At 39.0% G+C, this 268,052-nt stretch overlaps 74 protein-coding genes across 74 annotated transcripts; 38 read left to right on the top strand and 36 right to left on the bottom strand.

The window, feature by feature from the left end:
• Positions 1–24,815: 24,815 nt before the first annotated feature.
• Positions 24,816–25,449, bottom strand: GCK72_003190 (uncharacterized protein; the record flags this gene model as incomplete). Its single annotated transcript, XM_003090155.2, has 3 exons — positions 24,816–24,987; positions 25,033–25,348; positions 25,404–25,449. The coding sequence occupies 3 exons, from the start codon at positions 25,447–25,449 to the stop codon at positions 24,816–24,818; spliced, it is 534 nt and encodes a 177-aa protein (XP_003090203.2).
• A 334-nt stretch (positions 25,450–25,783) lies between these two features.
• On the top strand, positions 25,784–26,149 carry GCK72_003189 (uncharacterized protein; the record flags this gene model as incomplete). The annotated part of the gene is made up of 1 exon (XM_053723871.1): positions 25,784–26,149. One exon carries the CDS (start codon positions 25,784–25,786, stop codon positions 26,147–26,149), a length of 366 nt encoding a protein of 121 aa, XP_053592516.1.
• A 1,487-nt stretch (positions 26,150–27,636) lies between these two features.
• GCK72_003188 (uncharacterized protein) lies at positions 27,637–27,947 on the bottom strand (the record flags this gene model as incomplete). Its single annotated transcript, XM_053723870.1, has 2 exons — positions 27,637–27,820; positions 27,889–27,947. 2 exons carry the CDS (start codon positions 27,945–27,947, stop codon positions 27,637–27,639), a joined length of 243 nt encoding a protein of 80 aa, XP_053592515.1.
• Positions 27,948–33,694: 5,747 nt separating this feature from the next.
• GCK72_003187 (uncharacterized protein) lies at positions 33,695–34,162 on the top strand (the record flags this gene model as incomplete). Its single annotated transcript, XM_053723869.1, has 1 exon — positions 33,695–34,162. One exon carries the CDS (start codon positions 33,695–33,697, stop codon positions 34,160–34,162), a length of 468 nt encoding a protein of 155 aa, XP_053592514.1.
• A 965-nt stretch (positions 34,163–35,127) lies between these two features.
• GCK72_003186 (uncharacterized protein) lies at positions 35,128–35,937 on the top strand (the record flags this gene model as incomplete). Its single annotated transcript, XM_053723868.1, has 1 exon — positions 35,128–35,937. The coding sequence occupies one exon, from the start codon at positions 35,128–35,130 to the stop codon at positions 35,935–35,937; it is 810 nt and encodes a 269-aa protein (XP_053592513.1).
• An 8,028-nt stretch (positions 35,938–43,965) lies between these two features.
• On the top strand, positions 43,966–44,291 carry GCK72_003185 (uncharacterized protein; the record flags this gene model as incomplete). The annotated part of the gene is made up of 2 exons (XM_053723867.1): positions 43,966–44,044; positions 44,095–44,291. 2 exons carry the CDS (start codon positions 43,966–43,968, stop codon positions 44,289–44,291), a joined length of 276 nt encoding a protein of 91 aa, XP_053592512.1.
• Positions 44,292–46,407: 2,116 nt separating this feature from the next.
• GCK72_003184 (uncharacterized protein) lies at positions 46,408–48,631 on the top strand (the record flags this gene model as incomplete). Its single annotated transcript, XM_053723866.1, has 2 exons — positions 46,408–46,556; positions 47,743–48,631. 2 exons carry the CDS (start codon positions 46,408–46,410, stop codon positions 48,629–48,631), a joined length of 1,038 nt encoding a protein of 345 aa, XP_053592511.1.
• A 959-nt stretch (positions 48,632–49,590) lies between these two features.
• Positions 49,591–55,120, bottom strand: GCK72_003183 (uncharacterized protein; the record flags this gene model as incomplete). The annotated part of the gene is made up of 5 exons (XM_053723865.1): positions 49,591–49,942; positions 51,788–51,942; positions 52,577–52,699; positions 53,993–54,178; positions 55,001–55,120. 5 exons carry the CDS (start codon positions 55,118–55,120, stop codon positions 49,591–49,593), a joined length of 936 nt encoding a protein of 311 aa, XP_053592510.1.
• A 1,145-nt stretch (positions 55,121–56,265) lies between these two features.
• Positions 56,266–57,775, bottom strand: GCK72_003182 (uncharacterized protein; the record flags this gene model as incomplete). Its single annotated transcript, XM_053723864.1, has 2 exons — positions 56,266–56,532; positions 57,611–57,775. 2 exons carry the CDS (start codon positions 57,773–57,775, stop codon positions 56,266–56,268), a joined length of 432 nt encoding a protein of 143 aa, XP_053592509.1.
• Positions 57,776–60,107: 2,332 nt separating this feature from the next.
• Positions 60,108–65,197, bottom strand: GCK72_003180 (uncharacterized protein; the record flags this gene model as incomplete). Its single annotated transcript, XM_053723862.1, has 4 exons — positions 60,108–60,331; positions 61,048–61,153; positions 61,623–61,698; positions 65,043–65,197. 4 exons carry the CDS (start codon positions 65,195–65,197, stop codon positions 60,108–60,110), a joined length of 561 nt encoding a protein of 186 aa, XP_053592507.1.
• Positions 62,345–62,876, top strand: GCK72_003181 (uncharacterized protein; the record flags this gene model as incomplete). Its single annotated transcript, XM_053723863.1, has 4 exons — positions 62,345–62,451; positions 62,499–62,607; positions 62,652–62,760; positions 62,809–62,876. The coding sequence occupies 4 exons, from the start codon at positions 62,345–62,347 to the stop codon at positions 62,874–62,876; spliced, it is 393 nt and encodes a 130-aa protein (XP_053592508.1).
• A 2,084-nt stretch (positions 65,198–67,281) lies between the features above and the next one.
• On the top strand, positions 67,282–67,723 carry GCK72_003179 (uncharacterized protein; the record flags this gene model as incomplete). The annotated part of the gene is made up of 3 exons (XM_053723861.1): positions 67,282–67,355; positions 67,407–67,494; positions 67,541–67,723. The coding sequence occupies 3 exons, from the start codon at positions 67,282–67,284 to the stop codon at positions 67,721–67,723; spliced, it is 345 nt and encodes a 114-aa protein (XP_053592506.1).
• An 844-nt stretch (positions 67,724–68,567) lies between these two features.
• GCK72_003178 (uncharacterized protein) lies at positions 68,568–84,702 on the bottom strand (the record flags this gene model as incomplete). Its single annotated transcript, XM_053723860.1, has 13 exons — positions 68,568–68,895; positions 70,008–70,140; positions 70,976–71,126; positions 71,892–72,650; positions 74,735–74,808; positions 74,861–75,122; positions 77,619–77,763; positions 78,159–78,274; positions 78,897–79,072; positions 80,322–80,460; positions 81,441–81,734; positions 84,348–84,441; positions 84,518–84,702. 13 exons carry the CDS (start codon positions 84,700–84,702, stop codon positions 68,568–68,570), a joined length of 2,856 nt encoding a protein of 951 aa, XP_053592505.1.
• Positions 84,703–89,226: 4,524 nt separating this feature from the next.
• Positions 89,227–91,358, top strand: GCK72_003177 (uncharacterized protein; the record flags this gene model as incomplete). The annotated part of the gene is made up of 2 exons (XM_003090388.2): positions 89,227–89,304; positions 91,167–91,358. 2 exons carry the CDS (start codon positions 89,227–89,229, stop codon positions 91,356–91,358), a joined length of 270 nt encoding a protein of 89 aa, XP_003090436.2.
• Positions 91,359–91,981: 623 nt separating this feature from the next.
• Positions 91,982–93,869, top strand: GCK72_003176 (uncharacterized protein; the record flags this gene model as incomplete). Its single annotated transcript, XM_053723859.1, has 4 exons — positions 91,982–92,059; positions 92,106–92,148; positions 92,719–93,260; positions 93,786–93,869. The coding sequence occupies 4 exons, from the start codon at positions 91,982–91,984 to the stop codon at positions 93,867–93,869; spliced, it is 747 nt and encodes a 248-aa protein (XP_053592504.1).
• A 2,502-nt stretch (positions 93,870–96,371) lies between these two features.
• Positions 96,372–97,681, bottom strand: GCK72_003175 (uncharacterized protein; the record flags this gene model as incomplete). The annotated part of the gene is made up of 4 exons (XM_053723858.1): positions 96,372–96,463; positions 96,719–97,032; positions 97,267–97,551; positions 97,602–97,681. 4 exons carry the CDS (start codon positions 97,679–97,681, stop codon positions 96,372–96,374), a joined length of 771 nt encoding a protein of 256 aa, XP_053592503.1.
• A 1,928-nt stretch (positions 97,682–99,609) lies between these two features.
• On the bottom strand, positions 99,610–100,651 carry GCK72_003174 (uncharacterized protein; the record flags this gene model as incomplete). The annotated part of the gene is made up of 2 exons (XM_053723857.1): positions 99,610–100,525; positions 100,575–100,651. 2 exons carry the CDS (start codon positions 100,649–100,651, stop codon positions 99,610–99,612), a joined length of 993 nt encoding a protein of 330 aa, XP_053592502.1.
• Positions 100,652–101,036: 385 nt separating this feature from the next.
• GCK72_003172 (uncharacterized protein) lies at positions 101,037–106,590 on the bottom strand (the record flags this gene model as incomplete). Its single annotated transcript, XM_053723856.1, has 4 exons — positions 101,037–101,904; positions 101,955–102,241; positions 105,968–106,227; positions 106,338–106,590. The coding sequence occupies 4 exons, from the start codon at positions 106,588–106,590 to the stop codon at positions 101,037–101,039; spliced, it is 1,668 nt and encodes a 555-aa protein (XP_053592501.1).
• Positions 102,468–103,406, top strand: GCK72_003173 (uncharacterized protein; the record flags this gene model as incomplete). Its single annotated transcript, XM_003091135.2, has 2 exons — positions 102,468–102,547; positions 102,599–103,406. The coding sequence occupies 2 exons, from the start codon at positions 102,468–102,470 to the stop codon at positions 103,404–103,406; spliced, it is 888 nt and encodes a 295-aa protein (XP_003091183.2).
• Positions 105,864–106,843, top strand: GCK72_003171 (uncharacterized protein; the record flags this gene model as incomplete). Its single annotated transcript, XM_003090266.2, has 2 exons — positions 105,864–105,943; positions 105,994–106,843. 2 exons carry the CDS (start codon positions 105,864–105,866, stop codon positions 106,841–106,843), a joined length of 930 nt encoding a protein of 309 aa, XP_003090314.2.
• Positions 106,844–107,625: 782 nt separating this feature from the next.
• On the bottom strand, positions 107,626–109,100 carry GCK72_003170 (uncharacterized protein; the record flags this gene model as incomplete). The annotated part of the gene is made up of 3 exons (XM_053723855.1): positions 107,626–108,496; positions 108,547–108,690; positions 109,036–109,100. 3 exons carry the CDS (start codon positions 109,098–109,100, stop codon positions 107,626–107,628), a joined length of 1,080 nt encoding a protein of 359 aa, XP_053592500.1.
• A 273-nt stretch (positions 109,101–109,373) lies between these two features.
• Positions 109,374–109,865, top strand: GCK72_003169 (uncharacterized protein; the record flags this gene model as incomplete). The annotated part of the gene is made up of 1 exon (XM_053723854.1): positions 109,374–109,865. One exon carries the CDS (start codon positions 109,374–109,376, stop codon positions 109,863–109,865), a length of 492 nt encoding a protein of 163 aa, XP_053592499.1.
• Positions 109,866–114,898: 5,033 nt separating this feature from the next.
• GCK72_003168 (uncharacterized protein) lies at positions 114,899–115,390 on the top strand (the record flags this gene model as incomplete). The annotated part of the gene is made up of 1 exon (XM_053723853.1): positions 114,899–115,390. The coding sequence occupies one exon, from the start codon at positions 114,899–114,901 to the stop codon at positions 115,388–115,390; it is 492 nt and encodes a 163-aa protein (XP_053592498.1).
• Positions 115,391–119,182: 3,792 nt separating this feature from the next.
• GCK72_003167 (uncharacterized protein) lies at positions 119,183–120,118 on the top strand (the record flags this gene model as incomplete). Its single annotated transcript, XM_053723852.1, has 2 exons — positions 119,183–119,262; positions 119,314–120,118. The coding sequence occupies 2 exons, from the start codon at positions 119,183–119,185 to the stop codon at positions 120,116–120,118; spliced, it is 885 nt and encodes a 294-aa protein (XP_053592497.1).
• Positions 120,119–122,001: 1,883 nt separating this feature from the next.
• On the top strand, positions 122,002–122,493 carry GCK72_003166 (uncharacterized protein; the record flags this gene model as incomplete). Its single annotated transcript, XM_053723851.1, has 1 exon — positions 122,002–122,493. The coding sequence occupies one exon, from the start codon at positions 122,002–122,004 to the stop codon at positions 122,491–122,493; it is 492 nt and encodes a 163-aa protein (XP_053592496.1).
• A 1,639-nt stretch (positions 122,494–124,132) lies between these two features.
• GCK72_003165 (uncharacterized protein) lies at positions 124,133–124,588 on the top strand (the record flags this gene model as incomplete). The annotated part of the gene is made up of 1 exon (XM_053723850.1): positions 124,133–124,588. The coding sequence occupies one exon, from the start codon at positions 124,133–124,135 to the stop codon at positions 124,586–124,588; it is 456 nt and encodes a 151-aa protein (XP_053592495.1).
• A 3,425-nt stretch (positions 124,589–128,013) lies between these two features.
• Positions 128,014–128,508, top strand: GCK72_003164 (uncharacterized protein; the record flags this gene model as incomplete). The annotated part of the gene is made up of 1 exon (XM_053723849.1): positions 128,014–128,508. One exon carries the CDS (start codon positions 128,014–128,016, stop codon positions 128,506–128,508), a length of 495 nt encoding a protein of 164 aa, XP_053592494.1.
• A 4,820-nt stretch (positions 128,509–133,328) lies between these two features.
• GCK72_003163 (uncharacterized protein) lies at positions 133,329–135,135 on the bottom strand (the record flags this gene model as incomplete). The annotated part of the gene is made up of 3 exons (XM_053723848.1): positions 133,329–133,581; positions 134,159–135,004; positions 135,056–135,135. The coding sequence occupies 3 exons, from the start codon at positions 135,133–135,135 to the stop codon at positions 133,329–133,331; spliced, it is 1,179 nt and encodes a 392-aa protein (XP_053592493.1).
• Positions 135,136–136,116: 981 nt separating this feature from the next.
• On the top strand, positions 136,117–137,052 carry GCK72_003162 (uncharacterized protein; the record flags this gene model as incomplete). The annotated part of the gene is made up of 2 exons (XM_053723847.1): positions 136,117–136,196; positions 136,248–137,052. The coding sequence occupies 2 exons, from the start codon at positions 136,117–136,119 to the stop codon at positions 137,050–137,052; spliced, it is 885 nt and encodes a 294-aa protein (XP_053592492.1).
• A 3,874-nt stretch (positions 137,053–140,926) lies between these two features.
• On the top strand, positions 140,927–141,697 carry GCK72_003161 (uncharacterized protein; the record flags this gene model as incomplete). Its single annotated transcript, XM_053723846.1, has 1 exon — positions 140,927–141,697. The coding sequence occupies one exon, from the start codon at positions 140,927–140,929 to the stop codon at positions 141,695–141,697; it is 771 nt and encodes a 256-aa protein (XP_053592491.1).
• Positions 141,698–151,300: 9,603 nt separating this feature from the next.
• On the top strand, positions 151,301–152,730 carry GCK72_003160 (uncharacterized protein; the record flags this gene model as incomplete). The annotated part of the gene is made up of 2 exons (XM_053723845.1): positions 151,301–151,878; positions 152,400–152,730. 2 exons carry the CDS (start codon positions 151,301–151,303, stop codon positions 152,728–152,730), a joined length of 909 nt encoding a protein of 302 aa, XP_053592490.1.
• A 1,845-nt stretch (positions 152,731–154,575) lies between these two features.
• Positions 154,576–155,076, top strand: GCK72_003159 (uncharacterized protein; the record flags this gene model as incomplete). The annotated part of the gene is made up of 1 exon (XM_003091131.2): positions 154,576–155,076. One exon carries the CDS (start codon positions 154,576–154,578, stop codon positions 155,074–155,076), a length of 501 nt encoding a protein of 166 aa, XP_003091179.2.
• Positions 155,077–156,974: 1,898 nt separating this feature from the next.
• On the bottom strand, positions 156,975–157,798 carry GCK72_003158 (uncharacterized protein; the record flags this gene model as incomplete). The annotated part of the gene is made up of 2 exons (XM_003090746.2): positions 156,975–157,116; positions 157,326–157,798. 2 exons carry the CDS (start codon positions 157,796–157,798, stop codon positions 156,975–156,977), a joined length of 615 nt encoding a protein of 204 aa, XP_003090794.2.
• Positions 157,799–159,266: 1,468 nt separating this feature from the next.
• Positions 159,267–160,684, bottom strand: GCK72_003157 (uncharacterized protein; the record flags this gene model as incomplete). Its single annotated transcript, XM_053723844.1, has 3 exons — positions 159,267–159,393; positions 160,022–160,365; positions 160,562–160,684. 3 exons carry the CDS (start codon positions 160,682–160,684, stop codon positions 159,267–159,269), a joined length of 594 nt encoding a protein of 197 aa, XP_053592489.1.
• Positions 160,685–162,542: 1,858 nt separating this feature from the next.
• Positions 162,543–163,536, bottom strand: GCK72_003156 (uncharacterized protein; the record flags this gene model as incomplete). The annotated part of the gene is made up of 2 exons (XM_003097027.2): positions 162,543–163,410; positions 163,460–163,536. 2 exons carry the CDS (start codon positions 163,534–163,536, stop codon positions 162,543–162,545), a joined length of 945 nt encoding a protein of 314 aa, XP_003097075.2.
• Positions 163,537–163,835: 299 nt separating this feature from the next.
• GCK72_003155 (uncharacterized protein) lies at positions 163,836–165,222 on the top strand (the record flags this gene model as incomplete). Its single annotated transcript, XM_053723843.1, has 3 exons — positions 163,836–163,948; positions 163,994–164,824; positions 165,075–165,222. 3 exons carry the CDS (start codon positions 163,836–163,838, stop codon positions 165,220–165,222), a joined length of 1,092 nt encoding a protein of 363 aa, XP_053592488.1.
• A 2,541-nt stretch (positions 165,223–167,763) lies between these two features.
• Positions 167,764–168,745, bottom strand: GCK72_003154 (uncharacterized protein; the record flags this gene model as incomplete). The annotated part of the gene is made up of 2 exons (XM_003096983.2): positions 167,764–168,616; positions 168,666–168,745. 2 exons carry the CDS (start codon positions 168,743–168,745, stop codon positions 167,764–167,766), a joined length of 933 nt encoding a protein of 310 aa, XP_003097031.2.
• Positions 168,746–171,032: 2,287 nt separating this feature from the next.
• GCK72_003153 (uncharacterized protein) lies at positions 171,033–172,045 on the top strand (the record flags this gene model as incomplete). The annotated part of the gene is made up of 2 exons (XM_053723842.1): positions 171,033–171,109; positions 171,160–172,045. 2 exons carry the CDS (start codon positions 171,033–171,035, stop codon positions 172,043–172,045), a joined length of 963 nt encoding a protein of 320 aa, XP_053592487.1.
• A 925-nt stretch (positions 172,046–172,970) lies between these two features.
• GCK72_003152 (uncharacterized protein) lies at positions 172,971–173,865 on the bottom strand (the record flags this gene model as incomplete). The annotated part of the gene is made up of 2 exons (XM_003097012.2): positions 172,971–173,736; positions 173,786–173,865. 2 exons carry the CDS (start codon positions 173,863–173,865, stop codon positions 172,971–172,973), a joined length of 846 nt encoding a protein of 281 aa, XP_003097060.2.
• Positions 173,866–174,194: 329 nt separating this feature from the next.
• GCK72_003151 (uncharacterized protein) lies at positions 174,195–175,185 on the top strand (the record flags this gene model as incomplete). Its single annotated transcript, XM_003096976.2, has 2 exons — positions 174,195–174,271; positions 174,321–175,185. 2 exons carry the CDS (start codon positions 174,195–174,197, stop codon positions 175,183–175,185), a joined length of 942 nt encoding a protein of 313 aa, XP_003097024.2.
• A 1,881-nt stretch (positions 175,186–177,066) lies between these two features.
• Positions 177,067–177,753, top strand: GCK72_003150 (uncharacterized protein; the record flags this gene model as incomplete). Its single annotated transcript, XM_003096996.2, has 1 exon — positions 177,067–177,753. The coding sequence occupies one exon, from the start codon at positions 177,067–177,069 to the stop codon at positions 177,751–177,753; it is 687 nt and encodes a 228-aa protein (XP_003097044.2).
• Positions 177,754–178,748: 995 nt separating this feature from the next.
• GCK72_003149 (uncharacterized protein) lies at positions 178,749–180,246 on the top strand (the record flags this gene model as incomplete). Its single annotated transcript, XM_003097009.2, has 3 exons — positions 178,749–178,825; positions 178,876–179,656; positions 180,160–180,246. The coding sequence occupies 3 exons, from the start codon at positions 178,749–178,751 to the stop codon at positions 180,244–180,246; spliced, it is 945 nt and encodes a 314-aa protein (XP_003097057.2).
• Positions 180,247–180,510: 264 nt separating this feature from the next.
• Positions 180,511–181,512, bottom strand: GCK72_003148 (uncharacterized protein; the record flags this gene model as incomplete). Its single annotated transcript, XM_003097037.2, has 2 exons — positions 180,511–181,381; positions 181,433–181,512. 2 exons carry the CDS (start codon positions 181,510–181,512, stop codon positions 180,511–180,513), a joined length of 951 nt encoding a protein of 316 aa, XP_003097085.2.
• A 283-nt stretch (positions 181,513–181,795) lies between these two features.
• Positions 181,796–182,924, top strand: GCK72_003147 (uncharacterized protein; the record flags this gene model as incomplete). Its single annotated transcript, XM_003097005.2, has 2 exons — positions 181,796–181,998; positions 182,048–182,924. 2 exons carry the CDS (start codon positions 181,796–181,798, stop codon positions 182,922–182,924), a joined length of 1,080 nt encoding a protein of 359 aa, XP_003097053.2.
• Positions 182,925–191,024: 8,100 nt separating this feature from the next.
• GCK72_003146 (uncharacterized protein) lies at positions 191,025–192,006 on the bottom strand (the record flags this gene model as incomplete). Its single annotated transcript, XM_003097052.2, has 2 exons — positions 191,025–191,877; positions 191,927–192,006. The coding sequence occupies 2 exons, from the start codon at positions 192,004–192,006 to the stop codon at positions 191,025–191,027; spliced, it is 933 nt and encodes a 310-aa protein (XP_003097100.2).
• Positions 192,007–193,534: 1,528 nt separating this feature from the next.
• GCK72_003145 (uncharacterized protein) lies at positions 193,535–194,053 on the top strand (the record flags this gene model as incomplete). Its single annotated transcript, XM_053723841.1, has 1 exon — positions 193,535–194,053. One exon carries the CDS (start codon positions 193,535–193,537, stop codon positions 194,051–194,053), a length of 519 nt encoding a protein of 172 aa, XP_053592486.1.
• A 753-nt stretch (positions 194,054–194,806) lies between these two features.
• GCK72_003144 (uncharacterized protein) lies at positions 194,807–195,818 on the bottom strand (the record flags this gene model as incomplete). Its single annotated transcript, XM_003096999.2, has 2 exons — positions 194,807–195,689; positions 195,742–195,818. 2 exons carry the CDS (start codon positions 195,816–195,818, stop codon positions 194,807–194,809), a joined length of 960 nt encoding a protein of 319 aa, XP_003097047.2.
• Positions 195,819–196,660: 842 nt separating this feature from the next.
• GCK72_003143 (uncharacterized protein) lies at positions 196,661–197,651 on the bottom strand (the record flags this gene model as incomplete). The annotated part of the gene is made up of 2 exons (XM_003090750.2): positions 196,661–197,525; positions 197,575–197,651. The coding sequence occupies 2 exons, from the start codon at positions 197,649–197,651 to the stop codon at positions 196,661–196,663; spliced, it is 942 nt and encodes a 313-aa protein (XP_003090798.2).
• Positions 197,652–197,971: 320 nt separating this feature from the next.
• Positions 197,972–198,970, top strand: GCK72_003142 (uncharacterized protein; the record flags this gene model as incomplete). Its single annotated transcript, XM_003096997.2, has 2 exons — positions 197,972–198,048; positions 198,100–198,970. The coding sequence occupies 2 exons, from the start codon at positions 197,972–197,974 to the stop codon at positions 198,968–198,970; spliced, it is 948 nt and encodes a 315-aa protein (XP_003097045.2).
• A 5,822-nt stretch (positions 198,971–204,792) lies between these two features.
• On the bottom strand, positions 204,793–205,774 carry GCK72_003141 (uncharacterized protein; the record flags this gene model as incomplete). The annotated part of the gene is made up of 2 exons (XM_003097016.2): positions 204,793–205,645; positions 205,695–205,774. 2 exons carry the CDS (start codon positions 205,772–205,774, stop codon positions 204,793–204,795), a joined length of 933 nt encoding a protein of 310 aa, XP_003097064.2.
• Positions 205,775–208,687: 2,913 nt separating this feature from the next.
• GCK72_003140 (uncharacterized protein) lies at positions 208,688–209,661 on the bottom strand (the record flags this gene model as incomplete). The annotated part of the gene is made up of 2 exons (XM_003097004.2): positions 208,688–209,531; positions 209,582–209,661. The coding sequence occupies 2 exons, from the start codon at positions 209,659–209,661 to the stop codon at positions 208,688–208,690; spliced, it is 924 nt and encodes a 307-aa protein (XP_003097052.2).
• Positions 209,662–213,913: 4,252 nt separating this feature from the next.
• On the bottom strand, positions 213,914–215,028 carry GCK72_003139 (uncharacterized protein; the record flags this gene model as incomplete). The annotated part of the gene is made up of 3 exons (XM_053723840.1): positions 213,914–213,977; positions 214,053–214,898; positions 214,949–215,028. 3 exons carry the CDS (start codon positions 215,026–215,028, stop codon positions 213,914–213,916), a joined length of 990 nt encoding a protein of 329 aa, XP_053592485.1.
• A 3,402-nt stretch (positions 215,029–218,430) lies between these two features.
• On the top strand, positions 218,431–220,353 carry GCK72_003138 (uncharacterized protein; the record flags this gene model as incomplete). Its single annotated transcript, XM_053723839.1, has 2 exons — positions 218,431–218,600; positions 220,104–220,353. The coding sequence occupies 2 exons, from the start codon at positions 218,431–218,433 to the stop codon at positions 220,351–220,353; spliced, it is 420 nt and encodes a 139-aa protein (XP_053592484.1).
• On the bottom strand, positions 219,937–220,910 carry GCK72_003137 (uncharacterized protein; the record flags this gene model as incomplete). The annotated part of the gene is made up of 2 exons (XM_003097022.2): positions 219,937–220,777; positions 220,831–220,910. 2 exons carry the CDS (start codon positions 220,908–220,910, stop codon positions 219,937–219,939), a joined length of 921 nt encoding a protein of 306 aa, XP_003097070.2.
• Positions 220,911–221,586: 676 nt separating this feature from the next.
• GCK72_003136 (uncharacterized protein) lies at positions 221,587–222,572 on the bottom strand (the record flags this gene model as incomplete). The annotated part of the gene is made up of 2 exons (XM_053723838.1): positions 221,587–222,442; positions 222,493–222,572. 2 exons carry the CDS (start codon positions 222,570–222,572, stop codon positions 221,587–221,589), a joined length of 936 nt encoding a protein of 311 aa, XP_053592483.1.
• A 1,327-nt stretch (positions 222,573–223,899) lies between these two features.
• Positions 223,900–224,283, top strand: GCK72_003135 (uncharacterized protein; the record flags this gene model as incomplete). The annotated part of the gene is made up of 1 exon (XM_053723837.1): positions 223,900–224,283. One exon carries the CDS (start codon positions 223,900–223,902, stop codon positions 224,281–224,283), a length of 384 nt encoding a protein of 127 aa, XP_053592482.1.
• A 1,198-nt stretch (positions 224,284–225,481) lies between these two features.
• Positions 225,482–226,989, bottom strand: GCK72_003134 (uncharacterized protein; the record flags this gene model as incomplete). The annotated part of the gene is made up of 2 exons (XM_053723836.1): positions 225,482–226,352; positions 226,937–226,989. 2 exons carry the CDS (start codon positions 226,987–226,989, stop codon positions 225,482–225,484), a joined length of 924 nt encoding a protein of 307 aa, XP_053592481.1.
• Positions 226,990–227,532: 543 nt separating this feature from the next.
• GCK72_003133 (uncharacterized protein) lies at positions 227,533–228,523 on the bottom strand (the record flags this gene model as incomplete). Its single annotated transcript, XM_053723835.1, has 2 exons — positions 227,533–228,394; positions 228,444–228,523. 2 exons carry the CDS (start codon positions 228,521–228,523, stop codon positions 227,533–227,535), a joined length of 942 nt encoding a protein of 313 aa, XP_053592480.1.
• Positions 228,524–230,992: 2,469 nt separating this feature from the next.
• GCK72_003132 (uncharacterized protein) lies at positions 230,993–231,990 on the bottom strand (the record flags this gene model as incomplete). Its single annotated transcript, XM_003097008.2, has 2 exons — positions 230,993–231,860; positions 231,911–231,990. 2 exons carry the CDS (start codon positions 231,988–231,990, stop codon positions 230,993–230,995), a joined length of 948 nt encoding a protein of 315 aa, XP_003097056.2.
• A 777-nt stretch (positions 231,991–232,767) lies between these two features.
• GCK72_003131 (uncharacterized protein) lies at positions 232,768–233,355 on the top strand (the record flags this gene model as incomplete). Its single annotated transcript, XM_053723834.1, has 1 exon — positions 232,768–233,355. The coding sequence occupies one exon, from the start codon at positions 232,768–232,770 to the stop codon at positions 233,353–233,355; it is 588 nt and encodes a 195-aa protein (XP_053592479.1).
• Positions 233,356–234,024: 669 nt separating this feature from the next.
• GCK72_003130 (uncharacterized protein) lies at positions 234,025–235,373 on the bottom strand (the record flags this gene model as incomplete). The annotated part of the gene is made up of 3 exons (XM_053723833.1): positions 234,025–234,191; positions 234,417–235,246; positions 235,297–235,373. 3 exons carry the CDS (start codon positions 235,371–235,373, stop codon positions 234,025–234,027), a joined length of 1,074 nt encoding a protein of 357 aa, XP_053592478.1.
• A 3,593-nt stretch (positions 235,374–238,966) lies between these two features.
• On the bottom strand, positions 238,967–239,461 carry GCK72_003129 (uncharacterized protein; the record flags this gene model as incomplete). Its single annotated transcript, XM_053723832.1, has 1 exon — positions 238,967–239,461. One exon carries the CDS (start codon positions 239,459–239,461, stop codon positions 238,967–238,969), a length of 495 nt encoding a protein of 164 aa, XP_053592477.1.
• A 1,976-nt stretch (positions 239,462–241,437) lies between these two features.
• GCK72_003128 (uncharacterized protein) lies at positions 241,438–242,546 on the bottom strand (the record flags this gene model as incomplete). The annotated part of the gene is made up of 3 exons (XM_053723831.1): positions 241,438–241,845; positions 242,018–242,417; positions 242,467–242,546. The coding sequence occupies 3 exons, from the start codon at positions 242,544–242,546 to the stop codon at positions 241,438–241,440; spliced, it is 888 nt and encodes a 295-aa protein (XP_053592476.1).
• A 310-nt stretch (positions 242,547–242,856) lies between these two features.
• On the top strand, positions 242,857–243,770 carry GCK72_003127 (uncharacterized protein; the record flags this gene model as incomplete). The annotated part of the gene is made up of 2 exons (XM_003096977.2): positions 242,857–242,933; positions 242,984–243,770. The coding sequence occupies 2 exons, from the start codon at positions 242,857–242,859 to the stop codon at positions 243,768–243,770; spliced, it is 864 nt and encodes a 287-aa protein (XP_003097025.2).
• Positions 243,771–245,168: 1,398 nt separating this feature from the next.
• On the bottom strand, positions 245,169–246,130 carry GCK72_003126 (uncharacterized protein; the record flags this gene model as incomplete). The annotated part of the gene is made up of 2 exons (XM_003097049.2): positions 245,169–246,000; positions 246,051–246,130. The coding sequence occupies 2 exons, from the start codon at positions 246,128–246,130 to the stop codon at positions 245,169–245,171; spliced, it is 912 nt and encodes a 303-aa protein (XP_003097097.2).
• Positions 246,131–247,073: 943 nt separating this feature from the next.
• Positions 247,074–248,183, top strand: GCK72_003125 (uncharacterized protein; the record flags this gene model as incomplete). The annotated part of the gene is made up of 2 exons (XM_053723830.1): positions 247,074–247,177; positions 247,295–248,183. 2 exons carry the CDS (start codon positions 247,074–247,076, stop codon positions 248,181–248,183), a joined length of 993 nt encoding a protein of 330 aa, XP_053592475.1.
• A 1,846-nt stretch (positions 248,184–250,029) lies between these two features.
• Positions 250,030–250,994, bottom strand: GCK72_003124 (uncharacterized protein; the record flags this gene model as incomplete). The annotated part of the gene is made up of 2 exons (XM_053723829.1): positions 250,030–250,864; positions 250,915–250,994. The coding sequence occupies 2 exons, from the start codon at positions 250,992–250,994 to the stop codon at positions 250,030–250,032; spliced, it is 915 nt and encodes a 304-aa protein (XP_053592474.1).
• A 438-nt stretch (positions 250,995–251,432) lies between these two features.
• On the top strand, positions 251,433–252,346 carry GCK72_003123 (uncharacterized protein; the record flags this gene model as incomplete). The annotated part of the gene is made up of 2 exons (XM_053723828.1): positions 251,433–251,509; positions 251,560–252,346. The coding sequence occupies 2 exons, from the start codon at positions 251,433–251,435 to the stop codon at positions 252,344–252,346; spliced, it is 864 nt and encodes a 287-aa protein (XP_053592473.1).
• A 1,175-nt stretch (positions 252,347–253,521) lies between these two features.
• On the top strand, positions 253,522–254,683 carry GCK72_003122 (uncharacterized protein; the record flags this gene model as incomplete). The annotated part of the gene is made up of 3 exons (XM_053723827.1): positions 253,522–253,907; positions 254,254–254,352; positions 254,428–254,683. 3 exons carry the CDS (start codon positions 253,522–253,524, stop codon positions 254,681–254,683), a joined length of 741 nt encoding a protein of 246 aa, XP_053592472.1.
• Positions 254,684–256,167: 1,484 nt separating this feature from the next.
• On the bottom strand, positions 256,168–257,175 carry GCK72_003121 (uncharacterized protein; the record flags this gene model as incomplete). The annotated part of the gene is made up of 2 exons (XM_003097007.2): positions 256,168–257,044; positions 257,096–257,175. 2 exons carry the CDS (start codon positions 257,173–257,175, stop codon positions 256,168–256,170), a joined length of 957 nt encoding a protein of 318 aa, XP_003097055.2.
• Positions 257,176–258,320: 1,145 nt separating this feature from the next.
• Positions 258,321–258,593, top strand: GCK72_003120 (uncharacterized protein; the record flags this gene model as incomplete). Its single annotated transcript, XM_053723826.1, has 1 exon — positions 258,321–258,593. The coding sequence occupies one exon, from the start codon at positions 258,321–258,323 to the stop codon at positions 258,591–258,593; it is 273 nt and encodes a 90-aa protein (XP_053592471.1).
• A 4,598-nt stretch (positions 258,594–263,191) lies between these two features.
• On the bottom strand, positions 263,192–263,879 carry GCK72_003119 (uncharacterized protein; the record flags this gene model as incomplete). Its single annotated transcript, XM_053723825.1, has 2 exons — positions 263,192–263,368; positions 263,805–263,879. The coding sequence occupies 2 exons, from the start codon at positions 263,877–263,879 to the stop codon at positions 263,192–263,194; spliced, it is 252 nt and encodes an 83-aa protein (XP_053592470.1).
• GCK72_003118 (uncharacterized protein) lies at positions 263,668–264,070 on the top strand (the record flags this gene model as incomplete). The annotated part of the gene is made up of 2 exons (XM_003095072.2): positions 263,668–263,848; positions 263,895–264,070. 2 exons carry the CDS (start codon positions 263,668–263,670, stop codon positions 264,068–264,070), a joined length of 357 nt encoding a protein of 118 aa, XP_003095120.2.
• A 540-nt stretch (positions 264,071–264,610) lies between these two features.
• Positions 264,611–265,396, bottom strand: GCK72_003117 (uncharacterized protein; the record flags this gene model as incomplete). Its single annotated transcript, XM_003095076.2, has 1 exon — positions 264,611–265,396. One exon carries the CDS (start codon positions 265,394–265,396, stop codon positions 264,611–264,613), a length of 786 nt encoding a protein of 261 aa, XP_003095124.2.
• Between the last annotated feature and the right edge of the window lie 2,656 nt (positions 265,397–268,052).

Raw genomic sequence — 268,052 nt, 5'->3', positions numbered from 1 at the left:
AAATCCGACACAGAACAATTAAAGTTCGCAACATTTTATGACTATGAAAATTCCATTCACGGAATATGCCTGCGGCGCTAGAATTCATGATCTGGCGCGCCTACGGCGCAGACATGTCTGCGACGCTAGAATGATTATCTAAAACTATCTGGGGCACCTTCGGCGCTAGAATCGTTGTTTAGAATCGGCTGGGGCGCCTTCGGCGCAAATAAAAATAGAGTGTCAAAGGAATTGTTAATCATTAATGGCGCTTGATTTGCAATTTCTTTGACACTGTATTTTTATTTGCGCCGGCCAAATCTAAATAACGATTCTAGCGCCGCAGGCACCCCAGACAGTTGTAGATAATCATTCTAGCGTCGCAGACATGTCACAACACTTTTGCGCCGCTGGATCTTTAAAGACGCTTACCTCAAAAGTGGGCGGAGCAAACAAAAAACAATTTATTACAAAATTGTAGAAGAAAACCAGGGCTATTTTTTGTAATTGACAACTTTTTGATAGCTCCGCCCACTTCTGAGATAAGCGCCTTTGAAGTTGAAAAATCCAGTTTTATCGGTGAAGCGTGATTTTTACATCAAAATGACCGTAAAAATGTGATTTTTGACTTCAAAATCACCTCAAAACAATCTTTTCCATGTCAGAAAAACGGTTTGGGCAGAATCTGAGACCGGAAGCGAGGGAGCGTGCGAAAGGAGGAGAGCGTCTCGTTTCTCTGCGTCTCTCTCCCCTCTCGCCGCTTCCAAATCGTTATCTTTGAAGATGCGTATCCCAAAGGGAAAGAGAGATAGAAAAAAGTTGTCAACTGCAAAATTGTAGCCCTAGATTTGATCTACAATTTGCATATGATTTTGTGTCAGTCACACAAAAAATAATAAAGTTATAAAGCAACGAAGTTGAGCAATTTTCTTAAGTTTAGAACACGACTTACCTTATTGCAGACCATTGTCGAATAAAAAAAAAATTCAATAAAAATGGAGAAGAGGGGGGACCACTAAACGAAGTAGTCGAAAAGTTGGAAGACTGACGGGTGTCGTCTCATTTATCGGCACTTTCCCAGTCGGAAGAGAGAGAGAGAGCGAGAGACGCAGACAGGCGGAGATGTTATTTGAATAGTTCTACATAGGGTCCAAATAGAGGGTCCATTAGTCATTGTTTGTCCATTCCTGCGTGGAGAGAGAGAGAGACGCAGATACACAATGACAATGCGCCAAATGCGCGCCACAGGCATCTTTAAAGGCGCATATCTCAAAAGTGGGCGGAGCTATCAAAAAGTTGTCAACTGCAAAAATGTAGCCCTATTTATTTTCTATCAGCACATATAATTTTCTACTCAATAATTCTGCTTTATCTACTAGAAAAGTGGCTCCAAAAAAGATACACAATCTGAATTGTTCTACGAGCGGAGGAGGTCTAATGACTGGTTTGCCCTTGACCCACGATGTCTGTACGGGGGTATAATTAAAAATATGGTTATCCATTTGCACGGTCCCCATCCTTTTAACACCCCCCTTCCATAAATAAAATGAATTACAGTACTGGCCATAAAGAATGCGACACCTGCAGTTTTTAGTTCAAAATGGTCAATTTTGACAGTGTTTATATATTTATTGGGACGAAAGGAAAAACATATAGATACAAAAGACTAGAAACGGTCCCTCACGAGACAGTTTCGAGTTAAGAAAAAGATGGGGGCATGAAATAAAGAATCGAGGGAGTAAGGAAAAGCGGAAGGTAGATAATACATATATTTCGGTGTCTTCTGATTGTCCGATAAACTCAAGTTTATATGGGTTAGACATAGCAAAAACAGTACATCATTTTTGTAGTTGACCATTTTTTTGTAGGGACACTACCATGGAAGTTATAGGTTGTCAAAGTTCAAAATTTCGCTAATTTGCATTGAAATTAGTCGATTTCAGGGAGTGATGGGTTTCTTTACCTATAACTCTCGTGGTAGTGTTCGTACAAAAAAATGATCAACTACAAAAATGATGTACTATTTTTGCTCTGTCTAACCAATATAAACTTGAGTTTATCGGAACATCAAGAGACACTGAAATACACTCTCAAAGTTGGTCATTTTTCACTTCACTGAAAACAGCAAAATTGATACCTTTCTGTCCGGTACTGTACTTCAGGGTTTAGCATATGCCTTCCAGTCTTTTGTTTTCTGCGGCCTAGACCTTTGGTTGGGTCTATACCTACAGTCTTTTCATGAACATATCATAACAGAACACATTTTACACTAAAAATACATTTATTACATATAAATAATAGTGAATTCCTCGTACTTTCCGTTTTTGTTCCCGAAATGAGCCATCAACCTGAAATTGAACATTTAGAATGGATTTGAGGGTTTTAAGCTGAAATTTTAGAATTTTCGAGTAAAAATCGGTCATTTTCAGCTGAAACGTCGACATTTTAACCTATATTTTTAATTTTGGATCAATTTCTCAATTTTTGAGACTAGACCCAAGTAGAAATAGAGATTTTTCGTATAAAACGATATCTGACCAAAAAAAATTTAAAAGGAACACAGAATTTTCGATGCAGAGAATCAAAAATGTCATTTTCAGCATATTTATAACAAGATTTATTATAATTTTGACTTAAAATCATCCTGAAAAGCATTAATTAGTGGAAATTTCGGCTCTATTCCAATTTAAATGTCCTTTAAAAACTCGAACGTCCCAAAAAACATACCAAGCGTCCCTTAAAACACTTAGACGTACCTTAGAATTCCAGTGTTGGTAGTATTCAAATTGTTTCCTTGAGGCGAATTCATAGATGCTAAAACGACACGTTGATTTGCATTGACTGGCGGTGAGTTCGGATTCCGTTTAGAAGATTTCTTCACATATCCAACACTTTGATTGAAAGTAAGTGGCCCGCGTCCCTTAAAACACTTAGACGTTCCTTAGAATTCCAAAATATAGTTGTAAATATTTAGACGTCCCAAAAAACGTTTTGACGTCCCAAAAAAACTATGTACATAGACGTCCCTTGTACACTAAAAGTCATTGAAAGTGTTGGAAGGACATTTGAATGTTTTTTGGGACGTCTAACCATTTTATGGGACGTTTAAACGTTTTTTGGGACATCTAAATTGGAAAGAGCCAAATTTTCTGAAATTTTGGACCCAGAAAAGGATCAATTAGTGGAAATCTCTTACTTCTCAAAATATCCAGACCAATTAGCCGACGCCTGCTCTCCAACTTCGTCGCAGATTTTTGACATTTCATTCAGATTCGTCTCTCCGTAAATCTAGAAATATAAGTTGAAGTTTTTGTCCTCAGTAAATGAAGGAAAATTCTCATTTTTATGAGGAAAATCTGGTTGGCGAGCGAATATTGGAAGGAAAAACGCTAAAAATCCCGATGTTTTCTAAATATCATACTTGCAAACCGGGCCGGCCCGTAACTCGCTTCAAAATCAATATTATGGGCTGAAAAATATACCAAAATGTAGATATCGACGAGTTCTATCTCCGTGGCCGACTACGGGCCGGATCGCAATGCGTTATTGTGCCGCGGTAAGGGAAAAAGTGCCAAAAAACGCAAAAATGGCCAAAAAAGCCATTCTAGCCCGGCCCGCGGCACATCAACAAATAGCCATCCGGCCCGTAGTAAGCCACGGATATAGAACTCGTCGATATCTACATTTTGGTATATTTTTCAGCTCATAATATTGAATTTGAATCGAGTTACGGGCCGTCCCGTGTCGGCCCATTTCGGCCCGGTTTGCAAGTATGCTATTAGCGGAGCAATTTCGTTACAACTGCGCCCCGCCGCAAACGAGAGAGTATCGGCGAGAGACGCAGAGTTTTTTTCTGGCGCGAAACAGATTTTCACCATTTTTGATCTACTTTCACAAGTTTTAATTGAGAATTTGCCAATTTCCGAGAGAAATTTATGCACAAATAGAATAGATCAAAAATGGTGAAAATCCGTTTCGCGCCAGAAAAAAACTCTGCGTCTCTCGCAGATACTCTCTCGTTTGCGGCGGAGCGCAGTTGTAAGAAGGCGTGGGCCGCTAATAAAAATCATCTGAAAATCGATTGCATCATACCCTACCTCATGATTATTGAAATCGATTTGCCGGTTGATCATTCCACACCACCACTTGACGATGTCTTGAGCCACGTCGTTTTTACAAAGGGCATAACCCCAGTCTCCCAGATTTTCCGTGTTGTAGCATCCGCTCCACTAAAAATAAGAGGATGGGGAGGATTTTATAGATTTTAAGAGTTTTGGGCATAGTTGTTAAGGCCCAGGCCGCGCCGGGCCGGGCCGGTAGAAAATTTTCAAGGCTCGGTCCGACCCGAAAGCCCGGCTTCAAAAAATGACCTTTTTTTCCAATTTTTTTTCGAAATTTTTTCATTTTTTCATCGAAAATGTGACCATTATTGACTATTTTTCAGAATTTCTTCTAATTCTGAATGATAGTCGAAAATTTGACTTTTTCGCGAAAAAATTCAAAAAATTTAAAAAATTTGAAAATATTTTACTTTCGCGCCAATTTGCCCAGGTCTTGACTATGGTTTTGGGTGGATTTTAAGAAAATAGACAGAAATCAGTCTGAAAAGCTGAAACATGGATTCTAAAACATTTCCAATACAATTCCTGCAAAGTTTTGACAAAATCGGCACAAAATCTCAAAAAACTGTTCCGTGCTGTGGAAAATCAAGCTATATTACTCTACTTCTTCCTCCATTTGAACGCCATCTTCTTCTTCTGGATCCATTTGGATTATTACTTCTCTTTCTGGGTCTCTTTTGATCATCTCGTCAGAGAGGGCTGGGGGGCCCTACGACGAGCACGGCTTGGTCTTGTTGGTTGGACATCTCTCTTGCCATGAACGCCACGTTATGATCTGTGGATTTGAGATATGCTTCCATTACATCCAGCCGTTCATTCAATTTTTTGAATTCCTCGCCAATTTTTCTCTCCAAGGACATCATTGTGTTGTCCGTATGGATGATCATGTTCTGGATGTGGGAGACCATTGTTTGGACTTGCTTGAGCGTTTCTTCCATTTCTGTTGGAAAAACTGAGTCTCATATTGTTTTTTTGCGAAAAACGGAAAAAATTCAGTCAAGACTGCGTAAATCGGTAAAACGCAAGCAAGCCGATCTGTCAGCCCAATTTCTGCTGAGATTTGCTGGAATCAAACTATGAAACTAGGTTATATCGATAGAGAAAAATGCGAGCTTTCTAATGGTATAAAAATCTCGGAAATCCATTCAAAACTGATCGAGTTATGATTCAAACCGTTTTGGTCCAAACTCCACTTGGATCAACTTTCAATATTGTCTCAAACGGGCAGCAAAACTTTATTTTCGAACGGAATTTTCTGAAACTAAGCCATATCGAGAGAGAAAAACGCGAGCTTTCTACCGGTATAAAAATCTCAAAGATCCGTCCAAAATTGAGGAAGTTATGATCTATAATAAACCGTTTTGGTCCAAACTCCCTTTGGACCAACTTTGTCTCAAATGGTCATTTATTTTTGACTGGAATTTTTTTGAAACTAAATCATATCGATAGAGAAAACTGCGAGCTTTCTAATGGTATACAAATCTGGGAAATCCGGTCAAAACTGACCAAGTTATGATCCAAACCGATTTGACAAAATACTCCCTTTGGACTAACTTTCAAAAATGTCTCAAACTGAAAACATTGAAACTTACAGTAAGGGCATACGGCTTTGCCACCATAAACTCCTTGCTTTTCGAAGAACTCTCGCTGGGAAGTTCTGGAACAAATGACCAATCATCGATTGCATCCTGAAATTTGGGATCATTTTTATTTTATCTTGTTCTTAAAATTCAAATTTCTCACTTGCGCAATATGATTTGATGATATCTGGGGGTGCCATCCGGGAAGGACCATCTTCAGCCATTATGAGACGATGGTTGTGCTGAAATTGATGATTTTGGAATGAAAACTGGGATTTTTTGCGAAAATTTAGCGAAAATATCGTTACTCATTTTTTGGAGTCACTTTTCTGGTAGGTAAAACATAATTGTGGAGAAGAAATTTATATGGGGTGATAGAGAATGAAAATAGCTATATTTTTGTAGTTGACAACTTTTTTATAGCTCCGCCCACTTTCGAGATACGCGCCTTTAAATTTGGAAAGCATAGCGGCGGGCGAGAGAGCGTGCAAAAAGAGGAGGGCGCCTCGCTTCTCTGCGTCTCTCCCCAATTTCCCTCTCGCCTTTTCCAAAGGGCTATTTTTGAAGACGCGTATCTCAAAGGGGAAGAGAGATAGAAAAAAGTTGTCAACTGCAAAAATGTAGCCCTATATTTGATCTACAATGTGGTTGTAATTTTTTGCCGGTTGCATCAAAAATAAGAAAGTTATAAGGCTACGAAGTTGAGTAACTTTTCTTATTATTTTTCTGCCGAATACCCAGATTTTGAGCGGGATTTTGTGACTCACCTTTTTTCAGACCCGTAGAGCAACAAAATATAAAAAAAACATTCTAGAATTTAATGAAAATAGGGGAAAAGGGGAGACCGCAACACAAGCGATCGAAAAGGGGGAAGACTGACGGGTCGTCTCAGTAATCGACGACTCATTGAGAGAGAGTGAGAGACGCAGACAGATGGAGAAGAGATTTGAATTCTGTCTATCGCTTCCAAGGGCTTGTGAGGAGAGAGAGGGACGGAGAGACGCAGAGAAGGTGTACCTATGTAAATGCGCTTTGTTGAGATTATATGTATTGTGGCTTAGACCTCTGGTGGGGGGTCTATGGCTAAAGTCTTTTTTATATAATTAGCATAGAACACAGTATTTACTAAAAAAAACATTTATTACATATAAATTTAAACGGATTTTTCAACTTGTAGGACTTCTTTCATTCCGTCTCCTTTGCTGATGTGTCCAAGTGATCCTCTACCATCATCACTATCAATCCTGGTATGCATACACACTGACTGATTGGATAGAGAGAATCGAGCAGTCAAGGCTTTCGTTAATTCCGGATTTGGAAGTCTTCCATGAGCCGTGAGCCTTGGATCGATAGCAGTTCTGTTGCACGTAGTTCTAGCGTGGATGTTGTGGTACACCTGGATACGAGTTGAGTTCCCCTAAGTCTCGATGGCGTGGATGGTGATATACTTTGGTCTCTCGCCAATCACATTAGCCAACTTTTGAATAGATTCTCAAGGCATTGTCATCGTGATCCGAATTAGATGATTGATTCCATTTGGTTCCATTTGTGACTTCCACTTCAAAGGACACTTTCTGGAAGTCAGTGCGGAAAAGCCTTTGAAAATGAACTTGAAAGTTCCAGTGCTCATCGGAATTCTATAAAAATCTCGCAGGGTGTTCTTTGATCAGCCAGAATTCCTTGGCCTCGTCGAGTTTCTTCTCGAGTTTCTACTTCCATTCTTGTTCCGAGAAGCTCGTCTTCTTCATGTTCCTTTCTCGTCCGTAGACATCTTTGATCTTCCTTCTGAAAATAATAGTAAAATCTTTTTCGATTACATTTTTCCCTAATTTTCATATGATTGTTACAAACTTGTGTTATTCTTGTAGATCAAAACCAGGGCTACATTTTTGTAGTTGACAACTTTTTGATAGCTCCGCCCACTTTTGAGATATACGCCTTTAAAGATGCCTACGGCGCTAGAATCCATGATCTGGTGCGCCTTTGGCGCAGACATGTCTGCGACGCTAGAATGATTATCTACAACTGTGTGGGGTGCCTGCGGCGCTAGAATCGTTATTTAAAATCGACTGGGGCGCCTTCGGCGCAAACAAAAATATAGTGACTAAGAAATTGCTATTCTTTAAAGGGGCTTGATTAGAAATTTCTTTGACACTGTACTTTTATTCGCGCCGAAGGCGCCCCAGTCAATTCTAAATAAGCATCATTGCGTCGCAGACATGTCTGCGCCAAAAGCGCGCCGCAGGCATCTTTAAAGGCGCTTATCTCAAAAGTGAGTGGAGCCATCAAAAAATTGTCAATTTCAAAACTGTAGCCCTGGTTTTTTTCTGCAAAAATATAATAAATTTGTAACAATCACACATAAACTAGCGAAATTACAAAGATTTGAAAAAAAAAATCAACGTTTTCTGAAAATTTTTGTAAATTTAGAGTAAAAGTGCTTAAATTATCATACGTATTCACCTTTATTGAATTTTGAAAAAACATCGGTTGGGGTGCCTGCGGCGCTAAAATCGACTGCGGTTCCTGTTAAAAGCGCATATCTCAAAAGTGGGCGGAGCCAGGGGAGCACTGTCATGCTCATATTTTTATTGAGTTTTATATGTTTTAGTCGAAAACTTTGCTTTTTTCAAAAACCTCCAAAAAAAAATTCAAAAATTCAAAATTGAATCAAAAAATGTTTCAAAACGGGATGAGCGTGATTTTTTGATTTTCCTGAAAATAGTTTTCCAATTTCGTACTCAAGACTTTTCCGGAGAAAACTATTTAAAGAAAACACTTGTTTTTCCTTCTAATCCGGTTCTACATCTCCGTCTGACCCATTTTCCTTCTATTATCTTTTTTCTATTCTAAACACAAAACAGTGGAGGAGGCGAATAAAGATTGCAATCTACATTGAATGCGTCGAGAAAAAAAATATTTTTTTTACAAATCTTAGTTTAACGTTGGTCTAATGGCATTTTCCCCCTTTTTTCCCATTGCTTGACATGATTATGTAAAAAATGGGTAAATGACTGTCAAAAAATGATGAAGAAATGTAGAAAAATGGGGGAAGATTTGTTAAAAAAATAAATTTTTCGCTGTTCGTGAATAAATAAATATGTATTAAAAACACTTTCACATGTCAAAAATAACCCCGATAAAGAAAATTCTCAATATAATAGGAGTTCTTCAAAATAGTCGAAATTTGCAGCACTGTAACTTTTTCAATTTTTGCATTCCTTCCAAAAAAATAAACTTTTCTGATAAATTGAAACCAGGGCTACCTTTTTGTAGTTGACAACTTTTTGATAGCTCCGCCCACTTTTTAGATACATGTGGTCAAAGAAGCCTGCGGCGCTAGAATCCATGATCTGGCGCGCCTTAGGCGCTGACATGTCTGCGACGCTAGAATGAGTATCTACAACTGGCTGGGGTGCCTGCGGCCCTAGAATCGTTATTTAAAATCGACTGGGGCGCCTTCAGCGCAAACAAAAATATTGTGACTAAGAAATTGCTATTCTTTAAGGGCACTTGATTAGAAATATCTTTGACACTGTATTTTTATTTGCGCCGAAGGCGCCCCAGTCAATTCTAAATAATCATTATAGCATCGCAGACATGTCACGACACTTTTGCGCCGAAGGCGCGCCAGATCGTGGATTCTAGCGCCACAGGCAACTTTAAAGGTGCATATCTCAAAAGTGGGCGGAGCTATCAAAAAGTTGTCAACAACAAAAATGGAGCGCTGGTGTTGATCTACCAGAAAAATATAATTTTGTAACAATCACACATAAATAAAAAAAGTTACAAAAAGTTGAATAAAAATAAATAGTTTTCACTGTTTTTCACTCATTTTTCTATTTTTCCCAGCGATTTCTGCGACTTACCAACAAAAAAATATGAAAGAAAATTCTAGAATTCAATAAAAATAGGGGTACATTGGGGTCACCATTCCGGTAGGTCACCTGAGGAGAAAACTGACGGGTCGTCTTTTGGAGATCAGAAGGGAATAAAGAGAAGAGAGACGCAGAGATTCAATTTTTCGGCGTCTCTCTTTCTCTCTCACTTCCTGTCGATCAGTGGCCATAGATACTTTGATTTGACACCTAATATACCACTATTGTTTATTTAAATGTGACCGTCATGTGTCTGCGTCTCTCATCTTCTATCTCTTTTTCTCATTAAATCGACGATAAAAATGAGACTACCAAAAGTAATTGGGAGGATTTGTGCAGAAATTGGAAAAAAAAACACATCAAAAACTATTCGGAGCCAAAAATACCCCAGAAATCGCTGTCAAAAATAAAGATTTCTGTGGAAAAGTAAAAAAGAAATACAAATAGTAAGAAAAAGCAATGAAACATTTTGAATGATTTTTATTCAACTCTTTGTAACTTTGCTAATTTTTGCGTGATTATTACAAAATTATATTATTCTTGTAGATCAAAACAAGGGCTACATTTTTGTAGTTGACAACTTTTTTATAGCTCCGCCCACTTTTGAGATATGCGCCTTTAAAGATGGCTGCGGCGCGAGAATCCATGATCTGGCGCGCCTTCGGCGCAAAATTGTCGTGGCATGTCTGCGACGCTAGAATGATTATTTGCAACTGTCTGGGGTGCCTAGTATTGTTATTCAAAGTTGGCTGGGGCGCCTTCGGCGCAGAAATGTATGCATTGATAGAGGAAGGAGAGGATCTTGTTGAAGCAGCTATCTTCTGAGGCGCATCCCTGAAAAGTGGGCGGAGCAAACAAAAAACAAACAATTACAAAATTGTAGATAACATTGAGGGCTACATTTTTGTAGTTGGCAGTGCTCCCCTGGCTCCGCCCACTTTTGAGATATGCGCTTTTAACAGGCACCCAGACGATTTTAGCGCCGCTGATAGAAGAAGATGGGGTGTGACGAGAAGGTAGGAACGGCCGGGTAAAGTCCGGTTACCTTATTCTCTCCCTTAGAGTTGTCACAGAAGAGAGCAGAGAGGCTGGTATGTTTTGCGTGTGAGAGTACAAAGAGTTTGGGTGCAAATCAACTTTATTGTGCTGGTAAGGACTCTTTCGAGTTGCTGGTACAATAGAAAGTACGAGTGGGAGCTCTGAAGAGAGCGAGCACTCTCGATGGCTACAAAAAAGGAGAAGTGACAATGTTTTGATGAGAGAGTCTACTCAAAAGAAACATAGAGAAAGAGAACGGTCAGAGAAAGGAAATAGCGTTGGTTAGAGAAACGAGAATTAGCGCGCCCGCTAAAATTATTATGACGTGGCACGAAGTGTTCGCTGGCGCGTCGTTGCATTGTCGTTGGCGGTAATTTGAATTGTAGTTTCTCCTTGTCGCTGGTAATTCCTTCCCTCTCGATCGTTCCTCTTCGTTCTTTCCGTCGATTGTGAGTCCTTTTCCAGCTGGTATTGTGAATGTTAGTTGATTTAGCTTGCATTGACTTTGGGGTTGATTGCACGTTGTTATTTGGTGAGATCTGTACCGACTTAAGCGGCCGGATACATTCTTAGGTTGTGGCCTTCCGTAGGAAGGTCGCGACACTCCGGGGGCGGAGGAACCGAACATTTTCACTTTAGGGGAAATGGATTGGTTGTCTCCTATAGGCTGCGTGTCCTGGGTCTCATTGTTGGAGGTACAGATCTTCGCTTTCCTTGGTAGATGTGATCTTGATCTATCCTCCCTTCCTTGAAGTTGAGGTGCCGCTGGTAGCTTTTCTGCGTGCTTCTTGTTGCCTTTCTTTGGGCTTGTAGGTTGTTCGTGGGTTTTTGTCTTCTGTCCGTTGTCGATTAACTTTTCGATGACTTTGGTCCACGACTTTTTGACTTGAAGCGGCTGGTAGCTGGTCCCTGATTGTCGCTGGTGGTGGATGTGTTGCCTTGATTGGTAGAATCCTTCGGCTTGTTCTTAGATCCTGGCGGACTGCCTCTTTTCCTCAGCAGCGTGTCGGGAGTCTTCGTTGGCAGGATTGTTGAAGTAGACTCAGATTCTATTTGTGGTGGTACGGACTTGCTTTTTCCCTCTTCGTTTAGATCTTCTGCTGGTAGTCCCCAGTTTCCGAGTGGTATGCGTTGATTTACCGACTTCTCGAGTTCCTGGGTTCTGCGTCTGACCATAACCGATTGTGGTTGTCCGTCGATTGATCTTTTAATGCTGGTGATGACTCCTTGTGGCCATTTATGACGTTGAATAATGGTCTGGGTGTCAATCAGCACTACGTGTCCCGTTCTTGACGTTGTGAACGATGAAGTTGTCGCTTTTCCTTGAAGACGGTCATTGATTCCTGCTGGTACTTCTCTGCGATGTTGTTGCTTGAAGCACCTGATTATTGTTGAATCCGTGTGCCTCTTCTTGGAAAAGTGTGTCAATATTGATGTTTTCCGATTGACGGCGAATGGAGTTAGACGAAGGTGATGCTTGACATTCAATCCTTCGTTGGTTTCAGCTGGCGAAGTTCTCGCTAGGGCTGCACAACCTCTCGGAGGTTGGAGCTCCCATGCGGAGAATTCCGCAGCTGGATGTGTTGTTTTTTGCAGCATTGTCCTTCCTAGAATCGATTGATCCTTTTTGAGACCAGTTGCTGCGACTGTTGGTGAGCGCAATGAGCTTGTGGATGGGATCTTGGCTCCTGATGTCGTGCTCGGTGTAGCTGACGTCCTTTAAGTCGAGCTGGAAACTACTGTTCCTGGCTTCCTTGCTAGAAGAGTTTTTGGAAGCTGGTAGTCATGAAAATGTGTGACATGAAAGAAGACTAGAGAAGAGTTGACTTTTGTCAGAGCTTTTCAGATCTTTCGCCTACTGGCTCAGACCTGAACCTAACTGAAGCTTTTTCGCTTACAGTCTGGACATGAGACTCTAAGTAAATGGGCGGCTAGCTGATAGAATTGCTAGAATGAGTTTGCACCAACTACTCAAAATCCGTATCTCTTTTGGCCCGAAACTGACTGGCAGCTGGGCTTTCGCCTCTTTTCGGTAGCTCTGAATCTTTTATACCTTTCAATATCTTAAAATCTCAAAATTTAAACACTAAGTAATCAATTATTAACTTTGCTGTTGTTGATGATGACTTGAGTCCCAAATTCCTTGACTTCTTGAAGTGTTGAGCTGGTATAGCTTCTTCTTGTCGTTGAGTGACTTCTCGTAGTCGTTGCCTGACTTCTTGTGTAGTTGTCTGACTTGTGGCGACTTCTTACTCCCGGCTTGACTTCCTTTGATGTCAACTGCCTCATGTCCTAAGCAGTGTGACTTCTAAAGACTTGATTCTCTCGGCTTGACTTCCTTGGTGTCCAACTGCCTCTTGTCCTCAGCAGGTTGAGTGACTTCTTGATCTTCGGCTCGATCTCTCCTTTCAGTTTCTTTTTCTTTCTTCTTCTCGTGTGGAGTTGATTGATTCCTGGTAGAATTGCAAAGAAGGAAAAGTAGAACTTCTGCTGGTAGAGGGCGATATTGGGCCAGGACGATGGATTCTGTCCTTGTGTAGAGATCTTCTGAAGACATCGGATTTTCTTTGACGACATCCGAACTTCTTGCGGAGTTGTGTCGAATCTTCATTGACTTGAATCTTCATCGATCCAGAAGACGTGGAGTGTCTTCTTGGTGGCATCTCGTTGACCTTCTTCATCAGCTGGTGGAGTGTTGGCGACTTGAAGAATTTCTGTATTGTCCTCCATTTATCCTGCTGGTAAGATGTCTGGCTTGTGACTCCTGAATGTTCGTCTTGAAGAACCAAAACTGATTTGAAGCAATTCTTCTGTCGTCATGACGCATCCATTCTCCGGGCAGCTTGTCCACTTCTTGTCCATCTTCCTCCGATTCGTGGCATTGATGTTGCATGTGCACCCGCTCGATCGATTGAAGATTGAGTTCATCAAACTTCCTCTTCTTGCTCGAGCTGGTATCGGTAGAATATTGGACTTCTGGGTTGTAGACTTCGTCTTGACGCTTCTCCAAGAGGTGCTGGTAGACCACGTGAGTTGTCTTTTTTTTTTGACGTAACGGCCATTGAAGACGAATCAGTTTGGTCTTTTTCGGTGGAGACGACGTTGAACATCTTCTTGAAGAAGTTTGCAGGGATTTTGACGACTTCTGCCGCCGATTCTTCTTGTATTTGTGTTTGGTAACAAGAACGATGTCTTCAGCTGGTAGAAGCATCTCCCGTCTGCTCTCCGAAGTTTATGACGGTTGCAGATGACGTTGTTGAGGCGAAATCTTGAAACGTTACAGTGGATGGTAGACTATGGTCTTTCCGCTGTGACTTCAACATTTTGTTGTGCGATGTCTTCTGCAGCTGGTCGGTTGTTGTTCTTACGTCCTTTAAACTTCTGAGCTTAGAGATGACATCTTCCTGTCCTGTTTTGAAGACGTTGGTCTTGATGCCACTCGTTTCCGGTTGTTGCTGCTTTCTGAAGCACGAAGTTGTCCCTCTTGACTTCTGGAGTTGTTGAGCGAACGACTTCTTTGCTGTCTTCTGGTGTAGTTGTCAGCTGATAATTAATCATCCGTTATTGACTTGACTGAAGAATCCTGGTGTCGACTTTTTAATGACTTGGTAACAGATTTCTTCGTATCAATATTGCTGGTGTTCAGGTCATCTAGAGCAAAACTACAAACAATCGTTGGTCTCTTTTCGGAGAGATTTCGCAGATTGTGGGCATTCGCCAGTAGCTGAGCTGGAATCGACTGCTTGGCTTGAATTCTGACGATTAACGGCGTGGCGCTGTCTTCGGGTTGAATTCCTGTTGTTGCAGCAATCGATTTGTTGGCGTCTACTGGATACAATGTCCCCATTGATTGTGAAGACGTCTGAGCAGCAGCTGGTAGTTCCGAGTGACGAAAGGATGTTATTGTTGTTGTCGATAACTTCTTTTCTTTCTTCTGCTCCATTGCTCCGATGTGTTTGTCCCTCCGATAACTTCTTTTATCGTATTTGAAGCATCTTCGAGCACAAACGTGTGAGCTGGTAGTAGAACGTTGCGAAATTATCGATCGATCCGTCGATTGGAGGCGCCGATGATCTTTTCTGCTTGTCCCATTTTGTTTTGAGCAGTTTTGCTGATTGCATTTGCTCAGGAGGTCGGTTGTGTCGATTGTCGCTGACATTGAAGTCGCTGGTTGACCGAAGACTCGTTGATTGTCTTCTTGGTCCTCCAAACCGATTTTCCGTCCACAATCTTGCTCCAATTTCAATAGAATTCGTTCTATTGCTTCTTTTTCAGCTTTTCGTCGATGATTGAAGTTCTCGCCGACGATTGCTGGTATTGTAGTATTGTTGCCGAAGCAATTAGGTGGTGTAGGCGTCTTGAAGTGTCCAATGGATGTCCTTGAGCTGGTAATCGGACGGTTTCCATCTTTACCCTTCTTCGATTTTGGAAATTGTGCTTTTCCTTGGTGTTTTGCACCGGTTGCTGAAGCGGATCTTGTTCCAGATGATCGGGCATGTGATCCAATCGCGATTCTATGCGAAGTCGTTCAAGGGCCTCGTTTGCTTGGTCTTCTGGAGCGAAGCTTCCAACAACCATTACACTCGCCGTGACCGGTCTGTGTTGCGTCGTCCTTACGGGGGATTTCGCTGATTCTGAGTATCTGCTGGTCGACGAACTGGTATACTGGCTGCTTGGCTTGAACTGAGACGATGAATTGATAGCAGTTGTTGATGTTCTAACTGGAGGTTTCAGCCCCCTTTTCACGAAATAACTGCATCGCAAGTGTGTCATCATCGTAGAGATCGTATTTCAGCAAGAAGTTGTTGACGTCTTGAGCATCCACTTTGTTGCAATGTCCCGAGAAGTGCCTGTAGTTGCAGTGAGCACATCGGAATCTTGACTTGCTTTGCCTGAAGTTATGTTCCTTGCTCAGGCAGTTTTCGCACAGCTTCTTCTTGATGACAGCTTCTATCTTCTTTTCTGCTCGCATCGTGCATTGACATGCGTCATGATAAGAAGAATCGCAGTAGACACAAGGAGTTTTCCTGCTTGGTGGCTTGAAGATGTCGCAAGATCTTCTTTCCTCAGTCGACCGGCTGTATTCATCGTTGAAAACGTTGTTCGAGCCATGCTGGTATCTCCGATGTTCTTGATTCCAGAATCTTGATTCTTCTTCGATCCGTGGCTGGACGGGTGTATTCTTGGCAAGTCTCTTGTTCAATCGATCAGTGTTCTTCTTGTCGGCAACCATTTCGTAGGCAACGTTACTCAATGCTTCGAAGTCTGTCACACCTCGCATGAGTTTCCTATTGACCTTTGATCTTATTGCTTCCGGAAGCCTGTCCACGAAGCAACTGAGGAAGTATGGATCGTTGATGTTGATTCCGAGTACTCGCAAACGATGAGTGATGTTGCAGTAGGTGTTGAGGTCGCGTTCCATCACATCGTTGTCAACGTCACTGATGACCATGTCTTTGATGCGATCAATGAGCAAACTTTGCTGGATCTTGCTGGTATTGAACTGACGATCCAAGTTATGTCGAAGAGTTTTGTATTCTTCTTCAGACATCTCGGCAGGACGCATCGTGTCGAAGACATCTCCTTCCAGAAGCCGAAGTAGAATACTTTGCTTTATTATTGGTGAGAAGTTGTTGTTCTCGTGAACCAAGAAATCGAAGCTGCTGATGAACAGTGGATAATCGCACGTTTCTCCGTTGAATGGCCTGATAACTTGCAACACTGCTAATAATTCGTTGGCCGAGAATTCCATTGTGTTTGGCTGGTAGTTCTCGGGGTTTTTGGAACGAAAAGAAGATCGGCAGTAGTTTGCTGGTGCTCCGGCCTCGTGAAGGTGTTGCACTTTTTCCGCCTGGTTTGTCATGCTAAAATCTGTGCAGCTTTCGTTTCCAGAGGCGACACGGGCATGGGAACTAGGCGCAACAAGATTCTTTGCATGTACAATGGATAGATTTCCATCTCTTGGACCAACTGATCGTCCTTGGTTGTTGTAGACGTCGGCTGGTATTGCAGTTGTTGCTGCTGGTGCAGCTGTTGTTGACGAAGTTCCACCATTGTCCACCGGAGCTGGTAGACTTGTAGAGTTGTCTTCGTCGAGTTGTTGAATCTTTCCGATAAGGGATAGTATGGAGTCCCTTATTTCCTCGAATCGATTCGTCTCCATAAGATGCTGCTCCATCTCTTTCTCATATGCATAGAGGATTTCGTCGGAGTAGGAGAGGTGCTGGTGCTCGCGGAGTCTTTGTTTGGCTGCTTCCTTTCCTTCAACGATAGCCTTCAGCGAATCAATCAGCTTTTGCTTCCCGATCTTGAGCAATTCCTTCTCATTGTCGTTAGCATCTGGCTGGTATAGATTCTCGACATCGATGAAGGTTTGTCTCGCCTCTTTGCACCGCTGTGTGACCTCAGCCTTGATTCCTTCGAGATGCTCGTCCTCCATGAAGATTGTTGATCGCCGAGAGTGTATTCTCTGAATTGTCACCAAGTCTGAAAATTTAAATATTAAAAGGCTTTTGAGATGAGGAGTTAAGCTCCCCATCTCGATGACAATGGCAATTTTACGAGAAATTACTAGAGAAGTGTGAGAGTAGCAAAGGAGAAAGAAACGACTTAGTTATTTTATAACCTCCCCAATAGTCGCCAGAGGGAGGGTGGGTGCTGGTAGTTATCCAACAAGTGTTGTGTCCGTTTATTAGTCCGGACAGGAAGACTTAGAGTGTGTGTCTGTTTCAGTGTAGTGTGTGTGCTTTGAAATGAGCTTCAATCTAAACCAGTGATTTCACTGTGAAATTTCAGCTTGATTTCTTTTGTTTTGTTATGCTGTCTGTTGTATTTTGTGGGATTGTATTGTATTGTCTGTATTTGTCTGTAAATTTTGAAAACAATTGAGCTTCAATCTAAAACAGTGATGCGACTGTGAGATTTTTGCTGAGGTTTTGTGGAGCCTAGCCAAGAAAGTTGGGAGGCTGGTAGTTGATGGCGGATGCCATGGGTTGTTCGGAAGTTCATAGAAGAAGTCCGAAAGGGTTCCGAGAATTCTGACTGTACATATCAGACTCGATCAGGAAGAGTGAAGTGACTCTTGTCGGTCCATCACGTCATCAAGCATCTTCCGAAGAAGCTACTCGATGATCTCGGCGCTGAAAAGTGTTTGGAAGCGGGTAACCTGAAAGAAGGATGAGAGAGTGCTTTGAGGCTGATGTCGGCCATTGCCGAGGCACACAAAGACTTATCTCCGAGTCACCCTGATTAGCCTAACTTCCCTCACCGACAGACACACCGTCAGCAAAGGTTTTGCTAGTTTTTGTACTGCTACTAGCTGCAGTATACCCTGATGTTAGAGTGTGAAGGTTAGCTAGACCAACCTTTGACTAGAAAAGGAGTATACTAAAGTTTTTTGGATACTCAATGTCCCTGAGTCACGTCATCCACCTTCAGCGTGTCAGGCCGTCGGCGAAATCAATAACCCAAGTAATCGAGAAAGTAAACTAAACTAATAGTTAATGGGGACTAGCGACATGTTTAACTAGAAGTTGGGCATGTAAACTTACCCAAAAGACTAGAAGATATTCCTAAACTAGGTGTGCACCTTTACCGATAGTTTGCTGGTACTTCACTCGTACTGGTTGCAAAACATAAGCGCACGACACTAGTCCTTCATAACAACGAAATTTAAGAAATCTTTAGTAAATGAGTGACCAATGCGTGTGCTATATGACGTTACAACATGCAAACTAAACAGAAAAGATACGAAAGAGACCGTGAGCTAAGGGAAGGCAGAATAAGAAAGTAAAGGGAGAGGGAATTGATGTTGACGCATGCTTGTGTGGGGTTCAGTGGTATTTTTAAGCAAATTTGTCTAATCTCAACCCAATATTTTCCTAAACTGCTGCCCGTCTCGACGGTAGACGACTAGCACTTACTAGTTTGGCTAGTAACTGTCTTGTGAGAGTACATTATAGCAAAAAGATAGAATATAAAAGCGAGAATTACACTTAATTCTCAATGCACCTCACAACGCGCCGAAACGAAAGAAACAGCGCACTCTCTCTGTGTTACCCGATATAGACGGGTTCGTATGACCTGAGGACTCACTTGCCCTCAATCCGGTCGATGTACCATGTGACGAGAAGGTAGGAACGGCCGGGTAAAGTCCGGTTACCTTATTCTCTCCCTTAGAGTTGTCACAGAAGAGAGCAGAGAGGCTGGTATGTTTTGCGTGTGAGAGTACAAAGAGTTTGGGTGCAAATCAACTTTATTGTGCTGGTAAGGACTCTTTCGAGTTGCTGGTACAATAGAAAGTACGAGTGGGAGCTCTGAAGAGAGCGAGCACTCTCGATGGCTACAAAAAAGGAGAAGTGACAATGTTTTGATGAGAGAGTCTACTCAAAAGAAACATAGAGAAAGAGAACGGTCAGAGAAAGGAAATAGCGTTGGTTAGAGAAACGAGAATTAGCGCGCCCGCTAAAATTATTATGACGTGGCACGAAGTGTTCGCTGGCGCGTCGTTGCATTGTCGTTGGCGGTAATTTGAATTGTAGTTTCTCCTTGTCGCTGGTAATTCCTTCCCTCTCGATCGTTCCTCTTCGTTCTTTCCGTCGATTGTGAGTCCTTTTCCAGCTGGTATTGTGAATGTTAGTTGATTTAGCTTGCATTGACTTTGGGGTTGATTGCACGTTGTTATTTGGTGAGATCTGTACCGACTTAAGCGGCCGGATACATTCTTAGGTTGTGGCCTTCCGTAGGAAGGTCGCGACATGGGGCGTCTTCAAAACAAATAAAAATACAGTGACAAAGAAATTGCCTGTCTTTAAAGGCGCTTGATTAGCAATTTCTTTGTCACTGTATTTTTATATGCGCCGAAGGCGCCCATGACGATTCTAGCGCCGCAGGTCCCCAGAAAATTGTAAATAATCATTCTAGCGTCGCAGACATGTCTACGCCTAAGGCGCGCCAGAGCATGGGTTCTAGCGCCGCAGGCATCTTTAACAGCGCATATCTCAAAAGTGGGCGGAGCTATCAAAAAGTTGTGAACTACAAAAATGTAGCCCGATTTTTGAACTATCAGAAAATATGATATGGTTAAGAATACCCAAAAAGTAAAAAAGCTACAGGGCTCTAAAGTTCAACTATTATGAAGGATTCAGGAAATGGGTGGAACTTGTTTTTATGAGTTTAAAGTGAACTTTCTCACCTTCCATCCGGTATTCTGTGACAGGTGCACATGTGACAGGAGTATCTGTCACTGGGGATTCTGTAGTGACTTTCGAAATTGATACTTCTTCTGGAGGGATCACACATGTTTCAACTAGAGAAATTGTGAGGAGAGTGAGAAGAATTAGTCGTGCATTTGATATAAGATGTAAAGAAGATGTATGAGAAGACAAAATGATATCGCGGATGGAAAAAATTGAGAGTGATATAGACGGGGAAAAGACGGATAGGAAAAACCGGTTAAGACGGGAAAGGAGAATCAAAACGGGTACAACAAGACCGATTCGACATTTCTGTCTGTCTGTTTATCGGTTAACCTATCAAGCTACATTTTTGTAGTTTAAAACTTTTTGATAGCTCCGCCCAGTTTTTACGGTACCTTGCGAATACTACTTGTCGATTTGGAATTCCACGTTAAAAAGTTCGATCTTATGAAAGTTTGGGAGTTCATAACTCGGCTCTCATTGACATTTAGCAGGTTTTGACTGCAGAGCTGGACTCCTTGTGGTCGAAAATACCTATAACCAAGTTTATAGGTCGTTTAAAAGTGACGTGCCCAAAGACTTTCCATGTAATAGAAAATAATATTAAAATTTGCGAGAATCAGTGAAAAATTAGTTTTTGGCTGAAGAAAAGCCTCTTTTCTGACCTTTTAGATCATTTTTCCATTTCTAAAAATCAGTAGAGAAGTCATCACATTCAAAGATTTATTGTCTTTCAGTATCAAAATTCGAAATAAAAATTGATCTCTTTTTACAGAGAACACATGTTAATATCTCCTCTTTGATATTTTTGATGTGGACTTCACGTCGGTACTCTTCCTTGTCTGATGGATTGATATTCTGACTGTCGAAGCACGAGGCACAGTAGCAGGATGATTTGCTCTTGTAGTACTCGTGACTCTCGCGGATGCGACACTCTCCAGAGATATTGCCACAAGGCAAATTTGACACGGCCTGGAAATTGATGTAAATCATGTAACGTGGTTTTATATCGTAACACTTTTAGCATTAAACGTTTTGTTATTTTTAAACTTTTATACTAAACCGAACGGTTTTTTTCAAAACAAAACCGAAGAAAATCGATTCTTCTCCGATTGTTGATCGATTTCCTACCGATTTTAGTTTTTGAGAAATCGGTTAAAATTCTTCGGAGAGAGAAACGCTTTTTATCGGTTAAAAAAATGGGTTTTTCATCGGTTTTACCGTCGGTGGAACACCCTGTTTATAACCATACTTGCAAACCGGGCCGAAACGGGCCGGCGTGTAACTCGCTTAAAACTGAATATTATGAGCTGAAAAATATACCAAAATGTAGATCTCGGCTAGTTCTATCTCCGTGACCCTTGGCAATTGGTGAATGGCTGGGCTAGAATGGCTTTTTTGGTCACTTTTGCGATTTTTGGCACTTTTTCCCGGCCCGCGGCACATAAACAAATAGCCATCCGGCCCGTAGTGGGTCACGGACAGTCATTCAGAATTAGAAGAAATTCTGAAAAATAGTCAATAATGGTCACATTTTCGATGAAAAAATGAAAAAATTTCGAAAAAAAATTGGAAAAAAGGTCATTTTTTGAAGCCGGGCTTTCGGGTCGGACCGAGCCTTGAAAATTTTCTACCGGCCCGGCCCGGCGCGGCCTGGGCCTTAACAACTATGCCCAAAACTCTTAAAATGTATAAAATCCTCCCCATCCTCTTATTTTCAGTGGAGCGGATGCTACAATACGGAGAATCTGGGAGACTGGGGTTATGCCCTTTGTAAAAACGACGTGGCTCAAGACATCGTCAAGTGGTGGTGTGGAATGATCAACCGGCAAATCGATTTCAATAATCATGAGGTAGGGTATGATGCAATCGATTTTCAGATGATTTTTATTAGCGGCCCACGCCTTCTTACAACTGCGCCCCACTGCAAACGAGAGAGTATCTGCGAGAGACGCAGAGTTTTTTCTGGCGCGAAACGGATTTTCACCATTTTTGATCTATTCTATTTCTGCATAAATTTCTCTCGGAAATTGGCAAATTTTCAATTAAAACTTGTGAAAATAGATCAAAAATGGTGAAAATCTGTTTCGCGCCAGAAAAAAACTCTGCGTCTCTCGCCGATACTCTCTCGTTTGCGGCCGGGCGCAGTTGTAACGAAATTGCTCCGCTAATAGCATACTTGCAAACCGGGCCGAAATGGGCCGACACGGGCCGGCCCGTAACTCGCTTCAAACGCAATCTTATGAGCTGAAAAATATACCAAAATGTAGATCTTGACGAGTTCTATATCCGTGGCTTACTACGGGCCGGATGGCTATTTGTTAATGTTCCGCAGGCCGGGCTAGAATGGCTTTTTTGATCATTTTCGCGTTTTTTGGCACTTTTTCCCGGCCCGCGGCACATAAACAAATAGCCATCCGGCCCGTAGTTGGTCAAGGACATAGAACTCGTCGAGATCTACATTTTGGTATATTTTTCACATCATAATATTGAGTTTCGACCCCTGGTTTCCAAGTATGGTTATAACCTTAAAGGAGGACTGAAGTAATATTTTTTCAAATTTCAGATTCCAAAAAACTTCAGAAAATTCTGAGCAACTTTCATCATTGGAGCACATGCTAAAAATCGCTCTAAACGCCCTAAATTCACGTTTTCCCGGCTCAAAAGGAGCCTAGGTGGAAGAGTTTTCCCACGCGAATTTCTTCCGCCGTGTAGTCCTCTCGGACAATATTAATTTTTATTTCTCGATTTTTCGTTTTTTTTTGTTTTTTTTTTCAAAGGCCGACCGGGCCGGGGCTGGTAATAATTCTCAAATCGGCCCGGCCCATTGCAAGCCTGGATTGCCCTTAAGTTTCAAATATCTCGAAATACTTATTTTTTGCTACTTGATAAATTTTCTTACACTCACACTTTCGTCTCCGGCCTGCACCACGCGTCTTGGACGACCGCGACCACGTTTGGCTGGCGGTGGTGGTGGCATATCATCATTCACGCTGTCGGCTGGGGGAGTGTGGCGGCTCTGAAACAAAAATTAATATTTTATTTGCGTATTGCGTTCATAGCAAATCCCTTTCTAAAGGTTAGGAGCTACTGAAACCGTTAACCACGTTTTCTTGTGAAAACATTCTGGACCTATGGTGGGATGATAAAATCCTGCTTCAGAAGTATTTTTTCAACTTACAAATTAATGGCCCGGCCCGGCAAGGCCTGAAGGCCCGGCTTCAAAAAAGGTACCTATTTTTTTTACCAAAATTTTGAATTTCCTTGAAATTTTAAAAATTTCAATTGTTCGATGCATTACTAGCTTTTGATTGAATTCTGAAGTAAAGTCAGAAATTCGACATTTTTGGGAAAAAATCAAAAAATTCAAATTTTTGTTCAAAATTTCAGTTCAAATGTTTTTCAGCCGGCCGTTTTTTACAGCGATCTCTGTGACTTACCTTTCAGATATTTGAACACCGAGAAAAAAATACAATAGAAAATTCAAGGATTCAATAAAAATATGAAGACATGGTTCGATCGTTATGCCAGTAAACGACCTGAGGGGAAGACTGACGGCTATTCGGAAGAATTGTGTTCTGGTGATCAGGGGGCGGAGAGTAAAGAGACCCAGACAATGGCCATTAGCACCTACTTGTCTCTCCGTCTCTTGATTCCAAGTGATATCTCAATTCTTGTCGTTTTCAAAGGTCAAACGACAGTGACAGACACTGAGATAACACTGAGAGAGAGAGTGTGTCTGCGTCTCTCTTCTCTCTATGTGTCCATCTGGCATAAATGTCCGATGAAGGTGACTATGGCCTTTGATTGATTACTGTGTCGCGCAACAGGTACGCCAGATGTCTACACAATGTGTCTGTCCCATCTGGTCATAAAGCAGCATGCGCAATCTGGGTGTCCGGATGTCCAACCTTCCGCACAGCTCTGACGAATTCAAAAACGAAATCACGTTAAAGACGCGCCAGCTGACCACGGAAACATGGACATACGGACACACAGACGGATTCTCTGGTGCGCCTGCTGCTTTATGACCAGATGAACAGACACAACCGATAGACATCTGGCGTACCTTAAGCGCGACTTTTTAAAAGCTCAGTTGCATGCGGGCTCAGGGTGCAGAAGGGTTGATCTACATATCAGAAACATATAATTTCGTGAAAGGCACCCAAAAAATAAAAAAGTTACAGTGCTTCAAAGTTCAACTATTTTAAAGAATTCCTATTATTAAGAAATTTCAAGAAATGCTTTCTCTTCTCCACGTGCCACAGACATGCTTTAGAGAAAATGGAATCCGTGAAGAAGGAGAACGAGAAATGGCGCTGAAAGCACTTTGGAAGTAGTGATTATTCCAAATCAAGGACCATACTTGCGAACCGGGCCGACACGGGCCGACACGGACCGACACGGGCCGGCGCGTAACTCGCTTAAAACTCAATATTATGAGCTGAAAAATATACCAAAATGTAGATCTCGACGAGTTCTATCTCCGTGACCTACTACGGGCCGGATGGCTATTCGTTAATGTGCCGCGGGCCCGGCTAGAAAGGCTTTTTTGGCCATTTTTGTGATTTTTGACTTTTTCCCGGCCCGCGGCACCTTAAGGAATAGCCATCCGGCCCGTAGTAGGTCACGGAGATAGAACTCGTCGAGATCTACATATTGGTATATTTTTCAGCTCATAATATTTTTTGAAGCGAGTTACGCGGCGGCCCGGTTTGCAAGTATGTCAAGGACGCCTCGGAGCACCCCACCGCCCTCTACGGTAGGAATACATACGAGTCTACAAGTGTCGGAATCTTTATGCCTATGGATTTTCATATGTATTCATACGTCGGCTACGTGACATAATAACTGGCGAAAAAGTAGAAAAAAACAACTTTCAACAAATAAACCCTTTATTCAATTCAAAATCTATGCCATGATAAAACCAAGAGCAAGAGACAAGACAGCCATTGGCATAGTTGCAGAGGAAGCAGCTCCTTCTTCATCCTTCGATCCTTTCGACTCCACAACTTGGTCTTCCTATTGCTTCTCGACTGGAGCCTTTTCTGATTGCTTCTCGACTGGAACTTTCTCCATAGCAGCACCAGCACCACTACCACCGCCCATACACAATCCACTGAGTCCATTTCCACCAGTACATCCAGTGCCAGGGGATCCATACTTGATATCCGACTCTTTAGCTCGGGAGTTTCTGAAAATGTATGTGGTGCACAGTTGACTGCTTCAAAAAACTCACTTGGGTCCCATGATACACATGATCGGTTCGTCATCGCACTTTGTCGCTTCGCATGCAAACTTGGTTTGGAGCGGATGGAGCGGTGGCGATTTGCGATCCCCCTTCCCTAACTCGAAGAATCCGAAAACTACATAGTCGGAGCCGGGAGACGCCAACTCGTCGCAAGTCATATGTTCAAGTTTACTCCCCAGAGTGGCGTCCCAAGTCACCTCATGCATGTTCGCTATTTGATCTCGTTTCGCCAATTCAAGTCTCTTCCTGTTGAGATTGAGAACTTTTTCTCGGTTTTCTAACTCATCGCCAAAGACGGATTGTGCTGAAAACTTCAATCATTTTATCAGTTTACAGCTTTTCGGCAGTTAGCGACTTACCAGAAGCCAAGAGAAAAAGCAGTGCGATTCCGATTGAAGTGTTCATCGACTTCTTCTTTGACTGAGTGAATGATATTCAAACTGACTTCTCTTCTCGAATTCTTCCTCTTATATACGCAAAATTTTGAGATCTTATCAGGCTTATCAGATTGAACTTTCTCGGAAAAAAGGTGGTTTGAGATCTTATCAGGCGTTTTCCACTCAAACGAAATTCTACGTGAGTCCAATTTTTTTACATCCTCGTTTTTTCCCTGAAAGTTCAATCTGATAAGGCTGATAAGATCTTGAAATGTTTCGTATGTAAGAGATGAAATTTGAGAAGAGAAGTCAGTTTGGAATTCCAATCACTCAATTGAAGAAGAAGTCGAACAAACCAATCGATGTACTTTTCGCTCGGAATTGCACTCCTTCTCCTCGCGCTCTCTGGTGTTAAAAACAACTTACATGAGCTGGATAAACGCAAGGTCGTCAACATGCTCAACAAGGCCAGACTTGAATTCGCAAAAAAAGAACAAATAGCAAACATGCATGAGGTGACATGGGACCATTCTCTGGAGAGTAAAATCAAAAAGATGTCTTGCGACGAGTTGGAGTCTCCCGGTCCCGACTATGTTGTCATGCCCTTTATTCAAATTCCGACAGAGGGAGATTTCATGAAAGCGCCATCGTTCCATCCGCTCCAAACTAAGGTTGCATGCCGGATTTCATTCATGGATCCCCTGGAAGTGTATCGGTGGTACTGGTAGTAGTGGTGATGTGGAAAAGGTCCCTGCCGAGAAGCAATCAGAAAAGGAGTCAGGAGACAGAGTCAAAAGGTTCGAAGAATAGCGAAGAAGCTGTTTCATCTGCAAAATGGCCCTCTTGTCTCTTGCTCTCGGTTTTATCATGGCATAGATTTAGAACTGAATAAATGGTTTTTGTGTTGAAAGTTTTGTTCTTTCTACTTTTTCGCCAGTTATTATGTCACGTAGCCGACAGTATTGGGCAATAAAAAAGTTGAAAATGGTCAACTTTGTGACTGTGACACGGCTTCCCTGATAGTCTCACGATATTGATTGTTTATGGACTATACAGATCACAAATACTTCATTTTTGTAGTTGACCACTTTTTTGTACGGGCACAGATTTGCTGGTGCACCTTCTGCTTTATGATCAGAGGGGAGTCTGGCGTGCCTTAGACGTGCGACATTTAGAAGCGAATGGAGTAGTGGCGTGCGGGAAGGGTTCTGTCAAAAAACAGTATTGTAAAAATATATTTTATTTACACAAAAATACGAAATAAATAATATTTATTTAAAATAATTTTGATTTTTTTCTCGAGTTGAATTCCGACGGTCGTTGCAGCGTCTTAAATTGAGATTGATTTTAAATTATTCATAATTATTTAATTACCTAGTTTCACTTTTTCAGCTTTATTGAGTTTGTGTCTTCATAACTCTCATACACCAACCAATTGCATTCTAAATCAATCTCCAACCGACACCAAGCTGCTCCAGTTCTGAAATCGTATTGAATCTCCACATTCTGGTTTGCGGAAGGGGTTTTCTGACTGAAATTATATACATTAGACAAAAAACTGCAAAAATATATCTATTTCTGACTCAGATCACACACTTTTTGAGATTATCGAAAAAAATCGCAAAAATTTGAAGAATTGTAACATTTCAACTTTTTGGGCATTTATTGCCAAATTATATTTTTTGGTATTTCAAAACCAGCGCTACATTTTTGTAGTTGACTATTTTTTGATAGCTCCGCCCACTTTCGAGATATGCGCCTTTAAAGATGGCCACCACGAGGCGGGGGGTGCAGAGAAGCTCTCTTATTTTTAAAGGCGCATATCACAAAAGTAGGCGGAGCTATCAAAAAGTTGTTAACTAATAAATTGTGGGAAACTTTAACTAGATCATTTTTGTAGTTGACAATTTTTTGATAGCTCCGCCCACTTTCGAGATAAGCTTCTTTAAAGATTAATTTCTTAATCAATGTATTCTTATTCGCGCCGAAGGCGGCCCAGCCGATTCTAAATAACGATTTTAGCGCCGCAGGCACTCCAGACAGTTGTAGATAATCATTCTCGCGTCGCAGACATGTCCCGACACTTTTGCGCCGAAGGCGCGCCAGATCAAGGAATGATAGCGCTGCCGGCATTTTTAAAGGCGCATATCTCGAAATTTTGAGCCAGTCACTTACTTCTCCAACATTGCGAATTCACCGTTATCAAATCGGAATACTACAAAATACTCCTCAAGAACCAGGCATACAATGCCAATGGCTGTGCGAATGATGTCGGTGAGAGCTGAGGTTGATTAGGAGGAGTGTGTTTCGGAATCAAGTTCAAATCATAACGGTTTCTGGACGAGGGTCTAGACAGGGAGCTGTCTGGAGTAGTCTCGCCTCGAGATTGACTTGATGCTCTGAACAGTTTACAATTTAGTTTTTCTAAAGAATTTTTTTTTAATTTTTAAAAGTACAAAAATCTTACCGAGAACCTCTTCTCGAGTTCGGCGCGTCACTGCCACCATCGCTGTCTTTTGACTCCATATTAGGGAACTGAAAATTTTTGGAATGAGTTGTTTTTGAATTAATTCTGAAAATTACTTTTTCATTCCTTTTCATTGTTATCCGACAAATCAAAATTTTCAGCAAACTTGGACTGAAATTATTAGTAAACTTGACCTATTGTTCATTTTTTTTCTCAATTTAAACTCCTTTAAAAATTAGCAATTTTTTGTCATCATATTTTTATTTGCGCCGAAGGCGCCCCAGTCGATTTCTAAAGCGCCGCAGGCACCCCCTGATTATTTCCGTAATTTCAACAAGAAACAACTTATTTGCCTAATTTCTTTTTCAGCTCTCGCAGCTCCTTGTTGGCTTTGATAAGCTCCTTCATGAGCGCCTCATTTTCCAATTTTATTTTGTTGTTCTCCTCAAAATACTCATCCGTCAATTGCCAAGCTCTTTGACGGTGAGCCGCTATCACGTTCCACTGGTGTTTGTAGTGGGGTTTTCTCCTTCTTGAGACGGGAAATCTGAAAAAAAACTAGATATACACCTTTAAATATACCCGCCGGGCCGGCTCGTCAAATGACAAGTATAATTATCTACAACTGTCTGGGTTGCCTGCGGCGCTAGTATCGTCATTTAGAATAGTCTGGTGCGCCTTCAGCGCAAATAAAAATACAGTGTTAAAGAAATTGCTAATCAAGCGTCTTTAAAAATTTGCGATTTCTTTGTCATTGTATTCTTACATGCGCCGAAGGCGCCCCAGACGATTTTAGCCCCGCAGGCACGCCATCCGATTTTAGCGCCGCAAGCACCCCAACCGATATTAGCGCCGCAGACACCCCAGCCGATTTTAGCGCCGCAGGCACCCCAGCCGATTTTAGCGCCGCAGACACCCCAGCCGATTTTAGCGCCGCAGACACCCCAGCCGATTTTAGCGCCGCAGGCACCCCAACCGATATTAGCGCCGCAAGCACCCCAACCGATATTAGCGCCGCAAGCACCCCAGCCGATATTAGCGCCGCAGACACCCCAGCCGATTTTAGCGCCGCAGGCACCCCAGCCGATTTTAGCGCCGCAGACACCCCAGCCGATTTTAGCGCCGCAGGCACCCCAACCGATATTAGCGCCGCAAGCACCCCAACCGATATTAGCGCCGCAAGCACCCCAGCCGATATTAGCGCCGCAGGCACCCCAACCGATATTAGCGCCGCAGGCACCCCAGCCGATTTTAGCGCCGCAGACACCCCAGCCGATTTTAGCGCCGCAGACACCCCAGCCGATTTTAGCGCCGCAGACACCCCAGCCGATTTTAGCGCCGCAGGCACCCCAACCGATATTAGCGCCGCAAGCACCCCAACCGATATTAGCGCCGCAGACACCCCAGCCGATTTTAGCGCCGCAGGCACCCCAGCCGATTTTAGCGCCGCAGACACCCCAGCCGATTTTAGCGCCGCAGACACCCCAGCCGATTTTAGCGCCGCAGGCACCCCAACCGATATTAGCGCCGCAAGCACCCCAACCGATATTAGCGCCGCAAGCACCCCAGCCGATATTAGCGCCGCAGACACCCCAACCGATATTAGCGCCGCAAGCACCCCAACCGATATTAGCGCCGCAGACACCCCAGCCGATTTTAGCGCCGCAAGCACCCCAGCCGATATTAGCGCCGCAGACACCCCAGCCGATTTTAGCGCCGCAGGCACCCCAGCCGATTTTAGCGCCGCAGACACCCCAGCCGATTTTAGCGCCGCAGACACCCCAGCCGATTTTAGCGCCGCCGGCGGAGCTATCAAAAGGTTGTGAACTACAAAAATGTAGCCCTGGTTTTTTTCTGTAAGAATATTATAAGTTTGTAAAAATCATACAAAAATTTGAAAAGTTACAAAGATTTGAAGAAAAATCAATAATTTTTCATGGTTTTTTCACTATATTTGCCAAAAATCTCCAATGCTTACTTCATCTCACATTGCCTTCAAAAATAAAAATAAATAAATAAATAGTTTCAAGGATTCATAAAAAATAGGGAAAAGGGGGACCTCTAAACGAAGTGGTCGACAAAAAATAGTAATACTGGCTCTTCGTGTCCCTCATGGGCGCCATCTGCCGGAGAGAGAGTGAAGAGACGCAGAGTCAGTCTCTTCATTCAATAAGCTATCTCATTTTTTATCTGTTTCAAAGGCAGTGAAACATGAGATAGCACTGGGGGAGAGAGTGTCTGCGTCTCTCTTCTCTCTTTCCGTTTTGCATAATAAAACATCCGGGCGGTTCAAGACGTTTTTTTATTGGAAATGTGGAATAGAATATGAGTATCATCGATATGAGAGGAGAAAGAGAGTCCGGATAGTATTTATACGGGCATCGAAGAATGTTGGCAGCCGGTCCGGAAAGCGCAAGTGAAGCGGTCCTGAAGATATAAATAGCATGACATAAAATTTAAAGCATTGCAACTTTTTGAATTTTTTCGCATTTTTCACCAAATTTAATTTTTCTAATACATCAAAACCAGGACTACATTTTTCCAATTGACAACTTTTTGATAGCTCCGCCCACTTTTGAGATACGCACCTTTAAAGATGGCATTCAAGAAGCGGCGAGAAGGAGAGGAGCAGAGAGCCTCTAAAGGTGCTTATCTTAAAAGTGGGCGGAGCTATCAAAAAGTTGTCAACTACAAAAATGTAGGAAAATTCAATGAGATCATTTTTGTTGTTGACAAGTTTTTGATTGCTCCACCTATTTTCGAGATATGCGCCTTTAAAGATGGTCAACATGAGGTTGGAGGACCCCGTCCAAAGAGCAGAAGGTCCATGAAAATTATCCGTTGTTTTGTTTTTAGACCGATTCTTGGCGATTTTTCAGTGAAAACGTGTAAAATAGTTAAACAGTATCATTCCAGTTGTAAAAATCCACGTTTTGACCAATTCATGCCTTTCATTATTCAAATCGCCTATCTCGGTTGCAATCGAAAAAATTTGAAGGCGTTTTGCAATTCGTTGGAGCTAAAGAATGTGTTTGGAGTCATGTGTCTCATCAAAACAAGTCGAACCGATGGAACCAGTGGCGGTTGCTTATATTACCAATTAACCAATTTGTTGTTGCTTCATAACTCTCGAGATTGTGTATTTTTCCCATAATTATTTAAAAATGAATCCATAAACTTGAGTGTTTTCATCAAAATTGTAGTTACCCGCTTATAAAAGGGGTGTTGAGTTTCATATATAGAAAATTGAGAGAATTGTATAATAAAATAGATTCATTGTAACGGAATCAAGAATAAACACAATTAGTAGAACACAGGATAATAAGTTAACGGCAAAAATACAGCACAAAAGATCTTGAGAAGATAAGTGAATTTCAGAATGTTAGAGATTTCAGATATGTGGATGATTTCTTCATTGAGCGACCAAAATTTGTGGAACTCCCATTTTTCCAGAAAATACTGAACGTTTGACTGGTGGAAGATTGGAAAACTGGCGTTCAGTTTCCAACCTTGATCGTCTTTGCGAGAAGTCCATCGGGAATCTTTTTCCACTCGTGGAATCTCCCCGCCTTGAGTTTTGGCGAGAAATTGGGCGTGTGATTCCTCTGGTTTCTTTCCAGTACGGTGGAACTCAAATGATGCCTCACGTGGCGCATTTTTCGACGAGCGTCAGAAGATCATTTTTGAAGCCGATCATTGCTTCTATGTCCGTTCTGACCGCGTTGGCCATATTGACCTTCTATTCGAGCTCGTCTGACTCTTGGTTGAGCTCCTCAGCGCGACTGACCGTCAAGTTTTCGATCTTCTTTATCTTAGACGTGTCCGAATGGACACTGTATTTTTGATGCGCCATTTTTTCTTCTTCTTTTGCGGATTCCAAATCTTTGTAAAACTTTCTTTCCTTCAATTGAGCGATGAGCTGATCCATCTCCTCCTGTGTTGAATCTCCCCAGTGATTGGAGATTATGAATTTGGGTGATGATTGTGGTTGTGTCCTCAACTTTGGGTACCTCAAATTTGGGTAATTAAACCTTTATCTAATAAAATTAATAAGATAATAATTAATCCTAAAAGTGGGCGGAGCTATAAAAAGTTGTCAACTACAAAAAAAGCCCTGGTTTCGTTCTATAATTTTGATGTTGACAATTTTTTGTTAGCTCCGCCCACTCTTGAGTTATGCGCCTAGAAAGATGCGTGCGGAGCTATAATCCATGATCTGGCGCGCCTTCGTCGCTAACGCGTCCTGGCAAGCCCGCGGCGCTAGAATCGGTATCTATAACAGTTTTGAATGCCTGCGGCGCTAGAATCGTTATTCAAAATCGTCTGGGGCGCCTTCGGCGCAAATAGAAATACAACATCAAAGAAATTGGTAATCAAGCACCTTTAAAGATTAGCAATTTCTTTGTCACTGTGTTATTTTAAGGGCCGAAGGCGCCCCAGCCAATTCTAAATACCGATTCTAGCTCCGCAGGCCCCCCAGACAGTTTTAGATAATCATTCTAGCGTCGCAGACATGTCAAGACACTTTCGCGCCAAAGGCGCGCCAGTTCATGGATTCTAGCGCCGCAGGCAACTTCAAAAGTGCATATCTCAAAAGTGGGCGGAGCTATCAAGAAATTGTCAACTACAAAACTGTAGCCCTAGTTTTGTTCTACAAAAATATTATAAGTTTGTCAAAATCGCACAAAAATTAGCAAAGTTACAAAGAGTTGAATAATTTCTATTAGTTTCCACAAAAATCCTTTCATTTCTTTATTTTTTACAGCGACTTACCTTTTCAGATATTTAGACTCATATAAAAATAAAATAGAACATTCTAGAATTTAATAAAAATAGGGGAAAATAGTGGGTCACTATTCCGGTAAGCGACCGAGAGGGAAAATGTCTTTTTTTTTACATTTTACAATAAGAGAGAGAGAGACAGAGACAGAGAGAGAGAGAGAGAAAGAAAAAAAGTTGTGTAATACCGTCATTTGACCTTTGAAGACGGCGCCCGAAACGAGATATCACTGGAAATCAAGAGACGGAGGAATTCTACGCGTGTCTGCGTCTCTTCACTCTCTGATCTCCAGAAGCCGATGATTCAGAATTGATATCGTCAGTTTTCCCTTCAGGTCGCTTACTGGTATAGTGACCATGCCTTCCTATTTTTATTAAATCCTTGAATCTTATATTATATTATTTTTGGACAATGTGAGATAAGGTAACCTAACCAATCATTTTCTAAACAAAAATATAGTTTTTGGTCAAAAAATTGTAAAAAACTATGAAAACTACGATATGTTTTGACTCGAAGGCACTATTTTCTATGGAAAATCGATTTTACTTGTAATTTTACCAAATTTTGCGTAGCTATTATGCAATAATATCCACCTTGTAGATTTGAATCTGGATTACATTTTTGTAGTTGACAATTTTTTGTTAGCTCCTCCCACTTTTGAGATATGAGCCTTTAAAGATAGGCTTCTGGAGAAACGGTAGAGAAGAGGTGGAGAGAGACGCAGAGAAGCAATCTTTAAAGGCGCATATCTCAAAAGTGGGCGGAGCTAACAAAAAATTGTCGACTACAAAAATGTAGCCCTGGCTTTGAATTAGCAGAAAATTATAATTTGGTAACAAATGCGTAAAAAGTGAAAAAGTTTCATTGTTTCAAATTTTAGCGATTTTCGAAAAACCAAGAAAATATGTGTGTCTGAGCCAGAAATAGTTTTTTTTGTAGTATTTTCATTCGAAATATGTATATTATTTTTAGTCAGCTCTCGTCGACCACCGGAAATCAAGAAAAATGAGAATTTTGCAGATACTCATGGTCAACTACCCGAGAACTCCTCCACCGCCACAGGTACGCTGGGCACCAATGGTTCAAATAGCGGCCACCGTCAGCCTGTGTCCTGGCGATCCACGCGTGCGTGTGGTGTTGGACCACACGCTTTTCGAGAGGGAGTCGTACGGTATCGCCCCTCTACAGACGTTCGAGATGATTGATTATCGTCTCGTTCCCTGCCGATCCCGCGCGCCCACCTTCGCACGCCCAAGCAACACCAGAGTGCAACCCGAGACCTTCACAGGCACCACGCAAACATGGGTCCGAAGACGCTCCACCGAGCATCACGGTCTGAGATGCTGCTGCGATGCAATGTACACCCACGCCGATCGCCGCCACGACTACAAAGGGATGTGCACCGCCTGGGCGGTCGGTCAAATGATCGCAGAGAAGATTTGGGCTGGAGACGATATCGAGGGAATGAAGTTCCCCAAAGCTTTGTTCAATTAAGAAAACCCAGAATTCAGCGTGCGAGAACATAGTTCTCGTAGGCTGATAGCCCTGCGGCCTTTCTCTTCCCCCTCAGCCCACCATCTTTTCTCCCGCCTCTTCTCCAACGTTTCCGTCTCTTTCTTCTTCGTTTTTTTTTGAGAACCTTCAAAGTCTCCAGGAAACCAGCTGACGAGGACACAGTTCCTTGTCGTCTAGTTACCACCATTTTCTCTACTCTGCAGTCATTCTTACAACCCTTTCCTCCCACTCAAATTCTCAACTCTCAACCCGGCAACTATCTTAAGATTCTCTTTACCTTTTCCGCCGTCCGCATACTCGTTCCGTGCAACCCTCGCAAATCGTTTCCACAGGTTAACGAAAAAAAAATTTTTTCAGAATCCACCCATGGTACACGAGCCACGCCAAACCACACCGCCACCCAATCGGAGGCTCTGGGCCCCCATCGTCGAGATCTGGGTAACGGTATACAGCCAAATTTAATTTCTTTGTCTTTGTATTTTTCCATGCGCCAAAGGCGCACCAGACGATTTTAGCCCCACAGGCACCCCAGACAGTTGTAAATAATCGTTCTAGCGTCGCAGACATGTCCAGACAGTTTTGCAATGGGAGAAGAGGAAGGCATTTGCTCATTTGCGCCGAAGGCGCCCCTGACGGTTTGGTTCTAAATAACGATTCTAGCGCCGCAGGCACCTCAGACAGTAGTAAATAACCATTCTCGCGCCGCAGACATGTCACGACACTTTTGCGCCCAAGGCGCACCAGATCATGGATTTTAGCGCCCCAGGCATATTTAAAGGCGCTTATCTCAAAAATGGGCGGAGCAAACACAAAACAAACAATTACAGAATTGTAGAACAAAACCAGGGCTCCATTTTTGTAGTTGATAACTTTTTGATTGCTCATCCCATTTTTGAGATATGCGCCTTTAAATTGGCGAAAGTCCATTCTTTGTCAAAAACACAATGTTTGATCTGATTACGCGTGCCTTTTTTTTCAGATTGTCCAAGATTAAACTGGATTACAAAGATCGCAAGGATCGCAATGGAGACCGAGACCTCAAGGATCGCAAACATACGCTCCAAAGCAGTGTGAGCAAGGCTCCAAAACGACGAGCACCCTCGTTGGAGCTCGAGACAATGGAGAGCAAACGCCACCAGAAAGTTCGCAGAATCAACAGGATCGCCGAAGACAAGCCGAACCTGAAATGCTCTTTCTGCGACGGAGACCACTTCAGCAACCAGTGCCCAAAGCCATCCTACAACCGAGGATCGCAAAGCGATTGTCAAAAAGGATCGCTTATGCGAGAAGTTTTTTTATACAGCCAGATTGCGGAATATCCGTCGAGGCGGCAGTCAACCAAATCACCTTTCGGGCCAGTACTGCAACTCGCCGATCGCGTTCGTTTCTACCACATCCTCGACAACCAACTATGGTCAGTGCTCGAAAACCCATTCGGTTACATATTCATATTCCTCATGTGCATCCACGCCACGTGCTGTGTCCCAGTAAAAATGGCAGATGTGTTCAAACTCGGATGCCGAATCTTGACAGCAATAAATAAAAAAACCTTTAATTATATTCACACTCTTTATTCTCATAAATACTTTATTCCAGTGAAAATAGTAGAGTTAGAGGAAAAGAGTTTGCAAAAAAAGAAAGAATTTTTAGACTCCTGCGCTAGAATGCTTATCTATAACAGTTTTGTGTGCCTGCGGCGCCTTCCCAGACATGTCTCTTTTGCGCCCAAGGCGTGCCATATCATGGATTCTTAAGGTGCATTTCTCACAATTGGGTGGAGCTTTCTGCAAACTGTCAACTACAAAATTGAAGAACAAAAACTAGAGCTACATTTTTGTAGTTGACAACTTTTTGATAGCTCCGCCCACTTTTGAGATATGCGCCTTTAAAGACTAAATCTATTGTTTGATGTAATTCCTTACTATCAGATTGTTCAAATCCCAAGATGGCCCTATTGATCTTTGTATGTTGTAGGTGCTAATAGACACTATCTCAATCTACTCTGTAACATTCAAGTCAAATCTTGATAAATATCTCATCGTTATAATTATCACATGACCTTCTTTTATTCATCTATTCTTGTATTGTGGCAGTCACAATCTATCCTTTAATCAACTGAGCTAAACTAATTAATAAAAACACATCAGGTGCTAATGGACACTGACTCCGCCCTCCGATCTCTAGAAGACAATTCTTCCGAATACCCGTCAGTCTTGCCCCCAGGTCACTTACCAGTATAGTGACCATGTCTTCTTATTTTTATTGAATTCCAAAATTATCTATTATATTTTTAATCGTGTCAGAAAATCTGAAAGGTAAGCGGCAGAAATCGCAAGGGGAAAAACAATGAAAAATATTGTTTTTTATTCAAATTTTTGTAACTTTTTTAATTTGTGGGTGATCGTTACAAACTTATAATTTTCTTATAGAAAAAAACCGGGGCTATATTTTTGTAGTTGACAACTTTTTGATAGCTCCGCCGGCGGCGCTAAAATCGGCTGGGGTGTCTGCGGCGCTAATATCGGTTGGGGTGCTTGCGGCGCTAAAACCGGATGGCGTGCCTGCGGGGCTAAAATCGTCTGGGGCGCCTTCGGCGCATGTAAAAATACAATGACAAAGAAATTGCAAATTTTTAAAGACGCTTGATTAGCAATTTCGTTACCACTGTATTTTCATTTGCGCCAAAGGCGCCCCAGTCGATTTTAAATAACGATTCTAGCGTCGCAGGCACCCCAGACAGTTGTAGATAATTATACTTGTCATTTGACGAGCCGGCCCGGCGGGTATATTTAAAGGTGTATATCTAGTTTTTTTTCAGATTTCCCGTCTCAAGAAGGAGAAAAACCCACTACAAACACCAGTGGAACGTGGTAGCGGCTCACCGTCAAAGAGCTTGACAATTGACGGATGAGTATTTTGAGGAGAACAACAAAATAAAATTGGAAAACGAGGCGCTCATGGAGGAGCTTATCAAAGCCAACAAGGAGGTGCGAGAGCTGAAAAAGAAATTATCCAAATAATTTTATTGTTAAAATTTAAAATTTTTTAAATAATTATTAGTACAAAAATGTTTTTTGATCAGAAATAAAATTTAAAATTCAATAATAGTTTTTTCCCTTGTGTACAGTATTCCTCCGCGTCTCTCTCCTCCCCTCCTTCTCGTTGCTAGGTTGCCATCATCTTCAAGGCGCATATCTCAAAAGTGGGAGGAGCTATCAAAAAATTGTCAACTACAAAAATGTCGTCCATGTTTTGATCTACATTTTTGTAGTTGACAACTTTTTGTTAGCTCCGCCCATTTTTGAGATATGCGTCTTTAAAGATACCCATCTTTAAACCTATCTTTAAACCTATCTTTAAACCTATCTTTAAAGCCGCATACCTCAAAAGTGGGCGGAGCTACAGAAAAAGTGTCAACTACAAAAATGTAGCCTTTTTCTTGATTCATAAGATAAAATAATTCAAAACCAAAAAAACCAAACATTTCATGAAATTTGACGTGAGAACACTGGCACCTATTCTCACAGGTCTCTCAGGGGGCCCCTCTTCTTTTCAGCAAAGTTTGGTTTTTGGTACGAAAAATTGGGTTTTAAATGGGTTTTAATGTCAAAAATTACAATTTTTAATATATTGTTGTAAAAATCTTCTTTTTTTTTCCGAAGGAAATGGCATTTTTGGCGATTTTTCAACTTCAAAACCTGCTGAACACAATTTTCTCCAAAATTTTGGTTTTTGGCACAAAAAATGAGTTTCCCGAGGTTTTTAACGCCAGAAACGGAATTTTTAGACTATTTTGCTCTGAAAACCACATTTTGGCGTTAAAAATGACAGTTTTCCTCAATTTTTGCGATTTTTTCACTTCAAAACCGCATATCTCAAAAGTGGGAGGAGCTATCAAAAAATTGTCAACTACAAAAATGTCGTCCATTTTTTGATCTACATTTTTGTAGTTGACAACTTTTTGTTGGCTCCGCCCATTTTTGAGATATGCGTATTTGCACACCCCCTCGGCCATCCCGCCAGACGAAAATGGGGCTTTCTGTGTTAAATCAGAGCCAAACTTTGAGAGCTCATAACTTGGCTGAAAGTGTCGGGCGGATTTCAAAAATCTCAGGAACGCATTTTCAGACACCATTCTTAGCTTATCCTGAAAGTTTCGGCCAAAAACGCATTTGCAAGGTCTTGGGGTTCCCATTTCCATCTTTCTACATTTCCCTCCCCACCATCATTGCAATCATTTTTGCGCCAAAGGCGCCCCAGACGATTTTAGCGCCGCAGGCATCCAACACTGTTTTAGATAAGCGTTCTAGCGCCGCAGGCATTCCAGGACACTTTTGCGCCGGAGGCGCGCCAGATCAGGCATTCTAGCGCCGCAAGCATATTTAAAGGCGCATAAAGACGATGACTACCCACGAACCCAATTCTCCGCAAAAACGCAGCAGGGAACATCCCAGCACCGTTCCCAGGGCCCAAGATCGACTAGTCTGCGTTTTATATCTCCTCAGTGATGATTGAGTGGGTCATTAAGAGTCATTATTACTAAGCCTCTTCATCTAGTCTTGTATTGTGTCAGTTGTGACACAATCTGCTCTTCAAATAACTAACCCAAAAAAATAAGACATTAGACACTAGGTGCTAATGGACACTGTCTGCATCACTCCTCCCAGTGGCACTTGGAATCGACAGACAATGGTCACTACATCTCGTAGATCAATGTCATCTCTTTGTGTGTCTCCATTGCGATCTCAGTGCTATCTCATCAATCACTGTCATTTGACCTTTGAAAACAACAGAAATGAGATATCACTTGGAATGGAGAGACGGAGAGACAAAGAGGTGCTAATGGACACAAGCTCCGCCCCTTGGTCTCTAGGAGACAATTCTTCGGAATACCCGTCAGTCTTCTCCTCAGGTCGTTTACTGGCATAACGATCGAACCATGTACTCCTATTTTTACTGAATTCTTGAATATCCTATTTTATTGATTTGATTAATCGGAAAATCTAAAAGGTAAGCCTCAGAAATCGCTAGGGAAAGAACAATGAACAATGTGTATTTCTATTCAAATCTTTGTAACTTTGCTAATGTTTAAGTGACTATTATGAAATTATATTTTTCTGGTAGATTAAAACTAGGGCTACATTTTTGTAGTTGACAACTTTTTGATTGCTCCGCCCACTTTTGAGATATGTACCTTCAAAGATTGTAAGGCGAGACAAAAGTAGGTGAAGAGACGCAAGTAGTATGGAGTGAGGATCATCGGGGAGGGGGAGTCCCCCAACAGCTGTACCCCCTTTCCGCATTGTGCAAAAAACCGGGGACCCTCCTCTTTTACCACACTCTCTCGCCCACATTTAGCGCAAAAAACCGGACCACCCTTCTCCTCTCCCCTCTGGACAAAAACCTATGCGAGAAAAACCGGGGTGTTTCCCAGAAAAAGAAGACTTTTTGCGCCTCAGTCAAAAATGTCTTCTTTTTGTGGAAAAAATTCTATTTTCACATTTCCCGCCAAATTTCTTTTTTCAAATTTCCCACCAAAATTCTATTTTCAAATTTCTTTTTTCAAATTTCCTTTTCAAATTTCCTTTACACCTGAAAGAAACATTTTCGGGTTACTGTAGTTCGTAAACTGTGCAGTGTGCATTTGCGCGTCAAATGAAATGCATCGAAAAACAGTTTCGTCATCAAATCATTCTCTTCTCAAGACACACACACCCCCCCCCCCCCATTTTCTCAGACTACACTAAATCGGACACACACCCGTCAGGTGGCGGCGGAGGGGCAATAATGATATACGAGTCTTTCTTACGGTCAACTCCTTCATGATATACGAGTCTTTCTTCACCCTCGCAAGAAACCTTTGTTTCAAACTTTCTTCATTTTCACAAAATATCGCTTCCTTCAAAATTCCTTCGTATTTCTTCCTTTTTCTTCAATGATTTGCTAATTCTATATCTTTTCAGAACTTATTGAAGTGAACAAATCATCAGAATCTCCTACCAAGCGTCAATCCTCTCTTCCAATTCAATCAGCAACGGAAAGTGAGTTTTTTATTTCAAAAAAATCCCTGTTTCAAACTTTCTTGTATTCATTTTTCTACATTGAATCCTATATTTTTTCTTGTTTTTTCTTAAATGATTTGCTAATTCTATGCCTTTTCAGAACATCTTCTCTCAATTCTGCATGCTCACGTGTTCGTCCACCACTTCTACGCACTCAAAAACTTGCAACTTTCCTTCAAAAAAATCTTACTTTTCTACCAAAAAATCTTACTTTTTTTACCAAAAAAAACTACCAGTTTCCTTCAAAAAAATCCACAGTCTCCATTACTTTGAATTAACAAAAAAATTTCGATAGGCAAAGATGGAACGTTCAACTGGATTCGAGGTCAACGGAACTTTGAAGAAGAAGCTAAATAATGATAAGCCTATATCATCTGACACAGTAATAGACCTACTGTTACTTTGGGGGTTATGGCTACCAAATTTATGAATTATTAAGAGCCCAGAATGCGAGGTTGATTCGCTTCAACCCGAGATTTCTTAGAACAACAGTGTTTAATGCGGTTGTGCACCAAAATCCCCAAGCTTATAGGGACTTGGCGAACTCAGGTATTACTAGACGCATTCGGTACCCTGAGTTTGAGAACAATCATATAGACCGCGTCATGGAGGAAAGGTTTGATGAGAGAATAAGAATTATCCATCTAACCGGTGGAAGACATTCCCCATGGCCGGTCTATATGGATACGGAAGGCTCTTATAAGAAGGGCCGGAATGGTACCAATAGTGAGTTGTTTCTTTAAAGATTCGTTAATTCTAGCATTTTTTCAGATCTTACCGACTCCCCACCCAACATCTGAGGTTCCCGTCTCTGCTTCCGTCTGCAATCTCAACTATCTCTCTCTTTCCATACACTACTTTTCCTTGATTCACACTACTCTTCTTTTTGTTTTTGGTACCCATCCTATCTCTCATCCACTACTCTCTCAACTTTTTTCTTCTTTTTATTTTTTTAAATACAATAAAAATTAACCAGTTATGAAACTCTTCTGTTTTGTTTTTTTTCAGACACTTTTTCAGCTATTTTTCAGGTAAAAATCTTTATTTTTTCTACTTTTCGGGGAAAATTCGCATTTTCAAATTGGAAATCACACAAATTTTTTTGATTATCTTCAGATTTTCGTATAAGAATATTTTCAAAAGAAAGAAAACTTTTTTACGAGTTTGTAAAAAGTTTTATTTTTCTTGAAAATGTGACTTGGAAGAGAAAAAAAACTAGTTCGGCCATCTCGTGAAATAGTTCGGCCACCGGCTACTTGCTCTCTTTTGGGGGCTCTTCGGTATAGACGCAGAGAAAGGTTAGAGAAAAGCGATGGTGGGGACGAGAGACGCAGAGTCTTACTGTAATTCAAGAAATTTCGTGTGTCCGATTTTTTTTTGGGGGGAGACCCCCTCCCACGTGTGTCCTTTTTTTTTTACATTCAGAACGAAAAATTCTCGTTTCATGTGTGGCTGCTTGATTGGTCCCCGTGAGAAGATGCCAACAGCAGCTGACATAAAAGAGACCGTTCTGAGTCAACACGCAGAAAACGACGTCAATGAGAGTTACGTCCAAGCGGAGGCTCTGATAAATTAATTATTTTCGAAACATGTTAAAAAATTATGAATTTATTTCAATTGTTCAATAAAATGCGTAAATGATGAGTAATGAAATTGAGTACAGTATTCCAGATGGTTGTGTCCGAATCTCTTTATCACGCCTCTTCCGTTCACTACGTTCAACTTTTTTTGCGCCGAAGTCGCACCAGCCACATGTCGGTGTGTCCCCATGTCAACCGCTGTAATCGGCTACCGTATTCCCTCACCACGACATTGATTCTAGCGCCACAAGCATATTTAAAGGCGCATATCTGAAAAGTGGGCGGAGCTATCAAAAAGTTGTCAACTACAATATTAATGTACTAGAAATTCTACACATTTTTGTAGTTGACAACTTTTTGATAGCTCCGCCCACTTTTGAGATATGCGCTTTTAAAGAGAGCGCATAGAAACAAGACATCGCGTATTCCTGGCACCTTAAAGGGGCATATCTCAAAAGTGGGCGGAGCTATCAAAAAGTTGTCAACTACAAAAATGTAGCCTTGGATTTAATCTACAAGAATAGTATAAGTTTGTAGCAATGACACAAAAATTAGCAAAGTTACAAAGAGTTGAATAAAAATCAAAATTTTCTGAAATTTTTTCGAAAATTTAGAGTAAAAGTGCTTAAATTATCATACATACTCACATTTTAATTGAGTTTAATGTTTTCTGTGGATAACCGGACCTTTTTATAAAAAAATTTCAAAAAAAAAATTGCTCAAACCTCTTTTCAGAAGCATTTGACGTCAAAATTACTCCAAAAATGGTATACTGGCGCGCCTTGTACGCGCTTTTTAGACCATCGGGGCTCCAAGGCTCTAAACTGCATAGGAACCTGTCTAGAATCCCTACAATCTATGTTTCCACATGGAAATGAGATCCTTGATCCTCTGGCGCACCTTTGACGCTTTCCACAAATTTCAAAACGTCCGAAAATGACCGAAAATTGTGATTGAGACGGGCTGGCGCGCCATCGACGCTTTTTTCAGTTCACGAAAAATGATGAAATTCCGAAGAATTTGACAGTCTGGGGTACTTTCGACCCGTTTTACCACATTCAAAAGTCCAAAAATGCTCAAAAACTGTATCGGTGACATGCTGGCGTGCCATGGACGCTTTCTGATTGGAAAAATGTCAAAAAATATTTTATAATTCAAACCATCAAATTCAAATTCTCCCCCCTCCCCTTTTTCTATGCATCATCTTTTGTCCCCCTCTATTTGTTAACCTTTTCTTGGGTTGCCCTTTTATTATTTTCTGTTGTAATAGTAATATCAAAGGCCGTATGAAAAAGGTCAAAAAAGTGTTTTCTCTCTCTCTCTTTTTGGAAAATGAGACAAATAGCCATTCGTCCCTTTTGGTCGCTTTCCAGTATAGTGACCCCCTTCTTTTCTTCTATTTTTACTGAATTCTAGAATCTTCTATTGTATTTTTTATTGGATAAGCAGTAAGCTGAAAATCTGAAAGGTAAGTCGCTGTCAAAAATTTAAAAAAGTAAGAATTTTAGTCGAAACTAAGTGAAATTATTCAAATCTTTGTAACTTTTCTAATTCTTGTGTGATTTTTACACACTTTTGTTATTCGTGTAGATGAAAAGCAGGGCTTCATTTTTCTAGTTGACAATTTTTTGATGACTCCACCCACTTTTAAGATATGCTCCTTTAAAGATGGCTGCCGCGCTAGGATCCCTGATCTCGCGCGCTTTAGGCGCAAATGTCTGCGACACTAGAATGATTATCTAAAACTGTCTTGGGTGCCTGCACCGCTAGAATCGTCTGGGGCTCCTTCGACGCAAATAAAAATACAGTGTCATAAAAATAGGTAATCTTTAAAGACGGCTGATTAGCAGAAACAACTTTTATTTGCGCCGGAAGCGCTCCAGCCGATTTTAAATGACGATTCTAGCGCCGCAGGCACCCCAGACAGTTGTAAATAATCATTCTAGCGTCGCAGACATGTCACGACACTTTTGCGCCAAAGGCGCGCCAGATCATGGATTCTTGCACCGCAGGCATTTTTAGAGGCCCATATCTCAAAAATGGGCGAAGCTATTAAAAAAGCAATTGTCTTCGGTACCGGTAGAGCGTGGTTGTAGAAGCGTGTCGTGCAAATATGATATTAAAAATGAATTTTCAGCAGATGGACGCCCGTCCGCGGTGCAACGTCTGCCACGAACCGTTCCACGCCTCTCCACCAACAAGCAGGGCGCGGATTTTTGGTGAGTTTCAAAATTTTGAAAAATGAAATTCTTATTTTATAGACTTTCAGCATGTGGCCACTCGACCTGCAGCGGATGCATCGATCAAATGAGAAATCTGAGAAACTTGGAATCGGAGCGACTCCTCGGAGGGGATCCCACAATCAACCGACATATGCTCAAATGTCCGCAATGTCGTAAGGAAACTCCGATGTTTCTTCCGAAGGCTGAAAAAATGTTAAGAAACTTTGCCGTCGAGCAGCAATAAGTTCCTATAAACTCCCGTTTTTCATGTCTGCCCCCTTCCATCCCCCTCTCCATAATCTTCGTCTTCCCGTATCGTTCACAAATTCTTGTATCCGTCCTGGAAAAAATTTAAATTTCTTGTTAAATGTTTATTTTATTTTATTTTATTTTTTCTTAAATTTTTGTATCCAGTTAAAATAAAACAGTTACTCCAGAAGAAGAGTAGTTTAAAAAAAGAAAATCTCCGTAAATCGACATAACGTCTCTCTCTTCATTGAGTTTAGGCCAGAGGAGCGCGTTTGCATTGCGGTCGTACCGACCACTAGGCCACTAGGCCATTAGGCCAGGGAAGATTTGAATCAGAGAACACAACACACAAAATGGGAATCCGACAATCAACCGACATATAATCAAATGTCCACAATGTCGTGATGAAACTCCGATGTTTCTTCCAAAAGTGGAAAAGATGCTCAGAAATTTTGCTGTCGAGCAATAAGTTCCTATAATATTTCATTCATTTTAGAATAATTTATTTCGAATGTTTCATATTGTGAATTATCATAAACTGGTTGTATAATATAAAAACAGCAAAAAGAGTATACGGTTTGAAACCAATTGGGTCTCGACATTTTTCAAAGCAGAAAGCGTCCAAGGCACGCCAGCATGTCTCCGATACAGTTGAATGTGGTAAAACGGGTCGAAAGTACCCCAGACTGTCAAATTTCTCGGAACTTCATCATTTTTCGTGAACTGAAAAAGCGTCGATGGCGCGCCAGGGGATTCTTGGGCGTTTTGAAACTCCTGGAATGCGTCAAAGGAGCGCCAGAGTATCAAGGATTTCATTTTCACGTGGACAGATAGATCGTAGGGATTTTAGACACGTTCCTATGAAGTTTAGAGCCTTAGAGCCCCGGTGGTCTAAAAAGCGCGTCCAAAGCGCGCCAGTCCACCATTTTTGGAGTAATTTTGACGTCTGAAGCTTTTGAAAAAAGATTTGAGCCTAAGCCTTCCGCCTAGATGATATCAGCTTGAAAAATATAGTCGCCTACTCGAATTCGCTGATATTTTTTGAGGTTTTTTGCAGCAAAGCTATCAGTTTTTACCGAAAAAAAACAAAATATAACACAAATTTGACCATTTTAGGGGTTTTTTAAAACAAAATAAGGCCAGAATCGTCAATGTGCCTGCGGCGCTAAAATCGACTGGGTGCCTGTTAAAAGCGCATATCTCAAAAGTGGGCGGAGCCAGGAGAGCACTGTCAACTACAAAAGTGTAGCCCTAAATGTTATCAACAATTTTGTAATTATCGGTTTTTTGTTTGCTCCGCCCACTTTTCAGATATGCGCCTTTGAAGCTAGCTGCTTCAACAAGATCCTCTCCTTCCTCAATCAATGCATCCATTTTTGCGCCGAAGGCGCCCCAGCCTCTTCTAAGTAACGATTCTAGCGCCGCAGGCACCCAAAACTGTTATAGATAACCATTCTAGCGCCGCAGGCATACCAGGACACTTTTGCGCCGAAGGCGCCCCAGCCTATTCTATTTAACGATTCTAGCGTCGCAGACATGTCACGGCACCCTAAGTACACCACTACATTGGTGTACACATTCCCAGAAACCCAATTCTCAATAGAGCGACATTTCTGAGTCCGCAAAAACGCAGCGGTGAACATTAGACAGTGTACGCGCAGACCTCCTATTAGGTAGTCATCATCTACTGCTTCATTCAGTCTTCTTCCTTTCTCCTTCATCTCCCTTCCCCTTCCCTTCCCCCTTCCTCAATGTGTACCTTCAAGTGCGGCACATAGAAAGGGGCGTGTCGGGATCCTCCCACTTTTGCAATGTGCCGCATGGAATTCCCTTTTGTCGCCATTTTCTTTTCGCCAGACCTTATTAGGAGACTTCCATGCCTCAAGCGTTTTGTTCAGATGCCTGAGGGGGCGGAGCCTAGTTCTATCGTTTTTTTGCATTTAAGCTCCGCCTCCTTCCCAAAGTGGATTTCTTTGATTTCTCCAACTGATCGTCCTCAGGCTTCTACTCCTATCTTGCAGAAAGCGGCTTGTGCTGTTATGGAGGCGGAGCCTACATTAATGTATATCTTGTTTTCCAGAAACTTCTTCGTCTTCTTCTAACCACTAACTATGGGAAAATCCAGCAGAAAAAACAAGAACAAGGTCGCCCCGGTAGACTCAACGGATGCGGATGTGAAGGCGTTCAATTACGCGGAAGACCCAGAAAAGATGGCTCACAATGAGCTTGTGGACAATATGGAGAAACTTGATAGCAATAGGTAAGAGTGGCACATTTTTCCACGATTTTCATTAAAAACGCGTCAAAGGCACGTCAGACTCTCTAAGTTCCACTTGTAAGCTGTTGCAAGAGGACTTAGGCAATTTCTTGCATTTCAAACGCGCCTAAGACGCCCCAGCCTTTCCAGATTTAGCCTTTTAGCCCAAGAGGTGTTGCAAACGCGCTCTACCTCAATTTCTGTCATTTCCTCACAAATTTAAAGTTCAAACGAGCCGAAAACGCCCCAGCCTTTCTAGACCCGCAAATCGCATTTTTCGCCACTTTTAGCACAAAAAATCGTCCAAAAATCCAATTTTTGCATTTCAAACGCACCAAAGATACCCCAGCCTTTCGAGATTCAGCCCGAAGGCTGTCGCAATCGCGATCTACCACTATTTCAATCAATTTCGCGTATTTTTTGCGTCAAAGACACCCCATTCTGGCCATTTTTACGCAATTTTCCCCGTTTTTAATAATTTTTTTGGGCGCCACCGACACGCCAGCCAATCGGCTACTAACTCCTCTTCGATTTCCTCGTTGACCATCTCCTAGTTCAAACGCGCCAAACTTACCCCAGCCTTTAGAACTCCACCCATCAATAGATGCTAGTGAGCTCTACCGCTATTCCAAACAATCTCTACCGACTCTTTGATTTTAATGCTGAAAAAGTGGCCTAGAATCCGTCAACTCGGCCATCACACTGACTAACCGATTACAATGATAAACTACACTGACCATCTTACACTGACCAAATTACTACAGTAACCGATATTCTTGAAATTGGGTATTAAAAGGAAAGTCGTGGCATAGGATCCGTCAACTCGGTCATCGTGATGTACCACAAAAGTGGCATCATTCGACACAGCTGAAACAAGTGCTACCGTAATATTTTGGTCAGTGAAAGAAGATGACCGAGTTGACAGATCCTAGGACAGGACCAATTTGTATATACACGGATTGTTATAATATGGTTTCGAAACCAAGACGACGCATTTTCTGCTCGATTTCATGTGAATCGGGATAAATGCCATTATATTTGAAATGTCATGGTTTCTATTAACTCAGCACAGTTCTTACAACTCCACCGAAATTGTATCAATTTCGTTCGCTATTTTTTTCGGTTTTGGTAGAGCGAGGTTGTGAGACGTGTGTCGTGATAATAAACGAGGTAATTTTGCCATTTCCAGCTCCAAAGACCGAACCGACGCTCTCATCACCATCAACTCCTTGTTGAGATCCAAACCAACATTCACCTTCGTCTGCAGATACCACGACGTGATGAGTGCAGTCTTGACACTCAAAAACAAGCCGGACCCTGAGGCGGAGCAACTCGTGACACTCATGTGTCTATTCACTCTCCACGGCGGGAAACTCATCACCGACTTGATATTCGAGCCAATGTCCCAAATGCGATCGATTCTGCAGGATGAGTCGAGAAGTGTGGCTCTTCGGATGGCATGTGCCAACACTTTGGCTATTATTACTTCCATATGCTGTGAGGACGGATTTGCCAACGGGATGGCGTGCAAGTCTGTTTGGTCTTCGAAAACTGAGGGAGATGGAAAACTCATCGCCACCGCCCTAACCTCTTGGTGCTTTATCATCCTCGCTGACGCTGAGACTATCGAGGAGGCGGAGTCAAGCCAACCGAAAATAGTCACTCTCCTATCACATAAGGATCTGGAGGTCCGCCTAGCAGCGGCGCGAACACTGGCATACCTCCAGGAGTGCATGCACGAAGCACAAGAAGATTTCGTCGGTTTTCCGAATGAAGATCATGTCTTGAATGTTCTGAGAGAAATGATGAAAAACGAGAAGAGGACGAGTAAGAAGGACAGAAAAGAGCAGAGGAAGGGAGTCCGTGATGTGTTGGAGTACCTTGAGACGAAGGAAGACGTCGCCGTGGAATATGTGGAGAATCATGGAAAGGAGACACTTCATTTGAACTCATTCCGCATGAAAATGGCATATGGTTTATGTTGTGATGTGTTGAAGGGGGGAGTTCAAGTGCATCTCAAGAGTAATCCAGTATTAAGGAATTTGTTTGGCTGGGACCCAACGCCATTGGGCGCATAGACCTTGTTTGTTTTATATTGTTTTTTTTTCATTCTTGCATTGCAAAAATGGTTTTTTTTCTCTAAATATGTCTCAAATCTTATTTTGTATCTACTATCATTTATACTTCATCTGAATAAAAATTTGATGATCTCAATTCTGTTTCCACTTCTTTTTGATAATACAGAAAACTCAAGTTTTCAAAACTTTGATCATATTGTTCTTGTCCACGAGGACTACACGACGGACTTTCAGAAATTTCTTTCAAAACCACCATTTTCTGCTGGAAAAAGACGTTTTTTTGCGAAAAACGAGCAAAAATTCGAAAAAACTTTCAAAAATCACGTTTTTTCTCTCTTGTCCACGAGGAGTACACGGCCGATTTTTCGAAAATTGTCCGAATTTGCTCAAAATCGCTCGTTTTTTCTCCGGTTTTTCGCTATATATCAATTTGACAGCTTTATTTATGCAAAATCTATCTAAAAACCTTATAATCACCACAAAAGACCGCCCTTCTTGACTCCATTAATTTTGATGATAGTCTTCTTGTCCACGAGGACTACACGACGGACTTTCAGAAATTTCTTTCAAAACCACAATTTTCGGCTAGAAAAAGACGTTATTTGCGAAAAACGAGTGAAAATTCAAAGAAAAATTTCAACACGACTTTTCCCCTCTTGTCCACGAGGACTACACGGCTGATTTTTGAAAATTCTCCCATTTCGTTCAAAAATCGTAATTTTTCTTCAGTTTTTCCTCGGAAATACTATTTTATCAGTGTTTCAGGCGGTTTTCAGGTGTATTTTCAGGCTAAAACAAAACTTTCCCTCTTGTCCACGAGGAGTACACGGCTGAATTTTCAAAAATTGTCCAATTTTGCTCAAAATTGCTTGTTTTTTTCTCCAATTTTTCGCTATATATCAATTTAACAACTTTATTAATGCAAAATCTATCTAATAACCATGAAAAAGTGGTTATTTTCACCACAAAAGACCGCCCTTCTTGACTCCATTAATTTTGACGATAGCCTTCGGATCGATTCTCGTGAACAACTCGAGTCCGGCGCTTCGTTCGACGGCGTCCAACGGCACGTGAAATTTCGAAATCTCTACAGTATCCTCGATTACGGTATTCGGAAGAATATACGATTCCAATTCGTATTTTCCAGGCGAGACCTCGAATAGGGCGACTTTGAAGAAATGCGTTGGGACGGCGACGTTATTCTCTCCGATTACTTGATATTTCACGTATTTTTTCCCGTTTTCTTCGAGTTTCGGTAGGTAGAGGGGACCGGTGATGATATGTGTGTTGAGCATCTTTTTCGCCACTCTTCTGCAAAAAAAATTTGAAAAAATTTGGCGTTTTTGAGGTAGAAATCGAAAAAAAATCTCATAATTTCGAGTTTTTAGCACATTTTCCTATCGAAAAACACAAAAATTTAGTGTTTTTTGGAGTAAAAATTGAAAAATAATGAGATTTAGACCACTTTTGAGCATTTTTTGACGGAAAATTCGTGTTTTTAGACATTTTTTCTGTGGCCGAACTTTCCGCGGCCTAGAAATCCAAAGTTCGGCCACCAAGGTTTCGAGTGATTTTCACCATTTTTAGCACATTTTCCTATCGAAAAAACACCAAAATTCATTGTTTTTTGATCGAAAATGTCAATTTTCTGACTTAAAACACGTTTTTGCGTCAAAAATTGCGATTTTAGGCCGGAAAATGCAATAAACTATTGTTAAAATGACGATTTTCAGCCATTTTTCGACTTGAAGGCTCCGCCTTCTCTAAAATTAGAAGTGGCCGAACTTCTGAGGCCTAGGAATCCAAAGTTCGGCCACCAAGGTGTTTTTGAGCGATTTTACAGAATTTTGTTGGAATTTTTTATCAAAAAAAAGATTTTTAGTACTAATTCAAGTTTCCTTACCAATTTTCACTCAAAAATGAAAATTCGACCACATTTGAGCATTTTCCGGCTGAAAATTCGAGTTATTTGAACTTTTTTTCAGGTTTTTTTGAGAATTTCATAGTTTTTTATCGAAAATTCCAACAAAAATCTGTAAAAATCGCTCAAAAACCCCTTGGTGGCCGAACTTTTTCAGTTTTTGGATTTCTAGGCCGCGGAAAGTTCGACCACTGGAAAATATGTCCAAAAACGGGAATTTTTAGTCCAAAAATACTTAAAACCATACTTGTCACGGGCCGGGCCGGGCCGAAATCAGGAAAAATCTCGGCCCGGCCCGGCCCGTTTTGAAACATTTTTTCAAAACATTTTGTGTTTTTGAACTTTTTTTGGAAATTTTTTGAAATTATTTGAAAAAGTATAGTTTCCGAATAAACATTTAAAATTGAATCAAAATGTGAATATGTAATGATAATTTTAGCATTTTTACTGTTTTTTTTTCGAAAAATTTCAAAAAAAATTGGTAAAAATGGGTACCCATTTTTGAATCCGGGCCAAGAGAAATTTCGGCCCGGCCCGATTTTTGACAAGTATGCTTAAAAGTGGTCGAAATTTTCAAAAAACAGAGATTTTTTTCAATTTTTATTCAAAAAATCGGGTAATTTTTGATGTTTTTTGATTGGAAAATCTCATTTTTAGCCAAAAAATAGCATTTTTGGCCTTGAAATCGCTATTGTCGACACAAAAACCTGATTTTAGGCTTAAAATTGACATTTTTAGTCAAAAAAACACTGAATTTTGGTGTTTTTCGATAGGAAAATGTGCTAAAAATGGTGAAATTCACTCGAAACTCCTTGGTGGCCGAACTTTGGATTTCTAGGCCGCGGAAAGTTCGGCCACTGGAAATGTCAAAAAATGTCAAAAAAAACGCGAATTTTCAGTCTAAAAACTCTTAAAAGTGGCCGAAACTTCATTTTTTAAGTATCAGAGTCTGAAGTTTTTCAAAAATAGAATTTTTCAATTTTTCCTCCAAACACGCGTAATTTTTGTGTTTTTTTATTGGAAAAAACCCATTTTTAGAGCATTTTTTGAGCCTAAAACCACAATTTTCGTCACAAAAACCTGGTTTTAAGCTTAAATTTGACATTTTTGGATGAAAAACACTGAACTTTGGTGTTTTTCGATTGGAAAATGTGCTAAAAACTCGATTTTGAGAATTTTTCCATTTTTACTCCAAAAAACGCCGAATTTTTTTCATTTTTTCCCCGATTTCTTACCTGCAATGCATTTCCAAATCGTTCCACTTATCCCTATTGAATCCCCGTCCGACTTGTGGACTCATATTACTCAAAAAGAACGTTTGATCTACAGCCAATTGACTTTTCCGGTGATTTCCAGCGGCGGCGAGGTGGCCACGATCGAATCCGCTGGCCTCAAAAATATTGAGTTAAAATTTGGAGATTTAGGGTCAAATTAGGGAATTTCGGGCAAAAACTAAAGAATTTAGGGTTAAATTTTGGGCATTTTGAGTTAAAATTTAGGATTTTTGGGTCCAAATTAGAGAATTTTGAGTAAAAATTAGGGAAATTTCAGTTAAAATTAGAGAAATTTTAGTCAAAATTAGGAAATTTAGAGTCAAAATTAGATAATTTTGAGTTAAAATTAGAGAATTTGCGTCAAAATATCGGAATGTGGGTCAAAATTTAGGTAATTTGGGTCGAAATTAGAGAATTTCGGATCAAAATTTTAGATTTTTCAGTCAAAATTTGGAAATTTTGGATCAAATTTGGGGAAATTTGGGTCAAAATTAGAGAATTTTGCCACGCAACTTAGTGCCGGTCCCGATTAAAAGCGCACATCGTTGTTTGAGTGGTAGTGATGGGTCTTGACACGAAAATCCGAGAAAACTACAGTATCTTGAAGTTTCAAAAACTTCAACCTACAGTAACTTCAACAGATTTTCGTGTCGAGACCCTCTCAACTCAAACAACAACTCTATGCGCCTTTAAAAGGGACCGGCGGTTTTTGATCTACACGAAGGGGCGAGAATGTTTTGATCTACACACTCTGTAATCCGTATTCTGGGATAAGAACTTCTGAGGAAAGGTGACGTCGGGCTTGAATTCACACAACTTCCGATCGACGCCTTCTGCGTGTTTCAGACGTTCCGGTGTCAAATGTTCGCAGACCTGAAAGGATTACTGTAGTGATGATGAAAGTGCGCTCTATTGAGAATTTGACGTTTTTTGGCTAAAAATGGGGATAAAAAGAAGGTTTTCAGTAGGATTTTGAAATTTTGTCACAATGAAAGTGCGCTCTATTGAGAATTTGATGTTTATGAGATTTTGACACAATGAAAGTGCGCTCTATTGAGAATTTGATGTTTTTGGCTGAAAATGAAGGTATAAAGGGGTTTTTGGGTGGTATTTTCGTAGTTTTTGGGCCGAAAACTACGTAAATAATGATTTTGAGATTTTGACACAATGAAAGTGCGCTCTATTGATAATTTGACGTTTTTGAGATTTTGACAAAATGAAAGTGCGCTCTAATGAGAATTTAGTGTTTTTGGCTGAAAATGAGGATAGAATGAGGGTTTAAAGTAGAATTTTCGCTAAATCCAGTAGTTTTTGAGATTTTGACACAATGAAAGTGCGCTCTATTGATAATTTGATGTTTTTGGCTGAAAATGGGGATAAAAAGAGGGTTTTCAGTAAGATTTTGAGATTTTGACACAAAGGAAGTGCGCTCTAATGAGAATTTGATGTTTCTGAAATTTTGACACAATGAAAGCGCGCTCTATTGAGAATTTAGCGATTTTTGGCTGAAAATGAAGGTAAAAAGGGGTTTTGGGTGGTATTTTCGAAGACTTTCAGATTTTGACACAATGAAAGTGCGCTCTATTGATAATTTGATGTTTTTTGCCTGAAAATGAGCGTAGAAAAAGGATTTTTGGTGGATTTTCCAAAGCTTTTGAGATTTCGATACAATGTAAGCGCGCTCTAATGATAAATTGATGTTTTCGGGATTTTAACACAATGAAAGTGCGCTCTATTGATAATTTGGCAATTTTTGGCTGAAAATGAGGATAGAATGAGGGTTTTAAAGTAGAATTTTCGCTAAATCCAGTAGTTTTTGAGATTTTGACACAATGAAAGTGCGCTCTATTGATAATTTGATGTTTTTGGCTGAAAATTCGTCAAAAACCCGTTTATCCACTCGAAACCGTTCCCAATAAGCAGTTTTCGTCTTGTAATCCTACTGTAGTGATGACGAAAGTGCGCTCTAATGAGAATTTGATTTTTCAGGCGAAAATGGAGGTAAAAAGGGGTTTTCAGTAGGATTTTCGTAGTTTTTGGGTCGAAAACTACGTGAATAAGGATTTTGAGATATTGACACATTGTAAGCGCGCTCTGTTCAGGATTTAGCGTTTTTTTTTGCCTGAAAATTCGTCAAAAACCCGTTTTTTCCACTCAAAACCGTACCCAATGAGCAGTTTTCGTCTTATAATCGTAAGAAAGCACGAAATCCTCATAAGTGCGAACATTTGTGAATCCTGGATAACCGTGTTTCATAATTTCCGCCGAACGAGACGGTCCCAGAGCGTCGGCATTCAATTCGGATGGTTTGATGGTGGCGCCGGTGGTTGTTACTGGGAGAATTGGTTGGTTCTGAATAAAATTGGAATTTTAGTGGAAAAATTTGGGTTTTTGATGGGAAAATCAAGATTTTGAAAGGGAAATTAGGTTTTTTGACTGAAAAAATTGAGTTTTCAGTCAGAATTTTGATTTTTTCCGCTTTATGATCAATTTTATGTTAAAATAGCTCCAGAAATAGGAGAAATTCGATTTTTCGTAAATCGAATGCATTTTCCCACATTTTCTTGTAAAAATAGATCAAAAAAGTAGTTTTTACGACGTTTTTGTCTAGAAAATCACAAAAAATCGGTCTAAAAACGGCAAAAACTAGAATTTTCAGAATTCTTTGTTTGTCAAAAAAAGTTTACTAAAAAACTCAACTTTTAGCCATTTTTGAAGGAATTTTTATGATTTTTCGCCAAAAATCCATATTTTCTTCTAAAAAGCGTGCAAAATCGCTGGAAAAATGAGAAAAATCACAAAACTTGGCATTTTTTGAAATGATTACTCCTTTTTTATCAGCATTTTCGTTATTTTTCATTATTTTTCACCCGAAAATCCCATTTTTTGAATAAAAAACTTCAAAAATCGCTTCAAAAATAACAAAAAATCGTAATCGTGGCGAGACCCAACGATGTTTTTAAGGGTACGCGCCTTTAATGTCGATTTACGGGGGGATTACTGTAATTAATTCAGATTTCGAAATGTTGATTTTTGACAATTTTTGGTGATTTTTTCGCAATTTTCTGGTGAAAAACACCTTTTTTCTCAAAAAAATTGTCGAAAAACTGCTAAAAACCAAGTTTTTCACTGCTTTTTCCCAAATTTTCGCTAATTTCTCGATTTTTCCCTTACCATCGGCACATTAGTGTCCATTTTTCCATTACGGAACAACGAGACATCGTCATTCGAATATTTTCCAGCCAAGAAGGCGATTCCGGCAATCGCCACTGTTCCAGTCACCTTACCGAGCATCGCTAGACGTCTGAAATTGTCAAAAATCGAAAAAATCTGAAAATTTCAGTTAAAAAAGGTATAAAATTGGTCGAAAACCTCCATAAAAATCAATAAAAACCCCAGAAAATAGCGAAAAATCAATATTTACATTTATTTTTTCACAAATTGACAAGAAAAAGCAGAGATAAATGAGAAAAATCGGGAGAGATGAGAGCAAGTGCGCTCTAATGACAATCGGTGATAATCAGAGCCGTGTAGTCCTCGTGGACAAGTGGTTTGGTGTTTTCGAGAGGTTTTTGTGATGAATTTCAGCAGGAATTTTCGATTTTTTTAACGGTTTTTGGTCAAAAATATGAGAAATTTTCGGATTTTCTGACATTTTTTCTATAAATTTTGCGATTTTAAGTGGGTTTTTTGGTCGAACTATGTCAAAAAACTCGATTTTTGACACTGAAATAACGAAAAACGTGAAAAAATCGTGAATTTTCCAGTTTTTACGATAAAACTTACGGAACTAGACCCATTTTTTGTCATTTTCATTGATTTTGGGAAGAATAGCGAAAAATGGGTCTAGTTCCGTAATTTTTATAGTAAAAACTGGAAAATTTGTGGATTTTTGCAAGTTTTTCGTTATTTCAGTGTCAAAAATCGAGTTTTTTGACAATATTTGACTAAAAACTCACTTAAAATGTCGAAAAATCTGATTTCCACCATTTTTTACCAGAAAACATTCAAAAAATCGAGAATTTCTCATGTTTCTTATCAAAAAACCATGAAAAATCCGTCAAAATCCCAAAAAATGATCAAAAACCCGAAAAACTCCAAATTGTCCACGAGGAGTACACGACTAAGCCTAGAAAACGCGCTCTATCGAACTTGCAACAGAATTTTCGAATTTTTGGGTAAAAATCACTGAAAATCATTGAAAAAAGAGCGCGTTTGAGTTATGGGGGCACCCGAAACTAAATTTTTCAAAAATTTCGAAAAAAAAAATTGAATTTTTTGGAAAAAATGACAAAAAATCGAAAATTTTCAAAATAAAAATTGAATTTTTTCGAAAATTCTATGAGAAAAATACATCGTACGGCTGAAAAACGGGAAAAAAATAACAAAAAATCGAAAATTTTCCAAAAAAATTTCAGAATTTTTTTTTGTCTGAAATTCTAGATATACATAGATCCATCATAAGGCTTAATATAGCCGACAGCAATCAATACGACGTCGACAATCGTCCAGACACCGAGACCTCCGAAACTGAACAATTTCCCGATGGCCGATTTCCAGAGTCCCAAATAGAAACGGTCAGCACCGAAACCGCCGAGAACGACGGAGAGAATCATTGTCTTTGTCCAACTGTAACCGGATGACCAGTTACATGGAATACGTTTGTAGAATTGCCTCTGTCCCATACACACGACTGATGGGTGCGCCTGGAAACGGGAAAATATAGAATTGGCGGAGAAAATTGGGAGGAAAAAATAGTTTTTCAGTGCGAAATCTAGTCTTAAAATGCGAAAATGTGCAGAAAATCTGGAAAAATGAAGAAATTTGGGCTGAAAATGTCTGAAAATCGCATAAAAAGAGCAATTTTTGCACTAAAATGTCCAAAAAATGAAAATTTGGGCAAAGCTTCCGCCTATATTGTATATATACCGGAAAGACTGAATCTCAACGGGAAGGGGTGCCGGTTTATTAGGAGAATCCTCAGAGACCTCCTAATAAAACGGCACCGCCCGTTGGAATCCAGTTTTTGCGGTATATATAAGGTACTTTTGATTGAAATTCCTGATTTTTGAAAATTAAAACGCGTCTAAGGCGCGCCAACTCTATCCACAACTTGTTATATCTCAACGTGGTAAAGTAGACTCCGCCCACAAGCCTAAAACCGTCACAAATGAAAAATTTGAAAAGTCTGGCGAAAACTTTATTTTTGTCGCAGTAAATGCCATTTTTTATCAGTTTTTTAAAATATCTTGAAAATCAACTGAAAATTCGATTTTCGAGGGGGTCCTATCATTATTGGACGGCTGAAAAAATGACTTTTTGGTGGTACGCTTCTAAGAAAAGTGGTAGAATCATGAAAATATGGCCCCTGGGGTTTCTTTGTACCCTGAATCGAATGGTCGTCACAGATTTTTTGTATCTGTGCTGGTTCTGTCTGGAACCCCAAAATCTAGGGGGGTCCTATCATTATTTATTGGACGCACTGTATATACCATGAAAACTTGTATTATAACGGCACATACATGTCATTATAATACAGTTTTGGCGGTATACATATATATATATATATATATATATATATAAAATTCGGCGATTCAGAAGTTAGGGGGTGGAGCTTAGTAGTGAAAGTGGGATTTTCTGATTTATTGGTGGTTTTAGGATTGAAAAGTGGATTTTTTCCGGTTTTTTCGACTTCAAAATGCGTTTTTGCACTAAAAAAACGCATTTCCGACGAGTTTTTTTTTCAAAAAACTGTTTCCCTCCCCCGAAACCAGCCTGCCGTACCGAGCACTTTGTCAAAAGTAGTTTCGTACTGCTCGTTGAGCAATTAGTCGACGGTTCACAATCGTAATCCGTCTCTTTCAATTGCCAACAGAATCGACAAATCGCTTCGACATTATTCCGACTAATTGGGTTTGGACACCCTTTCCGAGTGGTACAATTAGTCATTACAGTATCCCCAAGACGACAATCCGATGGAAATTTGCAAGTGAGACCTGCATTGCCCTCGCAAGACGAAGATTTCGACTCTTTTCTGGAAAAAATGTGATTTTTGAGAGGAAAATTGACAAAATTATGGTTTTTTGACTAAAATTGTGATTTTTACGCTGAAAACTGACTGACAATTCGTCATTAAAGCATAAATTTGCTTGAAAATAGCTTAAAATAGATGAAAAATCGGGATTGTGGCAGTTTCTGGGGGCAAAAACCTCAAAATTCACAATTTTGCTGAACAGAAATGCCAAAAATCGGATTTTTAGAAGAGGAAACGGCTGAAAAAGCAGAAAATTCTGACTATGACAGAAATTTTCGGCATTTTTCGAAAAATTATTCCTTTTTTGACGGAATTTTCATTATTTTTCAACCGAAAATCCCATTCTTTGAATAAAAAACTCCGAAAATCGCAAAACATTGTAATCGTGGCAAGACCCGTTGAAATTTTTAAGGGTATGCGCCTTTAATGTCGATTTACGGGGGGATTACTGTAATTAATTTTTATTTTGAAATGTTGGTTTTTGACTATTTTAGGTTGATTTTTGCAGGTTTTTGGGGATTTTTAGATGAAAATCACTACTTTTCGCAAGAAAATCGAACAATTTCAGCGAAAAACTATCGAAAAACTGCTAAAATCCTAAAAAAATCGGTCTAAAACTCGAAAATCCTTATTTAGACCCGTTTTTCACCGATTTTTCTCAAATTTTCGTTTTCTGGATCGAAAAACACAATTTTTCACCTATTTTCAGCTCGAAAACCCTAATTTCCCCCTAAAAAACACACTTTAATCCCCCCGATCCACTACTCGTCCCAATCGCCGGGGTGAAGACGAGAAGCACCGGTAGTATGCTCCATACCGCACGCATCCGACTGAAATTACAAATTTTTGACTGAAAAATTACAAATTTTTAAGGTTAAAAAGGGAAAAATAGCAAGAAAATGGCAAAAAACCATTAAAAATCACAAAAATCGATAAAAATCAATGAAAATGAATAAAAATCGTCAATTTTAATTGTAAATACTAAAAATAAGTGAAAATAGGGGAAGATCACAAGAAAAGTCGAGATCAATTTTAAAAATTGGTCAAAAAATGCAATCGCGCTCCACCGAAATTTTGCGATTTTTCGCTAGATTTCGATAGAGCGCGTTTGCAATCGCAATGAAATGAATAAAAATGAAAAAATCAATAAAAATTAGTATTTCGAGTGCACAATGAACGGTATCATTCGGAGCCATTTCCCATCTGTTCTCCGCATCGCTGAAACTCCTTCACAATCACAATTGTCGTGTCGAAATGAGTACTCGTGGCAGGGGGTGGAGCTTATCGGTGGTTCTCTGAAAAAAAAGTTTTTGAAAAATGAAAATTTGGGCATAGCTTCCGCCTATATTGAATATATACCGTGAAAACTTGTATTATAACGGCATTATATGTCATTATAATGCAGTTTTGGCGGTATATATTGAAAAAAAACTGAAATTTTGGGGAAAATCAGTGGAAAAATAGATTTTTTGAGTGAAAATCGACCCAAAATCGGTAAAATTGCTCTCAATCCACATGCAAATACGCTCCACCGAATTTTTATCAGTACTTTTTCAGAAAATAGAAAATTTGGACATAGAAGCAGAAAATAGTAATTTTTCGGAGTTGGACAGTTTTTGAGCTAAAATAATCATTTTAAGTCGATTTTAAGCCTAAAATAGCTCTAGTATAGCTGAAAATTGACGAAAAATGAGATTGTGGCAGTTTCTGGGTACAAATACATCATTTTCCACCAAATTTCAGCACAAAAACCTTTGAAAACCGCATTTTTTTGATAACTTCGGAGCAGAAAATAGTCAGAAATTGTTGAAAAACTGATTTTCTGAAAAAGCAAACGCGCTCTACCGCAATTTTCGTCATGTTCTCACAATTTTAGAGTTTAAACGCGCCAAAGTCACCCCAGCCTTTCTAAACTCCGCCCATCAAACAATTCAGCGATTTTCATGCTGAAAAATTGTAAAAATCTGATTTTTCAGTCATTTTTCAGTCAAAATTCAGCGGAAAGCTTCAAAAATCTCATTTTTCACCACTTTTAGCACAAAAAATCGTCCAAAAACTTTATTTTTGCATTTCAAACGCGCCAAAGACACCCCAGCCTTTCCAGATTCAGCCCGAAGGCTGTTGCAAACGCGCTCCACCGCTATTTCAACCAATTTCGCGTATTTTTCGGCCATTTTAACGCAATTTTCCTCCGTTTTTAATCATTTTTTCGTCTAAAAACGCGCCACACCGACACGCCAGCCTATACTAACTCCTCCTCGATTTCCTCGTTGACCATCTCCTCGGTTCCCTTGACGAAACGAATAATCGATGATTCTTATTCGACATTTTCTTATCGAACGGATCTTTTGCACCGTGCATAAATAGATCTCTATTGATTCGTCGTCTCTCGTTATCATTCAATTCTGCACACGTATCACCACAACTTGATCGAGTCGAGTTCTCGCCTTCGCAGATGTATATCGGAACGCCTGGAATATAGGGGAAAAACGGGTTAAAAAGCGAAAAAATGGACCAAAAATAGGGATTTTGAGCGGTTTTCTGAGTCGAAAATAAATTTTTTGACTGAAAAATTGCCAAAAAACTTGAAAAAAGTGTAAAAATTCTAGATTTTTGTTGATTTTCATCGTCAAATCCACATTTTTCCCACGGAAAACCATATCAGAATTTGAAACTGCGGAAAAATCGGAGTCTGAAATCGATTTTTCGCAGAAAAAAATGTGGTTTTGAAGATGAAAATTACTGAAAATCTAGAATTTTCACACTTTTCTCACGATTTTCGGCCACTTTTCACTCAAAAAATCGAATTTTGAGACGAAAAACTGCTCAAAATCCATATTTTAGTCGATAAAACTGGCTTAAAACTGATATTTTCCATGAAAATCGAAAAAATGGGCTAAAATATGGATTTTGAGCGGTTTTTTCGTGTCGAAAATCAATTTTTGACTGAAAAAAGAGCAAAAAACGGGAAAAAGTGTAAAAATTCCAGAAAATAGCCAAATGTTTTCGATTTTTTTTGTGAAAATATTAGTTTTTAAGCCAATTTTTAGCCTAAAAAATCATTTTCTGACACAAAAATGACCGAAAATCGTGAGAATTCCGGATTTTCGGCCATTTTTCAGTCAAAAAATCGATTTTCACCACGAAAAACCGCTCAAAATCTATATTTTAGATGATCGACACTCACGATATGAATACGAAGACCTCACAGGACACGTTCCCACAAAAATCGCCACTTCCGAGACGGCGTTTCGGTGATGCGAACGAAAAATCTCACGGAATTCTTTTCGGATCTGAAAAAAGGGCGATTTTTAGAGTTTTTCAGCTAAAAATTGGTGAAAAATGAGGTTTTTCGAGTCAGAAACTGTGAAAATTCAAAATTTTCGTTAATTTCCAGCTGTTTTAAAGCAAATTTAGGTTCAAAATAGGCTTAATATGATTTTTTTCAGCATAAAATCGCTTCAAAAACTTTTCAGCGTCTTTGCGGTAGAGCGCGTTTGCAACACCTCTCGTGGTAAATCTGGAAAGCCTGGGGCGTCTTTGGCGCGTTTCAATTGCAAAAATCACTGAAGATTGAGAGTCTGGCGTGCCTTTGACGCGTTTTGTAATTTTTGAAAATTTGTGATTTTTTACGGTTTTTGGCATAAAAAATGATGAAAAACGTGATTTTGAGGTATTTTGATAGAAAAATATTCGAAAAATGTGATTTTTCAGCGGAAACTTTATCAATAGAGCGCATTTCCATATTTCTACGCAACGAACCCTATAAAACGAGGATAATGTCTTCGATATCTCATTTTCTTCGTTCGGAATGATTGGAGTGGCGGTGAATCCGTGTCTGAAATGAAAATTTTCAAGTTTTCAGCTGAAAAATCGATAATTTTGAGCGGAAATTAGGATTTTCACTTGAAAATTGTCGGAATTCCACATTTTTATTAAAATTTTGCAATTTTGGGTTGAAAAAATCGCTTTTTTTTGCTCTAAAATTGGGATTTTTAGCAAAAAATAGATTTTTTCAACATGAAAAAGCGAAAAATTTCGTTTTTTTTGGCTTTAAACTTGCAATTTATTACTAAAATTTCGTTTTTTGAAGTGACAATCGCGATTTTTACTGAAAAATACTTAAATTTCTGTAAATTAACGATTTTTTAACGTTTATTTGATGATTTTCGGGGGTATTTGAGTTTAGAACTGGGAAGAATAGAACTGCGACAAAGTAAAACTGTGAAAATATAGAACAGGAAAAAATAGAACTGAACAAAATGGAACTACGAAAAAATGGAACTGCTACAAAACAGAACTCGACAAAATAGAACTGAACGCAATGGAACTGCTACAAAATAGAACTGTTACAAAATAGAACTCTAGTTCGAATGGAGCGCGTTTGCATTTTTTTCAAAAATTCAATTTATTTTTTTGCATTAATTCAATTTTTTATTTTCTAAACAATTTTTTCACGCTATTTATGAATTTTCAGATTAAAAATGCCGAAAAATCGAAAAAGAAATGGGGAGTTAGTGGACGGCTGGTTTATGAGAAAGAAAAAGAATATTCCCTCGTTGAATGAGTCGATATTCTATTGTATCGAAAGGTATTACTGAAAACTGTGTTTTTTTCTTTTCACATATTCTATTGCAGAAGCACGAAATATCAGTGTCCTGCCGCTTACGGAGTTTCTAACACTACGAGGGCGGTTCGCTTAATTCGGCCGCATATTAACCATGAAAAGGATAAATTGGCGAACAATGTGAGTTAAACAAGCAAAAACTCTAAATTGTGGGATAATTTCAGGTAAATCTGGGTCGTCAGCATTTAAAAGAAAATGCAAATTCTGGAACTGTTCGCGAAGTCATTGATGATATGAGATTTACATTTGGAACCGATACTTCTATGATGATGGGTAATTTTTGAAAATACAACTTTTTGGTAGTTTAATGTACTTTTACAGGCGATTATAACGCCAAAAGACGACTTGTTCATTATGAGAAATCACAATCGAATTCCGAGAAAAATTGATCGATAGTGGTGGAAAAATTAAAGGACAATTCGCAGAAACTATGAGAAAAACTCGATTTTTGCTATTCGACGAAGAAGTCAATGGAAAACGAATGATTGCATTTGCATCGGATGAGGGATTGGAGATTTTATCAAATGGAAATGTGTGTTTTGTTGATGGAACTTTTGATTCTGCTCCAAAATCCTTCACCCAGTTGTTCAGTATTCATTGTTACGTAAGTTCATCGGTGAATTTAATGAAAATTTAATTTCAGTCTGTTTTAGATATCAGAGGATGTCGTTCGCCCCGTGTTTTTTTGTCTTCTTCCAGACAAAACGCTGACGACGTACACCTCAATGCTGACACTATTAAAAAATCGTCCTGAATTGACAAATTGGGCTCCCGCAATGATTATTTGCGACTTCGAGACTGCTATTCATTCTGCATTCAAGGACAAATTTCCAAATGTTGTGATTTCTGGATGTTTGTTCCATTTGGTTCAAAGTTGGCGGAGACAGGCCGAGAAATTGAATGTTTATAATTCGTTCGTTGGTGAGTTTGGTCCTTATATATCTCCTTTTGACATTTTCTCGATTCAGACGGAGAATTTGAAGAATTCTGGCAGCTTCTGAAGACTTTGCCTTTTCTCGACGAGTTTGACATCCCCGATTATTTCGATGCGATCTTAGAACATTGTGTTCCTTTAGTGATTTCTCCAGATATGAAGAGTAAGCTTTTTCCCGAAGTTCATTATTATAGAATTATCCTTCAGATTATATCAACTATCTGGTCAAGAACTATGTTGGAGATGCCGCCCCACCGCGATTCCAACCCCGTTTATGGTCGTGCGCTGTTCGAACGGCAAGTAATATCCATCGAACCACTAACACCGTCGAAACGTGGCACCGGCTCCTCCAATCTGTTGCAACTATGCACAATGGTTTTTCGTCTATCAAATTGTCGGATTTGCTGGTGAAACTTCAAAAGGAAGAGCGACATACGTATTTGGATTATAATGAACTGAAAGTGAATCCAAACTTTTTGGTTCGTCTTCTGATTTAGAATAAATTAAAGTGATAGTTTTCATTTCAGGTGAACAAAGCTCGAAAAACGTCTAATGTCATGAAGGACAAAAAACTGAAAAATGTCATTGAGAACATTCCAGTTATCCCAAGAGCGCCACTATCCGGAATTGCATATTTGAAGGCTATTTTCTACGCAAAAAAAACATAAATTTTATCGATTTGATTATAATTCTTCTGTTATTTCCAATTATTACATGATAATTATGTTGTTTTCGTTTTGTTCAATTTTTTCTGTTTTCGTTTCATTTTTCTGTTCATTCACCGGTTAAAATTGGTTTCTGATCTCAATTATGATTTTTTTCTTGTTTTTTTGTTGACTTTTCTCAAATAAATTCTTTTTTTTTCATCGAATAATTGTTCAAATTGAAAAAAAAAGTCGTTCTGATTCTTCTAAAAAGAAAAAATGCAAACGCGCTCCATTCGAACTAGAGTTCTATTTTGTAACAGTTCTATTTTGTAGCAGTTCCATTGCGTTCAGTTCTATTTTGTCGAGTTCTGTTTTGTTGCGGTTCTAACTTTCACTGTTCCACTTTGTAGCAGTTTTATTTTTGTCAGTTCTATATTTTCACAGTTTTATTTTGTCGCAGTTCTATTCTTCCGAGTTCTAAACTCAAATACCCCCTGATTTTCACGAAAAACGAGTTGAAAATCACGATTTTTCGTGAAAAAACAGTTTAAAAAAGTTTTTTTTCGGATTTATTGAATTTTAACGAAAATATCGGAATATTTTCGATTTTTCATAAATTTGAATGCATTTTCATCGACTTTTCAGCAAAATTCTACTTTAAAAATTTTTTTTTCACATTTTTAGACCATTTTTTCAATTTTCACCGAAAAATATGATTTTTCACTCATTTTTTCGCATTTCCTCTCGTTTATTCTTTGTTTTCACCAAAAAACTCACAAAACTAGCGTTTTCAATGGATTTTTATCGATTTTCTAGCAAAAATTCTGATTCAAATTTTATTTTTAATATTTTTAGACCAATTTTTTCAATTTTCAACGAAAAATATGATTTTTTCACTCATTTTTTTCGCATTTTCTCCCGTTTTTCCTCCCGTTTTTTCTCCATTTTTCACCTTTTTTCACTCGAAAACTCACGAAAACATGATATTCTGCATGAAAAGATCGACAAACTGCAGTGACGAGTGTATGCATACGGCTCTTTTCAGCATGACCGGGAAATTTTCGACGGAATTCTCCGATTTCACATTTTCCCGTGTCGATAGTTTCAGCACTTCCGATATTATACTCATTTTTTGGCTGAAAATTGTGAAAAATTGCGGAAAATTCAGAAAAAAAAACTCGAGAAAATCGAATTTAAATCGACAAAAAGCGCCATTTTTCGACGCGCGACTCGGGTTTGGGTTTCTCTTCCACGGCCCCCAGCCACAAGCTCCAAATTCTCTTCCATCCGAAATTTTGAGTTTTGAGCAGTTTTAAAGTAGAATTTGATCGTTTTCTGTGATAAAAAATATAATTTAACATTTAAAAATGGAATTTATGATGTATTCTTTAAAAAATACTAAAAATTGGATTTAGAGGTCATAAAATACAGAATTGAGAAAAAATACACGTCAATATTTGGGTTTCTCTTCCACGGCCGGCTGCCACTAGTGGAAATTTCTCTTCCATATTAGAAACAGTTTTTTTAAAATTATTTTTAGCTGAAATTATCAATTTTCCATAAGAAAAACATTCTAAATACTTTTTAAAATGTTTTTTTCTTTTATTTTCGTTGACGAAAGCGTTAAAAATCAAGTTTTTCAGTGAAAATCAGTCAAAAACCCCATTAAAAATTCACCTGGCCTAAGTTTCTCCTCTTCCACGGCCATCTTTTCACTCCGCCCTTTCAAATCGATGATTGGCCAGCTCCGCCGTTTGCAATTTTCAGCGCCGCGCAGTTTTTTCCATACTTCTCAGCGTTTCGGTTTAACGGAACGGCAACGGAAGAGAAGGTTTAACGAAACAGCAACGAAACGGTTACGAAACAAAAACTGAAAATCGGTTTAACGAAACGAAAACGGAAGAAAATCTCAACGAAACGGCAACGTAACCACAACAAAACCACAACGAATCGGAAATCAATCGATATATCGGCATAGCCCTAAACTTACTAGGGAATGTTGTGAGTGGGGTATGGAGTTATGGCAAGTGACTTATATCATTGGAAAGCTGAGAACACGTTGTTTATTTATCTGTTTTCCATTTTTGCTGAGGACCCTCATAGTTCGAGAAATTTAGGTCTGAAATTTTGAGGATATTTTCCCCGTGAACTCGCGGTCACAGTTGATTTTTGGAGATTTTCGGCAGATTCAGTTCACGTGAAGTTTCAAAATATAATAAAAGTGAAAACCTTAAAAAATCAGCGGTCGAATGGTTCAGTGGTAGAGCTCGGGAATAGTAATCGGAGGGTCTGGGGCTCGATATCCTCTACTCGAATTATTTTTTTTTTTGTAAAGCTCATAACTGGCTCCAAGAGCAATGTGGGTCACTTTTCCATGTTTTCGGGGTTCTCTGATCTTTAGAGCATCTGGTTCAGGCCTTTTTCAAAAAATTTTTTTTTGAATTTTTCAAGACTTTATATGATCATGTATAGGCAAAAATTTTTAGAATTTTTTTCTGGTTAAAAATGTGAAAGTTGCCTATGTGAGGCTGTTGTTGTGTGTGAAAAAGTGACCCACATTGCTCTTGGAGCCAGTTATGAGCTTTACAAAAAATAAAAAAAATAATTCGAGTAGAGGATATCGAGCCCCAGACCCTCATTACTATTCCCGAGCTCTACCACAGAGCCATTCGACCGCTGATTTTTTAAGGTTTTCACTTTTATTATATTTTGAAACTTCACGTGAACTGAATCTGCCGAAAATCTCCAAAAATCAACTGTGACCGCGAGTTCACGGGGAAAATATCCTCAAAATTTCAGACCTAAATTTCTCGAACTGGGAGGGTCCTCAGCAAAAACGGAAAACAGATAAATAAACAACGTGTTCTCAGCTTTCCAATGATATAGGTCACTTGCCATAACTCCATACCCCACTCACAACATTCCCTAGTTAGCGCGAATGTCAAAACGAAGCTCTGTTGAAATATTATTTTTTAGTAATGTTTTTCCAGTTTTTAAAAAAAATAAAATTTTCCGTAGTTTTCAGCGAGAAAAATTAATGCTGCGAACAAAATTAGTTTAACTTTTTCAGGTAGCCGTGCACTAATGGAACAAAATCGCAGAAAACTGTTGTCACAACCTTTTCTGTCAGCAACCAAATGAAAAAGGTGACGACGTCGAATATCGAGTATTTAATTAATATCCTTTTCAGGCTAGTCGCTGCTCTCAGTCAGGATGGAAGATCAGAGGATAATTTTCAGACCCTTCTTTCCGACGTCACCAGGTTCGCTGGAATTGTTTTCGACAAGGTACAGAGAGCACTGTATGCATACTTAAAAATTTGTGTAATTGGTTTTCAGTATCGAGTCACGCCGCTTCGACATTTTCACACTCAACATTCAGCAATTGGTTAATGAGGAAGTCTACGAGAAGAAAGAAAACGAAAATGTAATTTCAATGTTTCAACATTTCTTAGAAAATCATTCGGTTTTAGGTCACACACATGTCGAACAACATGGAAAAGCTGCGCAATTCTGAAAATCCACAGCTCGTCGAAAACCAATTTGTTCAAGAGGAGGAAGTCTTCGATGAGATTCATCTCGCTACGTGGACATCTTCCGGCATTCATTTAGAAAACGAGAATGATTTCGGTTGTTCATTTTTTGTTTCTCAATAAATTATATTCTTATCAAAATTGTTCTTTAATATTGCATACAGTTATTTATATGGAAAGAAGGAGGGGGGCTACCAGCGCAGCAATCAGCGTAAAACGCGCAACCGCGCTCTGCCGCACGCTCCCCGGGGAAACGGCAACGAAACCCCGACGAACTAATCACGAATTCCTGTGGGGAATCCGTTTCGTTGCGGTTTCGTTGCCGTTCCGTTAAACCGAAACGCTGAGTTTTTTCGTTCAATAGAGCGCGTTTGCATCATTCCAATTTTTTCGAATAAAATATTTATTTTAATGCAATTTCAGTGATTTTTCGAGTTTTGAGGGGAATTTTTTGGGGAAAATATGCAAAAATACGGAAAAAAATGGCGAGAATCATTAGAAAAGTGATAAAAAGTACATAAATTTTGTAAAATTTCACAAGAAATTGGTAAAAATCGGCAGGAAAAATAAATAAATTATGAATTTGGGCTTTTGGTACTTTTGTGTTGAATTTTCAGTGGAAGATATAGAAAAATGGTAAAAATCGAGGGAAAATTGGAATTTTTGAGGAAAATATGGGAAAAAGGCAGGAATTATTAGCAAAATGGCGAAAAGTACATAAATTATGTAATTTCACAAGAAAATGGTAGAAATCAGGGGGAAAATCAAAAATAAACAATTTTAATGCAATTTCAGTGGTTTTCAGTGAAATTTTATGGGAAAAATATGGAAAAATGGTTAAAAATACATAAATTTCACAAGAAAATTGTAAAAAATTATGGAATCGGAGCTGCCGAGCGGTTTTCAGCGGTTTCAAGTGGAATTTTATGGAAAAAAATAAGGAAAAATGGGAAAAAATGTGAAAAAATTATGGAATCGGAGCTGGCGGGTCCTGACCGTTGCTCACATTGCACTTTCTTTTCAATTCTCTCGCTTCAAAGTCCATTTGTGCTCGAATTCGAGCTTCCTCTTGTCTTTGCTCGGCTCGATCTCTTCTTCGTTGAACGAAATCCGGTTTTCGACTATTCTCAATGAATTCTTGACACCATTCAATCATTCGAGGGTCATTCGAATTGTCGATAAACGGTTGAAAGTTTTGTCCAAAGTTATTTTTCACTTCTCGAGTCACCAAACCGGGCGCCGGGATACCACACACCAAATTCGGGTGGAATCGTTGCTCTTTGTACTGGATTATTCTGGAAAATTTGCATTTTTTTAATGGTTACTGTATCTGGAAGAAGAGGAGTACTGTAATTGGATCCAGGATCTCAGATTTTGGGGTTACTGTAACTGAATCCATGATCCTGAATACAAGGGTTACTGTAGCAGAATCCAAGATCCACGATCCGGGTTACTGTATCTGGATCCAGGATCATAAATCTCGGAGAAACTGATCATGGGTTACTGTAGCAGATCCTATAAACGGATCCAGGACCCGGTTACTGTAATTGGATCCAGGATCTCAGATTTCGGGGTTACTGTAATTGGATCCAGGATCTAGGATCTCGACGTTACTGTAATCAGATCCTAGACTGATCCTGGATTACCGTATGATTCTGGATCTAAGTGGATGAAAATGAATAATTTTTGTGTGTTTTCAGACAAAAAATCCAAAAAATGCGAATTTCCAAGCATTTTTCGTTAAAAAACATCAAAAATCGGCTGTCTGGCGCGCCTGAGACGCTTTTCCAATTGAAAATTGTTAAAAGTTACCAAAAATCGGCTAAAAACGATGAAAATTCCTATTTGGCTGGTGCGCCTGAGACGCGTTTTCAAGTCTTTCTGTTAGAAAAGTGCTAGGAGTGAAAATCGACGAAAATCAATAATTTTTGTGTGTTTTCAGACAAAAATTGTCACAAAATGGAGATTTTTGGGTGGAAGACGCGTCAGAGGTGCGCCAGACAAGGGGCAATTTTCAGAAAAATGCGATGTTTTCAGTTTTTTGCTTTTTTTTCGTTCGAAAATTTTTTTAATGCGATTTCCGATCCAAAAAAGCGTCACAGGCACGCCAGTCAGACTTCAACGCGTCCCAGACGCGCCAGAAAATTAAAATGTTGGCAATTTTTAGCCAATTTTCAACAATTTTCAGTCGGAAAAGCGTCTCAGGCGCCCCAGAAAAGCCGATTTTTGGCAATTTAAACCATTTTCAATCAAAAACGACTCAAAAATCCACATTTTTTCGGTTTTTTTTTCCATCGTTGCTTCAAAAAATGACCTTTTTTTCAATTTTTCATCGAAAATGTGAACACTTTTGACTATTTTTCAGAATTTCTTCTTGCCAACTATGGTTTTTTCAAACAAAACTTACTCGAAGAATTTGCGAATCTCTGGTTTATGACTACTATGGAGCATATATCCGTTTCCAATGAAAATGAAATGACGTTTGGCTCGAGTGACGACGACATTCAGACGGCGGACTTCAGCGATGAAACCGATTGTGGCTGAAAATAGCAGATGTTTACTGTCGAAAAAATAAAGTTTCGACAAGGATTTTCAAAAAATAATTTCGCGCGCTGAAACACGCAAGCGCATAAAGTTCAGGGCGGAGCTTAAACTGCAAGCTTAATTAAGCGGCGCGGTTCTAATTCCAGTTGTTTTTTAAACAATTTAAGAACCGCGCCGCTTGCAGTTTAAGCTCCGCCCACAACGTTATGCGCTTGCGCGTTACAGCCCGCGAAATTATTTTTTCAAATCTTTGTCGAAACTTTATTTTTTCGACAGTAGTGATGTTTTTAATGGTTTTCAGTAGGAATTTCCCTTATAAATAGCGTTAATTCACTGAAATTTGTCAATTCGAGAAAATTTGAGACCTGATTACAGTAGTCTGGGGACAATACTATGAAAATACTCACAAAACCAAAAAAAAAATGTCCAAAAAACGCGAATTTTCAGTTCAAAAATGCTCAAAAGTGGTCGAAATTTCTTTTTTTCGAGCGAAAACTCCATCAAAAATCTGTAAAAATCGCTCAAAAATACGAATTTTCAACCCGAAAAATGCTATATTAAGTGGTCAGTACCGCCTGGTGGCCGAACATTTTTACTCTTTGAGAAGTGGAAGAACTTTCCGTGGCCTAGAAACCCAAATAGTAAAAAGTTCGGCCATCAGAGTGTACTCACCACTTTTCAGCATTTCCGGAATGAAAATTTGCGTTTTTTTTAAACATTTTTGATGAGAAAAATGTGATTTTTGATAGTTTTTCTTAGTTTAAATTGCTTTCAGATGCAATTTTTATCGATTTTCACTGAAATTTTCAATAGTTTCCAACAAAAACTCACTCTTCGGATTGCTTCTCACCATCGAGAATATGACACAATCGTATTCTTGTCCCTGAACACTATCGATCGTTCCGATTGTCGTCAAATTCGACGGATCGAACGCCTCATTTTTGGCGACGAATTCATTCATCTTAGCAGTCAACACGTCGATCTGAAATTGGAAGATTTAGAGCTTATAAAATGGGAAAAAACGGGCTGAAATTCGAGTTTTTCAATTGAAAATTGACTGAAAATCGCTGAAAAATGCAAAAAATTCAGACATTTTGACGGATTTTTTGGAAAAATGATTGAAAATCGCTCAATTTTCTTAAAATTAAAGTGTGGGCGGAGCTAAATTGAGATCCAGATGAAGTTTTCTAGCTGAAAAGGGGGCGGAGCCTCCGACCACGCCCCTTTTCTTTGAAATCCGTTTTAGACAGGCTCCGCCCCATTCTTTGAAAATTATTTCCAGATAAAAATGGGCGGAGCCAACGGTTCTCGAAGAAAATAGGCTCCGCCCCCATTTCAAAAAGCGAAAGATGGGCGGAGCCTAGGCTAAGCTCCGCCCATTTTAATCCATCGAAAAATCTTCTAAGCTCCGCCCACTTTTTGTCCAATTTTAACTCTCAAAACTCGAAAATCGACTGAAAATGGGCGGAGCCTAATCTAAACCACGCCCCTTTTCAGAAAATGCGACAAGGCTCCGCCCCTTTTTGGGGGCGGAGTTTAAGTAGGCTCCACCTCTTTTTTTTTTTTTTTGGCTTTCTGGTCATTTTTATCCAATTTTGAGGGCTCAAGCTCCGCCCATTTTCAATAAATGTTTTCCAAAATAAGCCCCGCCCCTTTTTGAATTCCCGCTTTTTGGGGACGGATTTTAAGTAAAACTCCGTCCATTTTGATGCTCAAAATTCGTCCAAAATAAGCCCCGCTCACTAACCTGTCCCTTATACGGCGTGATAATGGCGATATTCTGTGGTGGGATGGACATGGAGAGAAGCCGTTCGTAGTGTTTCATGACAAGCTCCGCCTCCCCATGATTGCAATACGTGTTATTCGGTTCCGTCGTCGTGTTCGATACCACTGATCTCTCGTAGTATCGGATACGTGTGGTAGGGTCCGTCTCGAGACACGTATCAATGAAAACCAACGGATTGAACAGTTTCGAGTACGTTTTGGATGGTTTCGGGTCGAGGGATGTGTGCAATGTATTGTTCATATCGGTACAATTCGTGAGTTTACAATCGTAGAAACATCCATTCGACCAATCGGTGATATCCCGATGAGAGCGATATTGCTCTTCGAGCATAATCCAACTGTATTGATCTTTCTTCTCGATGATTCTCTCCATTACCGAACGCTCTAATTGACGAGCTTTCGCTTCTTCAGTCTTGACAAGTGCCGGCAATTGTTTCGGATCACCGGCCATCACGATTCGTTTCATTTGGTTGACCGCCGGCCACGTGGCTGTCTCCATGACTTGGGCGGCCTCGTCGATGACACACACTTCCGGATTGAAATGATTACTTCGCAGAATTTGTAATGTGAATGTCGATTCCATTGTGGCGAACACGATACGCAGATTTTGCATTATCAAGTCGAGTGTCTGTTGTCTGAGATCTTTGGTGAGTCCGTTTCTCTTCTCGTCAAGCATCTCTTGATCCATTTCTCCGTTTTTGAACATTTCACGCCATTGACGCTGAAAATTGTTGATAAAAAGGGGGGGGCGTAGTGTGACAGGGCAAAATACGTTCCTGTCATTCTTTTATTATTCTGTTATTCCTGCCAGCGCGCAGAATGATTTATCTCCAATGACCCCTCTTGTTTACACTTTCCACTATCTTTCCGTACGAACGGCCTTTTTCCTCACTTTATGCATACGCATCGGTCGGAGTAGGTTGCCTCTTGGCACCTCTCTTATACCGACTATTTATACTATTTAATAAATATGTTGCAACATATCGAAGTGTTAGAAGAAACACACCAAGACTAAAAGACAAGACAGGCGAGTCTTGATCCTTTTATATGGAGGTTCCTAAGAGTAGGATTTCAACTGATTCGCCTATAATCAGTAGTTATCCGTGAACTCTCGGTCAAGGATTCATATTCCTCGGTGCTCCCGAGTATTACCGCTACACCTGGGTACCGAACCGTCTATTTATTCCCTTCTGTTTTGCCGTTCTACTATTCCTATTTCTATTATTTGTAAGCCGATTTTCCGGAAGCTGATCTCCAATGCGGATGCTGTGATATCAACCGTCGGATGCTGACTTCTCAACTGGCAATCATAAGTTATGTTCTCATTAACAATTATCGAAAAGCTTGACCCACTGAGTAGTAGGCGTTACCCTAAAGAAATTATTCTAGTGTATTGTTAAGGCATCTCTACACCTAGGTAATTATCGAGTAGGATTAGTTTTGAGACCAATGGATTTTGAGTTGGGACCTCCGTCCATTGTTAAGTTATGAATTGTATGGTAATCTTTTGAGAGTTACATTCCTAGTTTGATTTTCACTATTTTGTATTGTCGAGTTTCATTTGATTTTATTGTATCTCAGATTCTTAGTGTTTTGTCGTTGTCACTAATCGAGTTAGAGTATCAGTTATTGAGAGTGACTTTTTCCGACGTATTAGTTTATAAGTTTAGTGATAGAATATTAGTACATTGTGTTTATTCTTTTGGATGTTAAGGTTTTTCGTGTAACTATTTCTAACTAGATTTTTCATATCATTCCATGGGATATGAGACTTCAGGGACGAAGTAGCTATTCGAAAAGGAGGGAGAACCCGCAAAGCTTTGTTTTGTTATTGTTCTATTGTTATACTTTTTGGGGGGAAATGGTTCTAATTCGAATTCAAAATTCCATCAATCATTTTTGTGGTTCGAGGACGAACCATCTTTTCCTAAGAAGCGGGGATGTGACAGGGCAAAATACGTTCCTGTCATTCTTTTATTATTCTGTTATTCCTGCCAGCGCGCAGAATGATTTATCTCCAATGACCCCTCTTGTTTACACTTTCCACTATCTTTCCGTACGAACGGCCTTTTTCCTCACTTTATGCATACGCATCGGTCGGAGTAGGTTGCCTCTTGGCACCTCTCTTATACCGACTATTTATACTATTTAATAAATATGTTGCAACATATCGAAGTGTTAGAAGAAACACACCAAGACTAAAAGACAAGACAGGCGAGTCTTGATCCTTTTATAGTAGTCTATTTTATTTTTAAAAATTTATAAATTATGACTTTCAGAATAGACCACGCCCTTTGACGAATAAAAATGATGAAATAAAGGGGCGGGGCTTGAAAGGGGGTGTGGCCTATTTTCAGTTTGTGAGTTTCAGAATAGACCACGCCCCTTTACGGTTAAAAATGTTGATATAAGGGGGCGGGGCTTAAAAGGGGGCGTGGTCTATTTAGGACACGCCCCCTAAAATTCTAAAATATGAAATAAACCACGCCCTCTTCATATGGAAATTTCTGCAAAAACTGAAAATTGTTGAAATAATTGGGGGCGGGGCTTAAAAGGGGGCGTGGCTTATTTTCAGCTTCAAATCATGGTTTCAAAACTAATTTTCAGCGTTTTTAAGAAGGCGTGGCCTATTTAGGACACGCCCCCAATAATTATTTTAAAAATTGAAATAGGCGACGCCCTCTTCATCGGAAGTTACTGCGAAAACTGAAAATTGTTGAAATAAAAGGGGGCGTGGCCTATTTTTCATAAACTAAAAATAGGCCACGCCCCCTAATTAAGGTATCCAATTAAGAATTAACTCACAATCGTCTTAATTGCTGCATCAGCAGCATCACTGGTGTTGAGAATCTCTTTGAATAGAGAAACGTCCATTAGTGCTGAAAATTTTCAGACTTTTTTTGTTGAAAAAATTAAGCCACGCCCCCTTACCATGCGGATGCAACTTCATACATCTCTGCTTAACCATTTTCAACGTCATCGTCTTCAGATTCTTCAACGCCTCCTTCGTCGGCGTCAAGACGACCGCCTGTTTTCCGTCTTTCAATAATTTAAAGAGAAAAATCGATAAGACATGCGATTTGCCGGTTCCCGGTGGTCCTTGAATACAAACGAGAAGACGATTCGGATTCAGTGCCATTCGAATGGCGGCGAATTGCTTTTCGTTGAGATCCCCACGGGGTGTGCCGTCGTCCTGCAAAAAATGAGTTTTTGAGCTAAAATTGAAAATTTGGGCATAGCTTCCGCCTTTATTGAATATATACCGCAAAAACTTGTATTATAACGGCACATACATGCCATTATAATACAGTTTTGGCGGTATATATAAATAAAAATGTGAAAATTTGGACTAAACCGGTGGAAAAATGGGTTTTTTTGGGTGAAAATTGGGGCCCAAAATCGATAAAATCGCTCTGAATCCAGATGCAAATACGCTCCACCGAATCTTTATCAATAGAGCGCAATTTTTCAGAAACCGGTTTTTATTGAAAATTTGGGGAAAAATGAGGGTAAAATGGCCTATTTGAGTGAAAATTGACCAAAAATGCCATTTTTAATACAGTAGCGAGCATAAGTGAGTATACCTCCATACTTTCATATGTATCTCAGCTGAAACAAGTCCGTTTCGCATAAACTTTTTTTTCAAAGATAGCTGAAGTATTCAGTAAAATTGACATAAGTTTTTTGTTTGAAGTTATCAGCTGATTTTCAAGATTATCAATTTTTCCTGATCTTGATTTCAAAATCCGAAAAAAAACTTTTTATTTTTGAACTGGATCCTATGATTTTTTGAGTTGAAAATGTTGAATAACGTTCATAAAAACAAAATATAATGTTAGAATGCTTCTGTGCTTCTTGATCATCGTGCTACAGCTCCAGAAGTCCAAAGTGGTATGCTCGGCTAAATTGTCATAACTCATCAAAAAATGGTTCAAATTGGTTGACAATTGCGGGAAAAGATGCGTATAAAGTTTATCAACAATCTTATATTTAAAAATAATAATTTTGAGAAATTTTTTTTTCGAATTTTCTTCACTCGAAAAGTTTTGGTTTCCACTTTTGCCCAATTTTTCATGTTTTTTGATTATGAAACAGCTGTAATTAAATTAATGAAAATCTAAGTTTGATGTTTTATGTAAAATTCAACTCAAATTGCAAATTGTTACTGTTTTATAATAAAAAATCATGAAAAATTGGGCAAAAGTTGGAAACCAAAACTTTTCGAGTGAAGAAAATTGGAAAAAAAAAATTTCTCAAAATTATTATTTTTAAGTATAAGATTGTTGATAAACTTTATACGCATCTTTTCCCGCAATTTTTAACCAATTTGAACCATTTTTTGATGAGTTATGACGATTTAGCCAAGCATACCACTTTGGACTTCTGGAGCTGTAGCACGGCAATTGAAAAACACAGAAGCATTCTAAAATTATATTTTGTTTTTATGAACGTTACTCAACATTTTCAACTCAAAAAATCATAAGATCCAGTTCAAAAATAAAAAGTTTTTTTTCGGATTTTGAAATCAAGATCAGGAAAAATCGATAATCTTAAAAATCAGCTGATAACTTCAAACAAAAAACTTATGTCAATTTTACTGGATACTTCAGCTATCTTTAAAAAAAAAGTTTATGCGAAACGGACTTGTTTCAGCTGAGATACATATGAAAGTATGGAGGTATACTCACTTATGCTCGCTACTGTAGTTTTTTGATTTGAAAAAGTTTCGGAAATCCCAATTTTCAACTTAGTTTCTCATTAGAGCGCACTTACGGAGATTTAGACCGTTTTTATTGAAAATTTGGGCATAGCTTCCGCCTCTATTCAATATATACTGCGAAAACTTGTATTATAACGGCACATACATGCCGTTATAATACAGTTTTGGCGGTATATATATAAATCGAAATGTCGAAATTTAAGAAAAATGGGGTTTTAGGTCGAAAATTGGCCCAAAATCGGCAAAATCTCTCTCAATCCAGATAAACTCTCAATTCTTATTGAAAATGTTGCAAATGCGCTCCACCGAAACTTTATCAATAGAGCGCACTTTCTCAGAAACCGGTTTTTATTGAAAATTTGGTGGAAAACCATAGAAAATGGTTTTTTTCGGGTGAAAATTGGGGCGGAGCTTAGCTGAGATTTTCTGATTTTTTGGGGATTTTTGGGCTGAAAATGTCTGAAAATCGCATAAATAGAGCATTTTTTGCACTAAAATGTCTGAAAAATGAGAATTTGGGCATAGCTTCCGCCTATATTGTATATATACCGGAAATACTGAATCTCAACGGGAAGGGTGCCGGTTTATTAGGAGAATCCTCAGAGACCTCCTAATAAAACGGCACCGCCCGTTGGAATCCAGTTTTTGCGGTATATATAAGGTACTTTTGACTAAAATTCCTGATTTTAGAAAATCAAAACGCGTCGAAGGCACGCCAGCCACTCTAATCTCCATTTGTAATCTGTTGGAAAGGCGCTAAAGACGCCCCAGCCTTTCCAGATTCAGCCCGAGACCTGTTGCAAACGCGCTCTACCGCAATCTTCATCATGATCTCATAATTGTACAGTTCAAACGCGCCAAAGTTACCCCAGCCTTTCTAAACTCCGCCAATCAATGAATCCAAGCCTATTTTCTAGTGGATTTTCAGCGATTTTCAGTCAAAATTTGTGCATTTTTTCGTATTTTTACCTTAAAATCCGTGTCCGCTTTCAGTTTGAAATCCTCCGGATCCGTCGAATGATGTGATTCAATCACTGTCTGAATCTCCAAACCTTTCGGTTTCTGTTCTTCTACCGTATACCGATAGATTTCATTTTGGCGGTGCTTTTTGTTGCTGAAAATATGATTTTTTTTTTAACAAAATGAAGTTTAGGCTCCGCCTCCAAAACTCAGTTTCTTGGGGGCGGGGCTTTGAGTCGAAGCAATTGAATATTCAAAGCTGTGGGCGGAGCCTAACTAAGACTCCGCCCATTTTTTTCGTATTTTGGCTAAAACTCCGCCCATTTTCACCCGATTTTTTTCGTTTTTTTCACCAAAAAGTGGGCGGAGCCTAACTAAAATTCCGCCCATTTTTCGCCGTTTTTTTTAAAATCTAAAAGTGGGCGGAGCCTAGCTAAAACTCCGTCCATTTTTTTTTCGTATTTTGGATGAAACTCCGCCCATTTTTCGCTGTTTTTTCGCATTTTTTCTCACAAAAAGTGGGCGGAGTCTATTAAAAATAAAACTTACATCCAGAATGAGTAATTGTTGAGGGTTGGGCTTGATTCGAAACGAAAGACGTCGCCTATTTTGAAAATCGTCTCGAATTGATGACGGCATTCGCGTTTCAGTCCAATGATGCATTGCTGAAAATGAGTAAAATTAGAAAAGGGGGCGGAGCTTAGAAAGTGGGCGTGGTCTAGGGCTGAAAATTCGATTTTTGGGGGGTTTTGAACGGATTTTCAGCGCAAAAATGCACTTTCTGGGGGTTTTTGAGCCAAAAATCCGAAATTTCACCTAAATAACCCAATTTTTTGTACAAAAAACATTATTTTTCACTCAAAAATACCATATTCGGCTCAAAAAACCCAATTTTCAGCGCAAAAATGTGATTTTTTGGGGAATTTTTGAGTCCAAAATACCCGATTTTCAACTGAAAAACCAAAATTTCACCTCAAAAAACCCAATTTTTCCCTCAAAAATGCCACTTTTTTGCAGGTTTTGGACAGAAAAAATCAATTTTCAGCTCAAAAATACGATTTTTAGAAGGATTTCTTGTCTGAAAATGCAACTTTCGGAGGTTTTTAAGCCAAATTTCAGCTCAAAAATCCCATTTTCGAAGTAATTTTAGCTCAAAAATCCCAATTTTCCGCTCAAAAATCCCATTTTTGAGGTAATTTTGGCTCAAAAATCCCAATTTTCCTCCCAAAAATCCCATTTTTAAGGTAATTTTAGCCAAAAATCCAAATTTTTCGCCTCAAAACTCACATCATCAACATTTTCTTTCGCTTTTTGTGGTCTTCCCGTAGGTCTCTTCTTTTTCGTCGTATCCTCTTTGATTCTGGGGAAAAGTGATCCGTATTGTGGTGCTCCTCGTTTCTCATCGTCATCATCCACCCAGTATCCACCCATTTCCTTCTGTTTTATCATTGCAATCGGAGCCGCTGCAAAATTTAATTTAATTGAATTAGGAGAGATAAGACAAAGTGGGCGGAGTTCCTAATCTAGAGGCTCCGCCCACTTTTTATTGAAAATTTGGGCATAGCTTCCGCCTATATTGAATATATACCGTGAAAACTTGTATTATAACGGCACATACATGCCCTTATAATACAGTTTTGGCGGTATATATAAATGAAAATGAAAATTTAAGAAAAATCGGTGGAAAAATGGGTTTTTAGGGTGAAAATTGACCCTAAATCGGTAAAATCGCTCTGAATTCTTGATGAAAATGTAGCAAATACGCTCCACCGAATCTTTATCAATAGAGCGCACTTTCTCAGAAACCGGTTTTTATGGAAAAGTTGGGGAAAAACCCATAGAAAATGGTTTTTTTTCGGGTGAAAATCGACCAAAAATTAGTAAAATCGCAAATACGCCCCACCGAATCTTTATCAATAGAGCGCACTTTGAGAATTCAGTTCTGGCGGTATATATATAGAAATGTTGAGATTTGGAAGCTTTTTTGGGGGTTGTAGGGTTGAAAAAATGATTTTTTGAGGTTTTTCAACTTCAAAATGCGTTTTTTATTTTAAAATTCAGGAAACTGGTCGATTTCAGCTCGAAAATTGATGAAAAATCTATTAAATTCTGTTCTTAACGAGGAAATATGCCATTTTTGGTGAAAATCGATGGATGAGCACAAAATTTATAGAGGAGAAAGAGAGAAACTCTAAGCTCCGCCCACTTTCAGACATTCGGTCGGCGATAAGACTCCGCCCCCTTCGTACCTTTGGCGATTACAAAATCGCAAATTTAAAGTGGGCGGAGCCTAATCGACCAAATGGAAATGGGCGTGTCCTAATTGCTAGAACCCGCCCACTTTTTGAAGAATATGGTCAAAAAATGGGCGGAGCTTGCGATTCATCTTTTAAATATTCCTAAATTTGCTGAAAAATTGAACAAAAAAGGCCACGCCCATTCCGAATATTTGAAATTTTCGAAGATCACACTGAACCAATCATTGCTCTGTACAGACAACATTTAAAAAATGTTTAGAGTGGGCGGAGTCTCCAGATTAGGCTCCGCCCACTTTTCTGAAGGTTTTGAGCGGATTTTCAGCTTTAAAAAAGTGTTTTTTGGGTATTTTTGAGCCAAGAAATCCGATTTTCCGTACAAAAAACATCATTTTTGACAGGTTTTGGCGCCATTTTTTAAGTAGACTCCGCCCACTTTCCAGATAACAACACTTACTCTCTTTTCGTTTCAAGAATAACGGAAGTTTCGATTTGTCGATCAATTCCATAACTGGGCGGAGTCCTGACGTCACTTCTTTATCGTTGTATCCTTTCAGAACCAACATTCCAATGGACTGCCAGATGGCGGTTTCTGTCTGAAAATTACAGATTGAGAATTCCAGAAAATCGGGAATTTTCGGGGTAAAAATCTAGTCTGAAATTGTGAAAATTGCATTTTTGGCCTAAAAACTGTCTGAAAGTGCGCTCTATTGAGAAAATAAGCTGAAAATTGGGATTTTCGACACTTTTCTGACCGAAAAACTATTAAAAATGGCATTTTCTCCAGAAATTTTCAAATTTTTCAGTTTTCGGCGGGATGAAACGCAAGTGCGGCAGGGTTTTAAGAATTGTGGGCGGAGCTTAAACTAAAAAACATTGAATTACAAGATAAATTTGTAATTTAATCGATTAAACCACAAATTTATTGTAAAATTCAATGTTTCTCAGTTTAAGCTCCGCCCTCAATTCTTAAAACCCTGCCGCACTTGCGTTTCATCCCGCCGAAAACTGAAAAATTTGAAATTTCTCGCGGAAAATGCCGTTTTTAATAGTTTTTCGAGTCTCGAAAATCTTAATTTTCAGCTTATTTTCTCATTTGAGCGCACTTTCAGACCGTTTTTCAAGTCTGAAAAATGAAAATTTGGCCATAGCTTCCGCCTATATTGAATATATACCGTGAAAACTTGTATTATAACGGCATACATGTCATTATAATACAGTTTTGGCGGTATATATAGAAATGTGGAGATTCTGAAGCTAGGGGGCGGAGCTTAGTAGGATTTTCTGATTATTTAGTGTTGAAAAGTGGATTTTTGAGGTTTTTCAACTTCAAAATCCGTTTTTTACTGTAAAAACCAGAAAAATTGTTTAATTTATGCTCGAAAATTCATGAAAAATCGACTAAAATCTGTTCTTAACAAGGAAAACTCCTTTTTTGAATAAAATCGACGGATTTTCTGATTTTTGGGGGTTTTAGGGTTGAAAAGTGGATTTTTAAGGGTTTTTCAACTTCAAAATGCGTTTTTTTGCAATGAAAATTCCCCATTTTCAGCATTTTCAGCGCATTTTCACTCACTTCTCTATTCTGAACTTGCTCAATGGCAATCACTTCATGAATATTATTCAAAAACTCTTCAGTTTTATCGTTTCCCAATCCATTTTTCGCATTTTCATCCATTTTTTGACCTCCCAGAATTTCCAGATCAAACGAATCGTCTCTATCATGCAAAACGACGCGGAAAGTGATGAAAACGTACGATCCGACGGACATTACCGACGTCGTGTCGATCATTTCACCGAAATCCGGATGGATGAAATTTCCAGACGCGGGGAGATTGGCGGCGCCGACGTGGAGCTCTTTGATCGTGTGCTGGAATAGAGAAAATTGGGAAAATTTGGGGAAAATCGATGGAAAAAATAGAGTTTTTTCGTAAAAAAAATTGAAAATTTGGGCATAGCTTCCGCCTATATTGTATATATACCGTGAAAACCTGTATTATAAGGGCACATATATGCCCTTATAATATAGTTTTGGCGGTATTTATAGAAATATGAAAAATTCAGAAGCTAGGGGGCGGAGCCTAGTGGGATTTTCTGATTTTTTGGGGGGTTTTAGGGTTGAAAATTGGATTTTTTCAGGTTTTTCAACTTCAAAAAACTTTTTTTTATGGTAAAAACCAGAAAAATGGTATTGTTTGTGCCGGGAATAGTTAAACTAGTTTCCAGGGGCGAGGCATCGTTGCGAACTGTAATTTTCAAGACTTTTCAGAAATTTTAGGGTTAAAACGGGAAAAAATTGACTGAAAACGAGGAAATGTGCCATTTTTGGCGAAACTTTACCGTTTTTTGAAGGCGAAATCCTGATCAGTTCGATTTTTTCAAAGAATCTAATAAAAACAGAAAATTTTCGCATTGAAACGTCTGAAAAATGAAAACTTGGGCATAGCTTCCGCCTATATTGTATATATACCGGAAAGACTGAATCTCAACGGGAAGGGTGCCGGTTTATTAGGAGAATCCTCAGAGACCTCCTAATAAAACGGCACCGCCCGTTGGAATCCAGTTTTTGCGGTATAACGACACATACATGCCATTATATTATAATACAGTTTTGCATACTTGTCAAAAATCGGGCCGAAATTTCTCTCGGCCCGGCCCGGCCCGGTCGGCCCGGATTCAAAAATGGGTACCCATTTTTACCAATTTTTTTTTGAAATTTTTCGAAAAAAAACAGTAAAAATGCTTAAATTATCATTACATATTCACATTTTGATTCAATTTTAAATGTTTACTCGAAAACTATACTTTTTTCAAAAAATTTCCAAAAAAAATTCAAAAACTCAAAATGTTTTGAAAAAATGTTTCAAAACGGGCCGAGCGGGCCGGGCCGGGCCACGGGCCGGGCCGGGCCGAGATTTTTCCTGATTTCGGCCCGGCCCGGCCCGGCCCGTGACAAGTATGCAGTTTTGGCGGTATATTTATATATATATAAACCAGCTTGTCTGCCCGCCTTCGGCGGTTCATCCAGCTGGTCCCTCCTCATTTACGTGGCCACCCCTTTTCAAAAGTGCACGCATGGCCGACTGGTCTAAAGCGGCTGTCGCTGACAAAAGCACGCCAGTTCGGTTTTGCCCGCTGTTCAGTTTCTCTCCTCTTTCCAAAACCGTTGCGGACAGCGCCTCAGACAAACAGACAACGGCCAAGTGTCTTTTATATATAAGAATGATAACGAAATGTGAAAATTCAAGAAAATCGGCGGAAAAATGGGTTTTTAGGGTGAAAATTGACCCTAAATCGGTAAAATCGCTCTGAATTCTTATTGAAAATGTAGCAACTACGCTCCACCAAAACTTTATCAATAGAGCGCACTTTCTCAGAAACCGGTTTTTATGGAAAATTTGGGGGAAATGAGGGTAAAATGGCTTTTTTGAGTGAAAATCGACCAAAAATCTCATTTTAAATGTTTCGATCAAAAAAGTTTCGAAAATCCCGATTTTCAGCTTAGTTTCTCATTAGAGCGCACTTACGGAGACTTAGACAGTTTTTATTAAAAACCAGCCTGGCTGCTGCGCAAAGAACGCAAGTTCGATTTTGGGCCCGGGCGCCTTTCTTTCTCATTTCTCAAAAATTTGCGGACATTGGGACAGATGGACAGACTCCCCATGCGTTTTATATATAAGAATGATTTGGGCATAGCTTCCGCCTATATTGAATATATACCGTGAAAACTTGTATTATAACAGCACATACATTCCATTATAATACAGTTTTGGCGGTATATATAGAAATAAGCGAAATTCAGAAGTTAGGGGGCGGAGCTTAGTTGTAAAGCTGAATTTTCTGATTTTTTGGGGTTTTAGAGTCGAAAAGCGGATTTTTTGAGGTTTTTCAACTTCAAAATGCGTTTTTTATTGTAAAAACCAGAAAACTGGTTATTTTCTGCTCGAAAATTGATAAAAAATCGACTAAAATCCGTTCTTAACAAGAAAAAACGCCATTTTTAGTGAAAATCGAGGGATTTTCTCGATTTTTTTCCCTATTTAATTTAATAGCAATTTCCGGGTAAAATTCCTCGATTTTCTCCTGTTTTTTGCTTGAAAATCAAGTTTTTCCGCTGTTTTCAACGGTTTTTTTGACAGTTTTCAAGTCAAGATGTCGATTTACGGGCGTAAATCGCCCCCCGATGAGTCATTCGAGCCATTTGAAGCTTAAAACTTCAAAAAACGATATTTTGACGTTTTCTGAGTGAAATTTATCGATTTTTCAGTTTTTAAGATGGAAATCGAGCCAAAAACACTCCAAAATGTAGATTTACGGGAGGGGATTGCTCTCAAACCTCCAAAAATACCAAAAAACCACGATTTTTAACATTTCCGGATTGAAAATTATCGATTTTCACACGATTTTTTGTTCGAAAATCGATTTTTATTTTATTTTTTACGTTTTTAAGCCGATTTTCACTGCAAATCGACCAAATACTCACCACAGCCTCATCAGTGATACTTTTATCGTGATGATACATTTGGATATTCGGTTTTATCAATTTAACCAACGATTTCGGTGCGAGACGATCGGTTCTGTAAGAAAAATTGAGAAAAATCAATATTTTCAGCAAAAAATTATAATTTTTTCGCTGAAAAATCAAAAACTTACAGTTGTTTGAAGTGAATCATCTCTCCATATGCGAATTTGCACTCGTCAGCCGTTTCCAGGTCCAAAACCCGTCGAAAATCGCTTCCCACTTCAAAACAGGCGACTTTTATCAAGTTATTCCCATTTGGTTTGTCAGGAAGAAGCCCGAGGAAGAAACCCGAGTAAAAACCGGGGTCCGAGTCCATTTTATCACTGAAATAATGGAATTTTTGGAAAAATTATCAATTTTTTGATATATTTCGCGAAAAAATTGAGGGAAAATGATAGATTTTGATGGATTTGATGACGAATGCGAATAAAAATAAATAAATAATGCATATCGTAAAAACGAAAAAACTCTTCCACTGCAAGAAAACTGCCATCGCACGGAAAAATGGGCGGAGCTAGCGAATCAGCGACGAGATTTTGCAAGTCCGCACACTTTTGAGGGGTGGAGGCCGTGGACGAGAAACACAAAGGAATACGGCGGGAAATAATTACTTTCGAATTGTTATTTCGTGGAAAAAGGAAGAAAATTTATGAAAAATCGATTAAAATAGTGATTTTTGGGTGTTTTTCATGATAAAATGCAGAAAAATCGCGATTTTTCACAAAAAATGGAGGTTTACCTTGGAAAATTGCGCGAATTTTATTTAAAAAACTCATTTTTCTCAATTTTTCGCTCAAAAAACCAAAAAATCTTCACTGTTTTTAGCTTAAAATTTCAGTTTTACCTGTAAAAACTCAATCGGAAACGTAAAAATCAACGAAAATCGATAAAAACCTATTTTTTAGCGAAAATATCAAAAAATCGAACGAAAATCGCAATTTCTCACCAAAAATGACCGAAAAAGTGACATAAAATGTGGGAAATTAAGTTTTTCGTTCGATTTTTTTGCGATTTTTTCGTTTTCAATGAAGATTTTATAAGGAAAAACTGAGATTTTAAGCTAAAAATTGTGAATTTCTATGGAAAATTGGAAAAAGCGGCAGATTTTTTGGGTTTTGAGCGAAAAAAATTGTGAAAAATTGGTTTTTTTTAAAATAAAATTCGCTCATCGAGTTCTCAGTTATTACTGCAATTTTCATCGAGAAGACTCCATTGTTCAGTGAAAAATCTCGATTTTTCGTCTTTTTTTCAAGAAAAACTTGAAAAAATCACTTTTTCTTGAGTTTTCAGGAAAATTCTATCTAGAAACTTTGAAAATTTTTTTGTTTTTACCGGAAAAAACCGAGCTTTCAAGCTAAAAACAGTAAATTTAGACGAAAAAATTGGAAAAAGCAACAGATTATTGGTTTTTTGAGCGAAAAATTTGGGAAACAAAGATTTTTTCGTGGTGAAAAATTGACAATCCACAGGGTCTCGGGATGAGTAATAAAAATAAACGCGCTCCGCTGAAATCAGCTAAAGTTTTAGCGCAAAATTCAAAATAAATTTAAATTTTTGTTTTGAAAAACTGGCCAAAAATGCGGGAAAACTGACAGAAATCTGCTCAAAAAGTGGTCGATTAAGCTGCGTATCAAAACGTAATGCTTAACGTCAAATTGAAAAAAAATTAAAATTTGAATTTGCCGCCAATGTCTAGTGGAGCGCATACGATTTCACTACTCATCCCGAGACCCTGTGACAATCATGTGCGTTTTGGAAATTTTTTGGGGAGCGAAAAGAAATGTGAAACAAAGCATACTTGCAAACCGGGCCGACGCGTAACTCGCGTCAAAATGAATATTATGAGCTGAAAAATATACCAAAATGTAGATCTCGACGAGTTCTATGCCCGTGACCTACTACGGGCCGGATGGCTATTCGTTAATGTGCCGCGGGCAGGGAAAAAGGGTCAAAAATCGCGAAATTGGCCAAAACAGCCATTCTAGCCCGGCCCGCGGCACATTAACGAATAGCAATCCGGCCCGTAGTAGGTCACGGACATATAACTCGTCGAGATCTACATTTTGGTATATTTTTCAGCTCATAATATTGAGTTTGACGGGAGTTACGCGGCGGCCCGCTTTGCAAGTATGAAACAAAGGGTGTTGCGAGGACAAGGGCAGCAGAAAGAGGGGGGACCGAGTGTAATAACAACATTAGTCATGAGAGTATACTCATAGGGCGACGAGTGTCGATCGGTACCCCTTCCACCTCCATATATTATCTGAGCCGCCCATCTTCCTGGCTAAAAGGTCTTGGTGGGATTAAGATTAGAGCTTGTGTGGATTTACGGGAAGATGGGCGGCTCAAATAATTTATGGAGGTGACCAGAGGTGGCGGAGGGCAAATGAGATATGTGGGAATTAGCATATGACGAAGGATCTATTGAGAGAACAATAGAGCGCTGGCAATGAGGGGTAATCAGGGTAATTGGGATAATTAGGGTGATTGCTGAAGATAATTTTAGATAAATTGAGATAAAAATCTGATTCTATGTGGAAAAGTGAAAATTAGTCTCGCCACGAAAAAGAAGAACAAACTTTTTTTTTTGAAAAAATATCAGAAAAATCCATTTTTCGTGCTGAAATAGCGATTTTTCTAATATGGTTGTGTAGATCAAAACCCGCTCTACATTTTTGTAGTTCATCACTTTTTGTTAGCTCCGCCCACTTTTGAGATATCCGCCTTTAAAGATGTCTGCGGCACTGGAAATCCATGATCTGGCGCGCCTTTGGCGCAGACATGTCTGCGACGCTAGAATGTCTATTTACAACCGTCTGGGGTGCCTGTGGCGCTAGAATCGTTATTTAGAATCGGCTGGGGCGCCTTTGGCGCAAATAAAAATACAGTGTGAATAAAATTGCTAATTTCTAAATGTACTTTTCATTTGCGCCAAAGGCGCCCCAGCCGATTCTAAATAACTACCAGGCACCCCAGACATCTTTAAAGACCCGTATCTCAAAAGTGGGCGGAGCTATCAAAAAGTTGTCAACTACAAAAATGAAGGTCTAGGTTTGATCTACATTTTTATAGTTGACAACTTTTTGATAACTCCGCCCACTTTTGAGATATAACTCTTGAAAGTTTTGATTGACGCCTCAAACTTGGGTATTATGGTAATTTGGGTAACACTATTAACAAGAGGAAAAAAAAACATTTGACAATATCAAAATGAGGGAAAATGGTTTAAAAAAAAGGTAAAAAAGAAAAATGACGGACACGAATGCTTCAAGTGAAACAATGTCGGGGGACAGATAGGGAAAGAGGCTCTATCTGTATGGCGCTGGGGTCAAAACAGTCACATACAGAATGTGTGAAGTGAGAGAGCATAGACAGGAGACGCAGAGTCTGTCGTTGACAGAAGCTGCGTGTCCGTGTCCCGTGTTATATTTGTATAACATGGGACAAGAACACCACAGATGTCTTCATCTCTAGAGAGCGTATGGAGGTTGGCGCGCCTTCGGCGCTGGAATGCATTAATAGAACAGGCTGGCGCGCCTTCGACGCGAATAAATGTGTTAAAAAGTAAGCAGGTATGCCTGCGGCGCTAGAACGCTTATAGTCTGGCGCGCCTTCGGCGCCCAGAGAACGTTTAGTCATCAAGAAGATACTCAGGATGGCGTACCTCCGGCGCACTTCGCTATTCATTCTTTAAAGGCGCATATCTCAAAAGTGGGCGGAGCCATCAAAAAGTTGTCAACTACAAAAATGTAGCCCTGGTTTTGATCTACAAGACCAAATAGATCAAAACTGAAAATAATAATAAAATTTCTCAAAAATTAACCCCAAGCGGGATCGAACCCTGGTACCTATTCTCGGCCAATCTCAGATTTTGACCAAAACATAGGTTTTCTGACATGAAAAATACAGTTTTGAGGGAATTTTTATGTCAAAAATCGCATATTTACGGTCATTTTGATGTAAAAATCACTTTTCAGCGATAAAAATGGTTTTTTTCAACTTTAAAGCCGCATATCTCAAAAGTGGGCGGAGCTTCTGAAAAACCGTCAACTACAAAAATGTAGCCCGGGTTTTGATCTACATTAATAAATAGTAATCAAAATCATTGGCCAAATTCTGAATCCGGAAAAGCTTTTCAAAATTTCGAAAAATAAAAGTAAATTTATTTCAAAAATTGAAAAACAAAGAAGTTTTTTTGTATTTTTTTTACTCAAAAACAAGTAACAAGAGGTTTCACAACATGTTTAAAGTTTCATTTTTTTTATAATTTTGTTGTTAGAACGAGAAAGTCTGGCGCGCCTCTGACGCGTCTTTCTATTCACAACTCTTGCCCTCCCCTGTCGCTGCTAGGACGCTATGTTTAAAGACGCATATCTCAAAAGTGGGCGGAGCTATCAAAAAGTTGTCAACTACAAAAATGTAGTTCTAGATTTGATCTTTGTTTTTGTTGTTGACAATTTCCTCGTAGCTCCGCCCACTTTTGAGATATTTCCATAGAAAGTAGGTATTAATCATGGAGATTGCTTTTTTCTCCGTTTAATGTCCAAAAAAAGTGTGTTCTGACCGCCCCGAAAGGGGGGTCGGAACACATTTAAATCCCTATTTTCTAGAGTAGTCGTCTCCCCGATGGCTTCTTTTTATGCCTTTCCTCATTAGTCTATTTCCATCCCCCTCTCGAAACGACTTCAATCTCCCCCCACTATTCCCAACTTTTCTCCAAGACTCCGCCCCCTTTTTCTCATTTCTTTCCGGTTGCCACGGGCGACACAAACATCTGCCCTCTCTCTTCGTTACCCCCCTTCCCGTTTTACTCACTTTTCCCGCCATTTTCCCGCCAAAAATGTCTCAACTTTCCCTAATTTTGCTGTTGGCGACTATGGGCGCATGCGCCCATAGTGCAGTGGTCATTGCTCGGGAGGTAAGTGTCAAAAAATGCGTCAGAAGTGCGCCAGACGACATTTTCCAATAGGAAATTGAGATAAAAGGTACCTGGCACGGCGCCAAGTCGTTTTTCCACTTGGTATTTTGATTTACATTTTTAAAAGTTTGTGATCTACAAGGTACTTTTGGAGGCCTATGTGGGGACTCAGGATATTTTTTGGATTGGTTGTGTAGATCAAAACCCGGACTACATTTTGATAGTTGATCATTTTTGTTAGCTCCGCCTACTTTTGAGATATGCGCCTTCAAAAATTGGATCTAGCTTGAAAAATATGAAAAAAATTGGTTGACTTTGAAGCATTGTAACTATGCCATTTTTTGTAAAAAGTTTTTTATTTTAAGTTTTTCTTGTAGATCAAAATTAGCTCTACATTTTTGTAGTTGACAATTTTTTGATAGCTCCGCCCACTTTTGAGATATGCGCGCTCAAAGATAGGTACCTAGGCGAGCGAAAGTCAGAAGAGAGGGAGAGACGCACTCCTCTTTTCGCACGCTCTCTCGCCCTCCAAATCTTTAAAGGCGCATATCTCAAAAGTGGGCGGAGCTATCAAAACACTTTCAACTACAAAAATGAAGCCCTGGTTTTGATCTACACAATCATTATAAGATTTTGCGAATTCAAGTAAAAATGAAAAGTTTACAATGTTTCTAATTTACACTATTTTTCAATCAAGTGGGTTTTTATCATTTTTTCTCAAGTTTTTTCATAAAATTGCAAAAATTTAGTGCTATCTTACCGTGGTCTGTCTAATTATTGCTTATTTTGATCTACAACTCGCCAACCGATAACTAGACCGCAATACCCACTAAAAATAGCGTTTTTTGTTGATTTCGCAATCAATTTTTTTTGACATTTTTAATCAAAATTTTTTAGTCTCTTTCAAAGTCGTTAAAAACGAAAATTTATAATCAAGCAGTGTGTCTATCCAGGTGGAAAAGTAAAGGAAAACAACATTTTCAGATTAGAAAAAGGCAAAAATTGTGACGAAGATTAGTTTCTTTTGGGGGAGTAGAGCGCATTGTATAGTTTGATCTACCGACGAACATTTTCTTCTAGATCAAAAGCGCTCTAGTTAGCGGTGGGCAGGTGGTAATTCAAAACAAACAATGAGGACGAAAAAAATCTTAAAAAATTCATTATTCTGAAGCCAAAAAATAGTTTTCTCTGTTGAAAAATAGACTAACTTTGAAACTCTACAACTGTTTTTCTAATTGTGTCACATTTTTGAATTTGTGTGAATCTTGTAGATCAAAGCCAGAACTACATTTTTGCAATTGACCACTTTTTGATAGCTCCGCCCACTTTTGAGATATGCGCCTTTGAAGATAGCGACCTAGGAGGGCGTCTCGTTTCTCTGCGTCTCTTCACTCGCTCGCCGCTGAGTGTCGCTTTGGTTGTGCCATCTTTAAAGGCGCATATCTCGAAAGTGGGAGGAGCTAGAGAAAAATTCTCAACTACAAAAATGTAGCTCTGGATTTAGTCTACAAAATAAATATAAATTCAAATAGTTTGGCTGAAAAAGAATGTCGTTACGGGATGTCAAAAAATAGCAATTTTCACTAAAATTTCAAAAAAAAAAAGTGAATTTTAAAGGTGCATATCTCAAAAGTGGGCGGAGTTATCAAAAAGTTGTTAACTACACAAACAAAGATCACAATCTCCTCTACATTTTTGCAATTAACAATTTTTTAGTAGCGCCGCCCACTTTTGAGATATGCGCCGTCTCTCTGCGTCTCTCTCTTAATATTTTGTGCGCCGAAGGCGCGCCAGACTATAAGAATTCTAGCGCCGCAGGCACCCCAGACGCATGACGGGATCTTAAATTTTTGCTATTACAGTACACCCCGGAGCCAGCCGCCCGTACGACACGCCCATTTCCAAAGATGAGCGATACGGAGGAGGATAGCACGAAGATGCAAGTGGTCGTCGTGCTGCTCGTCGCGTTCTGTGTCAGTCTCGCGATTACTGTAATCATTCGCTTCTTGCGAAAGTATTCGGAACGTCAACGACTCTATTCGAGCTTCAACTAATTCTCTGATTCTCTCTCAAACACACACACACTCTTTATCTCTCTTTTATACACATTTGAGGACTAATTATGTATCAGCAATAAAGAATTGGACATGATCGGCTTTATTGATTGTGTAGATCAAAACCAGAGCTACATTTTTGTAGTTGACAACTTTTCGATAGCCCCGCCCACTTTTGAGATATGCGCCTTTAAAGATAAGAAGGTGAGAGAGCGTGCAAAAAGAGGAGGGCGTCTCGTTTCTCTGCGTCTCTCCCTCCAGATGCTTCCAACCTACCATCTTTATATGCGCATATTTCAAGAGTGGGCGGAGCTATCAAAAAGTTGTCAACTACAAAAATGTAGTCCTGGTTTTGATCTACAAGAAAAGTTTAAATTTGAAAGATTTGGGTAAAATCAAAGAAATTTAGAAGTTGTCAAAAAATCTCGAAATTTATTTTCATTTCCCCTTGACACGCCCCGCGTCCCCCCTGTGACCTTCCCTCATTTTTTCAACTAATTAAATCGTCCCGCCCATCTTTTCCAATTATTCCCAAAATCAATCGATAATCGAGAAACCGCTTCAAGAGACACGTGGGTGAACGAAAAGTCGAAAGTCGATAAAAATTTGAAAATCGAAGAAAAATGTCGATGGAAATCGTTCTCATCGTTATGGAACTTATGATTCTTCCGGCGATGGCCGTCGCGTTTTGTGGCGGGAAAGTGAGTATTTTGAAATTATTCAAAAAAAAGAAATAGAAAATTCCAGAAAAAGAAGAAGAACCAGGCGACGATGAGTGTTCAGCAGCCTCGTGAGTTTTCTGAAAACTAATTCTTTTAAAAATTGGCTATGATATTCCTAATCAGCTCGTCGAGAGCTTTTAGAAAAGTATAATCATGACCATATTCGGTGTCAGTTGGGTCCCACCACGATAATACGGTATGCGCTATTAAACGGGCTACTGTAGTTTCGTGGCGGGACCCAATTCGCTCCAAATACGGTCATGATTATACTTTTCTAAAAGCTCTTGACGAGCTGAATCCGATAATTGGCTTTTCAGTTCCCGCAAGATTGATTTGACTGAGGAAAAACAAAAAATAAGAAAAATTTTGAAAAATTTTCAGTTTTGATTTGAGACAATTGTAATATTGGTGTTCAGCTTGTCGAGACCTTTTAGAAAAGTATAATCATGACCCCATTCGGTGTCAGTTGGGTCCCGCCACGAAAACTACAGTATCCCCGTTTAAAGGCGCATACCGTAATTTCGTGCCGGGACCCAACTTTTACCAAATATAGGCATAATTATACTTTTCTGAAAGCTCGGGACGAGCTGATTTCAAAAATCATAACCATTTTTCATGAAAATTTCAATTTTTTGCAGCCGTGAAACCGGTGACCTCCCAATTCTCACCGATTGTGGCTGACACTCCGGTGGGTCCTCCGAAAGCTCCAGATGCGGAGAAAAAAGAAGAAAACGTGGTGGAGAAGAAGAAGGAAGAAGAGGTGAAAAAGGAGGAGGCGGAGCCCAAAAAATCCGAGAAAAAATCCGAGAAAAAGTCGGAAAAGAAGACGGAGGAAAAGGCGAAATCGGAGAAGAAATCAGAAGAGAAGAAATCCGACAAAAAATCCGAAGAGAAGAAGAAATCAGAAAAGAAATCCGAAGAGAAGGACGAGAAGAAGGGGGAGGAGCCAAAGAAATCGGAGAAAAAATCGGAGAAAAAATCGAAAAAATCGGATAAAGATGAGAAAAAAGATGAAAAGAAAGAGGAAAAGAAAGAGGAAAAGAAAGAGGAAAAGAAAGAAGAAGACGTGAAAAAAGTGGAAGAGGTCAAAAAAGAGACATCCAAAAAGGAGGGATCGAAAAAGGATCAGAAACGAGATGCGCTCGTTGAAAACCCCATTATTACGGAGGTCTCGGATAGGGTAGGTCTTGATTTTTGTGTTCTCTGTGTAGATCAAAACCTGGGCTACATTTTTGTAGTTGACAACTTTTCAGATAGCTCCGCCCACTTTTGAGATATACACCTTTAAAGATGGGAAAAGACCTCAAAAAAATTGCTAGACTTTGAAGCATTGTAACTTTTTTATTTTTTATCCAAATTTTACAATTTATGTTTTTCTTGTAGATCAAAACCAGGGCTACATTTTTGTAGTTGACGGTTTTTCTCTAGCTCCGCCCACTTTTGAGATACGCGTCTTTAAAGATGGTAGCAATACGGCGCGAGAGGGTAAGAGACGCAGAGAAACGAGACGCCCTCCTCGTTTCGCACACTCTCTCGCCCGCAATTTTTAAAGGTGCATAGCTCAAAAGTGGGCGGAGCTATCAAAAAGCTGTCAACTAAAAAAATATGTAAAATGTCTTGAAGATCATTTTTGTAGTGGACAACTTTTTGTTAGCTCCACCCATTTTTGAGATATGCGTCTTTAAACTTTCATGTATTTTTTCAGGATGACAAAAAGGATAAGACGGATAAGAAGGAGGAAAAGAAAGAGGAAAAGAAAGAGGAAAAGAAGGATGAAGAGAAAAAGTGATTATTATGAACAACTATTTGTGTATTTTTACTTGGAATAAAAGATATATCATTGGAGTTTTTTTTTTTCATTTTTCAGCAAACGCGCTCTACTGCAGTAAAAAAATTTTGAGAACTCGGCACGGTTTATTCTCATGTTGCAGTAATATTGAATTCGCGTTTTTCTTGTATATCAAATATAGTACTACATTTTGGTAGTTGACAACTTTTTGATAGCTCCACCCACTTTTGAGATATGCGCCTTTAAAGATTGGAGGGCGTCTCGCTTCTCTGCGTCTCTCCCCTCTTCTCCCACTTGCCGCCACCAGGTTGCCATCTTTAAACGCGCATATCTCAAAAGTGGACGGAGCTATCAAAAAGTTGTCAACTACAAAAATGTAGAGCTAGTTTTGATCTACACAACACATGTACATTTGGGTATGGGGAACAGTGGGGAGTGCATGACGGAGTCCTAAATTCAGCCAATGTTTAGCTATAAACCGGATCAAGGCCATTTATTCAAGTCAAACGGCAATTTTCACAACAACAAAAAATTGAATAGTTTTATAATTTATTCACGTGCAGCTCTGACTCCGGACGGTGAAGGTGATCTTTGAGCAGACGAGGAGTTTGGTGGTCTGGAGACTTCTTGTGGTCTTCGAGAACTCTCCTGTTTGGCCAACTGGACGGAGCTACCGGAAAATTGTTAATTGCAAAAATATAGATGAGATTGAGATTTATTTTTTGTAATTGACATCTTCTTCATAGCTTCGCCCACTTTTGAGATATGGGTCTTTGAAATACTAATTTGTGTAAAAAAGTGCTATTCCCTTTTATCAGAATCAGGGGAAATCCGAATATTGGTCTAGAGGGAATACTGATCATCCTAACCGAGACGGGTGTATATATACCCTACAAAAGGGGGCGGAGTCAGGAGAGGCGGGCGGGCGTGTCTCTAAAGGCGAGCGGGCGGCCTAATCCTTTTTGGAAAGAAAACATTTTTTTGTCCCGCGTCCTTGATGTATTTTGGGAACAAGAGAGACATATTTCAAATATCCATGACAGAAGAGATTTGAACAACGGGTTGTGTATCAGAGATGTTGGGAAGTGAAAATTTTCTTATCCGGAAGTCGGAAGTCGGAAGTTGGAAGTGATTTTTCTTATCAGGAAGTCGGGAGTCGGAAGTCGGAAGTAAAATTTCTTATCCGGAAGTCGGAAGTCGGAAGTCGGAAGTAAAAAGAACACCCGGAAGTCGGAAGTCGGAATTAGATTTTTTCGCAAATATTCAACAACTCCAAGAGAAAAAGTTCATAAAATTCGCGAAAATCAGTGGAAAATTAGTTTTTGGCTGAAGAAAAGCCTATTTTCTGTCCTTTTAGACCATTTTTCCACGTATTTCTGCGAAATTTACTTTTCGGAAATTTCACCGTTATGTAATGACAGAAGTCGGAAGTAAAATTCCTTATCCGGAAGTCGGAAGTCGGAAGTGAAATTTCTTATCCGGAAGTCGGAAGTCGGAAGTTGGAAGTGGAAAAAAAAACCGGAAGTCGGAAGTCGGAAGTCGGAAGTCGGAATTCCCAACAACACTGTTGTGTATCTCTCTTGAAACGCAATATTATGAGTTGAAAAATATACGAAAATGTAGATCTCAGCGAGTTCTATGTCTGTGACCGAAGGCGGGAGGTGGAATAAAATGTCATAGAAGTAAAAAAAAAGTTAAATAAATGAAATGTATCATTTGTTACCACATGACTAGAAAGGAGAATCATCTCTAATACTGGCCAGCCTCTAGCTATGGAAGAATTCCGAGTCGAGATCGAGACCTATGTGGTTAGAAAGGAAATCGGCTGGGATTACCAAAACTAGTTTCAAATTTGATTACATATATGGTACTAGTGGACATGAAAAAGATACACTTCCAAACTCAGCTGCTTTTTGAAGTTCACTGGTACCGCTGCCGCCGCCACTAGCGACCTACAAACTTGGTCATAGGTATTTTCCACCACGCAGATTCCATTTCTGCAGTCAAACCTTGCGAAATGTCTCTGTGAGCCGAGTTATGAGCTCTCAATCTTTTCTTTTGGATATAATATTCTCATGTTTGCAACTTACGAGCTCAGGAAAACCACTGGGGAACACAAATGGAACCGCGCGGTAGCGTATGTGTATACGGGCAATTTTTTAATCTGGGGCGTTCTGCAAAACAAGGTCAACGCTAAACCCCACTCAAGTATCGAGGCTCTGAAGAAGACCCTGGTCAAGGAATGGTACGCTGTGTCGTCAGAATACCTGCGTGCAACCATCGACGCCTACCCCAGACGTCTTCGTGCAGTCATCAAAAAGAGAGGAGGTCGGATGGAACAAGTTTAGCTGATAATTGTTGTTATGATCATGAATAAACTTTTTGTTGATTCCCATGGTTTTCTGACTTTTACATTTTAGATATAGCACTTATAGCTTGTGCGGGTAATTCTGCGCCACCCAGTAGGTCTCATCGGATTACCTCGCTGATGGTTCCTGGGTTTCATTGTGGTCCTGATGGCCCATCTGGCCCTGATGAGCAATCGAAGTAGAAGGCGAATGGAGCCTCTTGGGAAGCATCAACTCCGGCTTGTCCTGGATTCCATCGTGTCCTGAGGGTCCTGGTTGTCCGGAAGCTCCAACGCCGCTAAGGAACTGATTTCCCTTTTCTAATTACCGTCAGGTTTACTCTGTCGGAAATAACTTCACTTCCGCACAGACTCTGCTCGCAATGTTTACTGATTTCCAAAAAGAGATAGCGAAATTGAATAAAAAGTTTATTATAGAATTATTATTTCAATATGTAATATAATGTTCATTAAAATGGAGTCAAAGACATTTCAATTCTACCGTAACCAGTTTTAATAGTTGCCTTCTTTGATCCATCATTAGTTTGGATAACCAATCTGTCCAACTCTCTCAATTTCATTCCCAAAATCGTCGTTCCATTATTTGTAATATTTCGACCATGGATCTTCATGAACTCTAGATTTGGGAACCCTCCAGTTTGCCACTTCCAAAGTGTCTCATCCAAATCGTGGTTTTCCAGGAGAGACCCCCCGAGTGTAATTCTAGTGCAAGTAGTGCACGTCAAGAGATATTTTAGAGTGAACCAAGCGGAACTCATGATATAAATTTTCTGTGGCCATGAAGTGAACACAGGTCTGAAACCAGAATTAAAACTAGATGAGATTCTAAGATCCTCAACCAGTCCAAAATTTCTGGATATCTGATTCCACAACAAGTTCTCATCCTTTGATCCATTAAGGCAAATAGTGAGCATCTTGAATTCCACTTGTAGGTCAAATAACTCAGAAATAGTTTTTGTTTTTTCATATGAATCATACTTATAGTTTTCACTAATTGAAAACTTGCATTGAAATATCTTCGATAGATACCGTAATACAGATAGAAATCCTTTTTGATGATTCTTCCAGAATGCATTGATTGCTTTGTTGTAGAAGATCACAGACACAGCACGCCCTTCAATTTTTATACTGTTGGGTTTGTTGCATATTTCATAGTTCCAACAATTGAAGATTTCAAAGGTATCATTTTTGTTTTCAGATAAGACTTTGATTATTTGATGAAACATGTCCAGATCGACTGTAACTTTTTGAGAGTACAAACGAGCATTATTGATTTGAATCGAGATTTTCTTGGAGCAGAAAGAGAGCTTGATTCTAAAAATAGAAAAATAATTAGTTAGGTTAGGAAAATAAAGTTAACTCACTTCTCTCCGATATTCAATGATTTGAATACCTCACACAGAACCAATCGAGGAAGACGGAGAAGGGGGAATGGGGAAGACATTGAGATGGGTGATGAGATGAGAAGAAACGACAGGGAGAAATGAGACTGAGACTGAGGAGTAGAGCTGTATAAAGAGAATCTGGGGTTGTGAAGAGGGCCTGCGTTTTGTGGCGAGACCATACCATCTGTTGTTCTTGATGGTCTATGGGAAAAATGACGGAGCGACTGTGTGCGCAACGGCGGTACCAGCATCGATCGATCCGTTATTCTTCCCATAGGCTAGTTGTGGTCTCGCCACGAAAGGCAGGCACTCTTCCAACCCCAGATTCTCTTTACACACGCCTACTCCTCATTGTAGTTATACCTGTACTATCGATCCCCCAGACTTTCCAACGGTCCTCAGCGTAGCGTTTTTCGACTGTAATTTGTTTTAGATGCCATATTAAACGGAGCGATTGTGGATACGTGACATGAGGTCGGAGAAGAGAGAGAGAGAAAGCCTTAGTGGGACGGTTGAGAGAGTGTTTCAGATTATGAGACTATCGTGGGTGGACTACAGGAGGCGATGATCATTTCAAAGGGCATCTTAAGAAAGAATTCTGATACTTTTTTTCGCTGAACAACCGGAGGACATGACGTTGGTGGATACAAATCCGGCTACATTAAATCGTCAAGTTATATCCGTGAAGATTATGTATCTGGTGGATGTGGTGCAGGAGCCAACACAATCAAAACCAAGGACAAAAAGTTGAAATTCTTTATTAAGGCACGTCCCTTGAAAAAGTTAACAAATAAAATCTAAAATCAGAACATGTACTGTCGAAAAAATAAAGTTTCGACAAGGATTTTCAAAAAAAAATTCGCGCGCTGAAACACGCAAGCGCATAAAGTTCTGGGCGGAGCTTAAACTGCAAGCTTAAATAAGCGGCGCGGTTATAATTCCAGTTGTTTTTTCCAAATTAAGAACCGCGCCACTTGCAGTTTAAGCTCCGCCCAGAACTTTATGCGCTTGCGCGTTTCAGCGCGCGAATTTTTTTTTGAAAATCCTTGTCGAAACTTTATTTTTTCGACAGTACACGCGAAGAGAGTGTTTAGATGTGAATTCTCTGTCTTGGAAAACAATATTGGAATGAAATGTTGTGAATATAAAGAAATTGTTTTTATCATACTCACGAACTAGGCTAAGTAGACTTATGAGTAAAGGAGAGTGAGAGAGAGAGAGAGACCGGCGCGAAGAGAATTAGAGACGAAAGGAAAAAGGAGGACAGGGAGAGAGAATACCACGATGACATAGTCGACGAGTGGAACGAGGAAATACGAAGTAGAAGAAGGAGATAAGATACAATCACGACGGAGACATGAATAGACCGAGAGCCGAAGGTGAATTAGGTCTAAAGAATAGAAGAGAGGAATTGTAGAGTAGATAGAGGAATCTGTAAAGGAAAAGGAAGAAAAACAGAAAATAGGGTGAGCTAAAGATTTATTAAGTTACGAACTTGTCAACTAGTTCGTTTATTGGTGAAAGGAGATGAACATAAGTGGGTTTTAGGGCTAAAGGGAGGTTGCCACTTTCTTCGTGGTCTTTGTGACGTTTACGGGGGAAGAGAGAAGTTAAATACACATTAAAAGGAGTACAAGAATCAAGGACAGAAAATATATATAAAAGGGTGTAAGAAAATCGATGGAAAAAGGTCGAACAGTCGCTTCATCTCCCAACTCCCCAGATTCGAAACTGCCACCATCCCATGACGAGAGTGAAGAGACGCCAGAGAAACGACCAGCAGAGCGCAAATGCAACATCACCGTGACGGCGGAAGCCGGGGGAGGCGATTCCACGGGGAACGGACGACGCGGAATCTGAAAGAGGAAATTAGAACGATAGAGACTTTGCACTTTTATTGATTTAGATATATTACTGTATTTGAGTGATATTATATTAGATTCCGACTTGTGGAATTCTAAGATTTCACAACATAAAAGTAGTTCTTCTAGTAAATTCTAATTGTAAAATAGATACCTCGCAGTGTATGCCTCGGATTACCAAATGAAATCACAGACATTTCAATACTACCGTAATCAGTGATGATAATTGCCTTCTTTGATCCATCATCAGTTTGGATACCCGACCCGTTTAATTCTTCCAAATTCATTCCCAAAATCTTCGTTCTATTATTCGTAATACTTTCACCATGGATCTTCAGATATTCTAGATTCGGAAATCCTCCGACCTTCCAATTTCTAAGAATCACATCCAAATCCTTGTTTCCTAAACGAGACTCCTCGAGTGTAATTGTAGTGCAAGTGCACGCCAAAAGAGATTCCAGAGTGAACCAATAGGAATCCATGATATAAATTTTTTGTGGCCATGAAGTGAAAACTGGTTTGAAACCAGCGTTAACAGTAGTTGAGATATTTAGATCCTCCACCAATTCCAAATTACTGGATATCTGGTTCCACAACAATTCTCGATTTTCTAATCTATGCAGCATGATAGTGAGCGTCTTAAATTCCTGTTGTAGATCAAACAACATTGCAATTGTTGGTTGATATAAATCACTATTATATAAACCAATATCAGTTGAAATCTTGCAATGAAACATCTTCAATAGATGTTGAATAGCAGATAGATATCCTTCTCGATAATTCTTCCAGAATGTTTTGATTCTTGTTGGAATAGAAACAACTTTTACAGTACAACATGCGATTGAAAATTGTTGATCATTTGAATTGTGACTTCTCCATGAGTCTGAATAAATGGAGATTTCAAATGAATCTTTCTTATTTTCAGAGTGAACACTGATTTTGTAGTTTATGCAGTCCAGATCGACTATAACTTTTTGAGAATACAAACGAGCATTATTGATTTGAGTGGAGAGTTTCTTCGAGCAGATGGAGAGCTTGATTCTGGAAATAGAAATTGAATAGTCATGTTTGGTTAGATAAGTATACTCACTTCTCACCGATATTCAATGATTTGAATACATCGAACAAGACCAATCGAGGAAGGCGAAGGAGGGGAAAGGCAGGCATCGGCAGAGACGGATGGAGAAATGGAGTAATGAGATGAGACTGAGGAGTGGGCGTGTGTAAATAGAATCTAGTATTGGAGGAGTGCCTGCGTTTCGTGGCGAGACCATACCATCTGTCGTACTGTGATGGTCTATGGGAATGATCGACTGTGTGCGCAATGGTAGTACAACTCCAGAAAGACGGAGGAGAGAAAATGGGGAAGACATTGGGCTACACTGCATCTTCTGACAGCTATGTGTCCGAAAGCTCAATTTAACTGCTTCATTGTCTTCCGTTTTTCATCCTGTTTATTATAGTCTCTGAACCATCTTAACACCGCCAAAAAGATCTGACAAAATTGAATAAAAATGTTTATTATAGAATTATCATTTCAATAATGTAAAGTTTATTCAGATGCAGTTATAGAAATTTTAATGCGGTGGAAGTTCATGAAGGAGCCAATTGTAATAGTTGCATTCCTTGATCCATCATCAGTTTGGATAACCATTCCTTCTAAGTCCCTGAAATTCAATCCCAAAATCTTCGTTCCATTATTTGTAATAAATCGACGACATATTTTCAAACATTTTAGATTCGGAAATCCTCCAGCCTTCCAATTCTTGAGTATCTCATCCAAATCCTTGTTTTCCAAATGTGAATTCAAGAGTGAAATTCTAGTGCAAGTGCACACCAAAAGAGATTCCAAAGCGAACCAATAGGAATTACTGATATCAATGTTTTGTGGCCATGAAGTGAAAACTGGTCTGGAAACAGGATCAACAATATATGAGATATTAAGATCCTCAACCAATCCAAATTTACTGAAAATCTTGTTCCATAACAAATTTTGATTTTTTGATCCATTAGGGCGAATAGTAAGCGTCTTGAATTCCAGTTGTAGTTCAAACAGTTCAAAAGTTATTGGTTGATATAAATCACTGATATCAGTTGAAATCTTGCATTGAAATATCTTCAAGAGATACCGAACAACAGATAGAAATCCTTCTTGATGATTCTTCCAAAATATTTGGATGCTATTGAAGCAGAAGATCACAGGTACAGTACGCCCTTCAATTCGATACGGTTGCCAATCCGGAGCGATGTTTGTTCCGGTGTCGGAGCTATTGAAGATATAAAATCTTTCTTTGCTATTTTCAGAGTAAACTCTGATATTGTGGTATAAGCAGTCCAGATCAACTATTACTTTTTGAGAGTACAAACGAGCATTATTGATTTGAGTGGAGATTTTCTTGGAGCAGATGGAGAGCTTGATTCTGAAAATACGGGAATAATTAGTCAGGTTAGTTTGATAATGTTAACTCACTTCTCTCCTATACTCAATGATTTGAATACTTCGAACAGTACCAATCGGGGAAGACGAAGGAGGGGAGGGGAGGCATCGACAGAGACGGGTGGGGATGAAATGAGGAAAAACGATAGGGAGTAATGAGATGTGTAAATAGAATCTGCGGTTGAAGGAGTGCCTGCGTTTCGTGGCGAGACCACAAGGAAAACAACGGAGCGACTGTGTGCGCAATGGAGACTAGGGTCGATCAATCCGTTATTCTTCCCATAGACTAGCTGTGGTCTCGCCACGAAACACAGGCACTCCTTCAACCGCAGATTCTATTTACCAGTCTCATCTCATTGGAAAATAAGTGACTGGCTCAGTTGCACCCGCACTATCGATCCCCCTGACTTTCCGACGGACCTCAGCGTGGCGGTTGCGGAGCGGTCAAGATTTACAACCTCACCAAATCAAAGGACGCTCTCGCATCAAAGTTTCTCAGTCATTTCTCCCTATTTCTTATCCCATATCGTCTTCTATCTCTGCCCAATGTCCTCCCCATTTCCCCTCCTCCGTCTTCCTCGATTGGTCTTGTGCGAGGTATTCAAATCGTTGAGTATTGGAGAGAAGTGAGTTAACCCGATTAGCCTAACCTGACTAATATCCTTTCGTTTTTCCAGAATGAAGCTCTCCTTTTGCTCCAAGAAAATCTCGATTCAAATCTATAATGCTCGATTGTACTCTCAAAAAGTTATAGTCGATCTGGACTGGCCAGGCCACAAAATCGAAGTTTACTCCGAAAATTACAGAGATTTATTTGAAATCTCCATTTATCATGATTTCTGGAAACGTCACAATTTGAATACTCAACAATATTCTATCGTAGGTTGTGCATTTCTATCCGCTATTGAACATCTATTGAAGATGTTTCAATGCAAATTTTCAACTCATATTAGACTCAATAACAGTGATTTATATCGACCAGCAATTTCAATGTTGTTTGATCGACAAGTGGAATTCAAGAGGATCTCTATTCGCCATAATGGATCAGAGAACGAAAACTTGTTGTTTAACCAGATGTCCAGTAATTTTCGACTGGTTGAGTATGTTAGCATCTATTCTGTTTATGATCATAGCTTTAGACTAGTTTTCACTTCATGGCCACAGAATATTACTATCTGGAGTTCCGATTGGTTCACTCTGGAATATCTTTTGGCGTGCACTTGCAGTAGAATTACACTTTGGAATTCTCTACTGGGAAACAAGGATACGGATGTGATACTCAAGAATTGGAAGGCTGGAGGGTTTTCGAATCTAGAATATCTGTGCATCGAAAGTCAAAATATTACAAATAATGGAGAACTGATTTTGGGAATGAATTTGAGGGAATTAGACGGAAAGGTTATCCAAACTGATGATGGATTAAAGAAGGCAACTATCAAAACTTATGCTGATAGTATTGAAATGTTTGTGACTCCCTCTGAATAAACAAAACCTAATGTCCTTTCTTCTCATTATTTCCGAAAATCATCTTTGTCATCGAATCTTTATTTATTATGTCTCTTCCCCCTGCATTTCCCATTCCTGCTCCGTCCCTCCAAATATAGATCGGGAGCACCTTCTAATGTCTTTATGATATTTCACACCTTTTGTGACTTTTGTTCATTATCTTTATTCAATGAAAACGTCCAATTGTTCCCAACAGAGTTGCGCGGAATTCCGACTTCCGACTTCCGTCTTCCGACTTCCGACTTCCGGGCTGTTTTTCATTTCCGACTTCCGACTTCCGACTTCCGTTTTAAAAATTGTACTTCCGACTTCCGACTTCCGACTTCCGTTTTCAAAATTTACCTTCCGACTTCCGACTTCCGACTTCCGTTTTCGGATGTTTACTTCCGACTTCCGTCATTCCATAATTGTGGTATTTCGGAAAAGTACATCTCGCAGAAATAGAAAGAAAAATGGTCTAAAAAGACAGAAAATGAGCTTTTCTTCAGCCAAAAACTAATTTTTCACTGATTTTCGCGAATTTTATGAACTTTTTCTAGGAGTTTTTGAATCTTTGCGAAAAAATCTACTTCCGACTTCCGGGCGTTATTTCACTTCCGACTTCCGGCTTCCGACTTCCGTTTTCAAAATTTTGCTTCCGACTTCCGACTTCCGACTTCCGGATTAGAAATTTTACTTCCGACTACCGACTTCCGGCTTCCGTTTTAGAAAAAATCACTTCCGCGCAACTCTGGTTCCCAAGTTTGAGATTCTTTTTCCACTCACACCAACACATCATCATCATCATCAATTTTAAGGAAATCAGTCACTGTGAGAGTTCTCCATAAGAACGTCGAAAATCGGTTTCACCAAGGTAGAATCGAACCACCGACTATAGATTAAGCTTCGGCAGCACTATCACTGTGCTACTGACGTACTCCTTATGGAGAATAGCAGTCGTCTGGCATCAGTGACGATAGTCCAGGACGGTGCTCAGTTGGTTACATTGTTACAATCCGGGGGGCCATATTGATGAATTCAATTTAAAGGTGTGGATTCTTAGTTTAGTGATTTGTAGTTTCGATATTATGGAAACTGGAGTTCTATTCCTTGGGTTGGCCATGAAGATTTTGTTTTCGCACAAAAGGTTGTGAGCAAGAGATTGTCAAGTAATGAGATGTGTGAATAGAATCTGGGAATGAAGGAGTGACTGCGTTTCGTGGCGAGACCTCAGATGTCTGTGGGAAGAGTAACAAATCGATCTACCCTAGTACTACCATTGCGCACACAGTCGATCATTCCCATAGACCATCACAGTACGACAGATGGTGTGGTCTCGCCACGAAACGCAGGCACTCCTCCGACCCCAGATTCTATTCTCAAGGAATTTTAGGCGAGGGTTTGGCGCCTTGCCGGCGTTTTGCCACTATTTTCGGCGAATTGCCCTCACTTTGGGCAGGTTGCCTACTGGGCAAGGGTTGGGCAAGAGTTGGGCGCGAGTGTGGTGGAAGAAGTGGGAGTGTGCGTGAGGATGGAGTAGGGCAAGTTGCCCATTTGTAGGGCAATTCGCCCACTTTATAAACATGCGCTCTATTGCACTCTGAAAATCATCAGATTTGCTGCCACGTTATTTCTTATTTTTCTACTTTATTCGTTTTAAATGCACTATTCTATCAAGTGCATTCTTTAAACTACTGGAAAAGATGCCATCCGAGAGTAAAAGAGATATTCGTAAGTAAAAAAACTGATTAATCCAGAATAAAATAATTTGGGACTTCAGAACACTTGTTCGATGGAAATGAACTATTCTCTATTCGGAGCTTCTAACGGCAGCTACTGATTCGACTGTCGGAACTTCGACTTTCTGATGCTAGCCAGTGCGGATTCGACTCATTCAAGTAAGTTATCTTATAGTGGACACGACAGCTCATGATTCGACTTTTCCTTCGCTAAACCGTCTCATAATACTAGTGTTACGATGAAAAGCAAAATCTCTTCGAAGAAGGAGCACTGCTGCTACCAACGAATTCTACTATTATAAATATAATTTCAGGTCTCTCGCCGAAGACTTCTCGTTTATATGAAACGTCGAAACACACTACTGCCCGCCGTTCTCTCCCCTTCTCCGATAGAATTTGTTCCCGTCTAACCCTTTCTTTGCTCACCAACTCTTCTCACATACATAGTTTTACATTTGATTTTGTATTTTTGAACGAATAAATAAATGCTGATTAAATCCATAAATTTTCTTCTGTTTTTTGAATAGATTGCGGTGAGGGGAGCAAGCGAAGCGCACGCTAGAAACAACATAAAATGGGCGATTTGCCCTCGATTTGGGCGGCCTTGCCGCCATCGTGGCGGCAAGCCTGCCCTTTACACATCTCATTACTCCTTTTCTTCTCATACTCATCTCACCTCCTATCCCCACAGTCGTTTCTCCCTATTTCTTATCCCCCAATGTCTTCTCCATTTCCCCTCCTTCGTCTTCCTCGATTAGTTATGTTCGAGGTATTCAAATCATTGAGTATCGGCGAGAAGTGAGTTGATCTTATTAACCTAACCTGACTAATTCTTCCCGTAATTCCAGAATCCAGCTCTCCCTCTGCTCGAAGAAAACCTTGGCTCGATTCAATAATGCTCGTTTGTACTCTCAAAAAGTTCATGTGCATCTGGACATGACGATCGAAAGAATCCAAGTGTACCCTGAGGATTTCAAAGATTGGTTCCAAATTGGTATTCATATCGATAGAAAGATTGACAATCCAACAATCCAGCTTTTTGGACGGCGTATTGTACCAATGTACAAAACCATAAAGACGTACTGGAAGAACCTTGGGGAAGGGTTTTTATGTGTCACAAGACATCTTTTGAAGATGTTTCACTGCGAGATATCAACCGGAAAGGAATGCTGGCGGAATGATTTTTTCCAACCGGTAATTTCTGAGTTGTTCGAGCAACAAGTGAAATTCAAGACGCTCACTATTCGCCTTAATGGATCAACGGATGAACACTTGTTCTGGAACCAGATATCCAATAAATTTGGATTGGTCAAGGATCTTAGCATCTCATCCGTTGCTAATCTTGGTTTCAGCCCAGTTTTCACTTCATGGCCACAAGCAATTACTATCATGAATTCCGATTGGTTCACTCTGGAAACTCTATTGACCTGTCCATGCTCTTTCATTAACCTCGAGAATTCAACTCTGGAGAACAAGGATTTAAATGAGATACTTAGGAAGTGGATGAGTGGAGGATTCCCAAATCTAAAACGTCTGATGATTAGTGGCCTGTTGATCACGGAGGATGAAGAAGATATTTTGGGAATAGATTTTGTGGAATTAGACGGAACGGTTATCCGAACTGATGATGGATCAAAGAAGGCAACATTCAAAACTGACCACCAAAGTATTGAAATGTCTGTGTCTCCATTTGAATAAACATTACATTACATATTTTTAATGATAATTCTATAATGAACATTTGAATTCAATTTGTTGGATTTCTTTTAAAACCAGTTGCAAAAACTGCGAGGTGTCTTTTTTAGAACTCATTCACTGACTAGAAAAACTACTTTATTGCAATCTTCACCCAAGAAACTTTCTAGTACGTAATCTTGATATAAAAATTAGAGTATTATTCCTTCATCAGACCATATTGTACAACCGTATACAGCTTCCTCATTGTGTTATCGGTGCACTCGAATTTTGTCATAAACCTTATAACAGTCATCAGGTATCAAGTGACGACAGTCAGTTATCGGCTTCTGGACGTCCTTCCACCTCCTCTAGCACCTCCAGCGGCATATCTTCCACTTTAGAACACAACACCTCAGATGTTTGACCAAAATTGTTGCTCCATTACTCGAGATTATCTGGATATTAGTCTCCAGACGTTTTAGATTCGGTAACTCTCCAGCGAGAGATCCAAATCTTGGTTAGCAATATCAGATGGAGATCATGGAGAGATCAAGGCAGTGTCCAGAGTGAGCAAGGTGGAGTTGGTGTGATTGGAAGAGGAACTTCAAACTTACATCTTTTATTAAATGAAGATAAATAATGCAAGGAAAAAAAGTGTGAAAAATGAAAAAGACATTAGAAAAGGGACATTTAAAAAAATTTTAATGGGTGGGGTAGAACAAGAAAGTGAAAAGCTGGGGATGAGACATAATGAATATAACAAACAATCGTTTGAAAAAGTGAGAACGTACATTAAGTTTTGTTTATATAATTGGAGTTACAGACATTTCAATGCATTGGGCGTAAGTTATGATAGTTGCCTTCTTTGATCCGTCATCAGTTTCAATAACCATTCCGTTTAATTCCCTGAAAGTAGTTCCCAGAATATGTCCTCCGTCATCCGTGATCATCAGGTAATCGAGCCGCAGACATTTTAGATTCGGTAAACCTCCAGCCTTCCAATTTTTGAGAATCACATCCAAGTCCTTGTTTTTCATATGAGATCTCCTGTGTGTAATTGCAGTGCAAGTACACGCTAGAAGAGATTCAAGAGTGAACACAACGGAATCCATGATACTAATCTTTTGTGGCCATGAAGCGAAAACTGGTGTAAAATACCGGAAAAGATTAAGATCGGATAAGATTACAAGATCCTCGACCAGTTCCAGTTTTTTAGATATCTGGTTCCACAATAAGATCCGATCTTCTGATCCATTAAGATCAATAATGATCGTCTTAAATTCCATTCGTAGATCAAACAACATTGCAATTGTTGGTTGATATAAATCACTATTACAGTAACTAATAGTAGTTGAAAATTTGCATTGAAACATCTTAAGTAGATGTCGAATGACAGATAAAAATGCTTCTCGATGATTCTTCCCGAGTGTGATTCCTTTTGGTATCGAAATAACTCTTACACTACAACATGCAATAGAAAATTGATGAGTATTTGAATTCTGACTTTTACAGGAATCTGAATAATTGGAGATTTCGAATGTATCTCTGTTATTTTCAGAGTGAACTCTGATTTTGTGGCTTAAGCAGCTCAGATCGACTATAACATTTTGAGAGTACAAACGACAATTATTGATTTGAGTGGAGATTTTCTTGGAGTAGATGGAGAGTTGGATTCTGGAAATAGAAATGGAACTAGTTAGGTTAGGTTAGATAGATACACTCACTTTTCTCCGATATTCAATGATCTGAATACATCGCACAGGACCAATCCAGGAAGACGGAGGAGGGGAAATGGGGAAGACATTGGGGCAGCGAAGAGAGAGAAATGAAGAGAAGCGAAAGGGAGTAATGAGATGTGTAAATACAATCTGGGATTGGAGGAGTGCCTGCGTTTCGTGGCGAGACCACACAGTCTGTCGTTCAGCCTTGGTCTATGGGAACGACCGACTGTGTGCGCAACGGTAGTACTGTGGTCGTTCGATCCCTTATTCTTCCCAGAGGCTTGTTATGGTCTCGCCACGAAACGCAGGCACTCCCCCAACCTCAGATTCTATTCATACATCTCATTTCCCCCTGTCGTTTCTCCTCATTTCATCCCCATCGATCTGCGATGTCTTCTTCCTTCCCCTCCTCCGTCTTCCCCGATTGGTTTTGTGCGAAGTATTCAAATCGTTGAATATCGAAGAAAAGTGAGTTAATCTTATTAACCTAACCTAACAAGTTCTTCCCTCTTTCCAGAATCAAGCTCTCCCTCTGCTCGAAGAAAATCTCCACTCATACCTATAATGCTCGTTTGTACTCTCAAAAAGTTACAGTCGATCTGGACATGTTGTATCAAGAAATCAGAGTTTGCTCCGAAAATTACAGAGATTCATTTAAAATCTCCATTTATCATGATTTCTGGAAACGTCGCAATTCAAATACTCAACAATTTTCTATTGCATGTTGTGCATTTCTTTCCGCTATTGAACATCTATTGAAGATGTTTTATTGCAAGATTTCAATTACTATTGATCACCATAATAATGATTTATATCAACCAATAATTTTAATGTTGTTTGATCTGCAAGTGGAATTCAAGACGATCATTATTGATCTTAATGGATCAGAAGATCGAATCTTGCTGTGGAACCAGATATCTAATAAACTTGAACTGGTCGAGGATCTTGTAGTATTTTTCGGTATGAATCAGCTAACACCAGTTTTCGCTTCATGGCCACAGAATATCAATATTATGAGTTCCGCTTGGTTCACTCTGGAATATGTTTTGGCGTGCACTTGTACTAGAATTACACTCTACTGGTCTCATTTGGGTAACAAAGATTTGGAAGTGATACTCAAGAATTTGAAGACTGGAGGATTTCGGAATCTGGAGCGTCTGAAGATCCATGGTCGAAATATTACAAATATTGGAGCGACAATTTTGGGAATGATTTTGAGCGAATTAGACGGAATGGTCTTCCAAACTGATGATGGATTGAAGAAAGCAACTATTACAACTTCCTTCCAAAATATTGAAATGTCTGTAACTCGATTTGAATAAAGAAACGTTGATGTACTTTTTCTCCTCTTTTTTAAAAATCAACTTTATCATCGAATCTATATTAATTATGTCTCTTCCCCCTGCATTTCCCATTCTTGCTCCGTCCCTCCTTATATAAAAGAGAGGACGGGAGCGCCTTTTCATTTTTCTTCCCATTTCTAACGTCTTCATGATTTTTCACACTTTCCTGCTATTTTTATTATTTATTTTGATTTAATAAAAAGTGTAATTGATCCCAAGTTAGATGTTCTTCCACTCACACCAACACATCAACATTAGAGAACTCAGTCACGGATACACCTTGCAATTGCTTCAATGAGAAAAAAGAAAGTATTTATATTTGTATCACTAGAGAATGATCTAGACACTCGAAAGCTGAGAAAACGCTGATTTGAAATATATATTCAGTTTTTGCTCTTGATGCCTGATATTCGAGAAAAATGAGGTCAAAGTTTGGACCCTCTGACATGACTTGTCGAAGGGTCCAAACTTTGACCTCGTTTTTTCTCGAATACCAGACCTCGAGGGCCAAAACTGAATATATATTTGGAATTAGCGTTTTCTCAGTTTAAATGGTATAAATCACGTCCCATAATTCCACGGGCACCCGGTGACCTTTCCTAGTAAGTTAGAGGTGCCTGGCGGCGTCTCCTAAGGATGACATTTTAAATAGCACTGAAAACAAAGAGACGCTAAGAAAAATTGTTTTGCTCCTCTGTTCGATAATGTCATCGTTAAGGCGCACTTATCGGGGGCTACCTCTTGGAACGGTATATCATTTGAAAACTAAAAAATTATGGGAATTCGTAACGTGTTTCTCAAAATTTACTTGAAACCAGAACTGATCAAGTTACATGACTTTTAGCACTCCATTTGTTGGTTTTTATCGTTAACGGTTTTCGCATTATTTTTGGTTTTAAATCTAGACCAGTCTAGATTTGTTAAATTTGTTTCTTTGTGAATTTCAGACATGGCATCAACAACTCAGTGGTAAGCTGATAAATTCAATCAATCTCCCAGAACGATTCGAGCAATCTTAGCCAGGTTCCGAGATAAAGTAAGCATCACTCATCATACATTGACAATACTTTTTAGTCTGGGTCGATTGGTTCAGCTGAAATCGTGTGCTGGTATTAAAAGAAAGCTAACAACACTTTTTTATAGAATTGAGATCTGTGAGATGAGGTGAAACGACAGGGAGTAATGAGATGTGTGAATAGAATCTGGGAATGGAAGAGTGCCTGCCTTTCGTGACGAGACCACACACTCTGTCGTTCAGCCTTGGTCTATGGGAACGATCGACTGTGTGCGGAACGGTAGTACTAGGGTCGATCGATCTGCTATTTTTCCCATACGACTTTTTGTGGTCTCGCCACGAAACGCAGGCACTCCTCCAATCCCAGATTCTATTCACACATCTCATTAGTCCCTGTCGTTTCTCCTCATTTCATCCCCATCGCTCTCTACGATGTCTTCTTCGTTTCCCCTCCTCCGTCTTCCCCAATTGGTCCTGTGCGATATATTCAAGTCATTGAGTATTGAAGAAAAGTGAGTTAATCTTATTTATCTAACCTGACTAACCAGTCGGTTGACGCAGCCTACGGCTGCTCAACCTCCTTTCCTACATCACCCTGCTCAGATTTATAGCGCCTGCGGCGCTTTTTAAATGATTTTTTTAAAAAACTCTTTTTTCCTCCTAAAAAGGCGAGTTGTCTTTTAAATATTAGTTTTTCAGTTTTGATTGATGGCGGCAGTGCCGCCTCCTTTCTCTGAGTATTGAAAACTATGACAATGCTTTAACAAACCCTCATCCTAAAACTTATTATGCTTTTGAAGGTAACCAATCTACGACAAAGTTCCTAACTCACAAATCACCATCACTCCTTGAGTAGTGTTTTTTCATTCATTATACTCTTAATAAGCTTCTGGTTGTAATAGCGCCTACGGCGTTTCTTTAGTGGCGTGGCGGAGACATCCGAGGTATCAGAATTAATTGTACAAAATGAAGGGAATGACTTTTTTGGCTTGGGACTGAAAAACCTTGAACATGTTTTTACTGAAGAATTTTTTACTAGGAATTTGAGGACTTTCCTAGTAACATCTTATAAAGATGCACTGAGAGTATTTTTTCCAGCTTTTGACTGATCGGCGGCGATGCCGCCTCCCTTCTCCATGAAGCTCTTTTCAGATATACAGTGCCTGCGGCGCTTCTCATATGGTTCAGAGTATGGAGGTCTCAGAATTATTCCCTACTTCTGGATCGTATAACAGTCCTTCACTAATTGGTTGTTTTGGTTAGCTAGGCAGTCCGTTCTGATAGAGAACAATCAAAAAACCTCTGCTTTTCGGAAAAGATTTCGACAAATGTTCTCATTGACTTTTTGAGAACTCTCTTTTTTGCTCTCCTCAAAAGAAGAGTGATCTTTTTAATTTTTAACATTTTACTATCGGCGGCGATGCCGCCTCCCTCCTCTAATTATAGCGGAATAAAACTATAAGGCTTAACAAACTCATTGGGTCGCTGAAAACGTCATTGATCAGGCGCGATCTAATGCCAACCCCAAACCTTATGCTACGTAACAGAGAAAAAAGGGGTTCCCGGTCCCTTTCTTTTTTACTTCTACACTGTATGATAATTTTCTTCTCTTTTAGATATTTTTTGTTATCTCTGAGCAGTCCGTTCCGTAACATAATCCCTACTTTTCTAATAGGAACTCACAAATCTTCTCAGTGATTTTTATCCTAAATTGAGCGGAACTATTTTAAAAGACTCTTTCAGAAAGAACAGAAATTTGATAACTTTGCTTTTTTCTTTTTCGAACGGAAAGGGATAATTGAAATATCCATTTTAATTTTTGACTGGTCGGTGGCGATGCCGCCTCCTTCCTCTAAATATGGCACACTAAGATCATTTAAAAAAAAGAGCAAGTTCGAAACTATCGGGGTGCAAATTTATAGAGAATTCTCACGGCACACGGAAAGTCAATTCCCTTATTTGAAATTCAGATTTCCTATTCTCTTCTTCAAAAAATGCACTAACAGTATTTTTTGAGTTTTTGTTATGAAGCTGCGGACAAAAGTCTTATTGTAAACTGCCATCAGCTTCTGACACGGTTTTTGTGGGATTCTAATTTTTGAACACCGGCAAAGATGGATCCTTTCATCTACGAAATCTCGACTGTAACAACGTTATTTACAACTTTCATATACTGGCTGTCTATGTTCTTATCAAAGCAAAAAACCAAAAAACTTTTCCGACATGGCGGGAACGAACTCATCACCCCATGCGTATGAGTCATCTGCGTACACAGGTAGTTGGCCAGCGACGAAATACGGACCATATACGCGTCCGCGCCGGACTCAAAAAGAAGTAGCTAAGGACGATATGTGTGCGTCATATACGGTCCGTTTCAAGTCCGCGCGCCGAAAAAGTTGCTCCTCTCCCTCCCACCGCCAGCCCCTTCCCTACTTTGTTCCCCGGTTCAGATCGTCATTTAACAAGGAAGATTAGTGATAAAATTACTATTTTATTTAAAGAAAGTTAAAAAGGAACATTAGTAATAATGAAAATAAGAAGAAAACATAGCAAATTAGAAATAGAAATCACAAGTTTGTCGGGCGGTCTTGTCCTTGAAATCCATCGAAATCCAATTGTCGTAGAAGCAATTTTCAGTCGTTTATTTCCGTGTTTCCTCTGTATTTCTGAAAAAAAAATCCATTAATTGCGGAATACAAAATAATTATTCAGTTAACTTACTTTCGAAAATGGATTCCTCCTCCGGACAAATACAGATGTCGTGCTTGATAAGGAGTTCCGGCCAATTTTATCCAAGTTTCTCACTGAAAAATTTATTTTGAATAGAGAATGTTGAATACTATCACAAACCTTTGAGGAAATCGATGAATTGATTCCATTTCGGCTATCGCCGCTTCTTCTCTTTTTGGGATCATCGGACTGTCTGAAAACATACTAATTTTTCGATCATTCACAGTTAAATGCGAGAATTTTTCACGAAAAAAATTAATTTAAAGAAATTTCAATATAAAAAACATAAAGAAAGGCGAAACTTTCGAAAAATAGGGAAAGAAACGTAAAAGCTCCGTAAATGATTACAAAAATAATCATTATCCGAGAGGAGTCCGAGAGCTTCGGAAGAGCTGCTGCAAGCGGCCGCCGCGGCCAGTCCATACGGACTATTTCGCCAATCCATATACGGTCCGCGCTGAGTCCGCGCGCGGACGCCCGCCGCCCACTTCCTCCTCTTTTCCCGAAGTCCACACTGCGTCCATATAGAGTCCGCAGCGGGCCATAATTCCGCCGCGGACTCTATACGGACGGAAAATGGGACTGAATCCGCATGCGGACCACACGCCAACTACCTGTGTAGACCGCTACATCAAATACGCGCGGCCGGAGCGCTCTCGAGAATGCAGTCAAGAAACACCGAGTCAGTAGTTTTGAGCTTTCTACCACCCTGTCGGGACACACCTTTTCTCAACACAATTCAGCACTAAAAACGTCACCGTCTCCAGAAGACGTCAAATTTGATATTTTTGAAAAAAGAAAAGTTCGGGCATCAACTAAGTCAAATTTCCAATCTATCTATCCAGGTCTCATAAAAATCGGCCCACTACGGAGGGAGTTATGGCTGCCAACAAATAAATACACAGACGGAATCTGTTGAATATTATTAGTAAAGATTTCCTTCCGTATTTCCAGATTCAAGCTCTCGCTCTGCTCTAAGAAAGTCTCTATTCAAATCAATATAGCTCGTTTGTACTCTCAAAAAGTTATAGTCGATCCGGACTGGTCAGGTCACAAAATCAGAGTTTGCTCCGAAAATTATTTAGATTCTTTTAAAATTTCCATTTATCCTGATTTCTGGAAACGTCACAATTCAAATACTCAACAATTTTCTATCGTAGATTGTGCATTTCTATCCGCTATTGAACATCTATTGAAGATGTTTCAATGCAAATTTTCAACTACTATTAGTTACTTTCATAGTGATTTATATCGACCAACAATTTCAATGTTGTTTGATCTGCAAGTGAAATTCAAGAGGATCTCTATTAAACTTGATGGATCAGAAGATCGAGTCTTATTGTGGAACCAGATATCTAAAAAACTGGAACTGGTCGAGGATCTTGTAATCTTTTCCGGTATGAATCAGCTCACACCAGTTTTCGCTTCATGGCCACAGAATATTACTATCACGAATTCCGCTTGGATCACTCTGGAACATCTTTTGGCGTGCACTTGTACTAGAATTACACTCAGCTCGACTCATTTGGAAAACAAGGATTTGGATATAATACTAAAGAATTGGAAAACTGGAGGATTTCCGAATTTAAATTATCTGAAGATTCATAGTCATAGAATTACAAATATTGGAGCGACAATTTTGGGAATGAGTTGGAGCGAATTAGAAGGGAAGGTTATCCAAACTGATGATGGATTAAAGAAGGCAACTATTAGAATTGAAAACCAATGGTTTGAAATGTCTGTGACTCGATTTGAATAAACAAACCTTGATGTACTTTTTTCTCATCCTTTCTGAAAATCAACTCATATCTATATTTATTATGCCGGGAGCGCTCAACTTCAGTTCAACTTCATGTATAGGGATACGTGAGATTTTTCAACTGTAGAGTTGATTAATTGTTCTGAGCAAAAGGTATACTGACATTTAAGCGTAATATAGTTTTTGAAACATTGTGATTGCCGTCTAGCTAAAAAAAAAGGAAAATTCACTGAAAAACGCGGAAGTTATTTTTAACGAATTGACGTACCCCTATACATGAAGTCGGACTTAAAAACTGAAAAAATGAAAATAAGTCTCTGGAATGAAAGGTGAGCCATATATTTGAATACGTATATTTACCTTATTTGTCACTGGCACTCGGATAGACATAGTCTCCCAAATACCTTTTTTCGAAAATGACCACTTTCTGATTTCATGAGAAGTGCAAAATTTCACATTTTGATTTGTAGTAATCTGGGAGTCACAGCTGGAAACATGAGTCTGTTACCTTTTATGAAGCCTTGGTCTATATCTTGCGATTACACTTTAGTTTGAAAAGATTGCTCTTGAATTGACCGAGTTACAATGTCTCGAAGTGGTTCCACTCGAAAAATTCGAAAAAAACGAATTATGTCTGTCATTCTCTGAAAACTTAAAAGGGGCACGTAATATTTTTATTTTGTTCTAGTTGGGGTAAGGGCTATCATTTCCCAAAATATCTAAGACAACCCAGCGTTTCACCTTGGGTCATTCCCATGTTAGACTTTTCCAGTCTCATTTGAAAAACAAGGATTTGGATGAGATACTCAAAAATTGGAAGGCTGGAGGGTTCTCAAATCTAGAATATCTGTACATCGAAAGTCAAAATAATGGAGAACTGATTTTGGGAATGAATTGGAGGGAGTTAGCCGGGAAGGTTATCCAAACTGATGATGGATTAAAGAAGGCAACTATTACAACTTCCTTCCGAAGTATTGAAATGTCTGTGACTCGAATTGTACTCAGAACATCTGAGTACCTTCCTCCTCTAATCGTTTACGTCATTCAGTGGGAGAAAGAGAGACGGTCCCAATACATAAGGAACCCTCTCTCCCCCTCTCTCTGAATGACCTTTGTCTCATGACTCTCAAAGAGTCCGCACTATTTCCCCCCCAACACCTTCCAATGTTGAAGAAGAGAGAACTCTCTTAGCTCCTGGCTAACACTCTCTCTTCTTCTGTCTTTCTCTCCCCCTCTCAATCTATCATGAGACAGTCTGGCCACGCCCCTTGGGGGCGAGTGCGAGATTGTTTCATTCTTTCCTACCATTCTCCACCAGAAGCTGGTATCAAAAGCTTCTCCCCTTTTTTCTCCCCTTTTCTCCCCTTTTCCCCTTTTTTTCCTCACCTTCCAATCTCTAGGAAACTTCATCAAGAAGTTTCCTCTCCATACCTCCAAATTGGTAAGCTTCCCAAGAAGCTTACATCTCAATTGTTCAACCTTTGTTTATTTTAACTTAGATCTCTTTATTGTTATAATAAACGGTTTAATTACCCAAGTTTGAGGTATCGAGTCATATTCGGTTTCACTACAAAGCGTCCCTCCAGTTAGTGCGAGCCAGAACCCCCCCTTCGTCACACGAATTGAATAAACAAACTATGATGTACTTTTTTCTCATCCTTTCTAAAAATCAACTTTATCATCGAATCTATTTTTATTATGTCTCTTCCCCCTGCATTTCCCACTATTGCTCCGTCCCTCCTAATATAAAAGAGAGGACGGGAGCGCCTTTTCATTTTTCTTCCCATTTCTAACGTCTTGATGATTTTTCACACCTTCCTGCTATTTTTATTATTTGTTTTAATTTAATTAAAGGTCTAATTAATTCCAAGTTAGATGTTCTTCTTCCACTCACACCAACTCATCAACATCAGGGAACTCAGTCACGGATACACCTTGCAATTGCTTCAATTAGAAAAAAGAAAGTTTTAATATTTATATCACTAGAAAATGATCTAGACACCTAACTAGGGCCTCCAGGTGACCGTGGAGTTACGGGACGTGACCTATATCATTGGAAAGCTGAGAAAACGCTGATTCCAAATATATATTTAGTTTTTGCCCTCGAGGCCTGGTATTCGAGAAAAACGAGGTCGAAGTTTGGATCCTCTGACATGACTTGTCGAAGGGTCCAAACAGGGAGAGTTACCTGACGGCGTCTCCCAAGGATGACATCTTAAATAGCACTGAAAACAAAGAGACGCAGAGAAAAATGGTTTCGCCCCGTCTGTTCGCTAATGTTATCCATACTTCCAAACTGGGCCAAAACGGGCCGGCGCGTAACTCGCTTTAAACTCAATATTATGAGCTGAAAAAAATTCCAAAATGTAGATCTCGGAGAGTTCTATCTGTGTTACCCACTACGGGCCGGATGGATATTCATTAATGTGCCGCGGGCCGGGAAAAAGAGCCAAAAAACGCGAAAATGGCCAAAAAAGCCTTTTTAGCCCGGCCCACAGCACATTAACAAATTGCCATCCGGCCCGTAGTAGGTCACGGAGATAGAGCTCGTCGAGATCTACATTTTGGTATATTTTTCAGCTCATAATATTGAGTTTTTAGCGAGTTACGCGCCGGCCCGTGTCGGCCCGTGTCGGCCCGTTTCGGTCCGGTTTGCAAGTATGTCTTAAATAGCACTGAAAACATAGAGACGCAGAGAAAAATTGTTTCGCCCCCTCTGTTCGATAATGTCATCGTTAGGGCGCACTTATCGGGGGCTACCTCTTGGAACGGTATATCATTTGAAAACTAAAAAATTATGTAAATTCGTAACGTGTTTCTCAATATTTACTTGAAACCTGAACTGATCAAGTTACATGACTTTTAGTCCTCAATTTCGGTGGTTTTTATCGTTATAATTTCACGCGAATGCCCTAAATTTCATTTTAGTGCTGATTACACTGCACATTTTGGAAAAAAAGGCGTATAACTCCGCCTATTTATGTATTAACCAGAGTTTGAATACGCATTCGTATTCTCCACATCCATCATATCAATATCCTAGCTCCTTCTACAAATTTTCAGCAAAATGTTGTTGCTCCACATTTAAAACTTTTAAAATTTTTGCCAGTGTCAATGGTTTTTGCATTATTTTTGGTTTTTCTAAAATTTGTTTCTTTTGTGATTTTCAGACATGGCATCAACAACTCAGTGGTTAGCTGATCAATTCAATCAATCTTCCGGAACGATTCGAGAAATCTTAGCAAGGTTCCGAGATAAAGTAAGCATCACACATAATAAATTGACAATACTTTTTAGTCTGGGTCGATTGGTCCAGCTGAAATCGTGTGCTGATATTAATAGAAATCTAACAACACTTTTTTATAGAGTTCACATTTCAATATGTAATGTTTATTAAAATAGAGTAACAGACATTTCAATTCTATCGTAACGAATGTTATAATAGTAGCCTTTAGTGATCCATCATCAGTTCTGATAACCTTCCCGGCTAATTCCCTCCAGTTCATTCCCAAAATATGTTCTCGACAGGGAGTAATGAGATGTGTAAATAGAACCTGGGATTGGAGAAGTGCCTGCCTTTCGTGACGAGACCACGTAGTCTGTCGTTCAGCCTTGGTCTATGGGAACGACTGTGTGCGCAACGGTAGTACTAGGGCCGATCGATCTGTTATTTTCCCATACGATTTTTTGTGGTCTCGCCACGAAACGCAGGCACTCCTCCGACACCAGATTATATTCACACATCTCATTACTCCCTGTCGTTTCTCCTCATTTCATCCCCATCGATCTGCGATGTCTTCTTCGTTTCCCCTCCTCCGTCTTCCCCAATTGGTCCTGTGCGATATATTCAAGTCATTGAGTATTGAAGAAAAGTGAGTTAATCTTATTTATCTAACCTGACTAATTTCCTTCCCTATTTCCAGATTCAAGCTCTCGCTCTGCTCCAGGAAAATCTCTATTCAAATCAATAATGCTCGTTTGTACTCTCAAAAAGTTATAGTCGATCCGGACTGGTCAGGTCACAAAATCAGAGTTTGCTCCGAAAATTATAGAGATTTATTTAAAATCTCCATTTATCCCGATTTCTGGAAAAGTCATAATTCAAATACTCAACAATTTTCCATCGCATGTTGTGCATTTCTCTCCGCTATTGAACATCTATTGAAGATGTTTTATTGCAAGATTTCAATTACTATTGATCACCATAATAGTGATTTATATCGACCAACATTTTCAAGGTTGTTTGATCTGCAAGTGAAATTCAAGAGGATCTCTATTGAACTTGATGGATCAGAAGATCGAGTCTTATTGTGGAACCAGATATCTAAAAAACTGGAACTGGTCGAGGATCTTGTAATCTTTTCCGGTATGAATCAGCTCACACCAGTTTTCGCTTCATGGCCACAGAATATTGATATCAGGAATTCCGCTTGGATCACTCTGGAAACTCTTTTGGCGTGCACTTGTACTAGAATTACACTCAGCTGGACTCATTTGGAAAACAAGGATTTGGATATAATACTCAAGAATTGGAAAACTGGAGGATTTCCGAATTTAAATTATCTGAAGATTCATAGTCATAGAATTACAAATATTGGAGCGACAATTTTGGGAATGAGTTTGAACGAATTAGAAGGGAAGGTTATCCAAACTGATGATGGATCAAAGAAAGCAACTTTAAGAATTGGAAACCAATGGTTTGAAATGTCTGTGACTCGATTTGAATAAAAAAACGTTGATGTACTTTTTCTCATCCTTTCTAAAAATCAACTCAAATCTATATTTATTATGTCTGGAGCGCCTTTTCATTTTTCTTCCCATTTCTAATGTCTTCATGATTTTTCACACTTTCCTGCTATTTTTATTATTTATTTTAATTTAATAAAAGGTCTAATTAATTCCAAGTTAGATGTTCTTCTCCCACTCACACCAACACATCAACATCAGGGAACTCAGTCACGGATAGACCTTGCAATTGCTTCAATGAGAAAAAAAGAAAGTTTTTATATTTATATCACTAGAGAATGATCTAGACGTCTAAGTTAGAGTTACCAGACGACGTCTCCCACGGATGACATTTTAAATAGCACTGAAAACAAAGAGACGCAGAGAAAAATAGTTTCGTCCCGTCTGTTATCGTTAGGGCGCACTTGTGGGGGGTTACCTCTTGGAACGGTGTATCATTTGAAAACTAAAAAATTATGGGAATTCGTAACGTTTTTCTTAAAATTTACTTGAAACCAGAACTGATCAAGTTATATGACTTTTAGCACTCAATTTTGGTGGTTTTTATCGTTATAATTTCACGCGAATGCCCTAAATTTCATTTTAGTGCTGATTACACTGCACATTTTGGAAAAAAAGGCGTATAACTCCGCCTATTTATGTATTAACCAGAGTTTGAATACGCATTCGTATTCTCCACATCCATCATATCAATATCCTAGCTCCTTCTACAAATTTTCAGCAAAATGTTGTTGCTCCACATTTAAAACTTTTAAAATTTTTGCCAGTGTCAATGGTTTTTGCATTATTTTTGGTTTTTCTAAAATTTGTTTCTTTTGTGATTTTCAGACATGGCATCAACAACTCAGTGGTTAGCTGATCAATTCAATCAATCTTCCGGAACGATTCGAGAAATCTTAGCAAGGTTACGAGATAAAGTAAGCATCACACATAATAAATTGACAATACTTTTTAGTCTGGGTCGATTGGTACAGCTGAAATCGTGTGCTGATATTAATAGAAATCTAACAACACTTTTTTATAGAGTTCACATGTCAATATGTAATGTTTATTAAAATAGAGTAACAGACATTTCAATTCTATCGTAACGAATGTTGATAGTAGCCTTTAGTGATCCATCATCAGTTCTGATAACCTTCCCAACTAATTCCCACCAATTCATTCCCAAAATATGTTCTTCGTCATCCATGATCATCAGTTTAATTATCGTCAGATGACCACACAGTCTGTCGTTCAGCCTTGGTCTATGGGAACGATCGACTGTGTGCGCAACGGTAGTACTAGGGTCGATCGATCTGCTATTTTTCCCATACGACTTTTTGTGGTCTCGCCACGAAACGCAGGCACTCCTCCAATCCCACATTCTATTCACACATCTCATTACTCCCTGTCGTTTCTCCTCATTTCATCCCGATTGCTCTGCGATGTCTTCTTCGTTTCCCCTCCTCCGTCTTCCCCAATTGGTCCTGTGCGATATATTCAAGTCATTGAGTATTGAAGAAAAGTGAGTTAATCTTATTTATCTAACCTGACTAATTTCCTTCCGTATTTCCAGATTCAAAATCTCCCTCTGCTCCAAGAAAATCTCCACTCAAATCAATAATGCTCGTTTATACTCTCAAAAAGTTATAGTCGATCTGGACTGGTCAGGCCATAAAATCAAAGTTTGCTCCGAAAATTACAGAGATTCATTTAAAATCTCCATTTATCATTTCTGGAAACGTCACAATTCAAATACTCAACAATTTTCTATTGCATGTTGTGCATTTCTCTCCGCTATTGAACATCTATTGAAGATGTTTCAATGCAAATTTTCAACTACTATTAGTTACTTTCATAGTGATTTATATCGACCAACAATTGCAATGTTGTTTGATCTGCAAGTGAAATTCAAGAAGCTCACTATTGAACTTGATGGATCAGAAGATCGAGTCTTATTGTGGAACCAGATATCTAAAAAACTGGAACTGGTCGAGGATCTTGTAATCTTTTCCGGTATGAATCAGCTCACACCAGTTTTCGCTTCATGGCCACAGAATATTAATATCACGAATTCCGCTTGGTTCACTCTGGAACATCTTTTAGCGTGCACTTGTACTAGAATTACACTCAGCTGGACTCATTTGGAAAACAAGGATTTGGAAGTGATACTTAGAAAATGGAAGGCTGGAGGGTTCTCGAATCTAGAATATCTGTACATCGGAAGGCAAAATATTACAAATAATGGAGAACTGATTTTGGGAATGAATTGGAGGGAATTCGACGGAATGGTCTTCCAAACTGATGATGGATCAAAGAAGGCAACTATTAACACTCTTTTCAGTAGTATTGAAATGTCTGTGACTCGATTTGAATAAACAAACTATGATGTACTTTTTTCTCATCCTTTCTAAAAATCAACTTTATCATCGAATCTATATTTATTATGTCTCTTCCCTCTGCATTTCCCATTCTTGCTCCGTCCCTCCTTATATAAAAGAGAGGACGGGAGCGCCTTTTCATTTTTCTTTCCATTTCTAATGTCTTTATGATTTTTCACACTTTCCTGCTATTTTTATAATTTATTTTAATTTAATAAAAGATCTAATTAATCCCAAGTTTGAGGAATCATCAGGGAACTCTGTCACGGATAGACTTTGCGATTGCTTCAATTAGAAAAAAGAAAGTATTTACATTTATATCACTAGAGAATGATCTAGACACCTAAGTTAGAGTTACCAGACGACGTCTCCCAAGGATGACATCTTAAATAGCGCTTAAAATAAAGAAACGCAGAGAAAAATTGTTTCGCCCCGTCTGTTCGCCAATGTTATCCATACTTGTCAACCGGGCCGAAACGGGCCGGCGCGTAACTCGCTTCAAACTGAGTTTTATGAGCTGAAAAATATAGCAAAATGTGGATCTCGGAGAGTTATATCTCTGTGACCCACTACGGGCCGGATGGCTATTCGTTAATGTGGCGCCGGCCCTGAAAAGTGCCAAAAAACGCAAAAATGGCCAAAAAAGCCTTTCTAGCCCGGCCCGCGGCATAATAACGAATAGCCATCCGACGCCCGTAGTGGGTCACGGAGCTAGAGCTCGTCGAGATCTACGCATTTGTATTCTCCACATCCACCATTTAAATATCCTAGCTCCTTCTACAAATTTTCTGAAAAAAATTGCTAATCCACATTTAAAATTATTAAAATTTTGGTTTTTCTTTCAATGGTTTTTGCATTATTTTTGGTTTTTCTTAAATCTAGACCAGTGATTTTCAGACATGGCATCAACAACTCAGTGGTGAGCTGATAAATTCAATCAATCTCCCAGAACGATTCGAGCAATCTTAGCAAGGTTCAGAGATGGTCGATCGATCTGTTATTTTTCCCACAGACCATCCCAAACCGACAGATGGTGTGGTCTCGCCACGAAACGCAGGCCCTCCTCCATTCCCAGATTCTATTCACACATCTCATTACTCCCTGTCGATTCTCCTCATTTCATCCCCATCGCTCTGCGATGTCATCTTCCCTTCCCCATCGCTCTGCGATGTCATCTTCCCTTCCCCTCCGTCTTCCCCAATTGATCCTGTGCGAGATATTCAAGTCATTGAGTATTGAAGAAAAGTGAGTTAATCTTATTTATCTAACTTGACTAATTCCCTCCCGTATTTCCAGATTCAAGCTCTCGCTTTGCTCCAAAAAAATCTACACTCAAATCAATATAGCTCGTTTGTACTCTCAAAAAGTTATAGTCGATCTGGACTGGTCAGGCCATAAAATCAAAGTTTGCTCCGAAAATTACAGAGATTCATTTAAAATCTCCATTTATCATTTCTGGAAACGTCACAATTCAAATACTCAACAATTTTCTATTGCATGTTGTGCATTTCTCTCCGCTATTGAACATCTATTGAAGATGTTTTATTGCAAGATTTCAATTACTATTGATCACCATAATAGTGATTTATATCAACCAATAATTTCAAAGTTGTTTGATCTGCAAGTGGAGTTCAAGATGCTCGTTATTGTACTTGATGGATCAGAAGATCGAATCGTGTTATGGAATCAGATATCTAGAAAACTTGAACTGATCGAGGATCTTGTAATCTTTTCCGGTAGAAATCGTTTCACACCAGTTTTCGCTTCATGGCCACAGAATATTAATATCTTTAGTTCCGTTGTGTTCACTCTTGAATCTCTTTTCGAGTGCAATTGCACTAGAATTACACTCAAATGGTCTCATTTGGAAAACAAGGATCTGGAAGTGATACTCAATAATTGGAAGACTGGAAAGTTACCGAATTTAACATTTCTGCGCGTTGATAGCGAGATAATCACAGATAATGGAGCGACAATTTTGGGAATGAATTTGAGCGAATTAGATGGAATGGTTATCCAAACTGATGACGGATCAAAGAAGGCAACTATTAACACTGGTCATCAAATGTTTTTTGAAATGTCGATATATTAACGTTAATAAATATCATTGAACATTAATTTTATAACAAATAGCCATCCGGCCCGTAGTGTGCCACAGAGATAGAACTTGTCGTGATCTACATTTTGGTATATTTTTGAGCTCATAACATTGCGTTTGAAGCGATTCGATCCGTGTCAGCCCGTTCCGGCCCGGTATGCAAGTATGCTTTCTTCCCACCTTTGTTATACTACATTTATCCCTTCAATAAACTAAAATCACTGAACCATGGACCGAACCGATACAACGGAGACTCTATAAAATCTAAGATATTGGTGCATCGACCGAATCAAGCAATTGAAGGATTTATCCAGGTACGTCCCATTCCACTCACTAGGGAAGGCCCTCGAGTCAGTGTGGAGTTATGGGTCGTGACCTATATCATTGGAAAGCTGAAAAACGCTGATTCCAAATATCGTTTTTCTCGAAATACCAGACCTCGAGGGCAAAAACTGAATATATATTTGGAATCAGCGTTTTCTCAGCTTTCCAATGATATAGGTCACGACCTATAACTCCACACTGACTCGAGGGCCTTCCCTAGTCAGTGGAATATACCGGTCCTTGATAACAGCCAGCTATAATAGCTTAAGTCATGTAAGGATATATCGGCACTCCTCACTCCTCTTCGGCGATGCTTGAACCAGTGAGCTGAATACGATATCGGCAGTTGTTGTGGAAAAGAATTCTGCTGCTCTTGCCGAGTCGGAGCGGCTCCACCCTCAGGACCGCCAGGAGCTGATGGAAGCCCAAGAACTGATGAAGCTGTTGGAAACCCAAGAAAAGCCTGCTTCGATTTCCTACCTTGACCAGCTGAACCAATAGGAAACGCTGGACCACCCCTTGTATTGAAGGTATAACTACTCTTGAAGTATAAAAATTCCAGATCTGGTACTAGTGGACATGAAAAAGAAGCTCTGCTCGCAGTGTTCGCTACTGATTCTCAAAAAAAGTTATTTAACAAAATTGAATAAAAATGTTTATTACAGAATTCTTGATTCAATAATGTAACGTTTTGCCGTAACAACCGGGTGCTACCGCTGCCGCCGCCTTTGTCCTGACAAGGGAAGTCTTTGGAGGCGCCACTTTCAAATGACCTATAAACTTGGTCATAGGTATTTTCGACCACGCAGAGTCCATTTCTGCAGTCAAAATCTGCTAAGTATCTCTGTGAGCCGAGTTATGAGCTCTCAAACTTTTCATATGGATAAGTTATTGTGATTTTTGCAACTTACACGCTCAGGAAAACCACTGGGGGAACACAAATGGAACCGCGCGGTAGCGTATGTGTATACGGGCAATTTGGAATTCCATGAGAACAGGATAAACCATATGAAAAGTTTGAGAGCTCATAACTCGGCTCATAGAACAATATAGCAGGTATTGACAGCAGAAATGGACTTCCCGTAGTCAAAAATACCACCTATAACCAAGTTAATAGGCAGTTTGAAAGTGGCGCCTCCAAAGCCATCCCTTGTGAAATAAAGAAACGCATGATGACGACACTTGTCCTTGTATAAAGTTCGCCCATCAAGCAGATCTACCGTAACAAAGGAATTAGAAGTTGTATAAAGAAGAATACTTGATAAGCCATTAATTGTGTCTACCTCTTTAAAGAGATCTGGCAAAATTGATTTAAAATGTTTATTATAGAATTATCATTTCAATATGTAAAGTTCATTCAAATGGAGTCACAGACATTTCAATACGATGGGAGTTTAAGAAGGAGCCAATTATAATAGTTGATTTCTTTGATCCGTCATCAGTTTGGATAACCATTCCGTCTAACTCCCTCAAATTAAATCCCAAAATCATCGTTCCATTATTTGTAATACTTGCACCATGGATCTTCAAACATTTTAGATTTGGGAATCCTCCAGCCTTCCAATTCTTGAATATCTCGTCCAAATCCTTGTTTCCCAAATGAGACTTTTCGAGTGAAATTTTAGTGCAAGTGCACTCCAAAAGATATTCCAGAGTGAACCAATATGAATTACTGATATCAATCTTTTATGGCCACGAAGTGAAAACTGGTCTAAAATCAGGATCAAAAATATATAAGATATTAAAATCCTCAACCAATTCCAATTTACTGAATATCTGATTCCACAACAAAATTTGATTTTTTGATCCATTAGGGCAAATACTAAGCGTCTTGAATTTCAGTTGTAGATCAAACAGTTCAAAAATTATTGGTTGAAATAAACCAGTAATTTTAGTTGAAATCTTGCATTGAAACATTTTCAATAGATGTTGAGTTACAGATAGAAATCCTTCTCCATTATTCTTCCAAAATATTTGGATGCTATTCAAGAAGAAGATCACAGGTACAGTACGCCCTTCAATTTGATACTGTTGCCAATCCGGAGCGATGTTTGTTCCGGTGTCGGAGAAATTGAAGATTTGAAGTCTTTCTTTGCTATTTTCAGAGTGAACTTCAATTTTTCGACTTAAGATGTCCAGATCGACAATAACTTTTTGAGAGTACAAACGAGCAATATTGATTTGAGTAGAGATTTTCTTGGAGCAGAAGGAGAGCTTGATTCTGGAAATACGGGAAGAATCAGTCAGGTTAGGTTGATAAGGTTAACTCACTTCTCACCGATACTCAACGATTTGAATACCTCCCACAGGACCAATCCAGGAAGACGGAGGAGGGGAAAGGGGAGCATTGGCAGAGACAGGTGGGGATGAAATGAGGAGAAACGATAGGGAGTAATGAGATGTGTAAATAGGGGATCTGAGATAGGAGGAGTGCCTGCGTTTCGTGGCGAGACCACAACTAGCATATGGGAAGAATAACGGAGCGACTGAATGCGCAATGGTAGCACTAGGGTCGATCGATCCGTTATTCTTCCCATAGACTAGTTGTGGTCTCGCCACGAAACGCAGGGACTCCTCCAACCGCAGATTCTATTTACACACTCCTCAGTCTCCCCCGTCAATTCTCCTCATTTCATTCCCATCGTTCTGCGATGTCTTCTCCATTTCCCCTCCTCCGTCTTCCCCGATTGGTCCTGTGCGAGGTATTCAAGTCATTGAGTATCGGCGAGAAGTAAGTTAACATTGTTAACCAAACCTGACTAATTTCCTCTCGTCTTTCCAGAATCAAGCTTTCCCTCTGCTCGAAGAAAATCTCTACTCAAATCAATATGGCTCGTTTGTACTCTCAAAAAGTTATAGTCGATCTGGACTGCTTATGCCACAATATCAGAGTTTGCTCCGAAAATTACAGAGATTCATTTGAAATCCCCATTTATCCTAATTTCTGGAAACGTCACAATTCAAATACTCAACAATTTTCTATCGCATGTTGTGCATTTCTATCTGCTATTGAACATCTATTGAAGATGTTTTATTGCAAGATTTCAACTGTTATTAGACTCTTTAATAGTGATTTAGATCGACCAACAATTTCAATGTTGTTTGATCTGCAAGTGGAGTTCAAGATGCTCGCTATTCGCCATAATGGATCGGAGGACGAAAACTTGTTGTTTAACGAAATGTCCAGTAATTTCGGACTGATTGAGTATCTTAGCATCTCTAATGTTTATGATCATAGCTTTAGACTAGTTTTCACTTCATGGCCACAAGAAATTACGATCATGCGTTCCGCTTGGTTCACTCTGAAATATGTTTTGGCGTGCACTTGTACTAGAATTACACTCAAAGGGTCTCGTTTGGGAAACAAGGATTTGGATGAAGTCCTTAGAAAATGGAAGGCTGGAGGATTTGGGAACATGGAGCGTCTGAAGATCTATAGTAAAAATATTAAAAATAATAGGACGAAGATTTTGGGAATGAGTTTGAGCGAATTAGAAGGGAAGGTTATCCAATCTGAGAATGGATTAAAGAAGGCAACTATTACAACTAACGTCAGAAGTATTGAAATGTCTGTGACTCCCTTTGAATGAACAAAACTTAATGTACTTTCTTCTCAATATTTTCGAAAATCATTTTTATCATCGAATCTATATTCATTATGTCTCTTCCCTCTGCATTTCCCATTCTTGCCCCGTCCCTCCTTATATAAAAGAGAGGACGGGAGCGCCTTTTCATTTTTCTTCCCATTTCTAACGTCTTTATGATTTTTCACACCTTCCTGCTTCTTATTATTTATCTTCATTTAATAAAAAGCCTAATTGATCCCAAGTTTGAGGTTCTTCTTCCACTCACACCAACACATCGACACCAGGAAACTCAGACACTAGAGAATGATCTAGACACCTAAGTTAGAGTTACCAAACGACGTCTCCCAAGGATGACACCTTAAATAGCGCTCAAAACAAAGAGACGCAGAGAAAAATGGTTTCGCCCCGTTTGTTCGTTAATGTTATCGTTAGGGCGCACTTGTGGGGGGGGGCTACCTCTTGGAACGGTATATCATTTGAAAGCTAAAAAATTATGGGAATTCGTAACATGTTTCTTAAATTTACTTGAAACCAGAACTGATCAATTTACATGACTTTTAGCACTCAATTTGTTGGTTTTCATCGTTATAATTTCACGTGAATGCCCTAAATTTCATTTTAGTGCTAATTACACTGCACATTTTGGAAAAAAGGCGTATAACTCTGCCTATTTATGTATTAACCAGAGTTTGAATACGTATTCGTATTCTCCACATTCATCATATCTGTTTAAATATCCTAGCTCCTTTTACAAAATTTCTGCTTATTCTGGGTCGATTGGTCCAGCATGAGAAGAATAACGGATCGATAGACCGCAGTACTACCATCGCGCTCACGGTCCCTCCGTTATTTTCCCATAGACAATCATCACTGAACGATTACTGGGATCGATCGATCCGTTATTTCTCCCATAGACATCTCTGACAGATGGTATGGTCTCGTCACGAAACGCAGACACTCCTCCATTCCCAGATTCTATTTACACATCTCTTTACTTCCTGTCGTTTCTCTTCATTCCTCCCCACCAGTCTCTGCCAATGCCTCCCCTTCCCCTCCTCCGTCTTCCACAAGTGGTTCTGTGCGAAGTATTCAAATCATTGAGTATCGGAGAAAAGTGAGTTAATATTATTAACCTAACCTAACTAGTTCTTCTCTCTTTCCAGATTCAAGCTCTCGCTCTGCTCTATTGAAGTTTCAATGCAAATTTTCAACTCATATTACACTCTATAATAGTGATTTATATCGACTAGCAATTTCAATGTTGTTTGATCGACAAGTGGAATTCAGGAGGCTCTCTATTCGCCATAATGGATCAAAGGACGAAAACTTGATGTTTAACCAAATATCCAGTAATTTTGGACTGGTTGAGTATGTTAGCATCTATTCTGTTTATGATCATAGCTTTAGACCAGTTTTCACTTCATGGCCACAGAATATTACTATCTGGAGTTCCGATTGGTTCACTCTGGAATATCTTTTGGGAAACAAGGATACGGATGAGATACTCAAGAATGCTGGAGGGTTTTCGAATCTAGAATATCTGTACGTCGAAAGTCAAAATATTAAAAATAATGAAGAACTGATTTTGGGAATGAATTTGAGGGAATTAGACGGAAAGGTTATCAATACTGATGATGGATCAAAGAAGGCAACTATCAAAACTTATTCTGAAAGTATTGAAATGTCTGTGACTCATTTTCAATAAACAAAACTTAATGTAATTTCTTCTCGTTATTTCCGAAAATCAACTTTGTCATCGAATCTTTATTTATTATGTCTCTTCCCCCTGTTTTCCCATTCCTGTTCCGTCCCTCCTAATATAAAAGATAGACCGGGAGCACCTTCTAATGTCTTTATGATTTTCACACCTTTTGTTACGTTTGTTATTTATCTTTATTCAATAAAACGTGAAATTGTTCCCTAGTTTGAGATTCTTCTTCCATTAACACCAACACGTCATCATCAACATCAATATTAGGGAAATCTGTCACTATGAGAGTTCTTTAAAAGAAAGTCAAAAATCGGTTACACCCATACTTGTCAACCGGGCCGGCTCATAAAAAAAGTGCCAAAAAACGCGAAAATGGCCAAAAAAGCCATTCTAGCCCGGCCCGCGACACATTAACGAATATCCATCCGGCCCGTAGTAGGTCATGGACATAGAACTCGTCGAGATCTAGATTTTGGTATATTTTTCAGCTCTTAATATTCATTTTGACGCGAGTTACGAGCCGGCCCGGTTGACAAGTATGGTTACACCAAGGTAGAATCGAACCACCGACTATAGATTAAGCTTCGGCAGCACTATCACTGTGCTACTGACGTACTCCTTATGGAGAATAGCAGTCGGCTGGCATCAGTGACGATAGTCCAGGACGATGCTCAGTGGTTACATTGTTGGAATCCGGGGAGCCGTATTGATGAATTCAATTTAAAGGTGTGGATTCTTAGTTTAGTGATTTCTAGTTTCGATATTATGGAAAATGGAGTTCTATTCCTTGGGTTGGCCATAAAGATTTTGTTTTCGCACGAAAGGTTGTGAGCAAGAAATTGTCAAGTAATGAGATGTGTAAATAGAATCTGGGAATGGAGGAGAGACTGCGTTTCGTGGCGAGACCTTTGGTGTCTATGGGAAAAGTAACACATCGATCGACCCTAGTACCACCATTGCGCACACAGTCGATCATTCCCATAGACCATCACAGGACGACAGATGGTGTGGTCTCGCCACGAAACGCAGACACTCCTCCAATCCCAGAGTCTATTGACACATCTCATTCTCCCTGTCGATTCTCCTCATTTCATCCCCATCGTTCTGCAATGTCTTCTCCATTTCCCCTCCTTCGTCTTCCTCGATTAGTTCTTTTCAATGTATTCAAATCATTGAGTATTGGCGAGAAGTGAGTTAACCTTATCAATCTAACCTGACTAATTCTTTCCGTATTTCCAGAATCCAGCTCTCCCTCTGCTCCAAGAAAACCTCGGCTCAATTCAATAATGCTCGTTTGTACTCTCAAAAAGTCCATGTGCATCTGGACATGACGATCGAAAGAATCCAAGTGTACCCTGAGGATTTCAAAGATTGGTTCCAAATTGGTATTCATATCGATAGAGAGATCGACAATCCAACAATCCAGTTTTTTGGACGGCGTCTTGTACCAATGTACAAAACCATAAAGACGTACTGGAAGAGTCATTTGGAAGGGTTTTTATGTGTCACAAGACATCTTCTGAAGATGTTTCACTGCGAGATATCAACCGGAAAGGATTGCTGGCGGAATGATTTTTTCAAACCGATAATTTCTGAGTTGTTCGAGCTACAAGTGAAATTCAAGAGGCTCACTATTCGCCTTAATGGATCAACGGATGAACACTTGTTCTGGAACCAAATATCCAATAAATTTGGATTGGTCAAGGATCTTAGCATCTCATCCGTTGCTAATCTTGGTTTCAGCCCTGTTATCACTTCATGGCCACAGAGTATTTATATAATGAGTTCCGATTGGTTTACTCTGGAAACTCTATTGACCTGTCCATGTTCTTTCATCAACCTCGAGAATTCAACTCTAAAGCACATGGATTTAAATGAGATACTTAGGAAGTGGATGAGTGGAGGATTTTCAAATCTAGACCTTTTGAAGATCCATACTCTGAGGGTCAGAGATTATAGAGATATCTTGGGAATGGATTGGATTGAATTAAACGGAACGGTTATTCAAACTGATGATGGATCAAAGAAGGCAACTTTCAAAACTGACCACCAAAGTATTGAAATGTCTATGTCTCCATTTGAATAAATATTACATATTGTAATGATAATTCTATAATAAAAATTTGAATTCAATTTGTTGGATTTCTTTTAAAACCAGTTGCAAAAACTGCGAGTTGTCTTTTTTAGAACCCATTCACTGACTAGAAAAACTACTTTATTGCAATCTTCACCCAAGAAACTTTCTAATTTCGTAATCTTGATATAGAAATTAGAGTATTAATCCTTCATCAGACCATATTGTACAACCGTCTACAGCTTTCTTATTGTGCTATCGGTGCACTCGAATTTTGTCATAAACCTTATAGTAGTCCTCAGGCATCAGTGACGACAACCAGGGGGAAGGCACTCAGTTAGTTACAAGGGATCAGATAACTAATGGTTATGCCCCGCTTTTTTCTCTCTATCATCAGTCTCATCTCCTTCAACTTCAAGCGATTCACACCCAATCTGAAGATACTCCGGATTCTGAAGTTCTACAGCCATCCATTCCTCCAGAATCTCTTCCAAATCCGTCTTTTCCAAGTGAGACTTCTCGAGCTCAATTCTGGATGAAGTGGAGGTAAGAAGGGTGAGTCAGGAGGAGTCTCGATTATACAAACTGTCTTTGGCCACGTGGAGAAGATTGGAGTGCGAATGAAGGTGAAGACTAAACTGTGAGGTGCTCAACAAGTTTTGAGAATTAAAAATACCAACATTTTACTTATCTGGTACCTGTGGACGTGGGTCAAATTCAGCTGTTTTTTTCAGCATAAAACTGAATACAAAGTTAATTAGTTGTATTAAAAGTATAACTACCCTTCGAACCTAATAAATCCCAACATCTACTTATCTGACACCAGAGAACCTGAAAAAGCAGCTGAATTTGACACAATAAAGTCGGAAGTGTTATTATTACAGCCAGTTTCATACTGTCGAAACACGTTTCACTTCCGTCTGTACTACCGCACAGACTTCGACAAGAAGATATCTATTCACTGACCAGAAGATTCGTAATCTCCACGGCTATTGCTATCTAATGATATAGGTCACATCGGATACCTTTATATTAGGTCTAGATCATTGCTCCTTGTTGTCCTGGAACCTCGTTAACGGGGTCGGGGTTTCCATCGGCTTCTAGTCGTCCTCCGTTTCCAGTTGGTGGGATGTTTCCTGAGTCTCCTTGGCCTTCTTGTGATTCTGGTGGGCAATCGAAGCAAAAGTCAGGGACGGATGGAGCCCCTTGGGAACCATAAGCACCGACTCCGCAAGAGCAGCAGGATCCTCCAGTTCCACCTCCTCTAGCACCTCCAGCGGCATATCTTCCACTTTAGAACGCAACACCTCAGATGTTTGACCAAAATTGTTGCTCCATTACTCGAGATTATCTGGATATTAGTCTCCAGACGTTTTAGATTTGGTAACTCTCCAGCGCTCCATCAGAGATCCAAATCTTGGTTAACAATATCAGATGGAGATCATGGAGAGATCAAGGCAGTGTTCAGAGTGAGTAAGCAGGAGTACGTAGTGATGTGATTTTTCTGTCTTGTTGGTATGAGTGGAAGAAGAACTTCAAACATACATCTTTTATTAAATGAAGATGAATAAAGAAAGGAACAAAAGGTGCGAAAAATGAAAAAGACATTAGAAATGGGAAGAAAGATGATAAGGCGCAAGCGCATAAAGTTGTGGGCGGAGCTTAAACTGCAAGCTCTTAATTTGGAAAAAACAACTGGAATTAGAACCGCGCCGCTTATTTAAGCTTGCAGTTTAAGCTCCGCCCACAATTTTATGCGCTTGCGTGTTTCAGCACGCGAATTTTTTTTTTGAAAATCGTTGTCGAAACTTTATTTTTTCGACAGTAATGAATAATGAAGTTTTGTTTATGTAATTGGAGTTACAGACATTTCAATATTGCGGAAGTTAGTTTTGATAGTTGCCTTCTTTGATCCGTCATCAGTTTGGATAACCATTCCATTTAATTCCCTAAAAGTCGTTCCCAAAATATGTCCTCCGTCATCCGTGATCATCAGGCTATCGAGCCGCAGACATTTTAGATTCGGTAACCCTCCAGCCTTCCAATTTTTGAGAATCACATCCAAATCCTTGTTTCCCATATGAGATCTCCTGTGGGTAATTGTAGTGCAAGTGCACGCTAAAAGAGATTCAAGACTGAACCAAGCGGAACTTTCAATACTAATCTTCTGTGGCCATGAAGCAAAAACTGGTGGGAAACCAGGATCAAGACCGGATAAAATTACAAGATCCTCGACCAGTTTAAGTTTATGAGATATCTGATTCCACAATAAGATTCGATCTTCTGATCCTTTAAGTTCAAAAATGATCGTCTTAAATTCCATTCGTAGATCAAACAACATTGCTATTGTTGGTTGATATAAATCACTATTATAGTAACTAATATTGATTGAAATCTTGCATTGAAACACCTTCAATAGAAGCTGAATAACAGACAAAAATCCTTCTCGATGATTCTTCCAGAATGTTGTGATTCCTTTTGGTATCGGAATAACTTTTACACTACAACATGCAATAGAAAATTGTTGAGTATTTGAATTGTGACTTTTCCAGGAATCTGAATAAATGGAGATCTCAAATGCATCTCTGTTATTTTCAGAGAAAACTCTGATTTTATGGCTTAAGCAGGCCAGATCGACTATAACTTTTTGAGAGTACAACCGACAGTTATTGATTTGAATGGAGATTTTCTTGGAGCAGATGGAGAGTTTGAATCTGGAAATACGGGAGGAAATTAGTCAAGTTATGTTGATAAGATTAACTCACTTCTCACCGATACTCAATGATCTGAATACATCGCACAAGACCACTCCAGGAAGACGGAGGAGGGGGAATGGGGAAGACATTGGGGCAGAGATAGAAGGCGATGGAATGAGTAAGAGAAGAAAGGGAGTAATGAGATGTATAAATAGAATGTGGGAATGGAGGAGTGCCTGCGTTTCGTGGCGAGACCACAATAAGCCTATGGGAAAAATGACGGATCGATCGACACTGGTACCATCGTTGCGCACACATTCGATCTGCTATTTTCCCATAGATCTCAGGTCTCGTCACGAAACACTTTCTGAATGTTCTTCCAGATTATTGGTACAGTACACCCTTCAATTCGAGACTCTCGACGGACTACTGCTATTTGAGAGTAAAACTGAGCATTGTTGAGTAGAAATGTTGTGTATGACCACCGATCATTGCTGGGCCGGAGTGTAGAGTGAGAAAGTCGGAGTAGAAAACCTTGTTAATTCATTCATTCACAGTGAGATGGTTAAACAAGAAGACAGAGAGTTGAACCACACATTTCATAAGATCTGGATTTTCATAAAAGGTACTCAGGAGCAATAAGATGGCAAAAACTCGGGAGATGATCATGTAAGAATTATGTAAAGTCGATTGCAATAAGAATCGAGCACTTTTTGGAGCAGAAGGCAAGCAGGATTCTGAAATGGAAACTCACTTTTCACCGGGTTTTAGTGATGAGAATACTTTGAACAGTACCACTCTAGGTAGGCGGAGGAGAGGGAATGGAGACATCGTTAAGAAGATATTCAAGGGGATCGGGGGAAGGATGGCGATGACTGAGACTGAGGAGTAGAAATGAGTGAATAGAATCTGGGATTGCCTTTCGTGGCGAGATCACAACAAGCCTATGGGAAAACAACGAATCGACTGTGTGCGCAACGGTAGTACTAGGGTCGATCGATCTGTTATTTTTCCCATACGATTTTTTGTGGTCTTGCCACGAAACGCAGGCACTCCTCCATTCCCAGATTCTATTTACACATCTCATTACTCCCTGTCGTTTCTCCTCATTTCATCCATATCGCTCTGCAATGTCTTCTTCCTTTCCTCTCCTCCGTCTTCCCCGATTGGTCCTGTGCGAGATATTCAAATCGTTGAATATCGAAGAAAAGTGAGTTAATCTTATTAACCAAACCTGACTATTTTCCTCCCGTATTTCCAGAATCAAACTCTCCTTCTGCTCCAGGAAAATCTCTACTCAAATCTATAATGCTCGTTTGTACTCTCAAAAAGTTATAGTCGATCTGAACATGGTATACCAAGGAATCAAAGTTTGCTCCGAAAATTACAGAGATTCAATTAAAATCTCCACTTATCCTGATTTCTGGAAACGTCACAATTCAAATACTGAACAATTTTCTATCGAATGTCGTGGATTTTTATCCGCTATTGAACATCTATTGAAGATATTTCAATGCAAATTTTCAACTACTATTTGTCACTGTGATAGTGATTTATATCAACCAACAATTTCAATGTTGTTTGATCTGCAAGTGGAATTCAAGAAGCTCATTATTGAACTTAACGGATCAAAAAATCAAATCTTATTGTGGAATCAGATATCTAAAAAATTTGAACTGATCGAGGATGTTGTAATCTTTTCCGCTATGAATCAGTTCACTCCTGTTTTCGCTTCATGGCCACAGAATATTGGTATCACGAATTCCGCTTGGTTCACTCTGGAATATTTTTTGGCGTGCACTAGCACTAGAATTATACTCGACGGGTCTCATTTGGGTAACGAAGATTTGGATATAATACTCAAGAATTGGAAAACTGGAGGATTTCGGAATTTAAATTATCTGAGGATTCATAGTCAAAGAATTACAAATATTGGAGCGATAATTTTGGGAATGAGTTTGAGCGAATTAGAAGGGAAGGTTATCCAAACTGATGATGGATTAAAGAAGGCAACTATTACAACTTCCTTCCAAAGTATTGAAATGTCTGTGACTCGATTTGAATAAACAAATCTTGATGTACTTCTTTATCATCCTTTCTAAAAATCAACTTTATCATCGAATCTATATTTATTATGACTCTTCCCCTTGCATTTCCTATTCTTGCTCCGTCCCTCTCAATATAAAAGAGAGGACGGGAGCGCCTTTTCATTTTTCTTCCCATTTCTAATGTCTTCATGATTTTTCACATCTTTTTTTTAAACGTTTATTATTCATCTTTATTTAATAAAAGGTCTAATTGATCCTAAGTTTGAGGTTCTTCTTCCACTCACACCAACACATCAACATCAGGGAACTCAGCCACGGATAGACTTGCAATTGCTTCAATTAGAAAAAATAAAGTTTTTATATTTATATCACTAGAGAATGGTCGAGACACCTAAGTTAGAGTTACCTGACGACGTCTCCCAAGGATGACATCTTAAATCATACTTGCAAACCGGGCCGGCGCGTAACTCGTTTCAAACTCAATATTATGAGCTGAAAAATATACAAAAATGTAGATCTCGACGAGTTCTATGTCACTGATATAATACGGGCCGGATGGCTATTCGTTAATGTGGCGCGGGCCCTGAAAAAGTGCCGAAAAACGCGAAAATGGCCAAAAAAGCCATTCTAGCCCGTGTCGACCCGTTTCGGCCCGGTTTGCAAGTATGTCTTAAATAGCACTGAAAACAAAGAGACGCAGAGAAAAATTGTTTTGCCCCGTCTGTTCGTCAATGTTATCGTTAGGGCGCACTTGTGGGGGGGGGGGGGGGGGGGGCTACCTCATGGAACGGTGTATCATTTGAAAGCTAAAAAATTATGGGATTCGTAACGTTTTTCTCAAAATTTACTTGAAACCAGAACTGATCAAGTTACATGACTTTTAGTACTCAATTTCGGTGGTTTTTATCGTTATAATTTCACGTGAATGCCCTAAATTTCATTTTATTGCTGATTACTTATTCTGCACATTTTGGAAAAAATAGGCGTATAACTCCGCCTATTTATGTATTAACCAGAGTTTGAATACGTATTCGTATTCTCCACATCCATCATATCAGTATCCCAGCTCCTTCTACAAATTTTCAGCGAAAATTGTTACCCCACATTTAAATTTTTAAATTTTTGCCAGTTTCAACGGTTTTTGAATTATTTTTGCTTTTTCTTAAATCTAGACCAGTGATTTTCAGACATGGCATCAATTCAATCAATCTCCCAGAACGAGCAATCTTAGCAAGGTTCCGAGATAAAGTAAGCATCACTCATCATACATTGACAATTCTTCTTATTCTGGGTCGATTGGTCCAGCTGAAATCGTGTGTTGATATTAAAAGAAATCTAACAACACCTTTTTTATAGAGTTCACATTTCAATATGTAATGTTTATTAAAATGGAGTAACAGACATTTCAATTCTATCGTTATCAGCGTTAATAGTAGCCTTTAGTGATCCATCATCAGTTCTGATAACCTTCCCGGCTAATTCCCTCAAATTCATTCCCAAAATATGTTCTTCATCATCCATGATCATCAGGCTTGGTCGGAGTCGGAGAATCGGAGACCACACAGTCTGTCTTTCAGCCTTGGTCTATGGGAACGAATCGACTGTGTGCGCAACGGTAGTACTAGGGTCGATCGATCTGTTATTTTTCCCATACGATTTTTTGTGGTCTCGCCACGAAACGCAGGCACTCCTCTAATCCCAGATTCTATTCATACATCTCATTTCTCCCTGTCGTTTATCCTCATTTTATCCCCATCGCTCTGCGATGTCTTCTTTCTTTCCTCTCCTCCGTCTTCCCCGATTGGTCCTGTGCGAGATATTCAAGTCATTGAATATCGAAGAAAAGTAAGTTAATCTTATTAACCAAACCTGACTAATTCTTTTCGTATTTCCAGAGTTAAACTCTCCATCTGCTTCAAGAAAATCTCGATTCAAATCAATAATGCTCGTTTGTACTCTCAAAAAGTTATAGTCGATCTGCACTGGTTAAGCCACAAAATCAGAGTTTGCTCCGAAGATTACAGCGATTCATTTATAATCTCCATTTATTCTGATTCCTGGAAACGTCACAATTCAAATACTCAACAATTTTCTATCGTTGGTTGTACATTTCTATCCGCTATTGAATATCTACTGAAGATGTTTTATTGCAAGATTTCAACTGCTATTGAGCACCATAATAGTGATTTATATGAACCAACGATTTCACTGTTGTTTGATCTGCAAGTGGAATTCAAGATGCTCTCTATTGAACTTAATGGATCAGAAGATCGAATCTTATTGTGGAATCAGATATCTAAAAAACTTGAACTGATCGAGGATCTTATAATCTTTTCCGGTAGGAATCGTTTCACACCAGTTTTCGCTTCATGGCCACAGAATATTGCTATCTTTAGTTCCGTTGTGTTCACTCTGGAATCTCTTTTGGAGTGCAATTGCACTAGAATTATACTCAAATGGTCTCATTTGGGAAACAAAGATTTGGAAGTGATACTCAAGAATTGGAAGACTGGAAAGTTACCAAATTTAACATTTCTGCGGGTCGATAGAGAGATCACAGATAATGGAGCGACAATTTTGGGAATGAGTTTGAGCGAATTAGACGGAACGGACATCCAAACTGATGACGGATCAAAGAATGCAACTATTAACACTGGTCATCGAATGTTTTTTGAAATGTCGATATATTAACGTTAATAAATATCATTGAACATTAATTTTATAATAAATAGCCATCTAGCCCGTAGTAGGTCACGTACATAGAGCTCATCGAGATCTACATTTTGGTATATTTTTGAGCTCATAACATTGCGTTTGAAGCGAGTCGATCCGTGTCAGCCCGTTCCGGCCTTTGCAAGTATGCTTTTTTCCCACCTTTGTTATATTACATGTATTCCTTCAATAAACTAAAATCACTGAACCATGGACCGAACCGATACAACGGAGACTCTATAAAATCTCACTAGTCAGATGCCCGACATTGGTGCATCGACCGAATTGAGCAATTGAAAGATTTATCCAGGTACGTCCCATTCCACTCAGTGGAATATAGTGGTCCTTGATAACAGCTAGCTATAATAGCTTAAGTCACGTACGGATCTCGGCATCCCCTCACTCCTCTTCGGCGGTGCTTAAACCAGTGAGCTGGATACGATATCGGCAGTTGTTGTGGAAAAGAATTCTGCTGCTCTTGCCGAGTCGGAGCCGCTCCACCCCCAGTACCACCAGGAGCTGATGGAAGCCCAAGAACTGATAAAGCTGTTGGAAATCCAGGAAAAGCCGAAGCTGATGCTTCCAAAAAGGCTCCCGCTGGCTTCTGCTTCGATTTCCTACCAGGACCAGCTGGACCAACAGAAAACGCTAGACCACCCCTTGTATTGAAGGTATAACTACTCTTCGAGTATGAATATTCCTGTTCTGGTACTATTGGACATGAAAAAGAAGCTGTTCGCTACTGATTCTCAAAGAAAGTTAACATAATTGAATAAAAATGTTTATTACAGAATTCTTGATTCAATAATGTAAAGTTTTGTTTATTGAAATGAAGTAACAGACATTTCAATACTTCCAGTGTCAATTCTAATAGTTGCGTTTCTTGATTCATCATCAGCTTGGAAAACCTTCCCGTCTAACTCCCACAAATGCATTCCCAAAATCGTCGCTCCAAAGTTTTTAATATTTTGACTAATGATGTTCAGACGCTTGAGATTTGGGAATCCTCCAGCTTTCCACTTCAGACCCCCGTTGCCTCCCTAGCGAACGGCCGCAACCTATCCCCCTCCCTACTATCGATTTTTATATTCTCTATTCTTTTTTCTGTGAATTACTACTACTACTACTATTTATTCCTTACTATCAAATATATCATTTCTACTTATAATATCCTATTCGAATGATGCCTGCCGTTAAACGTGCTCACACGGAACCTGACCTTGTGGAATTCGGTGAGTACGTCCCGTTCCAGAAATACGCCGAACTCTATCAGTATGTGGCACGTCTCTCTAAACTTGTGAACGAGCTTCGCGTCGGAATTATCGAATCGGATCCCAAGAAACTCAGGGAAACTATTGCTGACACTTGTGAATGCATTCCGGATCTGCCCCCTATGGAAGAACCTATGATTATTGATGACGTTTTCCCGAATGCCACGAATACTTCATCTAAGCCTCTTTCCTATGCTTCCGTCGCCGGGAAACCACCGGTTGACCCTTATGAAATTGCCAAAGCGGCTTCTATCCTACTCGATAAATCTTCTCGTGTCGTGGTGGAGAAAATGCTTGATAACAAAGATGATCCTGCCCAAGAGAAATCGGACCTCCTCTTTTTCACTGAATTTGCCAAAGCTAACAATCTTCCTCAACCTTCTGAAGCCCACCGTCATCCTTCCAAATCTAACTACCGGCCACTTAAGCTTCAGTTCGCATCTCGTACCGACCGTGACAAATTCTTGCATGGATACTATAAACGACGACTCTCTGACGATTCGCTCTCTAAACTTCCTATTATCCCACGAGCTCGACGTGATCTTACGAAAATCGAATTGGAGAAACTATACGAATCTAGGAAATTTGTCTATGAGGAGAACAAGAAAGCTGGAGTTTCTAAATATATTATGTACGATATTGGATACAAAATCAACGCTAAGCCCCAACCTTTTTCCTAATTTCCAGTAATCCTTCTCCTTCCTCCTCCCATCATTCTTCATCCTCTCCACCTTCCTCAATTTACTATCCATCTTCTTCTTCTTCCTTGTTTTCCCTTAACTTTCTCCTCTCCAATATCCGTGGCTGTGCCACATTGTCCAAAATCTCTCTCCTAACCCAATTCCTAACTTCTTCTGACCACTCTATAATAGCCCTCACTGAAACTTTCCTTGACGATACTATACCCTCCTCTCTTTTCTCTTCACCCGACGTATCTATCATTCGCCTCGACCGTAACCCCCTAATTCATCCTAAACGTCGCGGTGGTGGTGTCGCCATTCTCTTCAAATCCTCTTCTCTTGTGGTTTCCCAATTAGACATTAACTTCGACTGCCACTATCCCTCCCATCTTTGTGAAATTCTAGCATGCTCTATCTCCGCCTCATCCTCCTCTACCCAAAATTTTTCCCCTATCACCCTTTTTTTAGTTTATCGTCCTCCGGACACTTCCATTCTCCAAACCGACTCCCTTATATCCCATCTAGATTCTTACCTCCCCTCTAATTCTTGCCTCCTTCTTGGGGATTTCAACCTCCCGTCCATCCCCTGGCACACCCCCCCTCTCCCATCTACACAAATTCTCTAGTTTCATTACTTCCAAAAATTTTATCCAAAATGTTGCTTTCCCCACCCGCATTACTGATTCTTCTTCCAACATTCTCGATCTTTTCATATCCTCTCACGATCTCCCGATTCATAGCTTATCTTGCCATCCCCCTCTTCTCAATTCCGATCACATCTGTGTGAATGCTATTGTTAATCCTCCTTCCATACTCTCCGCAACCTCCTCTCCCACAACTTTCCCCCGTCTCAATTATAGACTTTGTAACCTCAAATCACTAAACTCTGATATAGCTTCTACTAACTGGGATAATATTCTCAGTTATTGCCCCACCACTTCTGCCAAATATGATAAGTTTATTGATGTTGTCTCCATCCTTGTCTCTATTCACACCCCCAAGTTTTTCATCCGTCGCCCTAAACCACCCCACAATCTTATCCGTCAGCTTAGGCGTGCCCGTCTTCACCTCACCAGACTTATCAATCGTCCCAATTCTTCCCCCTATCTCACCCAACACTATCGTGATCGGGTTCACAATTTATCCAAGTCTTTTACCAAAACCTCCTCCAAACTGGAACGCGCCATCCTCTCCACTCCCCACTCCAAATCCGCTCGCGCTCTTATTTCCAAACGTATCAAGTCTTCCTCACCCATCCCCACTCTTCTTGTCAATGGCTCCTCACTCACTACAGACCCTTCTAAAGCTTCTGCTTTCTCGGCCGAATTTAGTAAAAATTTCAACCTCTCCCCATCTTCCTCACCTCCTATTTTTGCACCTCATTCTCACTCAAATTCTGAGCCTTCCCCGACTGAATTGTTCTCTCCCTGGGCTATTGAACTTGCACTTTCTAAACTTCCCCCTCGTTGTGGTTTCTCCCCCCATCTCATCAATTACTTCATTATTAAATACTGTGCCACATCTCTTGCCCTCCCCCTCTCTATTATTTATACTAGTTCTTTTGAATCCTCTCAAGTCCCTAATGCTTGGAAACACGCCACTGTCATTCCTATCTTTAAAAAAGGTATCTCCTCCAACCCCAGTAACTATCGCCCCGTATCCCTCACCGATCCTTTCGCCCGTATTTTCGAGCGTATTATCTGTAGATATCTTGTTGTCTCCTTTAGCCACAAATTCAACCCCTATCAATTTGGTTTCCTTCCCCGTCGTTCTTGTACGTCTTCTCTAATTTACTCTATATCGGCCTACAAATCCATCCTCAAATCTCACAAAACCCTTGATATTATATTGTTCGACTTCCAGAAAGCCTTTGATAAGGTTGATCACCAACTTCTTATTGCCAAACTCCACTCTTTTGGTGTCCCCTCCCTTATTATTAACTGGTTTGCTGATTTCCTGAGTAACCGTTCCTATTCTGTCATGGTAAACGGTCATATTGACCCCTCTATTTCCCTCATCCCTTCCGGTGTTCCACAAGGCACATGCAGTGGTCCCCTCCTGTTTCTCATATTTATCAATGACCTCCTCTCCTCTTTCCCTCCCGACCTCCATTTCTGTGCCTTTGCTGATGATGTCAAAATATTCTCCCACAGCCCCTCTCTCCTCCAATCTGGCATTGATACTTTAGTTTCTTGGGCTAACACAAACCTTCTTCCTCTAGCCCCTTCCAAAACCACTTTGCTCCGCCTTGGTTCTCATAACATGTCCCATTCTTATCACATTGACTCCTTCTCCATTCCCGACTCTCCCGTTGTTAGAGATCTCGGTCTCCTCACCGACCCTAAACTCAAGTTCCGCGCCCACATCACCCGCACTGTCAATCTCTCTCTCCTCAGGTGTAACCAACTATTTAAGTCCTTTAAATCACTCTCTCCCAATTTCTACATTTCTTTGTTTAAAACATATGTCCTCCCTCTCCTGGAGTACTGTTGCACAGTATATTCCCCTCCTGCATCCAGCCTCCTTTCTCACTCTCTTGAAAAACCCCTCCGTCTCTACTCTCGTAAAGTCTTACAACGTTGTAACATCTCCTTTTCCTCATACCCCCACCGTCTCGAAATTCTTAACCTTGTCTCCCTTAGGCACCACCGACTTAAATCCCAACTTCTCCTCCTTTATAACTTCATTAGTGGTGCCACATATTTCCCCCACCTCAATTATCATGTTAAAATCTCCCAATCCCCTCGTCGTCCCATGACGTTAATTTGCTGCCATCCTTCTATCCCCGATTTTTTTGCTTCCACCATTCCAATTTGGAATGCGATTACTACTAATGTCCCCCAATTCCTCCCTCCATCTAAATTCGAAACCCTCCTTAACTCCGCTATTACTCGTTTTTAGTATTTCAATTAATTGCCTGTTTTCCCCCGGTTTTCTTCTCTTAACTTGCTAACTTCATTAATTTTCTCCCGGTTATTTTACCCCTTATTCCAATTCTCTCACATTTTCCTTCATATGTTACTAGTCCATCTCGTGAGGGATGTATCTAGTCTCCCCCTTTCTTAATGTTTTTTTTTCTCTGTTATTCTATTTGTCAATAAATATATATATATAAGTGTCTCATCCAAATCCTTGTTATCCAAATGTGACCAGTCGAATGTAATTCCACGATGCGACTCCCAACAATTCTTCCCTACTCGTCCCCTCGGTTTTTCTCAAAGGGGGACATCGGTATTCCAAAAATTGAGATTTTTAGATACGGATCGACTCGGAATTTTCTAGAAAAGAAAAAAGTCTCTTAGAGCCAGGTCCGAAAATTAGTCTAAAACGAGTTATGAGGTTACAAAGTGACAAAAAAGTACCTCTCGCCGTGCACGTGAAAAAACGTTGAAATATAAAGCAAATTTTGACGGCGGGGTGTCATTCTTTAACACGTTGAAACCTCACAACTCGTTTTAGACTAATTTTCGGACCTGGCTCTAAGAGACTTTTCTCTTTTCTACAAAATTCTGAGTAGATTCATATCAAACAATCTCGGCTTTTCGGAATACCGGTGTCCCCCTTTAATAAGTATCGTTCTAAAAGGTAGCCAACAAATGCGCCCTAACGATAGCATCAAGACGAAAAATAGCATTGAAAAATGAGAGACGCCGACGACGAGCGAAGCATTTGTTCTGCGTCTCTTTGTTTTCAGTGCTATTCTAACTATTTTAATTTCATCCTTGTGGCACACTTTTCGAATAATTCCGTCACAAAATTATGCATTCGAAAAATTGATGATAGAGTATGTTGAATTGAAAATAATTTCAGCGTATTCAATGAACGAAGAAAGTCAAGATGCTATTTATTCCATAATGTGGAGATCATTTGGAACGTGACATTGCAACGCGTGGACCGTCTGGGAGATGATCATGGTGCCATGGTAATCGAGGTGATTCTCTCTCTCTCTCACTTTCTTTGTAACTTACCTACAAAAAGTTAAGGACCCATTCCTCATCTTCCAGACGATGTTGATTTCCTGAAGGCGGATTTACCTGTGAGTTTATTCAAATAGTTGTCATAGCATCTCATCAAAGTTTTTAGGGTGGACAGGAACTATTCGCCTTGGATCAAAATGGATACCTGATCCTGCCAGTCAGTTTTACTCGTATTGTTAAATGGAAAGGCTTAGAGTCGGTGCGCTTTCCTTTCAAATTAACTTCTCCTTCAATAAGAACGAAGGTTCGGCCTACATGGGGTCAGCTATAGAAAAGGGGCGGAGCCTATTCCGTCTTCCGATAGAAAATTGAAAAGTTCAACTCAAAAATGTGAATATTTTTGATGACATTCATTCTGGTCAAAAATGTGTCTTTTTCGCGGAGAAATTCGAAAATTGTCAAATATTTTGAATTTTGGCCCCAATTACTCGGTCCTTCATCCAATTTTTCTCATTTTCAGCCGAATGAAAACGACGTGGAAATTGGAGATCTGGGAAGGTGGTGATGAGGAATAGGAACTGAAGTTGGGAGAGATTCCAGATGAAGTCGAAGAACACGGAGACAACGCGAAAATCTTCAAAACGATGCTTCAGATGAACAATGACAGAAAAATCGATACAATAAATAATTTTTGAAAATATCTGTTTTTCTTTTCAATTTTCAGAAAATTTTTTCAGGATCACACTGTTTGTCAAATCCAATGTGTTAAGCACATCTGCACAGGTTCTCAACTACTTTGCACTTTTGAAAAAAAATGCATTTTTTCAAATGGTTTTTTTTTGAAAAATTCAATAAAAATTAAAAAATTTTATAGATTTCTACACCATTTTTCACCAGTATTCCAGTGAAAATAAGCGTTTCTGACTTTTTTGCAATAAAAAACTCAATAATTAAGTTTGCTCGTCAATTCAAATGCATTGTACGCAACTCGCACAACTTCTCAACTACAGTACCCCGAAATTCATTTTTTTTTCTTTTCAAAACTGAATTTTTGCTTTATTTTACATTAAATTTGAGATTTTTTCAGTGAAAATTAGAGTTTAAAAATACAAATATTCATTCCACATAAAATTCGTATGAGAAACTTTTTTTTAGTTTAAAATTTAATTTTTTAAATTTGAAAAAAAAATATTATAAAATTATTTATGAAAAAAATATTTATTGTATATTTTAATAAATATTCAACCTTTTTCACCAAAAAATCATCAATTTCCACCAAAAAACTGCTAAAAAATTATAATCGTGTCGAGACCCATTTTAAAAATTTCGGTATGCACCTTTAAATCATACTGTACCCCTCCACGTCACCGCACTTATTTTTACCGCCCATGACGTGTTTCGTCGTGTTTTTGGCCATTTTTGGTCATTTTTTTTGCTTAAAACTCAATTTTTTATAAATTTCATCAAATTCTGCGTCATTTCTTCCCAAAATTTCATGAATTCCGCGGAATTTTCGATTTTTTCGAGTGAGTTGAAAATTTTCCGATTTTTCGACAAAATCTCAATTTTTCTCACAATTTTCTAATTTTTTTAGTCTTGCATAGTTTCTATATAAATAAAACAATCTGTATTGACCAAAGAATCGAACTTTTAGCGGAAAATTTTTTTTCGCCATTTTTTTTTGAAATTCAGTTTTTAGCTCATTTTTTTTTGCAGAAATACTATAATTTTTAGTTTTTTTATAGGTTCTGGCGGTTTTCCCGATGTAAAACTCACATTTCAGGCCGAAAATCTGTTTTCATCAATTATTGAGCGATTTTTCGGCTAAATCGTTATTTTTCCTCGTTTTTTGGATAATTTTTTGATTTTCAGCGTTTGGACAACGTAAACCTTCTAGTTCTATTAGTTTTTTTATTGTGTAGGAAACTTTTTCTGAATAAATGACACTTTGGCGTCAAAAATTGGTTTTTTGCTGAAAAATCAGTTTTTTTTTACTTCGAACTCGTTTTTTAGTCATTTTCCTACCTCAAAACTTAATTTTTGCAGATTCAGTAGCATTCACGGTCGTCATGATTCAGAATTATGCAATTTAAGCGATTTTTCCAAAAAATTTCGGCATTTTTCTATTTTTTCGTGAGAAACTGCATTTTTTCGCGTTTCGCCTTATTTTTTTCTGATTTTTCAGTCGTTTAGCCACTTAACGCACAGTTTCAGCTTGGTAAACCCAATATTTCTGATTTTTTGGTTATTGGATGTCATTTGCTCCGTTTTTCTTATTATTTTCCGTGTTTTCAGCCCAAAAACTGGGTTTTTTTGGCTTCCGACATCAGTTTTCGAATATCAGTGACGTTTCAGCTGAAATTTACCTGTTTTGACCAAAATTGGAATTTTAGCAGGAAAATCAGATTTTCTCTTTCAAATTTCGATTTTTGGCTGTTTTTTCTAGATTTTCCGTCCAATATATCTATTTTTTGCAGCTTCATGCAGTTTTTCTGGCATTTCTTCGAGAAAAATGCTTATTTTCACTCTAAAAATCAGTTTTTACCAGTTAATCGTCGAGTTTTTAGTGTAAAAACTACAATTTATAGCTGAAAATTGCGATTTTTGCATTTTTCAGCTATTTTTCATCCGTTTTGCAATTCGTTCGACCGTTTCGAATGATTTATCTCAGATTTCCAGCAATAAAGACATATTCTATCGATTTCGGCTCAAAAATTGACATTTTTCACCGATTCATCTTGTTTTCTTCCAAAAAATATAGAAAAATTGATTTTCAGGACATTTTCAGGTTTCACTAGCTGAATTTTGGTATTTTCCAAGCATTTCACCTTCAAATCGTCATTTTTCCTCGTTTTCTCTTTAATAATTTGTATATTTTCAGCTCAAATATCAAGTTTTTGGCGTTTCAGCTGAAATTTACCTGTTCACGGACTCTACAGCGAGCCATCTCGATTCAAAAGAAAAAGCGGGAAAACGCCTGTTTTCAGCGGAGCGCGTTTGCGTTTTCAGCATTTTTCAGCCGCTATTTTTAATTTTCTCATCGTTTTATTATAAATTCACAACACTGCGCCGCATGGCTTTAAAGGCGCATCCCATTTATTAGAAATTTCGCGGAATGGTCTCGTAGTTGAAAAAGATCAAATACCCTATTTTCGAGCTTTGCAGGTCTAAAAATAAATGCAAATAATGTTTTTCGCTTCGAGACCATTTTGAACAAATTAGAGGCGCCAAAAGCCATGCGGCGCAGTGTCGTGAATTTATAATAACAATGAATTATGTATTTTAATGGAACTTTTTTCACTTTTTATGATAAATTAATGATTTTATAGAACAACTATCTCTATTTTTCTTCTTTCCACTATGAATTTAAGAAAATTCGTGGACATACGGACCAGAAAATTAAAATTTTACAGAAAAAAATGCGTTTCACTGGAACAGCGAGAAATGGCGACCATTGCGATGTGTAAAGAGACATTAAAAGGTAAGAAATAATAACAAACAAACGATTTTTCGCTAAATTAACTGTTTTTTTCATTTTTATTTTGTGAAAAATTCATTTTTCTAGATAACTCCGCATTCTTCTGCACTACTCGAACTTGCCAATGACACCAGATGAACAAATTTTGATGGACTTCATATTTTTTCCGACAGGTCCATTTTTCCTTTATGTGTCTTTCCGTTTATTCAAAAGTCGTAGTTGAGGATGAACATTTTCCAGGAACAATTCGCTCACCGGAACAAGGCAGAAAGGATCACTTCTCCCGTGAACCAACATCTCTCGGCGCTCCGACATCTACATTTCTTTCTTTTTTCCCCATTTTTCATAATAAAATTGATACTTCTTCATTTTTTTTTACAATTTGCGAGAAAATGTACATTTGGATAACACCAACTTCGTCATCGAGCACAACACTGCGAAATTAAACAAATTTTGCAAGCGAATATCACTTTTCGCTCTATAAATGAACGACTTAAGTCGCGACTTGCGTCTTTTCATTCCAAATCATATCGAAAATCACATTATTTTTTCGATTTTCAATTCGAAACGTTTTTCTTATGATTATACTGCTAAAATTATGACTGAAATTTTTCTTTCCCATCGCTAAACGGTATTTTAATAGTAAAAAATCTTGGTCTGGAAAATAATTAAATTTGAATTTTAGTGCTTCGCGCCAAAAAAGCCGCTGTGCCGCTGAGCGCGATTGCGTCGCCGTTTTTTCGAGATGGCTCGCTGTAGAGTCCGTGCCTGTTTTAACGACAAAATTGGTTTTTAGCTGAAAAATCAGATTTTCCCTTTCATATTTCGATTTTTGGTTGTTTTTTTCTGGATTTTACGTCCAATATATCTATTTTTGCAGTTTTAGGCTGTCTTCTGGCATTTCTTCCAAAAATTGCTCATTTTCAGTCTGAAAATCAGTTTTTATCAGTTAATCGTCGAGTTTTTAGCGTAGAAACCACAATTTACACCGGAAAAATGCGATTTTCGCAGTTTTCAGCTATTTTTCATCCGTTTGGCAATTCGTTTGACCGTTTCGAATGATTTTTCTCAGATTTCCAACAATAAAAACTTCTTTTGTCGATTTCGGCTCAAAAATTGACATTTTTCACCGATTCATCTTGTTTTCTTCCAAACGAATATAGAAAAATTGATTTTCAGCACATTTTCAGGTTTCACTAGCGAAATTTGGGAATTTTTCGATCATTTTTTCACTGAATCGTCATTTTGCCCATTTTATCATATAATTACTATAATTTTTTGCCGATTTTCAGCATTAAATCTTGATTTAGAGCTAATTTTTTTGGTTTTGTCTGTAATTTTCCGATTTTTTGGTAATTTTCTCACGTTTTGTTTGATTTTCAGCACATTTTCAGGTTTCACTAGCAAAATTTTGGAATTTTTCGATCATTTTTTCACTGAATCGTCATTTTGCCCCTTTTCTCATGGAATTTCTATAATTTTTGCCGATTTTCAACATTAAATCTAGTTTAGAGTCCGAATTTCCAATATTTTGGTGATTTTCCTGTAATTCCGATGCTCTTTGAGCTGTTGTCGTCATTTTTCATAGTTTTCCATGCTATTTGGGTTGATTTTCAGAGTTTTGTAAAGAGTTTCCATCAGAAAAAGTCATTTCTGGGCTGAAAACTCACTTTCCAGCTAAAATAACGCATTCCGCTAATTATTTGTTCGAATTTATCGTAAATTCTCGCTTTTTTCCTGCCTGAGTCATACCGGCTCGGGGAAACGAACAGTTCCCCGAGTCGCCGTAATTTCAGCTCGGGGAATATTTACTACGCCTCCGCCCGCTCCACCAATCAACACCCGATAAAAGGTAGGATATTGATGAAGACGTTGATATAATTTCTCATTGAAATGCGATGAAACGAAGAAAATTGCATCAAAATACTTTTTTTCTCACAAAATTTAAGTTTTCCGCAAGTAATCTGAAAAATCACATTTTAAGCTGAAAAATTACGCTGTTTCCGTTCGAAAACTCAATTTTCAAGCTGAAAAATCACATCGTCAGCCTTTCTAGCCAAAATCCACCTTTTCCTCTCAAAAAATCGATTTTGCTGTCAAAAATCCATATTTTTCTGACTAAAATCCCATTTTCTCAAAGAAAAAACTCATTTTTCCCTAAAAATTTCAATTTTCCAGATCTCGCGTGCCTCAATCCAACGCAAAGCCATGAAACAACTACTCCGCAATCAATTCCTCCAAGATCATCCGAAGAAACCAAAGTCCCGCCCACTTCCTCCGAATCCGAAACCTTCAACGTCATCTGAATCTCACGACACCCTAGAATTATCTGAATCAATGGACGATGCTCAAGAATCCTCCTCATCTCAAGATTTCCTGGATGGAATTCTGTCAGAAATGCAAAAAACCGATAAAAATCAGGATGGAATCAAGGGAAAACCAGAGGATTCCACTTATCAATACGCAATTTTTCGTATCGGAGACGCCCGAGTTCTCGTTCGATCGAATTCTCCATACAGTATGCTTGAAGTGGGAGAAAAGAAGCACTCATTCCTAGAGAATCTCAAAAAAGTGACATTTAAGCCGAGAATTGAGTACCTTCCAAACGGTGGAGCAATGGAATTAGGAGCAGAGAAATGGATATGGAATTTTACGAAAGCGGTGTTCAAAATGAGTGAATCTCATTTATTATATCGATCAAGCTATAAAATAGATCATGTTTTGCAAATTGATGGAATTTCGATGAGAATCGATAAACAGGAACCACCACCGGATGCTTTGGGAATGTAAGGAGTGGAAAAGAGACTGAAAATAGCTAAAAAATTGGTCGGAATTGGCGGAAATCGGTCCAGATCGCTCAAAATCACATGGAATTGTCTAAAAATGATGAAAATATCGAAATTTGGAAGAAAATGAGCCAAATTTGGCTGAAATCGGCTGAAAAATCACTGGTTGGAGCCAGTGTGAGGCTCCCGGGACGATTCGGGAACTTCCCGAAACTTTACCGGGAAATTTTCGGTAAAAATTTCCCGGGAAATTTCCCGAAACAGCATTTCCCGGGAAATGTTTCCCGGGAGACTCACACTGCTTGTGACCTTGTGAGCCACTTCATATGTTCTCATGTGTATTGCTAGCTGTTTTTCTTCTAGACAAAGAAAGAATTTTGAAATAGGCACCTCGAAGCGCTTGCTACTGATTTTCAAAGAGAAATAACAAAAATAACTCCAAAGTCAGTCCTGACCGTTCCCTAGTCAGATGCCCGACATTGGTGCATCGACCGAATCGAGCAATTGAAGGATTTATCCAGGTACGTCCCATTCCACTCAGTGGGAATATACCCGTTCTTGATAACAGCTAGCTATAATAGCTTAAGTCACGTACTGATATCGGCACCCCTCGCTCCTTTTCGGCGGTGCTTAAACCAGAGAGCTGGATACGATATCGGCGGTTGTTGTGGAAAAGAATTCTGCTGCTCTTGCCGAGTCGGAGCGGCTCCACCCTCAGGACCGCCAGGAGCTGATGGAAGCCCAAGAACTGATGAAGCTGTTGGAAATCCAGGAAAAGCCTGCTTCGATTTCCTACCAGGACTAACTAGACCAACAGAAAACGCTGGACCATCCCTTGTATGGAAAATATAATTACTCTTCGAGAATATTAATTCCTGTTCTGGTACTATTGGACATGAAAAAGAAGCTGTTCGCTATTGATTCTCAAAGAAAGTTAACAAAATTGAATAAAAATGTTTATTACAGAATTCTTGATTCAATATTGTAAAGTTTTGTTTAATGAAATGAAGTAACAGACATTTCAATACTTCCAGTGTCAATTCTAATAGTTCCGTTTTTTGATCCATCATCAGTTTGGATAACCATCCCGGCTAACTCCCACAAATGCATTTCCAAAATCGTCGTTCCAATAATTTTAATACCTTGACCATCGATCTTCAGATGCTCGACATTTGGGAATCCTCCAGCTTTCCACTTCCTAAGAATCTCATCCAAATCCTTGTTATCCAAATGTAACCAGTCGAGTGTAATTCTAGTGCAAGTGCACGCCAATAGAGATTGAAACCAATAAAAACTTGTAACACTAATCTTCTCTGGCCAATAAGTGACAACTGGTCTGACATGAGGATTTTCAACGGATATGATTCTAAGTTCCTCAACCAGTCTCAAGTTACTAGCTATTTTATTCCATAACAAGTTTCGTTGTTCTGAACCATCAAGGGAAATAGTGATTTTCTTGAATTCCAGTTGTAAATGAAACAACTCAGAAATTACTGGTTGATATATATCACTATTATGGTGATCAATAGTTGTTGAAATCTTGCAATAAAATATCTTCAATAAGTACTGAATAACAGATAGAAATCCTTCCGGATAATTCTTCCAGAATATCTTGATTCCTGTTGGGATAGTAATAACTGGTGCACTACAACCCGCGATAGGATATTGATGAGTATTTGAATTGTGACTATTCCAGGAACCTGGATAAGTGTAGATTTCAAATGAATCTTTGTTATTTTCAGAGTGAACTCTGATATTTTGGTTTAGGATGTCCAGATCGACAATCACCTTTTGAGAATAGAATTGAGCATTATTGATTTGAGTGGAGAGTTTCTTGGAGCAGAAGGATAGCTTGATTCTGGAAATATAGGATACCTAGTCTGGGTAAGTTGATAAGGTTAACTCACTTCTCACCGATATTAAACGATTTGAACACCTCACGTAAAATCAATTGAGGAAGACGGAGGAGGGGGAGGGGAGGCATCGGGAGAGACTGGTGGGGATGAAATGAGAAGAATCGAGATGTGTAAATATAATCTGAGGATGGAGGAGTGCCTGCGTTCGTGGCGAGACCACAACAAGCCTATGGGAAAATAACAGAGCGATTGTGTGCGCAATGGTGGTACAAGGGTCGATCGATCCGTTATTCTTCCCAAAGACATCTCTGACAGATGGTGAGGTCTCGCCATGAAACGCAGGCACTCCTACAACCTCAGATCCCCTATTTACACATCATCCCCACCAGCCTCTGCCAATGCCTCCCCTTCCCCTCCTCCGTCTTCCTCAATTGATTCTACGTGAGGTGTTCAAATCGTTGAGTATCGTAGAGAAGTAAGTTAACATATATATATAATCTAACCTGACTAATTTCTCCCGTATTTCCAGAATCAAGCTCTCCCTCTGCTCCAAAAAAACGTCTCAGATCAATATTTCTCGTTCGCACTCTCAAAAAGTTATACTTGTTCTGGACATCTTAAAGCAAAATATCAGAGTTCTCTCTGAAAATAACAAAGATATATTTGAAATCTTCACTTATCCAGATTCCGGGATAGGTCAAAATTCAAATATCTCAAGAGGAGTCCAAATATTCTCGAAGAACCATAAAGAAGGATTTCTATTACTCGAAATGTATTGAAGATGTTCCAATGCAAAGTCACAACCAATGTTAGTTGCCATAATTGTGATTTATATCAACCAATGGTTTCAATCTTGTTGGATCCGCATGTGGAATTCAAAAAGCTCACTATTTCCCTTAAAAGATCTGAAGATGAGCTCTTGTTCAACCAAATATCCAATAAATTTGAACTGGTTGAGGATCTTGAACTCTCATCTATTCTTAAGCCTGATTTCATTCCAGTTTTCACTTCATGGCCACAGAAAATTGGTATCATAAATTCCGCTTGGTTTACACTGGAACATTTTTTGGCGTGCACTTGCACTACTATTACACTCGGAAAATCTCATTTGGGAAACAAGGATTTGGATGTGGTACTTCGAAAGTGGAAGGCTGGAGGGTTCCCGAATCTAGAATATCTGCTGGTCGATAGGGACTACATTTCAAATAATAAAACGACGATTTGGAGATTAAATCAATTGGAATTGGGGGGAAGTGTTATCCGAACTAATGATGGAACAAAGAAGGCAACTATTAACACTGGTAACGGTAGAATTGAAGTCTACGTAACTCCAGTTGAATAATCACAACTTAATGTACTCTCTCCCCTTCTCCGAAAAACAACTTCGTCATTTATATCAGAAGATTCAAATCGAACCGGATCTATATTAGTATTCATTACCTCTATTCCCCCTGCTTTTCACATTCCTGCTCCGCTCCTCTCAATATAAAAGATGGGACGGTAGCACCTCATCTTTTTTTCTTGTTTCTAATGTCTTTATGATGTTTCACACATTTTGTTACTTTTATTATTCATCTGTATTCAATAAAAAGTCTAATTGTTCCCAAGTTTGATGTTCTTCTTCCTCTACTCACACCAATACATCGACACCAGGAAATGTCGCCAAGTCCTAGCGTGATCAGAGCCAATAATAGAGGGTCGCCAAGTATTTCCCCATTTGATTTTCTCTTAGAATGTCACTCATTTAAATGTGAGCGACTTTATATGGTATGATGTGTATTCCGAGCTGTTTTCTTCTAGCCAGTGAATAAATAGCAAAACAGATACCTCACAGTGTTTGCTACTGATTTTCAAAGAGAACTAACAAGATTGAATGAGAGTCTTTATTATAGCATTTGGCTCTATTACAGTTTAGATGTCCTATGAAAACTTGAACGTCCCAAAAAACACTTAGACGTCCTTTGAAACATTTAAACGTCTTTTCGGATCCCAAATATGTTTAAAAATGTTTAATCGTCCCAAAAAACATTTAGGTGTCCCAAAAAACGTTTAGACGTCCCATTAAATATTGAGACGTCCCTTGAAGTCCGAAAATTTGGTTTTAAATACTTAGACGTCCCAAAAAACATTTAAACGTCCCAAAAAATGTTTAGACGTCCCTTCAACACTAAAAGCCACTGAAAGTGTTCAAGGGACGTCTAAATATTTTTTGGGACGTTTAAATGTTTTTTGGGACGTTTAAATCTTCAGAACTATATTTTGGGATTACAAGGGACGTCTAAACATTTTATGGGACGTTTAAACGTTTTTTGGGAAGTCTAAACTTTTGAAAGGACGTTTTAAAAAATTAGAGTTTCAAAGGACGTTTAAGTGTTTCAAGGGACGTCTAAATGTTTTAAGGGACGTTTAAGTGTTTTAAGGGACGTTTGAGTTTTTAAAGGACATCTAAACTGGAATAGAGCCTAGAATTCTCACTCCAATCTGTAAAGGTTATTGAAATGGAATTACAGACATTTCAGTAATACCAAAATGATTGCTAATACTTGGTTTCTTCGATCCATCATCAGTTTGAATTTCCTTTCCGTCTAACTCTCTCAAATTCATTCCCAAAATCAGTTCTCCACTATTTGTAATACTTTGGCTTTCGATGTACAGATATTCTAGATTCTGAAATCCTCCAGCCTTCCACTTTTTGAGTATCCCGTCCAAATCCTTGTTTTCCAAATGAGACCCTTTGAGTGTAATAGCAGTGCAAGTGCAAAAAAAAAAGATATTCCAGAGTGAACAAAGCGGAACTCTTGATAGTAATATTCTGCGGCCATGAATTGAAAACTGGCTCTGATCACGCAAAATTGGGCCGATACTTGACGACATTTGCCGAGTGAGTTTTCTAATTCGATGTGTTGGTGTGAGTGGAAGAAGAACATCAAACTTGGGAACAATTAGACGTTTTATTGAATAAAGAAAATTAATAAAAATAAAGAAAGATGTGAAAACAGGTTTATAAGATTAACTCACTTTTCTCCGATATCCAATGATTTGAATACCTTGAGCTGAACCAATTGAGGAAGACTGAGGAGAGAAAATGGGGAAGACATCGAGACAGAGATAGAACGACGATGAAATAAGTATGAGAAGAAGGAAGTAATGAGATGAGACAACAGTGTAAATAGAATCTGTGGTCTGTGTTTCACGATAATCCGTCAACACTTGAGCTTTGTCCAGCGAAGCGCAGTTGCATTATCGCTTCCAATCGCGAGTAATCGGTTGGAGGAGAATTTTGATTAAGAATCTCTTGATTTGAGGTTTCTTAAAAGCAGGCGGATCTGACCAGTGAAGTTTGAAACTGTTCACCGAGAACACGTGCTTGCTCTCATCTGTCCTAGAAAAATCATAAAGAAATTAGAAATGGAAAAAAAATATCATAAGACGCTCATGTTCTATCTTTTGAATGAAAGGGGCGGAGCAGGAATGTGGAAAGTGAGAGAAGAGACATAAGGAATAATAATATAGAATTCTGAAAATATAAATGAGTTTTAAAAAAAGGGAGAAAGTACATTAAGTTTTGTTTGTTCAAAGAGAGTAACAGACATTTCAATACTTCCGGTGTCAAGTCTAATAGTTCCGTTCTTTGATCCATCATCAGTTTGGATAACAGTTCTGGCTAATTCCATCAAATTCATTCCCAAAATCAGTTCTCCATTATTTGTAATATTTTGACTTTCGACGTACAGATATTCTAGATTCGAAAACCCTCCAGCCTTCCAATTCTTGAGTATCTCATCCGTATCCTTGTTTCCCAGAAGAGAATTCCAAAGTGTAATTCTACTGCAAGTGCACGCCAAAAGATATTCCAGAGTGAACCAAGCGGAACTCAAGATAGTAATATTCTGTGGCCATGAAGTGAAAACTAGTCTAAAGCTATGATCATAAACAGAATAGATTCTAAGATCCTCGACCAGTCCAAGATTACTGGATATTTGGTTAAACAACAACTTTTCGTCCTCTGATCCATTATGGCGAATAGAGATCCTCTCAAATTCCACCTGTCGATCTAACAACATTGGAATTGCTGGTTGATATAAATCACTATTATAGTGTCTAATAGTAGTTGAAAATTTGCATTGAAACATCTTCAATAGATTTTCAATAGTGGATAGAAATGCACAACATGCGATAGAACATTGTTGAGTATTTGAATTGTGACTTTTCCAGAAATCAGGATAAATGGAGATTTAAAAAAAATCTACGTAATTCCCGGAGTAAACTTCGATTCCTTGGTTTAATATGTCTAGATCGACTATAACTTTTTGAGAGTACAAACGAGCATTATTGATTTGAATAGAAATTTTCTTGGAGCAGAAGGAGAGCTTGATTCTGAAAATACGGAAGGAATTAGTCAGATAGGTTAATAGGGTTAACCAACTTTTCTCCGATACTCAATGATTTGAATACCTCGCACAGGACCAATCGGGGAAGACGGAGGAGGGGGAATGGGGAAGACATTGGGGCACAGATAGAAGACGACGAAATGAGTATGAGGTGAAGGGGAGTAATGAGATGTACAAATTGAATGTGGTTGGAGGAGTGCCTGCGTTTCGTGGCGAGACCACACCATCTGTCGTTTTGTGCCGGTCTATGGTTATGATTGGCTGTGTGCGCAACGGTAGTACTAGGGTCGATCGATCCGTTATTTTCCCATAGGTCTCGCCTCTTATAACTCATCCAGTCGAATATAACGGAGTCACTGTGTGCGCAATCGTAGTACTGGGGGTCTGTCGACCCGCCATTCTTCCCATAGACCATCACAGAACGACAGATGGCGTGGTCTCGCCGCGAAACGCAGACACTCCTCCAACCTCAGATTCTATTTACACATTCCTCAGTCTTATCTCATTACTCCCCTCTCCTCATTCTCCTTCTCATTTCATCGTCTTCTATCTCTGCCCCAATGCCTTCCCCCTTTCAACTCCTCCGTCTTCCTCGTTTGGTCCTTTTCGAAGTATTCAAATCATTGAGTATCGGAGAAAAGTAAGTATATCTAACTAACCTAATCTGACTAATTTCCTCTCGTCTTTCCAGAATCAAGCTTTCCCTCTGCTCCAAGAAAACCGTCACTCAAATCAATATTGCTCATTTATACTCTCAAAAAGTTATGATCGATCTGGACTTCTTAAGCCACAAAATCAGCATTCACTCTAAACATAGCAAAGAAAGATTTCATATCTTCAATAGCTCCGACACTGGAACAAAAATCCATCGGAATATTCAACAATATCAAATTGGAGGGCGTACTGTACCTGTGGTCTTCTGTTTCAAAAGTATCCAAATTTTCTGGAATAATCATCAAAAAGGGTTTCTATCTGTTACTCAACATTTATTGAAGATATTTCGATGCAAGATTTCGATTAGTATTGGTTACTATGATAATGATTCATTGCAACCAATAACTTCTGAGTTGCTCAATCTACAAGTGGAATTAAAGAATTTGACTTTTTACCTTAATGAATCACAGGATCAAACCTTGTGGAATCAGATATCCAGTAATTTTGGATTGGTTGAGGATCTTAGAATCGTATCAGATAATAATCCTGGTTTCACACCAGTTTTCACTTCATGGCCACAGAAGATTAGCATCTTTACTTCCGCTTGGTTCACTCTGGAATATCTTTTGGCGTGCACTTCCACTAGAATTACACTCGGCTGCTCTCATTTGGGAAACAAGGATTTGGAGGAGACACTCAAAAAATGGAAAACTGGAGGATTTCCGAATCTAGAATATCTATGCGTCTATAGTCAAGGTATCACAAATAATGGAACAACTATTATGGGAATGAATCCATCGGAATTGCATGGAAAGGATGTCCAAGCTGATGATGGATCAAAAAAGACAACTTTTGACATTGATTACGGTAGACTTGAAATGTTTGTAACTCCAGTTGCATAATCACAATTTAATGTACTCTCTCCCCTTCTCCGAATATCAACTTCGTCATTTATATTAGAAAAATCGAATCAAACCGGATCTATATTAGTATTCATTACGGCTATTCCCCTTGTTTTTCACATTCATGCTCCGCTCCTCTCGATATAAAAAATCGGACGGCAGAACCTATCTTCTTTTTCTCATTTCTAATGTTTTTATGATTTTTCACACCTTTTCTTACTTTTGTTATTTATCTGTATTCAATAAAAAGTCTAACTGTTTCCAAGTGTGAGGTTTTTTTTTAATTCTTAGCTGCTTTATCTTTGAGTAATGTTATGCTTATTAAAACAAAATCACAGACATTTCAATACTTCGGACGTTAGTTTTGATAGTTGCATTCTTTGATCCGTCATCAGTTTGGATAACCATTACGTTTAATTCCATCCAATCCATTTCCAAAATAGTCGTTCCATTATTTGTAATATTTCGACCATGGATCTTCAGACGCTCTAGATTCGGAAATCCTCCAGTCTTCCATTTTCTAAGTATCTTATCCACATCCTTGTTTTTCAGGCGAGAATCCTCGAGTGTAATTGTAGCGCAAGCGCATATGATTGTAAGATCCTCGACCAGTTCAAGTTTATTGGATATCTGGTTCCACAACAAGATTCGATCTTCTGATCCAACAAGTTCAATAGTGATTGTCTTAAATTCCATTCGTAGATCAAACAACTTTGAAATTGTTGGTTGAAATAAATTACTATAGCAACAATTAATATTAGTGGAAATCTTGCATTGAAACATCTTCAATAGATGTTGAATAACAGTTAGATATCCCTCTCGATAATTTTCCCAGAATGTTTTGATGCCTTTGTTGTAGGAGATCACAGGTACAGTATACCTTTTGATTCGATACTGTTGCAAATCCGGGTGGTTGCTTGTTCCGCTGAGTTCCTGCGTTTTGTGGCGAGACCTTAGATGTATATGGGAAGAATAACGGATCGATAGACCCCAGTACTACCATTGCGCAAGCAGTCGATCGTTCCCATAGACCAAGGCTGAATGACAGACTGTGTGGTCTCGCCACGAAACGCACGCACTCCTCCTTTCCCAGATTCTATTTATACATCTCACTATTCCCTTTCGTTGACTGCTTCAGCTACAAAATCAGAGTTTACTCTGAAAATACCAGAGATATATTCGAAATCTCCATTTATTCAGATTCCTGGAAAAGTCACAATTCAAATACTCATCAATTTTCTATTGCATGTTGTAGTGTAAGAGTTATTTCGATACCAAAAGGAATTACAACACTATGGAAGAATAATCGAGAAGGATTTCTATCTGTTATTCAACATCTACTGAAGATGTTTAAATGCAAACTTTCAACTAATATTAGTTGCTATAATAGTGATTTATATCAACCAACAATTGCAATGTTGTTTGATCTACGAATGGAATTTAAGACGGTCATTATTGAACTTAATGGATCAGAAGATCGGATCTTGTTGTGGAACCAGATATCTAATAAACTCTTTTAGCGTGCACTTGCACTACAATTACACACAGAAAGTCTCATATGAAAAACAAGGATTTGGATGTGATACTCAAAAATTGGAAGGCGGGAGGGTTATCGAATCTAAACTGTATGCGGCTCGATAGCCTGATGATCACGGATAACGGAGGACATATTTTGGGAACGACTTTCAGGGAATTAAACGGAATGGTCATCCAAACTGATGATGGATCAAAGAAGGCATTTATCAAAACTTATGCTGAAACTTACGCCCAAAGCATTGAAATGTTTGTAATTCCATTTGAATAAACATAACATATTGATATAAGAATTCTATAATAAACATATTCATTCAATTTGTTAGCTCTCCTTTAAAATCAGAAGCAAACACTGTGAGGTATCTATTTCGGGATCCATTCCCTGACTAGAAGAACTAATTTTATTCCCACCGATACAGAAAATTCACATCAAGTCAAACGAGACAAGCAAGGACATCTTCTGAAAAGAATTACCGAGCACTCAATGTGGTGGTATTGTTTGCGATACCGGTGTTTGTGATATCGATGCACCATGTTCCGACGCTAAGGTGGAACCGGGTCAGGTTTAGTACGTTGTTGGACCTCTCCCTTGTTGTTATTCTCGTATTAAACCTGACGCGGTTCCACCTTACCACTAGCGTCGGAACACTCAAGCTCAATTAATTTCTTCAGTAACAGCCAATATGGTTTTTGTACAGAAAGGATGACCCAACCACTCGAATCACTGAACTTTTGCACTTCTAGAACTTTAGAACTAAAAAATCAGACGTGAACAAAAAATAGTCGATTACATTGTCTCGAATTCGGTCAAGTTTTTTGGGTTTTTCTGTTTCGCGTTCACTGGCTTCCAGAGCTTAAGTTGGTATTACTATTGCATATCAAAATATAGGAAATTCTTTTCTATATGCGAAAGGTCACTTCTTTTAAATAGATAAAAGTTCAATTATCCAAGTCTGGGGTCACCCAGCTAGAGCATTCACCCTCCTTTTCAACCAACGATTTCTCGTATCAAAAACTTCCGGTCAAGTTGATACGTTTTCCGGGAAGGTGGAGTGTTTCAAACGTTTGCCCGGTAGAGTTTTCACGCATAGGAGACCGTGTTATACCCAATAATCTTTTCCATGGCCTTATTATGATCTCCTACTTCTCCTTTGTGACCTTGTGGGCCACTTCATATGCTCTCATGTGTATTGCTAGCTGTTTTTCTTCTAGACAAAGAGAGAATTTTAAAATAGGCACCTCGCAGCGCTTGCTACTGATTTTCGAAAAGAGATGACAAAATTGAATAAAAATGTTTATTATCGAATTCTCATTTCAATATGTAATGTTCATTCTAGTGGAGTCACAGACATTTCAAGACATTGGTCTCTGATTCTGATAAATGCCTTCTTTGATCCATCCTCAGTTTCGATATCCTTCTTGTATAATTCTTCTGAATTCATTCCTAAAATCGTCGTTCCAGTACTTGTAATATTTCGACTATGGATCTTCAGACGCTCTAGATTCGGAAACCCTCCGGCCTTCCAAATCTTGAGTATCTCTTCCAAATCCTTGTTTTCCAGAGAAGAATCCTCAAGTGTAATTGTAGTGCACGTGCACGCCAAAAGATATTCCACAGTGAACCAAGCGGAATTCCCAATAAAAATATTCTGTGGCCATGAAGTGAACACTGGCCTGAAACCGGGATCAGGAACAGATGAGATGCAAAGACTCTCAACCAATTCCAAGTTACTGGATATCTGATACCAGAACAAGTTTTGATCTCTTGATCCATTAAGGTGAATAGTGAGCTTCTTGAATTCCAATTGTAGATCACACGAATTTGAGATTGTTTCTTGAAATAAATCACTTTCATTACAACTGCTCTTAGTTGAAATCTTGCATTGAAACATCTTTGATAGATGCCGAATCATGGATGGAAATCCTTCTTGATGATTTTTCCAAAATGTTGAGATTCCTGTGGGGATGAAAATTGTTCTTACAGTACAACATTCGACAAAGAACTGTCGAGTAATTAAATTGCGCCTTATCATGGAATCAGGACAAATGTAGATTTCAAATGAATCTCTGTTATTTTCAGTGTGAACTCTGATTCCTTGGTATAACATGTCCAGATCGACTATAACCTTTTGAGAGTAGAATTGAGCGTTATTGATTTGAGTGGAGATTCTCTTGGAGCAAAGGGAGAGCAAGATTCTGGAAATAGATAATAATTAGTCAGGTTAGGTTCATAGGGTTAACTCACTTCTCTCTGATACTCAATGATTTGAATACATCGAACAGAACCACTCCAGGAAGGCGGAGGAGGGGAAAGGGAGGCATCGGCAAAGACGGGTGGGAATGAAATGAGGAGATACGACAGAGAGTAATGAGATGTGTAAATAGAATCTGGGAAAAGAGGAGTGTCTGCGTTTCGTGGCGAGACCACAATAACCCTATGGGAATAATGACACAGCGATTGTGTGCGTAATGGTGGTACTGGGGTCGATCGATTCGTCATTTTTCCCAAAGACCATCACAGTACGACAGATGGTGTGGTCTCGCCACGAAACGCAGGTCCTCCATTCACAGATTCTATTCACACACTCCTCAGTCTCGGTCTCATTATTCCTTTTCTCTTCATGCTCATTTCGTCGTCTTCTATCTCTGCCTCAATGACTTCTCCCTTTCCCCTCCTCCGTCTTCCCGGAGTGGTCCTGTGTGAGATATTCAAATCATTGAATATCGGAGAAAAGTGAGTTAACATTATTAATCAAACAATACTATTCTCTTTTTCCAGAATCCAACTCTCCCTCTGCTCCAAGAAAGTCTCTATTCAAATCAATAATGCTCGTATGTACTCTCAAAAAGTTATAGTCAATCTGGACTGCTCATGCCACGAAATCAAAGTTTACTCTGAAAACTACAAAGATTCATTTGAAATCTTCGCTCATTTCAACTACGGAATATGCGATCCGAACAGTATCAAAGTTGAAGGGCGTACTGTGTCTGTGATCTCCGTCCACCATGGAATCAAAACATTCTGGAGGAATCATCAAGAAGGATTTATATCTGTTATTCGACATCTCTTGAAGATATTTCGATGCAAATTTTCAATTAATAATAACTATTGTAATGATTCATATGAAAAAACAATTTCTGAGTTGTTTGATCTGCAAGAGGAATTCAAGACGCTCACTATTAACTTTGAAAGAGCAGAAGATCAACACTTCTGGAACCAAATATCCAATAAACTTGGAATGGTCGAGAATCTAATCATCTCGTCTACTTTTGATTCTGATATCATACCAGCTTTCACTTCATGGCCTCAGAAGATTACTATCATGAATTCCAATTGGGTCACTCTACAAACTCTGTTGTCCTGTCCATGTTCTTCCATTAATATACAGAAGTCTCGCCTGGAAAACAAGGATTTGGACGAGATACTCAAGAATTGGAAGAGTGGAGGGTTTCCAAATCTAGAGCGTCTAGAGATCCAGAGTCGAAATATTACAAGTTTTTTAGCGACGATTTTGGGAATGAATTTGGAGGACTTACATGGGAAGGTTATCCAGACTGATGATGGATCAAAGAAGGCAATTATCAGAAGTAGGGGCCAATGTATTGTAATGTCTGTCACATTGAACTGAGAATTCTATAATAAACATTTTTATTCAAATCCGTTAACTTTCTTTCAAAATCAGTAGCAAACACTGCGAGCAGAGCAGTTCGGAAGTACAGACGGAAGTGAAATTATTTTCGAGAGTATGGAACTTAACAACAAAATAAGGCCAAAATCGTCTTCTAAAAATGACTGTTATTCCACCATTTCAAAAACCGCATTCCGCTCAATTCTGCTCCACATTATAGAATATTTTCAGAAAAGATCGACAGGAGTATATCCTAGCGATAGTCCTCGAGGTGACAGCTGTGTGGGAATGTCAAAGTGTGGCATTGGTCCGACCACAAGTTGTTCAAACTAGGATTCTTCGAGAAATTTCTGGCACCACCTTTGAAGTTGAAGCATGAAGCTTCAGGACGGCCGATACCCAACATGACTGACGCGGAAAAGTTGGAACATACTGACGACATTTTTGCAAAAGACGGTGTTCGGATTGATGCGGCCAATGTTGTGAACAGTACCAACCTAGACGGAGGAGAGAAAATGGAAATATCGTTAGGAAGATATTTATGGGGATCGGGAGAGGGACGACGGAGGAATAATTGAAACTGAGGAGTAGGAATGTGTAAATAGAATCTGGGGCCGGAGGAGTGCCTTAGGCATTCTCGCTTGTAGATCAAAGAGGTCAGAAATCGTTAGTTGTAATGAAACACAATCATAACAACTAACGACACAAGTTGAAATATTGCATTGAAATATCTTCAATAGATGCAAGCCTATGCTAAAAATGATGAAGCGACAATGTGCGCAATGGTGTACTAGGGTCGATCGATCCGTTATTCTTCCCATAGACCATCACAGAACGACAGATGGTGTGGTCTCGCCACGAAACGCAGGCACTCCTCCAACCTCAGATTCTGTTCGCACACATCTATTAGTCAGTCTCCTTACTCTCTGTCGTTTCTCCTCATCCCTCCCCACCCGTCTCTCCCCGATGCCTCCCCTTCCCCTCCTCCGTCTTCCTCAATTGGTTCTTTGGGAGATATTCAAATCGTTGAGTATCGGAGAGAAGTAAGTTAACCCGATTAACCTAACATCCGTAGTTTTTCATCTATTTTCAGAATCAAACTCTCCCTCTGCTCCAAGAAAATCTCCACTCAAATCAACAATGCCCAGTTCTACTCTCAAAAAGTTATAGTCGATCTGGACATAATGAACCAAAATATTATAGTTCAATCTGAGAATGACGAAGACATATTTGAAATCTTCACTTACCCTGTATCCCGGATTAGTCCAATTTCAAATAATCAACAATGCTCTATCGCGTGTTGTACCTCTATCTCTAGAAGAATACAAATAATCTGGAAGAATCACCAAGAAAGGTTTATATTATATTTCTTACTCGAAATCTACTAAAGATGTTTCAATGCAAAGTAACAACCAATTTTAGTTGGTATAATAGTGATGTATATCAACCAACAATTTCAATGTTGTTTGACCTACAACTGGAATTCAAAAAGCTCACTATTTCCCTTAATAGTAAAAGTGATAAGTTCTTGTTTAACCAGATATCCAATAAATTTGGACTGGTTGAGGACCTTAGAATCTCACCTAGTCGGCATCCTGGTTTCAGCCCAGTTTTCACTTCATGGCCACAAAAGATTACTATCATGAATTCCGCTTGGTTTACTCTGGAATCTCTGTTGGCGTGCCCTTGCACTACTATTACACTCGGCTGCTCTCCTTTGGGAGACAAGGATGTTGATGAGATACTTCAAAAGTGGAAGGCTGGAGGATTCCCGTATCTAGAATATCTGTTCGTCGAGGGTGAAAGTATAAGCAATAGATGGAATAGATGGATGGTTATCCAAACTGATGACGTATCGAAGAAAGCAACTATTCACACTGATTACAAGAGAATTGAAATTTCTGTGACACCATTTGATTAAACAAAACTTAATGTACTTAATCCCCCTTTCCAAAACATCAACTTTGCCATCTACATCAAAATAATTAAATCGAACTGAATCTATATTAATACTTATTATGTCTCTTCCTCTGCTTTCCAAATTCCTGCTTGCTCCGCCCTCTCATTAAAAAATAGGACGAGAACACCTTATCATCTGTCTTCCCATTTCTAATGTCTTAATGATTTTCCCCATCGTTTCTAACTTTTATTATTTATCTTTGTTTAATAAAAATCTGTTTAAGAGTCTTACTAAACTCACTGGTTTTCGCTTGAATCCTTGAAGACTTGTTGTCCTTAATTTTGATTGTTGCTGACTTCTCCACTACTTCCACCGGTTGCATAATATTTACGGGTATAACTAGATGATTTGATAAAGCCGAAGCGGTATCCATCAGCGTCTTGTCCGCTGTATTCGATTAAGGCGTTGTTCATAGAAAAAGGTCCACAGAATACTTTTGGGATCACCGCCTTCCGGAGCTCACATACAATGGCCTCATAATCTGAAACACTCCATCGGCCATCTCGCCTAACACCAACTCATCAGGCTCCGCCCCCGCACATTCGAAGGCTTCTTCTTTTTTTCCGAACTCAGGTCATGTATCTCTACTCACTATTAACTGGTATCATGAATTTGTGTTCTGTTCCAGAGCCGGTATACCTAGTACCCTTCGAGCATAAAAAATACCTTATCTGGTACCTGTGGTCCTGTTATAGTCGCAACTTCCGACTTCAGTGAGTCAAATCCAGCTGCTTTTTCAGGTGTCCACTAGTACCAGATAAGGGATTTTTATGCTCGGAAGGTAGTTATACCTAATTAACTTATCGGCGTCAGTTTCATACTGTCGAAACATATTTCATTTCTGCCTTAACTTTCACACAGACTCTTCTCGAAGTGCTGGCTGATTTTCAAAAACAGATAACAATATTGAACAAAAGTTTTATTATAGAATTATCATATCAATATATAATGTAATAATTATTAATGTGGGGTCACCGACATTTCAATACTCCGAGTGCCAAGTTTAATAGTTGCCTTCTTCGATCCATCATCAGTTTGGATAACCTTTCCGGATAATTCCCTTGAATTCATTCCCAAAATTGTAGTTCCATTATTTTTAATACTTTGACTCTCGACATACAGATATTCTAGATTTGGGAATCCTCCAGTCTTCCACTTTCGAAGTATCACATCCAAATCCTTGTTTTCCAATTGTGACCAGCCAAGTGTAATTATAGAAGAAGTGCACGCTAAAAGATAATTCAGAGGGAACCAAGCGGAACTGGAGATATTAATTTCATGTGGCCATGAATTGAAAACTTGTATGAATTGAGGATTAGCAACGGATACGATTCTAAGATCCTCAAACAGTCCAAATTTGTTAGATATCTGGTTAAGCAGCAAGGTTTGATGTTGCGATCCATTAAGTAGGATACTGAGCGTCTTGAATTTTGCTTGTAGATCAAACAACTTTGAAATTGTTGATGGATATAAATCAAAGTTATTGTAACTAATATCAGCTGAAATTGTACAATGAAACATCTTCAATAGATGTTGAGTAACAGTTAGAAATCCTTCTTGATGGTTCTTCCAGTACGTGTTTATGTTTTTGGACGTTGGTACAGTATACCGTCCAATTGAAAATGACTGGATTCTTGGATTGTTGATTTTTCTATTAAAATCAATAGCAATCTGGAACAAATCTCTCGAATCCTCAGAGAAAATATCGATTCTTTGGTTGCTCATGTCGAGACACATTTGAACTTTTTGAGAGTAAAACTGGGCAATATTAATTTGAATAGACACTTTCTTGGAGCAGAAGGAGAGCATGATTCTGAAAATAGAGAATGAATTGTCAGGTTTGATTCAATAGGTATACTCACTTCTCACCAATACTCAATGATTTGAATACTTCACACAGAACCAATTGAGGAAGACGGAGGAGGGGAAATGGGGAAGACATTGGGTCAGAGATCGAAGACGATGGAATGAGTATGAGGATAGAGGGAATAATGAGATGAGACTGGGCAGTAGGAGTGTCTAAATAGAATCCTTGGAATGGAGGACTGCCTGCGTTTCGTGGCGAGACCACACCATCTGTCGTTCTGAGATGGTCTATGGGAAAACAAAGGATCGACTAGTAGTATTGGGGCCGATCGACCTGTTATTTTTCCCATACGACTTTTTGTGGTCTCGCCACGAAACGCAGACACTCCTCCATTCTCAGATTCTATTTACACATCTCATTAGTCCCTGGCCGTTTCTCCTCATTTCATCGTCTTTTATCTCTACCCCAATGTCATCCTCATTTCCCCTCCTCCGTCTTCCTGGTGTGGTTCTGTCCGATATATTCAAATCATTGGATATCGAAGCAAAGTGAGTTAATCTTATTAACCTAACCTAACTAATTCCCTCCCGTTTTTCCAGATTCAAGCTCTCCCTCTGTTCCAAGAAAATGTCAAAAATGCTCGTTTGTACTCTCAAAAAGTTGTAGTCGGTCTGGACATGTTATACCAAAATATCGAAGTGTCCTCTGAAAACAACAAAGATACATTTTGCATCTTCAATTTTTACGAATGCGGAGCAAGAAACAATCCGGATATCCACCAGTATAGAATTGAAGAGCGTACTGTACCTGTGTTCTCCTCCGGGATAGGAATCACATTATTCTGGAAGAATCTTCGGGAAGGATTTCTGTCTGTTATACGGTATCTCTTAAAGATATTTCAATGCAAGTTTTCAATTAATAATATCTATAATAGTTATTCATTTGAAAACACTATTTCCGAGTTGCTTGATCTACAACTGGAATTCAAGAAGCTCATTATTTTTTTTAAATCTAATAAAGAATAAACATTTGTTGTGGAACCAGATATCCAATAAACTTGGACTGGTTGAGGATCTTGAAATCTTATCCGGTCCTGATCCTGGTTTCAGACCAGTTTTCACTTCATGGCCACAGAAAATTATTATCAGGAGTTCCTATTGGTTCACTCTGGAATCTCTCTTGACTTGCACGTGCACTACAATTTCACTCGGCGGGTCTCTCCTGGAAAACAAGGATTTGGATGAAACACTTAGAAAGTGGAAGACTGGAGGGTTCCCGAATCTAAATTGTCTCAAAATCTATAGTCAAAGTATTGAAATTACTGGAACAACAATTTTGGGAATGCATCTATTGGAATTAGACGGAATGGCTATCCAAACTGATGACGGATCAAAGAAAGCAACGATTAACACTGATCACGGTAAAATTGAAATGTCTGTGACTCCAGTTTAATAAATATTACATATTGATATGATAATTCTATAATAAACATTTTTATTCAATTTTGTTAGCTTTCTTTGAAAATCAGTAAACTTTGCAGAGTCTGTGCGAAAGTTAAACAGAAGTGAAGTTATTTCCGACAGAATGAATTGAAGGTAAAACTACCCCTCGAGCATGAAAAATCCCTTATCTGGTAGTAGTAGACATGAATAAGCAGCTGAATTTGACACACTGAAGTCGGAAGTGGAGACTGGTACGAGATAAGTAAACAGTGGGGAATTTTTTGAGCTCAAAATTAGAAGCTTGTGGAGTATCTCGCTATTCAATCTTTGGTCTCCATTCGCTCTCCAATCTTCTCCACGCGGCTCAAGACAATTATTAATCAAGACTTCTTCTGGGAGACTCTGAACATCCTCAAACACTGCGAGCAGAGCAATGCGGAATTCAGCCAACCTCTGCTCCAAATATGCAAGATGCGGTATTCTTAACAAATCAGCGTCGCTCCAAAAGGGATTAGGTCTTCGTTTATCGTTTTATCTTTTCCGCCGCCCGCTCGCATTTTGAGACCCGACACCCGCCTCTCTACCTGTCCTTCTGACTCCTTTACCCCCGTCGACGCACTGCAACCGCTGAAGACCGTGGGGAAGTCTGTGGGATCGATAGTACTGGTACAACTAACACAGTCACTTATTTCTATCGAGATTAGACTGAGGAGTAGATGAGTGTAAATAGAATCTGGTGTTGGAGGAGTGCCTACATTTCGTGGCGAGACCACACCATCTGTCGTTCTATGATGATGGTCTTTGGGAAAATAACGGATTGGCTGTGTGCGCAATGGTAGTACTAGGGTCGATAGATTTTTCCCATAGGCTAGTTGTGGTCTCGCCACGAAACGCAGGCACTCCTCCAATCTCAGATTCTATTTACACATCTCATTAGTCTCTGTCGATTTTTCATTTCATCCCCACCAGTCTCTGCCCCGATGCCTCCCTTCCCCCTCCTCCGTCTTCCTGGAGTGGTCCTGTGCGAGGTATTCAAATCGTTGAGTATTGGAGAGAAGTGAGTTAACCATATCAACCTAACCTGACTAATTCTTCCCGCATTTCCAGAATCAAACTATCCTTCTGCTCCAAGAAAACCTCGGCTCAAATCAATAGTGCTCGCTTGTACTCTCAAAAAGTTATAGTCGTTTTGGGCATGACTGGGAAAGTAATCAGAGTTTACTCCGAGAACGAAACAGTAGGTTTCTACATTGCGATATGTACCGAAAAGATTGACGATTCAAATATCCACCACGCCCAAATCGAAGGGTGTACTGTACCAGTGACCACCACTGATAGTGAGCCTATAAAAATCAATACATTCTGGAAGGACCTTAAAGAAGGCTTCTTGTCTATCACACGACATCTTCTGAAGATATTCCACTGCAAGATATCAACAGAAAGGGATAGTTGGAGACACGAATTGTTTCAACCGATACTTACTGAATTATTCAATCAACAACAGGTATTCGAGACGATTAGTATTGGTCTGCATGAATCGGTCGATCATAATTGGTTGAACCGGATCTTCACCTACTCGGAATTGGTTGAAGGACTAGAAATTCCATATCTTCACTCCCTCCCTCTCTCCTCTTTCATTCCAACCTTCCCTCCATGGCCAAGACAGAGAATTACCATCAAGCCAAACTTCTCGTGGCTCACTCTGGACACTCTCTTTACTTGCACATGTTCTGATATTTATATTGCACGTACTAATCTGGAAAACAAGGATTTGGATGAGATTCTCACACATTGGAAGGCCGGAGGGTTACCGAATCTAGAATATCTCACAATCGGTAGTACCAAAATTAAATCCGATGGAGATCCTATTCTGGGAATAATTCCGAGTGAATGGGAAGACGAAACCACGATTCAAACCGATGATGGATTGAAGACTGCCGACGTTCAACTTTGGCAAAACTATCTCGAAATGCAGACACTACCGCAACCTTAACTTGTTCATTTTATAATGTTTTGCTGTTTTCTAACTATAAATAATTTTGTTAGCGTTTTTTGCTCGGAAGAATGCATTTCACATTGACCCATCAGGATACGGTAACTAGACAATCACGAAGCGTTACAAGACATTGTACGCACTAAAAATTCGTCACTCTGGTAATGATGAACTCTCGACAAGAAATACAGACACAGACACGTCTCTTTGTGGGATCTACAGAATGCTGTGGAATCAATCGGGTCAATTTGGGTCGACATGGTAGTTCTACCGTACTACGACCGCCAAGCTACAGTAGCCCTCAAGAAAAAAAATGGTTTGAGAACTGAAACTAGATTTTTGAAATCCGCTTACTTCCATTTAAAAAATATTCCGCATAGAATAGACGTGAAACATTTTTTGATATCGTCGGATTCAGAAAAAATAGGGGATTCCAAACGTGTCGTCCATTTCCGGATTAATTACAATCTACTTTGACACCTAGAAGGGTGGTGATGAGAAGGAAGTTTAGTCGCCGCGACGTGAAATGAGGCCGAAGATAGAGAGAGAGAAAAAAGCCTTGGTGGTTGGCATGCCGGTATTAATATAAAATATTAATATACGCTGAATATCAAGAATGGCTCCCCGGATTCCAATAATGTAACCAACTGAGCGCCGCTATTGTCACTGATGCCGGACGATTGCTCTACTCTAAAAGTTTCATGTAATGCAAAGTCGAATTTCGAGTATACCGGTATCCCAAAGGTAGTGTAGCGGAAGCCTTTAGACAGTGGTTAAAATCCTTTCTGGTGTCACCGATTTTTGACAGTCTCTTGCTTACATCCTTTCGTGCGAAAAGAACATCTTTATGGCCTACCCAATGAATAAAGCTAACAAAATTGAACAAAAACATTTATTATTGAATTATCATTTCACCATTTAATGTTTATTTGATAGGAGTCACACGCATTTCAATTTTACCGTAACCAATTCTAATAGTTGCCTTCTTTGTTCTATCATCAGATTGGATAACCTTCCCGTTTAATTCCCTGAAGTTCATATCCAAAATTGTCGCTCCATTATCTGCGAGCTCGCTATCGACGCGCAGAAATGTTAAATTCGGTAACTTTCCAGTCTTCCAATTATTGAGTATCACTTCCAAATCTTTGTTTCCCAAATGAGACCAGTAGAGTGTAATTCTAGTGCAATTGCATTCCAAAAGAGATTCAAGAGTGAACACAACGAAACTAAAGATATTAATATTCTGTGGCCATGAAGCGAAAACTGGTGTGAAACGATTCCTACCGGAAAAGATTACAAGATCCTCGACCAGTTCAAGTTTTTTAGATATCTGATTCCACAACAAGATTCGATCTTTTGATCCATTAAGTACAATAGAGAGCATCTTGAATTCCACTTGCAGATCAAACAACATTGAAATTGTTGGTTGATATAAATCACTATTATGGTGATCAATAGTAATTGAAATCTTGCATTGAAACATCTTCAATAAATGTTCAATAGCGGATAGAAAATTGTGACGTTTCCAGAAATCATGATAAATGGAGATAATGAATGAATCTCTGTAATTTTTGGAGGAAACTCTGATATTGTGACCTGACCAGTCCAGATCGACTATAACTTTTTGAGAGTACAAACGAGCTATATTGATTTGAATAGAGATTTTCTTGGAGCAGAGGGAGAGCTTGAATCTGGAAAGAGGGAAGAACTAGTTAGGTTAGGCTAATAAGATTAACTCACTTTTCTTCGACACTCAATGACTTGAATATCTCGCACAGGACCACTCCAGGAAGACGGAGGAGGGGGAGTGGGGAAGACATCGCAGAGCGATGGGGAAGAAATGAGAAGAATCGACAGGGAGTAATAAGATGTGTAAATAGAATCTGGGATTGGAGAAATGCCTGCGTTTCGTGGCGAGACCACACCATCTGTCGGTTTGGGATGGTCTATGGGAAGAATAACGGATCGATCGACCCTAGTACAACACACAATTTCTTCGTTATTTTTCCCGTAGGCTGGTTGTGGTCTCGCCACGAAAGCGGGCACTTCTCCAATCCCAGATTCTATTTACACATCTCATTACTCCTCAATTTTATTCCGTTACACTTCTCTCTTCTCATTCTCATTTCATCGTCTTCCATCTCTACCGATGCCTCCCCTTCCCCTCCTCCGTCTTCCTGGAGTGGTTCTGAGTGAGGTATTTAAATCATTGAGTATTGGAGAAAAGTGAGTTGATCTTATTAACCTAACCAAACTAGTTTTTCTCGTATTCCAGAATCAAGCTCTCCCTCTGCTCCAAGAAAATCTCTTCTCAAATCAATAATGCTCGTTTGTACTCTCAAAAAGTTATAGTCAATCTGAGCACGTTATACCATAATATTGAAGTTTACACTGAAAATAAGAAGGATACATTTGACATCTTCAATTGTTCCGACAGCGGAACAATCAACAATCCGTATATCCAACTGCATAGAATCGAAGGGCGGGCTGTACCAGTGATCTCCATCGGCGAAGCAATCACAACATTCTGGAAGGATTGTCGAGAAGGATATCTATCTGTTATTCGGTACCTCTTAAAGATATTTCAATGCAAGATTGCAATCAGTAATAACTGTAACAGTGATTTATATCAGCCAACTGTTTCTGAGTTGTTTGATCTGCAAGTAGCATTCAAGAAGCTCACTATTCACTTTAAAGGATCAAATGATGAAAACTTGTTTTGGAAACATATATTCAATAAACTTGGACAAGTCGAGGATCTTACAATCTTATGCACTTGTGATCCTGATTTCAGACCAGTTTTCACTTCATGGCCACAGAATATAGATGTATTGAGTTCCGCTTGGTTTACACTAGAAAATCTTTTGGAGTGCCCATGCACTACAATTACACTTTGGAATTCTACTCTGGGAAACAAGGATTTGGATATGATACTCAATAATTGGAAAACTGGAGGATTTCCGAATTTAAAGTACCTGAAGATCCATAGTTGGGAAATTAGATGTAATGAAGCGACGATTTTGGATATGAAATTCAGGGAATTAGACGGAATGGTTATCCAAACTGATGATGGATCAAAAAAGGCGACTTTTAAGCTTGGCTACCAGCGTATTGAAATGTCTGTAACTTTACTTCAATAAACATTACATATTGATATGATAATTCTATAATAAACATTTTTATTCAACTTGTTAACTCTCTCTGAAAATTCAGTAGTAAACACTGCGAGGTATCTATTTTAGAATTGATTCACAGACTCTGTTATCGCGACAATATCCTATCAATATCCAATGGTCCTAGTGCACGGATAAGGGCAACGACAAAACAATACACAGAGATGTCATTGCCAATTTATTCAAGGGGTTACTACAACAGAAGGAGGCAAAGGCTTGGACGGGCTAATGGAGCAAAATGTTTAGGAGTAAAACTTTATGCCCTTGTGTGTTGCAAGGAAAACCTTCTAATAGAGATTTTGTTTCGAGTGTCACTGGGACATCCGTGGTTGACTCAACGTCGCCGTTAATTCTGATAACCTTTCTTGAAAATCAGCAAACACTGCGAGCAGAGTTTATGCGGAAAAAAACGAAAGTTAGACGCTGGCCTTGCTTCAGCCGGGAAGTCGGAAGTCAGAAATACTTTTTTCGCTCATTTTGGATATTTCGTGAAAAAGGATCTAAAATTCGCAAAAATGTAGAAAATTAATGACGTACTAAGGGAGAGCTTAGCTCTTTTGGACAATTTTTTCATAATATGTCTGTGAGTTGTGCTAATCCAAAATTCCTCAGCTTCAAAATGACGGAATCCGAAAATAAATGTCCATTTCCGGAAGTCGGAAGTCAGAATTCCCAACAATGCTGCTGCTTATATAAAATTGCAAGAAATGGACAATCCGAGTGGCTAGTTAGTTGAAAACCACAAAAGATAAAACCGCCGAAGACCAGACCAAGAGACCTAGTACCTGATTAGTTGTGGATCAGAGCTGAGCTGTGTTGAAGTAAAGACGGAAGTGAAATCTACATGGACATGAGTTCTGATTTCTGGGAAGAAAGTTTCGTAGATATTTTCACTTGATATCAAAAATATTAAATATCAATATAATATCAAGAATGACCCCCGGATTCCAACAATGTATCCAACTGAGCGCCGTCCAAGGTTCATGTAATAGATTCAAATTTCGAGTGAACCGGTAGCACAATTGTAGTGTAGCGGAGAGTTAATCTGGAGAACGATGGTTCGATTTGTCTTCCTTACAACACTTTCGTTTGGTGAGGTTGTAAAACTTGGACGCGCCGCAACGGCTACGCTGAGAGCCGTAGAAAATCTGGGTGATCGATAGTGCGGGACAACTGACCTAGTCACTTATTTTCCAATTAAATAAAACTGAGGAGTGTGTAAATAGAATGTGGGATTGGAGGAGTGCCTGCGTTTCGTTGCGAGACCACACCAAGTCTATGGGAAGAATAACGGATCGATCGACCCTAGTACTCCATTGCGCACACAGTCGATCCCTCATTTTTCCCATACGCTTGTTGTGGTCTCGACACAAACGCAGACACTCTCCCAACCTCAGATTCTATTTACACGCATCTAATCCTCAGTCTCATCTCATTACTCCCTGCCGTGTCTCCTCATCCCTCCCCACCAGTTTCTGCCAATGCCTCCCCTTCCCCTCCTCCGTCTTCCTCAACTGGTTCTGTGCGAAGTATTGAAATTGTTGAGTATCGGAGAGAAGTAAGTTTATCTTATTCATCTAACCTGACTAATTATTTTCTATTTCCAGAATCAAACTCTCCCTCTGCTCCAAGAAAATCTCCATTCAAATCAATAATGCTCAATTCTATTCTCAAAAAGTTATAGTGGATCTGGACATCTTAAACCGAAAAATCTGAGTTCTCTCTGAAAATTACAAAGATAGATTAGAACTTTTCACTTATCCAATTTCAAGGATTAGTCAAAATTTAGATGCTCAACAATTTTATATCGCGGGTTGTAATGTACCAGTGATCTTCTCTCGTATTAGAATGACAACATTCTGGAAGAATCGTCAAGAAGGATTTCTATCTGTTATTCGACATCTCTTGAAGATATTTCGATGCAAATTTTTAATTGATAATGACTATAATAGTGATTCATATTCATGTTTTAAAACTATTTCTGATTTGTTGAATCTACAAGTGGAATTCAAGACGCTCACTATTTACCTTAAAGGATCACAGGATGAACACTTGTGGTGGAACCAGATATCCAATAAACTCGGACTGGTCGAGGATCTTTCAATCTTATCCGTCGCTGATCCTGAGATATCCAATACATTTGGACTGGTTGAGGACCTTGGAATCTTAACTAGTGATCTTGGTTTCAACCCAGATTTCACTTCATGGCCACAGGAGTTAATTTATATCCCGAGTTCCGCTTGGTTCACTCTGGAACATTTTTTGGCGTGCACTTCCACTAGAATTATACTTTTCCAGTCTCATTTGGAAAACATGGATTTGGATGCGATACTCAAGACGTGGAAGGCTGGAAAGTTACCAAATCTAAACTCTCTTTGGCTTGATAGCCTGGGGATAACAGATACTGGAGCGACAATTTTGGGAATGAATCTATTGGAATTAAACGGGACGGTTATCCAAACAGATGATGGATCAAAGAAGGCAATAATTAACTCTGGTATCAGAATTGTAATGCATGTGACTCCATCTGAATAAACATAACATATTGAAATGAGAATTTTATAATAAACATTTTTATTCATTTTGTTAACTCTCTTTGAAGATCTGTAACAAACACTGCGAGGTATTTATCTTAGAATTGACTTGAAGAACTACTTTCATTCCCATCTTTCCTTCAGAGAATTAAGATTTCATTAGGAAAAAAAAAATTAAATTTTCAATGAAAGCCAATGTGGTTTTCATCCAGGGAGGTCTATCCCTAAACTTTTGCACTGCTAGAATAGACAAGGGCAAACAAGTATTCTCAATGAAAAGTTTCACTGGTCAAATCCGCCTACTTCTAAGATATAAGTATCGCGCATGGAAGAGCCCCTTCACTTACCTTCAAGTGCTTTCTTGCCTTACTTGTCTTTGAAGACACATAATTCCAACTAGAAAATGTGTCAGAAAGTTTCTAAGTGCAAAAATAATGCTTTAATTTTGATCAACTGAGAATACACATGTACGAACCATTCTTTCCAGAAATCTGATTCCCTGTCAGACCGTCCAAATAGACGTTCTACGACTCTGAATTGTAGCATACCCAATATTCATTTCCACGGCCAGTGTTTTCCATGGAATATCTAGTGATCAGCCTGGCTGCCCCTGCCGTTGGTTCATCCGGCTGGACACTCCTGATTTACGTTCACCTTCTGACAAACGTGTTCACCTGGCCGAGTATTCCAAGTGCCAGTTCGATTTTAGGCCCGGCCGCCTTTCTTTTTTAGACGCAGCCGCCTTTCTGCCTGCGTTTCGTCGCGAGACCACTACAAACCTATGGGAACGGGGGACTGTGTCCGCAATGGAATACTGGAGTCGATCGATCTTTCATTTTTCCCATAGACCATCAAGAACGACAGATGGTGTGGTCTCGCTACGAAACGCAGGCACTCCTATAATACCAGTTTTTATTGACGCACGCCTACTCCTCAGTCTCCTGTCATTACTCCCTTTCTCCTCTTATTCATTTTTCGTCTTCTATCTCTGTCCCCATGCCTCCCCTTCCCCTCTTCCGTCTTCCTGGACTGGTCCTGTTCGAGGTATTCAAATCATTGAGCATCGGAGAAAAGTGAGTTTATCTTATTAACCTAACCAAACTAGTTTTTCCCGCATTTCCAGAATCAATCTCTCCCTCTGCTCCAAGAAGATCTCCACTCAAATCAACAATGCTCGTTTGTGCTCTCAAAAAGTTATAGTCAATCTGGACATGTTAGACCACGGAATGAGAGTTCGCACTGAAAATAACAGAGATACATTTGACATTTTTATTTCTTTATACAGCAGAAGAAGAAACGATCCGGATATGCAACAGTGTCAAATCGATGGGCATACTGTACCTTTGTTTTCCTTCACCAGAGAAATCGATACATTCTGGAAAAACTATCAAGAAGGATTTCTATCTATTATTCGACATCTATCAAAGATGTTTCAATGCAAGATTTTAATTAGTGGTAGTTGTCATTGTAGTGACATATTTCAACCAATAATTTCTGAACTGTTCAATCTACAACTGGAATTCGAGACGCTTATTATTCGCCCTAATGGATCAAAAGATGAGAACTTGTTGTGGAACCAGATATCCAATAAATTCGGATTGGTTGAGGATCTTAACATCTTGTCTATTGTTGATCCTGGTTTCAAACCAGTTTTCTCTTCTTGGCCGCAAAAGATTAGTATCACGAGTTCCGCTTGGTTCACTCTGGAATCTCTATTGGTCTGCCCATGTTCGTTCATTAATCTCGAGGATTCTCACCTGAAAACCAATGATTTGGATGTGATTCTTAAAAAGTGGAAGGCTGGAGGATTTCCGAATCTCGAGCGTCGAGCGATCAATGGTCAAGATATTACAAATAATGAAACGACGATTTTGGGAATGAGTCTATGGGAATTATCCGGGATGGTAATTCAAACTGATGATGGAGCAAAGAAGGCAACTATTAACACTGATTACGGTAGAATTAAAATGTCTGTGACTCCCTTTGAATGAACATTACAAATTGAAATGACAATTCTTCAATAAACATTTTTATTCAATTTTGTGAAATTTCTTTGAAAATCAGCAAACACTGCGAGCAGTGCTGTTCGGAAGTAAGATAGAAGTGAAACTGGTTCCGACAGTATAAAACTGACGATTAAGTTATTTACTTGTAGTGAAGGGATAACTAACCTTCGAGCGTAATTAATCCCTCATCTGTTACTAGTGAACTTAAAAAAGCAGCAGAATTTGACCCACTGACGGAAGTGAAGACTTTCTCATGTTCACTGGTACGAGATAACTAATGTTGGAAATTTTAATGCTCAAAACTTCCAGCCAGCTCGTGGAGCATCTCTGTGGTCTAAGAGTAAAATTGGAGACTCCTCCTGATTTCCTCTGAACACCCTCCTTAACTCCACTTCATCCAGAACTGTACTCGATCTCGACTCGGTCTGGAAAAGAACCATTTGAAGGATACTTTTGGAGGATACAATACGAAAGCTGCAACTTCATAAAAAACAAGTCATTTTGAGATAAAAGGTGAAAGAAAAGAAATGTTTCTAATTTATAATCCTAAAAAGAATTATAAATACTGCATCTCCCCCTATCTCAAGGCTTCTCATGATGATACAAATTGAAAAACATCAATCATTCTGAACTGTCTGTCAATGTGTTTCCCCCCCCCCCCTCATCTCGAGGCTTCTACCTCCATTTTCGTATCTCTTTTTTTTCCGAAGAAACCTATAACACTATAGAATTAGCATTTCAATATGTAAAGTTCATTCAAATGGAGTCACAGACATTTCAATACGGCGGAAGTTCAAGCAGAAACCAATTCTAATAGTTGCCTTCTTTGATCCGTCATCAGTTTGGATAACCATTCCGTTTAATTCCAATAGATTCATCTCGCTCAATGTCATTCCCAAAATCGTCGTTGCAATACTTTCAATATTTTCACCATGGATCTTCAAATATTTCAGATTCGGAAATCCTCCAGTCTTCCATTTTCTAAGTATCACATCCAAATCCTTGTTTTTCAGGCGAGAATCCTTAAGTGTAATTGAAGTGCAAGTACAAGCCAAAAGCGTCTCCAGAGTGAACCAATCGGAATTCAAGATATTAATATTCTGTGGCCATGAAGTGCAAACTGGGCTGGAATCAGAATCAAAAATAGTCAAGATGTAAAGATCCTCGACCATTCCAAATTTACTGAACATCTGGTTCCACAACAAGTTTTCATCTTTTGATCCATCAAGGTTAACAATGAGCGTCTTGACTTCCAGTTGTAAATCAAACAGCTCAAAAATAGTAGGATGATATGAACTCCCACAATAACCACTAATTCTGATTGAAAATTTGCATTGAAACATCTTCAATAGATGTTGAATAACAGATACAAATCTGATTTTTGTGAGGATAGCGGTACCTCTTAATCTACAACAGGAGATAGACAAGTGTTTAGTAGATGAATTGTGACGACTTTTCGCGGAACCTGGCTTAGTGAAAATGTCAAATTTATCTTCGTTATTTTCAGAGCAAACTCTGATTCCGTGGTTTAACATGTCCAGATCGACTATAACCTTTTGAGAGTACAAACGAGCATTATTGATTTGATTAGAGATTTTCTTGGAGCAGATGGAGAGTTTGATTCTGGAAATACGGGAGGGAATTAGTCAGGTTAAGTTGATAAGATTAACTCACTTCTCACCAATACTCAACGATTTGAGTACATCAAACAGGGCCAATCGAGGAAGACGGAGGAGGGGAAATGGGGAAGCCATTGAGGGAGAGATACAAAACGATGAGATGAAGAAAAACGAAAGGGGATAATGAGATGTGTAAATAGAATATGAGGTTGGAGGAGTGCCTGCGTTTCGTGGCGAGACCACAACAAACCTATGGGAAAAATGACGGAACGATTGTGTGCGCAATGGTGGTACTAGAGTCGTGGAGGAGTGTCTTTGTTTCGTGGCGAGACCTTCGATGTCTATGGGAAAAATGACTGAGAGACTGTGTGCACTGGGGTCAATCGATCTGTTATTTTCCCATAGACATCTCTGACAGATGGTGTGGTCTCGCAACGAACGGCAGACACTCCTCCAACCCCCCACATTCTATTTAAACACTTCTACTACTCAGTCTCAGCCTCAGTTCTCCGTCGTTTCTCCTCATCTCATCCCCATCTCAATGTCCTCCCAATTTCCACTCCTCCGTCTTCCTGGAGTGGTTCTGTCCGAAGTATTCAAATCGTTGAATATCGAAGAAAAGTGAGTTTATCTTATTAACCTGACATGACTAATTATTTTCTATTTCCAGATTTAAACTCTCCCTCTGCTCCAAGAAAATCTTCACACAAATCAATAATGCCCAGTTTTACTCTCAAAAAGTTATAGTCGGTCTGGACGTCTTAAACCAGAGCATTGAAGTGTACTCTGAAAATATCAAAGATGCATTTGAAATTTTCAATTGTTCCTACACCGGAACAATTAACAACCTTGATATCCAACAGTGTCAAATTGAAGGGCGTGTTGTGCCTGTAATCTCCTTCGCCAAAGGAATCTCAATATTCTGGGAGAATAATCAAGAAGGATTTCTATCTGTTATACGGTATCTATTGAAGATGTTTCGATGCAAGTTTTCGATGTATAATAACTATAATAGTGATTCATATAAAAACACGATTTCCGAGTTGTTTAATCTACAAGTGGAATTCAAGAAGCTCACGATTTACCTTAGAGGATCCGAGGATGAACACTTGTTCTGGAACCGAATATCCAATAAATTTGGATTTGTTGAGGATCTTATAATCTTATGCCCTCATGATCCTGATTTCAGACCAGTTTTCAGACCAGTTTTCACTTCATGGCCACAGAAGATTTATATCTTGAATTCCGATTGGTTCACTATGAATTCTCTTTTGAAGTGCCCTTGCACTACAATTACACTTTGGAATTCTACTCTGGGAAACAAGGAATTGGATCTGATACTCAAGAATTGGAAGACTGGAGGATTCCCAAATATTGAGTTCATGAAGATCACAAGTCACAATATTTCAAATAATGGAACGACGATTTTGGGAATGAATTTGATGCAATTAAACGGGAAGGTTATCCAAACTGATGATGGATCAAAAAAAGCAACTTTTAAGCCTGGCAACCAACGTATTGAAATCTCTGTAACTTTATTTCAATAAACATTACATATTGATATGATAATTCTATAATAAACATTTTTATTCAATTTTGTTAACTCTGTGAAAGGGTCTTCGGCCTCTTGGTCGTTGGTCCCTTTCTCATTCTATCGCCCGAGTCTCCGTCACTCTTGTGACACGCGCATCACGCGTGGGGTCACTTGAGTAAGAGGGACGAGGGAGAAAACGGCACGCGGTGCCACGCCTCACGAGAATTACATCTTCTATTCAGTTCCATCACATAGAAGGACGGAGGGAGCCAGCCCATCTCGAGCTCTCTCCGCCTTGCTTAATAAAGCAGTGCACTGTTAAACCATTGTTTTCTGTAGCTAAACGGAAGGGCCAGGCAAAGTCCTTTCTCCGTTTACAACTCTCTCTGAAAATGCAGTAGTTAGCACAGCGAGGTATATATTTTAGAATTCATGCACAGACTAGATAACCTATTAATATCCTATTGTCCTAGTCGATGACCAGCACAAATTCATAACCCAGAGAGTCCCCTTGTATGCACCCAGGTTTTCCGATTCCGCGGAATCTTCTGATAAGCGATGCAAAAGCAAATAACCGATCTGGATGGAATAAAATCGGAAAAGGAGATCGAGTATTTCTTGGGACTTTGAATAGCGGCCGTGAAAATAAATATTGGGTAAAATACGAATCAGAGTCCTAGGACGTTTATTCAATTAAAAATTTTCTGAAGTCTCTTCTAGGTTTTGAGTTTTTTGTCTTTAATGACAGAGGAGTGCTAAAGTTTAGGACTTTCAGTTCGCATGTGGTTGTATACCTTTTCTATTACAGAAGCTATTACGTAAGAAGTTGATTGCGCTTAAGTAATTATTTTCAGAAGAGACCTTCGTTCGTGTCGATGTGAATTTACTTCGTTAGCAATCAGACTTTTTATTAAATAAAGATAAATGATAAAAATAACAAAAGGTGTGAAAAATCATGAAGACACTAGAAATGGGAAGAAAAATGAAATCAAGTAAGATAAAGATTAAATTGTGAGATGCTCCAGCGGACTTAAAGAAAAAGTCTCCATTTCCGACTTCAGTGAGTCAAACTCAGATGCTTTTTCATTTTTCATGCTTGAAGCGTAGTGATACATTTAATACAACTAACAAAATTTGTTCTATTGCCGTCAGTTTCATACTGTCACAACACATTTCACTTCCGTCTTTACTTTCGTACACCTCTGCTTGCAGTGTTTGCCACTTATTTTAAAAGAGAAATAACAAAATTGCATAAAAATTTTTATTATAGAATTCTCATATCAATATGTTATGTTTATTCAACTGGAGTTACAGACATTTCAAAAGTTCCGATGGCAATTCTAATAGTTCCGTTCTTTGATCCATCATCAGTTTGGATGTCATTTCCTTGCAATTCCAACAGATTCATTCCCAAAATTGTCGTTCCATTATTTGTTATATTACGACTAAGGATTTTCATCCATTCTAGATTCGGAAATCCTCCAGCCTTCCACTTCCTAAGAATCACATCCAAATCCTTATTTTCTAAAAGAGACGCCCCGAGTAAAATTCTAGTGCAAGTGCACATCAAGAGAGTTTCCAGAGTGAACCAATAGGAACTCCAGATGCTAATTTTCTGTGGCCAAGAAATGAACACTGGTCTGAAACCAGGATCAACAATAGATGAGATGGTAAGATCCTCAACCAGTTCAAATTTATTGGATATCTGGTTCCAGAACAAGTGTTCATCCTCTGATCCTCTAAAGTAAATCGCGAGCTTCTTGAATTCCAGTTGTAGATCACACAACAAATAGTTTTTTGAATAGTTTTTGCATATGAATTATTAGAATAGCTATTATTAACTGAAACCTTGCATAGAAACATCTTTAAAAGATGCCGAATATCAGATAGTAATCCTTCTCGAAGATTCTTCCAGAATGTTGTCGTTCTTATACTCCAGGAGGTCTCAGACACAGTACGTCCTTCAATTTTGATACTTTTGCAATCGTTGCACATTCCGTAGTTGGGACGAATGAAGACTTTAAATTCATCTTTGTTATTTTCAGAGTGAACTCTGATTGCTGCTTGGTGTAACGTGTCCAGATCGACTATAACTTTTTGAGAGTACAAACGACAATTATTGATTTGAGTGGAGACTTTCTTGGAGCAGATGGAGAGCTTGATTCTGGAAATACGGGAGGGAATTAGTCAAGTTATGTTGATAAGATTAACTCACTTCTCTCCGATGCTCAACGATTTGAATACTTCGCACAGAACCAGTTGAGGAAGACGGAGGAGGGGAAAGGGAGACATCGACAGAGACTGGTGGGAGGGATGAGTAGAAACGACAGGGAGTAAGTAATGAGATGTGTTGATTGAATAGAATCTGAGGTTGGAGGAGTGTCTGCGTTTCGTGGCGAGACCACACAGTCTGTCGTTCTGTGATGGTCTTTGAGAAAAATGACGGATCGATCGACTCCAGTATTCCATTGCGGACACAATCGCTTCGTTATTCTTCCCGTACGACTGCCGTGTGGTCTTGCCACAAAACGCAGGCACTCCTTCAACCTCAGATTATATTTACACATTTCATTACTACCTGTCGTTTCTTCTCATTTCATCCCCACCAGTCTCTGTCGATGTCTCCCTTTCCCCTCCTCCGTCTTCCTCGATTGGTCCTGCGTGAGGTGTTCAAACTATTGAGTATCAGTGGGAAGTAAGTTTATCTTATTTATCTAACCTGACTAATTCCTCCCGTATTTACAGAATCAACCTCTCCTTTTGTTCCAAAAAAGTCTCTGCTCTAATCAATAATGATCGTTTGTACTCTCCAGAAGTTATACTCGGTCTGGACATCTATAACCAAAACATCGAAGTGTACTCTGAAAATGACGAAGATTCATTTAAAGTCTTAACTTGTTGCGAAAGAAAAATGAGCAGCTCTCCGAATATTCAACAGTATCAAATTGAAGGGCGTATTGTAAGGGTTACCTCTATCTCAACAGGAATCAAAACATTCTGGAAGAATTATTCGGAAGGATTTCTATCAGTTATACGGTATATCTTGAAGATATTCCGATGCAAGATTTCAACTGGTTTTAATTGTCATTTTAGTGATTTATATGAACCAACTATTTCTGAATTGTTCGATCTACAACTGGAGTTCAAGAGACTCACTATCCTAGTTAATGGACCATATGGTCAAAGCTTGTTGTGGAACCAGATATCCGATAAACTTGGACTGGTTGAAGATCTTGAGATCATATCCGTTGTTGATCCTGATTTTATACCAATTTTCACTTCATGGCCACAGAAGATTGATATCCACAACTCCTTCTGGTTTACGCTTGAAACTCTTTTAGAGTGCACTTCTACTGGAATTACACTCCAACGGTCTCACCAGGAAGACAATGATTTGGACGAGATATTTAGGAAGTGGAAGACTAGAGTGTTTCCGAATCTGAAATATCTGAAAATCGATGCCCAAAGTTTTGAAAGTATTGCAACGACGATTTTGGGAATGAATTTTAGTGAATTAGACGGAATGGTTATCCAAACTGATGATGGATCAAAGAAGGCAACTATTAACACTAGTGTCGGTAGTATTGAAATGTCTGTGACTCCAATTGAATGATCATTACATATAAAATGATATTTCTATAATAAACAGCTTTATTCAATTTTGTTAAATCTCTTTGAAAATCAGTAGCAAACACTGCGAACAGACCTGTATAAAAGTTGAATAACTTTTTTCACAAAAGCGTAATGCAAAATTTAAAAAACAGATTTGAAAAATGCTTTCTTAGCTTTTTCAACAGAAATCTCCGAAATGCATCTGGACATTCCCTAGTGTGGTCCCTGGTTTTAATGTTCATGTGGTGTGAGTAGAAGAAGAACCTCTAACTTGGTAACAATAAGACCTTTTATTAAATAAAGATAAATAATACAAATAACAGAAGGTGTGAAAACTCAGAAAGGCGTTGGAAATGAGAAGAAAGATGATAAGGCACTCCTGTCAAATCTTTTTCAATGAGAGGGGCGGAGAAGGAATGTGAAAAACGGAAATGAGATATTATGAGTTTTAAAACAGATCCGATTCTATCAAATTCTTTCAATATAACTGATTGTTGAAAAGGGAGAAAGTACATTAAGTGATGTTCATTCAAATGGAGTCACAGACATTTCTATATTTTGGGCGTTAGTTTTGATAGCTGCTTTCTTTGATCCATCATCATTTCGGATAACCTTCCCGTTCAATTCCCTCAAGTTCATTCCCAAAATCGTCGTTCAAAACTAATATTTCGACTCTGGATCTCCAGACGCTTGAGATTCGGGAATCCTCCAGTTTTCCACTTCTGGAGTATCTCATCAAAATTCTTGTTTTCCAAATAAGACTGTAAAAGTGTAATTGTAGTGCATGGGCACGCCAAAAGATGTTCCTGAGTAAACCAAGCGGAACTCGGGATATAAATTTGCTGTGGCCATGAAGTGAAAACTGGTGTGAAAGCAGGATTAACAATGGAGAAAATTCTAAGATACTCAACCAGCCCAAATTTGTTAGATATCTGGTTCCACAACCAGTTTTGATCTTTAGATCTATCAGGGTAAATATTGAGCCTCTTGAATTCCAGTTGTAGATCAAACAACTTTGAAATTTTTTGTTGAAATGAATTGCTAGGATCGTGGCTAATATCAGTTGAAAATTTGCATTGAAACATCTTCGAAAGATGCTGAATAGCAGATATAAATCCTTCTTGATCATTTTTCCAGAATGCTGTGATGTCTTTAGAGTAGGAGATCACAGACACTTTACGCCCTTCAATTTGATACTGTTGCCTATTGGTGTGTATTCCGCTGTCGGACCAATTGAAGATTTTGAATTTATCTTCGCCATTTTCAGACACTTCGATTTTGTGGGTATACATGTCCAAATGCACATCAACTTTTTGAGAGTACAAACGACAATAATTGATTTGAGTGGAGACTTTCTTGGAGCAGAGGGAGAGCTTGATTCTGGAAATACGGGAATAATTAGTCAAGTTAAGTTTGATAGGTATACTCACTTCTCACCGATACTCAATGACTTGAATACATCGAACAAGACCAATCGAGGAAGACGGAGGAGGGGAAATGCGGAAGACATTGAGGTTGGGATGAGATGAGAAGAAACGACAGGGAGAAATGAGACTGAGACTGAGGAGTAGAGCTTTATAAAGAGAATCTGGGGTTGGAAGAGTGCCTGCCTTTCGTTGCGAGACCACACCATCTGTCGCTCTGTAATGGTCTATGGGAATGATCTACTGTGCGCGCAATGGCGGTACCAGCGTCGATCGATCCGAAATTCATCGCATAGGCTGGTTGTTATCTCGCCACGAAACGCAGGCACTCCTCCAATCCCTAATTCTATTTACACACGCCTACTCTTGGAAATTGGAAAACAAGTGACTGACCATGAGTTGTACCCGTACTATCGATCTTCCAGACTTATCCACGGTCCTCAGCGTAGCGTTTTTCAACTGTGATTTGTTTTAGATGCAATATTAAACGGAACGATTGTGGATACGAGACATGTGGTCGGAGAAGAGAAAGAGAGAAAGTCGGTCGAGAGAGTGTTTCAGATTATGAGGCTATGGTGGGTGGACTCCAGGAGGCGATGATCATCCCAAAGGGCATCTTAAAAAAGTATTCTGAGACCTTTTTCGCTGAATCTAAGACATGACGCTGGTGGATACAACTCCGGCTACATCAAATCGTCTAGTTATGTCCGTGAAGATTATGCATCTGGTGGATGTGGTGGAGGAGCAAACACAATCAAAATCAAGGACAAAGAGTTGAAATTCTTTATTGAGGCACGTCCCTTGAAAAAGTTAACAAATAAAATCTAAAATCAGAACATGTACACGTGAAGAGAGTGTTTAGATGTGAATTCTCTGTCTTGGAAGAAATATTGGAATGAAAGTTGTTCTTCTAGTCAATTCTAAAGTAGATACCTCGCAGTGTATGCCTCGGATTTTCAAATGAAGTCACAGACATTTCAATACTACGGTAATAAGTGATAATAATTGCCTTCTTTGATCCATCATCAGTTTGGATGCCCGACCCGTTTAATTCTTCCAAATTCATTCCCAAAATCATCGTTCCATTATTTTTAATACTTTGACTCTCGACGTACAGATATTCCAGATTCGGAAACCCTCCGACCTTCCAATTCCTAAGTATCACATCTAAATCCTTGTTTTCCAGTTGAGACTTCATGAGTGTAATTGTAGTGCAAGTGCACGCCAAAATCCATTCCAGAGTGAACCAAGAGGAACCCATAATATTAATTTTTTGTGGCCATGAAGGGAAAACTACTGTGAAACCAGGATCAGTAACAGATGAGATGCGATCCAAACCAGATGAGATTATAAGATCCTTGACCAGTTCAAATTTATTACATATCTGGTTCCACAACAATTCTCGATTTTCTAATCTATGCAGGTCAATAGTGAGCGTCTTGAATTTCTGTTGTAGATCAAACAACATTGTAATTGTTGGATGAAATAAATCAGTTTTATATAAACCAATATCAGTTGAAATGTTGCAATGAAACATCTTCAAGAGGTACCGAATAACAGATAGATATCCTTCTCGATAATTCTTCCAGAATGTTTTGATTCTTGTTGGAATAGAAACAACTTTTACAGTACAACACGCAATTGAAAATTGTTGAGTATTTGAATTGTGACTTCTCCATGAGTCTGAATAAATGGAGATTTCAAATGTATCTTTCTTATTTTCAGAGTGAACACTGATTTTGTAGTTTATGCAGTCCAGATCGATTATAACTTTTTGAGAATACAAACGAGCATTATTGATTTGAATGGAGACTTTCTTCGAGCAGATGGAGAGCTTGATTCTGGAAATAGAAATTGAATAGTCATGTTAGGTTAGTAGGGTTAACTCACTTTTCTCCGATATTCAATGATTTGAATACCTCAAACATGACCAATCGAGGAAGGCGAAAAAGAGGAAAGGGAGACATCGGCAGAGACGAGTGGGGGGAATGAGTATGAGGAAAAAAGGAGTAATGAGATAAGACTGAGGAATAGAAGAGTGTAAATAGAATCTAGTATTGGAGGAGTGCCTGCATTTCGTGGCGAGACCACACCATCTGTCGTTCTGTGATGGTCTGTGGGAATGATCGACTGCGCGCGTACAACTACAAACTCAAAGAAGGCGGAAGAGGGAAAATGGGGAAGAAATTGGGCTACACTAAATCTTCTGACAGCTATGTGACCGAAAGCTCAATATTACATTTGAATTCATAATTTGTTTTATTTTTAATACATTTTTTCCGACCAATCGCATCGCTTCATATAGGCGCATCCGAGCTGTGGCGGTGGATGATGGAGCCGTACACGATGTTGGTTGCGGGTCTCTAAAGGCGGGCAGGCGGATGGGCGACAAAGATAAAATAATGAACGGAGGCCTAATCCCTTTTGGAGTGTTCGCTTTGTTAGGAATACCGCCTCTTGCATATCTGGAGCAGAGTTAAGCCTAATTCTTCACTAGCTCTGCTCGCAGTGCTTGCATTATTTTCAGAAGACGTCATCGTTCCTCTCGTAAGCGTCTGCGTTCGTTGCGAGACCACAACATCTGTGATGGTCTATGGGAAAGATCGTCTGTGCGCGCAAAGGATTACTAGGGCCGACCGATCTGTTGTTTTTAACACAGAAATCTATGACTTGTTGTGGAAAGAGGGCAATGGTGTTATAAGGTTTATTGTGGACAATTACAAGCCTTGGAATGTGTGGACGGAGCCAGATGAGTTGGTGGTAGGCGAGATGGTCGAGAGAGTTTATGAGCTCCGGGAGGCGGTGATCGCAAAGTGCACCTCGAGAAAGTGTTCTAAGAATTTTGTTCTCTGAACAACTGGAATCGAAAAGGGAACCGAAAAAGGATACACTTCCGACTTCCGGGGGGAAATTCAACTTCGTTCCCAGGTCCACTATATTCATAGATAAGGGATTTCTTCTGCTTCAATTTCATGCAGCTTTTGCTCGAAGTGCATGCTAATTTTCAAAGATAGCTAACACAAGTAATTGGAATGTTTATTATAGAATTATCATACCAACATGTAATGTTATTTTTATTAAACTACAGTGACAGACATTTCAATTCTTTCGAAACCAAATTTCGTAGACAATTTCGTAACCAACTTCTTTGATCTATCATTATTTTTGATATGCTTTCCCCGCAATTTCAATAGATTCACTCCCAAAATCGTCCATCCATTGTCTGAAATACGTTGACTCTCGATGTACAGATACTCCAGATTCGGGAATCCTCCAGCCTTCCAATTCTTGAGTACCACATCCAAATCTTCGTTTCCCAGAAGTGAATCCTCGAGTAAAATTCTAGTGCAAGTGCACGTCAAAAGATATTCCAGAGTGAACCAAGCGGAATTCATGATAGTAATTTTCTGTGGCCATGAAGTGAAAACTGGGATGAATTCAGGATCAGGAAGAGAGAAGATTTTGAGATCCTCAACCAGTCCCAAATTATTATATATTTTTAGATGTTGAATTTTAATAGTGAGCGTCCTGAATTCCAGTTGTAACTCAAACAACTTTGAAATTGTTTGTTGAAATAAATTACTACAATAACAATTAATATTAATTGAGATCTTGCATTGAAACACCTTCAATAAATGTTGAATAACAGATAGAAATCCTTCCGAATAAATTTTCCAGAATATTTTGATTCCTGTTGGGATGAAGATAACTGGTACAGTACAACATGCGATAGGACATCGTTGAGTATTTGAATTGTGATTTTTCCCGATATCTGGACAAATGAAGATTTCAAATACATCTTTGTTATTTTCAGAGTGAATTCTGATTTTGTGGCTTAAGAAGTCCTGATTGACTATAACATTATGAGAGTAGAATTGGGCATTATTAATTTGAGTGGTGATTTTCGTAGAGCAGAGCGAGAGTTTGATTCTGGAAATAGAAAATAATTAGTCAGGTTAGGTTAGATAGATAAACTCACTTCTCTCCGATACTCAATGATTTGAATACCTCGCAAAGAATCACTCCAGGAAGACGGAGGAGGGGAAATGGGGAAAACATTGAGGTCGGAATGAGATGAGGAGAAACTACAGGGAATAGTGAGATGTGACTGAGGGGATCTCACACAGGACCAATCGATTGGGACAGAGACAGAAGACGGTAAATGAGTATGAGACTGAGGAGTGTGTAAACAGAATCTAGGAATGGAATAGTGTCTGCGTTTCGTGGCGAGACCTCAGATGTATATGGGAGAAATCGATAGACTCCCAGTACTACGATTGCGCATACAATCGCTCCGTAATTATTCCCATAGGCTTGCTGTGATCCCGCCACGAAACGCAGGCAGTCCTCCAATCCCACATTCTATTTACACTCTTGTACTCCTGAGCCTCATTACTCCCTTCCTCCTCATACTCATTTCACCGTCTTCTGTCTCTGTCCCATTCGATTGTCCTGTGAGAGATCTCCTCAGTCACATCTCACTATTCCCTGTAGTTTCTCCTCATCTCATCTCTACCCCAATGTCTTCCTCATTTCCCCTCCTCCGCCTTCCTGGAGTGGTTTTGTGTGAGGTATTCAAATTATTGAATATCGGTGAGAAGTGAGTTAATCTTATCAACTTAACCTGACTAATTCATCCCGTATTTCCAGAATCAAACTCTCCTTCTGCTCCAAGAGGATCTCGTCTCACTTGGGAAGGATCCCGAGTCAAGATGGAGTTACATGTCGAGATAGATATCACTAGAACCGAAATTTTGCGTTGATTTCAAATCTGCATTTCAATTTTGCTAAACGATCTCGTGAGAAAAGTTATTGCCGTTTTTGTCGCTTCTCAGTGCAAAAATGAGCATTTTCAAGACTCCCAAAATTAACGTTTTTCTTATTTTTTTCAAATGTTTTTGTTTTCTACGTATGACTACGAATGTAAAGATGGTTTTGGCATAGTTTGCTTTCAGAATTTATTTTCAGAAAAAATTTTGTTGAGATTCTCAAATTTTCAAAAATGGCCCTTCTACAAAAAATTTGTCTGAAAATTTTCTGAAGTTCCAACACAAACAATACAATTTACATGATTGTAACTGCACGTACAACACAAAAAAATTTGAAAAAAATAAGAAAAACGTTAATTTTGGGAGTCTTGAAAATGCTCATTTTTGCACTGAGAAGTCACAAAAACGCGAATAACTTTTTTTACGAGATCGTTTAGCAAAATTGGAATACAGATTTGAAACCAGCGCAAAATTTCGGTTCTAGTGATTTATATCTCGACCTTTAACTCCATCTTGACTCGGGATCCTTCCCTAGTCAAATCAATAATGCACGTTTGTACTCTCAAAAGGTTATAGTCGATCTGGACATCTTAAGAAAAAAAATCAGAGTTCACTCTAAAAATGACAAAGATTCATTTGAAATCTTTACTAACACAGATTCCGGAAACACCCTCAATTCGAAAAAAGATCAATTTCTTGTCACGTGTGATGTTCTAAGAGATACTTCTATCTCTATAGGAACCACATTTCTATCTGTCATTCGACATCTATTGAAGATGTTTCAATGCAAGTTTTCAACCAGTATTAATTTTAATTATATGAGATTTTTATCAACAACTTCAGAGTTGTTTGATTCACAACTCACATTCAAGACTCTCACTATTTCCATTAATGGATCAAACGATCAAAAAATGGTGTTTAACCAGATATCCAATAAATTTGGACTGGTTGAGAATCTTAGAATCTTATCCTTTCCTGATCCTGGTTTCAGACCAGTGTTCACTTCATGGCCACAAAAAATTGAAATCATGAGTTCCGTTTGGTTTAATTTGGAATATCTTTTGACGTGCACTTGCAGTAGAATTACACTCGAAAATTCACCTTTGGAAAACAAGGATTTGGACAAACTACTAAAGAATTGGAAGGTTGGAGGATTTCAGAATCTGGATCGTCTGAAGATCTATAGTCGAAATATCACAAGTACTGGAACGAAGATTTTGGGAATTAATTGGAGGGAATTAAACGGAATGGTTATCCAAACTGATGATGGAACCAGTAAGGCAACTATCAAGAATAACGTTCAACGTTTTAAAATACATGTGACTTCATTTGAATGAACCAACATGGTCATTGTTAAATTTATAATTCTATAATAAAAATTCTTATTAAACTTTGTTAGATATATTAAAAAATCAGACTCCGGGACGTTAAAGTTTGTTGGAGTTAAGGAAAGGTTTCTTGTGAGAAGAGGTACGGAAGCAAGAAAGATACAAAGTCTTGGAATGTGCGGACAGACCCAGACGAGTTGGCGCGTGGGATCCAGTGATCCCAAAGGTTATCTTGAGCAAGTATTGTGAGAACCTTTTCCTCTGAACAACCTTCAATCGAAAACAGCGGATGGTGAATACAACTCCGGGTTTATGGGATCGAATCGTCTGGTTTTGCCCGAAAAGATAATTCATCCTGTGAAAATGTCAGCAAGAAGTCAGCAGGACAAACAGTCTTCAAGACTTGCACCGATCAATCTTGACTTTTGGCTTCTTCATAACGGGATGACACAGGACCTAGAAAGTTCGTCTTAGATAAAAGCACTGGAACAGTGAGGAGAACTGATGGATGTTGTCTTCAGTTATGTAAATATAATCTGGGATTGAACGTGCCTGGGTTTGTGGCAAGACCACATCCTAATCGAATTGTAGAGGTCTATCGGAAAACGACAAAGTGTTAGTGCGGTCAATGCCTTGTTACAATTCGTGATTGTCTAATTACCGTATCCTGATGGGTCAATGTGAAATGCATTCTTCCGAGAAAAAAACGCTAACAAAATTATTTATAGTCAGAAAGCGGAACAACATTATAAAATGAAAAAGTTAAGGTTGCGGTAGTGTCTGCATTTCGAGATTGTTTTGCCAAAGTTGAACCACAGCAGTCTTCAATCCATCATCAGTTATAATTGTGATTTCGTCGTCTTCCCATTCACTTGGAACCAATCCCAGAATAGGATCTCCATCGAATTTGATTTTAGTACTACCGATTGTGAGATATTCTAGATTCGGTAACCCTCCAGCCTTCCAATGTGTGAGAATCTCATCCAGATCTTTGTTTTCCAGATTAGTACGTGCAATATAAATATCAGAACATGTGCAAGTAAAGAGAGTATCCAGAGTGAGCCACGAGAAGTTTGGCTTGATGGTAATTTTCTGTCTTGGCCATGGAGGGAAGGTTGGAATGAAAGTGGATGGAGTGAGGGAGTAAAGATATGGAATTTCTAGTCCTTCAACCAATTCCGAGTAGGTGAAGATCCGGTTCAACCAATTATGATCTACTGATTCGTGCAGACCAATACTAATCGTCTCGAATACCTGTTGTTGATTAAACAATTCAGTAAGTATCGGATGAAACAACTCGTGTCTCCAACAATCCCTTTCTGTTGATATCTTGCAGTGGAATATCTTCAGAAAATGTCGTGTGATAGACAAGAAGCCTTCTTTAAGGTCCTTCCAGAATGTTTTAATTTTTATAGGCTCAGTGGGGGTCACTGGTACAGTACACCCTTCGATTGGAACGTGTTGAATATTTGAATCGTCAATCTTTCCGGTACATATCGCAATGTAGAAACCTACTGGTTGGTGATCAGAGTAAACTCTGATTAATTTTCCAGTCATGATCAGAACGACTATAACTTTTTGAGAGTACAAGCGAGCACTATTGATTTGAGCCGAGGTTTTCTTGGAGCAGAAGGAGAGCTTGATTCTGGAAATGCGGGAAGAATTAGTCAGGTTAGATTAAAAAAAGGTTGACTCACTTTTCATCGATACTCAACGATTTGAATACCTCGCACAGGACCACTCCAGGAAGACGGAGGAGGGGAAAGGGAGGCATCGGCAGAGACGGGTGGGGATGAAATGAGAAGAATCGACAGGGACTAATGAGATGTGTAAATAGAATCTGAGGTTGGGGGATTGCCTGCGTTTCGTGGCGAGACCACAACAAGCCTATGGGAAAAATGACGGATCGATCGATCCTAGTACTACCATTGCGCACACAGCCAATCCGTTATTTTCCCAAAAACCCATCATCACAGAACGACAGATGGTGTGGTCTCGCCACGGAATGAACACTTCCATTCCTCAGTCTAATCTCGATAGAAATAAGTGACTGTGTTAGTTGTACCAGTACTATCGATCTCCAGACTTTCCCACTGTCCTCAGCGGTTGCACGCGTTGCAGTGCGTAGACGGGGGTATAGGAGTCAGAAGGACAGGTAGAGAGGCGGGTGTCGGGTCTCTAAAGGCGAACGGCCGGGTGGAAAAAATAAAACAATGAACGAAGACCTAATCCCTTTTGGAGCGCTGCTTTGTTTATAATTGTCTTGGACCATGTGGTGAAGATTGGAGAGCGAATGAAGACCAAAGATTAAATTGCGAGATACTCAAGCTGCTAATTTTGAGCATTAAAAATTCCCCACTGTTTACTTATCTCGTACCACCAGTCTCCACTTCCGACTTCAATGTGTCAAATTCAGTTGCTTTTTCATATTCACTACTACCAGATAAGGGATTTTTCATGCTCGAGGGGTAGTTTTCCCTTCAATTCATTCTGTCGGAAAAAAACTTCACTCCTGTTTAACTTCCGCACAGACTCAAAGCTTACTGATTTTCAAAGAAAGCTAACAAAGTTGAATAAAAATGTTTATTATAGAATTCTCATTTCAATATTTTATGTTTATTTAGATGGAGTCACAGACATTTCAATTCTACAGTGAGCAGTGTCAATGGTTGCCTTCTTTAATCCATCATCAGTTTGAATTTCCTTTCCTCGCAATTCCAATAGACTCATTCCCAAAATCGTCGTTCCATAATTTGTAATACCTTGACTATTGACATACAGATATTCTAGATTCGGGAATCCTCCAGTCTTCCATTTTCTAAGTATCACTTCCAAATCGTTGTTTTCAAAATGAGACCCTTCGAGGAAAATACTGGTGCAAGGGCACTCCAACAGAGATTCCAGAGTGAACCAAGCGGCACTACCGATATTAATATTTTGTGGCCATGAAGTGAAAACTGGTCTGAACTCAGGCTTATCAACGGATATGATTTTAAGATCCTCGACCAGTCCCAAATTACTGGATATTTGATTCCATAACAAGTTTTCATCCTTTGATCCATTAGGACGAATAGCGAGCGTCTTGAATTCCACTTGTCGATCAAACAACTCAGAAATAGTTGTTTTATATAAATCACTGTCAAAGTTATTTCCAACTGAAAACTTGCATTGAAATATCTTCAAGAGGTACCGAATAACAGATCGATGTCCTTCTCGATAATTCTTCCAGAATATTGTGATCCCTTCGCTGAAGGAGAACACAGGTACAGTATGCCCTTCAATTTGATACTGATGGATATATGGATTGTTGATTGTTCCGCCGTTGTAATAATTAAAGATATCAAATGTATCCTTAATATTTTCAGAGTGAACTCTGATTTTGTAGCTTAAGCAGTCAAGAACGACTATGACTTTTTGTGAGTAGAATTGAGCATTATTGATTTGAATCGAGACTTTCTTGGAGCAGATGGAGAGCTTGATTCTGGAAAGAGGAGAGAGCTAGTTAGGTTAGGCTAATAAGATTCACTCACTTTTCTTCGATATTCAAAAATTTGAATACATCGAACAGGACCAATCGAGGAAGACGGAGGAGGGAAAAGGGAAGCATCGGCAGAGACGGATGGGGATGAAATGAGTATGAGGTGAAGAGGAGTAATGAGGTGAGACTGAGGAAACAGGGACTAATGAGATGTGTGAATAGAATCTGAGGTTGGAGGAGTGCCTGCGTTTCGTGGCGAGACCACAATAAGCCTATGGGAAAAATGACGGATCGATCGTACCACCGTTACGCACACATTTGATCTGATATTTTCCCATAGACAACTAAGGTCTTACAACGAAACGCGGCACTCCTCCAATCCTAGATTCTATTCACACATCTCATTAGTCCCTGCCGTTTCTCCTCATCCCTCCCACCAGTCTCTGTCGATGCCACCATTTCCCCTCCTCCGTCTTCCTGGAGTAGTCCTGTTCGATGTATTCAAATCATTGAATATCGGAGAGAAGTGAGTTAATCTTATTAACTTAACCTGACTAATTCCCTCCCGTATTTCCAGAATCAAGCTCTCTCTCTGCTCCAAGAAGGTCTCCACTCAAATCAACAATGCTCGTTTGTACTCTCAAAAAGTTATAGTTGTTCTGGACTGCTCAAGCCACAAAATCGAAGTTCACTCTGAAAACAGGAAAGATACATTCGAAATCTTCAATTATCCAGATTCCTGTAACAGACATAATTCAAATACTCATCAATTTTCTATTGCATGCTCTACAGTAAGATCTACATCTATTTCTATAGGAATCGAAATATTCTGGAAGAATAATCGAGAAGGATTTCTATCTGTTACTCAACACCTATTGAAGATATTTCAATGCAAGATTTCAACTGGTATTATTGATTGTTATTGTTTAGTTTCATTACAACCAGCGATTTCTGACCTGTTTGATCTACAACTGGAATTCGAGACATTTACTATTGCACTTAATGGATCAAGAGACAAAAACTTGATGTTTAACCAGATATCCGATAAATTTGGACTGGTTGAGAATCTTAGAATCTTATCCCATGCTAATCCAGGTTTCATACCAGTTTTCATTTCATGGCCACAGAATATTGATGTCTTTAGTTCCGCTTGGTTCACTCTGGAATATCTTTTTGCGTGCACTTGCACCAAAATTACACTCAAGGATTCTCGCCTGAAAAACAAAAATGTGGATGAGATACTTCGAAAATGGAATACTGGAGGATTCCCGAATCTCGAGTGTCTGAAGATCTATAGTCACAATATTACAAATAATGAATCGACGATTTTGGGAATGAATTTGAGCGAGTTAAACGGGAAGGTAATCCAAACTGATGATGGAGCAAAGAAGGCAACTATTAACACTGATTACGGTAGTATTGAAATGTCTATAATTCCATTTCAATAACCTTTACAGATTGAAGTTATAATTCTATAATAAAGAATCTCATTCAATCTTGTTAGTTCTCTTTGAAAATCAGTAGCAAACACTGTGAGGTATCTGTTTTCGTATATACAGTGCGCGTCATAAATATGCGCCACCCCTCGAAATCGGTGTTTTCGGGAAAGTGAGATGTTTTTTTGGGAAATCGTTATTAAAATCGAATTCAGCGTATCAAAAAACCTATATTCCCAAGTTTTGAGAAAAAAATGTCGAAAAATACGTCCAGACCAATAAAAAGTCGCTTAAACGGCCGCGTCATAAATATACGCCACCTCCCAAACAATGAGATATAGTTCAAATTTTGTCGAATTTCTTCAAATTTTTTGGAGAAACTCGTTCATGAAACAAAGTTTAATGATGTTTTCGAACACTTACTCGACAGTTCTCAAAAAATTCTAGTGAGATTTTGAAAAATCAGCACTTTTTGGCGATTTTTGTGATTCTTGAGAAATTACAGTTATTATCTGGTCTCGATGTACAGTACTTGTTTGTTTTTTAACATTTTTAAAACAAACATTACTCAATCTTCCTATTTCAATACGTTTCGATGTCTGAAATTGATATTCCAGGTCTTAATTCATTCGATTCAGGCAACTCGAGTCATCTAGGTCTGTAAGCATTGTGAGTTATAGGCTAGGAATGAGATTTCAGGCGTACTGGAGGACCGAGTATAGGTTGAAAATGCACGAAACTGTTCCCTCTTAACTTGAACAAATCAAAACATTCTTAACTTATCTTGATTCGCCCCGGGGGAAAGCCTTAGCTCTTCACAAGTTCATGGTAATTAAAATGGAACAACTAATCTAACTGCAGCTTATGTCACGTACTCATTTATGTATATAAGCAAAATATGGGTTTAATTACGTAGTTTGTATTAACTACACATGTTATCTTGAGCAATTGATAGCCTGATAAGGGTGTACAGACGAGATCTGTGACGAACAGGTGAGAAACAAATACCTAATACACGGCAGCTTCGTTCGCTCACTTGAAAGGATATCAGTGGTTCTTACCAAGGGTTGATATTCAAGAAATGGATACGAATTGAAGAAGTAACCCCAAATTTAGATGATCCATTCATCTTCAACCTATACTCGGTCCTCCAGTACGCCTGAAATCTCATTCCTAGCCTATAACTCACAATGCTTACAGACCTAGTTGATTCGAGTTGCCTGAATCGAATGAAAGAAGACCTGGAATATCAATTTCAGACATCGAAACGTATTGAAATAGGAAGATTGAGTAATGTTTGTTTTAAAAATGTTAAAAAACAAACAAGTACTGTACATCGAGACCAGATAATAACTGTAATTTCTCAAGAATCACAAAAATCGCCAAAAAGTGCTGATTTTTCAAAATCTCACAAGAATTTTTTTGAGAACTGTCGAGTAAGTGTTCAAAAACATCATTAAACTTTGTTTCATGAACGAATTTCTCCAAAAAATTTGAAGAAATTCGACAAAATTTGAACTATATCTCATTTTTTGGGAGGTGGCGTATATTTATGACGCGGCCGTTTAAGCGACTTTTTATTGGTCTGGACGTATTTTTCGACATTTTTTTCTCAAAACTTGGGAATATAGGTTTTTTAATACGCTGAATTTCAATTTTAATAACAATTTCCCAAAAAACATCTCACTTTCCCGAAAACACCGATTTTGAGGGGTGGCGCATATTTATGACGCGCACTGTATTTACTGGCTAGAAGAAAAACAGCTAGGAATGCATTTCAGATCAGATAAAGTCGCCCACAAGGTCACAGAAAATAGAAATAGGATACCATAATATATCACTAGATATTTCATGAGGAACAGTGACCGCGGAAATGAATATTGGATGTAATACAAATCAAAGTTGCAGGGATTTATTTATTCAGTTAGCAACTTTCTGAAACCTCTTCTAGTTTTCGAGTTATGCGCCTTTAAAAGAACTCGAATGTAGAAAAAGCCCTCTCTCTCTCCTTCCTTCTTCTATACTTATTTTTCAGAAGTAAGCATTTTAAAAGAGTTTTGAAGATAGTTAACTAAATTGAATAAAACTGTTTCTTATAGAAGTCTCAGTGACTGATCGACAAATTTTGCATTACGTGGCGTTGAGCATTTGAAACTTTTTTCTTACAGAAAATTATAGCAAACGGGAAAACACTCGACAAATGTTGCCACGCAAAGTTGGACCAAGACTGGGTAAGGTTGCACCTTGACTTGGCGACATTTGCCGAATGAGTTCCTTGATGTCGAGTGGAAGAAGAACCTCAAACTTGGGTACAATGAGACGTTTTATTGAATAAAGATAGTAATAAAAGTAGCAAAAGGTGTGAAAAATCATAAGGCCATTAGAAATAATAAGAAAGATGATAAGACGCTCCCGTCCTCTGGTTTTTAATGAGAGAGGCGGAGCAGGAATGGAGAAAGCAGGTTATAGAGATATAATGAATATTAATATAGATCCGATTTGATTAGATTCTTTTGATATAAATGACAGTTTGAAAGGGGGAGAAAATACATTAAGTTGGCTTATTCAAATACATAGAGTCACAGACATTTCAATACTTCGGTCTCTAATTCTAATAGTTGCCTTCTTTGATCCATCCTCAGTTTGAATAACCTTACCGTCTAATTCCATCAAATTCATTCCCAAAATTGTCGTTCCATTATTTGCAATACTTGAACTATTGACATACATATATTCTAGATTCGGGAATCCTCCAGTCTTCCATTTTCTAAGTATCACTTCCAAATCCTCGTTTTCAAAATGAGACCCTTTGAGCAAAATACTGGTGCAAGGGCACGCCAACAGAGATTCCAGAGTGAACCAAGCGGAACTACCGATATTAATCTTTTGTGGCCATGAAGTGAAAACTGGGGTAAGATCAGGCTTATCAACGGATATGATTTTAAGATCCTCGACCAGTCCCAAATTACTGGATATTTGATTCCATAACAAGTTTTCATTCTTTGATCCATTAGGACGAATAGTGAGCGTCTTGAATTCCACTTGTCGAGCAAACAACTCAGAAATAGTTGTTTTATATAAATCACTATCATAGTTATTACTAATTGAAAACTTGCATTGAAATATCTTCAAGAGGTACTGAATAACAGATAGATATCCTTCTCGATAAATCTTCCAGAATATTGTGATCCATTCGCTGAAAAAGAACACAGGTACAGTATGCCCTTCGATTTGATGCTGATGGATATATAGATTATTGATTGTTCCGCCGTTGAAATAATTAAAGATGTCAAATGCCCATATGTTATTTTCAGAGAGAACTCTGATTTTTTGGCTTAAGATGTCCAGATCGACTATAACTTTTTGAGAGTACAAACGAGCATTATTGATTTGAATAGATACTTTTTTGGAGCAGAAGGAGAGCTTGATTCTGAGAATAGAGAATAATTAGTCAGCTTCAATAAAGGTTAACTTACTTCTCTCCGATACTCAACGATTTAAACACATCGCACAGAACCACTCCAGGAAGACGGAGGAGGGGGAATGAGGAAGACATTGTGCAGTGAGATGGGAATGAAGAAAAACGACCAGGGACTAATGAGATGTGTAAATAGAACCTAAGGTTGGAGGAGTATCTGCGTTTCGTGGCGAGACCACAACAAGCCTATGGGAAAAATGACGGATCGATTGACCCCCGTACTACCATTGCGCACACAGAGCGACAGATGGTGTGGTCTCGCCACGAAACGCAGGCACTCCTCTATTCCCATAGTTTATTTACACGCATCTAATCCTCAGTCTCTGTTGACAATGCCTGTAGGTCCAGTCGAAGACCAGGACACAGTCATAACCCAGGGAGACTCCCTGTATGCGCCGTATGAGACCCGGTTCCGCAGAACCTTCGGATAAGCTATGCAAATGACAAAACAGTACACAATTTCTCAATGACCCGTTTATTAAGAGAAAGATAGGGACAAGAGAAAGGGAAAATCCGTTGACAGGAATAGTGGAGCAAAATGCGTAGGAGTAAAACCTCGCTCCCTAGTGGGATGCGAGGAAACCTTTCGGTTCTCCTTCCTGTCAGGTAAAACCTGTTACGTAGAGTTTCGTAGAGTTTTGTAGAAGGTTTATAGGGGAAAAACGAAGGGAAGGAGAACAGATAAAAAGGGGATAAAAATAAGGGAAAAAATGGGGGAAAAATCCGTCACCAACGGACCGCAACGTGGCGTAAAACGTAGTAGAAGTGCGGTGGCGAGGAGACTCGGCAGGCAACGCGCGTTGGCCTAAAAAGGCTGAGGGTTGCCTGCACATCTAACTCTCGCGACGAACGGGACACTGTAGACAAATGCGCGCGCCGTTTAAATAATGAGGCGCGGCAATAATTTAGTAGAAATTGGTAGAATTGACCGATTTCGATGGAATAAATCGGGGAAAGGCGATCATAAATAAAGAGGAATAACTGTGTGAGAGTTCGGCTCATAATTTCGGGGGATTTTGCGAGGAAAATCAATGTGACCCGGAATTATCGAGTCGTAAAGTTGGCAGTTTTATCCAGAGGCGTTAAACTGACAACAGTCTCATCTTGTTGGAAAATAAGTGATTGGGTCAGTTGTCCCGCACTATCGACCGCCCAGACTCTCCCACGGGCCTCAGCGTAGCAGTTGCTGCGCGTCCAAGGTGTACAACCTCACCAACTCAATACAAAGGACGTTCTCACCTCAGATCCCCCCAGTCTCCCTATTTCTTTTCCCCCATCTTCTTCTATCTCTGCCTCGATGTCATTCCTGTCTTCCCCATTTCCCCTTCTCCGTCTGCCTCGATTGGTGCTGTTTGAGGTATTCAAGACGTTGACTCTAAAATGTCTGACAATCTATAGTCAAAATATTAACATTTTTGGAACGACGATTTTGGGAATGAATTTGAGGGAGTTAGACGGGATGGTTATCCAAACTGATGATGAATCAAAAAAGGCAACTATCATAAATGGTTTCTATAGTATTGAAATTTGTGTGAATCTGTTGGAATAAACATTACATATTGAATAAAGATTTCAAAAACAATTTTATTCCATTTCGTTCACGTTCTTTGAAAATCAGCAATCATTGCGACCACAGCTGTGGAAATGAAATTTGTTTCGACATCATGAAACTGAATGTAAAGTTAATTAGTTGTATTGAAAATATAACTACCCTTCAAACATTCAAAGTCCCACTTATCTGGTACCAGTGATCAAATTGCAAAATTGAAAATTGTTAGTACAGTCTCTCTGGTACCTTCTCCTAGATGAGAACTACTTTCTGACCATCATTTGTTTCATGATATGTGAAACCAAAAAGAGAAAGTTGCATTTCTTCTGGCTCTTCTGTGGAAAGAAGGCTATGGGAAAGTTACGGCTCGACGACATGGAGGCTGTTCTCCAGGTGGTGTTCTAAGTTGTATTGTGGGTGAGAAGCCTTGTAATGTGCGGGATGGTCGAGTGAGTGTTTCAGATTATGGATTTGTGGGCTCCAGGAGGCGGTGATTCCCAAAGGGTATCTTGAGAAAGAACCTTTCTCTCTGAACAACCCTCAATCAAAGACATTGCAATGCAGCTTCGGCTACATGGGATCGAAAAAGGATCTGAAAAAGGATACACTTCCGACTTCCGTGTGTCAAATTCAGTTTATTGTTCAGGTCCACTAGTAAATAAGATAAAGGATTTCGTATGTTTCAGTTTTATCCTGAACAAACTTCACTTCTGTCTTACTTCCGAACAAATTTTTAAATATAGCTAACATAATTGAATAAAAATGTTTATTATAGAATTAACATAACTACATGTAATGTTATGTTTATTAAAATACAGTGACAGACATTTCAATTCTTTCGTAACCAAATTGAGAAACCAATTTCGTAACCAACTTCTTTGATCCATCATTAGTTTGGATATCCTTTCCCAGCAATTCTAATAGATTCATTCCCAGAATCGTTGGTCCATTGTCTGAAATACGTTGACTCTTGACGTACAGATATTCCAGATTCGGAAGTCTTCCAGCTTTCCACTCGTTGAGTATCACATCCAAATCTTTGTTTCCCAGAGATGAATCATCGAGTATAATTCTAGTGGAAGTGCATGTAAAAAGATATTCCAGAGTGAACCAAGCGGAACTCCAGATATTAATCTCCTGTGGCCATGAAGTGAAAACTGGTTTGAAACCAGGATCAAAACTAGACGAGATGGTAAGATCCTCAACCAATCTCAAATTATTAAATATTTGCAGATTTTGACCTTTAATAGTGAGCGTCTTGAATTCCTGTTGTAAGTCAAACAACTTTGAAATTGTTGGTTCAAATAAATCACTAAAATAACAATCAATTTCAGTTGAAATCTTGCATTGGAGCATCTTCAACAGATGTTGAATAACAGGTAGAAATCCTTTCGGATAATTTTTCCAGAATAATTTGATTCCCATTGGAATAGAAAAAACTCTTACAGTACAACATTCGATAGAGAATTGTTGCATATTTGAATCGGAAATCATTCCGGAATTTGGAAAAATGAAGATGTCGAATATATCTCTGTTATTTTCAGAGTGAACTCTGATTTTTTGATATAAGAAGTCCAGATCGACTATTACTTTTTGAGAGTACAAACGAGCACTATTGATTTGAATAGAGACTTTCTTAGAGCAGAGGGAGAGTTGGATTCTGGAAATTGAGAATGATTAGTCAGGTTAGGTTAATAATATAAACTCACTTCTCTCCGATACTCAACGATTTGAATATCTCCCACAAAACAACTCCAGGAAGATGGAGTAGAGGAAATGAGGAAGACATTGAGGCAGAGATAGAAGACAATGAAATGAGTATGAGAAGAAAGGGAGTAATGAGACTGAGACTGAGGAGTGTGTAAATAGAATCTGAGATTGTAGGAGAGACTGCGTTTCGTGACGAGACCACAACATCTCTATGGGAAAATTAACGAATATTACTATTGCACACACAGTCGACCTGTTATTCATCCCATCACAAAACAACAGATGATGTGGTCTCGCCACGAAACTGGAATACAGTGCGTCCAATAATGTTAAGACACCCCCCTAAAATGAAGGTTCCGAGAAAATGGGATGTGATCTGAAAAAACTCTAAATGCAGTTTGATTCAGAATCTTTGAAAACCCATACAGACAAATTTCTAGAAAAAATAACCTAATTCTGAGCACGTGACCTCAAAAAAACACTTTTTCAGCCGTCCAAAAATGATAAGACACCTTCGATTTTTTCGATTTTTCACGCATATCACTAGTATGAAAGAGCTCCAAAGCATTATTGATTATTCAAAAACACAAAAAAACAATGCACAATTCAATAACTGGTCTCTCCTTCATTATTCTGAATAACTTCAATCATCCTATCTTTCATGCTTCCATCGACACTTTTATGGAGAGAATATTGGAATAAAATTAGTTCTATTAGAGTAAAATGGACACCTCGCTGTGTTTGCTACTGATTTTCAAAGGGAGCTAAGAAATTGAATAAAAATGTTTATTTAATTAAAAATAAATAATAAAAGTAATGAAAGGTGGGAAAAACCTTGTAGAAATTAGAAATGAGAAAAAAGAGGATAATGCACTCCCGTCATATCGTTTTTAATGCAGGGAGAGAAGCATAATGAGTATTAATAAAGATTCGATGACGGAGGTGATATTTTGGAAAAAGGGAGAGAGTACATTTAGTTTTGTTTAATCAAATGGAGTCACATACATTTTAATTCTATTGAAACGAATGTCAATAGTTGCCTTCTTCGATCCATCATCAGTTTGGATAACCATTCGGCTCCAATTCATCGTTCCATTATTTTGAATATTTTGACCCTCGACGTACAGATATTTTAGATTCGGAAATCCTCCAGCCTTCCAATTCTTGAGTACCGTATTCAAATCCTTCATTCCCAGATGAGACCAGCCGAGTTCAATTGTAGTGCAAGTACACTCCAAAAGATGTTCCAGTGTGAACGCAACGGAATTAATGATACTAATCTTTTGTGGCCATGAAGCGAAAACTGGGCAGAAACCAGGTTCAGTAACAGATGAGATGCTTAGATTCTCAACTAGTCCAAGATTATTAGATATCTGGTTCCACAACAACTGTCGATCTTCTGATTCTTCAAGTTTAATATCGAACGTCTTGAATTCCAGTTGTAGATCAAACAACATTGCAATTGTTGGTTGATATAATGCACTATCATAGTAACCAATACTAATCGAAATCTTGCATTGAAACATCTTCAGTAGATGTCGAATGAGAGATAGAAATCCTTCTCGATAATTCTTCCAGAGTGTTTTGATTCTTGTTGGGATAGGAATAACTCTTACAGTACAACCCGCGATAGAAAATTGTGGAACATTTGTATTTAGACTTTTCCCGGAGTCTGAATAAGTGGAGATTTCAAATATATCTTTTTCATTTTTAGATTGAACTCTGATTTTGCAGTTAAAGCAGTCCACATCGATTATAACTTTTTGAGAGTACAAACGAGCAATATTGATTTGAATGGAGACTTTTTTGGAGCAGAAGGAGAGATTGATTCTAGAAACAGAAAAAAAATTAGTCAGGTAAGGTTAATAAAGTTAACTCACTTCTCTCCGATACTCAACGATTTGAATACCTCACACAGAACCAATCGAGGAAGACGAAGTAGAGGAAATGGGGAAGACATTGGGGCAGAGATGAAATGAGTATGAGGGAAAAGGGAGTAATGAGAAGAGACTGAGGAATAAAAGGGTGTAAATAGAATCTGGGAATGGAGGAGTAGCTGCGTTTCGTGGCGAAACCTTATATGTCTAAGAGAAAAATGACGGATCGATCGACCCTGGTACCACTGTTGCGCACACAGTCGATCATTCCCATAGACCATTACAGAACGACAGATGATGTGGTCTCGCCACGAAACGCAGACACTCCTCCTATCCCAGATTCTATTTACATATTTCTATTCCAGCACGTCTTATCTCAATGGAAAATAAGTGACTGAGTCAGTGCACTATCGATCCCTCTATTTCTTATCGTCTTCTATCTCTGCCTCAATGTCTCACTATTAAACTTAATAAATCAAAAGAACACAATTTGTTGTGGAAGCAGATATCCAATAAACTTGGACTGGTTGAAGAACTTATAATCTTGAGCAAGTTTGAAGGATAGCTATCCAAACTGATGATGAATCAAAAAAGGCAATTATCAGAATCAGGAGCCGATGCATTGAAATATCTGCGACCCCCACCCACTTGAATGAAGAAAACTTTACATGTTGAAATGAGAATTCTATAATGAACATTTTTATTCAATTTTGTTAACTAATTTTGAAAATCAGTCACAAACACTGCGAGATGAAGCGAAATTCGATACCTAACGTTGGGCTACTAGTTGGTGATCCTCAATCATTGGCTTTGATCACGCAAAGTTGGGCCAAGACTTGGCGATATTTGGCGAGTGAGTTTCCTGATGTTCTTGTGCTAGAGTGAGTGGAAGAAAAACCAAACTCCGCAATTAGACCTTTCATTAATTAAAAATAAATAATAAAAGTAATGAAAGGTGGGAAAAATCTTGAAGAAATTAGAAATGAGAAAAGAGAAGATAATACACTCCTGTCATATCGTTTTTAATGCGGGGGGAGAAGCATAATGAGTATTAATAAAGATTCGATGACGGAGGTGATATTTTGGAAAAAGGGAAAGAGTACATCTTGTTTCGTTTAATCAAATGGAGTCACATACATTTCAAGTCTATTGTAACGAGTGTTAATAGTTGCCTTCTTTGATCCATCATCAGTTTGGATAACCATTTGGCTCCAATTCATCGTTCCATTATTTTGAATATTTTGACCCTCGACGTACAGATATTCTAGATTCGGAAATCCTCCAGCCTTCCAATTCTTGAGTACCGTATTCAAATCCTTCATTCCCAGATGAGACCAGCCGAGTTCAATTGTAGTGCAAGTGCACGTCAAAAGATGTTCCAGAGTGAACCAATCGGACCTTATGATACCAATTTTCTGTGGCCATGAGTTGAAAACTGGAATGGAATTAGGCTTAAGAATGGATGAGAGTTCAAGATCCTCAACCAGTTCAAGTTTATTAGATATTTGGTTCCAGAAAATGATCTCATCTTTTGATCCTTTAAGGTAAATAGTGAGCTTCTGGAATTCCACTTGTAGATTAAACAACTCAGAAATTATTGGTTGCAATGAATCACTATTATAGGCATTATAAATTGAAAACTTGCATTGAAACATCTTCAATAGATGTTCAATAACAGATAGAAATCCTTCTTGATGATTCTTCCAGAATGTTGTGATTCCTTCGTCGAAGAAGATTACAGGTACAGTAAGCCCTGCAATTGGACACTGTTGCATTTTTGGATCGCTGATTGCTCCGCTGTAGGAACAATTAATGACTTCAAATGCATCCTTGTCATTTTCAGAGGAGACTTCGAGTTTTTGATATAACCTGCTCAGATCGACTATAACTTTTTGAGAGTACAAACGAGCACTATTGATTTGAGCCGAGGTTTTCTTGGAGCAGAGGGAGAGCTTGATTCTAGAAATACGGAAGGAATCAGTTAGGTTAGGTTAGTACGGTTAACTTACTTCTCTCCGATATTCAATGATTTGAATACCTCGCAAAGAATCACTCCAGGAAGACGGAGGAGCGGAAATGGGGAAGACATTGAGGCAGAGATAGAAGACAATGAAATGAGTATGAGGTGAAAGGGAGTAATGAGATGAGACTGAGAAATAGAAGTGTGTAAATGGAATCTGGGATTAGAGGAGAGCCTGTGTTTCGTGGCGAGACCACACCATCTGTCGTTCTGTGATGGTCTATGGGAAAAATGACGTAGCGACTGTGTGCGCAATAGTAGAGTCAGAATTCAAATACTCATCAATTTCCTATTGCGGGTTGTAATATAACAGTTCTTACTATCCCAACAAGAATCAAGATATTCCGGAAGAATTAGCCGAATGGATATCTATCTGTTATTCGGCATATATTGAAGATGTTTCAATACAAACTTTCAACAACTATTAGTTACTATGATAGTGATTTATATCAGCCAGTAGTTTCTGTGTTGTTGAATCTACAAGTTGAGATCAAGAAACTCGCTATTTACCTTAAACGATTGAAGGATAAAAGTATCTTCTGGAACCAGATACCCAGTAAATCTGGGCTGGTTGAGGATCTTGTCATCTATGTCTGGGTTCTTCTACAGGGTGCGCCATAAATAGTGATATACGCAAAAAAAGTTATAACGCTTTTCAAAAACATCCAAACATCTTTTCCTTTTGACAAAAAATTTTTCATTCGCTACAGAAAAGATATTCAATAATGATTTTTGATCCGTCCTGCTTTCTCCTGAATTACAGCTCTCAATCTCTTCGGGTAGATACGACCTAGGCACGGAGGTAGTTGACGACTTCAGCGTCCCATAACTTATATAGAAACGAATTCAGAGAATTCGAACCAAACTTTTTATGCTAAGAAACTCTCTGGGTCTGATATTCCTAATTTGAAAATTTGAATAAATCACGTGTTTGCGAGATATGCACCCATTTCGACAGCCAGGTGAACTCCGGAAAATCGTCTCTGAACGACTGTTAGGCAGTCTTGGAGCGGTGGACCGGCGCTTCAACTTTCTGGAATGTCCAGAAATTATTTTCAAATTGAAAACAGGGCTAGCAATGATTTCCAAACGTGAATTAGGGTTTGGGATTAGTTTTGGTTCCTGTATGGACCAAAATGTAAAAAGTGTAGCTAATCGGGACGCTTCCGACTAAAACCGGGATTGGAGGTGGATCTGAAATCTCATCGAGAAATTTTCTGTTCTAACAAAATGTACATGAGTGTTTTGCTACATTCGTTTTGTTTTTATTGTTCTGGTCGGTTTTTATGGTTAGTTACTTTCATGAGTAAACACATGGATTAAATTAGTGATTTTGTGCGTGCCAAGGAAGAGCTCATGAGCTATCAACGTTCATAAAATTCTCTTAACTAGGATGGTGATTTTTTGAGAATACAACGAGGAAATATTCAGCTTTAATTTTATATTTTATCAAACTGTTTTGGTTGCAATTTCAGAGCCATAGACTACTTTTGTCCCGCTCCGGTCCAAATTAGACCTGATCCTCTATTTGCCGGAATATGTCCAGGACGGAGCCGGAACAAATACTGTAAATATATTTTTCAAGAAGGTCTTGAATATGACAATACATTCCCTACGTTTTATTTTTCTAAAGACCTGCATTAGGGGCACTCTCACCTTCTTGAAACTCACAAAAAAGCAATTCACACACACTGATACAGTCGATGGTAGAGCTATCTGTAGAAAAAATGCTGCCACCACCGTAAAAATGAAAATTATAATTTGTTACTTCAAAAACTGGAAAACCAGATAAAAACTGATAACAAAACATATATTTGGATGCGCCTGGAGTTCTGTGGCTGAACCAGGGCTGACCCAAACATTCATATCACTATTTAACAAGACTATCGCTTCCGCCCTCCTACGTACTAAACAACTTCTGAAATCCTTCAAATCAACCTCTCCACAATTCTACATTTTCCTTTTCAATTGCTATGTTTTACCCATTATTGAATATTGCTCTGTAGTATACTCACCCCCTCCTGCTTCTAAATTATCGTTATCGCTAGAAACTCCTCTCCGTTTCTTCACCAGGAAAATCTTTCAACGCTGTAACATAACTTATTCCTCCTATTCCGATCGTCTAGCCCAACTTAATCTCTTCTCATTGCGCCATCGTAGACTAAAAGCCCAGCTTCTCCTCCTATATAAATTTCTAAGCGGTACCTCATACTTTCCACACCTAGATTCGTACATCCGGTTTTCCTCCTCCACCCGTCGCCCTATGAATCTTATTTGTATTAAACCCAAGTGCTCTGACTTTTTTTCCCACACCATTCCCATCTGGAATGCCATTACCTCCCAAAGCTCATATTTTCTCTCCCCTTCCGAGTTCAATACCCTAATCTCATCTAGTATCACACGCTATTAGAGCTTATTCTGTACTCCCAAACCACCTTTCCCCGCATTACCACATTGCTCAATTCTTAATGCCTTCTTTTATTTCCCTCATACCGGTCATTTTTTTTTTTTGTTGCCCCACTTCTCTCACTTTAACCCACCCTTTGAATGGCCTCGTGAGGGACTCATTCTCAGCCTCCCGCCCCATATATTGATAATTTTTTATAAGAATAAAATACAATATTTATGGCGCACCCTGTAGTTTTCACTTCATGGCCACAGGAAATTAATATCACGAGTTCCTACTGGTTCACTCTGGAACCCCTTTTCGCGTGCACTTGCATTACAACTATTGAAAATAATGGAGCGACGATTTTTGGGAAACTGAAGTCTCACAAAAATCTGAATAACTTTTTTCAAAAAATCGTTCTGCAACATTGGAAGACAGCTTCGAAAAGAGCGCATTTTCAGCTTTTCAACAATATATAATTCGACCCAGATCTTCGTCTGAATCATTCTCTAGTGAGTTCCCTAATGTTGGTGTGAGTAGAAAAAGAACCTTAGACATTTTATTAAAACAAAGATAAATAGTAAAAGTAACAAAATGTGTGAAAAATCATGGAAACATTAGAAATGATAAGAAAGATGATAAGGCTCCTATCTTTTTAATGAGAGGGACAGGGGGAGGAATGTGAAAATTCGATTCAATTAAATTCTTTTGATATAGATGACCAAGTTGATTTTTGGAAAAGGGGAGAACTCCGATGGAGTACACTTCGTCTTTTTTATTCACACGGAGGACACAGACATTTCCATAAATCCTGTGTCAATTCTAATACTTGCCTTCTTTGATCCATCATCTGTTTGGATAACCTTTCCCCGCAATTTCAATGGATTCATTCCCAAAATCAGTTCTCCATTCTTTGTAATATTGTGACTCCCGACGTATAGATATTCTAGATTCGGGAATCCTCCAGCCTTCCACTTTCTAAGTATTGCATCCATATCCTTGTTATCCAAATATGACCAGTCGAGTGAAATTTTAGTGCAAATGCACGCCAAAAGATATTCCAAAGTGAACCAAGCGGAACTCATTATAAAAATACTCTGTGGCCATGAAGCGAAAACTGGTATGAAACCAGGATTAACAAGGGAATAGATACTAAGATCCTTGACCAATCCAAGTTTATTGGATATCTGGTTCCAGAACAAGTTATCATTTTTTAATCCATTAAAATCAATAGTGAGCGTCTTGAATTCCACTTGTAGATTAAACAACTCAGAAATTATTGGTTGCAATGAACCACTATTATGGTCACAATTAACTGAAAACTTGCATCGAAATATCTTCAAGAGATACCGTATTACAGATAGAAATCCTTCTCGATTGTTCTTCCATAATGTTATGATTCCTTTGGGGCAGGGAATTACAGGTACAGTATGCCCTTCAATTCGATACTGTTGTATAATCAAATCGCTAGTTCTTCCGTTGTAGGTACAATTAATGATTTTAAATGCATTCTTGATATTTTCCGAGTACACTTTGATGTTTTCGTTTAAGACGTCCAGACCGACTATAACTTTTTGAGAGTACAAACGAGCAATATTGATTTGAGCCGAGATTTTCTTGGAGCAGAGCGAGAGCTTGATTCTGGAAATATGGGAGAAAATTAGTCTGGTCAGATTAGGTTAGATATACTTACTTCTCACCAATACTCAATGATTTGAATACCTCACATAAGACCACTCCAGGGAGACGGAGGAGGGGAAATGGGGAAGACATTGGGGCAGATATGGATGAAGATGGAATGAGTATGAGGGGAGAGAGAGAGAGAGAGTAATGAGATGAGACTGAGGAGTATGCGTGTGTAAATAGAATCTGGGAATGGAGGAGTGCCTGCGTTTCGTGGCGAGACCACACCATCTGTCGTTCTGTGATGGTCTATGGGAATGGTCGACTGTGTGGCAGTACCAGTATAGATCGATACTCTTTATAGATAACACAACTGAAAAAAATGGTTTATTTCAGAATGTTTATTTTAATAATGTAATGTTTTGTTTATACAAATGAGGTCACAGACATTTCAATACTCCGGGAGTCAGCTCTAAAAGTTGCCTTCTTTGATCCATCATCAGTTTGGATAACCTGTCCCCTCAATTCCATCAAATTCATTCCCAGAATCATCGCTCCATCATTTGTATAATTTTGACTACGGATCTCCAGACGCTCTAGATTCGGAAATCCTCCAGTCTTCCACTTTCTAAGTATTGCATCCAAATCATTGTGTCTCGAAAGAGAACCATTGAGATTAATAAAAAAACATGGACAGGTCAATAGAGTTTCCACAGTAAACCAATCGGAACTTCTAATGCTTATTTTCTGTGGCCATGAAGTGAACACAGGTGTGAAACCAGGATAAGCAGCGGATATGATTTTAAGATCTTTAACCAGTCCAAGTTTGTTGGATATCTGTTTCCACAACACGTTTTGATACTTTAATCCATTGAGGCGAATAGTAAGCTTCTTGAATTCCAGCTGTAGATCAAACAACTTCAAAATTGTTGGTTGAAAAAAATAACTACCATGACAACCATCACTAGTTGAAATCTTGCATTGAAACAGCTTCAATATATGTTGAATGACAGATAGAAATCCTTCTTGATGATTCTTCCAGAACGTTTCGATTCTTCTGGGGAAAGAGATCACAGGTACAGTACGCCCTTCAATTTGATACTGTTGCATATCCGGATTGTTGATGGTTGCGCTGTTGTAACGGTTGAAAATTCCAAATCTATCATTGTTATTTTCAGAATACACTCTGATTCCTTGATATAACATGTCCAGACTGACCATAACTTTTTGAGAATACAAACGACAATTATTGATTTGAGTGGAGATTTTCTTGGTGCAGAGGGAGAGCTTGACTCTGGAAATAGGTAAAGAACTAGTTAGGTTAGACTGGGTAGGAATACTCACTTCTCACCGATACTCAATAATTTGAATACCTCATACAGGACCAATCGAGGAAGACGGAGGAGGGGAAATGGGAAAGACATCGGAGAGATCGGGGATGAAATGAGGAGAAACGACGAGGAGTAGAATGGTATGAATAGAACCTGGGAAGGGAGGAGTGCCTGCGTTTCGTCGCGAGACCTAAGATGTCTATGGGAAAAATGACGGATCGATTGACCCCAGTACCGCACACAGTCACTCCGTCATTTTTCCCATAAGACTTGTCGTGGTCTCGCCCCGAAGCGCAGGCACTACTTCATTCCCAGATATTACTCCTTTTTCCTCATACTCATTTCATCGTCTTCTATTTCTACCCCAATGTCTTCCCCAGTTACACTTTTGAATTCTCTGATGGGAAAAAAGAATTTGAATGAGGTACTCAAGAATTGGAAGACTGGAAGATTTATAAATCTCGAGCGTCTGAAGATTACCAGCATGAAGATCACAGATAATGGAGAACAGATTTCGGGAATTAGTTTTAGAGAATTAAACGGAAAGGTCATTATAAACATTTTTATTCAATTTCATTTGCTTTTTTTTTAATCAGTAACAAACACTGCAAACAGAGCTGTGCTGAAGTAAAAGCAGAAATGAAATTATTTCTGACAGTATACCTACATATCTCCTTTACCTACATATCTAATGTTATAGGTCACATTGGATAATTCCAAATTAGGTCTAGATCATTGTTCCTTGTTGTACTGGAACCTTGTTGACGGCTGCTGGGTTTTATGGTTTTCCTGATGGTCCTGATGGTCCAGCTGGTCCTGGTGGGGAATTGAAGCAGAAGCCTGGGACGGATGAAGCTTCTGGAGAAGCATCAGCTCCGGTTTGTGCTGGATTTTCAGATGCTTCATCACTCTTTGAGTTTCCATCGTCTCCTGTGTTGACGATGGCCTGAAGGTTCAGTTGAAGACCAGGACAGATTCATAACCCAGGAAGATCCCTGTATGCGCAGTAGAGGCCCGATTTCGCAGAATCGTCAGATCCTATTCCTTCCCATTCCGAGTCATTTCTTAGAATTTTGGCCAATATTTTTGCCCCATTTATTCGAGATTATTTGGCTATTAGTCATTAGATATTTTAGGTTTGGTAACTCTCAAGAGCACCAAAACTTGCTTTGCCAGATAAGTCTTTGCAATATCAAGTGAAGAGCATGGAGAGGAGTTTGTATTGAATAACGTATTGAATAAAACGAAAAAAGGTGTGAAATATCATCAAGATATTAGAAATGGAAAAAAAAGATGATAAGGCGCTCCCGTCATATCTTTTTAATGATAGGAGTGGAGCAGGAATGGGAAAAGCGGGGGAAGGGACATTAAAGGATCAAAAGATCAACAGATGTTGTGGAACCAGATATCCAGTAATTTTGGACTGGTTGCGGATCTAAGCATTTGATCTACTATTGAATACCTCACATAGGACCAATCGAGGAAGACGGAGGAGGGGAAATGGGGAAGACATTGGGGTAGAGATAGAAGACGATGAAATGAGTATGAGGAAAAAGGAGTAATGAGATGAGACTGATAGGTAAAAGAGTGTGACTAGTATCTGGGAATGGAGGAGTGCCTGCGCTTCGTGGTGAGATCTATGGGAAAATAACGAAGCGTCTGTGTGCGCAGTGGTAGTACTGGGGTCTATCGATTTGTTATTTTTCCCGTAGACATCTAAGGTCTCGCCACGAAACGCAGACACTCCTCCATTCACAGGTTCTGTTTACACCCTTCTACTCCTCAGTCTTATTACTCCCTTCCTCCTCATACTCATCCTCATCTCTCTGCCCAATGTCTTCCCCATTTCCCCTCCTCCGTCTTCCTCGATTAGTACTGTTCGAGGTATTCAAATCATTGAATATCGGTGAAAAGTAAGTTAACCTTATTAACGTACCCTGACTAATTTTTCCTATGCTTCCAGAATTAAACTCTCCCTCTGCTCCAAGAGAGTCTCCACTCAAATCAATAGTGTTGGGTTATACTCTCAAAAAGTTATAGTTATACTGGACATGACCCGGCAAGTAATAAGTGTGTTTTCTGAGAATAATATAGTAGTCCTTATTGTGATATGTACCGGAAAGATTGACGATTCTAATATTCATCATGCCCGAATCGAAGGGTGTACTGTACCAGTGACAACCACTGATAGTGAGCCTATAAAAATCACAATATTTTGGAAGAATCTTAAAGAAGGCTTATTTTCGGTTACACGACATCTTCTGAAGATATTTCACTGCAAGATATTAACAGGAAGAGATTATTGGAGACACGAATTGTTTCAGCCGATACTTACTGAATTGTTTAATCAACAACAGGTATTCAGGAAGATTATTATTGGTCTGTATGAATCAGTCAATCATAATTGGTTGAAACGCATCTTTAATTACTTGGGATTGGTTGAAGAATTAGAAATTCAACCTGTGAACTTCCTCCCTCCCTCCTCTTTTATCCCAACCTTCCCCCCATGGCCAAGACAGAGAATTACCATCAATACAAACTCTCCCTGGTTCACTCTGGACACTCTCTTCACCTGCACATGTTCTTATATTGATATCGCAAATACAGATATGGAAAACAAAGAATTGGATGAGATACTCACACATTGGAAGGCTGGAGGGTTTCCGAATCTAAAACATCTGCGAATCGGTAGTACCAAATTCAAAAGGAATGGAGATCCTATTCTGGGAATGGTTCCAAATGAATGGGAAGACGAAAACACCATCACGATTCAAACTGATTATGGATCGAAAACTGCTGAGGTTCAACTTTATCGAAACAATCTCATTATAGATACACCTCCGCTACTAAATCTAAACTTTTGAACTTTTGTTTTTCCGATCATAACTTTTTCATATTATAATGTTTTGCCGTTTTCAAACTATAAATAATTATGTTACCGTTTGTTTCACGGATGAACGCACGTTACTTGGTAATTCTTTAGTTGAGACTTGAATTCTTCTCTTTCTGAAACTAGTAATAATCCGTAGGTGTCTATATATTCTTGTTTAGTTACCTGGTTGGTGAGCTTGTTTTTTCCTGGGGCTGGAAACAATGTTTTATTCATTGAATCCTTTATATTCTCCCTTAGTTGTTTTTGCATTATTTCAACTTCATAGTTGAGTGCCAGTACCTGAGTATAGGTTAATGACATTTTAGGTGATTTTAATATTTTTGTTTTTGAATAAAGATAACTGAATTAAATGGATTAACAGAGTTTCGTTTTTAAAAACAACTAACTTTGCAGGTCAGATGATGATTCAATACTGGTTTTGATAACTTTTCAGGTGCCACAATCAGATGACTGAGTGGTTTTTTAGGGTAGCTGGATAACGTAGCTGAAGCTCTTATGAAGCAATTAAGCTCTGGCTGGGGCTCTTACAAGTAACAAGGCTCTGGCAACGGCTCTTATAAGCAACAAGGCTATGGCTACGGCTCTTACAAGCAACAAAGGCTATGGCTACGGCTCTTACAAGCAACAAAGGCTATGGCTACGGCTCTTACAAGCAACAAAGGCTATGGCTACGGCTCTTACAAGCAACAAGTGCTATGGCTGGTGACTCGGAGTCGTGGGGCTTACCTGAGGGAGGTCCGTGGACGAAGTTGGTCGATGCACCAATAAAGAGGTCACTGTAGGGTGAGGACTCTTCGGATGGCGCAGGTGGTTCAGTGGTATATGGATTATATAGGTTTATTGAATACTGTAGAATAATAAGTGAGGAGCGGGGGAAAAAGGGGGAAGGAAAAGAGATGAGGGGACACGGGTGACAATGAAATGGGGATTCAGAGAGACGTCAACAATGTAATGAATTACAGAACAGAACACGGGAAAGACAGACACAATTAAAGGGTCGAACGGATGTTCTTTTATATTATCTACTTATCAAGTATTCTTCTTTTACACAGCTTCTTATTCCTTTGTTCCGTCAGCTTCGCGTCGTTAATGAGTGAACTTAGTAAAAGGACAGGTGTCGTCATCATGCATCTCCTTATCTCCAGACAGTGGCGGCGGCGGCGGTGGCAGCCGGTTGTTACGGTGGTTGAAGTCGTTGATCGTAGATCGCGACAATTATTATAAGATAAGTATTTTTCATGCTCGACGGGTAGTTATACCTTTAATACAACTAATTACCTTTTTCTAATTACCGTCAGGTTCATTCTGTCAAAAATAACCTCACTTATGTTTTACTTCCGAACAGGCTCTGCTCTGCTCGAAAAAAGCTAACAAAATTGATTAAAAATGTTTATTTTTGAATTCTCATTTCGATATGTAATGTTGATTCCAATAGAGTCAGTCACAGACATTTCAATACTATCATAGCCAGCGTTAATCGTTGCCTTCTTTGATCCGTCATCAGTTTGGATAGATGCTATGAGGATAATTAGTTGGAGGAGTTCCTGCATTTTGTGGAGACACCACCTGTCGTTCTAATTTGGTCTATGGGAATGATCGACTGTGTGCGCAACGGTATTACTAGGAATACTAGGGCCGATCGATCTGTTATTTTTTCCCATAGGGGTCTCGCCACGAAATGCAGGCACTCCTCCAACTCGACATTCTATTTATACAGTTCTACTCCTCACTGTCAGACTCATTTTATTGGAAAATAAGTGACTGTGTCAGTTGTACCCGCATATATCGATCCCCTCATACATCACGTATTTCTCCTTGAGTTCTCTGGTGTGGATGTGTTGGCGTGAGTGGAAGAAGAACATCAAACTTGGGAACAATTGGACATTTTATTAAATGAAGATAAATGATAAAAGAAACAAAATGAGTGAAAAATCATAAAGACATTAGAAATGGGAAGAAAGATGATAGAAGGAAAGTGAAAAGCAGGGGAAGAGGCATAATAAGTATTAATATAGATTCGATTCAATTAATTCTGGTGATATAGACGATATTTTAAGAAGGGGAGAAAGTACATCAATTTATGTTTATTCAGATGGAGTCACAGACATTTATATATTATGGGGGCGAAGTTTAATAGTTGCCTTTTTCGATCCATCATCAGTTTGGATAACCTTCCCGTTTAACTCTCTGAAACTCATTCCCAAAATCATCGTTCCATTATTTGTAATACTTTCACCATGGATCTTCAAACATTTTAAATTTGGGAACCCTCCAGTCTTCCAATTCTTGAGTATCTTATCCAAATCCTTGTTTTCCAAGAGAGACCAGCCGAGTGTAATTGTATTGCAAGTGCACGTCAAGAGAGATTCCAGAGTGAACCAATAGGAACTCGTGATACTAATTTTTTGTGGCCACGAAGTGAAAACTGGTCTGAAAAGAGGACCAGGAATAGACGAGAGGTTGAGATCCTCAACAAGTCCCAAATTCCTGGACATCTTGTTCCACAACAAATGTTGATTCTTTAATAGATTAAAACAAATAACGAGCTTCTTGAATTCCACTTGTAGATCAAACAACTCAGAAATCGCTTTTCCATACAAATCACTATTATAGTCATTACTAATTGAAAACTTGCATCGAAATATCTTCAAGAGATACCGTATAACAGACAGAAATCCTTCTCCAAGATTCTTCCAGTATAGCGTGATTCCTAATCCGGCGGAGAACACAGGCACAGTACGCTCTTCAATTCGATACTGGTGGATATCCGGATTGTTGCTTGCTTCGCAGTCGTAATAATTGAAGATGTTTAATGTATCTTTGTTGTTTTCAGAGGACACTTCAATTCTTTGGTATAACATATTCAGATCGATTGTAACATTTTCAGAGTACAAACGAGCATTAATGATTTGAGTGGAGATTTTCTTGGAGCAGAGGGAGAGCTTGAATCTGGAAAGAGGGAAGAACTAGTTATGTAGGTTAGGTTAATATGGTTAACTTACTTTTCTTCGATATTCAACAATTTAAATACATCAGACAGGACCAATCGAGGAAGACGGAGGAGGGGAAATGGAGAAGACATTGGGGCAGAGATAGAACGACGGCGAGATATAAGAAATAGGAAGCAATGACAGGGGGATATGAGGTGAGAACGTCCCTTATATTGATTCGGTGAGGTTGTGAATCTTGGACGCGCCGCAACCGCTACGCTGAGGTCCGTGAGGTATGAGGGGATCGATAATGCGGGTACAACTGACACAGTCACTTATTTTCCAATAAAATGAGACTGAGGAGTATAAGTGTGTAAATAGAATCTGAGAATGGAGGAGTGCCTGCGTTTCGTGGCGAAACCACAATAAGCCTATGGGAAAAATGACAGATCGATCGACCCTAGTTCTACCACACATCCATTCCGTTATTTACCTGAAGACCATTTTCACAGAATGACAGATGGTGTGGTCTCGCCACGAAACGAAGACACTCCTCCGTTCTCAGATTCTATTTACACCCTTCTACTCCTCAGTCCCATTTCATTACTCTCTTTGATAATTCTGTAATAAACGTTTTATTCAATTTTGTTATTTTTCTTTGAAAATCAGTAGCAAGCACTGCGAGCAGAGCTACGCGGAAATAAATTTGGAAGTGAGATGTGTTTTGACAGTATGAGTCAATAAGAAAAAGTTAATTATTTCAATTAACAAAGAAATTGAATGAAAATGTTTATTATAGAATTCTCATTTCAACATATAAAGTTATGTTTATTCAAACGGAGTTACAGACATTACAACACGTTGGTCTTTGATGGTGAGAGTTGCCTTCTTTGATCCATCATCTGTTAGGATAACCTTTTTATCGAACTCGCTGAACTTCATTCCCAAAATCGTCGCTCCAGTATCTGTTATCCCCAGGCTATCAAGCCAAAGACATTTTAGATTTGGTAACTTTCCAGCTTTCCAACTCCTAAGTATCACATCCAGATCCTTGTTTTCCAAATGAGACTGGAAAAGTGTAATTCTAGTGCAAGTGCACGCCAAAAAATGATCCAAAGTGAACCAAGCGGAACTCGGGATATAAATTTTTTGTGGCCATGAAGTGAAAACTGGTATAAAATTAGGATCGGCGACGGATAAGATTGAAAGATCCTCGACCAGTCCCAAATAACGGGCTATCTGGTTCCACAACAAGTTTTGATCTTCTGACCCAATGAGGTAAAAAGTGATTTTCTTGAATGCCAGTTGTAAATCCAGCAACTCAGAAAATACTGATCGGTATATTTCACTACTATAGTAATATATAATAGTTGAAAACTTGCATCGAAATATCATCAAGAGATGGCGAATAGCAGATTGATGATTCATCCAGAAAATTGTGATTCCTGTTGGGATAGAAAAAACTGGTACACTGCAACCCGCAATATAAAATTGTTGAGTATCTGAATTTTTACAAATCACGAAACCTGGATAAGTGAAAATTTCAAATTCCACTTTTTCATTTTCAGAGAGAACTCTGATATTTTGATTTAAGATGTCCAGATCGACTATAACTTTTTGTGAGTACAAACGAGCACTACTGATTTGAATAGAGGTTCTCTTGGAGCATAGAGAGAGCATGATTCTGGAAATACGGGAAGAATTAGTCAGGTTAGGTTTGATAGGCTAACTCACTTCTCTCCGATACTCAACGATTTGAATACTTCGCACAGAACCAGCTGAGGAAGACGGAGGAGGGGAAATGAGGAAGACATTGGGTCAGAGACGGGTAGTGAGAGGGATGGGGAAGAAATGACAAAGGAGTGACTGAAACTACGGAATAGGGTTATGTAAATAGCATCCCCATTGGATAAGAGTCTGCGTTTCGTTGCGAGACCACACCATCTGTCGTTCTAATTTGGTCTTTGGGAATGATCGACTGTGTGCGCAATGATAGTATTAAGGCCGATCGATCTGTTATTTTTCCCAGACGACATCTACGACTTGTTGTGGAAAGATGGCTACGAGAGAGTTACGGCGCGAGGAGGTGGATAGCCTAAGGGAATTATGTAAATCGAATATGGGATTGAAAGAGTGTTTGCGTTTTGTGTCGAGACCACAGGACGGATGGCAGGGGTGAGGAGGGATAAGGGAGGAAATGACTGAGAAATATGTTTATGTAAATGACATCCTTGTCGGATGAGAGTCTGCGTTTGTTGCGAGACCACAACGCAGAAAAAAGGCTATGGGAAGGTTACGGTGGGAGGAGGTGGTGGCTGTTCTCCAGGTAGTGTTCTAAGGTTTATTGTGGGTAATTACAAGCCTTGAAATGTGTGGGTGGTTCCAGATGAATTGGTGGCTGGCGAGATGGTCGAGAGAGTGTTTCAGATTATGAGAACAGGGCTCCAGGAGGCGGTGATCCCAAAAAGCATCTCGAGAAAGTATTCTCAGAATTTCGTTCTCTGGGCAACTTTCAATAGAAAACAGTAGAGAACGCGCTGGTAGATACAACTCCACTCTACATGGGATCGAGAAAGGGCCCGGAAAGGAAACACATCCGACTTCCGGGGGTAAATTCAGATTCTTTTTCATATCCACAATATTAACAGTTATGGGATTTCTTATGCTTCAGTTTCATCTTGTCAAAAACAACTTCACTTCCGGCTTACTTCCGGACAGATTCTGCTCGCAATTCTTACTACTTATTAAGGAAAGCTAACATACTTGAATAAAATTTTTATTATAGAATTGTCATGACAACATGTAATGTTATTTTTATTAAAATACAGTGACAGACATTTCAATTCTTTCGCAAAAAAAATTTCGTAGTCAATTTCGTAACCAACTTCTTTGATCCATCATTAGTTTGAATATCCTTCCCTAGCAATTCCAATAGATTCATTCCCAAAATCGTCGAATCATTGTCTGAAATACGTTGGCTCTCGATGTATTCCAGATTCCGAGAAAAATCTTATTTCAAATACTCAACGATTTTCTATCGCATGCTCGACAGTAAAGCTTATATCTATTTCAGTAGGAATCGAAATATTCTGGGAGAATTATCGAGAAGGATTTCTATCTGTTATTCGGCATCTATTGAAGATGTTTCAATGCAAGATTTCAATTAGTATCATTAGTAGTTATTGTTATGTTTCATTACTACCAACGATTTTTGACCTGTTTAATCTACAACTGGAATTCAAGACGCTCACTATTGCACTTAATGGGTCAAGAGATCAAAAATTGTTGTGGAACCAGATATCCGATAAATTTGGACTGGCTGAGAATCTTTCAATCACGTCTGTTGATAATCTTGGTTTTAAACCAGTTTTCGCTTCATGGCCACATAATGTTGATATTCCATGTTCCGCTTGGTTCACTCTGGAATATCTTTTGGCGTGTACTTGCACTAAAATTAAACTCGGAAAGTCTTATTTTGGAAACAGGGATTTGGATGAGATTCTTCGGAAGTGGAAGACTGGATGATTCCCGAATCTTGAGCGTCTGAAGATCTATAGTCGCAAAATTACAAATAATGGAACGAAGATTTTGGGAATGAAGTTGAGGGAATTAGGGATCAAGGGTATCCAAACTGATGATGGATTAAAGAAGGCAATGTTCAACACTGGTTTCGGTATCATTGAAATGTATGTGACTCTAATTGAATAAGCATTAAATGTTGAAATTATAATTCAAATAAATATTTTTATTCAGTTTTGTATACTCTACTCCTTGGGTTACCCATAAAGATGTTGTTTTTAGTTATAAGCCAGCAGAGATTGCCGAAAGTCAGTGACACCAGAAAGGAATCAAACCACCGTGTACAGATGAAATTTCCGCTACACTATCATTGTGCTACCGGTGTCCTCAAAATTCGACTCTGCATTACATGAACTTTATTGAGTAGAGCAGTCGTCCGGCATCAGTGGCAATAAGTCCAGGGCGGCGCTCAGTTGGTTAATTGGACTTCGGGGCTATTCTTGATATTCAACATATATTGATATATTCTATTTTTAAACCTAACTAAAAACTGTTCAAATAAACGTTTTTCGACTCTGGTTTGTATTACATCAAATATTAAATGGAGCGATTGTGGGCGAGCGATATGAAGTCGGAGATGAGAGAGAGAGAAGAAGTCTTGGTGGTAGGCGGAATATCAAGAGAGTGTGTAAGATTACGAGGACATGGTGCGTGGGCTTCGGAAGGCGATGATCCCAAAGGGCATCTCGAGAAAGTATTCTGAGAACCTTTTTTTCTGAACAACCTCAAAGACAGCGCCTCAATCAAAGGCAGCGGACAAGGCGCTGGTGTATACAACTCCGGCTACGATCGAATGCCTCATCGTCTGGTTATGCATCTGGTGGACGTGGTGGAGGAGCCAGTAACAAAACGTTGATTTCTCTCATGTTTGACATACTTGAAATTCTTCATTAATGCACGTCCCTTCGTCAACAAATAAATAAATTTAAAATCAGAACATGTGCACGTGAAGAGAGTGTCTAGATGTGAATTCTCTGTCTTGGAGGAAATAATGAAATGAATGTTGTTCGTCTAGTAACAACATTCCACTTACGTCTAACTTCCGCGCAGACTCTGCTCGCATTGCTTACTGAGTTTCTCAGAAAGTTAACATAATTGAATAACATTTTTATTATAGAATTATTTATACAATATGTAATGTTTATTAAAATGGAGTTACAGACAATTCAATTCTACCGTATCTACCGTAATCAGTGTGGATAGTTGCCTTCTTTGATCCATCATCAGTTTGAATTACCTTCCCATCTAACTCCGGCAAATTCATTCCCAAAACCGTCGTTCCATTGTTTTTAATACTTTGACTCTCGACGTACAGATATTCTAGATTAGGAAATCCTCCAGCCTTCCACTTCAGAAAAATCACATCTAAATTCTTGTTTTCTAAATGAGAACCTCCGAGTGTAATTGTAGTGCAATTGCACGTCAAAAGATATTCAACAGTGAACCAATACGAATTCATGATAGTAATCTTCTGTGGCCATGAAGTGAAAACTGGTCTAAAACTGGGCTTAAAACTAGATGAGATTCTAAGATCCTCAACCAGTCCAAAATTACTGGAAATCTGGTTCCAAGATGAGTTTTGATCCGTTGATCCATTAGGACGAATAGTGAACATTTTGAATTCCAGTTGTAGATCAAATAACTTAGAAATTATCGGTTGATATGAATCACCATTATAATCATTATTGATTGAAAACTTGCATCGAAATATCTTCAAAAGACAACGAATAACAGATAGAAATCCTTCTCGATGGTTTTCCCAGAATAAATTGATACCTTTGGTGCAAAAGATCACAGGTACAGTATACCCTTCAATTCGATACTGTTGGATATTAAGATTGTTAATTGTTCCGTTGTTAAAACGAATGAGAATTCCAAATGTATCTTTGTTATTTTCAGAGTGAACTCTAATTCCTAGGTATAACATGTCCAGACTGACTATAACTTTTTGAGAATACAAACGAGCAATATTAATTTGAGTGGAGATTTTCTTGGAGCAGAAGGATAGCTTGATTCTGGAAATGGAAAATAGTTAGTTGAGTTAAGTTGGATATTTATACTCACTTCTCCCCGATACTCATTGATTTGAATACCTCACACAGGACCACTCCAGGAAGACGGAGGAAAGGAAAAGGGGATGACATTGGAGAAGAGAAAAAAAAATGAGTATGAGGAGAATGAGAATAATGAGATGAGACTGAGTAGTAGGTGTGAGTAAATACAATCTGTGGATTGGAGGAGCGCCTGCGTTTCGTTGCGAGACCACAACATGTCGTAGATGCCTATGGGAAAAAGGATAGACTGAGCCAACAAAATTGTACAAAAATATTTATTATAGAATGCTCACTGCAATATGTAACTTTTATCCGAGTAGAGTCACAGACATTTCGATTCTACCGTGGCCAGTCCTTTTCCAAAATATTGAGTTCGTTCTCGAATCTGTATTAGTATCCGTTATGTGTATTCAAAAGATAGAAGGGAGCACCTTATCCTCTCTTCCCATTTCTAATGTCTTTATGATTTTCCCTCTTTTTGTTACTTTTATTATTTATCTTATAAAATATCGAATTGTTCCTAAGTTTGAAGTTCTTCCACTTACACCAACACATCATCATAGAGAAACTCAATCACTGATAGACCATGAAACTGCATAGTCAAAGAGTTGGATTTTTTGCTCCGAATGTTTGCTTTTTCATCACAGAAAACAGGAGTGCGAATTTGGGAAGACTATCGGGTTTGTAAAGACAACTATTAGCACTGCACGCTTCTTACAATCGCGCTCTACCGAAACCGAAGGAAATTGTGTGCAAAATTGAGAGACTCAGAGAAAACTAACATTTTTCAAGGTGATTCCGGTGGAGCGCAGTTGTAAGAACTGTGTCGAACGAATAATCCACAAGCTGCTAATTTTGAGCATAACAAATTCCCCACTGTTTACTTATCTGGAACCACCAGTCTCCACTTCCGACTTCAGTGTGTCAAATTCAGCTGCTTTTTCATGTCCACTAATACAGGATAAGGGATTTTTCATGCTCGAGGGGTAGTTTACCTTCAATTCATTCTGTCGGAAATAACTTCACCCTGTTTAACTTCCGCACAGACTCTGCTCGCAGAGCTTACTGATTTTTAAAGAATGCTAACAAAACTGAATAAAAATGTTTATTGTAAAATTCTCATTTCAACATGTTATAGTTATTAAAATGAAGTCACAGAAATTTCAATTCTACCGTGATCAGTGTGTATCGTTGCTTTCTTTGATCCATCATCAGTTTGGACAACCATTCCGTCTAACTCGAATAGATGCATTCCCAAAATTGTCGTTCCATTATTTGCAATATGTTGACTATTGACATACAGATATTTTAGATTCGGGAATCCTCCAGTCTTCCATTTTCTAAATGTTTTATCCAAATCCTTGTTTTCCAGGAGAGACCCGCCGAGTGAAATTGTAGTGCAAGTGCAAGTCAAGAGGGATTCCAGAGTGAACCAATCGGAACTCTTGATTCTAATATTCTGCGGCCATGAAGTGAAAAGTGGTCTGAAACCAGGATCAAGACAGGATAAGAGTTCAAGATCCTCAACCAGTCCAAGTTTATTGGATATCTGGTTCCACAACAGATGTTGATTTTTTAATTGATTAAAACAAATAATGAGCTTCTTGAATTTCAGTTGTAGATCAAGCAACTCAGAAATAGTTTTTTCAAATGAATATCTATTATGAATATTATTCATTGAAAACTTGCATTGAAATATCTTCAGTAAATGCTGAATGACAGACAGAAATCCGTCCCTAACATTCTTCCAGAATAATCTGATTCCTATCCCGGAGGAGAACACAGGTACAGTACGCGCTTCGATTCCACACTGTTGGACACCCGGATTGTTTCTTGCTCTGCATTCGTAAAAATTGAAGATGTAAAATGTATCTTTGTTGTTTTCAGTGTAAACTTCGATGTTTTGGTATAACATGTCCAAATTGACTACAACTTTTTGAGAGTATAAACGAGCATTATTGATTTGAGTGGAGATTTTCTTGGAGCAAAGGGAGAGCTTGAATCTGGAAAGAGGGAAGAACTAGTTAGGTTAGGTTAATAAAATTAACTCACTTCTCTCCGATATCCAATAATTTGAATACCTCGAACAGTACCAATCGAGGAAGACGGAGGAGGGGAAATGAGGATGACATTGGGGTCGAGATAGAAGACGATGAAATGAGGAGAAACGACCAGGGACAAATGAGATGTGTAAATAGAATCTGAGAATGGAGGAGTGCCTGCGTTTCGTGGCGAGACCACACCACAAAAAGTCGTATGGGAAAAATAACAGATCGATCGGCCCTAGTACTACCACTGCGCACACAGTCGGTTCGTTGTTTTCCCATAGACCATCACAGCGCGACAGATGGTGTGGTCTCGCCACGAAATTCCACATTCTATTTACACTCTCCTACTGCCCAGTCTCATCTCATTATTCCCTCTATCCTCATACTCATTCCATCTTCTTCCATCTCTCGGCCCCAATGTCTTTCCCATTTCCCCTCCTCCGTCTTCCTCGAGTGGTTCTGTGCGATGTGTTCAAACTATTGAGTATTGGAGAGAAGTGAGTTAACCTTATTAACCTAATCTGACTAATTATTTTTTATTTCCAGAATCAAGCTATCCCTCTGCTCCAAGAAAGTGTCTATTCAAATTAGTATTGCCCAATTCTACTCTCAAAAAGTTTATGCGTGTCTGGACATGAGCAACCAAAGAATCGATATCTCCTCTGAGGATTCCGGAGATTGGTTCAAAATTGCTATTGATCTTTATAGAAAAATCAACAATCCAAGAATCCAGTTATTTTCAATTGGACGGTGTACTGTACCAACGTCCAAAAACATAAACACGTACTGGAAGAGCCTACAAGAAGGATTTCTAACTGTTACACAGCATGTAGTGAAGATGTTTCAATGCACAATTTCAGTTGATATTAGTTACAATAACTTTGATTTATATCCATCAACAATTGCGAAGTTGTTTGATCTACAAGTGAAATTCAAGACGCTCTCTATACTACTTAATGGATCACAACATCAAACCTTGTTGCTTAACCAGATATCTAACAAATTTGGACTGTTTGAGTATCTTAGCATCTCATCTATTGCTGATCCTTGTTTCAGACCAGTGTTCACTTTGTGGCCACACGAAATTAAGTATTTGGAGTTCCGCTTGGTTTACTCTGGAAAATCTTTTGGAGTGCCCATGCACTACAATTACACTTCGGTGGTCACATTTGGGAAACGAAGATTTGGATGTGATACTTAGGAAGTGGAAGACTGGAGGGTTTCCGAATCTGGAATATCTGTACTTCGAGAGTCAAAGTATTACAAATAATGGAACTATGATTTTGGGAACGAATTCAAGGGAATTATCCGGAAAGGTTATCCAAACTGATGATGGATCAAAGAAGGCAACTATTAAACTTGGCACTCGGAGTATTGAAATGTCTGTGACCCCACGTTAATAATTATTACATTACATATTGATATGATAATTCTATAATAAAACTTTTGTTCAGTATTGTTATCTATCTTCAAAAATCAGCAAGCACTTCAAGAAAAGTCTGTGTGGGAGTAAAGACAAAAATGAAATTCGTTTGAGACAGTATGAAACTGACGCCGATAAGTTAATTAGGTATAACTATCCTTCGAGCATAAAAATCCCTTATCTGGTACTAGTGGACACCTGAAAAAGCAGCTGAATTTGACTCACTGTAGTCGGAAGTTGCGACTTTTACAGGACCACAGGTACCAGGGACATGAATATTTTTTGTAAATTATAAATATATTGTCAAGGTACAAACCTAACTAATAATAATATAAGAGAACACAGATTTATGATTAATAGTGAGTAGAGATACATGACCTGAGTTCGGAAAAAAGAGGAGAAACCTTCGAATGTGCGGGGGCGGAGCCTGATGAGCTGATGTTAAGCGAGATGGCCAATGGAGTGTTTCAGATTATGAGGCCATTCTATGTGAGCTCCGGGAGGCGGTGATCCCAAAAGTGTTCTGTGAACCTTCCTGCTCCAAGGAAATCTCCACTCAAATCATCATTGTCCTTCTGTACTCTCAAAAAGTTATAGTCGCTCTGGTCTTTTGATTCCATGCTTCAGGTCCCCATCGTTCAATATCAGCCTTCGCTTGCCAAAAACTGGTTTTTTGATGCGTTATCGCCTCTAAAAGACCTTTTGATCCTTTATCAATTGCGGTGGAAAACTTTTGGTTTATTTTGCTGATTTCCATTTTTCAATTGGCATGGATTCAAGGTTTGAACAGTCATACAAGAAGGAATTCATATAATGGAAACATGAATAATTAAGGTACGCGACTAGGGTTTTACGTTGAGGTTTATATACTCTAAAAACTGCAATAGAGACACACCTGCAAACTAATTTCAAAAAATAGAGGCGCATGCTCCTCTATTATTGTTATATTTCTGATACAACTTATTAACTTGTTCTAATTGCCGTCAGTTTCATACCGTTCAAACACATTTTACTTTCTTCTTTACTTATCTTTACTCTGTTGGCAATGCATCCTGATTTTCAAAGAGGGCTAACAATTTGGATAAAAATGTTTATTTAAAAATTCATAATTTGACAATGTAAAGTTTTGTTTATTGAAATAGTGTCACAGACATTTCAATTCTACCGTAACCAGTGTTTACAGTTGCTTTCTTTGATCCGTCATCCGTCTGAATAACCATTCCGTTTAATTCCCTGAAGTTCATATCCAAAATCAGTACTTCATCATTCGTGAACCACATGCTATCAATCGTCAGACGGTCTAGATTAAGAAACCCTCCAGCCTTCCAATTTTTGAGTACCACATCTAAATCCTTGTTTCCCAAGCGAGACCAGCCGAGTGTAATTGTAGTGCAAGTGCACGTCAAAAGATATTCCAAAGTGAACCAAGAGGAATTCCAGATACAAATATTCTGTGACCATGAAGTGAAAACTGGTCTAAAGCTATGATAAAAACTAGACGAGATGATAAGATCTTCAACCAATTCTAAATTATTGGATATCTGGTTCCACAACAAGTTTTCATCCTCTGATCCTTTAAGGTTAATAGTAACCGTCTTGAATTCCACTTGCAGATCAAACAACTCAGAAATTATTGGTTGTAATGAATCACTATGATAGATACTTATATCAGCTGAAATCTTGCATTGAAACATCTTCAATAGATGCTGAGTGACAGATAGAAATCCTTCTCGATAATTTTTCCAGAATGTATCCATTCCTGTGGTGTAGGAGATCACAGGTACAGTATGCCCTTCGATTCTATACTGTTTGATATACGGCTTGTTGCTTTCTCCGTTGTCGTAACAGTTGAAGATGTCAAATGCATCCTTGATATTTTCCGAGTGAACTCTGATTTTTTTTCTTAAAATGTCCAGATCGACTATAACTTTTTGAGAGTAAAAACGTGCATTATTGATTTCCGTGGAGATTTTCTTGGAGCAGATGGAGAGTTGGATTCTGGAAATAAGGGAGGAATTAGTCAGATTTAGTTATTAATATTAACTCACTTCTCGTCGATATCCAATGATTTGAATACATCGAATAGGACCAATCGAGGTAGACGGAGGAGGGGAAATGGGGAAGACATTGGGACAGAGATAGAAGACAATGAATAGAGTATGAGGAGAAAGGGAGTAATGAGACTGAGACTGAGGAGTGTGTAAATAAAATGTGGGATTGGAGGAGTGCCTGCGTTTCGTGGCGAGACCACAATAAGCCTATGGGAAAGATAACATAGAATTGTTCTAATCTCTTTCTGAATAAACAAGGTTTTCTACTCCGACTTGTACTCTCTACACTTCGGTCCAGTATTAGTCGGCAGTCATACACAACATTTCTACTCAACAATGCTCAGTTTTACTCTCAATTAGCTGTAATCCGGCGAGAGTTTCGAATCGAAGGGTGTACTGTACCAATAATCCAAATTTTAACATGGATGTAAGTGAAGTTAAGTAAATGAATATGTATAATCTGTTATCAGATGTAATGACTAGAAAAGAGAACAATTCTTAATACCAGCCACCCTCTCGCTATGGAAGGATTCCGAGTAGAGATCGAGACCTTGATGTTTAGAAAGGAAATCGGCTGAGATTTCCAAAACTATTTTCAAATTTGAATACTTAACTCTCAAAAAGTTGTAGTCGTTCTGAACTTAAGAAAACAAATCAGTGTTCTCTCTAGAAATGACAAAGATAATTGTGAAATCTTCACGTATCCAGATTCCTGGAAAAGACACAATTCAAGTGCTCAACAAGTTTCTATCGCATGTTGTACTGTAAATGCTGTTTCTATCCCAATAGGAATCAAAACATTCTGGAAGAATCAAGAAGAAGGATTTCTATCTGTCATTCGACATCTATTGAAAATGTTTCAATGCAAGATATCAACAGGACAGTATTGTTGGAGACAAGAATTATTCCAACCGATACTAACTGAATTGTTTGATCTACAACAGGAATTTGGGACTATCACTGTTGGTCTGCACGAGACTGTAGATCACAATTTGCTGAATCGCATCTTCAGTTATTTGGGATTGGTTGAAAGACTAGAAATTTTATCTACGAACTTTCTCCCTCCATCCTCTTTTATTCCAATTTTCCCTCCATGGCCAAGACAGAGAATTATCATCAAGCCAAACTCCCCGTGGCTCACTCTGGACACTCTCTTCACCTGCACATGTTCTTATATTGATATCGCCAATACTAATCTGGAAAACAAAGAGTTGGATGAGATACTCACACATTGGAAAGCTGGAGGGTTACCGAATCTGAAATACCTAGAAATCGGTAGTACCAAATTCAAACGGAATGGAGATCCTATTCTGGGAATGGTTCCAAATGAATGGGAAGACCAAACCACGATTCGAACCGATGATGGATCAAAGACTGCTGAGGTTCACATTCGGGGAAACTATCTCGTAATGGATACACTACTGATAGGTCTAAACTTTTGAACTTTTGGTTTTTCGACTATACCTTTTTCATATTATAATGTTTTGCCGCTCTCTAGCAATAAATAAGTTTGTTACTATTTTTTACGGAAATGAGATGGTTTTGGAGCAATGGAAGTTTAGGATACGGTAGCAGAGACAATTATAAAGCGTAAGAAGGTAGTTTGTCGTTTTCCGATAAACCTCTACTTGTCGATTACGATGTGATCTCTCCATGAAACGATATTCTGGTTTATCGCAAAAAACATTTCGAAAAATAAAGGAACTCACAGACACCCAAACGTTATTCTTTGAGAAAATCAGAGTTGTCCTTAGTCAAGACTTGCAAAATATCGGCCCGGCTCGGCCCGTCGTCCCGGTCAAAAAAAGCCAAAAAATGTGCACTATGTTTTCACAAAATTTTTCGACATTTTTTCAAATTCTCATCAAAAATGGTCAAAAATCCTATACAATTTTTTTTTCATTCTTACTAAATTAATTCGATAGACTCCACATAGATGAAGTTTTATTTAATCTGTAGATTACACAAACAATCCTCAGTTGACGAGGTCTTTTCTTGCAATGTCATTGAAATCAAACAGTAGAAATCAAGAGAGCAACCGTGGAAATTGATAAATCCGTTTTTCTTATCTGCTTAAGAGACTTCTTAAGTTTCAGATGTAATAAGTAAGACTAGATAGAGTCTAGAGGAGTCGGAGCCGGAGGACCACCAGAACCAAACGAATAGAACGGAGATCTAGAAGCCATCAAACGAGGTTCCAGGACAACAAGGAACAATGATCTAGACCTAATTTGAAGGTATCCAATGTGGACTACAGAGAGCCAAAGCCGTTGAGATTCTGAAACAGGTACCTGCATTTCTAGAATTTCGTGGCGGGACCTCATCGCAGAGGTTTTGTCGATGTCTATGGGAAAATAAAGGATCGACTTCGGAATACCACGGCTGTTCTGAAATTCTGTCGAGCTACACGTTTTTCGAAGAATAAAATGTTTATTATAGAATTCTCATATCAGTATGTAATGTAATGGTTATTAAAATAGTGTCACAAAAATTTCAAGTCTACCGTAATCAGTGTTAATAGTTGCCTTCTTTGATCCATCATCAGTTCGGATAACCATTCCCTGCAGTTCCGATGGATTCATTCCCAAAATAGTCGTTCCATTATTTGTGATACCTCGACTATAGACGCTTAGATATTCTAGATTCGGAAATCCTCCAGTTTTCCATTTTTTGAGTGTCTCCTCCAAATCCTTGTTTCCAAAATGCGACGCCCCGAGAATAATGATAGTGCAAGTGCACGCCAAAAGATACTCCAGAGTGAACCAAGCGGAGCCAAAGATAATAATATTTTGTGGCCATGAAGGGAAAACTGGTCTGAAACCAGGATTATCAACTGATACGATTTTAAGATTCTCAACCAGTCCTAAATTACTGGATAGCTGATTCCACAAGGTTTCATCTTCTGATCCATTAAGGGGAATAGTGATCGTTTCAAATTCCAGTTGTTGATCAAACAACTCAAAAATTATTGGTCGATATAAATCACTATAATAACAATTACTCTCAGTTGAAATCTTGCATTGAAATATCTTCAATAGATGTTGAGTAACATTTAGAAATTCTTCTCGATTATTCTTCCAGAAAATTTGGATACTTTTGAAACTGAAGACCACAGGTACAGTACGCCCTCCAATTTGATACTGTCGAACATTCCGATGGATGTTTGTTCTGGTGTCGGAGCTATTGAAGATATGAATTCTTTCTTTGCTATTTGTGGAGTGAACTTCAATCTTTTGGCTTAAGATGTCCAGAATGACTATAACTTTTTGAGAGTACAAACGAGCAATATTGATTTGAGTGACGGTTTTCTTGGAGCAGAGGGAGAGCTTGATTCTGGAAATAGAGAATAATTAGTCAGGTTAGGCTAGGTTAGATATACTTACTTTTCTTCGATATTCAACGATTTGAATACTTTGAAAAGGACCAATCGAGGAAGACGGAGGAGGGGAAATGGAGGCATCGACAGAGACGGGTGGGGAGGGATGAGGAGAAACGACAGGGAGTAATGAGATGTGTAAATAGGGGATCTGAGATTGGAGGAGTGCCTGCGTTTCGTGGCGAGACCACACGGCAGTCGTATGGGAAGAATAAAGAATTAACTGTTTGCGCAAAGGTAGTCTGGGGTCGATCGATCCGCCATTTTTCCCATACACATCTCCGACAGATGGTGTGGTCTCGCCACGAAACGCAGACACTCATTCAATTCCAGGTTCTGTTTATACACTTCAACTCTTTAATGTAGTTGCAATCAAAAAACAAAACACGAAGACTAAATCCTTTTTCGAGCGTTGGCTTAGATAATCTCTTGCGTAACAGGAGCAGAGTTGAGCGGAATGCGGTTTTTGAAATGGCGGAAGACGGAAGAAGGAACAAAATGCCATTGTGACAATTTCTGTCTAATTTTGTTGTAAAAATCCCCCAAAAATGGATAAATTTGGGATAAGTTTCGGTTTTTGGAGAAATCTGATAGCTTTGCATGAGGAGTTTGTCTTGATGTGAGTTCTCTGTCTTGGACGGAATATTGGAATGAAAGTAGTTCTTCTAGTCGATTCTAAAAAATATATCCCGCAGTGTTTGCTACTGATTTTAAAAGAGAAATAACGAAATTGGATAAACATGTTTATTATAGAATTATCATACCAATAAGTGATGTTTATTCAAATGGAGTTACAGACATTTCAATTCTACCGTAACGGAAACTGGTATTAATCGTTGCCTTCTTTGATCCGTTATCAGTTTGGATAACCATCCCGTCTAACTCCCTCAAATTCATTCCCAAAATCGTCGTTCCATTATCTGTGATGCTATAGATTTTCAGACGTTTGAATTTTGGAAATCCTCCAGCTTTCCACTTCTTGAGTACCTCATCCAAATCCTTGTTTCCCAAATCTCCGAGTGTAATTGTAGTGCAAGTGCACGTCAAAAGAGATTCCAGAGACATCCAATCGGATCTCATTATAAGAATTTCTTGTGGCCATGAAGTAATAACTAGTTTGAATTTAGGATTAACAAAGGATATGATTTTAAGATACTCAACCAGTCCAAATTTAGTGGATATATGGTCCCACAACTTTCGATCTAATACATTAAGATCAATAGTGAGCGTCTTGAATTCCTGTTGTAGATCAAACAACATTGAAATTGTTGGTTGATATATATCACTATGATAGTTATCACTAATTGAAATCTTGCATTGAAACATCTTCAATATATGTCGAATAACAGATAGATATCCATCTCGATGATTCTCCCAGAATATTGTGATTCTTTTGGCATAACATGCGGTGAAAAAAAGTCGAGTACTTGAATTGAGAGTTTTTCTGGGATCTGGACGAATGAAGATTTTGAGTGTATCTTTGTTATTTTCAGAGTGAACGCTGATTTCTTTGTATAACAAGTCCAAAGCGACTATAACCTTTTGAGAGTACAAACGACCATTATTGATTTGAGTGGAGATTTTCTTGGAGCAGAGGGAGAGCTTGATTCTGGAAATAGAGAATAATTAGTCAGGTTAGGTTAGATAGGAATACTCACTTCTCACCGAAACTCAATGATTTGAATACCTCGCATAAGACCAATCGAGGAAGACGGAGGAGGGGAAATCGGGAAGACATTAAGGGAGAGATAGAAGTCGATGGAATGAGACGGAAAATAAGGAGAAGAGGAGTAATGAGATGAGACTGAGGAGTAGAAGAGTGTAAATAGAATCTGAGATTGAAGAAGCGTCTGCGTTTCGTGGCGAGACCACACCATCTGTCGTTCTGTGATGGTCTATGGGAAGAATGACGGATCGATAGACCCCCCCCCCCCCCCCCCCAGTACTACCATTGCGCGCACAGTGACTCCGTTATATTTCCCATGAGACTTGTTCTGGTCTCGCCACGAAACACAGGCACTCCTCCAATCCAAGATTCTATTGACACTCTTCTACTCCTCAGTCTCAATCTCATTGGAAAATAAGTGTGACTGGGTCAGTTGTACCCGCACTATCAATCCCCCATACCCCACGGACCTCAGCGTTAGGATTGCAGTGCGTCTATATTTGAAATCAAACAGTAGAAGTTGAGAGAGCAACCGTGGAAATTTATAAATCCGTTTTTTGAATCTCCTTACGAGTTCAAATGTTTTAAGTAAGGCCAAATTCAACCATTTTCTCGTTTTTGGATTACACATCTGCAATCTTTAAAGCAAATTTTGAGAACGGGTTTATAGATTTTCGAGGATGTTCTTTCAATCTCTAGTGTACAATAAGCTAGGCATTTACTCATATAACTGATGGGCAAACTGCGCTATCATTGGGCAGTTCGAGGGATATTTGGGGGAACCACTGCGGTGTGGCAACGGCGTTCCGCGCAATTAAAGCTCCACTGGAATTGCGGGAAAAGGAAATTCCGACAGAAGATGGATCAAAGAAGGCAACTATTAACACTGGTTATGTAGCCAAAGGGTCTCCCTTTGGTTACCCCCTTACTTGGCTACCAAAGGCAATCCGACGGTCCCCACTGGTTTTCCCCGCAAAACTAGGACCATCGGAGCCTTTTTATAAACCTCTTATTCTATCTGATCATTAATGATATTACTATTATCATCGTTATTCCACTTATATGGTTTATTCCAAATTATTCCAAATTATTATAAATTATTCTAATTTAAATTTCCCTCCAAAAAACCCCAAACTCAGCAAAAGCGCTCCAATAAACCCAACACTATCTCGCCGTGTGACGCGAATGTCGTCACACGCGCGCGGTCGCGTCGCGTGTCCGCGACACACGTTGCTCAGTCTAATCTTTTTAGGCCAGAGTAGTTCGTCTCGTTATTCGGTACGGTTTTCCGCGTACGTCCCGCCGAGAGAGAGTTGTTGAGGTGGACAGATGTTTGCACTATCTTATCTGTGCCATCTGATCGCGCTAGAGTTAGGCTAAAAATATTCTTTCTCCGGCTTTTGGGACTTCAAGTCTCTTTTTCCCGCCGCGTCCGTCGTCCTTATCGTCGCCTCTTCTTGCTCCTCTGGACACGACGCTCTCCAAATTTACCTTAAATTACCTTTTCTATCCATTTGTTGTACTTCGAGGAGATTTCCGAGAAGAGAAGGTCTAATAAATGGGTCACTGATAAACTCGCGTTAATACTTACACCGCTTATCCGCTTTACTCACAATTCAGACCGTTTACACTTTATTTTGGGATGACTCTTTACTTCTTTTTTTTTGAGAGGCGGCTACTCTCCGACCGCTATTTCGCTGCCCTCTCAACAGGTTATCAAATTTTTTGAAATTTTTTTCAAAAGTGGATTTATTCACGTTAATAAATATCATTCCTATTACTAAAATTAATCTGAAAACCAGAATTTCAAGCCAATTTTGATAAGTGAAAAGGAGGAGGTGGTCGGCCAAACCCGTGAAACGTCGGCTGCAAGCAACGTTGACTTGGTTCGACTCCGGACACGAAATAATATTATTTAAAGATTATTTGAATTTCATCTCTAATGTGGTCAGCTGCTGCATACATATCTGGTAGCAAACAAAATTGAATAAAAATGTTTATTGTTAAATGCTTATTTTATATGCATATACAAAGTAGTCTGTATATGGGAGTCTATTCCAATAGTAGACTTTTTTAATACATCATCAGATTGAATAACCTTTCCGTTTAATTCCATTAGATTCATTCCCAAAATAAGTTCTCCATTATTTTTAATATTTTGACTGCTAATTACCAGACGCTTTAGATTCGAAAATCCTCCAGTCTTCCACTTCTTAAGAATCTCATCCAAATCTTTGTTTCCGAAATCTGACCAATCGAGTTTAATTGTAGTGCACGTGCACGTCAAAAGAGATTCCAGAGTAACCCATTCGGAACTAATGATACTAATGTTCCTTGGCCATGAAGTGAAAACTGGGTTGAAACCAGGATTAGAAAGCGATACGATTGTAAGATACTCGACCAGTCCAAAATTACTGGATATCTGATTCCATAACAAGTTTTGATCTTTAGATCCATCAAGGCAAATAGTGAGCTTCTTGAATTCCACTTGTCGATCAAACAACATTGAAATTGTTGGTTGATATAAATCACTATCATAGTTATTACTGATTGAAATCTTGCATCGAAATATTTTCAATAAATGTTGAATAACAGATAGAAATCCTTCTTGTTGATTCTTCCAGAATGTTTTGATTCCTGTGGTACAACACTCGATAGGCAATTGATGTGTATTTAAATTTTTCCCGGAATCTTGATAAGTGAAGATTTCATATATATCTTGGTTATTTTTAGAGCACACTCTGATTTTGTGGCTTAACATGTCCAGATCGACTACAACTTTTTGAGAATAGAATTGAGCATTATTGATTTGAGTAGAGGTTTTCTTGGAGCAGAAGGAGAGTTTGATTCTGGAAGTACGGAAGGAAATTAGCCATGTCACATTAATAAGATTAACTCACTTCTCACCAATATTCAATGATTTGAATACCTCACACAGAACTACTCCAGGAAGACGGAGGAGGGGAAAGGGAGAAGACATAGGGGCAGAGATAGAAGACGATGAATTGAGAATGAAGAGGAAGGGAGTAATGAGAATAGACTGAGGAGTATGCGTGTGTAAATAGACCACACAATAGTCGTCGATGTCTACGAGAAGAATGACGGGCCGATCGGTGTACATGTGCACACAGTCGATTCTCCCAATATATTTCAATCCCGAAACATCACTTCGGCCGCTCCATCGGACCACCCTTTCGTTAAATTTTTCCTTAAATTCCTTTCAATAAATTGGGATTCGTTTAAACCAGACACGGCCCGGCTCTTTCGAAACTATTTGTGTTTTTGATTTTTTTTTCTGGAAATTTTTTGAAATTTTAGGAAAAATGTGAATATGTATGATAATTTAAGCATTTTTACTCTATTTTTTCGAAAAATTTCAAATAAAATTTCGTAAAAACGGGTTCCCATTTTTGAAATCAGGAAAAATTTTGAAAAAAAATTTTTTTTTTTTCGGGCCGGCCCGATTTTCGACAAGTCTGGTTTAAACTGTGTACTGTTGTCCGCTTGCATTGCTTATCACCTTGTTACAAACACAAACAGACAGTCATACTTAACTCCCCGGAGTTGGGTGGGCCCACCGGCGCCCGCTAGAGCCCACGCTCCACACTAATGATGGATCAAAGAAGGCAACTATTAACACTGATTACGGTAGAATTGAAATGTTTGTGACTCCATTTTAATAAACATCACTTATTGGTATGATATTTCTATAATAAACATTTTTATTAAATTTTGTTTGCTCTCTTTGAAAATCAGAAGCAAACATAAAAACATAAACAAAAACTGCTTAAAACTGCTTTTTAGAGCTGAAATCGTCGAAAGTGAGTGTCAACAATTTCAAATATCCACTTTGCCGCCTTGTCCAAAAGGGCGCGTTTGCATTTTTCCCGTTTTTCGGCCCATTTTTGACTCCACAATTCTCTCTCAAACAACTGAAATCCGTAGAGAGAGCAGCCTCCATCCGTCTCAAATCGAAGGGTATACTGTATCAATAATCTGAACTTTGATATGATTGTAAATGAAGTTAAATGGATGAAAATTTATCATTTGTTACCACTATTGGAAGGAGAAAGATCACAAATACTAGTCATCCTCTAACTAGGGAAGCATACCGATTCGAGATGGACTTACGGGTCGAGACCTAAATTGTTAGAAAGAAATCGGCTGGGATTTCCAAAACCGATTGAAATCTGATTACTTATCTAGTATCAGTGAAAGAGCCTTCATTTCTGACATCCGTGTGTCAAATTTAGCTGCTTTTTTAGGTCCTCGATAACAGATAAGTAAAACGCTGGAATTTTTATGATCGAAGTTATATTTTGACTTATTGTCGTCAGTTTCATACCGTGGAAAATAATTCCAGTTCCGTCTGTACTTCCGCACAGCTCTGCTCGCAGTGTTTGCTACTGATTTTGAAAGAGAGTTAACGAAATTAAATGAAAATGTTTATTATAGAATACTCATTTCAATATTTAATGTTTATTAAAATGGAGTTACAGACATTTCAATATGACCGCGATAAGTGTTAATCGTTGCCTTCTTTGATCCATCATCAGATTGTATAACCTTCCGGTTTAATTCCATCCAATTAATTCCCAGAATCTGTTCTCCATTATTCTTGAACCTCAGGCTATTAATCGCCAGACGCTTTAGATTTGGAAATCCTCCAGCTTTCCAGTTTTTGAGTATCTCATTCATATCCTTGATTTCCAGAGAAGAATTCTCGAGTGTAATTGTAATGCAAGTGCACGCTAAAATAGATTTTAAAGTGAACCAATCGGAGCCCATAATATTAATATTTTGTGGCCATGAAGTGAAAACTGGTTTGAAACCAGGATTTCGAATAGATGAGATTATGAGATCTTCAACCAGTCCAAATTTACTGGATATCTGATTCCACAGCAATTTGTGATCTTCTAATCTATGCAGCATGATAGTGTTCTTGTGGCCAGGAAGTAATAACTAGTTTGAAATCAGAATTAACAAAGGATGAGATTTTAAGATACTCAACTAGTCCAAATTTAGTGGATATATGGTCCCACAACTTTAGATCTTTTAATACATTAAGATCAATAGTGAACTTCTTGAATTCCTGTTGTAGATCATACAACTCAGAAACTACTGGTTGATATAGATCACTATGAATATTATTACTAATTGAAAACTTGCATTGAAACATCTTCGATATATGTCGAATAACAGATAGATATCCATCTCGATGATTCTCCCAGAATATTGTGATTCCGTTAGTATAACATGCGATAAAAATATGTTGAGTTTTTGAATTGATAGTTTTTCTGGGATCTTGCCGAATGGAGATTTCAAATGGCTCTTTGTTGTTCTCAGAGGACACTTCAATTTTTTGGTGAAAGATGTCCAGATCGACTATGACTTTTTGAGAGTACAAACGACAGTTATAGATTTGAGTGGAGATTTTCTTGGAGCAGAAGGAGAGCTTGATTCTGGAAATAAAGAATGCTTAGTCATGTTAGGTTAATATAGTTAACTCACTTCTCACCGATACTCAATGACTTGAATACCTCGAACAGGACCAATCGAGGAAGACGGAGGAGGGGAAATGAGGATGACATTGGGGTCGAGATAGAAGACAATAGAGTGGATATGAGGAGAAAGAAGTAATGAGATGAGACTGAGGATAAGAAGTGTGTACATAGAATCTGCGGTGAGAGGAGTGCCTGCGTTTCGTGGCGAGACCTTAGATGGAAAAATGACGGAGCGACTGTGTGCGCAACGGTAATACTCGGGCCGATCAATCCTTCCCATACGACTTGTTGTGGTCTCGCCACGAAACGCAGGCACTCCTCCAGCCTCAGATCCCCTATTTACACATCTCATTACTCCCTGTCGTTTCTCCTCATTGCTCCCCACCAGTCTCTGCCAATGCCTTCCCTTCCCCTCCTCCGTCTTCCTCGATTGGTTCTGGGCGAGGTATTCAAATCATTGAATATTGGAGAGAAGTGAGTTAATTTTATTTATCTAACCTGACTAATTTCTCCCGTATTTCCAGAATCCAACTCTCCTTCTGCTCCAAGAAAGTGTCTACTCAAATCAATAATGCTCGTTTTTACTCTCAAAAAGTTATAGTCGTTCTGGACTGCTTAAACGAAAAAATCAATGTTCACTCTGAAAATAATAAAGAGACATTTGAAATCACAACATTCTGGAAGAATCATCGAGGAGGATTTCTATCTGTTATTCGGTATCTTCTGAAGATGTTTCAATGCAAAATTTCAATCAGTAATAACTATAATAGTGATTTATTTCAACCAACAATTTCAATGTTGTTTGATCTGCAAGTGGAATTCAAGAAGCTCACTATTCTCCTTACAGGATCAAAAGATCATAACTTGTTGTGGAACCAGATATCCAAAAAACTTGAATTGGTTGATGATCTTAAAATCTCATCTGTTCCAGATCCTGGTTTCAGGCCAGTTTTTACTTCATGGTCTAAAACAATTAATATCTGGAGATCTTATTGGTTTAATCTAGAATCTGTGTTGACGTGCACTTGCTCTAGAATTACACTCGAGCTGTCTAATTTAGGTAACAAGGATTTGGATGAGATACTCAAGAATTGGAAGGCCGGAGGATTACCGAATCTAAAACATCTGCGTGTCGAAAGTCAAAGAATTACAAATAATGGATCGACTATTTTGGGAATGGCTCCATTGGAATTGCGGGAAAAGGAAATTCAGACAGATGATGGATCAAAGAAGGCAACTATTAACACTGGTTATAACATTTTTGAAATGTTTTTTGAAATGTTGATATACCAGTCGGTTCACGTCGCCTAACGGCGGCTAAACCTCCTTTTCTACACCACCCTTCTACTTGTTACAGCATCCGAAACTATCGAGGTCTCAGAATTATCTCAAACTTCTGGATCATATTATTTTTCTTAACTTTTTGGTATTCTTTGTTAGCTGTGAGCAATCCGTTCCGATAAATCACAATTGTAAAATCTCTGCTTTTCTGATACGATTTCGATTCTTTACTTCTTTACTTTTTCAGAATCTGGCGAAGAGAAACAATTTTCACGTCCCCACATGGGGTCGATCCAATTAACTACAGTCAACATTGCCTAACTTGCCAGATCGATTTCCTAAACGCACCGACCTTCACCGTTTGAAAGTCAAACTTAGCTTTGAAATATAGCGCCTCGCAATATGAACAAACTGGATCCATCCTTCCGATGTATTGAGGATCAGGTTGTGCATCAGTAGCAACTGCTCCGAGAAGAGCTCCTTGGCGTGTCGACTTTCGAATGATTTTGAAAATGGATTTCGGAAATCCATTTTTTCTGGTTTTCCTGGCCGGCAACGGACCGACGTTGGCCCGTTGGCGGTCGTTTAGCAAGCATTGGTTCGCCACTCGCATCTGCGGCCGCGTAGCCGGCGCTCGTCCGTTATTGGGACTTGTCGGTCTACCTGTGCTGGGAAGAATGCCGGCCGGGCGAGTAAAGAAGAGACGACGCTTTGCCGATCATCTTTTTCCGCTGTCGATTATTCAATTCTTTATCAGTGTTTCTAGATCAGAAAACGTCACTTTGAGAATTTTGAGAAAAGAAAAACGGGCATCTCGAGAGGAAATTTGCTGATTTTTTCGTCCAACTTTGAAGAAAATCGGATCAGTAGGGAGGGTTGTAGGATCGGCGACATACAAACAAACACGCAGAATCTGGTGTTTGTTAATAGTAAAGATTCACGTTTATAAATATCATTCTTACTAAATTGATTCGATAGACTCCACATAGTTGAAGTTCTATTCAATCCGTAGATTACACAAACAGAACATCCTGAGTTGACGAGGTCTTCTCTTACAATGCCATTGAAATCAAAAAGTAGAAATCGAGAGAGCAACCGTGGAAATCTATAAATCCGTTTTTTCTTATCTGCTCATGAGACTTCTTAAATTTCAAAAGTTATATAAGTAAGGCCTATTTTAACAGTTTTCTCGTTTTTGGCTTGCAAATCTGCAATCTTTGAAACAGATTTTGAGAACGGATTTATAGATTTTCGAGGATGTTCGTTCTCTGGTGTACAATAATTTAGGCATTTACTCATAATACTGATGGGCGAACTGCCCAATAATATCATTTAAACATTATTTGAATTTCATCTCTAATGTGGTCAGCTGCTGCATACATATCTGGTAGCAAACAAAATTGAATAAAAATGTTTATTGTTAAATGCTTATTTTATATGCATATACAAAGTAGTCTGTATATGGGAGTCTATTCGAATAGTAGACTTTTTTAATACATCATCAGCTTGGATAACCTTTCCGTTTAATTCCATTAGATTCATTCCCAAAATAAGTTCTCCATTATTTTTAATATTTTGACTGCTGATTACCAGACGCTTTAGATTCGCAAATCCTCCAGTCTTCCACTTCTTAAGAATCTCATCCAAATCTTTGTTTCCGAAATCTGACCAATCGAGTTTAATTGTAGTGCACGTGCAGGCCAAAAGAGATTCCAGAGTAACCCATTCGGAACTAATGAAACTAATGTTCCTCGGCCATGAAGTGAAAACTGGGTTGAAACCAGGATTAGAAAACGATGTAAGATACTCGACCAGTCCAAAATTACTGGATATCTGATTCCATAACAAGTTTTGATCTTTTGATCCATCAAAGCAAATAGTGAGCGTCTTGAATTCCACTTGTAGATCAAACAGCATTGAAATTGTTGGCTGATATAAATCACTATTATAGTTATTACTGATTGAAATCTTGCATCGAAATATTTTCAATAAATGTTGAATAACAGATAGAAATCCTTCTTGATCGTTCTTCCAGAATGTTTTGATTCCTGTGGTACAACACTCGATAGGCAATTGATGTGTATTTAAATTTTTCCCGGAATCTTGATAAGTGAAGATTTCAAATATATCTTGGTTATTTTTAGAGCACACTCTGATTTTGTGGCTTAACATGTCCAGATCGACTATAACTTTTTGAGAATAGAATTGAGCATTATTGATTTGAGTAGAGGTTTTCTTGGAGCAGAAGGAGAGTTTGATTCTGGAAATATTTAAAGAATTAGTCAGATTAGGTTGATAAGGTTAACTCACTTCTCACCGATACTCAATGATTTGAATATTTCGCACAGAACCAATCCAGGAAGACGGAGGAGGGGAAATGGTGAAGACATAGGGGCAGAGATAGAAGACGATGAATTGAGAATGAAGAGGAAGGGAGTAATGAGATGTGTAAATAGAATCTGTGAATGGAGGAGTACCTGCGTTTCGTGGCGAGACCACACAATAGTCGTCGATGTCTACGAGAAGAATGACGGGCCGATCGGTGTACATGTGCACACAGTCGATTCGTTGTTCTTCCCGTAGGCATCTAAGGTCTCGCCACAAAACGCAGGCATCCATCCAACCGCAGATTCTATTTACACTCTTCTACTCCTCAGTCTCCGCTTATTACTCCCTTCTCCTCATTATTTCGTCTTCTATCTCCGTATTTCCAGAATCAAGCTCTCCTTCTGCTCCAAGAAAGTTTCCACTCAAATCAATAAAGCTCGTTTATACTCTCAAAAAGTTATAGTCAATCTGGACATCTCAAAGCAAGAAATCAGAGTTCTCTCTAAAAATAACAAAGATACATTTGAAATCTCCATGAGTTTCAACATCGGAATTTACCACAATCCGCATTTGCAACAGTGTCGAATCGAAGGGGTTACTGTATCTGTGATGTCCTACCATATAAAAATCGAAAAATTCTGGGAGAATGATAGAGAAGGATTTCTAACGGTTACTCGTCATCTATTGAAAATGTTTCAATGCAAGATTTCAATTCATAGTAGTTTTTATTGGAGCTTTTATCATTCAGTAATATCTGAGTTGTTTCATCTACAACGGGAACCAGATTTCCAGTAATTTCTGACTCCTCTATTTCTGATCCTGGTTTCAGCCCTGTTGTCACTTCATGGCCACAAGAAGTTAGTATCATGAATTCGGATTGATTCACTCTGGAACATGTTTTGACGTGCACTTGCACTAGAATTACACTCCAGGGGTCTCTCCTGGAAAACAAGGATTTGAATGTGATACTCAGGAAGTGGAAGAGTATTTCCGAATCTAGAGTACATGAAGATCCTTAGTCACAATATTACAAATAATGGAACGACGATTTTGGGAATGAACTTGAGGGAGTTGGACAGAATGGTTATTCAAACTAATTGTTGTCAACTGTACCGTGCAATGCACTCATTTGACAACTTGAAAACACTTTGATGACTCCCTAAAGTTTTTGCCCACAAAACTAGCCGAGCCTGAACCCAACATAACTAATTATTCTCTATTTCCAGAATCAAACTCTCCATCTGCTCCAAGAGAATCTCCACTCAAATCAATAGTGCTCGTTTGTACTCTCAGAAAGTTGTAGTCGTTCTGAACTTAAGAAAACAAATCAGTGTTCTCTCTAGAAATGACAAAGATAATTGTGAAATCTTCACGTATCCAGATTCCGGGAAAAGACACAATTCAAATGCTCAACAAGTTTCTATCGCATGTTGTACTGTAAATGCTGTTTCTATCCCAATAGGAATCAAAACATTCTGGAAGAATCAAGAAGAAGGATTTCTATCTGTCATTCGACATCTATTGAAAATGTTTCAATGCAAGATATCAACAGGACAGTATTGTTGGAGACAAGAATCATTCCAACCGATACTAACTGAATTGTTTGATCTACAACAGGAATTTGGGACTATCACTGTTGGTCTGCACGAGACGGTAGATCATAAGTGGCTGAATCACATCTTCAGTTATTTGGGATTGGTTGAAAGACTAGAAATTTTATCTACGAACTTTCTCCCTCCCTCCACTTTCATTCCAACCTTCCCTCCATGGCCAAGACGGAGAATTATCATCGAGTCAAACTCATCCTGGCTCACTCTTGACATTCTCTTCACCTGCACATGCTCTTATATTGATATCGCAAAAACTAATCTGGAAAACAAGGAGTTAGATGATATACTCACACATTGGAAAGCTGGAGGGTTACCTAATCTGAAATACCTAGAAATCGGTAGTACCAAATTCAAACGGAATGGAGATCCTATTCTAGAAATGGTTCCGAATGAATGGGAAGGCCAACTCACGATTCGAACCGATGATGGATCAAAGACTGCTAAGGTTCACCTTCGGGGAAACTATCTCGTAATGTATACACTACTGATTGATCTAAACTTTTGAACTTTTGGTTTTTCGACTATACCTTTTTCATATTATAATATTTGCCGCTCTTTAACAATAAATAAGTTTGTTACTATTTTTCACGGAAATGAGATGGTTTTGGAGCAATGGAAGTACCAACGCACCTTACAAGTTCCATTAATCCTTAAGGATACGGCAGCAAAGACAATTATCGAGCGTAAGAAGGTACTGTACGCACTAACAGTTCGTTGTTTATTTTATAAACCTCTACTTACAATGTGATCTCGCCACGAAACGATATTCTGGTTTATCGCAAAAAAAATTTCAAAAAATATGAACTCACAGACACCCAAACGTTATTCTATGAAAAAATCCAGACTTGCAGAATATCGGCCCGGCCCGGCCCGGCCCGGCCCGATCGCCCGGAGCCAAAAAATGTGCACTATTTTTTCACAAAATTTTCCGACATTTTTTCAAATTCTCATCAAAAATGGTCAAAAATCCTATATAAGCTTGTTTTTTATTGATGTTTTCATTCTCACTAAATTGATTCGATTGACATAGTCGCAGTTCTTTATATTTAATCTGTAGATTACACAAACAGTACATCCTGAGTTTGAGGGGGTCTTTTCTTACAATGCTATTGAAATCAAACAGTAGAAATCGAAAGAGCAACCGTGGAAATTTATAAATCCGTTTTTCTTATCTGCTTACGAGACTTCTTAAATTTCAAAGGTTTTCTCGTTTTCTCAATTTTTCAATTTTCTCAACAAAAACGATTGATGATAATGCAAAAATATAAAAAGAAAAAAAATGAGAATAGCTAGAACAGAAAACCTTAAGAAATTGCATATATCGAAGAAAGAAATGACAAACGATTAAATTAATTGTGGTTTTCGGTGATGGAGGATTTCAAACTTTTCGAAAACCCACTGATCGCCGTCCTGGACTATCGTGACTAATACCGGACGACTGCTAAAAGGTTCATGTCGAATTTTGAGCGCACCGGTAGCAAATTGGTAGTTTTAATTTGTAGACGGTGGTTGGATTCCTCTTGCGGACTTTTTGTCCGAAAACAACATCTTTATGGTTTGATGAAGGAGCAGTACTCCAGTTACTACATCAAAATCACGAAGAACTAGCTAGGAAGAATAGTCACACCTCTATATTGAAAAAGGCAAATCTTTACTATTAACAAACGCAAACGGCTGTATGTTTATTTATCTGTCTCCGATCCTACCACCCTTCCTACTGGACCGATTTTCTTCAAAGTTGGACCAAAAGATCAGAAATTTTCTCTTAATGATGCCCGTCTTTTTCTTTTTTCAAAATTCTCAAAATAACGTCTTCTGAGCCAGAAACACTGATAAAGCATAGGGGAATCCACAGCGGAAAAAGGAGGAGAGACGGTCGGCAAGGCGTCGGCTCTTCTTTCCTCGCCCCGGCCGCTCCTGACCGCATGGATCACGTGGGTGCATCTGCATCGCAAGGAGGTTTAGTCGCCGTTAGGCGACGTAAACCGACTGGCATAAAACAATGACGGAGGAATAAAATGGAATTTACGCAAAGTTGGGCCAGGACTTGGCGAAATTTACCGACTGAGTTTCCTGGTGTCGATGTGTTGGTGTGAGTGCAAGAAAAACCTCAAAATCATACTTTTCATTAAATAAAGATAAATAATAAAAGTAACAAAAGGAGCGAAAAATCATAAGGCCATTAGAAATGGGAAACAGATGATAAGGCGTCATATCTTTTTTATTGAGAGGAGCGGGAAAGGAATGTGGAAAGCAGGGGAACAGATTTAGTGAATATTAATATGGAGTCGATTTGATATAGATGACGAAGTTAATTTTCGAAGAAGGCGAGAGAGTACATTAAGTTGTGATTATTCAGCTGGAGTTACAGACATTTCAACTCTACCGTAACCAGTGTTAATAGTTGCTTTCTTTGATCCATCATTAGTTTGGATAACCTTCTTGGATAATTCCCAAAAATTCATTCCCAAAATATGTTCTACATTATTTGTGATCCTCATGCTATAGATTTTCAGTTGTTTGAGTTTTGGGAATCCTCCAGTTTTCCACTTCTTGAGTATCTCATCAAAATCCTTGTTTCCCAATTCTCCGAGTGTAATTTTAGTGCAAGTGCACGTCAAAAGAGAATCCAAAGTGATCCAATCGGATCTCATTATAATAATTTCTTGTGGCCAGGAAGTAATAACTAGTTTGAAATCAGAATTAACAAAGGATGAGATTTTAAGATACTCAACTAGTCCAAATTTAGTGGATATATGGTCCCACAACTTTAGATCTTTTAATACATTAAGATCAATAGTGAACGTCTTGAATTCCTGTTGTAGATCAAACAACTCAGAAACTACTGGTTGATATATATCACTGTTGAAGTTTTTACTAATTGAAAACTTGCATTGAAACATCTTCGACATATGTCGAATAACAGATAGATATCCATCTCGATGATTCTCCCAGAATATTGTGATCCCTTTGGTATAACATGCGGTAAAAAATTGTCGAGTACTTGAATTGAGAGTTTTTCTGGGATCTGGATGAATGGAGATTTCAAGTGTATCTTTCTTATTTTCAGAGTATACGTTGATTTCTTTGTATAACAAGTCTAAAGCGACTATAACTTTTTGAGAGTACAAACGAGCATTATTGATTTGAGTGGAGATTTTCTTGGAGCATAGGGAGAGCTTGATTCTGGAAATAGGGAAATAATTAATCAGGTTAGGTTAATATTGTAAACTTACTTCTCATCGATACTCAATGCTTTGAATACCTCGAACAGAACCAATCGAGGAAGACGGAGGAGGGGAAATCGGGAAGACATTAAGGGAGAGATAGAAGACGATGGAATGAGAAGGAGAATGAGGAGAGGGGAGTAATGAGATGAGACTGAGGAATGTGTAAATAGAATCCGGGATTGGAGGAGTGTCTGCGTTTCGTGGCGAGACCACACCATCTGTCGTTTTGTGATGGTCTATGGGAAGAATGACGGATCGATAGACCACAGTATTACCATTGCGCACACAGTGACTCCGTGATTTTCCCATAATACTTGTTCTGGTCTCGACACGAAACACAGGCATTCCTCCAATCCTAGATTCTATTGATATTCTTCTACTCCTCTGTCTCAGTCTCATTGGAAAATAAATATTTTTGTGGTCTCGCCACGAAACGCAGGCACTCCTCCAACCTCAGATCCCCTATTTACACATCTCATTACTCCCTGTCGTTTCTCCTCGTCCCTCCCCACCAGTCTCTGCCAATGCCTCCCCTTCCCCTCCTCCGTCTTCCTCGATTGGTTCAGTGCGAGATATTCAAATTATTGAGTATCGGAGAGAAGTGAGTTAATTTTATTTATCTAACCTGACTAATTTCTTCCGTATTTCCAGAATCCAACTCTCCTTCTGCTCCAAGAAAGTGTCTACTCAAATCAATAATGCTCGTTTTTACTCTCAAAAAGTTATAGTCGTTCTGGACTGCTTAAACGAAAAAATCAATGTTCACTCTGAAAATAATAAAGAGACATTTGAAATCACAACATTCTGGAAGAATCATCGAGGAGGATTTCTATCTGTTATTCGGTATCTTCTGAAGATGTTTCAATGCAAGATCTCAATCAGTAATAACTATAATAGTGATTTATTTCAACCAACAATTTCAATGTTGTTTGATCTGCAAGTGGAATTCAAGAAGCTCACTATTCTCCTTACAGGATCAAAAGATCATAACTTGTTGTGGAACCAGATATCCAAAAAACTTGAATTGGTTGAGGATCTTAAAATCTCATCTGTTCCTGATCCTGGTTTCAGACCAGTGTTTACTTCGTGGCCACAAACAATTAATATCTGGAGATCTTATTGGTTTAATTTAGAATATGTTTTGACGTGCACTTGCTCTAGAATTACACTCGAGCTGTCTAATTTAGGAAACCAGGACTTGGATGAGATACTCAAGAATTGGAAGGCTGGAGGATTACCGAATCTAAAACATCTGCGTGTCGGAAGTCAAAGAATTACAAATAATGGAACAGCTATTTTGGGAATGGCTCCATTGGAATTGCAGGAAAAGGAAATTCAGACAGATGATGGATCAAAGAAGGCAACTATTAACACTGGTTTTCAAATTTTTGAAATGTTTTTTGAAATGTTGATATACCAGTCGGTTCACGTCGCCTAACGGCGGCTAAACTTTTTTTTCTACACCTCTCTTCTACTTGTTACAGCATCCGAAACTATCGAGGTCTAAGAATTATCTCAAACTTCTGGATCGTATTATTTTTCTTAACTTGTTGGTATTCTTTGTCAGCTGTGAGCAATCCGTTCCGATAAATCACAATTGTAAAATCGCTGCTTTTCTGGTACGATTTCGATTCCTTACTCCTTTACTTTTTTCTGAATCTGGCGAAGAGAAACAATTTTCACGTCCCCACATGGGTTTGAACCAACTAACTAAAGTCAACATTGCCTAACTTGCCATATCGGATTCCTAAACGCACCGACCTTCACCGTTTGAAAGTCAAACTTAGCAATGATTTTGAAGATGGATTTCGGAAATCCATTTTTCCTGGTTTTCCTGACCGGTAACGGACCGACGTAGGCCCGTTGGCGGTCGTTTAGCCAGCATTGGTTCGCCACTCGCATGTCTGCGGCCGCCTCGGGCCGAGCAATCCTCCCCACCCGTCTCTGTCGATGCCTCCCTTTCCCCTCCTCCGTCTTCCTGGAGTGGTGATGTGTGATCTATTCAAATTGTTGAGTATTGGTGAAAAGTGAGTGTATCTATCTAACCTAACCTGACTAATTATTCTCTATTTCCAGAATCAAACTCTCCCTCTGCTCCAAGAAAACCTCTACCCAAATCAATAATGCTCGTTTGTATTCTCAAAAAGTTATGACTGCTTAGGCTAAAAAATCAGAGTTCACTCTGAAAATTCCAAAAATTCATTTGAAATCTCCATTTGTCCAGATTCCTGGACAAGTCACAATTGTTGTGGCGTGAACTAGCATGGCCTAGCCTAGTGATCGCCTAACCCTGAGGTCATACGTGGCAAGAAGATCTGCCCATATAAGCCGAGAGAACTAATAGTTTTCGGTTATTCCTTATGTAATAAATGGTTATTTATACTCCACTCTCCTGCCACCTAACGATATAACAACAATTTAAATGTTCAAAGATTTTCTCTTGCATGTTTTACTGTAAGAGGTATTTCTATCCCAACACGAATCAAAACATTCTGGAAGAATTATCGAGAAGGATTTCTATCTGTTATTCCGCATCTATTGAAGATGTTTCAATGTAAATTTTCAACTACTATTAGTTACTGTAATTGTGATTTATATCAACCAATAATTTCAATGTTGTTTGATCTACAGCAGGAATTCAAGATGCTCAATATTCCCTTTAATGGATCAAAAGATCGAGACTTATTGTTTGATCAGATATCCAATAATTTTGAATTGGTTGAGGAATTCAGCATCTCATCTGTTGTTAATCCTGGTTTCAGACCAGTTTTTGCTTCATGGCCACAGAAGATCAGTGTCAGGAGATTCGATTGGTTCACTGTGGAATCTCTTTTGGCGTGCACTTGCAGTAGAATTACACTTGAGGATTCTCACCTGAAAAACAAGCATTTGGATGATATACTCAAGAAGTGGAAGACTGGAGGATTTCCGAATCTCAAACGTCTGACGATTAATAGCCTGATGATCACGGATGATGGAGAACATATTTTGGGAATAAGGTTGGAGGAATTAGCCGGGAAGGTTATCCAAAATGATGATGGATCAAAAAAGGCAACTATTTACACTGGTCATCGCATGTTTCAAATATATATATTCTCTCGTTAATAAATACCATTCTTACTAGCTGGTGCTTTTTCATCCTTTGTTTAATAAAAATCTGTTTTAGAGTTTATAAACTTACAAGAAAAACAACTTTTATTTCAAAATTTCTTCCAAGACAGAGAATTCACATCACGACGAACTCATCCTTGCTGACGTTGGGCACTCACTTGACCTGCACATGTTCTTCACTTGATATTGCTATAAGACTCATTTGGGAAATCAAGATTTGAATGAGATACTCAGAAAACGGAGAGCTGGAGAGTTACCGAATCTGAAACGTCTGATGACTAATATCCAGAAAATCTCAAACAATGGAGCTAAAACGATGACCAAAACTCTGAGGTATGTCGCTGGAGGTGCTGGAGGAGGTGGAACTGGATACGCTACAGGCGGCGGTGGTGAAGGAGGACCCTGAAGTTCTTACGGAGTAGAGACCGCTGGACCACCAGGACCGGCAGGAGCTGATGGAAACCCAGGAACTGAAGAAGCTGTTGGAAATCCATGGACTGCCGGAGCCGATGCTTCCCAAGAGGCTCCCGGTCACTTCTGCTTCGATTGCCCATCAGGACCAGCTGGACCAACCGGAAACGCTGGACCACTACGACCACGAGGAGGCCCAGGAGCCATACGAAACACACGACCAGTTGGAGCCGGAGAACCACCAGGGCCATAAGAAAACGAGGGGCAACAGGAGCACCAGGAAACCTTGCAGTTGCCAATGACATTACGAATTTTGTAAGACTGCTGTAGCAGGAATTCAAGATTCTCAATATTCACCCTTATGGATCTGAAGATTATAATCTTGTGTGGAACGAGATTTCGCATAATTTTGAACTGGTTGATGATTTTAGAATCTTGTCTTGTTGCGATGCTGATTTCATACCAGTTTTCAATTCATGGCCACAGAAGATCACAATCCACAGCTCGTACTGGTTCACGCTTGATTATCTTTTTGCGTGCCCTTGAACTAATATTACAATTTTTAATTCCCTTCTGAATAACAAAGATTTGGATGAGATACTTAGAAAGTGGAAGGCAGGAGGATTCCCGAATCTAGAATATCTGGAGATTCATAGTGATCTTATTACAAATAATGAAACGACAATTTTAGGAATAAATATAAGGGAATTAGACAGGAAGGTTATTCAAAATGATGACGGATCGAAGAAAGCAACTATTAACACTGGTTACGGTAGAGTTGAAATGTCTGTAACTCCATTTGAATGAACATCACTTATTAATATGAGAGTTCTATAATAAACTTTTATATTCAATTTTGTTGATTGTCTTTGAAAACCAGTTAGAATTGCGAGAAGAGTCTGTGCGGAAGTAAAAACGGAAATGAAATTTGTTTCGACTGTATAAAACTGACAATTAAGTTAATTTGTTGTATTAAACATATAACTAGCCTTCGAGCAAAATAAATCTCTTATCTGGTACTAATCGCATGCGCTCTCCAATCTTTTCCTCGTGGCCGAAGACATTTTGTATATTCGTGACTTCTCCTGGGCCACTCTTTTTACCCTTCGAATATAAAAATGACTCATCTGCTATCAGTGGACCTGAACAATAAGCTGAATTTGACAAACAGAAGTCGGAAGTGGAGACTTTTTAATGTCCACTGATACCAGAGTTATTTTTCCCTGTTTCTTATTCCCTGTGATGCGCGGTAATGGGCATCTACTGGCATGAGTTGAAGCAGGCGGCGCTAGGTATGGGCGGCTTCCACGCGGAAAATAAAGAGGACTGCGCTTCAAATGCCGCTACCATTCCGCAGTGCTGCCCAATAGCGCAGTTTGGACATAAGTTACATGAATATAAGCCTAAATTATTGTACTGTAGAGATTGAAAGAGCATCCTCGAAAACTTATATATTGGTTCAAGCTCTGCTTCAAGGGTCAAAGATTGTAGATTTCCCAGAAAGAAGCGAGAAAATGGTTAAAATCGGCCTTACTTTTAGACCTTTGATGTAAAATTTCAGAAGTCTTGTAAGCAGAATTTAGTAAAGGATTTACAGGTTTTCAAGGAACTCGATCTCTACGGGGTTCCATTTATAGAAAAGTCCGCGTCACCTTAAAAAGTGCTTGTGATCTACAAAATGAATGTAAATTTAATCATATGGAATCTATCAAATCAACTTAGCAAGAATGATATTTATTAACGTGAATAAATCAACATTTGAAAAAACATTTGAAACATTTGAAAACCAGTGTTAATAGTTGCCTTCCTTAATCCATCATTTGTCTGAATATCCTTCCCGTCTAGTTCCGATAGACTCATTCCCAAAATAGTTGTTCCATTATTTGTAATTCTTTGACTTTCGACACGCAGATTTTTTAGATTCAGAAATCCACCAGCCTTCCAATTCTTGAGTATTTCATCCAAATCTTCGTTTTCCAAATGAGACCACGGGAGTGTAATTGTAGTGCAACTGCACGCCAGAAGAGATTTCAGAGTGAACCAATGGGAACGCGTGATAGTAATATTCTGTGGCCATGAAGTGAAAACTGGTATGAAATCAGTGTTGAAAGTAGATGTGATTCTAAGATCCTCAACGAGTCCAAGTTTATTGGATATCTGGTTCCACAACAAATTCTGATCCTCTGATCCATTAAGCGAAATACTGAGCTTTTTGAATTCCACTTGTAGATCAAACAACATTGAAATTGTTGCTCCATATAAACCACTACTATAGTGTTTCATATTAATAGAAATCTTGCATTGAAACATCTTCAATAGATACCGAATAGCAGATAGATATTCTTCTCGATCATTCTTCCAAAATGCACTGATACCTTTCGTGTGGGGTATTACAGGTACAGTACCACGTGCAATAGATAATTGATGAGTATTCGAATTGTGACTTCTCCATAAATCAGGATACATGAAGATGTCAAATGTATCTTTGTTGTTTTCAGAGTGAACTTTGATTTTTCGGGTTAAGATGTCCAGACACACTATAACTTTTTGAGAGTAGAATTGGGCATTATTGATTTGTGTGGAGATTTGAGTGGAGCAGAGGGAGAGCTCGATCCTGGAAATAGAAAATAGTTTTTTTCAGGTTAAGCTAGTTAGATATACTCACTTTTCTCCAATACTCAATGACTTGAATACCTCGAACAGAACCAATCGAGGAAGACGGAGGAGGGGAAATGGGGAAGGCATTGGGGCAGAGATAGAAGACGTTTGGGGATGAGAAATAGGGAGAAATGACTGGCGGATATGAGGTGAGAACGTCTTTTTTATTGATTTGGTGAGGTTGTGAGACTTAGACGCGCCGCAACCGCTACGCTGAGGATCGGGATGTTTTAGTAAATCGATAGTGCGGGCACAACTGACCCAGTCCCTTATTTTCCAATGAGATGAGACGGAGGAGTGTGTAAATAGAATTTGTGGTTGGAGGAGTGTCTGCGTTTTGTGGCGAGACCTTAGATGTCTATGGGAAGAATAACGGATTGATCGACTCCAATACTACAATTTTTTTCCCATAGACATCTATGACAGATGGTGTGGTCTCGCCACGAAACGCAGAGCACTCCTCCAACCACAAATTCTATTTACACTCTTCTACTCCTCAGTCGCATCTCATTACTCCATTTCTCCTCATGCTCATTTCATCGTCTTCGTCTTTCCCATTCCCCCTCCTCCGTCTTCCTCGTTGTTCCTGTGCGAGGTATTAAAAAAATGAGTATCGGTGAGAAGTGAGTTAGTATTATTAACCTAACCAAAATAGTTTTTTATTTATTTCCAGAATCAAGCTCTCCCTCTGCTCCAAGAAAATCTCTATTCAAATCAATAATGCTCGTTTTTACTCTCAAAAAGTTATAGTTGATCTGGACATGTTACACCAAGGAATCATAGTTTACTCTGAAAATAACAAAGATACATTTGCTATCTTTACTCATACCGGGAAAAGTCTCAATTCAGATAATCAACAGCTTCCTACCGCACGTTGTACTGTAAGGGATACCTCTATCTCTATCAGAATCACATTTGCATCTGTCATTCAACATCTATTAAAGATGTTTCATTGCAAAATTTCGACTCATATTAGTCACAATAATAGTGATTCATTAAAACCAACAATTTCAAAGTTGTTTGATCTGCATCCGGAATTCAAGATGCTCACTATTAACCTTAAAGGATCCGAAGATCAAAACTTGTTATTCAACCAGATACTCAGTAAATATTTACTGGTTGAAGATCTTAGTATCACGTCTATTGTTAATCCTGACTTCAAACCAGTTTTCACTTCATGGCCGCTGAATATTTATATAATGAGTTCCGCTTAGTTCACCTTGGAATATCTTATGGCGTGCACTTGCACTACAATTAAGCTTGAGGAGTCACATTTGGGAAACAAGGATTTGGATGAGATACTCAGGAAGTGGAAGGCTGGAGGATTCCCGAATCTAGAGCGTCTGATGATACATAGTAAATTTATTGCAGTTAATGAATCGACAATTTTGGGAATGAGCCCATTCGAATTGCGGAGGAAGGATCTCCAAACTGATGATGGATCAAAGAAGGCAACATTTAAACTTAGCACCCGGAGTATTGAAATGTCTGTAACTCCATTTTAATATACAAAACTCAATGTACTTTTTCTGTTTCTTAAAATCAACATCGTCTTTTATATCAAAAGAATTTAATCAAATCGAATCGATATTATTATGTCTCTTCCCCTGTTTTTCACATTCATCCTCCGCCACTCTCATTAAAAAAAGACAGGACGGGAGCGCCTAGTCATCTTTTTTCCCATTTCACACTTTTTTTTACTTTCATTTTTTATCTTTATTTAATGAAAGGTCACTGCGTAGTAGCTATTTCAGAATTTATTAGAGTAACCACTTTCATTCCAACAATTCCTCCATGGCCTGGAGAGCGCAGGGGGGCGGAGGGCGTAAATTGAAAAGTGAAATGCTCTGCAAGTTTTGAGCATTAGGAATCCTAACATTTTAATTATCTCGTCCCAGTGGACCTGAGAAAGTAAAATTCAGCTGTTTTTCAGGCTCTATTATCATTTTAATATGTAATGTTCAATTTATTCAAATTGTAATGGAAGGGGACTTCGGTGTAGCGATTAGAATAGACATTATTTATTCATAGATAGAATAATGAAACATCATCATCTCTTAACACATGATAAGGAATCCTACCTCGAGTGATTGGGAGCTAGGGTTAAATAGTAGACTTTATCAGTGGCACACAGGAGCTACGTCAATACATAGAAAGTTCTAGAGAAAGGCTACTGTAACGAAATAGTGGGGAGATGAGAATGAGGGGTGTTGTTTTCTGTGTGAAGTAACGACAGTTGGTGAGTTTGGAATGGGGAACATGTTGTCTAGATCTTTGTCCCGTGACTTAACGTAAGGAGCACAACGTGTTCTACAGTGATTCACAGGGCATGACAAAATGGAGTTACAGACACTTCAATATTACCAAAACCATGCCAAATAGCTGCCTTCTTTGATCCATCATCAGGTTGGATAACCATCCCGGATTGTACCTTCAAATGCTTGCCCAAAATCTTCGATCCATAATTTGTAATACTTGGACTAATGATCTTCAGACGTTCGAGATTTGGAAAACCTCCAGCCTTCCAATTCTTGAATACCAGTCGGTTTACGTCGCCTAACGGCGACTCAACCTCCTTTCCTACACCACCCTTTTCAGTTTTACAGCGCCTGCGGCGCTTCTTAGCTGAGCAGTCCGTTCCGACAAAACACAATTGTAAAACCTCTCATTTTTAGACCACAATTCTACAAAATTTCCCAACTACTTTTTTTTCCAGATGGAATATAGAATTTAGAATGAACGGATTTCGGATTTACCAATCTGAGCTTTCTTCGTATGTTATCCTTGTTTCAAAATAATCTTACAGAAGAACTGGAACTTGATCACTCTTCGTTTTGCCACCTCAAACAGCGAGTGATCATTCCGATATCAATTTTTAATTTTTTGACTGATCGGTGGCGATGCCGCCTCCCTCCCCACAGTAACAAAAAATAAAACAATTAGTTATAACAAACCCATACGTTCGCTGAAAACGATCAGGCGAGATCAAATGGTAAACTCGAATCTTAGGATACGTAACAGAGGAAAACGTTTTCTCCAGTTCCTCTCTCTTATACTTCTACATCATAATTTCTTTTTTCGATCCTGAAGGAGTATGGACCGGAGCTACCTTCACTGAAACTATTTCACAATACTCCTACAGATGAACTGGAAGTTGATAACTCTTCCTCACACCACCTTCTTTCCCAACGGGGAGCAGGTATGGCGGGGGAAAAAAGTGGTCTTCCCTCACTAAAAAGCGAGTGGTCATTCACATTCAGATCTAAAATTTTAATTTTTGACTTATCGGTGGCGACGCCGTTTCCCTCCTCTGAATATGGCAAACAAATACCCTGTTTTAATAAACTCTCATCCTAGAATTCATTACTTTTCTGAAGGTATCCGAGCTTTAAAAAAGTCCCTTATTCACAAATCACCATCACTTCTTGAGTAGTGTTCTTCCATTTATTTGCCTCTTCATAAGTATAATGCACCCAAAGTACTTCTTTTCAAAATTCTTTACTGATCGGCGGCAATGCCGCCTCCCTTCCCCGCGAAGCTGCGGAAGAAATTCTTATTGTTAACTGCTATCAGAGTGAATAGTGCCAAAAAACGGTACCTATTTACCCATTTTGATCTCGACTGTAACGAAGTGTGAAGGGGGATCGCTCCAGAACCCCTTCTGGTTGCTCAACCTTCACCTGATTCCTCGGGCTTATTGAAAGTGGAGTAGGGTTAATTATATGTGTATGATTATAGGTTTATGTAGAGGTTATATAAGCAAGTAATATGAATGAGTAATAAGGTATAATGAATAAAGGGTGAGTAATATATATAGGGGCCTAAGGATCCTAGTGAGACCCAGTCCTGCCGAGGTACAGTAGGACGGGGACTCACCCCAAGCTACAGTACCGCTCAAAAGTATATTAACTTTTTGTTTTTTGATCATAACTTATCTCAAATAGGTCCGATTGAGCTGAAACTTTGGGAAAACATTTATTGTAGAGTTTTTAATATATTTACACAAAATTTGGGTAAAAAATAATGTTCCAAACGTTTTTTGCACAATTTTCGAAAATCTCAAAAATGCGAAAAAATGGCATATTTTTGTTTAAATGATCAGTGTATCGAACACAGGTTGTAGAAACAGTGTTTATGATAGTTTTCCGTAAGACATAGTCTAGTTCTTCAATTTTTGAGTACTGGTCCGCAATCTTAGGCATGCTTTCCATGTATCCCATTCCGACAAAGTATGGTAATTGAGACATTTGGAGTTTTGAAGTTCGAACTACTGTAAAATAGTTTATTTTCGTAGAAAACAGTAGCGGTTTACCCGAAACTGTTCAAAAAACGATAAAGAACAATTTAAAAATAACCCGATCCTGATACAAGCTTTCAATCAGTTTTTGGAGACGTTCAAACGTCAACTAGAGGTTCTCCGGAATGACAATCTGACACGTTCCGGATCGAAATTTCATAATTATCTGGAACCCTTGTCATCAAAACTTCAGACAATTATTATTTCAGTATTTGTCAATATTCTGAACCATATACTGAAGCACAAATTTGTTTGAAAGTATGTGCACACTAAAAAGTAACTACGCAGTATCCACGTTCTAACTGCAGTTTTTGCCTACAATATGAAAATATAATAAAACGTGAGTCAATAGGTTTTTAATTGTTAGAAATCTATTGAAGTCTTTTTCTGATGTAGAAAACTAAAAAATAATCAGCTAGACACTAATTCTTGAGAAAAAAAAGAATTAAAAAATTTTGAGTTTTTTGAAATGCCATTTACTAATTTGCAGAGAATGGCACAGCTCTCAATTACAAATTTGTGCTTCAGTATATGGTTCAGAATATTGACAAATACTGAAATAATAATTGTCTGAAGTTTTGATGACAAGGGTTCCAGATAATTATGAAATTTCGATCCGGAACGTGTCAGATTGTCATTCCGGAGAACCTCTAGTTGACGTTTGAACGTCTCCAAAAACTGATTGAAAGCTTGTATCAGGATCGGGTTATTTTTAAATTGTTCTTTATCGTTTTTTGAATAGTTTCGGGTAAACCGCTACTGTTTTCTACGAAAATAAACTATTTTACAGTAGTTCGAACTTCAAAACTCCAAATGTCTCAATTACCATACTTTGTCGGAATGGGATACATGGAAAGCATGCCTAAGATTGCGGACCAGTACTCAAAAATTGAAGAACTAGACTATGTCTTACGGAAAACTATCATAAACACTGTTTCTACAACCTGTGTTCGATACACTGATCATTTAAACAAAAATATGCCATTTTTTCGCATTTTTGAGATTTTCGAAAATTGTGCAAAAAACTTTTGGAACATTATTTTTTACCCAAATTTTGTGTAAATATATTAAAAACTCTACAATAAATGTTTTCCCAAAGTTTCAGCTCAATCGGACCTATTTGAGATAAGTTATGATCAAAAAACAAAAAGTTAATATACTTTTGAGCGGTACTGTAGGTGACATGCTTGGGCTAGGATCCAGCTAGACTAACTGAAGAGAGGCGACGCTCCCTTCCATGTGAAAAGGGGCGGAGCCAGTCTTCTCCGACTCTTCCTCTTTGTGTTGAGACGCCTAGAGAAGAGAGGTTAGAGAAAAGGAAGAAGGCAGACATAGTCTGAGTTCTACCCTTTCACATCCCCCCCGGTTTAAAATGTGGCCGTCCCGGACACTAAGAGGAGAAGACGTAATTACTAAAAGAAATTACCTTAGGCCTTAAAGTTGGTTATATTGGGTGGGTATCTTGAAATACAAAAGAAGGTCTGGGTTGTGGGGGAAATATAAAACATAGCATACAATTCATGATTAAATGTAATTTAGTAATGATATTGCTGCTGCGGTGGGGTGGGGTGTGGGAAATAATGAGGCATTGGTGGATGAGAAATATACTGGATTGGGTGGGGAGGAGCAATAAACGATGGATTTGTGCTGGGGAAGGGGGTAGGGTTCATTACCATCATTGGGTATCCCGGCTGTCGAGGCATCGGTTCTCCATTCCCAGCTCTCCAGCTCCCTTGTTGTTTTCCTCGTCCGAATCCCGGGCGTTGTCCGTTTCCGTTTTTCTTCCACTGTCTCCCTTCCGTGTGCTTATTCCCGCGCCATGGCTTCGTGATCCGATTTGGTTGAGCTCGGTTCCTGATCGGGCTTCTTTGGCGTTGTGGACTGCTTCGGCGAATTGGGCTTCGTCGTCGAATAGGGCTGCGTTGTCGAATTGGCCACTTCCCAGTCCTCTTCCGGAAGGTCACTCGTGATCGATCGAAGTTTCTGCAGAAAGAAAAAAAAATTATAATTTCCTCGGGAATTTCTCGATTCTATTCGTTTTCCCGTTTTCTCGAAATTTTCTTTCGCCAAAAACCGAATTTGAATTTCCGCGCTAATTTTGACGAAATGAGGTGCAAATGCGCTCCATTGCGCTAACGTCGATTTGAATTTTAGAATTGTTTTTAATTCTATTTTTATTAGTTTTTTATCGAGTTTTCGCTCGTTTTTTCCTCGGTTTTTTCCTTCAATTTCCGATAAACTTTCCGTTTTCCTCGTAAACTTATCGATTTTTTCAGAACAGAATGCAAAGAATGATGTCAGCGATGTGTCCCGGATCGTGTTCTGGGAGAGGCGGCTGTTACGCCTCGCCGACTGGCCCAGAGTGCCAATGTCGCGAAGGATTCGCCGGTAAAATGTGTGAAATTGTTGTCGAGAAGACCACATCCGCCGTCGTCGCCGCCTCCGAAGACGCCAGTGACTTCTGTAAGTTGGCATATTCCATTTCACCTTTCATTCCCGTTTCTTTTAGGGTCCATTCTTCTCGTATCGCTGCTCGTTCTCTTCTCCCTTCTCGGTTGCTGTGGGGCCATTGTCTGGTACTTCCGTTCGAAAAATGGAGACCGAATCGGCGGGCTGGATGAGATTTCGAGCAAAGCGAAGACCGCACCGAAGAAAATCAAGGAGTATTTGGAGAACTTGGTCTAAAAATCGATCGTTTTCTTGTTTTCTTTCCAAAAGTTTTCCCATGGGTTTTGTTTAGATTCCCGAAAAATCTTGTGTTCTCATTGTTTTATCTGATTCTTCTGTTCTTGTTGTCATTTTTGTTATACGGGTTTCCGTCATGTAAAAGATCTCATTGAATAAATCCGTTTACGTTTTTGTATTGATTTATCGTTAACGTTATAACGGGGAATTCATCCCGTAATTATTTCAATAACTCTTTCAGGGATTTCCAGATATAACCCGACTCTCTATACTCTCAACTCTCTTTTACTCTCAAGACTCATTGCGAAACTTCTCGGCCAATATTTATTCCTTTCTAATTGATTAAATATCATTGATTTGCGACAACTTTGGGATTAAAATAGGGAAAGTTCCGAGAAAAGCCTTTTTTTTTCCCAAAACTGATTCGTATATATATTTTCCTCGAAATATTGTAGGCTTTTCTCCTTTCTTAGCAATCTTATGAATAGAACGGAGGAAATAAGTAAGTGTGGATTGGTCGGAGAGAAAGATCGGTGGTGTTTACTCCTCGGTGTCTTCGGTTTCGATGAATTCGAATTCATCGGCGATCGAGTCGATATCATTCTCCTCGTCGTCGTTTCCTTCTCCCGATGGTTCTTCTTTTGCTTTGGTTTCTTCCTTGTTCTCTTCGTAATTGAACAAGAACGGATGCGTTGACATTAGAATCCTATCCAATCCTGTTTGTTCTATGTATTTTATTTCAGTCCGCCCGATGATCTCTCCTCGTTCCTGTTGGGCCTTCGAAACTGGATCTCGGATCCGGCGGTCCAATCGGCTTCCGCCAATCATGAGAAGCCCGTCGAGTGCCACCTGTACTTCAATGGCTACCATTCCTCCTGCGTCCTTCTCCTGAAGGAGCCATTGGTCCATTGAGATCACCTCAAATGGGATGATCTCATTTTTGAAATCCCCTATCCGTCCTGTGACCATCCATGGGTCGGAATAAAGGATTCGTAGAACTACTTCACCATGGCCGGGAGCCTCGAGGCTAGGCAGGTACTTTGCCTCGATTCTTGACTGTTCTGGCGCCAACTCAATGTTCCACCCCGTACAATTGGCATTGTTGAGGTGGTGCTTTCCAGGAGTATAGTTTTTCTCAAAAACTATTATGTGGAAGACCGACCCCGGCTGTTGGGGACCTGCAGACTCCTCCATAGTCACAAGCTGTTTCCCGAACTTCTTTGAATACATCAAAGTGTATCCGTGGTGTTGTATCAATACCACGGCATTAAAACGGGTTACGTTTTCCTGAGGGGTTTCCGGATGAAGGTGTTTTGCGATCGGCATCTTAAAAATGAACTAGTTTAGTTAACTATCTGGCTTGTGGAACCCCGAATGCCTATCTCTGAATGTTTTCGCCTTCTTTTCCCATATTTACTGTCTCTCGTTTCTTATTTTCTTGAACTAACATTGGTCTTTAACACGTATTTTTACATTACGGTTTATTAGGTATTTTCGGTAAGATTCCTATAAATGCATCACTTTAAAAGTGATAAGAGTATATTACGAATATATATATAAGTATATTTCAGGAATTAACAAAACAATTCGTAGTAAGTTGGAAGTTTCCGATTCTCTCAGCCGTTACGATTTCTCAATGAAAAGTTTACACCTATTTTTGTGAACCACAGATTCCTTGGCTTCGCCGCTTCTCGTAGCTCTTCCGAAGCCTTTTATAATCAAGTTAGGTTCTCGGATTCCAGTAATTTCGAATGGTCCGATAAAGGGTGGGCTCAATTTATCCGATTTTCCCTTTCTTAATAGGATTTTCTCGCCAATTTCAAATTTTACATCGTTTATCGTAGGCTTCTGGTTGAATTTTCTATTTCTCTCGGCGGTCCTTTCCGCTAGAATATCTTTTACTCTCTCATGAGCCTTTTTAAGTATTTCTCTTTTGTACGCTTCATACTCTAAGACTTCTGCGTGCTTATCCGGTTGTTTTTCCTCCTCCTTTCGAGGGTCGTCTAAACATTTTTCAGAAATAACTTCTCCGCCTTTTCGATTTAACGCATTCTTTACCGGTGAACCTGGTTTGAATGTGTGGACGATTTCAAAAGGTGTTCTACGTGTCGTGGCGTGAATAGAAGTGTTATAGGCGTGGACAACTTTTTGCAAATAGACATCCCAGCAGCCGTCAGCAGTGTGGGGACGCAATAACCCCTCAATAGTTTGGTTAGCTCGCTCGACCTGCCCGTTAGCTGAGTGATGATACGGTGTGCTAGTCCGATGTTCGCAATTCTTGGACTGCAAGAAAAGCTGCGTAGTTTTTGACAAGAAATTCGTTCCTCTGTCGGAGACCAAAACTTTCGGTATTCCGAATCTCGCAAATAGCCTATCCGCAATCGTTCTAATAGTCGACATCGACGATTGGTTTTCCGTTGGCTCTGCTATGACGAATTTTGAAAATGCACACGTAAAGACTAGAATATATTTGTTTCCACGTTCTGTTTCTGCTAATGGACCGATGAAATCACAATGTACTCTCTCAAAAGGCTGTGATATTTCTTCTAACTCATGAAGAACTGCTTGAGTGCGGGTTTTTGTAGAATCTTTAGTTTGTTGACAAATTTCGCAAGCTGCCACAATCTTCCTAACTGTCGCTTCTAGACCGGGCCAAACCGCAATTTCCTTAATTCTATGGAGGGTCTTATCTCTTCCAAGATGAGCACCTTCTTCTAACGATCCGTGTACCATTTCAGCCAGAGTTTGACCATACTGGGTGTTCTTTGGCAAGCAAACCACAGGGATGCCTTCTACGTTATTTTTGTAGATCACTCCATCTCGGTTTTCGAAATTTCCGAACATGTCCCTGATTTTCTCAAGTTCCGGTGCTGCCTGTTGTTCTGCTTTAATGGTTTTCAGATCAACCCATAGAGGAATTACTGCATTGATAAGAGGATGATGCCGCGACAATGCATCTGCCACAACATTTGTTTTCCCCGGTTTGTAGACAATCGTGACGTTATATTCTTGGAGAATAATTTGGTATTTAGCGAGTCTACCTTGAAGATCAGTGCGATAAAGTAACGCCTTTAAGGGAGAATGGTCAGTGATGATGGTGGTTTCTGCACCATCTATATACGGACGAAACTTAGTTACCGCGAAGATGAGACCTAAGGCTTCTAATTCAATAGCTGGATAGCGTTTCTCGTGTTTGTTGTAAACACGAGATGCATATGCTATGACTCGAAAATCAGTACTTTCCCGATCTCGGGCTTGCATGAGTACTGCTCCAACGCCTTTTCCAGACGCATCTGTTTCAATAACAAATGGAAACCCCAACTTAGGTGCAGCTAAAACTGGACTGGATACCAAAGCCAATTTCAGTTGTTCAAAGGCTTTCTCCTGTTCGACTCCCCAAAGAAACTCGGAGTCTTTCTTTGTCAGCTCCGTGAGTGGTGTGGTGATTTTGGAGAAGTTTTTGATGAATCGTCGATAAAAGGATGCTAAGCCTAGGAATGCCCTAACTTCCGTTACATTCTTGGGTTTTGGGTAGTTCGTGATTGCTACTGTCTTTTCAGGATCCGGATGGATACCTTCCGCTGAGACAATAAACCCTAAGAATTTAATCTTATCTTGTCCAAATTTAGCCTTACTGGGTTTTAATTTCATTCCCGATTCTTCAACCATAGTAAGAATTTCCTCAATATCCTCCAAATGCTGTTCTGGAGTTGGTGAAGTGGTGATGATGTCATCAATATAACAAAAGACTCTAGCTCTCAAAGGTTTAATTAGCTTATGCATGATTCTTTGAAATGTCCCTGGGCTTCCCTTCAATCCCATCGGCATGCGGACGTATTCGTATACGCCCATAAATGACGCAAACGCTGTTCTCTCGCAATGCTCTTCCTCCAACGGAATCTGATGAAACCCCGACGCAAAATCTAAAGTGGTATAAATTGCGTTTTCAGCCGTTACATCTAGAAGTTCTTGGAGGTTAGGA

The sequence above is a fragment of the Caenorhabditis remanei genome, chromosome I, assembly GCF_010183535.1.
Source record: "Caenorhabditis remanei strain PX506 chromosome I, whole genome shotgun sequence".
Classification (NCBI taxonomy): Eukaryota; Metazoa; Nematoda; class Chromadorea; order Rhabditida; family Rhabditidae; genus Caenorhabditis; species Caenorhabditis remanei.
Note: the sequence above shows the minus strand (reverse complement) of the source record. Positions and strands in the feature narration are given on the sequence as shown.